Below are 255315 nucleotides of genomic sequence, written 5' to 3'. Positions count from 1 at the left end.
AACTACATCCCATGAAGAATGAACACACATATTACTGAGAGAGTGATAGTTATACCCTTCAGCTGCACTCACCCCCTCCCAACCTTTGGGACCAGCTCAATGCTGAGTTGCTGGAAACAGAACTCCAGGCTTTTGCTTTATGACCTAAGTGACCAGTTTGTTTGAAGATGAGAGCTGAATGATGCAGTCTTCCACCGCCAACATTTTTGATAGGATGAGAGACCAGAAACTTGAACATAAATTTCTTCTCCCACTCTTGCTGGGTTTTGATCTTGTCACTACTAAACACATTTATGGCCTCAGGACAGAGTGGCTTGGGGAAATGCACTCAGTGAAAAATAAGAATTTACTCACCGGTAATTCTATTTCTCGTAGTCCGTAGTGGATGCTGGGGACTCCGTAATGACCATGGGGAATAGCGGCTCTGCAGGAGACTTGGCACAACTAAGAAAGATTTAGGACTACCTGGTGTGCACTGGCTCCTCCCTCTATGCCCCTCCTCCAGACCTCAGTTAGGAAACTGTGCCCGGAAGAGCTGACACAATAAGGAAGGGATTTGGAATCCCGGGTAAGACTCATACCAGCCACACCAATCACACCGTACAACTCGTGATACTATATCCAGTTAACAGTATGAACAACAACTGAGCCTCACGAACAGATGGCTCATAACAACAACCCATTAGTTAGGCAATAACTATATACAAGTATTGCAGACAATCCGCACTTGGGATGGGCGCCCAGCATCCACTACGGACTACGAGAAATAGAATTACCGGTGAGTAAATTCTTATGTTCTCTGACGTCCTAGTGGATGCTGGGGACTCCGTAAGGACCATGGGGATTATACCAAAGCTCCCAAACGGGCGGGAGAGTGCGGATGACTCTGCAGCACCGAATGAGCAAACTCAAGGTCCACCTCAGCCAGGGTATCAAACTTGTAGAATTTTGCAAATGTGTTTGAACCCGACCAAGTAGCAGCTCGGCAAAGTTGTAAAGCCGAGACCCCTCGGGCAGCCGCCCAAGAAGAGCCCACTTTCCTCGTGGAATGGGCTTTTACAGATTTAGGATGCGGCAGTCCAGCCGCAGAATGTGCAAGTTGAATCGTACTACAGATCCAGCGAGCAATCGACTGCTTTGAAGCAGGAGCACCCAACTTGTTGGGCGCATACAGGATAAATAGCGAGTCAGTTTTCCTGACTCCAGCCGTCCTGGAAACATAGATTTTTAGGGCCCTGACTACGTCCAGCAACTTGGAGTCCTCCAAGTCCTTAGTAGCCGCAGGCACCACAATAGGTTGGTTCAAATGAAAAGCTGATACCACCTTAGGAAGAAATTGGGGACGAGTCCTCAATTCTGCCCTGTCCATATGGAAAATCAGATATGGGCTTTTACATGACAAAGCCGCCAATTCTGACACACGCCTGGCCGAAGCCAAGGCCAACAGCATGACCACTTTCCACGTGAGATATTTTAATTCCACGGTTTTAAGTGGCTCAAACCAATGTGACTTAAGGAAATTCAACACCACGTTGAGATCCCAAGGTGCCACTGGAGGCACAAAAGGGGGCTGAATATGCAGCACTCCTTTAACAAACGTCTGAACTTCAGGCAGTGAAGCCAGTTCTTTTTGGAAGAAAATCGACAGAGCCGAAATCTGGACCTTAATGGAACCTAATTTGAGGCCCATAGTCACCCCTGACTGTAGGAAGTGCAGAAATCGACCCAGCTGAAATTCCTCCGTTGGGGCCCTTCTGGCCTCACACCACGCAACATATTTTCGCCATATGCGGTGATAATGGTTTGCGGTCACCTCCTTCCTAGCTTTAATCAGCGTAGGGATGACTTCCTCCGGAATGCCCTTTTCCTTTAGGATCCGGTGTTCAACCGCCATGCCGACAATCGCAGCCGCGGTAAGTCTTGGAACAGACAGGGCCCCTGCTGCAGCAGGTCCTGTCTGAGCGGCAGAGGCCATGGGTCCTCTGAGATCATTTCTTGAAGTTCTGGGTACCAAGCTCTTCTTGGCCAATCCGGAACCACAAGTATGGTTCTTACTCCTCTCATTCTTATTATTCTCAGTACCTTGGGTATGAGAGGCAGAGGAGGGAACACATAAACCGACTGGTACACCCACGGTGTCACTAGAGCGTCCACAGCTATCGCCTGAGGGTCCCTTGACCTGGCGCAATATCTTTTTAGCTTTTTGTTGAGGCGGGACGCCATCATGTCCACCTGTGGCCTTTCCCACCGGTGTACAACCATTTGGAAGACTTCTGGATGAAGTCCCCACTCTCCCGGGTGGAGGTCGTGTCTGCTGAGAAAGTCTGCTTCCCAGTTGTCCACTCCGGGAATGAACACTGCTGACAGTGCTAACACATGATTTTCCGCCCATCGGAGAATCCTTGTGGCTTCTGCCATCGCCATCCTGCTTCTTGTGCCGCCCTGTCGGTTTACATGGGCGACCGCCGTGATGTTGTCTGACTGGATCAGCACCGGCTGGTGTTGAAGCAGGGGTCTTGCCTGACTTAGGGCATTGTAAATGGCCCTTAGTTCCAGAATATTTATGTGTAGGGAAGTCTCCTGACTTGACCATTGTCCCTGGAAGTTTCTTCCCTGTGTGACTGCCCCCCAACCTCGAAGGCTGGCATCCGTGGTCACCAGGATCCAGTCCTGTATAAATCTGCGGCCCTCTAGAAGATGAGTACTCTGCAGCCACCACAGCAGTGACACCCTGACCCTTGGAGACAGGGTTATCAGCCGATGCATCTGAAGATGCGATCCGGACCACTTGTCCAACAGATCCCACTGAAAGATCCTTGCATGGAACCTTCCGAATGGAATTGCATCGTAAGAAGCCACCATCTTTCCCAGGACTCGCGTGCAGTGGTGCACCGACACCTGTCTTGGTTTTAGGAGGTCTCTGACTAGAGATGACAACTCCTTGGCCTTCTCCTCCGGGAGAAACACTTTTTTCTGTTCTGTGTCCAGAACCATCCCCAGGAACAGTAGACGCATTGTAGGAACCAGCTGCGACTTTGGAATATTCAGGATCCAGCCGTGCTGTTGTAGCACTTCCCGAGCTAGTGCTATTCCGATCAACAACTGTTCCCTGGACCTCGCCTTTATAAGGAGATTGTCCAAGTACGGGATAATTAAAACTCCCTTTTTCCGAAGGAGTATCATCATTTCGGCCATTACCTTGGTAAATACCCTCGGTGCCGTGGACAGACCCAACGGCAACGTCTGGAATTGGTAATGACAGTCCTGTACCACAAATCTGAGGTACTCCTGGTGAGAAGGGTAAATGGGGACATGCAGGTAAGCATCCTTGATGTCCAGTGATACCATGTAATCCCCCTCGTCCAGGCTTGCAATCACCGCCCTGAGCGATTCCATCTTGAACTTGAACCTTCTTATATAAGTGTTCAAGGATTTTAAATTTAAAATGGGTCTCACCGAACCGTCCGGTTTCGGTACCACAAACATTGTGGAATAGTAACCCCGTCCTTGTTGAAGGAGGGGTACCTTGATTATCACCTGCTGAGAATACAGCTTGTGAATCGCCTCCAGCACTGCCTCCCTGTCTGGGGGAGCTGTTGGCAAGGCTGATTTGAGGAAACGGCGAGGGGGAGACGTCTCGAATTCCAGCTTGTACCCCTGAGATACCACTTGTAGAATCCAGGGATCCACCCGTGAGCGAGCCCACTGGTCGCTGAAGTTCTTGAGACGGGCCCCCACCGTACCTGGCTCCGCCTGTGGAGCCCCAGCGTCATGCAGTGGACTTAGAGGAAGCGGGGGAGGACTTTTGTTCCTGGGAACTGGTTGTATGTTGCAGCTTTTTCCCTCTACCTCTGCCTCTGGGCAGAAAGGACGCGCCTCTAACGCGCTTGCCTTTCTGGGGCCGAAAGGACTGTACCTGATAATACGGTGCTTTCTTTGGCTGTGAGGGAACATGGGGTAAAAATGCTGACTTCCCAGCTGTCGCTGTGGAAACGAGGTCCGAGAGACCATCCCCAAACAACTCCTCACCCTTGTAAGGCAAAACTTCCATGTGCCTTTTAGAATCTGCATCTCCTGTTCTCTGCCGAGTCCACAATCCTCTCCTGGCAGAAATGGACATTGCGTTTATTTTAGATGCCAGCCGGCAAATATCCCTCTGTGCATCTCTCATGTATAAGACAGCGTCTTTAATATGCTCTACGGTTAGCAATATAGTGTCCCTGTCTAGGGTATCAATGTTTTCCGACAGGGAATCTGACCACGCAGCTGCAGCACTGCACATCCATGCTGAAGCAATAGCCGGTCTCAGTATAATTCCTGAGTGTGTATATACAGACTTCAGGATAGCCTCCTGCTTTCTATCCGCAGGCTCCTTTAGGGCGGCCGTGTCCGGAGACGGTAGTGCCACCTTTTTTGACAGACGTGTGAGCGCTTTATCCACCCTAGGGGATGTCTCCCAACGTGACCTGTCCTCTGGCGGGAAAGGGTACGCCATTAGTAACTTTTTAGAAATTACCAGTTTCTTATCGGGGGAAGCCCACGCTTCTTCACACACTTCATTTAATTCATCAGATGGGGGAAAAACCACTGGAAGCTTTTTCTCCCCAAACATAATACCCTTTTTTGTGGTACCTGGGGTAATATCAGAAATGTGCAACACATTTTTCATTGCCGTAATCATATAACGAGTGGCTCTATTGGAATGTACACTAGTCTCGTCGTCGTCGACACTGGAGTAAGTATCCGTTTCGACATCTGTGTCTGCCATCTGAGGTAGTGGGCGTTTTAGAGCCCCTGATGGCTTTTGAGACGCCTGGGCAGGCACGGGCAGAGAAGCCGGCTGTCCCACATCTGTTATGTCGTCAAACCTTTTATGTAAGGAGTTGACACTGTCGCGTAATTCCTTCCACATGTCCATCCATTCAGGTGTCGACCCCGCAGGGGGTGACATCACATTTATCGGCACCTGCTCCGCCTCCACATAAGCCTCCTCATCAAACATGTCGACACAGCCGTACCGACACACCGCACACACACAGGGAATGCTCTGACTGAGGACAGGACCCCACAAAGTCCTTTGGGGAGACAGAGAGAGAGTATGCCAGCACACACCAGAGCGCTATATAATGCAGGGATACACACTACACACAGTGATTTTATCCCCTATAGCTGCTATAATACACAGTTTGCGCCTAAATTTAGTGCCCCCCCTCTCTTTTTTACCCTATTGAGCCTGGAAACTGCAGGGGAGTGCCTTGGGAGCGTCCTTCCAGCGGAGCTGTGAGAGGAAATGGCGCCAGTGTGCTGAGGGAGATAGCCCCGCCCCCTTCCCGGCGGACTTCTCCCGCTTTTTTCAGGATATTTTTGGCAGGGGATTTTACACATATATAGTCTTGCTGACTATATTATGTGTTTATTTGCCAATATAAGGTACTCTTATTGCAGCCCAGGGCGCCCCCCCCCCCAGCGCCCTGCACCCATCAGTGACCGGAGTGTGTGGTGTACATGGGGAGCAATGGCGCACAGCTGCAGTGCTGTGCGCTACCTTAATGAAGACCGGAGTCTTCAGCCGCCGATTTTCTGGACGTTCTTCTTGCTTCTGGCTCTGCAAGGGGGACGACGGCGCGGCTCCGGGACCGGACGACCGAGGCTGGGCCTGTGTTCGATCCCTCTGGAGCTAATGGTGTCCAGTAGCCTAAGAAGCCCAAGCTAGCTGCAAGCAGGTAGGTTCGCTTCTTCTCCCCTCAGTCCCTCGTAGCAGTGAGTCTGTTGCCAGCAGATCTCACTGAAAATAAAAAACCTAAATATACTTTCTTTCTAAGAGCTCAGGAGAGCCCCTAGTGTGCATCCAGCTCGGCCGGGCACAAAATTCTAACTGAGGTCTGGAGGAGGGGCATAGAGGGAGGAGCCAGTGCACACCAGGTAGTCCTAAATCTTTCTTAGTTGTGCCCAGTCTCCTGCGGAGCCGCTATTCCCCATGGTCCTTACGGAGTACCCAGCATCCACTAGGACGTCAGAGAAATCATATATTATTGTGCATATATACTGTTTATCACTGTTTATATGGCATTTCTGAGATACTGTGTATAAAAATTTTTTTTTTTATTATTTTCGCCAATCATTTTTTGGCAATGAATGGGTTCATTGACACTTTCTCCCCAAAACACCAGAATGAATGTAAGAAAGATGGATGAAGGGGAAGGGACACACGACTTTTAGGAGACAGATGGTCACATCCTCACCTCAGTAATGTCAGTGGGAATTTCCCACTGTTATGTGGTCCACTGTCTGATCCTACGGAACTCCGTCAGCGGTCAGCCACAGAACACTTCAAGTTCTGTGTGTGGGTTGGTGGGAGGACAGGATAGTGCAGGAGGATGGGCAGGCATAAGGGAGCGTGGTGTGACGTCAGCAAGTCACACCAACGCCAGCACGGGGCGGCCAGGAGCACAGCGCAGGGCGGGCCGGAGGGAGCGCGGCGTGATGTCAGCACGTCACATCGTGAGCTGGCCGGTGTTGGATGGGGCTGTGTTTCAGCAGCACGACCATCCATTACCCCCAGGAATTTCATTTTTACACCATTGGGGGTAATTTACCCCTGTTCCCCGACCACTGGTCTACACAGAACCGGGTGCCCCCACATTTCTTCTGGACCAGTACAACTGGGGCAGCCCAAGCACTGTGAGACCTCTGAATCACCCCGAGCTGCACAATTTAATCAATTTACCTCTTCATTGCCTCCAGCACTTAAGGGGAAGCGGACGATATGCTGTCTATCTATGAGGGGTCTGATTACCTGTGTTCACATGATGGGTGACCAAGTGTGTTTTCCCAGGCCTCCCTGTGAAATGGGATTTGTAGGGACGCAGTGTGTTAGCGAGCTGTTCTAGCTGCACTGTCAGTTCGTCACGGACGAGGGCATCTGACAGGGATCGCCCTTCTTTAGCAGCAGCTGCTAAATCCACCAAAGGGTCAGATTCCTGATCATTTTCAGGCAAGCTACACACAGCGAACAAACAAGCCCCCCTGTCGGGATAAGCTTTAAGCATGTTGACATGATACATCTTCTGCCTCTTACGTCCCTCCCCTTTTTACACTACATAATTGACATCTTTGACACGCTGTACTATAGTGTAGGAGCCCTCCCAGGCAGCCTGTAACTTGTTCTCCCGCATAGGGACCATAGCCAAGACCTTTTGACCCACCTCAAAGACACATTCTCTCGCATGGTGGTCATACCACTGTTTTTGTTTAGTCTGCGCAGCCTTCAGGTTGCTCCGCACAAGCTCCATTAGAGACCGCAGTTTCTCCCTGAATTGCACCACTGATGTTTCAGGGCTAACCAATTTTCCTTCCCACTAATCCCTAATCAAATCTAGGGGGCCACGCACCTGTACAGGAGTTCAAAGGGAGAGAATCCAGTTGATTCTTGAGGTACCTCCCGGTATGCAAACAGGAGGTGCGGCAAGACTCTTTCCCATTCCTTCCCTGGGACTCCACAAAAGTCCTTAACATTTGTTTTAGGGTGCTTTTAAAGCGTTCACAGAGGCTATTTGTCTGTGGGTGATACACCGAGGTGATGAGGTGATCCACCTGCATCTTTTTACAGAGACTCTGCATGAGGTTGGACATATACTGGGTACCCTGGTTGGTTAACATTTCCTTTGGGAACGCCACCCTGGGTAAAATGGCTAGGAGATCATCCGCTACTTTATTTGCGCGAATTGAGGAAGGGTGCTACAACTTCTGGGTACCTTGTGGCATAGTCCACCAGTCAGGATGTACTCCTTCCCTGAGCTACTGGGTATAGCTAGGGGCCCCACAACATCCACAGAAACTCTTTCAAATGGCTCAGATATGACTGGCAATGGGATGAGAGGTGCTCGGCACATGTCCCCAGATTTTCCAACTAGCTGGCATGCATGGCAGGAGCTACAGTAATTGTCTGCATGCTGTTTCATGTTAGGCCAGTAAAAATTGGATCTCAAACGAGCCTTGGTTTTACTTTTAGTCAAATGTCCTGCTAAGGGAATTTCATGTGCTATTTTCAGTAACCCTTCCCTATAGGCCTGGGGAACAACCAGCTGTCTGCCAGGACCCTCATCCTCCAGTACCTCTGAGGCATTGGGCTCACGATATAACAGCCCATTTTCCACAAAAAAATCCTGTCTGATTTATTCCCCAGTGTGCCCTCATTGGCTCGCTCCCTCTGGGAGGCCAGGCTAGGATCAGTTTGTTGTTGTGCCCTGAATGCCTCGCTTCCGAGTAGCTGATCAGTGTGGGGAAACAGGGCAGGTGACGGCCCTCCCTCACCCAGTATAGTGCCTGAGCTTGCAACTTCTACAGGGAACAAGGGAGTAGAGTGGAGGGGGATCTCCTGCATGTGAGACACCTTCCACACTTGCAGGGGTTAAATCACAGCTTTTCTGGGCTGCCCTTGTCAGAACTGCTAGCACAGGAGTTGCCTGCGATACTGGGTTGCATATAGTATTCTCCCCAAACCCTGATAATGGTACATTAGCAACATTATCTGGTAATGATACATCACATAACTCTACATAAGGACGTACATTGTGACACACTTCTGCCTGACTGGATTCCGCCCTGTGAAAGTGCAAAGTGTTAGACACTTTGTGGTACACACAAGTCTGCAACACTCTTATCACCACATACATTTGCATTAATGTGCAGATCAGCAGGAGTCAGCTGAGGGAAAGAAGAGTTAGTAACACGGGATCATTACCAACATCACTTTCATTTACATAGGCGGTATGCATTTTTCCAAGATCAGTCCCCAGAAGCACACTGGCAGGTAAATTGTCCAGCACCCCAACATCCCAGATGCCTCTTCCAACCCCCCAGTCAAAATATACTCTGGCTATAGGAACTCCCTGTACAGCAATAGTCTTTCCCGGGATAATGCTCTCCGGGCCCACCAGTGCTGAATCTATTGAGAGTCAGATCTGCACCAGAGCCTAACAGCCCAAGCGCCACCTTTGGTCTTACCTGGACTGTTTGTAAATTGTCACATGGTCTCTCTTGGGGTCATTCTACACACAGGATGGCGGGTTTCACGGCTGGGCCCCCTACAGGAGATTTCTTCTTTTTGGGGCAATTAACTGATGTGCCCCACTTTACCACAATGAAAACACCTGCGGCCTGTTGCCAAAACAGGTCCCCCCCCCTCCCCCAACAAATGCAGCAGCCGCTGGTTTTGTTGAAGAGGACCATGGGGGTGATTCTCCGGGTCTCCAATCTCTCCATCCGACTTGCCCTGGCGCTCCCCAGCTCTTCTTTGCCACAGAAGCCCTGGTGCTGGTGTATTGGTCTGCCAGGGTGGCAGCCTCTTCCCATGACTTGGGGTTCCGGTCCAGGATCCACTCTTGGACCTCAGCTGGGCAGAGGGCGATGAACTGCTCCTGGAGTATGAGATTTTTTAGTTTATCATAGTCCTTCACTTGCAAGCCCTAAAGCCATTGATGCAACAGGGTTGACATTTGCGCTAACAGCCCTGCATAGGTATCAGAGGGACTGCGCTTTGAGTCCCTGAACTTCTGTTGGTAAGCCTCAGGGGTGATGTTGAAACACTTTAACAAGGCTTTCTTAATTGCAGTATAATCACCATCCAGCTCCTGAGGAAGATCTGCAAATGCTTCCAAAGCTTTTCCCCTCAGCCCAAGGGTTAAATAGCTTGCCCATTGACTGGAGTCCAGTGCAAACTGTCTTTAAGTTTTTTCAAAGCTCCTGAAGAAAGTATCCAGGTCACCATCTTTCTCCAACACCGGAAATTGATCATGCCAGGGATTTTTCCAACCAGGGTCACCAACAGCGCTCTGGCCTCAGAGCCTCAGCAGTTCCAGCTGGTACTCATGTTCAGCTTGACGCTCTGCAGCCTCAGCCTCTCTTTCGGCTTTACGCTCTGCAGCCTCAGCCTCTCGTTCGGCTTTCCATTCAGCAACTTCTCTGTCAGCAGTTACTTGGTAGTGCAGCACCAGCTGCATAGCGGTTGCTGGGTCCACGTCCTTCATATGCCTGACAGCAGTTTGAAGGTAACCCTCCAGTGTAGACTCACTGGGCCCAGCAGAAGTATCTGACCTTTGCTGGGCATTCGTTCTAATGTCCGGTGTCGGCTGAGCCTCTATAGCAGGATTGTCCATTGACCGGCTTTCTCCAGCAGCTAGAGTCTGACCAGCAACCACAAGTGCCCGAATGAAATGCTCTTTGCTCTGGCCATCCCAAACAATGTTCCTCTCCATACACACAGCACCCAGATCATCTATTCTCATCTGCTGGTACTCAGTGGACATCCTGAGCCTCACACTTGTTGCCAAATAAAAAGATAGAAAAGATAAACAAGAGAAGGGGTAGGGGGGGGGGGGGGGTAGGGGGGCAGAGTGATTGCCACTCACTGTGTGAATTTTAAAATTATAGTAAAGCTCCGAGTTCTGATTCTGGTGAAGTGGGTGTTCCTCTCACAGAATTATACCCACATTCACTTAAGTTCTTATAAAGAAAACAATTCTCAATCCCACCGCTCGCCACCAAATGTCACAGACCTGCCGGTCGCTTCTCCAGATACGCCAATCTGAGAAGCACCGCCTATGACGTGGGGGTCACTTTGGACATGCAGGGTTATACAAACACATTCGCCACCGCCAGCAAGAGGGATTTTAGTGTCTAAACGCAAGGTAGCCTTCGCTTTTACCTATCACACACACACACACTGCAATGCTTAGAAAAAGTAGGTAGACATGGGCCACACGAGGCCTTAGGTTCTAAGAATCACAGAATCAGGACTAGAATTTGTAAGTTTAATTCCAAGAATACTTCAGAGCTTTAGTTACAAAAAGTGTAACAAAGATTAATAACAAGATTTTAAAAATGCACACAGAGGGGGTCATTCCGAGTTGTTCGCTCATTGCCGATTTTCGCTATGCTGCGAATTGTTGCTAATTGCGCATGCGCAAGGCACGCAGGGCGCATGTGCTTAGTTATTTAACTAAAAACTTAGCAGTTTTGCTGTGGATCCTACGGCGCTTTTCAGTCGCACTGCTGATCGGTGAATGATTGACAGGAAAGGGGTGTTTCTGGGAGGTAACTGAGCGTTTTCCGGGAGTGTGCTAAAAAACGCAGGCGTGTCAGGGAAAAAACGCGGGAGTGTCTGGCCGAACGCAGGGCGTGTTTGTGACGTCAAACCAGGAACTAAACGGACTGAGCTGATCGCAATCTGTGAGTAGGTCTGGAGCTACTCAGAAACTGCAAGAAATTATTTAGTAGCAGTTCTGCTAATCTTTCGTTCACTATTCTGCTAAGCTAAGATACACTCCCAGAGGGTGGTAGCCTAGCGTGTGCAATGCTACTAAAAGCAGCTAGCGAGCGAACAACTCGGAATGAGGGCCAGAGTACGGAACAATCTCAAACAAAAATAAAAACAGATAAGAATTCCGAAGCCTAGACTTACGCACAAATCTAGAATCCGGCCATGGGGATGACACAGATGAGTTGATCGGTCCACTTCTCTAGCTATAACTACATCCAATGAATAATGAACACACATATTACTGAGAGAGTGATAGTTGTACCCTTCAGCTGCACTCACCCCCTCCCACCCTTGGGATTTTTAACCAGCTCAATGCTGGATTGCTGGACACAGAACTCCAGGCTGTTTGCTTTATGACCTAAGTGACCAGTTTGTTTGAAGATGAGAGCTGAAAGATGCAGTCTTCCACCGCCAACATTTATGATAGGATGAGAGACCAGAAACTGGAATATAAATTTCTTCTCCCACTTTTGCTGGGTTTTGATCTTGTCACTACTAAACACATTTATGTCCCCAGGACAGAGTGGTTTGGGGAAATGCACTCAGTGATAACCTCCTGGCCCACCCTGGGGTTATGTCCACAATCTTTACAACCTAGAAAGAGGGAAACGGCAGGCAGACCTCTAAGCCCCCCCTGGAGTTATGTCCACAGGCAGTTCACAGGAAATAAGATCTTATATCACACACACAATAGTAGAAATATCATATTCTGGGATCCGATCATGTGATGGATCGTGACATCCTATATAAATTACTTGCCCAAAAGATTTTACATTACAGGTTGAGTATCCCATATCCAAAATGCCTGGGACCAGAAGTATTTTGGATATCAGATTTTTCCGTATTTTGGAATAATTGCATACCACAATGAAAGATCATGGTGATGGGACCCAAGTCTAAGCACAGAATGCATTTATGTTTCATATATACCTTATACACACAGCCTGAAGGTCATTTTAGACAATATTTTCAATAACTTTGTGCATTAAACAAAGTTTGTGTACACTGAGCCATCAGAAAACAAAGGTTTCACTATCTCTGTCTTGCTCAAAAAATTCCGTATTTCAGAATATTCTGTATTTTGGAATATTTGGATATGGGATACTCAACCTGTACTTACTTTGTAGCTACATCCATATTTACCAGAAAGCATAACACTGAAACAATGATTCTTTTGAAAAATATATTTAAATGACACTAGTAACTTCAGTAAGAAAACAAGTTTCTGTATAAACTATTTCAATCAATAAAGTTGAGGTAGTATGAAGTTTCAGTATAGATAACGATCCACGTGGGAGGTGACATAGAAGGCGAACACTACAGCAAACATCAGTATGAAGACTGGCGCCCAGCAACAGCAACGTTTCTGTGGGGAGACGGTGATTAATTGGCATAGAATACAATAGTCAGCACTTTAGATGTAAATGTAATTTTATTGCCCCAAAGGAAGTACTTAATAACATTTCCCACCATTTAGCTAGGGGGAACCCTACAAATGAGCATCCCCTATAGGTAAATGTCTGAGTTGAAGTGGACAGTAGTCGGCACATCACTACCATCCTCAGCTACCACTGGAATTCACCTTTACTGTACATTGACAATGAAGATGCTTGAAAAATAACTGGAAATTCAAATCAAGCAAGGTACCATCTTACAACTGGTGCTGCTTTGACTATAAAGGAAACTAACCAAACAATGACTTCACTAAATACCTTTAGTTTCCATTTATGAGTTCCCTTCAACTCATTCCGACACTGCTGCAATTTTGTCTGACACAAATTATATTCTTCAGTTATCAGCTCAACTTCAGTCTTCAGACCTTCACACTGGCAGACACAACAGGGTTATAATTACAATACTTTATTTGTCATTAACAGGACAATCATGAAATGTCAATGAAATGAACATATGAGCAGTGGAACAAGCAATAAACATATTTCATTTAAAATTAACCCTGTTCCTTTAGACCATTTAGCAAAAGAACAGCTGTTGGAAAAAATAAGATTTTAAACCTACCGGTAAATCTTTTTCTCGTATTCCGTAGAGGATGCTGGGACTCCGTAAGGACCATGGGGATAGACGGGCTCCGCAGGAGAAATGGGCACTTTAAGAAAGACTTTGGATCTGGGTGTGCACTGACTCCTCCCTCTATGCCCCTCCTCCAGACCTCAGTTAGAGAAACTTTGCCCAGAGGAGACGGACAGTACGAGGAAAGGATTTTAGTTAATCTAAGGGCAAGATTCATACCAGGCACACCAATCACACCGTATAACCTGTGATATACAATCTAGTTAACAGTATGAACAACAACATATCATCGGTCCATAACCGACGAAACTATAACATAACCCTTATGAAAGCAATAACTATATACAAGTCTTGCAGAAATAGTCCGCACTTGGGACGGGCGCCCAGCATCCTCTACGGACTACGAGAAAAAGATTTACCGGTAGGTTTAAAATCTTATTTTCTCTAACGTCCTAGAGGATGCTGGGACTCCGTAAGGACCATGGGGATTATACCAAAGCTCCCAAACGGGCGGGAGAGTGCGGATGACTCTGCAGCACCGATTGAGCACACAGGAGGTCCTCCTCAGCCAGGGTATCAAACTTATAGAACTTTGCAAAGGTGTTTGACCCCGACCAAGTAGCAGCTCGGCACAGCTGTAGTGCCGAGACCCCTTGGGCAGCCGCCCAAGACGAGCCCACCTTCCCAGTGGAATGGGCCTTAACCGATTTTGGTAACGGCAATCCTGACGTAGAATGCGCCTGCTGAATCGTGTTACAGATCCAGCGAGCAAAAGTCTGCTTTGAAGCAGGGCCGCCAACCTTGTTGGCTGCATATAGGACAAACAGTGCTTCTGTTTTTCTGATCCTAGCCGTTCTGGCCACGTAAATCTTCAAAGCCCTGACCACATCAAGGGACTCGGAATCCTCCAAGTCCCGTGTAGCCACAGGCACGACAATAGGTTGGTTCATATGAAAGGATGAGACCACATTAGGTAGGAATTGAGGATGGGTCCGCAATTCCGCTCTATCCATATGGAAAACCAGATAGGGGCTTTTATGTGATAAAGCCGCTAATCCCGAAACACGCCTAGGCGAAGCCAAGGCTAACAACATGACCACCTTCCAAGTGAGATATTTCACCTCCACTGTTTTAAGTGGTTCAAACCAATGTGACTTAAGAAAACTTAACACCACTTTAAGGTCCCAAGGCGCCACCGGAGGCACAAAAGGAGGCCGAATATGCAGTACTCCCTTCACAAAAGTCTATACTTCAGGCAGAGAGGCCAATTCCTTTTGAAAGAAAATGGATAAGGCCGAAATCTGAACTTTAATGGAGCCTAATTTTAGGCCCAAATTCACTCCAGTTTGTAGGAAGTGAAGAAAACGGCCTAGATGGAATTCTTCCGTAGGAGCATTCCTGGCCTCACACCAAGAAACATATTTTTGCCATATTCGGTGATAATGTTTAGATGTCACGTCCTTCCTAGCCTTTATTAGCGTAGGAATGACCTCATCCGGAATACCTTTTTCCGCTAGGATCCGGCGTTCAACCGCCATGCCGTCCAACGCAGCCGCGGTAAGTCTTGAAACAGACAGGGACCCTGTTGCAACAGATCCTGTCTTAGAGGAAGAGGCCACGGATCTTCTGTGAGCATTTCCTGCAGATCCGGATATCAGGTACTTCGTGGCCAATCCGGAACAATGAGTATTGTTCTCACTCCTCTTTTTCTTATTATTCTCAACACCTTGGGTATGAGAGGAAGAGGAGGAAATACATAGACCGACTGGAACACCCACGGTGTCACTAGGGCATCCACAGCTACCGCCTGAGGATCTCTTGACCTGGCGCAATACCTTTGTAGCTTTTTGTTGAGACGGGACGCCATCATGTCTATTTGGGGCAATCCCCACCGACTTGCAATCTGTGCAAAGACTTCCTGAGGAAGTTTCCACTCTCCTGGATGCAGGTCGTGTCGGCTGAGGAAGTCTGCTTCCCAGTTGTCCACTCCCGGAATGAACACTGCTGACAGTGCACTTTCATGATTCTCCGCCCAGCGAAGAATTCTGGTGGCTTCCGCCATCGCCACTCTGCTCCTTGTGCCGCCTTTGCGGTTTACATGAGCTACTGCGGTGACGTTGTCCGACTGAATCAGCACCGGTCGGTCGCGAAGTAAGGTCTCCGCTTGACGTAGGGCGTTGAATATGGCCCTCAGTTCCAGGATGTTGATGTAAAGACAAGTCTCTTGACTTGACCAAAGGCCTTGGAAATTTCTTCCCTGTGTGACTGCTCCCCAACCGCGGAGGCTCGCGTCCGTGGTTACCAGGATCCAATCCTGAATTCCGAACCTGCAGCCCTCTAGAAGGTGAGCACTCTGCAGCCACCACAGGAGAGAAACCCTGGCCCTGGGGGACAGGGTGATCCGCTGATGCATGTGCAGATGTGACCCAGACCATTTGTTCAATAGGTCCCACTGGAAAGTCCTTGCATGGAACCTGCCGAAGGGAATGGCTTCGTATGTCGCCACCATTTTTCCCAGGACTTGAGTGCAATGATGCACTGACACTTGTTTCGGCTTCAACAGGTTCTTGACTAGAGTCATGAGTTCCTGCGCTTTTTCTTCCGGAAGAAAAACCCTTTTCTGGTCTGTGTCCAGAATCATGCCCAAGAAGGACAAGCGAGTCGTAGGATCCAGCTGCGACTTTGGAATATTGAGAATCCAGCCGTGTCGCTGTAACACCTTCAGTGAAAGGGATACGCTGTTCTGCAACTTCTCCCGTGATCTCGCTTTTATGAGGAGATCGTCCAAGTACGGGATAATTGTGACACCCTGCTTTCGCAGGAGCACCATCATTTCCGCCATTACCTTGGTGAAAATTCTCGGGGCCGTGGAAAGCCCAAACGGCAACGTCTGAAATTGGTAATGACAATCCTGTATCGCAAATCTCAGGTACGCCTGATGAGGATATATGGGAACATGCAGGTATGCATCCTTTATGTCCAGCGATACCATAAAATCCCCCCCTTCCAGGCTGGCGATGACCGCTCTGAGCGATTCCATCTTGAACTTGAACCGTTTTAAGTAAAGGTTCAGGGATTTTAAATTCAAAATGGGTCTGACCGAACCGTCCGGTTTCGGGACCACAAACAGGGTTGAGTAGTACCCCTTCCCTCTCTGAAGCAGGGGAACCTCGGCCACCACTTGTTGAAGACACAATTTTTGAATCGCCTGTAACACTATCTCCCTTTCCAGGGGAGAAGTTGGTAGTGCCGATTTGAAATACCGGCGAGGAGGCACCTCTTCGAATTCCAGCCTGTATCCCTGGGAAACAATTTCCATTGCCCAGGGATCCACCTGTGATTGAACCCAGATGTGGCTGAAAAGTCGAAGACGTGCCCCCACTGGAGCGGACTCCCTCCGGGGAGCCCCAGCGTCATGCGGTGGATTTTGCAGAGGCCGGGGAGGACTTCTGTTCCTGGGAACTAGCTGTGTTGTGCAGGTTTTTTCCTCTGCCCTTACCCCTGGCAAGAAAAGTCGATCCACGTACTCTTTTGCTTTTATTTGAACGAAAGGACTGCATTTGATAATGAGGCGCTTTCTTAGATTGTGAGGGAACATAAGGCAAAAAATTCGATTTACCTGCCGTAGCTGTGGAGACGAGGTCCGAGAGGCCCTCTCCAAACAATTCCTCACCCTTGTACGGCAAAAACTCCATATGCCTCTTTGAGTCGGCATCCCCCGTCCACTGTCGGGTCCATAAGACTCGCCTAGCAGAAATGGACATAGCGTTTATTCTGGAACCCAGTAAACTAATGTCTCTTTGAGCATCCCTCATATAGAAGACAGCATCTTTTATATGCCCTAGGGTCATTAAAATGGTATCCTTATCAAGGGTCTCAATATCCGCTGATAAAGAATCTGTCCATGCTGCTACAGCACTACAAACCCAGGCCGACGCAATTGCCGGCCTGAGCAACGTACCAGAATGAGTGTAACTGGACTTCAAGGTAACCTCCTGCTTGCGGTCAGCAGGATCCTTGAGGGTAGCCGTATCTTGGGACGGGAGCGCTATCTTTTTTGATAAGCGTGTCAAAGCTTTTGTCTACCCTAGGGAAGGATTCTCACCGTATTCTGTCCTGTGACGGGAAAGGATACGCTGTTAGAATCCTTTTGGGAATCTGCAGTTTTTTGTCTGGAGTTTCCCACGCTTTTTCGCATAATTCGTTCAGCTCATGTGAGGAGGGAAAGGTGACCTCAGGTTTCTTTCCCTTATACATGTGTACCCTCGTGTCAGGGACAGGGGGTTCCTCAGTAATATGCAAAACATCTTTAATTGCGATAATCATATATCGAATACATTAAGCCACCCTTGGCTGCAATTTAGCATAATCGTAGTCGACACTGGAGTCTGAATCCGTGTCGGTATCTGTGTCAACTATTTGGGATAGTGGGCGCTTCTGAGACCCCGAAGGTCCCGGCGACATAGGGACAGACATGGGTTGACTCCCTGACCTAGCTTCAGCTTTGTCTAATCTTTTGTGCAATAAATTAACATTAGCACTTAAAACATTCCACATATCCATCCAGTCAGGTGTCGGCGCTGCCGACGGAGACCTTATATTCATACACTCCCCCTCCTCCTTAGGTGAGCCTTCAACCTCAGACATGTCGACACACGCACAGGGAAGCTCTTTTCTGAAGACAGGTTCCCCACCAGGCCCTTTGGAGAGACAGAGAGAGAGAGTATGCCAGCACACACCCCAGCGCTATATGACCCAGGAAAAAACACAGAATGTTTACCCAGTAGCGCTTATGTATAATATATATGCGCCAATTATGTGCCCCCCCCCACTTTAAAACCCTCTTTCACCGTGTGTCAAGCAGGGGAGAGTCCGAGGAGCTTCCTCTCAGCGGTGCTGTGGAGAAAAAATGGCGCTGGTGAGTGCTGAGGGAGAAGCCCCGCCCCCTCGGCGGCGGGCTTCTGTCCCGCTCAAATTTACTAATAACATGGCGGGGGCTCTTTTTATACATGTACAGTGCCCAGCTGTACATGTATATATGTGTATTTGCCACCTGTGTTTATTGCTGCCCAGGGCGCCCCCCCTGCGCCCTGCACCCTTACAGTGACCGAAGTGTGTGAGGTGAATGGGAGCAATGGCGCACCGCTTCACTGCTGTGTGTTACCTCTTATGAAGATCATGTCTTCTGCCGCCTCTGAAGTCTTTTCCTCACATACTCACCCGGCTTCTTTCTTCTGGCTCTGCGAGGAGGACGGCGGCGCGGCTCTGGGACGGACGGCGAGGGTGAGACCTGCGTACCGATCCCTCTGGAGCTAATGGTGTCCAGTAGCCTAAGAAACAGAGCCCTGAAACTCAGAGAAGTGGGTCTGTTTCTCTCTCCTCAGTCCCTCGATGCAGGGAGTCTGTTGCCAGCAGGCACCCTGAAAATAAAAAACCTAACTAAAATACTTTCTTTTACAGGAAACTCAGGAGAGCTCCCTGAAAGCACCCAGTCTCCACTGGGCACAGTATCAAACTGAGGTCTTGAGGAGGGGCATAGAGGGAGGAGCCAGTGCACACCCAGATCCAAAGTCTTTCTTAAAGTGCCCATGTCTCCTGCGGAGCCTGTCTGTCCCCATGGTCCTTACAGAGTCCCAGCATCCTCTAGGACGTTAGAGAAAAACTATTAAGCATACGCTTAGTGTGCACACGTACACTCCTAAAACGTTTTTGGGATGGCAGTCTCTCAAAGACCAAGTAGTTTGGATGACTAGGTTCAGCTAATATGCATCTGGCTCTTTTTAACACACTCTGTTTACATGAAGATCCTTCATACAAGGCAGGGACACCCCAATAATCCTACCAGCAGTCCTAACCACACGTTCTAGGGCAATCTGCTCAGCTACAGTACAGTTCCCAAACCATACTATGATCCCATAAGTCAGAACACTCTCTACTATACTTCTATAACGTGCCTTCTTAATCAAAAAAGTACAATTTAAGGACTAGGTTAGGTCACAAGCAATATACATGCCCAAAAATTTAAATGAGTCCACCTCCTCAATGAACCCCATGCCTGTAAGCTTCCTCATCGTTGTTACTTATCAGACCGACAACAACCGTGTCATCAACAAATTTCACCACCTTAACAAATTCAGAATCTGAAAAACAATTGTGCGTAAATTAGGAATATAATAATGGGCTCACGACACACCCCTGTGGTAATTAACACTGAAAGAGTCAAGTAGCCTTTCTTTCTATTTATTTGAAGATTTCATAAACTGAATAAAGCAAAACCAAAATAAAACATTTGACCATATTCGTGCAACACTGCGAAAACCACGTCGATTGTGTACTACTGTCACAAACTCCGCTGTGACCAAATTACAAAAGGTGACAAAACAAAAGGTTGGTAGCAAATTGGACCATTAAAAATTTTTATGAATAACATTAGTTAAATCAATTCACTATTATAACACTAGTCCTCTGCATACAGCTTCTCCTATACTGTACTAGCAAATTTGTGTAAATGAGCCTTTGTGATGCTTTAGGTTCCCAGTGGCAATGAATTTACCTCCTTTTCCTTTGATATTAGTTGGTCCGTAACAACTTGGAGCTGGTCACTCTGCAGCAGTTTATCTGTGTCACACACCTGTAATGTTGTGTCTTTGGTAATATCTGACAAACGTTTGTGCTCCAATGCTGCAAGCTCAGCTGCAAAAGCAAATCCGCATTTGTGGTGTTAGACTGAAAACCATTAACACAATATCTCACACTCTTTACTGTAGTATTAAAACCAAATGGTCATTATATTTTATTGATCCCATCTAATTCATTTTTCATAGCCATTATTTAAAAACTAACCTCTCCTCCATTTGCTTCAGTCAAGTGTTGGTAAAGTTGAACAAATGTTTTCCTTATAAATATCTGCATTGAGGCTTAGCAAAGTTTTGTTCACTTAGTTTTTTTTTTTCTTGGTGAATTAATTTGCTCTTTTAGCCAGTGGCATATTAAGAGAGGAGGGGACACGTGCAGCATCCGTCCGGTACCCCTGCTCTCTCTCCAGGCGGCAGCATGGTTAGTGAGTGGCACTACGCATGTGGAGGACTCTGGGACAATTGTTGTGATGACCATTTGCCGGCAAATCACCTACTGTGCGTGCACAAATCGCCATTTTCCCGGTGATTTTGCAAAGCTGCCATAGCAGACACGAGACTCCGGAGAGGCGAGTACAGAAGAAATGGGTGCATCAGATCGTTATCGTTAGTGGAAGCTACACAATTTTCACTATTACTAATAATTTATCGATCCGATGTGTCAAAATCGTGCACAATATCGTTCTAATGTGGGGGCTTTTAGTCTTTTGCAATTCAGCATTTGCTACACCACACTGCAAATCCCTACACTGATTCCTCATGTTGTCCAGAACATGGTTTCCTAAACTCAAGGCACCGTAATAGTGCAAGATTTATGAATATCCATGCTTGTGCACAGATGGTATAATTAAACTGACTGAGGTACTTACTAATAGTCACCTGTGCTTAAGCATGGGTATCCTTAAAACCTGGACTATTAGGGTGTCACGAGGACAGAGTTTGAGCACAACCACTGCTCCAAAATATCATTCAAAATATTTACAATCATCTGCAAAAGCCTCAACATCACCTCCATCACAGACCGGTCTCCGACCTACACTCATTTCAGATCACGTTCTCCTGCTTGCAACTAAGGGTAAGGGTAGGTTTCAAAGATTGGAAAATAAGTAATGTACTGGCATTACAATTAAGTATAGAAGTATTTGCCCTATGGCAAAAATCCAGAGAGTGTAGATACTCAACAAAATCACAGTATTGGTAAAAGTTAATGGTGCCTCCTCCGCTAGAATATTACAAACTTCAATGTGAACAGAGAACATAACCTATTTTGGAGGAACTCTTGTATTATATATAAAACTTATCTTTTAATTGAGCAATTTAGAAATTAGAGAACAGACCTGCAAAATGCAACATACAAATTCTACATAGATACCTACATGTGTAAATTAATGAATGAGTACCACTAGGGCCATCTTAAGGCAGAGGTACACTGGGCAGCTGCCCAGGGCCCCTCAATTCTTAGGGGCTTCGAGCAGGGGCAGGTGGTGGTCACACAATCAGAGTGGCAAGGCAGCATTCTCTACCTGTCTCCCAGCCTGCAGCCAGACAGTGAATGGCTGTCGGCATACTGATTGGTGGAAGGCTGACAGTCATTCACTGTACAGAAGCATGGCGAGATACGGCACAGGACCACAGGAGGGGCGTGTTATGATTTTATTCAACTTGTTCCCATGAAAGTGTGGGTAGGGGGGTATCCAGACTCTTGGTCGACACCAATTAGGTCGACACCCATTGGTCAACAGTGGATAGGTTGACACTAGTAACAGGTCGACACGGCCATTAGGTCGACATGAACAAAGTCGACATGAGTTTTTCGCTTTTTGGTGGGGGGACTTTTTCATACTTTACTATACACATGGACTACGATTGGGAACGGTAACCTGTGCCGAGGACAGCGGCAGCAGAGTTTGCTCACCATGCAAGGGGACGCGGTGCACTAATCGGGGTTCCTGGTCACTTGACGGAGAAAACGATGCCTAAAAAACTCATGTCGACCTTTTTTCATGTCGACCTTGTTCATGTTGACCTAATGGCCGTGTCGACCTAGCCACTGTCGACCAATGGATGTCCACCTAATTGGTGTCGACCATGAGTCCCATACCTGGGTAGGGGCCCCAGTGCATTGCTTTGCCCACGGCCTACTATGCTATTAAGACCGACCTGAGTACAACAACTCAGTGTACACCCTATGGAAGTAATTCAGAGTTGATCGCAGCAGCAAATTTGTTAGCAGTTGGGCAAAACCATGTGCACTGCAGAGGGGGCAGATATAACATTTGTAGAGAGAGTTAGATTTGAGTTGGTTATTTTGTTTCTGTGCAGGGTAAATACTGTCTGCTTTATTTTTACACTGCAATTTAGATTATAGTTTGAATACACCCCACCCAAATCTAACTCTCTCTGCACGTTATATCTGCCTCCCCTGCAGTGCACATGGTTTTGCCCAATTGCTAAAAAATTTGCTGCTGCAATCAACTCTGAATTAGGCCCTATATGCAATGAAGATGTGTGGAGTCACTGATACATATCAAGACAAAAACAGTACCATTTCTATTCTGATGGGGTTGTAAGTATTCCCTGACATGTCATGTGATAATTGCACATAATAGATATGGCAATGATATTAGAAGGCAAACTGAAACAGAAAATACACCCAAGGTGCTGGAGAGAAACAGGTGTCTCCACTATCACTTATATAATTAACCACAGTTGTTACAGATTGAAAATCTTAAAGTAACAGAAAAAAATGACAACTCAGCATCTGTGATGATAGTGAAAAGTTTACTGCATGGCTGTGCTTCTAATGAAATAATTGTATTAGAAAACTTAAAACGTAAGACAATATAAAAATATATATATATTCTGGTGTATCACAACTGAACTCAAATCATTATCCATGAGGTATATAAACTGGTTCGAATTAATCTAAATGTTCAACCATATGCAGAAATACCACCCAGATAATGAAAAATGATCCTGTAATAAATAGATCAGTGCTCTATAGATTGAGGATGATAGATACAATGGAGCTGGTTGCCACCTGGCTCCTGCCGTGAAGAGTAGACCTTTCCTCCATTGTCTCCGGATCAGTGTGCTGACCTGTGATATGGGGCTGAGCGGAGAGCCATCAGCATCCGCGGTGCTCCCGCTCCGTGACCTGGACTAATTGGTGGTCTAGTGACTGGTCACGGGTGTGACGTATCATCTGTCTGCAACGCTGACTGAGGAGCCAAATCACAGTGCTGGTGGCGAGAAGAGCAGATCACCCAAGAATGGAGCCAGCAGTGAAGCTGTGGAGATATCTGGGAACATGGCAAGTCAGCCCCACACAAAATAAATGCAGGCAGGTACCGAGGATCGGGAGAACGGGGAGGAAATGAGGGGGACCGTGGTGGATCCGATAGCTAGAGTAGAGGGAGAGCCACATGAAAGAGAGATGGAAGGATCAGGGAGATGACAGAGAAAGAAGGGGATGCGGTCAAGAAGCCGCCGGCCGGAATCCCGGCGGTCGAAATACCGACGCCGGAATCACGACCGCCACAATCCCGACATATTCTCCCTCCGTGGGTGTCCACGACACCCATAGAGGGAGAATATAATAGTGTGCCGAGCGTAGCGAGGCACCGTGCCCGCAGCGTGGCGAGCGAAGCGAGCCCGCAAGGGGCTGCGTTCGACTCACCACCCCTGTCGGGATTGTGTGGTCGGGATTCCGGCGTCGGTATTTCGACCGCCGGGATTCCGACCGGCGGCATTTAGTACTGATCCCGAAAGAAGATGAAAGGAGAATAATGAGAAGGGTGAGAGAGTTGGGAGGGTAATCAGGAATTGTAGAGAGAAAGGAATGTGTAGATAGGAGGGTTACATAGTTAGTGAGGTTGAAAAGAGGCAAAATGTCCATCGGGTTTGACCTGTATTTTGTGTTAAGCTGTTCATATTATAATACACCTGCTGAAGTAATGGTTTAGTACCAATTGACAACTATGGTTCTTTCCACTCCCAGATTAATGACACTATGTTAAATGCTATAACCCTGGATACTTTTTCCAGTTAGAAATTTGTCCAATCGGTTTTTAAATACATTTACAGAGTCTGGCAGAGTTTCAAAATATTTAATGCCCTTACCGTGAAGAACCCTTTCCTACGTTGTGTACGGAATTTTCTCTCCTCTAGAATCAGCAAGTGCCCATGTGTCCTATGCAGAGTTCTTTTAATAAAAAAATCCCCTGCTAACTCCTTGTATTAACCCTTTACATATTTGAAGATATTAATTGACCCCTCTTAGACGCCTCTTTTCTAGTGTATGTAGATTTAACCTAGCAAGCCTTTCCTTGTACTCCAGTGTCTCTAATCCTTTAATCAATTTAGTAGCTCGACTTTGAATTCTTTCTAGTTCCCCGATATCTTTTTTCATAATATGGTGCCCAAAATTGAACACAATATTCCAGGTGCGGATGTACCAATGATTTGTACAGTGGCAAGATTACATCCTCATCCCTTGTCTCAATGCTCCGTTTTATGCATGCAAGCACTTTACTTGCCTTTTTTGTAGCATTTTGACATTGAGTACTGTTTTTAAGCCTATTATCTATGAGGGTAAAGGGGGGTACACACGGAGAGATCCGTGCTTAAAATCTAAGCAATCTTGCTAGATTGCTTAGATTTTAAGCACGGATCTGCCGTGTGTGTGCCTTCCAGCGATAGCGATGCGCGGCCCCGCGCATCGCTATCGCCGATGCTAGATTGAGCTGCATGCAGGCTCAATCTAGCGGGTCACTCACTTCACCGTTGTGTGAAGTGAGCGGCCCCCCGTTGGCTTTCCCCCTCGCTCAGCACATCGCGCTGTGCTGAGCGGGGTGAGAGATGTGTGCTGAGCGGTCTGTGTTAAGATCGCTCAGCACACATCTCTCCCGTGAGTACCCCCCTTAAGTATGAACAGAAGGAAAATGAAGGTAGGAAAGGGACAGAAGTCTGCTGAACATATTGTTTAACTCTGTCTTTCAGACATTTACTTGTTGCATAGCCATTGTTATTGTGTTGAGTTTGGAACTGGTTAGACTTCCACTATGTTTATAGATTGCCAGTGAATAGCTGCACTGTGTATTATGGGGTATAAACTTATTCTGGGTGGTATTGATGTTTGAAGCAATGAAAATAGAACCCCAAATTTGAATTTGGTAACAAGTCTCAGTCTCAGTGGATATCCATGCACTCCGTGTCACTCTAATCTTGTACTGTTGCTGCATTTACTACAGTACTGACAAGATGGATAAATTACTTTGCTAGTACATGTATAACATTTAAATTTGCTCAAGCACTCCATAAGGTGGTTTGCCTTACATTTGTATGTGTATACAACTTTGTCACGCTGTCTTTATACCATCCCTGCTATGTTCTGTCACTCAGCTTCCTCACAGATGTAATGATGTTCTAATCCCTCCGTTAGTTCCGCCTATAAATTATTTGGTGATGCCAACATGAGACCATGTCTATTCATTTTTCCAGGGCCAATTTTAATTCCTAATCCAGCCTTTTATCTATCCATACATTTACAACAATGGTTGGAATATTACAGCTTTAATATCCAGCCAATGTGCTCTGTATTTCCGTAGCTGAGCAGGTTGCAGCAAACACATATCAGACCTCTTGGGGGCTCCCTCAGTGCACACAACATGGACCACCCTGCACCTTGGCATAAGCAGAATTGTCCTTTGTGTATTAACAGGTATTGCTATTTGTTGTACTCTGGCAATCTGAGTTTAATTCTCAGATTTGGGAATCAGTCCTCCTAGCCTACAGCAGATGCCGACCTACCTTTGAAACTCACTGAAGTAAGCAATGTGGTAGTCTCCTCAACTGATCACTGCCAATTGGCACACAGCCGACAGTAGAAATCTAGCACACCTGACATGAGACTTTTCTATCTGTACTGTACTTCACCTATATTATGGACTCACCGACAAGATTTCTATAGCCAAATTCATGTGTGTGTTCTATATTCTTTGCATTGGACTTGACAGTGTTTGATCTTTTGATACTTTCTCCGATTGCTACTTTTAATAAAAATTATTTCACATTTGTTTTGAATGTTCTATGATCGTCACCTACCTCTCCACCTTCCTATGGCATACCTACAATCACATCTGCAATAATAAACCGGAATCCACAACCTACTGAATTATCCTGCTAGGTCACTCAATATTATATTATTTATTATGGCACATAGGGGGTAATTCAGACCTGATCGCTCGCTAGCAGTTTTTTGCACTGCTGCGATCAGATAGTCGCCCCCTACAGGGGAGTGTATTTTAGCTGTGCAAGTGTGCGAACGCATGTGCAGCCGAGTTTCCCAGAATTTACTCAGCCGCTGCGATCACTTCAGCCTGTCCGGGGCTGGAATTGACGTCAGACACGCCTGCGTTTTCCAAACACTCCCAGAAAACGGTCAGTTGCCACCCACAAACGCCTTCTTCCGGTAAATCTCCTTGCGATCGGCTGTGCAAATGGATTCTTCGTAAAATCCATCGCACAGCAACGATCCACTTTGTACCCGTGCAACGCGCCTGCACATTGCGGTGCATACGCATGCACAGTTCTGACCTGATCGAAACGCTGCAAAAAAATCCGCTAGCGAGCGATCAGGTCTGAATTACCCCCATAATCCATTTCACAGAACGGTGACATCATATTATAATTTTTTAGGACACAATGGGGTTAATTTACTAAGATGGGAGTTCTATTTAAGATGGGTTGTTACCCATAGCAACCAATCAGATTCTACTTCTCATTTATCTAGCACCTTCTAGAAGATAATACCTGTAATCTGATTGGTTGCTATGGGCAACATACCATCTTAAATAGAACTCCCATCTTAGTAAATTTACCCCATTGTATTCAGCAGTTAGTTATGCATCATAGTGAATAACAGGTATGCCACCTGTCGATTGGGTGATATACAGCAACTATAAAAAGTATTTACCCCTTTGGCATTTTTCATGTTTTATTTTCTTATATCATTGAATTAATGTCCGTCACCCCTCTTGTAATGTACATAGATAAAATCTGGTATTATCAACTGCTTCCTGATAAAATTGCTGAAAATTGTGGGGAATTTAGGCTTGTCTACACACAGGAGTGAAGTCGGGCCCATTCATAACAACAAATTGCCTACACCGCTCAGTGTGTATGGGTGATTACGCACTTCCGCGGTCGCTAGCGATGGTTACTAGGTTGATGTGCTGCAGCGATATCGCTAGCGACTTTGTTTATACTAATGAAGGATGGACCATAATTGTTCTGTCCTTCATTAAACTCATCAAGGGCATTCATTCCGATGTTGGAACGAATGCTGGTCGCTACAGGGCGTACCTAGGTTTAAAGATGACTCAACTCATCTTTAAACAAAGCAATTTTATTGAAAAGCAATTAATCAAGGGAAGCATATCAAAGCAAAAAAATCCACTGTCAAGAATATTGCACACACGTAAATTTGTTTAGAACAGGCAGTCCTCCAAATGGAGCATCTGTATGTGTTAAGAAGATCAGCAAGAGGCATATGGCAAAACTGAGTTGTGGTCTTTCCCAGCAGAAATGGCAAAATCTGTCTCTAACAACCCAACCTCGGTCCTCAAGGCACACTAACAGCCCAGGTTTTGGTGATATTCATGCTTGAACACAGGTGACTTAATTAGTACCTCAGTTATTTTGGTTTAACTATCTGTGCTGAAGCCTGGACATCACTAAAACCTGCACTGTTAGTGTGCTTTGAGGACCCAGGTTGGGAATGCCCTATACGATTATGACATCTCAGGCAATTCATAACTGTGCCTATTATTGGTATATGTTAAGAAGAAGTATGACAGAAACTGCCTGAAGCTGGGGGCGGGGCCATTCTGCAGGCAATAATACTTTATTAAAAAAAAACATCTATGGAGGCATGCCTCGCTGTGGGGGTCGTGCCTAGAGAGTCATGTGAGCATCTCCTCCTCTACACATACATGAATGCCGGTTTGTATTAATGTCACATGCTGTGTGATTGAAGGACACCTGATTGCCGGGCAGACGCAATAGGGGTTAGGACTCGCTGTGTTTGTATTTGGAAGGAAGTGACAAATAAGGCAGCAGCAACAGGTGACAGTTTCCACACCAGTCCGGGGAGCTGCACCTGACCAGCACGGCTGTGTCTTCCGCCCCTGTAGAGCCACAGGACCCAAGTCTGTGCAGCTGCTCATTGTCAAGTCCATCTTGGAAGGTAAGCAGCGCTGCCACAGCTCAGACTTCCCTTTCTCGATACACACACACACACACACACACACACACACACACACACACACACACACACACACACACACACACACACAATGTGCTGACAGGTGGGGGGCTGAGGGGTGCAGGGAGCCAGACAGGTGGAGGGCTGGAGTGTGCATTTACATATAATAAATGCAGTGTCCCCAGATGTTGACCTCACCGCACGTCACTGGTAAGAAGAAGCCCATTGTTGAAAAAAATGTACATGAAATCTCTTCTACAATTAAAAAAAAAAAAAAAAAAAGAATGTAGAAGACCCACATTCCAAGGAGATAAAGTTTGCCGCTAGCCTAACACTGAGCACCATTCCAAGAATCCAAGAACCCATCAGTATGTTGGTAAGAAACATTAATAGATATAAATAAATCTTAGGATAGGTTACTGCAGCATTTAAAGTACAGACTTCAGTCCCACTTAGATTCTGTGGAAAGCCTAAAAAAATGCTGTTCATCAATGCTCCTCATCAATCCAGATGGGACCTGAACAATATTGCAAAGAAAAGTAGATGGAAATTGCAGCAACCAAACATGCAAATCTTGTAGTCAGTTACCCGAGTAGATGCACAGCTATACCTGCAGCCAAAAGTCAATGATCGTTTTATATTTGGAAGAATAACCTTTTAAAGCTACAATAGTTTTTTTTATTTTTTTTTATTATTATTTGACATTACATAATGCATTTGTTGGTCAGTCAAGAAAATACCTAAATAAATAAGTTTTAATTCCAAGTGTATTAAAAAAAATGCACTTGAGGCGTGGCTTACTACAGCTCAGGGGGTCTTTATAATCAATGATGAAATTAATTACATGAGCAAACTAATTACCTTAATATAAAATTATTAAACATATTACCAAAACTCACTACCTATAGCAGTTCCACTTTTTAAGGCTTAATACATTTGGGCCAATGTATTCAGCTTGCTTGTGACGGGATGCGGTCAATATACCTACAATAAAAATCCTGACACTCAAAATCCCGACAACCATTGACCGACCGTCAAAATCCCGACATTTAAAATACCGACAAGGACAAAATACTGATATTTAAAATGTGGACAGGTCAAAAATTCTACATGAGGTCTTCATGACTTTTTCATTGAAACCGACTTGTTCATACTTTACCATCCCAGTGGACCTGGAAAGAGAATATAATAGTGTGCCAAGCGCAGCCAGGCACCGTTCCTGAATCATAGCGAACACAGTGAGCCATGCGAAGGGGCGCAGTACACTTATACGGTGTCCATGTCAACCTATGTCGACATACACACCAAAAAAACAATGAAAAACTGTATCGACTATTTGACCTGTCGAAATTTTAAATGTCTGTATTTTGACCTAGTCGGGATTTTGATTGTAGGTATTTCATAATAAACCCCTTGTGACAACATGAATCCTATCATTGAAAGTACAGTAGAGGGACACACAAACATTCCTAAATGAAAACTGTTTTAGCTGCTTTTCATTAGCTCCTTACAGTAAATTGCTGCTATTGTTTATCATTTCGAAATTGTAAAAAAATAAATAAATAAAGCTTTGCTTGTGATGTATGACTATTGTAGAGGTAGGTGGTCATTGTGTTTAGTAAAAGGCAAGACTTTGCAATAAAAAAGAAATGGCATCTCCTTGATGCAGTGTATTCTCCACATGTAAATGCAAATGTAAGTTGACTTGCAAAGTAACAATATCTATATTAAGTTATGCATGTGGCAAATATGTTCTAATTATTTGCACCATTTTGTGAAGGGAGTTTAAGTGTTTTGCAAATATTCATATTGTATTGGCACAATTTATATTTGATTATCAACTTGAGAATACGTAGCAGGCAGTTTGCAATAAAGTCATCGTACAGTATAGAAGCCCAGTCTGATATACTGTATAACACCTATAGATTTCCTTTTTGTTTCACCATTTCTATGTGCACCCCTCGCAGGCCGAATTCACTTAAAAGCGTTCGCAGCCCTAGCCGAGTTTGCTGCTGCTGTATAGTGTGGCAAATTAAATTTAAAGGGTTAACTTAAGGGGTCAATCCAAAATAAATTGGATTAAATTGGACCCTTAAGGTGCATACACACTGAGAGATTTTAACAATGAGAGATTATGACTGAGCGTTTCCTCTTGCAGGAGATTTTGACTAACTTTACCAGCGATTTTGACTAAGGGGTATATGCAATTGCGGTCGAATTCACGAAATTGGCGAAAAACTGGACTTTCTCGCCAAAAAAAAAAAAAATCGTCAATGCAATTCAGTACTTTCCGTCAAAAAAACGGACTTTCAAAATTCGACTTTTTGAAATTCGACTTTTGTCAAATTCGACTTTTCTGCAATGATACAAGTGCTGCAATTCGACCAAAGTATATTCAATTGAAGTTTGGAAATTCGACAACAGTGCTTTTAGACAGTAAATTCGTCATTTTCAATCCGCCACACTTTGGTGGGTGAAACTAATAAAAAAAATTTAAAACATGTTTTTTTTGGTGTTTTTTTTATTGGTAATAGCATATCTATTTATATTAGAGGGGTTAAGTACTTGGTTTGTCTTTTTTGGAGGCACAAGTATTTTTTATATAGTTTTAAAAATAATATATATATTTTTTTTTAGATGGAATGGTAAAATCCCGGTAAAAAATGGCGTGGGGTCCCCCCTCCAAAGCATAACCAGCCTCGGGCTCTTCGAGCCGGTCCTGGTTCTAAAAATCCGGGGGGAAAAATGACAGGGGATCCCCCGTATTTTTAAAACCAGCACCGGGCTCTGCGCCTGGTGCTGGTGCAAAAAATACGGGGGACAAAAAGAGTAGGGGTCCCCCGTATTTTATACACCAGCATCGGGCTCCACTAGCTGGACAGATAATGCCACAGCCGGGGGTCACTTTTATACAGCGCCCTGCGGCCGTGGCATTAAATATCCAACTAGTCACCCCTGGCCGGGGCACCCTGGGGGAGTGGGGACCCCTTCAATCAAGGGGTCCCCCCCCAGCCACCCAAGGGCCAGGGGTGAAGCCCGAGGCTGTCCCCCCCATCCAAGGGCTGCGGATGGGAGGCTGATAGCCTTGAGAAAATGTAAAGAATATTGTTTTTTCCTGTAGTACTACAAGTCCCAGCAAGCCTCCCCGCAAGCTGGTACTTGGAGAACCACAAGTACCAGCATGTGGAGGAAAACCGGGCCCGCTGGTACCTGTAGTACTACTGGAAAAAAAATATCCAAATAAAAACAGGAGACACACACCTTGATAGTAAAACTTTATTACACAACTGCCGACACACACATACTTACCTATGTTGACCCGCCGACTGCCACAGTCTCCGACGATCCGGGGTACCTGTGAAAAAAATTAGACTCACCTCAATCCAGTGTCCGGGAGATAATCCACGTACTTGTTAAAAAAACAAACCGCATACCCGACCATGCCGGACTGAAAGGGGTCCCATGTTTACACATCAGACCCCTTTCCCCGAATGCCGGGACACCACGTGACTGCTGTCACCGAGGTCCCTTCAGCCAATCAGCGAGCGCAACGTCCTGGCACTCTGCTGATTGGCTGGACGTCTGAGCTGTCAGACAGCGCCTCGCAAAGCCTCTCCATTATACTCAATGGTGGGAACTTTGCATCAGCAGTGAGGTCACCCGCGGTCAGCGGCTGACCGCGGGTAACCCCACCGCTACCCGCAAAGTTCCCACCATTGAAAGTAATGGAGAGGCTTTGCGATGCGCTGTCTGACCTCAGACGCGCACAGCCAATCAGGTGAGCGCCACGGAAGTAGCGCTTCCTGATTGGCTGAAGGGACCTCAGTGACAGGAGTCACGTGGGGTCCCGGCACATTCGGGGAAAGGGGTCCCATGTGTCAACATGGGACCCCTTTCAGTCCGGCATGGTCGGGTATGCGGTTTGTTTTTTTTAACAAGTACGTGGATTATCTCCCGGACACGGGATTGAGGTGAGTCTAATTTTTTTCACAGGTACCCCGGATCGTCGGAGACTGTGGCAGTCGGCGGGTCAACATAGGTAAGTATGTGTGTGTCGGCAGTTGTGTAATAAAGTTTTACTATCAAGGTGTGTGTCTCCTGTTTTTATTTGGATATTTTTTTTCAGTAGTACTACAGGTACCAGCGGGCCCGGTTTTCCTCCGCATGCTGGTACTTGTGGTTCTCCAAGTACCAGCTTGCGGGGGAGGCTTGCTGGGACTTGTAGTACTACAGGAAAAAACAATATTCTTTACATTTTCTCAAGGCTATCAGCCTCCCATCCGCAGCCCTTGGATGGGGGGGACAGCCTCGGGCTTCACCCCTGGCCCTTGGGTGGCTGGCGGGGGGGGGACCCCTTGATTGAAGGGGTCCCCACTCCCCCAGGGTACCCCGGCCAGGGGTGACTAGTTGGATATTTACTGCCACGGCCGCAGGGCGCTGTATAAAAGTGACCCCCGGCTGTGGCATTATCTGTCCAGCTAGTGGAGCCCGATGCTGGTGTATAAAATACGGGGGACCCCTACTCTTTTTGTCCCCCGTATTTTTTGCACCAGCACCAGGCGCAGAGCCCGGTGCTGGTTTTAAAAATACGGGGGATCCCTGTCAATTTCCCCCCCGGATTTTTAGAACCAGGACCAGCTCGAAGAGCCCGAGGCTGGTTATGCTTTGGAGGGGGGACCCCACGCCATTTTCTTTCGGGTTTTTGCCGTTTTTTCACGTTTTTAAAAAACCGGATCAAAATCCGTCAAATCGGCCGTTTTTCGGCCGCGGGACTGTCGAATCCGTTTTTTATTGCATATGGTCAATTTCGGCACCCACTTGCCGAAATAAGCCTGTCGAATTGTGTCGAGTTGAAAAACGGCCGATAATTTGCCGCGATTCGCCGCTAATTGCATATACCCCTAAGTGTGCAAGCAATTTTGGCTATGGGCGATTTTGGCTAACTCATCTAAGCAAGGGGATGCTTTTTCTTTTCCAGCGACCTAGCCAAAATTGACTTGCCTGCACAGTCTATTTTTAGCAGCGATAACGACCTGGCGGGGACGCACATCGCTATCGCTGGCTGTTTACACATGGAGAGCTATGCACTAACTTTCTGAGCGATTTTGACTGTATTTGCAACATTGCTCAGCTATATCGCTCCGTGTGTATGGACTTTTAGAATGCTTTTCAGGAGTAATGACAAGGTACTTATTTTCCCAATGATGTTCTCAACCCTAAAAGTATGGTGTGATCAACAGTTATACAGTAACCATAAGAAAATATTATCTTTCTATGAAAACCTAAAAATAATATATATGTGCACCCTATCTCCCGAAATTAAGGGTTACATTTATGGAAGCCTACAGTATACCTCTTGGTATTTGACTCAAGAGGTGACTGGTGATCCTCTCATTTTATTTTAACGTGACAATGGGACTTTCTGTACTAGCATGAGACGGATGGGACACTTTTCTTTTATGTTTTAATTACCGTATATACTCGAGTATAAGTCGACCCGAATATAAGCCGAGGCACCTAATTCTACCACAAAAACCTGGGAAAACTTATTGACTCGAGTATAAGCCTAGGGTGGGAAATGCAGCTCTAGCCGTACACAGCCCTCAGTGCCAGATATGCCCCCACAGTGCTGCCAGATATGCCCCCACAGTGCTGCCAGATATGCCCCCACAGTGCTGCCAGATATGCCCCCACAGTGCTGCCAGATATGCCCCCACAGTGCTGCCAGATATGCCCCCACAGTGCTGCCAGATATGCCCCCACAGTGCTGCCAGATATGCCCCCACAGTGCTGCCAGATATGCCCCCACAGTGCTGCCAGATATGCCCCCACAGTGCTGCCAGATATGCCCCCACAGTGCTGCCAGATATGCCCCCACAGTGCTGCCAGTTATGCCCCCACAGTGCTGCCAGATATGCCCCCACAGTGCTGCCAGATATGCCCCCACAGTGCTGCCAGTTATGCCCCCACAGTGCTGCCAGTTATGCCCCCACAGTGCTGCCAGATATGCCCCCACAGTGCTGCCAGATATGCCCCCACAGTGCTGCCAGATATGCCCCCACAGTGCTGCCAGATATGCCCCCACAGTGCTGCCAGATATGCCCCCACAGTGCTGCCAGATATGCCCCCACAGTGCTGCCAGATATGCCCCCACAGTGCTGCCAGTTATGCCCCCACAGTGCTGCCAGATATGCCCCCACAGTGCTGCCAGATATGCCCCCACAGTGCTGCCAGTTATGCCCCCACAGTGCTGCCAGTTATGCCCCCACAGTGCTGCCAGATATGCCCCCACAGTGCTGCCAGATACGTTCCCTCCCCAAGTGCCAGGTATGCCCCACAGTGCTGTTACTTACCCCTCCGTCGATCCCGCGCTGTCTTCTGGAGGGACACGAAGCACACAGCGTGCGCGGCTCTCCTGTGTCCCTCCTGCATCTTCGGCGGCCGCGGCGGGTCTATTATAGGAAGTGCCGGTTCGTGATCAGAGGTCACGAACGGGTATTTCCTGTAATAGAACCGCCGCTGCTGCCGCCGGAGATGCAGGAGGGACACAGGAGCGCCGCGCGCTGTGCGCTCCATGTCCCTCCTTCACACTGCTCTGCCTCTGCCTGCACTGACTCGAGTATAAGCCGAGGTGGCTTTTTCAGCACAAAAAAAAGTGCTGAAAAAGTCGGCTTATACTCGAGTATATACGGTAAATTAATTTATCCTAAAACCTTATGGGTGGGATGCATCAAGCATCGCATCCCGTTACTCACTGTAAGCATAACGCCATTGCCCACCACATCCAAGCCTTGAATATATCACATTCCGGGGCTTGGTACATGTGCAGCAAGCGGCCAAACCTTGCCCGCATTGTACAGCTTGATGCATCCCGCCCTATGACTTTTCTTTGTGGAGACATTCTCTTCCATTTGTCTTATCATTTATAAATGACCATATATATTTTCTGCACTGACATTTTGTTATATCTCTAAATGATACAGTTATTGTTTCTACTATCTTTTGAAGACATTGTTCAGTGCTATTGTATTATTGTACTGTATATATATATATATATATATATATATATATATATATATAAATGCGAAAGCCCTCACTGACTGACTGACTAATTTTCTTACTTCCCGATATGTTCGGAAGATGAAATCTAACAATTCTTCAGGTGGGAATTAGGAAAACTACGTAATTAGAATTTTAATAAACCTCCCTAAGGGGATGAAAAGGGGGTTGACATAGTGACATTATTACTGATGCGTGGCTTGCGCTACGTGAAAGATAATGCCCAAAAGGACAATCGGATCAAAATTTGGATTGCACCTCCAATGTGTAGAATTTCATAAACGACAAAAATGGTCCTGTCACTTTTTACCGTGTCTGCTACGGGTGCTTCCCGGGTAACGCCAAGAACCATGGATTAATATTTACTTACATTAAGACATCTCAAATTTACATCTCTATAGATTTACCACATTTTTAACACGCATTTACAAAAAATCAGAAACTCCCGTGCAAAGAACGGGTAGAACAGCTAGTTTGTTATACATGTGATGCTTCAATAAAAAAAAGATGTCTGCTTATTATCTCTCTCACTCTCACTCTCTCTCTCTCTCTCTCATATATATATATATATCTATCTATCTATCTATCTCTCTCTAGTAACAAAGCATGAAGAGGGGGCGCCTCATAGTGTAAAATCATTTAATTTTAAAACATGAAAATGCAGCACAAATTGATATGTAAATGCTCGTACCGCACAGTAACCAGTGTAGGTTGGTTACCACATGGTGTTTGTTACTATATATATATATATATATATATATATATATATAATAAGAATTTACTCACCGGTAATTCTATTTCTCGTAGTCCGTAGTGGATGCTGGGGACTCCGTAAGGACCATGGGGATTAGCGGCTCCGCAGGAGACTGGGCACAACTATAAAGAAAGCTTTTAGACTACTGGTGTGCACTGGCTCCTCCCACCAAGACCCTCCTCCAGACTTCAGTTAGGATACTGTGCCCGGAAGAGCTGACACAATAAGGAAGGATTTTGAATCCCGTGTAAGACTCATACCAGCCACACCAATCACACCGTATAACTCGTGATACAATACCCAGTTAACAGTATGATAACAACTGAGCCTCTCAACAGATGGCTCAACAATAACTCTTTAGTTAAGCAATAACTATATACAAGTATTGCAGAAGAAGTCCGCACTTGGGACGGGCACCCAGCATCCTCTACGGACTACGAGAAATAGATTTACCGGTAAGTAAAATCTTATTTTCTCTAACGTCCTTGAGGATGCTGGGACTCCGTAAGGACCATGGGGATTATACCAAAGCTCCCAAACGGGCGGGAGAGTGCGGATGACTCTGCAGCACCGAATGAGAGAACTCAAGGTCCTCCTCAGCCAGGGTATCAAATTTGTAGAATTTTGCAAACGTGTTTGCCCCTGACCAAGTAGCAGCTCGGCAAAGTTGTAAAGCCGAGACCCCTCGGGCAGCCGCCCAAGAAGAGCCCACCTTCCTTGTGGAATGGGCTTTTACTGATTTAGGATGCGGCAGTCCAGCCGCAGAATGTGCAAGCTGAATCGTACTACAGATCCAGCGAGCAATAGTCTGCTTTGAAGCAGGTGCACCCAACTTGTTGGGCGCATACAGGATAAAGAGCGAGTCAGTCTTTCTGACTCCAGCTGTCCTGGAAACATAGATTTTCAGGGCCCTGACTACGTCCAACAACTTGGAAGCCTCCAAGTCATTTGTAGCCGCAGGCACCACGATAGGTTGGTTCAGATGAAAAGCTGATACCACTTTGGGGAGAAACTGGGGACGAGTCCTCAATTCTGCCCTATCCATATGGAAAATCAGATAAGGGCTTTTACATGACAAAGCCGCCAATTCTGATACACGCCTGGCCGAAGCCAAGGCCAACAACATGACCACTTTCCACGTGAGATATTTCAAATCCACGGTTTTCAGTGGCTCAAACCAATGTGACTTTAGGAAATCCAACACCACGTTGAGATCCCAAGGTGCCACTGGAGGCACAAAAGGGGGCTGAATATGCAGCACTCCCTTAACAAAGGTCTGAACTTCAGGTAGTGAAGCCAGTTCTCTCTGGAAGAAAATCGATAGAGCCGAAATCTGGACCTTAATGGAACCCAATTTAAGGCCCATAGTCACCCCTGACTGTAGGAAGTGCAGGAAACGGCCCAGCTGAAATTCCTCCGTTGGGGCCTTCCTGGCCTCACACCACGCAACATATTTTCGCCATATGCGGTGATAATGGTTTGCGGTTACTTCTTTTCTAGCTTTAATCAGCGTAGGAATGACTTCCTCCGGAATGCCCTTTTCCTTCAGGATCCGGTGTTCAACCGCCATACCGTCAAACGCAGCCGCGGTAAGTCTTGGAACAGACAGGGCCCCTGCTGCAGCAGGTCTTGTCTGAGCGGTAGAGGCCATGGGTCCTCTGACATCATTTCTTGAAGTTCCGGGTACCAAGCTCTTCTTGGCCAATCCGGAACAATGAGTATAGTTCTTACTCCTCTTCTCCTTATTATCCTCAGTACCTTTGGTATGAGAGGAAGAGGAGGGAACACATAAACCGATCGGTACACCCACGGTGTCGCTAGAGCGTCCACAGCTATCGCCTGTGGGTCTCTCGACCTGGCGCAATATTTTTCTAGCTTTTTGTTTAGGCGGGACGCCATCATGTCCACCTGTGGCCTTTTCCAACGGTTTACAATCATTTGAAAGACTTCTGGATGAAGTCCCCACTCTCCCGGGTGGAGGTCGTGCCTGCTGAGGAAGTCTGCCGCCGTGATGTTGTCTGACTGGTTCAGTACCGGCTGGTTTTGAAGCAGGGGTTTTGCCTGACTTAGGGCATTGTAAATGGCCCTCAGTTCCAGAATATTTATGTGCAGGGAAGTCTCCTGACTGGACCATAGTCCTTGGAAGTTTCTTCCCTGTGTGACTGCTCCCCAGCCTCGAAGGCTGGCATCCGTGGTCACCAGGACCCAGTCCTGTATGCCGAATCTGCGGCCCTCTTGAAGATGAGCACTCTGCAGCCACCACAGCAGAGACACCCTTGTCCTTGGAGACAGGGTTATCAGACGATGCATCTGAAGATGCGATCCGGACCACTTGTCCAACAGGTCCCACTGAAAGGTTCTTGCATGAAACCTGCCGAATGGAATCGCTTCGTAGGAAGCTACCATTTTTCCCAGGATCCGCCTGCAGTGATGCACCGACACCTGTTTTGGTTTTAGGAGGCCTCTGACTAGAGATGACAGCTCCTTGGCCTTCTCCTCCGGGAGAAACACTTTTCTCTGTTCTGTGTCCAGAACCATCCCTAGGAACAGTAGACGTGTCGTAGGGACTAGCTGTGACTTTGGAATGTTTAGAATCCAGCCGTGCTGTTGTAGCACTTCCCGAGATAGTGCTACCCGGATCAACAACTGCTCTCTGGACCTTGCCTTTATCAGGAGATCGTCGAAGTACGGGATAATTAAAACTCCCTTCTTTCGAAGGAGTATCATCATTTCGGCCATTACCTTGGTAAAGACCCTCGGAGCCGTGGATAGACCGAACGGCAACGTCTGGAATTGGTAATGACAATCCTGTACCACAAATCTGAGGTACTCCTGGTGAGGATGGTAAACGGGGACATGCAGGTAAGCATCCTTGATGTCCAGTGATACCATGTAATCCCCCTCGTCCAGGCTTGCAATAACCGCCCTGAGCGATTCCATCTTGAACTTGAATTTTTTTATATATGTGTTCAAGGATTTCAAATTTAAAATGGGTCTCACCGAACCGTCAGGTTTCGGTACCACAAACATTGTGGAATAGTAACCCCTTCCTTGTTGAAGTAGGGGCACCTTTTCTATCACTTGTTGTGAATACAGCTTGTGAATTGCCTGTAACACTGCCTCCCTGCCTGAGGGAGTGGTTGGCAAGGCAGATTTGAGGAAACGGCGGGGGGGGGAGACGTCTCGAATTCCAGCTTGTACCCCTGACATACTACTTGAAGGATCCAGGGATCCACCCGTGAGCGAGCCCACTGATTGCTGAAATATTTGAGAGGGGCCCCCACCGTACCTGGCTCCGCCTGTGAAGCCCCAGCGTCATGCTGTGGACTTAGAGGAAGCGGGGGAGAACTTTTGCTCCTGGGAACTGGCTGTATTCTGCAGCTTCTTTCCCCTACCTCTGCCTCTGGGCAGAAAGGACACGCCTTTAACCCTCTTGCCCCTATTGGGCCGAAAGGACTGTACCTGATAATACGGTGCTTTCTTTGGTTGTGAGGGAACATGGGGTAAAAATGTAGACTTCCCAGCTGTTGCTGTGGAAACGAGGTCCGAGAGACCATCCCCGAACAACTCCTCACCCTTATAAGGCAGAACTTCCATGTGTCGTTTGGAATCTGCATCTCCTGTCCACTGCCGAGTCCATAACCCTCTCCTGGCAGAAATGGACATTGCACTAATTTTGGATGCCAGCCGGCAAATATCCCTCTGTGCATCCCTCATGTATAAAAGTGCGTCTTTTATATGCTCTACGTTTAGCAATATAGTGTCCCTGTCTAGGGTATCTATATTTTCTGACAGGGAATCTGACCACGCAGCAGCAGCACTGCACATCCAGGCTGAAGCAATAGCCGGTCTCAGTATAACACCTGTGTGTGTATATATAGATTTCAGGATAGCCTCCTGCTTTCTATCAGCAGATTCCTTCAGGGCGGCCGTATCCGGAGACGGTAGTGCCACCTTCTTTGACAAGCGTGTGAGCGCTTTATCCACCCTAGGGGATGTTTCCCAGCGTGACCTATCCTCTGGCGGGAAAGGGTACGCCAGTAGTAACCTCTTAGAAATTACCAGCTTTTTATCAGGGGAAGCCCACGCTTCTTCACACACTTCATTTAACTCTTCAGATGGAGGAAAAGCTACTGGTAGTTTTTTCTCTCCAAACATAATACCCTTTTTTGTGGTACCGGGGGTAACATCAGAAATGTGCAACACATTTTTCATTGCCTCAATCATGTAACGTGTGGCCCTACTGGAAGTTACATTAGTCTCATCGTCGTCGACACTGGAGACAGTATCCGTGTCGACATCTGTGTCTGTCATCTGAGGTAGCGGGCGTTTTAGAGCCCCTGATGACTTTTGAGACGCCTGGGCAGGCACAGGCTGAGAAGCCGGCTGTCCCACGTTAGGTATGTCGTCAAACCTTTTATGCAAGGAGTCGACACTGTCGCGTAATTCCTTCCACAGCACCATCCACTCAGGTGTCGACCCCGCAGGGGGTGACATCACGTTTACAGGCATTTGCTCCGCCTCCACATAAGCCTCCTCATCAAACATGTCGACACAGCCGTACCGACACACCGCAAACACACAGGGAATGCTCTGACAGAGGACAGGACCCCACAAAGCCCTTTGGGGAGACAGAGAGAGAGTATGCCAGCACACACCAGAGCGCTATATAACACAGGGATCCCACTATAAATGAGTATTTTCCCTTATAGCTGCTTTTTTATATATATCATATATATATATATCTATACTGCGCCTAAATTTAGTGCCCCCCCTCTCTTTTTTACCCTTCTGTAGTGTTCAGACTGCAGGGGAGAGCCAGGGAGCTTCCTTCCAGCGGAACTGTGAGGGAAAAATGGCGCCAGTGTGCTGAGGGAGATAGCCCCGCCCCTTTTTCGGCGGACTTTCTCCCGCTTTTTCAGGAATACTGGCAGGGGTAATTTTACATCTATATAGCCTCTAGGACTATATATGATGTAGATTTGCCAGCCAAGGTGTCATATATTGCCCTCAGGGCGCCCCCCCCCAGCGTCCTGCACCCATCAGTGACCGGAGTGTGAGGTGTACATGAGGAGCAATGGCGCACAGCTGCAGTGCTGTGCGCTACCTTGTTGAAGACCGAAGTCTTCTGCCGCCGATTTTCCGGACCTCTTTGTCGCTTCTGGCTCTGTAAGGGGGACGGCGGCGCGGCTCCGGGAACGAACACCAAGGTCGGGTCCTGCGGTCGATCCCTCTGGAGCTAATGGTGTCCAGTAGCCTAAGAAGCCCAAACTACCACCTGTTAGGTAGGTTCACTTCTTCTCCCCTTAGTCCCTCGCTGCAGTGAGTCTGTTGCCAGCAGATCTCACTGTAAAATAAAAAACCTAAATATACTTTCTTTCTAGGAGCTCAGGAGAGCCCCTAGTGTGCATCCAGCTCAGCCGGGCACAAGAATCTAACTGAAGTCTGGAGGAGGGTCTTGGTGGGAGGAGCCAGTGCACACCAGTAGTCTAAAAGCTTTCTTTATAGTTGTGCCCAGTCTCCTGCGGAGCCGCTAATCCCCATGGTCCTTACGGAGTCCCCAGCATCCACTTAGGATGTTAGAGAAATATATATATATATATATATATATATATATATAGATAGATATAAGAAGCAAACATCATCTTTTTTTATTGAGGCATCACATGTATAACAAACTAGCTGTTCTACCCGTTCTTCGCACGGGAGTTTCTGATTTTTTATAAACGCGTGTTAAAAGTGTGGTAAATCTATAGAGATGTAAATTTGAGACGTCTTAATGTAAGTAAATATTAATCCATGGTTCTTGCCATTACCCGGGAAGCACCCGTAGCAGATACAGTAAAAAGTGACAGGACCATTTTTGTAGTTTATGTAATTGGATCCTCCCGGCACAAACTCGAACCCAGTCTCGCAGGACCTCGGACTACTGACTCCCGTGACTGACCACTGGCAATGATTGCCACGGTGAACACTGGAGGCAGATGACGAGTTCGAGTTTGTGCCGGGAGGATTCAATTACACCATGTGGTATCCAGCCCACACTGGTTACTGTGCGATACAAGCATTTGCATATCAATTTGTGCTGCATGTTCATGTTTTTCATGTTTTAAAATTAAATTATTTTACACTATGAGGCGCCCCCTCTTCATGCTTTCTTACTAGGTATCTTAAGCCAAGGAATTCCGCGGTCATTCAAGGAGGAGAAGAGGTCCGGAATTTTAAAGTGGACTCTAGTGACTCTTATTGTGATTCATGTGGAACACTGATTTTGCAGTGTGGTAACATATGTGAATCAAAGTTAAAATGAGCGCATTGTCTACATTGTAATATATATATATATATATATATATATATATACACACACACACACACACACACACACACACACACACACACACACACACACACACATGCACAGTGCATCCGGAAAGGGAAAGTATTCACAGCGCTTCACTATTTCCACATTTTGTTATGTTATAGCCTTATTCAAAACTGGAATAAATTAATTTTCCCTCAAAATTCTACACAAAATACCCCATAATGACAACGTGAAAAAAGTTTGAGAAGTTCAGATTACTTCTAATAAATATTTAAAATGCCAGCGTTAATATATGTTGCGGACGCAAGGCGCATCTTATTACCATATACGATAAAAGTGCGCTGTACGTTGCAAACACTATATCCCTTAAAAGAAAACAAGCACTCGCACACATTGTATGAGTTCCAACGCTCATAGATGTATATATTTGATATTAAAAGGATATGTATGCAATATATCACATGTACAGTATATATCATTCGGTTATAATGTTACATTTACACAAGATACAGATAGTTACAAAAGAATCCATTACAGCCACAGCCAGCATACATTACCATTTCCCTCAATGCACTCTCCGCTCCATCTCTCTCTCTCTATCTCTCCAGCAAACAAACAGCAACTAACTCTCTAAGTCCTAGAAACTGCATATATCAAAACAGTGGGAGTTAACAGGTTGTTGGTTTCAGCCTCCTTCCATTGGTACAGAGAGGGAGGTCTCTCATTCATGATGTGTCATTGGTCAGTTCATATGCAAGCAAACGTCCAGCCTTGAATCAGACATCATAGGGGTTGGCCACTGGGATCCTGCCCACATGCTTTCTTTGGAATGTCCTTTTGTTCTCATTAGAATTGTGGCTTCATATTCCTACACTTAATCATAACTAATCGTTGCAATGTGCTACAATCGAACCACAGCTATCAAACCAACACACTCATTCCCCTGATTATTTTGACACCAAGCATGACATGTTTATCTTGTTCCGTTCCACTAATACATATACACGATGTTATACTCTATTATATAATTTAATACATTATAATGTCTGGTGCTTGACATGCTTAATTTATGTGTGGTATGAAATATGTGTTGAATATATCTTTGTGGCTTGTCTGTGTGAATGTGTATGCTACCATATATCGCTGTGCACGCTGCGTGTATGCTCACGCACAGCAACCCATCTGATTGGAGTTTACATGTGCTGTGTATGTAATATTTTTGACTTCGACAAGTTTTTGGGAGATATTTGCAAATGTATTAAAAATAAAAAAAGTAAGACATCACATGTGCATAAGTATTCACAGCCTTTGCCATGAGCTCAGGTGCATCCTGTTTCCACTGATCATCCTTGAGATGTTCCTACAGCTTAATTGGAGTCCACCAGTGGTAAATTCAGTTGATTGGACAGGATTTCGAAAGGCACACACCTGTCTATATAAGGTCCCACACTTCACAGTGCATGTCTGAGCACAAACCAAGCATGAAGTCAAAGGAATTGTCTGTAGACCTCCGAGACAGGATTGTCTCGAGGCACAAATCTCGGGTAGAGTACAGAAAAATATATGCTGCTTTGAAGGTACCAATGAGCACAGTGGCCTCCATCATCCGTAAGTGGAAGAAGTTCGGAACCACCAGGACTCTTCCTAGAGCTGGCCAGCTGTCTAAACTGAGCGATCGGGGGAGAAGTGCCCTAGTCAGGGAGGTGACCAAGAACCCGATGGTCACTCTGTCAGAGCTACAGCATTCCTCTGTGGAGAGAGGAGAACCTTCCAGAAGGACAACCAGCTCTGCAGCAATCCACCAAAAAGGCCTGTATGGTAGAGTGGCCAGATGGAGGCCACTCCTTAGTAAAAAGCACATGGCAGCCCACCTGGAGTTTGCCAAAATGCACCTGAAGGACTCTCAGACCATGAGAAACAAAATTCTCTGGTCTGATGAGACAAAGATTGAACTCTTTGGTGTGAATGCCAGGCGTCATGTTTGGAGGAAATGTAAATGTTGATTTACTTACAGGACTAAAAGCAATACTTAAAACCACACTTAATACACTTTAAAATCGAGCCGCTGCGGCCGCTGTATGCAATCCTTACTCTACGTACTTATTACTCAGTTTGCGTACAAAGTCCCGTACCGTGTACACACTTTGCGTACTAACGCCGCGACGGACGTGCAAAGTACACGCGGTGCATACACACACAACGACACGCCGTGAGCACTATGCAGCTCACGTGTGTCTGTAATACCCTTACAAATCTAGCAGAGAAAGAGACACGACACCAATTGTATTTAGGAAGTTGGGATCCGACCCGCCAACATATAATTGATAAAAGGGGATTACAACAAAGATACAATTACAATAACAGAAAAGAGGTTACAGTCAATGGTACATACGTTTGGTTTCGCCTGCGCTTCCCGGTCCGGTCCTCAGTCATCAAGGTAGATGACCTTCAGAGATTGAGAGAGTGACCTGGCCTGCAGCTGGCTATTTATACATTTGTTCAAAACCTAACACAATGGAAACTGTAATCTCTTTGTCCATTGGACACAGGGATGGTCATTTACAGTACAGGAGAGGTCATAGGTTAGTTTGAATAGGTGGGCGATGTCTGGTCCAGGTGCAATTCCAGATGTTCTCCTCTGGGTTCCCGCCGCATATCAAGAGTACAGTAAATACAGTTAATATTAATATTCTGCTCCTGCGCATAACTATTCACAGGAGCGTGCGATCTTCTGCAAACCAACACCGGGATATTGCTCTTAAAATACCCTACAGCTGGATACCAAACATCACCTTATAACCTAGTTCTGTCCCATCCTATCCTGTGAAGGTGAATCCCTTTGTTGCTGTACCATTTAAACAAGTATAAATCGCTGGTGTGGTGCATGTGGGCTATGTGTACATTGTGCACTATTTGGATTAAATATGTAATGTGTTTTTATGGCTTTTCCATGCGATTACAAACACTACCGTAATTACTCATGCCACGCGCTAATACGCAGGACCGCAGGAGCGATCATACGCAAATTGCGAATATGTGCACGCACGGCAGAACAAGTACGCGCACGAAGGCCATCTGTGTGTAGTTTGTACGTGATGTGTGTACTGAAATATTTTCGACTTCGACAGTCCACCCTTTGTCAGTCAACAATAACTGCCACACTCTACTACTAAACAGAAAATATTATCTACACAATATATACAAGTTTGGATGATCGGGGGAGAGTAGTAGGTGGGAAATGTGTAATCTAGTGGGATAGTAAAAAGCATGCATGTATGAATCAATGTCTGAGGGGCATGTATCATCGTGCAGTATATGTTCTAAATTAGCTTCGAGGTATTGCGAAGTATACATTAAATCCTTCTCATCCCGTATTAAGGGTCTGTAAATGGGCAAACAAACACTACCAAGCTCTTTTCGGCTTGTTATTCCAACAAATGGGGAGCACATTTAGTTGATGATACATGGAGGGGGAACATATGTGAGTGCTAGTATATGTGGATATCACCTGTCGACTATGTGTGCCATTAACTGGAGGTTGCAGAGATGAAGATAAGACACATATATAAAAATACATTCACATAAACATTTTGGGTAGGGTTGAAGTCTTTTCCGGTTGGATGTTTCTGGGTAAGGGGGAAACAGAAAAAAACTGTGAAATAAACAGGCCATGAAATTCATTTGCAATCCTTATCATAACACTGTCTCTATGGATGGATCATAAATCAAATCTGCTGCTGTAACAGCGCTCTCGCTCCTTAGACTCATCAAATTTGTGATGTGCTTGCGCCACGTTAGAATTCAAACACACCTGAATATCAGGCCAATAATTATGATGACTCCCAGGATACAAAGGAGAAACTTCCCCACACTCATAATAACATTCTGTGCCCACTCTCTTAACCCTGAGAACCATTTGCGTGGGTTCAACCATATGACCTAGCAAGTCAGTTCATTACCCACAGTTGCTAAGGTAAGATTGTGTTTCCTCCTGAACTCCCACTTCAACTGCAAGATCTCGTCCGTCTTCTGATCGATGATCCCCGTGGGGTCGTCAGTGCTGTTCGTAATATATGTACAGCACTTCACACCATATTCAGTTGCCAGAGTAACACAGTACCCACCTGTCACGGCTGTGACGTAATGGACCATCCTGTGCTGGATCAGTTCCTTCTTGTTGGCTTGTAACTCCCTTCCCGTATACCTGAAGGTGTCATCATACATCTCGGTGATATTGTCTATCAAGTTTGCTAGCGCATGGATGTACCTATAATTTATAGTTCCTCTGGCAGTACGGGTGATATCTAATGAGAGAAGGAACTGAATCCCGGTGGATTCATGGATCAAATCAGAGGCTGCGTGCTCTGCCCTATCTATGAGGTGTCTCTTGATGATGTGTTCATAGTGGGTATGAGTATAAGGAGTCTGAGCGCTGCGGTGAACGTCGTTCATTTTGTCGTGGGTTATGGTCATGACCTCTGGTAGTACTCTCCCAATATAACACAATCCCTCAGAGCTCGGAGTAAGCCACTTGTACGCTTTCCTCCCACATATGAAATGGGCATCATCTGGAAGAACATAGGGGACAAAATGTAACATCACCATATTGCAAACTTTCCATGTAAAGAAACCAATCCCTAGTTCTCTCATTTGCTCAGTACAAGTATCGGGCTGGATGATATGGGCACAATACCCTGACAATACTTTTTCAACCCACATGGTCTTGCTTCCATGTGTATACCGGTACCGAAAATACCTCCCACTGATGGCTATCTGGCGTACAAGTTCAGAGTCAATAGGAATCCTATCAGCTCTGTGTGAAAAAGTCATTGTCTGGTTATTCCAAGTCACTTCCCAATTTCCTGTTTTTCGGTAATTGGAAATATTAAAACACAACAGGGACCTTATCTACGTTGTACTGGTGGAGCTTTAAGCTAGGCGGCCTAGATATATTGAATTTCTTGTCCACCGGTCTCCCACCCCGTAATTCGAGTACCTCATCTATTGCTAAAGGGTATGGTACTAATCCTGACTTACTCTGTCCTTGAGGTACTTGTGAGCACACCCAACATTCTGTCTGGTTTAAGACCTTACCCACTAATGAGTGGTAATCACTCAACGGATGTCGGTCCATGTCGATATTAATGTTGGACTGACATCTCTGGATGCTCCCGTCTTCGACTATGTTCTCACAATTCCTACAAATACAATATTCATCAGACAATAACCCTTCACATTGCCTCCGAGCTCCATGACTACCAGAGCGCTTACTGATACCAGCCTTTATTCGAGTGATGTGCTGCTCCTGAGATCCTACAAATTCGTACTCGCCATCAGAACCCATTGCAGATCCTTGCTCGACTTCTCTGGGACCCTCACCAAAACAAATTGTCCTGATCAAAAACAGAATTACTAGCAGAACCCGAAACACAGTCTCTTGTGATAGATCCATTTCGTTAGGGGAAAGAAGGAAAATAAGGAGGAGAAAAGAAAGGAAAATGCGGGGGGGGGGGGGGGGGGTGTGTGAAAAAAGAAAGTGGTGCGACAACCGTCCTTGATCTTGTTGCTCTCCGTGCTCAGGTGCCTTTCAACAGTCCTGCCTCTCTGCTTTCCCGGAACAAACACTCTAGTGATAAGAGGTTCTCTTCACCTTGCTCTTTGTCACGAGTTTTCTCCGGGTCAGCGACCTTCTTGCAGTGGGACGAGTGGACCCAAGTCTCTCTTTCAGCGACCTTTAATGCTGTTGTGCTGGTTAACAAGACATGGTACGGTCCTTCCCACCTGTCTATGAAGCAACCTGGGTGTCCTGTATGGTGGCTGCTAAAGAGAGTGCCGATATCGTGCTGGGCTCATCTTCCTGTTCACAATCCTGAGGAAAATTTAAGATGGGATACAACTGGCAAGGGTTAGGGTTAACACATTTATCTATGATTTTCCTATCTTTTACTGATGCACCATTGCTTGTAGCCAATTTCTCCCCATCAATATATGGTGGTGGTGGTGTGCTCGCAATCGCTTTCCCGCTAGATTTGGAACTTGCTGTGCAAGTCAGTTCCTTCTGCATCTCCCCCTCTTGCTGCCACAGGTTTAAACAATTTGTATGTCTGACCCTTTGTTTTCTGGATTTAATCAGACATACTTTAATCCTTATGTTCTGTAACACCTCTGATTCAAAGCTGCCCATCTTTGGGCATGGGGCCCTATCTTCCGCAGTCATATGTACCCACTCATTGCAAAAAGCCTCCGTGTGTGAACCATATTTTTCACACATAATAAACCTTGCTGACCCTCTCGGCTGCAATTCTGACCTTCTCGGTCCCAACTCTTCTGCCTGAACCCTTGCTACCAAACGCCCACTGCTTGTGCAATTGGATCCCATCGCAGACTTTTTGCCTATAAACGCAATCCCCAAATGCACAACACAAATAGACGGTGAAAGACACCTAACGCTTTCACTCGCTCCTTCTCCGCTGACGTACCACGACTCACTCCAACAGTGAGGCCCTAACTGGCTTCTATTCACTGGAAGTTTTAGGAATAACTTTCCTTTTCCAGTGAATATCCACCGTTTAAGATTTTCCTGAGGGAGACCAGCGAAAACTTCCCTTTTTGACTTACACAAATCACGCTTGCATATGCTCTACACAGCGCTAATGATACCGCGATTTTACGCAAAAGCTCGTAAAGGGGTATCAAGTTGCGCTATGTATCGCACCCACAAACATGCGGTCCAATCGCACAGCGTATAGGTACTTGTTACCTATCCGCCCTACGACCGCTGGAATCGAATCACAAGCTTCGAAACCTCAGCTGGAGCGTAATACAAAACCTTTAGACTTCAATTCACAATTTCTATACTTCTGCACAATGCACAATTCTATATCACGCTCCTCTACAAATCACCTCACGATTTGCGTATTATCTCTACCTTTATTAACGTGAGTCAGCCGCCTCACGCTACCAAGTCTCTGCTTACTTGGTGTACCCACGGGACCTGAATTTCCGGGGTTCAAATCCTCTCACTCCACTTTCACTCACTCAAATACACCTTGTTTTTCTTTTCTGTACAGAAAATTTTTATTCCCTTAGGTCGGTCGCTTTACCCCAGAGGTGCTTACAATTTTTAAACTAAATTTTTAAGGTAACCTGTTTTTGGAAATCGGATAGTTATGTGCTATTGTATTACATGTATACTATCCCGCCTTTAATTGAACAAATATCGTGTAATTTGTACTTAGCGTCTGCACTCTTATGCAACTTTGCGTAAACGCGACCGTGCGTGCCTTTTACGCTGCGTGCGCTCTCCTGTACTTTGTCCTTACCACGTGTACAAAAGTGCGTCCGCAATTCAACAAACCACACAGTCTCTATAAATATGAGCAATAAAAGCTACTATCGCTCATAAACACAACCCACACTTGCTCTGTATAACCCTTTATGACTGGGCCAGAACTGCGTTTTGTGTTTTTATAATTACTCCCTTAAATACATTTATTTCAAATTCATCTATATAGCAAACAAATGTATCCGATTTCACACAGGTTTAGAAATGACTAATACCCTATGGCAACACTATGTGGTGGGAGTTTGCAAAATATTGGTACGCTTTGTTACGCTTTTGACGCCCAAAAAAATTACACAGATTTTTAAATAGCTTTTTTCCTGTTTACCTACGGGTTCTATCAGCACCTCTGCAGACCAGACAGAGCAGACGCAATCTAACAGCACACAAATAGGGTTTTTAAAACATCCAGCAACCAGGAAAAGGTTTACCGTAGATATCTTTCCATCCTTTGCTGATAGATTAAAGTCTGCTATGACCTGCTAGCTTTTGAGTGTGTGAAAAAACGTATCGAGCCCCCAATTGTAAATGTTGATTTACTTACAGGACTAAAAGCAATACTTAAAATCACACTTAATACACTTTAAAATCGAGCCGCTGCGGCTGCTGTATGCAATCCTTAATCTACGTACTTATTACTCAGTTTGCGTACAAAGTCCCGTACCGTGTACGCACTTTGCGTACTAACGCCACGACGGACGTACAAAGTACACGTGGTGCATACACACACAACGACACGCCGTGAGCACTATGCAGCTACACGTGTGTCTGTAATACCCTTACAAATCTAGCAGAGAAAGAGACACAACACCAATTGTATTTAGGAAGTTGGGATCCGACCCGCCAACATATAATTGATAAAAGGGGATTACAACAAAGATAAAATTACAATAACAGAAAAGAGGCTACAGTCAATGGTACATACGTTTGGTTTCACCTGCGCTTCCCGGTCCGGTCCTCAGTCATCAAGGTAGATGACCTTCAGAGATTAAGAGAGTGACCTGGCCTGCAGCTGGCTATTTATACATTTGTCCAAAACCTAACACAATGGAAACTGTAATCTCTTTGTCCATTGGACATAGGGATGGTCATTTACAGTACAGGAGAGGTCATAGGTTAGTTTGAATAGGTGGGCGATGTCTGGTCCAGGTGCAATTGCAGATGTTCTCCTCTGGGTTCCCGCCGCATATCAAGAGTACAGTAAATACAGTTAATATTAATATTCTGCTCCTGCGCATAACTATTCGCAGGAGCGTGCTATCTTCTGCAAACCAACACCGGAATATTGCTCTTAAAATACCCTACAGCTGGATACCAAACACCACCTTATAACCTAGTTATGTCCCCTCCTATCCTGTAAAGGTGAATCCTTTTGTTGCTGTACCATTTAAACAAGTATAAATCGCTGGTGCGGTGCATGTGGGCTATGTGTACATTGTGCACTATTTGGATTAAATATGTAATGTGTTTTTATGGCTTTTCCATGCGATTACAAACACTACCGTAATTACTCATACCACGCGCTAATACGCAGGACCGCGGGAGCGATCATACGCAAATTGCGAATATGTGCATGCACGGCAGAACAAGTACACGCACGGAGGCCATCTGTGTGTAGTTTGTACGTGATGTGTGTACTGAAATATTTTCGAATTCGACAGAAACCAGGCACCGCTCATCACCAGGCCAATACCATCCCTACAGTGAAGCATGGTGGTGGCAGCATCATGCTGTGGGAATGTTTTCAGCGGCAGGAACTGGGAGTCTAGTCAGGATAGAGGGAAAGATGAATGCAGCAATGTACAGAGACATCCTGGATGAAAACCTGCTCCAGAGCGCTCTTGACTTCAGACTGGGGCGATGGTTCATCTTTCAGCAGGACAACGACCCTAAGCACACAGCCAAGATATCAAAGGAGTTGCTTCAGGACAACTTTATGAATGTCCTTGAGTGTCCCAGCCAGAGCCCAGACTTGAATCCGATTGAACATCTCTGGAGAGATCTGAAAATGGCTGTGCACCGACGCTTCCCATCTAACCTGATGGAGCTTGAGAGGTGCTGCAAAGAGGAATGGGCGAAACTGCCCAAAAATAGGTGTACCAAGCTTGTGGCATCATATTCAAGTATTGAGCAAAGGCTGTGAATACTTATGTGCATGTGATTTCTTAAGTTTTTTATTTTTAATACATTTGCAAAAATCTAAAAAAAAATAATTTTTTTCACATTGTCAATATGGGATATGGGGGGTAATTCCAAGTTGATCGCAGCAGGAAATTTTTTAGCAGTTGGGCAAAACCATGTGCACTGCAGGGGGGGCAGATATAACATGTGCAGAGAGAGTTAGATTTGGGTGGGTTATTTTGTTTCTGTGCAGGGTAAATACTGGCTGCTTTATTTTTACACTGCAAATTAGATTGCAGATTGAACACACCACACCCAAATCAAACTCTCTCTGCACATGTTAAATCTGCCTCCCCTGCAGTGCACATGGTTTTGCCCAACTGCTAAAAAATTTCCTGCTACGATCAACTTGGAATTACCCCCATTGTGTGTAGAATTTTGAGGCTTGGAATTACCCCCATTGTGTGTAGAATTTTGAGGCTTGGAATTACCCCCATTGTGTGTAGAATTTTGAGGCTTGGAATTACCCCCATTGTGTGTAGAATTTTGAGGGAAAAAATTAATTTCTTCCAGCTTAGAATAAGGCTGTAACATAACAAATTGTGGAAACTGTGATGCGCTGTGAATACTTTCCGGATGCACTATATATATATATATATATATATATATATATAAAACCAGTAAACAGTACTATTACTTACAGAGATCACTCACACACATGCAGCGGGAACAACTCATGTGTTTTTCATGAGTTGTGCTTTTGCCAATACAGCTATTGTACAAGTGGTGTGTGTCAGTGAATGCAAATGCTGTCTACTATGTTGGACACAATGATAAACACAACATTTTAAAAGACATAAGGAATAAACCATAGAGAAACCTTTCATTCTATATTTAATGTGGTTTTCAGGCATTAGGGCAGTGGGTGTAAAAGCATTAACAGAAGATAGATGCGAGCAAGCCCCAACCATTAACGCTACTAACAGCTTACCTTGTAATGCATTAATTTGTGACCGCAGCTTTAGTTTTTGCTCCTCCGCACTCCTCAATCTAACTAAAGAGACATTTGCATGGTTAGCCACCTACAAAAATAACCCTTACACACGTTTTCATGCTCATTCACTTCTAAAAAGCAGAGCCACTTTAAAAAAAAAAAAAAAAGGTTTATACAATAATGGGAAGGAAAAGGGCACACATTACAGGTACACATCACTATTATAATTACAGAACATTCATCACTAAACACAGTTTTACTTTGTTCTATACGTTGTCGTTTACATAAAGGATATGAAATGCATTGTGTTACAGGCAAGACCATTCCTCTTATTAGATAAGTGGTAAGTTTCAGCTAATTTACTTCTATTCTCATATCACATACTGCATTCTGCCTCTCTCTCCAGTTACTGTGCTCACTGACCACATGCATACCTCCCAACTGTCCTGATTTTGGCTGGACAGTCCCATTTTTCAGGGACTGTCCCGATGTCCCGCGATGGTGGTGGGGCAGTTAAGAGACTCTCTTTCACTTGCTGCAGTGAATGAACGCTGCATGCATGCACACAGTGTCTATTCACCGGGTGTGGGGGACAGGGGGTATGGTCAGTAGCTCACAGAGCGCTGGGCATGCCTCCATAGTGATACAAATGGGGATGTGGCTTGCGATCGTGACACTAGACCACGCCCCCTAGTCACAAGGCCCCACCCCTCCTTAGGATCCCACAAAGTTGGGAGGTATGCTACTGTACATATACAGTAACAGTGCAGTGTGATAGCAATAACCTGTGCTCCCTCCTACAATCACTGCAGTCTCAGCAAGGTGATTTGAGGTACTGGAAAGGGAGAATTCTCCCTTCACATCTCTCTTTTTGCACTGTAAGCCAACATGCAGCTTAACATAGTGTTGTAGAAATAAGCCAGGTGACAGGTTTAACTGGGCTGAAAATGCTGCTTCAAATGGCATAGGTTGAACAAAAGCTCTTGGTTACACGTGTGTTGGGCAAAGAATAATTTCTACTTGTCCATAGACCTATCCACAAATATCAGTACACAGTATCCTGCTAAACATTGGAGGCCACTTACCATGTTCTCAAGATGTGGACAGCAAGTGTCTTTGTTTTTACCCTATCTACAGCCCAGACCAATTCAAAGGGGCTTTGGAAGCACCCCAGCAAACTAGTCTAAAAAACTGAAGATGCACAACACGCAAAAGGAATACAATTCAGATAAAACATTTACGTTTTTCACCTAAAATAATGCTATGTGTGGCACCATGCAGGTCTTAACTTAGTTATAAAAGTGGCTGCCTGTATTACAAGTGCCATTTTTTTTTTTTACATAGGATAAGGTGCACCTAAAAATGTGTTTTTTTCTTCACTCATAGTAATTACATCAGGAAGATGCAAAATGCACCCTATTATATGAGATTTGATCGCTGACCTGGTGCAAACCTGAACTCCCTTTACAGAATGTAACCGTAAAATGGCCCTTATCTCATTTCCATCATCTCACTCTGAAAACAAAATCTCATTTGTACTGCTCTGCAAAACTAGGTTCACGTGTAATGTGCAAGGCATGCTCTGATCATCTTATTCTATCTGCTGTGCAACTTTCTGCTCCTCTGTCAAATCTAAGCTCACCAAGGCCCATGCTGTCACCAAATACACCTGCCTTATTACACATCGTCTAATAAGGCCCAATGTGTGTTAATAAGGTATATTACTTTGGTCTTACCAAGATTTGACATTAATGTTATTACCATTCAGATTTTCAATATAGGTTGTAGTAGGAAATATTGAATGGATCTAAAGCAATGGACACAATGAAACACCTCCAATACATGATCATAATAAACAGGCCTATGGCACTGCCCACACATTTATACAGGAAAGGCTCCAGAAATGTTATGAGTTACCTTGTAAAGAAGCCTGCTGCTCTTTCTGTAGCTCCATGTCCTCCTGAAGCTGCTCGTTCCAGGCCTGCAGTTCAATTTTCTCTTTCTCCAAGCTTTGTAGGCGGTTCTGAAGTTGCTGACATTGTGAATCTTGAGTTTCAACCCACTGAAAAGCATGAACAAAAACAACAACAAATGCTTGGATGTGTAATTGCAAAATAAGTGTATGTAATTTATGTATTCACAGTGTATTAATACAGCATATCCAGAGGAGCAGAAGCAAAGGCAGATGGGTAGATAATTGGGAGGTATTCAGTTAGCCATGAATAAACATCGGGAGCCTTTTTTCTGTTATATTGTTTTCAGGCTATTCTATTGGGATCACAAGAAAAAAAGCATTTCAGTAAAACCTGGGTGTTTTCTTTTTTTTTTTTTGTAAATACTGTTTATTGAAATTTTTTGTCAGTGTGCAATAGACAATGAACAGTTGAATGGGGGAAGGGAAGACAGAAGGAAAAAAAAGAAAGGGGAGAGGGGGGGGGGGGTACAGCACTGCAAACATATGATATCAAATATGCGACTTAGAATGGATACCAAATAACAGAGCAAAAAATATCAAAGTAATTGCATCAAAAACCGTATGTCAAATGGGGGGGGGGGAGGGGGGGGGGGCATTTATAGTACGCCAACAATGGGGACCAGATATCAGTAATGGATAATGAGCTGCTTTCAACCACACTAGAGAGGAATTCCATATGGTAAGTATCCCAGACGGCAGCAACCACAGCCGCGATGGATGGAATTGTGTGCAACTTCCAATGGAAAGCTATTTTACATTTCAGTGCGGTCATGATATGCCAGATGAGTTTTTGTAAAGATTTTGGTGTCCCGGGGATGGGCCTAGGGAAAAGAAAGAAAGAAGGGGAAAAGGACATGTCTACTCCAGTGATTCGCAAAATCAATCTCCGGATGGCCCTCCAAAGTGACGCTATCCTGGGACAATCCCAAAATATATGGAGCAGGGTACCCCCCAACCCGCGACCCCTCCAACACATATCCGAAGCGGAAGGGAATATTCTACTTAGTCGTGTCGGAACTAAGTACCATCGGACATATAGTTTAAATGAATTCTCTCTATGTCTAATAGAGGTCGCAGAAGAAACTAAGTTCTGTTTGATCTGTTCCCAGGTGTCTACGTCCATGTGGTCCTGCAAGTCAGTTTCCCAAGCTATCTCATGTGGGGCCAATGTGGGTAGGTTATGAGTAATCATTAGGCGATATATTGATGACAAAAGGCCCTTAGAGGGAGAGCGAAGGAAGCATAATGATTCCAAAGGGGATCTGGTCAAAGAGCTATGCGATTGGAGATAAGCTAAGTGAAAGCTACGTAATTGCAGGTACTGGAAGAAACATTGTGGGGGGAGTCCATATCGACTCTGCAGGTCTGCGAAAGGTGGAAAAGAACGTGACAATGCTATATCATTAATAAACAGAAGATCATGAGCTAACCAATGCTGAAAGGCAAGTGCATCCCTACCTCCGGAAAACCTGTGTGTTTTCACCGGCCGCAGGCCCGTTTGCTGTTTTCGGAGATTTGGTTTCGCCTGCCTAAGGCTTATTAGGGATAATTGGACAGACCCGGCAAGACAATTCACCGTGGGTAATTGGATACTCCCCAATGCCTCTAGTCACAGTACTGAGAAGAAAACATGGCCGCTGGTGCACCTACAGTATTTATTAGAGTTTTGTTGACATCATGAAGTAGCTATGATATTTAGGGGGACATGTACTAAGCAGTGATAAAAGTGGAGAAGTGAGCCAGTGGAGAAGTTACCCATGGCAACCAATCAGCATTGACGTAACATTTATAATTTGCATACTATAAAAGTATACAGAGCAGCTGATTGGTTGCCATGGGCAACTTCTCCACTGGCTTACTTCTCCGGTTTTATCACTGCTTAGTACATGTCCCCCATAAGCTTCTAATAAGGCTCTATGTGTATGCACTAACACTGTACCTTCTAGGCTCCTTCATAAGAAGCCTTGTAAGAGAGACTGATACTGACAAATCTTCTTTTGACAATGTGTATACAGATGCCGAAGTCTATTTAGGTACATTTTGTATCATATTCATTAATAATGGTCTATCTTGTGTACATGACACTTCATTACAGTATGATATTGTGTACAACTAGGGGTGGAACAAGGCATCGTGGGGCTCCATAGCAAAATTTGGGTAAAGCCTGGGACCATCTGATCTAAAAAGACCAAACAAAAAAAAAGAGTGATTGGTGTGTGTACGTGTTGCCTGCACAAGCTCAGAACAGGCCCTTCAGAGAGTAAGAGGGGAGAAGTAGCCAGGCAGCAGGGCATCTCGTTGCTGGTAGGAGCCTTGGATCATGATGGCAAGCCGACATCGCTGCCAATTAACCTAAGAGAAAGCTTTTGTAGTGTGGGAGGACACTGGAGCAATAGTAGGAAATCACGCACATACAAGGAGAACATACGAACTCCTCCCAGGATTGGCCATGATTGAGACTTGAACTCATGACTTCAGTGACATGAGGCAGTAATTCTAACCATTGCACAATATGACCAGTATTCACTAACAAAGTCCAATCTCAATGCTATTGTTACATATTTGTACACATGGAGAAAACACTACTGTTTTTGAGTTGTACTTCTTTTTAAATATGTGAAACTCAGCATACACACACAAATAAAACTCATTTTGTGTATGTGCTTTTCTGCACACCATCTCTAAAGGAGGTCCATACTGGCACAGTCAATTCTGTTTTGGGATAAGCCTTACCCTATTCACACCTCTTAATTAGGTTCTGCATTTTACATTATCTCCTACAGCACAATATTGTTTTTCCAGGTGCAAACTTTGTACTCAACAGTTCGATTTACTCTAAGCGGGCAATCCAATTCCAGACAAAGGGTGTGAATGCCACTGCTGCAGCTCTTTGCCCGTCTGGTCGAATCCCGATTATTCACAAACGTGCTCGCTACCCTATGGGGTAGCGAGCAGTTATGTGTGAGAACGGGCTACCTTAAAGTGCAGCTGCTGCCGCACTGATTCAGAAGGGTGGATGACTTTGGCCGTAATTGAATTCCCCCAATATTAGACCCAATGTCATCTCCTCTTGGGAAACGCACTCCTGCTGTTCATTCCTTGCATGTAACTGTGTAAGCATGTAACTAATCGTGACCACTAAAACAAGACAAAGATCTAAAAGAACAACATAAAGCAGGCATGTCCAAACTGCGGCCCTCCAGCTGTTGTGAAACTACATATCCCAGCATGCCCTGACACAGTTTTGTTGTCAGAGAATGCTAAAGCTGTGTCAGGGCATGCTGGGATATGTAGTTTCACAACAGCTGGAGGGCCGCAGTTTGGACATGCCTGTCATAAAGCAAGTAAGAGCAATACAATCACTGCTATCTTACATTAAACAAGTACATTACATGTTAAATCTAAAGTATGGCACCACAAAGTGGACAAAAATAAAATAGATTTTCCAGTTTGACTTCTGAAATGGGGTCCATTTATCAATAGTCGCATACTCAATGTGATCTGGGCCCGATATTATGCAGGGATGTAACACTGAACACCTGCAGGGACAGGGTCTCCGAAAGGAGCCCATCCCTGCGACATGCCCAGAGTGGTCGAGAGACTTGTGCGCATGCCGGAAAGCGTTGCGGAGCAACCCACTGCCAGCTAAGTTTGCGAAGTGTAGCCCATAGGCTACAATGTGCTAATGCCATCTTAAGATGCTGTTAGTTGCATGGGCCAATCTCTGGAATGTGAATACTATAAGGGCTGCAGCTGCTATTGGGAATGGTGGGATCTCCAGCAGCTGCATTGGTCCCTCTGGGATACATGGGGGTGATACGAAATATTTGCACTCCCCATCCACCCAAAAAAAACAAAAAACAAAACAGGTGATGTCAGGTAGTTAGCCACAAATATTTAATGATAAATGGACTCCTAAGTCTACTGACCATAAAAGCAGCAAGTAGTGTAACTAAAACAGGTCAGCAGTGTTTCAGTTGAGATACAGACCAAGGACTCCTGAATACAACACACAGCAGAATTAAGTGTTCATAGAGGCTGTGGTTGTGTATAGGGTAGAGCTTCCCATACGCGGTCCTCAAGGCTGCCTAACAGTCCACGTTTTAAGTATATCCGTGCTTGGCCACATGTGATTCCATTAGTACCTCAGTAAATTTGATTTAATAATCTGTGCTGAGCCATGGATACAGTACCTTTAAAACCTGTACCGTTAGCACCGTATTTGGGAACCTTTGGTACAAGGTAATTTTAACCCCTGGTTATGGATATGGAAACAAAATCTACAGCCTTATACAAAAAAGTGTTATGAAAAATAAGTGTTCTTCATAACCTATACTGGTCCCTGCTACCTTTATATACATTAGAGTTGTTTGTTTGGTCTGGCACAGTCTTAGTGTTGTTACACTTATGATTAGGCTACCTGGAGTTTGCTCTGAAGTACATTCATCTCATTCTTTAGCTCACAGTGCTTGTTGCACAGGTCAGTCCACTCTCCTTTCAGGTTTTCATATTCTTCTTTCCACAGTTTACACTCATCCAGTGAGACCACTAGAGACATCTGCAAGATGGGATAAAAGCCACAATATTTAAACATTTGCATAGGTATTTGGGGTAATTGATCACCAGTGCCTGCATATAGGTAGGTCACCAAAATATTGTGCATGCTTCATATTTTAGGATTTGGTGTTTCCCGTACTGTTCATCTGAATATTCAAGTTGGTTATGTATCAGATAGGACATTGGGCCTAATTCAGACCTGATCGTAGCCGTGCAAAATTTTGCACAGCTATGATCAGCCACCCTGACATGCAGGGGGACGCCCAGCACAGGGCTAGTCCGCCCCGCATGCCTGGTCCTTCCCCCCGCCGTATAGGTACAAAAGCATTGCACGGCAGTGATGCTTTTGTACCTGAAGAGTAGCTCCCTATCAGCGCAGCTCCTGTGGGCTGGCAGGGAGCTACCCATTCCCCCCCCCCTCCCTTCCGGGTCGCAGCGGCTGCGTGTGGCGTCACGCAGCTGCCGCGGCCCACCCCCACACGGTCAGGGCACTCCCGCATTGCCCATGACAGCGCCCCCAAAACGACGGCCCAACGCCGCCGGCCCGCCCAGCGACCGCCTCTGCCTGTCAATCAGGCAGAGGCAATCGCTGGGCTGAGAAGCCGATTGCATATCTGGCATGCGCCGGCGCACTGCGGTTCCTGCGCAGTTCAGACCTGATCGCCCGTTGTGCGAAAACGCAGAGCAGCGATCAAGTCTGAATTAGGCCCATAATATAACACTACGTGAGGGAATTATTCTTGCAGTACTAACCTGAGTATTCTGTAAATGTCTCTCAGTTGTTATTTTATCATCTGTTAATTTCTGGAGAGATTCTTTGGCTTTTTCCTGATATCTTTGTTTATGTTCCTCCATCTCCAGCAAGACTTTTTTCACACTTGTCTTTGGAAAGTTCTATGAAATGAGACACACAGTAGATTAGGTATTTTCTCTGCATATTCTATATAATTTACAGAACGACATCTGTGCAACTCTTCATACACTGGGCGGTATTCAATTCTTTTCACCACCTTCCACACCCGTTTTGTTTCTGCTGAAGGGCGTGGTATAATGATTTCAGCTCACTACCTCCTGGTGCCCAACCCTTTACACAGCTAAACCTGATTACTATGGGCGCAATATGTGCAATAATGGGGATCACTTTAGAAAGGAGATTGGGCATGAAATATCATTTGAATACCGCTCACTGAATGACATGTATGATCGACCTAATATTGCAACAGAAGTGGCCAGCAGGAGCCAATACTGACCCAATTCAATCGTAGGGCTCATGTTTAAAAAGTGGGGAGACCTTCCTGGACCCCAAAAAACCCTTACAAATTCGTAAACAGATTCATATAGAAGGCTGTTAGTGGGCATAGGGAAAGTACTGGACACACTTAAAAGGTGTCAAATGGATGATTTCAATTACAAAAGGAATTAAATGAAAAATGCAAAAAAAGTATAAACTGATTGAACGCACTGAATCATCAATGGAGTGAAATTTCATTCACAGCCATAATCTATATATTTCCTCTGGGTAAGACTACAACAAGGTCTATTAATTTAGTTTGTGTTTTTGGCATACACTGAACAATATATTATGAGATATTTCATTCACGCCCACATTCCAATGTTTGCTGTCGTTGATGGGACAACCCGGCAAGCAACCCGCAGGAGTGGGCTGTAGTGGGTACAAACTAGACGATGTGCCCGATATGTCTGTCCGATCTGCTGGATCGGACAACACAATGCCTAATGTGCTTTACTTTCTAGGTAAGCAGATCTGACAGCACTGTAGAAATGTGGCATTAGTTTTGCACAAAAATTATAAACATACAATGTTAAAAGTGAATTGCAGAAATAAACCCTGCACTTCCTTCACAAATCAGACAATACAGTACCCAGTATAAGGAACAAGAGCAGCAGAACCCAAGATGTATACCAATTACAATAAACTCCTAATTAAATTCTCAGAGGTCATGTAATGCACAAGTAAATGTATTCTTGTTTACATGGTTATAAAAAATAAGAATTTACTTACCGATAATTCTATTTCTCGGAGTCCGTAGTGGATGCTGGGGTTCCTGAAAGGACCATGGGGAATAGCGGCTCCGCAGGAGACAGGGCACAAAAAGTAAAGCTTTAGGATCAGGTGGTGTGCACTGGCTCCTCCCCCTATGACCCTCCTCCAAGCCTCAGTTAGGATACTGTGCCCGGACGAGCGTACACAATAAGGAAGGATTTTGAATCCCGGGTAAGACTCATACCAGCCACACCAATCACACTGTACAACCTGTGATCTGAACCCAGTTAACAGTATGATAACAGCGGAGCCTCTGAAAAGATGGCTCACGACAATAATAACCCGATTTTTGTAACTATGTACAAGTATTGCAGATAATCCGCACTTGGGATGGGCGCCCAGCATCCACTACGGACTCCGAGAAATAGAATTATCGGTAAGTAAATTCTTATTTTCTCTATCGTCCTAGTGGATGCTGGGGTTCCTGAAAGGACCATGGGGATAATACCAAAGCTCCCAAACGGGCGGGAGAGTGCGGATGACTCTGCAGCACCGAATGAGAGAACTCCAGGTCCTCCTTAGCCAGGGTATCAAATTTGTAGGATTTTACCAACGTGTTTGCCCCTGACTAAATAGCCGCTCGGCAAAGTTGTAAAGCCGAGACCCCTCGGGCAGCCGCCCAAGATAAGCCCACCTTCCTTGTGGAATGGGCATTTACATATTTTGGCTGTGGCAGGCCTGCCACAGAATGTGCAAGCTGAATTGTATTACACATCCAACTAGCAATAGTCTGCTTAGAAGCAAGAGCACCCAGTTTGTTGGGTGCATACAGGATAACAGCAAGTCAGTTTTCCTGACTCCAGCCGTCCTGGAACCTATATTTACAGGGCCCCGACAACATCTAGCAACCTGGAGTCCTCCAAGTCCCTAGTAGGCGCAAGGCACCAAAATAAGCTGGTTCAGGTGAAACACTGACACCACCTTAGGGAGAGAACTGGGGACGAGTCCGCAGCTCTGCCCTGTCCAAATGGACAACCAGATATGGGCTTTTTTGAGAAAAAAAAACCCACCAATTTGACACTCGCCTGGTCCAGGCCAGGGCCAAGAGCATGGTCACTTTTTATGTGAGATGCTTCAAATCCACAGATTTGACTGGTTTTAAACCAATGTGATTTGAGGAATCCCAGAACTACGTTGAGATCCCACAGTGCCACTGGAGGCACAAAAGGGGGTTGTATATGCAATACTCCCTTGACAAACTTCTGGACTTCAGGAACTGAAGCCACTTCTTTCTGGAAGAAAATCGACAGGGCCGAAATTTGAACCTTAATGGACCCCAATTTGAGGCCCATAGACACTCCTGTTTGCAGGAAATGCAGGAATCGACCGAGTTGAAATTTCTTCGTGGGGCCTTTCTGGCCTCACACCACGCAACATATTTTTGCCACATGTGGTGATAATGTTGTGCGGTCACCTCCTTTCTGGCTTTGACCAGGGTAGGAATGACCTCTTCCGGAATGCCTTTTTCCCTTAGGATCCGGCGTTCCACCGCCATGCCGTCAAACGCAGCTGCGGTAAGTCTTGGAACAGACATGGTACTTGCTGAAACAAGTCCCTTCTTAGCGGCAGAGGCCATAAGTCCTCTGTGAGCATCTCTTGAAGTTCCGGGTACCAAGTCCTTCTTGGCCAATCCGGAGCCATGAGTATAGTTCTTACTCCTCTACGTCTTATAAGTCTCAGTACCTTAGGTATGAGAAGCAGAGGATGGAACACATACACCGACTGGTACATCCATGGTGTTACCAGAACGTCCACAGCTATTGCCTGAGGGTCTCTTAACCTGGCGCAATACCTGTCCCGTTTTTTGTTCAGACGGGACGCCATCATGTCCACCTTTGGTATTTCCCAACGGTTTACAATCATGTGGAAAACTTCCCGATGAAGTTTCCACTCTGCCGGGTGGAGGTCGTGCCTGCTGAGGAAGTCTGCTTCCCAGTTTCCATTCCCGGAATGAAACACTGCTGACAGTGCTATCACATGATTTTCCGCCCAGCGAAAAGTCCTTGCAGTTTTTGCCATTGCCCTCCTGCTTCTTGTGTCGCCCTGTCTATTTACGTGGGCGACTGCCGTGATGTTTTTCCCACTGGATCAATACCGGCTGACCTTGAAGCAGAGGTCTTGCTAAGCTTAGAGTATTATAAATTTACCCTTAGCTCCAGTATATTTATGTGGAGAAAAGTCTCCAGACTTGATCACACTCCCTGGAAATTTTTTCCTTGTGTGACTGCTCCCCAGCCTCTCGGGCTGGCCTCCGTGGTCACCAGCATCCAATCCTGAATGCCGAATCTGCGGCCCTCTAGAAGATGAGCACTCTGTAACCACCACAGGAGAGACACCCTTGTCCTTGGATATAGGGTTATCCGCTGATGCATCTGAAGATGCGATCCGGACCATTTGTCCAGCAGATCCCACTGAAAAATTATTGCGTGAAATCTGCCGAATGGAATTGCTTCGTAGGAAGTCACCATCTTTACCAGGACCCTTGTGCAATGATGCACTGATTTTAGGAGGTTCCTGACTAGCTCGGATAACTCCCTGGCTTTCTCTTCCGGGAGAAACACCTTTTTCTGGACTGTGTCCAGAATCATCCCTAGGCACAGCAGACTTGTCGTCGGGATCAGCTGCGATTTTGGAGTATTTAGAATCCACCCGTGCTGTTGTAGCAGTATCCGAGATAGTGCTACTCCGACCTCCAACTGTTCCCTGGACTTTGCCCTTATCAGGAGATCGTCCAAGTAAGGGATAATTAAGACGACTTTTCTTCGAAGAAGAATCATCATTTCGGCCATTACCTTGGTAAAGACCCGGGGTGCCGTGGACAATCCAAACGGCAGCGTCTGAAACTGATAGTGACAGTTCTGTACCACGAACCTGAGGTACCCTTAGTGAGAAGGGCAAATTTTGGACATGGAGGTAAGCATCCCTGATGTCTCGGGACACTATATAGTCCCCTTCTTCCTGGTTCGTTATCACTGCTCTGAGTGACTCCATCTTGATTTGAACCTTTGTAAGTGTTCAAATTTTTTTAGATTTAGAATAGGTCTCACCTAGCCTTCTGGCTTCAGTACCACAATATAATGTGGAATAATACCCCTTTTCTTGTTGTAGGAGGGGTAATTTGATTATCACCTGCTGGGAATACAGCTTGTGAATTGTTTCCCATACTGCCTCCTTGTCGGAGGGAGACCTTGGTAAACCAGACTTCAGGAGCCTGCGAAGGGGAAACGTCTCGACATTCCAATCTGTACCCCTGGGATACTACATGTAGGATCCAGGGGTCCTGTACGGTCCCAGCGTCATGCTGAGAGCTTGGCAGAAGCGGTGGAACGCTTCTGTTCCTGGGAATGGGCTGCCTGCTGCAGTCTTCTTCCCTTTCCTCTATCCCTGGGCAGATATGACTCTTATAGGGACGAAAGGACTGAGGCTGAAAAGACGGTGTCTTTTTCTGCAGAGATGTGACTTAGGGTAAAAACGGTGGATTTTCCAGCAGTTGCCGTGGCCACCAGGTCCGATGGACCGACCCCAAATAACTCCTCTTCCTTTATACGGCAATACACCTTTGTGCCGTTTGGAATCTGCATCACCTGACCACTGTCGTGTCCATAAACATCTTCTGGCAGATATGGACATCGCACTTACTCTTGATGCCAGAGTGCAAATATCCCTCTGTGCATCTCGCATATATAGAAAATGCATCCTTTAAATGCTCTATAGTCAATAAAATACTGTCCCTGTCAAGGGTATCAATATTTTTAGTCAGGGAATCCGACCAAGCCACCCCAGCTCTGCACATCCAGGCTGAGGCGATCGCTGGTCGCAGTATAACACCAGTATGTGTGTATATACTTTTTATGATATTTTCCAGCCTCCTGTCAGCTGGCTCCTTGAGGACGGCCCTATCTATAGACGGTACCGCCACTTGTTTTGATAAGCGTGTGAGCGCCTTATCCACCCTAAGAGGTGTTTCCCAACGCGCCCTAACTTCTGGCGGGAAAGGGTATACCGCCCATAATTTTCTATCGGGGGGAACCCACGCATCATCACACACTTCATTTAATTTATCTGATTCAGGAAAAACTACGGTAGTTTTTTCACATCCCACATAATACCCTCTTTTGTGGTACTTGTAGTATCAGAAATATGTAACACCTCCTTCATTGCCCTTAACGTGTGGCCCTAATAAGGAATACGTTTGTTTATTCACCGTCGACACTGGATTCAGTGTCCGTGTCTGTGTCGACCGACTAAAGTAAACGGGCGTTTTAAAACCCCTGACGGTGTTTCTGAGACGTCTGGACCGGTACTAATTGTTTGTCGGCCGTCTCATGTCGTCAACCGACCTTGCAGCGTGTTGACATTATCACGTAATTCCCTAAATAAGCCATCCATTCCGGTGTCGACTCCCTAGAGAGTGACATCACCATTACAGGCAATTGCTCCGCCTCCTCACCAACATCGTCCTCATACATGTCGACACACACGTACCGACACACAGCACACACACAGGGAATGCTCTGATAGAGGACAGGACCCACTAGCCCTTTGGAGAGACAGAGGGAGAGTTTGCCAGCACACACCAAAAACGCTATAATTATATAGGGACAACCTTATATAAGTGTTTTCCCTTATAGCATCTTTTATATATTTCTAACGCCAAATTAGTGCCCCCCCTCTCTGTTTTAACCCTGTTTCTGTAGTGCAGTGCAGGGGAGAGCCTGGGAGCCTTCCCTCCAGCCTTTCTGTGAGGGAAAATGGCGCTGTGTGCTGAGGAGATAGGCCCCGCCCCTTTTTCGGCGGGCTCGTCTCCCGCTCTTTAATGGATTCTGGCAGGGGTTAAATATCTCCATATAGCCCCCGGAGGCTATATGTGAGGTATTTTTAGCCAAAAAAGGTTTTCATTTGCCTCCCAGGGCGCCCCCCTCCCAGCGCCCTGCACCCTCAGTGACTGCCGTGTGAAGTGTGCTGAGAGGAAATGGCGCACAGCTGCAGTGCTGTGCGCTACCTTAAGAAGACTGAGGAGTCTTCTGCCGCCGATTCTGGACCTCTTCTCGTTTCAGCATCTGCAAGGGGGCCGGCGGCGAGGCTCCGGTGACCATCCAGGCTGTACCTGTGATCGTCCCTCTGGAGCTAATGTCCAGTAGCCAAAGAAGCCAATCCATCCTGCACGCAGGTGAGTTCACTTCTTCTCCCCTAAGTCCCTCGTTGCAGTGATCCTGTTGCCAGCAGGACTCACTGTAAAATAAAAAACCTAAGCTAAACTTTTCTAAGCAGCTCTTTTAGGAGAGCCACCTAGATTGCACCCTTCTCGGCCGGGCACAAAAATCTAACTGAGGCTTGGAGGAGGGTCATAGGGGGAGGAGCCAGTGCACACCACCTGATCCTAAAGCTTTACTTTTTGTGCCCTGTCTCCTGCGGAGCCGCTATTCCCCATGGTCCTTTCAGGAACCCCAGCATCCACTAGGACGATAGAGAAATAGCCGTGGGTGGAATTCAATTAGCCGTGGTCATTTAACATGGGAGCAGAACACAGGAGACCAGCCGTGATGGTGAAACACCCAGCATCACAAGGTATTATGGGGACAGCTAGTTAGCGGCCACTTGATGCAGAACACGATTAGGAGGCACATCTAGGAATCCTAAGATGCGCTGCTTTTAAACTCCGGAAAATCTCTGCAACTTTTCACAGAAAGAGCTGTTAAATATTAAATGGTATTGCAACTTTTCTTCACAGCGCCCCATTATATTTTTATATTAGCCTGTTTTCAGGAGCTGCAACCATGTTAACACATAGGTCCGGAAACTTATCCCGGATTCTATGTGTTGACACCCGTTAACAGTTAAATTTACAGGGCAAGAATAAGGGGCTCTAATAGAATATTCCCGGGCGTTAAAGCCCAAAGCTACCACCCTTTTTCACACCTGGTAAATTATCGGGTCTAACTGAATTCCCCCCATATGACTAAGGGTGCATACACACGGTGAGATTCGGACTTATCCGATTCTCACCGTGCGACAGGGGGCCGGGTCGGCACTTAGCCAGTATCGCAAGCACATAATAACTGTGCTTGCGATGCTGGCTATGTGCGATTTCAATCCTGACTATCTCTTCTATAGAGATAGTCAGGATTGACTTGCCTGCACAGCCTATTTTTTCTTCCGATGCCGACCGCGCGGGGCCGCGCATCGGCATCGGATCGGGATCGCAAGGTGACTGTCACCTTGCGATCTGCACTATATTTTCTTCCGATTCTGACTATATAGTCAGAATCGGAAGAAAATATCTTACCGTGTGTACACACCTTTAGGCCCTCATTCCGAGTTGTTCGCTCGTTATTTTTCTTCGCATCGGTGCGATTTTCCGCTAACTGCGCATGCGCAATGTTCGCACTGCGGCAAGTAAATTTGCTAAGAAGTTTGGTATTTTACTCACGGCATTACGAGGTTTTTTCTTCGTTCTGGTGATCGGAGTGTGATTGACAGGAAGTGGGTGTTTCTGGGCGGAAACTGACTGTTTTATGGGTGTGTGTGAAAAAACGCTGCCGTTTCTGGGAAAAACGCGGGAATGGATGGAGAAACGGGGGAGTGTCTGGGCGAACGCTGGGTGTGTTTGTGACGTCAAACTAGGAACGAAACTGACTGAACTGATCGCAGTGGCAGAGTAAGTGTCGAACTACTCAGAAACTGCTAAGAAATTTCTATTCGCAATTTTGAGAATCTTTCGTTCGCAATTCTGCTAAGCTAAGATTCACTCCCAGTAGGTGGCGGCTTAGCGTGTGCAATGCTGCTAAAAGCAGCTTGCGAGCGAACAACTCGGAATGAGGGCCTTAGTTTGTTTGCATGACGCAAATATAAATGACATTCGATCCAAGGATAAACATGGGCTTCAAGTGAAATGCGTGCTTTGCCCAGCATATAGGGAGTGAACAAAATTGAAATACTGTTATTGCACCACAGTCCAATGTTGTTATATGAATCTTGCAGCCAAAGGCATATTTATTTACCTGACTATAGAAGAACATCTGATTTTCAAGATTTGCCACTTTACACTTTAAATGGTCTTCATTCAGCTGGGCCTGCAACACATTTAGAGAACAGGTATGTACATGTCTAGAAATAGATCTCATATTAAAGAGCACCCAGGCAGTATCTTCAATAATCACAATAAAGCTTATGAAAAAACAAGGCAAAGTGAGAATGGCTTTACCATTTATGTGCCAAAGTATATATCAAGTTTTTACAGCAGAGGTTTCCAAATGTTTTTGAATCACACAGTGCCCTAGAGTATCAGATTTTTTTTTTTTTTTTGCGGATCCCATAGACCAAATGTTTCTTTGAGAAATTTAGAAAGAGATATTAAATTCAGTCAATTATGTTTATATGTCATCCTTAGGTTCAGTTATATGGTGAGGGACAGTATTTGCTTCTGTTTGTCCACATATTTTATGATTAGCAGCCACCAGCACTGGGTTTGTATATTGCATTGACCACAATAATTATAAATTAGTCCTGGACCACCAATCCAAGGCACCCCTGCATGTGTTCCAAGGCACCCCAGGGTGCTACGGCACACAGTTTGAGAACCACTGTGTTACAGCATTGATAAACAGCACCCACCTGCTTTGCTAACATACTGTAGCTAAACTGATCAACCTAAAGCAAATGTATTCAAAGCTGTTGTCTAACTACACATCCCAGAATACCCGGCTACAGTTTTGCTATTAGGGCACACTAAAACTGTGGTGGGGTACGCTGGGATGTGTAGTTCCACAAAAGATGGAGCGCCGCTTGTTAAATTTCCCCTGACCTAGAGGGTTATTGTCAGCAAGGCTTCCAGATAGTTATATCTGCCTTTTTCACACAAACCCATCACAGAGAAAGTTTGGATCTCAAATGAACATATGGAGCCCAATTTATCAATAAGACATTTTGTCTTCCTTTCAGTACTTAATTAACAGCATTAATCTTAGCTTACCACTGTTTGTTACTGTACCAGTTACGACAGTTGTTAATTACAATAAAGTTACAATTGCCGGCAACGAGGGCCCAGTAGCAGGCTTTCCTGCTCCAGCAAAGCCTTCCAGGTATTTCCAGGTCCATGCCGGGTAAAACTGTGCAGAACGGCTTTCACGCATGCACATGACACAACAGCCTAGGCTGCCAGCAACAAAGTGGAGGATAACGTCGCTGGACCTCGCCACAGGGGTAAGCAATGTTAAATACCAATGGCATATTCATTAATATCAGTGCGATACTAAACTGAATATGTTGCTGGTAATAAGAACCATTGTTAAAAGAGGCCCATCATTTCACACATGGCAGGTGACCATGTTTACACACAATTTATTTCTTTTATTAGAATTTAGTTTCCAATATGTACAGTATGTAATGACTAACCTTCATTTCTTATATCTTATACCCCTTTCACACTGCCAATGCCAGATCCCATCCGGGAATTGGAAACAGGTCCTTCCCGGGTAGGATCCGGCATTGGACCCTGACAGGCGGCTTCCCGACCCGGAAATTTGCCGGGTCGGTTGCCATAGCGGCCGGGGTCGGAGGCGGTGCTGGGAGATGAGCTCATCTTTGCGCTGCCTCACCCCTATTTAGTGAACAGGTCCCAGGTCGCATCGACCCAGGAGCCCATTCACGTTCCCACTGACCCAGTATTCAACCCGGGAATAACACTGATTTATTCCCAGGTTGAATTACTGGCTCACGCGACCCAGGATTTCGACCATGGTGCTTTCACACCGCCCCGGCAATATGCCGGGTCGATACCGGTTTATTTGTGCGGTGTGAAAGGGGTATTATTTTTGTTACATTTGAAATGCTCTCTGCATATATCTGTATTTCTTATTTAATAAAAAAACACGTAAAAATGGAACTTTGCTTAGAGAAGTTTTTCATGTGTTAATCCAGATGACAGATGATTGGGTGGATGGAACCAACAAGGATGAATGCTTTCATATTGGGCATATTGCATTCCACAACATGCCTGTACATAGAGCAAAGATGGGAATGGGAATCGTTCCATGGATCTAACATTCATTAAATCCACAATGTTGAATCATTTATTATTTTCAAAGAGAAGGGTTTGATTGAGATATGATTTGGCATATAATTATTATTATTTTTTTTTTTTAAACTGTTTATTTATACCAGGAGAGACAAAGAAAATATACAAAACAGATTCAATTGTACAATAAAAGGCGAAAACCAGTCTCCGTGGATTTTTTCAAAAATGTTTTCAGATTACAGAAAAACAAACAAAGAAGTCCAGCAAGAGGGTACCCATTGCGAGGGAGAAAGTAACAAGGAAGAGCAGGGGTAAGAGAGAAAGGGGGGGGGGGGGGGAGCAGGGGGAAAGTAGAAAAGGACAAGCACCGAAGCAAAAGACAGGGCCGATCTAGGCCATAAGGAGAAAAGTATACCAAAGATAACAATATATAATGCATAAACATACCAATATAGATATAGGTATACGAGTCAGGCATTGGTCAATAACTATCAAGTATTGAGAAGAGCCGGATGGCGTCCGGAGGGAGGATCCAGGAACAGTATGGCTAGGTATAAACAGGTGGTATGAATGAAGGGGTATGTCGCATATCAATGTGGGGGAGACATCATGAGCAACCAGGGGCCCCAGACCAGTTCAAATTTATGAGGACAGTCATGCAGATAATAAGTGATCTTCTCCATATTAGCCACGAACCAAATATAATTATTCAGGGCAGGGATAGTAGGGGCAGCGGAGGCCTTCCAATTTTTAGTGATTAAAGATTTAGCAGCCACAAAAATATGGGAAAACAGTTTATTTAGGAGAGGGTCAAGATCTGGGAACGGGCGAGCCAATAAAAATACCCAAGGGTCCAAAGCGAGCCCTAAGACAGAGAGGGATTTCAGCATATCGAGTACTTTATTCCAGAACCGGGCTATGGCCCTCATTCCGAGTTGTTCGCTCGCTAGCTACTTTTAGCAGAAATGCAAACAAAGCCGCCGCCCTCTGGGAGTGTATCTTAGCATAGCAGAATTGCTAACGAAAGATTAGCAATTGCTAACGAAAGATTAGCAATTCTGGTAATATTAGCAGAATTGCTAACGAAAGCAATTTCCTTGCAGTTTCTGAGTAGCTCCAGACCTACTCCTAGATTGTGATCACCTCAGTCCGTTTAGTTCCTGGTTTGACGTCACAAACACGTCCAGCGTCCGACCAGCCACTCCTCCGTTTCTCCATCCACTCCTGCGTTTTTACCTGGCACGCCTGCGTTTTTTAGCACACTCCCTGAAAACGGCCAGTTTCCGCCCAGAAACACCCACTTCCTGTCAATCAGCAGAGCGATTGAAAAGCTTTGTTCGCCTGTGAGTAAAATAGCATAGTTTTGTGTAAATTTGCTTAGCGCGTGCGCCCTGCTGTGCATACGCATGCGCAAAACTGCCAGATTTTAGCCTATTAGCAATTCTGCTAAAATTAGCAGCGAGCGAACAACTCGGAATGAGGGCCAATATGTGGACAAGTCCACCAGATATGGAAAAGAGTTCTCCGCTGACCACATCCCGCCAACAAACAGGAGTAGCGGAAGGGAACATCCTAGACAATTTGTCCGGGGTGTAGTACCACCGATAATATAATTTATAGGATGTCTCCTTGAGTCGGGTAGAGACAGAACTTTTAGCTATGCCCTCCCGTACCTCCTCCCAACAGGCATCGTCTGGTGGGGGACCCAGGTCCCTCTCCCACTCCCGCTCATCTCGGGTCTGCGATCCCGAGAAAACTCCAACCAACATAGTATAGATCAGCGAAATTAGCCCTCCACCTATGGTTTTTTTAATACATAGGGATTCAAATAAGGTAAGCTCCCGTAATACGTCAGCTTGAGGCAGGGAGAGAAGAAAATCTCGGATCTGAAAGTATTCAAAAAAAGGAGGGGATAGGGAGGAAAACTTACATTTGATATCATCTATCGACATCCAGTGGTCTTGGAGAGAGAGATCATATACCACGTGAACCCCAGCGCTAAACCAGGATGTGAAACGAGAAAATGAAACCCCATCGGGGAAGGCAGGGTTGTCCCAGAGGGGGGTGAGGGGGGAGTGGGAGGAGGACAAATTGTATTTCCGGAGAGATTTATGCCAGATAGAAAGATGGAATTTTAGAGAGGGAAAAGGGTTCGTTAGAGTGAGTTGATACGGCTTGCCCAGACCCCACAGCGAAGCCAGTGAGCGAAGTCCCAGTGAAAGGGCTGCTAGGTCGACCCAGGCAATAGAGCCTCGGGGCACAAAAGAAGCCACCATTTGACTCAGATGGCTAGCCAGATAATAAAGTTTAACATCGGGGAATCCCGACCCCCCTCAGAACGAGGGAGCCGGAGTCCAGGAAAAGCTATCCGTGGGGGTTTATCGTTCCAAACAAACTTCACATATGAGGACTGGGCGTCCCTAAGAACCCTCTCCAGAACCCTCACAGGTAAAGTTTGAAAAAGGTAGAGAAGTTGTGGCATTACTGTCATTTTAAGGGCAAGCCTTGCCCAGCCAGGGCCTTACCCAGCCAGGATATCATATGGGACCTCCATTTAGCCAGGTCCAATTTAATCTTAGTAAGTAGCCGCGGGAAGTTTTCAGAGTATAGAGACTTATAATGGGAAGTAATATAAACACCCAGATATTTAATCTTATTGGTCTGCCAGCGAAGGTCATATGAGGACTGCAGGGAGCGTTTAAGATCTCCAGAGACATGTAATAACATAGCTTCGGATTTAATAAAATTGATTTTGTAGCCCGACAGGGAACCATATTCCTCAATGATCTGATACAAGGCGGGGAGAGAACACTGCGGCTGAGTTAAAGACAACAGTACATCGTCTGCAAAAAGCGAAATCTTAAACTCCTGTGAGCCTTTCCTCACTCCCCGAATTCCATCAGAATTTCTTATCATCACGGCCAAGGGTTCTATGACCATGGCAAACACTAGGGGGGAGAGAGGACACCCCTGTCTCGTGCCGTTAGATAATGGGAAGGGAGGGGATAATATTCCGTTGGTGAGAACCTTAGCTATGGGGCAGGAGTAGAGGGCAGAGACTCCCGTTAAAAACTCAGCCGATATCCCAAACGCCTGCAGAGTCTGAAACAGAAAAGGCCACGAAATGCGGTCGAACGCCTTTTCGGCGTCGAGTGAGAGGATAATAGATGGAGATTGTCTGCAGTTCAGAAAATGGATAAGGTCAATCGCTCTTCTAGTGTTGTCCCTGGCTTGACGGCCAGGGATAAATCCCACCTGGTCATAGTGTATCAAACTCCGGAGCACACCATTGAGATGGGAAGCTAAAATTTTGGCATAGAGTTTAATATCCAAATTCAATAGGGATATCGGCCGATAATTAGCACAGTCCCGAGGGTCCCTGCCCTCCTTGTGGATAACTATCACCCTAAGCCTCCAGCATAGTACTTGGGAACGGGGCGCCATGTAGGACCGCGTTAAACAAGACTCTAAGGTGTTGGATCAAAATGGAGCCAAATTTTTTTGTAATATGAAGCCGAGAAGCCATCAGGGCCTGGGGCTTTAGAGGATTTAAAATTCTTCAGGATGGCAGCAATCTCCTCGTCGGTTATATCCTTATTCAGCTCCAAGGAGTCGAATTCAGACAGCCGAGGGAGATCAGCCCTATGCAGGAATTCTGAAATTAAAAGATCCGGGGAGCCAGGACCCAAGGGGGCTGAGTCTAAGTTATAGAGTTTAGCATAATAGTCCCGAAACACCCAATTTCTGGCATCCGGGGCATGTGTAACTTCGCCAGATTCAGTATGCACTGCCAGAATATTGTTCTGTGACCGCTGTGCTCTGAGGCGGGATGCAAAGAGTCTATCGGCTTTGTCTCCCTTTTCATAGAAGGACTGATCAAGCTTCTGGAGAGTCTTTGCCGTGCGCTCTGACAGGGAGAGCGAGATCGCAGATCTAGCGTCCAGCAAAGCTTCTAAGTTGGCAGGGGACAATTTATGACGCCTCTCAAGGCTCTGGAGTTTAGTAGAGAGTGAAAGGAAACTAGCTTCCTGAGTCTTTTTGAACCTAGAGGCCTGGCTAATCAGATGGCCACGGAGGACAGCCTTATGTGATTCCCATAGGGTAATAGGTGAAATCTCCGGGAGGTCATTGAGTAGAAAATAGTCCATAAGGCAACTCTTAATCTGGTCAGTGACTTCTGGATTATGCAATAGGGAATCATTCAACCGCCAAGAGGCAGGCGGGGGGCAATGGAATGGAGATCGACAGAGATCGGGCAATGGTCAGACCATATCATAGGATGTATACGAGTAGATTTTAATTTAGAGGATAGGTCCCGGCTGAGTAGGATCATGTCTATCCTGGAGTAGGACTTGTGGACAGGGGAACAAAAAGTATAGTCCCTAGTAAGGGGATCAGTCAACCTATATGAGTCAAAAAGTAGGTGAAATTTCAAAAGTTCTGACAGTACAAGAGATGCCGAGGTCGAGCGTTTAAGGTTAGAAGGGGAGGGAGAAGGGGAGGATCTATCTAACGAGGCGTCAAGAACCTCATTAAAGTCTCCTGCTACTATAAGCTCACCCTTACAAAGTCTGGTCAGATGTGAATTCAAACTTCTGAAGGAGGTGGCCTGGTTCTGGTTCGGAGCATAGACATTAACAAGAGTGCAAAGGATATTATTTAGTTTCCCAATAAGAATGAGCCATCTACCCGATTTATTCACATGACTGTCCACAAACTCGAACGTAAGGTGAGCGGCTAACAAGATGGAGACCCCTCTCTTTTTGTGTGTGGCGTCACATGCATGAAATGTAAGGGGGTAGGACTTAGACTTTGTCAGAATGAAGGGATTTCTTAAAGTGGGTTTCCTGTAAAAAAAACTATAGCTCATTTAGCCTGTTTGAGGGAGAGAAAGAGCTTAGTGCGTTTGGTGGGGCTGTTCAAACCTTTAACATTATGTGAGTATATTCTAAGAGCCATGATGAACGAGTTTTCGGAACGCTTCACCTCCTCCCTCCGGACTCCGCATCTCTATAACAAACTGAAACAAGAATATCAGAAACATACAAGGCAAACGGCATATATCCTCATACTCCTGAACAAGAAAAAAGAGACAGAGGGACAAGAGAAACAAGATTCGAGGAAAGTAGGAAAGAAGGGAAGGTTGGAGACCAGAAAAAATCCCATCTGGTCTAACGTGACGGTCAGGAATTGACAGAGAAAGGTCACTAAGTGACAACAACCGGACTCGGGTATAATACCCTACTATGGGGACGCGGCCTGGCCGGGCCAGGTGCATCCTGGACGAAGGACACCCACTACCATGCGTCCCGAGTCCAGGGACCTATATTACAAAGAGCTAAAATGGGACAAAACTTCCTAAATACCACTACCAGGAAGGGTAACCAATAATACACAAATAACTACCCAGGGCCGAAACGGAGATCATCTCAGGCGAACTATAGAACCAACGAACAATAAAACAAAAAAACATCAGAACCAGTATAAAGAGGTACATTGCCCGTAAGGGGAGTCCCAGCCCACCATCACCCCAATATATACGGATACAGTAGGAAGAGCTGAAAGCCTACAGACCTGAGTTAGGTATAGGGGGGGACGACACAGGGCTGGTAGACGTAATAGAAAAAGAAAAAGGTTACAGTTTCACTACATATACATGCGCAGAAACAACAAAATACACAAGATTAAACAATAAGTAAACACATAAGGCATCAGGTAGGAGGGCCAACAGAGGCAGATTTCCGTGTAGAGGGCACTCTCGTCCAGTCCCTATTCAAGGAGCGTCTGGGGGTGGCAATTGACTCTGTGGGAAAAACCTCGGCCGTCCGCTGCGGAGACTCAGATAGGGCCGGTGGAGGAGAGAGGCCCAAGGTGTGTAAGAGTCCTCTAGCATCGGCCAGATCCCTAGCCGAGTGGAGGCGGTTATGTTGCCACACCAGAATGCGAAAGGGGAAGCCCCATCTATAACGAATGCCATTGTCCCGAAGTACTGAAGTAATGGGTCTGAACTCCTTTCTTTTAAGCAGGGTGGCAGGTGCAATATCCTGAAATATTTGGAGAGAGTGCCCCAGGAATTCCAGTTTGGAGAGCTTCCGGGCCTCTCTAAGAATGTCCTCCTTGGCCGTATAGTAATGGCAACGTAGAATAACGTCCCAGGGTTGAGCTGAGTCTTGGGAGCGAGGGCGGAGAGCCCTATGGGCCCGATCCAATAAGAGTTGGCCTTCTGGAAGTGAAGGCGAAAGATGCACAAACAATTTCTTAAGGTAATCATGTAGGGACGCCATATCGACGTCCTGCGGGATCCCTCTGACGCGGAGATTGTTACGTTGTGTCCTATTGTCTTGATCTTCTTGGTGCTCCAGGATTACCTGCATCTCCTGTTTTAGGCCCTGAATTTCGTCACCCATACCTTGTTGGAAAGCGACCACTTCATCCATTTTAGACTCTAAGTGGTCCGTTCTGTCTCCAAGATCGTTAACGTCGGCCTTAAGAGAGGCAATCGCCGTGTGCAACTCCGCCTGCACGGATTTCCTCGTCTCCTGAATCTCGCGGAAAAACAGATGTAGGTCTTTCCGAGTCAACCGAGAATGATCTGAGTCCTCAGAATCCGAGATATCAGGTAGTGAGGGCGCTCCCGTGCCTGGAGACTTAGTATTTGAGTAAGCAAATTTTTTTAGGCTCTGACTCAGGTCCGCTCCATGTTGCTTTTTGTTACCTCTGGGCATGATGGGAAATATGGGTAAATTGATCTGAAAAGATCACTGCATTGCAGAACTAGAAAAGTCCCGGTAGTAGGAAATATACGCAGTAATAATTATGACATAAATATCGATGAGAGAGGGTCCCAAGACTCAGGGCACGTCCCAGTAGATCACATTGTAGGAAAAGTAGGTTCAGGCAGCTGAAATCAAACAACAGAATTTGCCAGTAGATGGAGCTCCAGCTGTAGTTATCATAGGTGAAACAAGACAAGACAGCCGGGGCAAGGCAGAAATATAGTAGGGGTACTCCCAGTGTCAGAGCAACGATCCCTGGGGGGTCCCCCGGTCACTGCTGCTGTTGCCTGATGTGGGTCGCCCCCCCGAAATGAGAGTGTGAGGGGACAGACACAGGCGGCCCCAGAGCACAGAGATGTGGCAATATATGTATGCAGATGGATCCCCACTGCATATGGATATTATTGCTGCTTTCAGGGGGAACATGAGGCAGGGCCCAGCGGGTGGTGGGTCCCGGCCACGGGCCAGCCAGTAGCCAAGACACCTCACCCCCACCGCCTGCTGCTGAGGGATGCAGAAGTCTTCCCGTCCCCACAACAAATATGGTCGCCGGCGTCCCGATGAGGCCAGGGGAGCCCAGGCTTATCCCAGCGAGGCCACAGAGATAGCAGATGCCAGGAGATATGCGGTGCCGGGTGAGGAGGGTAGGGGCGAGCAAGCCCCGTCTGGGTATTGTAGCGGCTGAGCCGTTCGCGGGCTTACAGACACCCTCGGCAGCCGCCGCAGCCACTACAGTCCTCGTGACGCTGGGCGGGAACAAGCCGCCGCACTCACCTGGACCACGGAGCTCGTCGGTCAGCTTCGGAGGTCCCCCCGGCTCACCCGGAAGCCGCAATCAGGATGCAATGAGCAGAGGGGAGCCGGGCACAAGGAGAGGCTTCAGCCCGGGTGAGTCTGGGCGAGATGATATGCGATGTCCGTGGCGGGGTCCTCCTTGTCTGAGTCCCAGCTGGAATTTAGTCCCTGGCTGCAGTCAGGCACGCAGGACCCAACCTGCAGGGAGGCAGGAGGCCCCCCCGGCTTCGGGACCCGACACACCAAGCACAGGGGGATCAGGGCAAGAGGCAGCAGGGGATATGAGCCCAACAAACGGCTGGAAAAAAGGGTTTTATGGCTGTATTATAAACAGGGACCTGGAGCTCCTCACACACACAGCCTTCCAGTTTGCCAGCCAGGCCACGCCCCCACTTAACTCATGGGGGTAAATTTACTAAGATGGGAGTTCTATTTAAGATGGGATGTTGCCCATAACAACCAATCAGATTCTACTTCTCATTTATCTAGCACCTTCTAGAAGATAATACCTGGAATTTGATTGGTTGCTATGGGCAAAATCCCATCTTAAATAGAACTCCCATCTTAGTAAATTTACCCCATGGCATATACTTATTTTGACAAACAGAATATCTGCCTTATAACAAGCAAATGCAAATGCACAGTGCATTGCTACTAACCACACACTCCCCACGGGTGTGGTATGGAAGGTAGATAGTAACTAGGTCGACCACTATTGGTCGACAGTAACTAGGTTGACAGGGATGCTAGGTTGACAGGGTCTCTAGGTCGACATGTTCTAGGTCGACAGCTCAAAAGGTCGACATGAGTTTTTTATGGTGGGGGTGTTGTATTCTTCGTACAGCGACCAGGAACCCCAATTAGTGCACCATGTCCCCTCGCATGGCTCACGGCTTCCGTTCCCAATTGTAGTCCACATGGATCGTTAAGTATGAAAAGGTTCAAAAAAAGAAAAATATTGTGAAAAAAATCAGGTCGATCTTTTGACTTGTCGACCTAGAACATGTCGACCTAGACACCCTGTCGACCCAGAAACCCTGTCAACCTAGTTACTGTCAACCAAAAGTGGTCAACCTAGTTACTGTCGACCTAGAGACCGGATCCCCACGTGCACAAATTCAGCAGACTGAACATGCGGTTTATTGTATCTGTCAGTACACAAATAACCATATTGCGATGCAAGGGATAAAGACTGAGGACTACATGTAATCGGTTCCGAGTTTGCTAAATGTGTGGGTTTGTCACTAAACTCGCAATTTGTACAACTCGCACAATGTAATAGTATGCGGGAACATGCAAACTCGCATGTTTTCTGCAATCTCAAAACTTGTACAGACCAAATTCGCATACAGATATTTGTCTACGGAAAATATCCAACTCGGTTTTTGAGTTGCTTCCAAAACCTTACCAAAAACTCACCTATAAATAGACAAGCTTTTCATAGGCGAGTTTAACAGAAGCATGGCCAGATCAGTGAAATCAGTGCATGCTTCTGTCTATAAAAGCTTTAAGATGGTAAAATAAAAAAATAAAAAAGGGAAACCAGCCCTGGGCTCTTTGAGCCTGTCCTTGATCAAAAAATACAGGGGAAAAAAGGATGTAGGGATCCCCCGTATTTTTAGAACCAGCACCAGGCTCCACTAACAGGTATGTAATGCCACAGCTAGGTGACACACTTGACAGGGGCCAGTGGCTGAAGTATTACCCCACCTAACTAGTCAGCCTAGGCTGGGGTTCCCTGGGGGAGTGAGGAACCCCCCAATAAAGGTCACTTTACTAGAGGACAACCTTGTCTTTCCTATCATAGGATACAATGTAACAGTTCTCACCACTGAAGTCTATGGAGTGGAGCGGATTCCTAGAACTGCACCAGTAGTCGGGAGATTGAAACTGTTTAACAATTATTATTTATTAATTTATTACCAGCTATTTATATAGCGCACACATATTCCACAGCGCTGTACCAATTTCTGCGACCAGATGGTACCATACAAGAGCCCTCACCGCCTCGCGTCCCGTCCCCAGTCATAGAATGGAGTTTTAGGTCACACGGGACCTGGCCACATAGGGGATTCCCGCTTACCGTCAGTAACTTTACTGACTCCACTCCACCCACTGCGCAGTGGGCGGGTACTATGCTGCCACCACCAGACTCCTATACGCCGTGGCGTCTGGAACCACGGTTCTGCTCTGTATGCGTCAACATGCTGTCTTACCACACCTGTGTGGTGTTGATGAATCCCCACTAGTCGTTTGACTAGGCCTCTATCCGGTAGCTGGCTGGAGGCAGAGCTTGGAGACGCTGGGTGCACCCTGGACAGCCGGAAAACGGAGCTAGGATAAGCCTAGCCCTGCAGGTCACAAGATGAAGTAATAGCCTCGAACCTGCAAATTCGCAGACTATTACATTGGCTGAGTTTTGGGACAAACTTGCCCCTTTTAATGTGCGAGAAGTTGCACGTTTGTCCCGCACAAAAAACTTGAACCCTATTACACTTCCACCTATATATATTTGCCGGTGTTACGATTACATAAGAGTCCACTGAGCTTTTCCTTTATATGCAAAACTGTTAAATTTTTACATTCCAAAGCTGGAAGTTATCAGTACTTGGCTACAACTTTAATGGAAAAAGTCTGTTTGAATTAGGTTCATTATAGCGGAAGCACACTATTATGTGCAAATAAACATACCGTATTTGCTGGCGTATAAGACGACTTTTTGGCCCTGCAGAACATGCCACCAAGTGGGGGGGTCGTCTTATACGCCGGGGGTCGTCTTATACGTCGTATACGCTGCAGTGCCTCTCGATGCACTGCGGCCGCGGCGGGTCATCAGCGTGGCTGCGGCGATACAGGGGTGCCAGCCTTTTCGGCGTGACCAGCCCGTTCTGCTCGGGAAGCAGCGTCGCTCCGGCCCGCCCCTTGCGGTCATAATATAGTAATGTCACTTGGTATTAATAGACTGCTGCTAGTGACAGGGAGACAGGGAGGGCAGACAGGGAGCAGGGACCAATCCAATCAGGCTTTGTATACAGCCAACAGCCAACCACAGTACTGCACCATTGTACAGTACAATACAGTACAATACAGCATAGAAAAAGTCCAGCCGTCAAACGCCTATCAACCCTATCATGGCACCAGCAAAAAGAAAGAAATATGATGCAAGTTTTAAACTTCTTTGTTCTTTTACGTTTTATTTGGTGTGTGGAAGGTGTGCGGAAGAGGGGGTAGTCTTATACGGCGAGTATATAACAAACTCTATATTTTGAGTGGAAATGTTGGGGGTCGTCTTATACGCCCAGTCGTCTTATACGCCGGCAAATACGGTATGTATTTAAAAAGCTGTGTTTACTGCTTGCTCTGATGTTAAACAATAAAGTTGTCCTTTGGCAAGAGGGTGGTGAGGTTTAAGATGCTCTTCATTAGTGTAGTAATAAGATTTTAAACCTACCGGTAAAATCTTTTTCTCCTAGTCCGTAGAGGATGCTGGGGACTCGTAAGGACCATGGGGTATAGACGGGCTCCGCAGGAGACATGGGCACTATAAAGAACTTTAGAATGGGTGTGCACTGGCTCCTCCCTCGGGTTTACATGAGCCACTGCTGTGACGTTGTCTGATTGAACTAAAACCGGTAGGTCGCGAAGAAGATTCTCCGCTTGTCGTAGGCCGTTGTATATGGCCCTCAATTCCAGTACGTTGATGTGTAGACAAGCCTCCTGGCTTGAGCATAGTCCCTGAAAATGTCTTCCTTGTGTGACTGCTCCCCATCCTCGGAGGCCAGCGTCCGTGGTTATCAGAACCCAGTCTTGAATGCCGCACCTGCGACCCTCTAGAAGGTGAGCACTCTGCAGCCACCACAGGAGAGACACCCTGGCCCTGGGGAACACGCTTATCTTCTGATGTATTTGTAGATGGGACCCCGACCACTTGTCCAGAAGGTCCCACTGAAATGTCCTCGCATGAAACCTGCCGAAGGGGATGGCCTCGTAGGCTGCCACCATTTTCCCCAGAACTCGAGTGCATTGATGAACAGACACTCTTTTTGGTTTTAGCAGGTCTCTGACCATGTTCTGGAGGTCCTGGGCTTTTTCCATTGGGAGAAAAACCCTCTTCTGTTCCGTGTCCAGAATCATGCCTAGGAATGATAGTCGAGTCGTTGGAATCAATTGTGACTTTGGCAGATTTAGAATTTAACCGTGCTGTTGTAGCACTCTCAGGGAGAGCGACACGCTTTTCAGCAATTGATCTCTCGATCTCGCTTTTATCAGGAGATCGTCCAAGTACGGGATAATTGTGACTCCCTGCCTGCGCAGGAGCACCATCATCTCCGCCATCACCTTGGTGAAAATCCTCGGGGCCGTGGAAAGCCCAAACGGCAACGTCTGAAACTGGTAATGACAGTCCTGTACAGCGAATCTCAGGTACTCCTGATGAGGAGGATATATGGGAACATGAAGGTATGCATCCTTTATGTCTAGTGACACCATAAAATCCCCCCCTTCCAGGCTGGAGATCACAGCCCGGAGCGATTCCATCTTGAATTTGAACTTTTTCAAGTACAGGTTTAGGGATTTTAGATTTAAAATAAGATTTTACTTACCGGTAAATCTATTTCTCGTAGTCCGTAGAGGATGCTGGGACTCCGTAAGGACCATGGGGAATAGACGGGCTCCGCAGGAGATAGGGCACTTTAAGAAAGCTTTGGACTCTGGGTGTGCACTAGCCCCTCCCTCTATGCTCCTCCTCCAGACCTCAGTTAGGGAAACTGTGCCCAGAGGAGATGGACAGTACGAGGAAGGATTTTTGTAAATCTAAGGGCGAGATTCATACCAGCCACACCAATCACACCGTATAACTTGTGATAAACTTACCCAGTTAACAGTATGAACAACAACATAGCCACGGTACCACCGAAAACTATAACATAACCCTTATGTAAGCAATAACTATATACAAGTCTTGCAGAAGAAGTCCGCACTTGGGACGGGCGCCCAGCATCCTCTACGGACTACGAGAAATAGATTTACCGGTAAGTAAAATCTTATTTTCTCTAACGTCCTTGAGGATGCTGGGACTCCGTAAGGACCATGGGGATTATACCAAAGCTCCCAAACGGGCGGGAGAGTGCGGATGACTCTGCAGCACCGATTGAGCAAACAGGAGGTCCTCCTCAGCCAGGGTATCAAACTTATAGAACTTTGCAAAGGTGTTTGTCCCCGACCAAGTAGCTGCTCGGCACAACTGTAATGCCGAGACCCCTCGGGCAGCCGCCCAAGAAGAGCCCACTTTCCTAGTGTAGTGGGCCTTAACCGATTTCGGTAACGGCAATCCTGCCGTAGAATGCGCCTGCTGAATCGTGTTACAGATCCAGCGAGCAATAGTCTGCTTTGAAGCAGGAGCGCCAACCTTGTTGGCCGCATACAGAACGAACAAAGCTTCAGTCTTTCTGATTCTAGCCGTTCTGGTCACATAAATCTTCAAAGCCCTGACTACATCCAGGGACTCGGAATCCTCCAAGTCCCGTGTAGCCACAGGCACGACAATAGGTTGGTTTACATGAAAAGAGGAGACCACTTTTGGCAGAAAGTGAGGGCGAGTCCTCAACTCTGCCCTATCCACGTGAAAAACCAAGTATGGGCTTTTATGTGATAAAGCCGCCAATTCGGAAACACGTCTTGCCGAAGCTAACGCCAACAACATGACCACTTTCCACGTGAGGTATTTCAACTCCACAGTTTTGAGTGGTTCAAACCAAGGTGACTTGAGGAACCGTAATACCACGTTAAGATCCCAAGGCGCCACCAGAGGCACAAAAGGAGGCTGAATATGCAGCACTCCCTTCACAAAAGTCTGTACTTCAGGAATAGAGGCCAATTCTCTTTGAAAGAAAATGGATAAGGCCGAAATCTGGACCTTTATGGACCCTAATTTTAGGCCCAAAGTCACTCCTGTTTGAAGGAAGTGGAGTAGACGGCCCAAATGGAACTCCTCCGTAGGAGCGGCTCTGGCCTCACACCAAGAAACATATTTCCGCCATATACGGTGATAATGTTTTAACGTCACGTCTTTCCTAGCCTTGATCAGGGTAGGAATGACCTCCTCCGGAATCCCTTTTTCCGCTAGGATCCGGCGTTCAACCGCCATGCCGTCAAACGCAGCCGCGGTAAGTCTTGGGACAGGGCCCCTGCCGCAGCAGGTCCTGCCTTAGAGGAAGAGACCACGGATCCCCTGCGAGCAACTCTTGCAGCTCCGGATACCAAGTCCTCCGTGGCCAATCTGGAACAATGAGTATTGTTCTGACCCTGCTTCTTCATATTATTCTCAACACCTTGGGTATGAGAGGAAGAGGAGGAAACACATAGACCGATCTGAACACCCAAGGTGTCACCAGAGCGTCTACCGCTACCGCCTGAGGGTCCCTTGACCTGGCGCAATACCGCTTTAGCTTTTTGTTGAGACGGGATGCCATCATGTCGATTTGAGGCAGTCCCCAACGATCCGTGATCTGTGCGAAGACTTCTTGATGAAGTCCCCACTCTCCCGGATGCAGGTCGTGCCTGCTGAGGAAGTCCGCCTCCCAGTTGTCCACCCCCGGGATGAACACCGCTGACAGCACGTTTACATGGCCTTCCGCCCAGCGTAGAATCCTGGTCGCTTCTGCCATAGCCATTCTGCTCCTTGTTCCGCCTTGGCGGTTTATATGAGCCACTGCCGTGACATTGTCTGACTGAATCAGAACCGGTTTTCTCTGAAGCAATTCCTCCGCTTGACGCAGGGCGTTGTATATGGCCCTCAACTCCAGGACGTCGATGTGGAGACAAGACTCTAGGCTTGACCAGAGACCTTGGAAATTTCTTCCCAGTGTCACTGCTCCCCAGCCTCGGAGGCTTGCGTCCGTGGTCACCAGGACCCAGTCCTGAATGCCGAACCTGCGACCTTCTAGTAGGTGAGCATTGTTCAGCCACCACAGGAGAGATACCCTGGTCCTGGGAGACAGTGTGATCTTTTGATGCATTTGTAAATGGGACCCGGACCACTTGTCCAAAAGGTCCCATTGAAAGGTCCTCGCATGGAACCTGCCGAAAGGGATGGCCTTGTAGGAAGCCACCATCTTCCCCAGGACCCACGTGCAATGATGCACTGAAACCTTTTTTGGTTTTAATAGGTTCCTGACCATGGCTATGAGTTCCTGAACTTTTTCGATCGGAAGAAAAACCTTTTTCTGGTCTGTGTCTAGAATCAGCCCCAAAAAGGTCAGACGCATTGTAGGGACTAGCTGGGACTTCGGTATATTGAGAATCCAGCCGTGTGACTGCAACGTCTTCATGGACAGAGACACGCTGTCCAGCAACCTCTCCCGAGATCTTGCCTTTATGAGGAGATCATCCAAGTATGGGATAATTGTGACCCCCTGCCTGCGCAGGAGCACCATCATTTCCGCCATTACCTTGGTGAAAATTCTCGGGGCCGTGGAAAGCCCAAACGGCAACGTCTGAAATTGGTAGTCACAGTCCTGCACTGCAAATCTCAGGAACGCCTGATGCGGGGGGAATATCGGAACATGAAGGTAAGCATCCTTTATGTCCAGGGACACCATCCAATCCCCCCCCCCCCCCTCCAGGCTGGCGATGACCGCCCTGAGTGATTCCATTTTGAACTTGAACCTCTTCAAGTACAGGTTCAGAGATTTCAGGTTTAAAATGGGTCTGACCGAACCGTCCGGTTTCGGGACCACAAACAGGGTTGAGTAATATCCCTCTCCTTGCTGGAGATGAGGAACTGTGACAATCCCTGTTGAATATACAATTTTTGGATTGCTGTCAACACTAGCTCCCTCTCTGACGGGGAAGCCGGCAGAGCCGATTTGAAAAATCGGCGAGGAGGCAAGTCTTCGAATTCCAGCCTGTATCCCTGGGAAACAATCTCTAATGCCCAGGGATCCACCTGCGAGTGAACCCAGACGTGGCTGAAAAATCGAAGACGAGCCCCCACCAGATCTGCCTCCCCCCGGAAAGCCCCAGCGTCATGCGGTGGACTTTGCAGACGCGGGGGAGGACTTCTGCTCTTGGGAACTAGCTGTGTGCAGCTTTTTTCCCCTGCCTTTCCCTCTGGCAACAAAGGATGATCCACGTACCTTCTTGTTTTTATTGGAACGAAAGGACTGCATTTGATAATGAGGTGCCTTTTTTGTATGTTGCGGGGGGACATAAGGTAAGAAATTTGACTTACCAGCCGTAGCCGTAGAGACAAGATCCGAGAGGCCGTCTCCAAACAACTCCACCCCTTTGTAAGGCAAGGACTCCATATGCCGCTTTGAATCGGCATCTCCCGTCCACTGTCGGGTCCACAAGAGCCGCCTAGCAGAAATAGACATAGCATTTATTCTGGAGCTTAAGAAACAAATGTCTCTCTGAGCATCCCTCATATACAAGGCAGCATCTCTGATATGCTCTATGGTCATTTGAATGGCGTCCCTATCTAAGGTGTCAATTTCCGTAGATAAGGAATCTGCCCATGCTACAACCGCACTACAAACCAGGCCGACTCCATAGCCGGTCGAGCAATAGTACCGGAATGATTGTAAATGTGCTTTACGGTAATTTCCTGCCTGCGATCAGCAGGTTCCTTGAGGGAAGCCGTATCCTGAGAAGGCAGTGCCACCTTTTTGGACAAACGTGTCAGCGCCTTGTCAACGTTTGGCGAAGATTCCCAGCGTATCCTATCCGTTTGTGGAAAAGGATACGCCATGAGAATCCTTTTGGGAACTTGTGGTCTCCTATCCGGAGATTCCCAAGCCTTTTCGCACAAGTCACTTAATTCAAATGAGGATTGGAAAGTGACTTCAGGCTTTTTCCCTTTATACATGTGTACCCTCGTGTCAGGGACAGGGGGTTCCTCAGTAATATCCAAAACCTCTTTAATGGCCATAATCATGTACCGTATACCCTTAGCCACCTTTGGCTGTAATTTTGCATCTTCATGGTCGACACTAGAGTCAGTATCTGTGTCGGTATCTGTGTCATCGATCTGGGATATGGTGCGCTTCTGAGACCCCGAAGGACCTGGCGCCCCAGGGACAGGCATGGACTGGCTACCTGACTGATCCCTAGCTTCTGCTTTGTCTAATCTTTTATGCAATAGATTGACATTTGCATTCAAGACATTCAGCATATCCACCCATTCCGGTGTCGGCGTTGCCGACGGCGACCTGACATTCAAGCACTCCCCCTCCACATTAAGCGAGCCTTCCTCGTCAAACATGTCGACACACGCGTACCGACACACTTCACACACACACACACACACACACACACACACACACACACACACACACAGGGAACCCCTTTCCTGAAGACAGTATCCCTGTCAAGGCCCTTTGGAGAGACAGAGAGAGAGTATGCCAGCACACACCCCAGCGCAATAACCCTGGAGACCAACACAAATTGTTTTTCCCCAGCAGCGCTGATTAATATGTAAACCGCCAATTATGTGCCCCCCCCTCTCTTTTAAGCACCCTTTCACCGTGTGTAAGCAGGGGAGAGTCCGGGGAGCTTCCTCTCAGCAGTGCTGTGGAGAGAAAATGGCGCTGGTGAGTGCTGAGGGAGAAGCCCCGCCCCCTCGGCGGCGGGCTTCTGTCCCGCTCAAACTTAGTGAAATATGGCGGGGGCTCTTTTATATACATGTACAGAGCCCACCTGTAGATGTATATATTCTTTATGCCATGCAGAGGTTTATATTGCCGCCCAGGGCGCCCCCCCCGCGCCCTGCACCCTTACAGTGACCGGAGTAAGTGAGGTGTATGGGAGCAATGACGCACAGCTGCAGTGCTGTGCGTTACCTCAGTGAAGCTGAAGGCTTCTGCCGCCTGACGACTTCTGTCTTCTGTACTTCTAGCTCTGTGAGGAGAACGGCGGCGCGGCTCCGGGGGTGGACGCCCAGTAAGAACCTGCGTTCACCCCCTCTGGAGCTAATGGTGTCCAGTAGCCGAGGAAGCAAAGCCTATCTTTGACAAGAAGGTCTGCTCCTCTCTCCTCAGTCCCACGATGCAGGGAGCCTGTTGCCAGCAGTGCTCCCTGTGAAAAAGTAGTAAAATGTAGAAAGAAAAAATCCAAACAAAAATGCTTCTAGGCAGAGAACTCTGGAGAGCTCTCTGCAGTGCACCCATCTTGCTCTGGGCACAGTGTAAAACTGAGGTCTGGAGGAGGGGCATAGAGGGAGGAGCCAGTGCACACCCAGAGTCCAAAGCTTTCTTAAAGTGCCCTATCTCCTGCGGAGCCCGTCTATTTCCCATGGTCCTTACGGAGTCCCAGCATCCTCAAGGACGTTAGAGAAAATGGGTCTGACCGAGCCATCCGGCTTCGGGACCACGAACAGGGTTGAATAGTACCCTTTCCCCTGTTGGACTAGGGGAACCTTGATAATCACTTGTTGTTGACACAGCTTTTGAATTGCAGCTAACACTACTGCCCTCTCTGGGGGAGAAGCTGGCAAGGCCGACTTGAAAAATCGGCGAGGGGGCACCTCTTCGAATTCCAGTTTGTAGCCTTGGGATACAAATTCCATCGCCCAAGGATCCACGTCTGACAGAACCCAGACCTGGCTGAAGAGTCGAAGACGTGCCCCCACCGGCGCGGACTCCCTCAGTGGGGCCCCAGCGTCATGCAGTGGATTTAGTAGAAGCCGGGGAGGACTTCTGTACCTGGGAACTAGCCGAAGCAGGCGTTCTTTTCCCTCTACCCTTACCTCTGGCGAGGAACGATGAGCCCCGACCTCTTCTGGACTTATGCGACCGAAAGGACTGCATCTGATATTGTGGAGTTTTCTTTTGCTGTGGGGGAACAAAAGGCAAAAAAGCAGATTTACCCGTGGTAGCTGTGGAAACCAGGTCCGCGAGACCTTCCCCAAATAAAACTTCCCCCTTGTAAGGTAAAACCTCCATATGCCTCTTTGAGTCGGCATCACCCGTCCATTGGCGGGCCTAGCAGAAATCGCCATAACGTTGGCTCTCGAACCTAGCAGCCCAACGTCTCTTTGAGCGTCTTTCATATATAAGACTGCGTCGTTAATGTGACCTAAGGTCAATAAAATGGTATCCCTATCTAGGGTATCAACGTCAGCTGACAAGGTATCTGTCCATGCCGATGCTATTGCCGGTCTGAGTAAAGCACCCGTATGCGTATAAATAGATTTTAAGGTAGTTTCCTGTCTGCGATCAGCAGGATCCTTGAGGGCTGCCGTGTCTGGCGACGGTAGCGCCACCTTCTTGGACAAGCGCGTTAAAGCCTTGTCCACCCTGGGCGAGGATTCCCACCGTACCCTGTCCTGTGCAGGGAAAGGATACGCCATAAGAATCCTCTTGGGAATCTGCAGTTTTTTGTCTGGAGTTTCCCAAGCTTTTTCAAATAACTCGTTCAGCTCATGAGATGGGGGAAAGGTTACCTCAGGCTTCTTTTCCTTATACATGCGCACCCTCGTGTCAGGGACAGAGGGGTCATCTGTGATATGCAAAACATCTTTTATTGCAATAATCATATAATGAATACTTTTGGCCACCCTTGGGTGTAACCTTGCATCATCGTAGTCGACACTGGAGTCAGAATCCGTGTCGGTATCAGTGTCTGCTATTTGGGCTAGAGAACGTTTTTGAGACCCTGAAGGGCCCTGTGACACAGTCAAAGCCATGGATTGACTCCCTGCTTTTTCCCTGGACTCTGCTTTGTCCATCCTCTTATGTAATAAGGTCACATTTGCATTTAAAACATTCCACATGTCCAACCAATCAGGTGTCGGCATTGCCGACGGAGACACCACAATCATCTGCTCCACCTCCTCCTCAGATGAGCCTTCCGCTTTAGACATGCCGACACACTCGTACCGACACCCCCACACACAGGGATATATTTATATGGAGACAGTTCCCCAATAAGGCCCTTTGGAGAGACAGAGAGAGAGTATGCCAGCACACACCCAGCGCCAACTGACACTGGAAACAAATTCCCAGATAATATAGCGCTTTTATATATAATTATCTGTATAATACACTCACTGCGCCTTACAAATGCCCCCCCCCCTCTTTTCTGCCCTGTGTCACCGTGTTCAGCAGGGGAGAGTCTCTGCAGTGCTCTGTGGAGAAAATGGCGCTGGTTAGTGCTGTGGAATCAAGCTCCGCACCCTCCAGCGGCGGGCTTCGGTCCCGCTCAATTTTGTAATACTGGCGGGGGATTTTTATATCTACTGCCTCTGCAGCCTATGTATATGTATTTGCCAGTCCTAGAGGTTTATATTGCTGCCCAGGGCGCCCACCCTGCGCCCTGCACCCATCAGTGCCTGCAGTGTGTGTTGTGTGTGGGAGCAATGGTGCGCAGCGTTACCGCTGCACGCTTACCTCAGGGAAGATTTGAAGTCTTCTGCCGCCTTTGAAGTCTTCTTTCTTCTTATACTCACCCGGCTTCTGTCTTCCGGCTCTGTGAGGAGGACGGCGGCGGGGCTCTGGGACGAACGGCGTGGGGAGACCTGCGTTCCGACTCCCTCTGGAGCTAATGGTGTCCAGTAGCCTAAGAAGCAGAGCCTATCACTTAAGTAGGTCTGCTTCTCTCTCCTCAGTCCCACGATGCAGGGAGCCTATTGCCAGCAGTGCTCCCTGAAAATAAAAAACCTAACAAAATTATTTTTTCAGAGAAACTCAGGAGAGCTCCCTGTAATGCACCCAGTCTCCTCTGGGCACAGGAACTAATAGAGGGAGGAGCCAGTGCACACCCATTCTAAAGTTCTTTATAGTGCCCATGTCTCCTGCGGAGCCCATCTATACCCCATGGTCCTTACGGAGTCCCCAGCATCCTCTAGGACGTAAGAGAAATGCCCTTGGCAGAAGCGCACTGTGTCGAACATGTGGGTCTATTAGCGCTTTTCAGCATAGATGCCTTTTTCAAGGAAATAATGCAGAGTGTACAACTGCCACTGTATCTGTAGGTGACTTCTGTACAGGTGTCTACAGTAACTCTCATTCGTCTTCTCATCCCCCCTTTCTGATAAGCATTTGAACACCTCAGCAAGCAGATTAACATTGCAGTGGATTTTTTCTATCCCTGACCTCCACAAACGCAAGGAACTGTGGATTTTTTCTATCCCTGACCTCCACAGAAGCAAAGAACCGTATACATCAGACAATGAGACGTAACACAGACCAGAGTTATGGGAGGAGGTCCAGCACATCAGTTCAAGGTGAAATAAAACAAATCCACCCCAGGTTGGGTAAGGGAACAAAACATTACTTACCGGTAAAACAAAAGGGGCATAGTTTGCCGGAGGAACGAGATGCCGGACATTCTCTGACTTTTTTTGAAAGCATCAATCATTTACAAGGCAAAACCAGCTTTAAGAAAACGCCCGAGATGGGACGGCATCTCGCACCTTCGGTTGGAATCGCACCAGTAACCTTACCAAGATAGCAATGCTAACCATAGTAACATAGTATTTGAGGTTGAATAGAGGCAAATTGCCCATCGTGTTCAACCTGTTTTAAGTTGTGATGATTCTACATACTTGCTAAATAATGTTTTATGACTAGTTAGCTACTATAACTCATGTTAACCCCGGATTAACCACGTTGATATTTTAAGTATTATAACCTTGGATAGCTTTTTCATTCAGAAATGTATCCATTCCTTTTTTAAATCCAATTACAGAGTCCGCCATTACCACCTTCCCTGACAGGGAATTCCACATCCTGATTGCCCAAACAGTGAAGAACCCTTTCCTCCGTTGCGTTCGGAACTTTCTCTCCTCCAGTCGCAGCGAGTGCCCACGTGTCCTAAACTGTGTTCTTTTAATAAATAATTCCTCTGATAACTCTTTGTGATGTCCCTTTACATATTTGAAGTTATTAATAATATCTCCTTTTAGGCGCCTCTTTTCTAGTGTATACATATTCAGCCTAGTAAGTCTTTCCTTATAGTCCAGTCCTTCTAGGCCTTTAATCAATTTAGTAGCTCGCCTTTGAACACTTTCGAGTTCACTGATGTCTTTTTTATACAATGGTGCCCAAAACTGAACACAATATTGCAGGTGCGGACGTACCAATGCCTTACACAGCGGCATGATTACATCTGAGTCCCTTGTCTCAATTCCCCTTTTTATGCACGCTAGCACCTTACTTGCCTTCTTTACTGCATTTTGACATTGTGTATGGTTATTAAGTTTATTATCAATGAATACCCCCAAATCTTTTTCAAACTCTGTTTCCCCTAGGCGTTCCCCATTTAATATGTAGGATGCAAGTTTGTTTTTAGTCCCAAAATGCATAACCTTGCATTTGTCTGTATTGAACCTCATTTTCCATTTAGACGCCCAGAGTTCAAGTTTAGATAGATCAACCACTGTGCTGCCATACTATACAGTTAGTGCGCAGAAGTTAAAGTTTTGTCTAAATTTACTAAAGAGAGCATTTACTTTTTACATTTTTATGAATATTGCTTTTTATTTCTGCAATACACCTTTAAATATAGTACAGCAAAAAATCACCTTCCATGACTTCTCTGAGGTTTGTACAAGCACATTGAGAAGCTCCTGCAAGACGCACAGTTTCTTCTTCAGTTTCCGCTCCCTCTGAAGTGCTTCCTGCAGTTGAAAAAAAACCCAGCACATATTACTAAGTAACTATTTTCCAGTAACTTCTGCGTACACTGATACACATCTCAAAAAATAGGTTTAAAACACCCCCTTCATAGTGTTATAGATTCAAAAAACAGCAAAAAGAATACTAAAAAGTTACTTTGTGGGGAAGATATTGCATATATATCACAATTAATCTACTGGTAAATACTGTTTAGTAATTATATACAGGATTAGAAAGCAATATTGCAGACAGTTCGGAATCAATAAGAAATTTCTTGGGGTTTTTTTGTAATTTTTTATAAGAAATTACACTTTATCAAGGTATCATTAAATTGATTTTAAAATAGAGTGAATACATTACTAATGTTGACCATTACTGCTTAAAATGACTGATTTATAATTTATTATTCACAAATGTGTACAGCAGGATACAGTGGCAAACGCAGGATTTCTAGAGGGGGGGTTTCCAAATGCAGTCCACAATCTCCCACTCTGCGTAACATTGGAGCAAGTGCAGGAGTCTGGGGGAGTGGTAGAAGAACCCAGTAATGACCCTGCACATTAATGTAAACATTGGACTTTTTATACAATGGATACTGTATTGTATACAGTATTAATATTAAACACTATAGATTGTCTATACTAGTATAGGTTGTATAAAGCATATTTAAATCATATAAATAAGTGGTCAGTAAAAGGTTAAACAACCCATAATAAATAAATACACATAATAGAACCAGTACTACACTTTCTAAGCACACGTTCTCCCACCTCACAAAGCAAACTTGGTAGAAGAAGCTGCTACCACTGGGCATGTGCAGCAGCTTTACACTGTCCCTTACACTGCATTATGTGGCAGCAATTCTAGTAATCATATTATATACCATTGCTATTGTTGTCATAATAAGCTTGCGAGCAGGGCCTTCCTACCTCTATGACTGTTATCACCCAGTTTGTTATTGTTATTTCAAATTGTAAAGCGCAACGGAATTTGCTGCGCTATATAAGAAACTGTTAATAAATAAATAATAAATAAAATAATTTGAGCCACTTGCCAAGAGGATGGGGTTTCCGGGCAGCCAGAAACCCCCCCTGCGTTTGCCTATGGGATACTCGTGTCTCAAAAACTGTGCAAAAAGCATTTGGGGAAGAAACAGTGAACTGTAGTACTGTCCTTGATGAACATAAGACAGTGATTTTTTTCGGCACAATTTCCGGATCTTAACCCTATTTTGCTCTTGTGGAATGTACTCCAAACCAGTCACACCTTTGAGAACAGCTACATAGGTGTTGGTACAAACTTCCCCTAAGCAGCTTCAAGAACTGAAAGCTGGAATGTCAAACATCTGCAAAGCTGTAATTGCTGTAATTTGAGGATTCATTGATGAAAGTTTGATGAAATAAAAATAATTAGATATGACACTGTCCTTGTATTATTTTGTATGCCATTAGGTGATCAAGTAGTCAGTTTGTTATTTATTATTTTCAACTTAACATTTATTTAGAGGTTTTTTTGTATAAAAACATTTTTAATTGCTCCTGCTGTAATAAATCTGTAATGTAAATGATCAGCTATGATGTATTATAAATGACCAGCCTAAAAAGGCAATGTGTATAGTTCCATAACATGCTGACCCTGACCCAACATCTGACCCAGATCTCTCAGAGGTCAAATTGTGGTGAAAAGTGCAGTCAAATGTTGTATGCACTCTTACTAAAGCTTCTAAAAATCAAAAGTGGCGGTTTTGCCCATAGCAGACTCTCACGCTCTTGCATCCTAGTAAATGATAGACAGAATCTGTTGCTATGGGCAATGCCACCACTATTCAGAACTGTGCTCCAAAAGAAATGTCAGCTGGAACTGTTCAGTTTAGCCACACATGTATGATTCCAAACGGAGAAGATAATTCAGTGCTGTCCATTCATTGTAGGCTTACCATACTATCCCTTTAAACCGGGACACTCATGGATTACACAGGTTCTGTGGCAGATTAAAACCAGGTGACTTGATGTCAGCCAGCCACAGAACCTGTGCAATCCATGAGTGTCTCGGTTTAAAGTGATAGTATGGGCAATTCATGGGCAACTTATACTAAAAGGGTACAAAACATCACAGCGTCTTCAAAATACTATAAGCATTATAGTACATTATGCTGTTGCCATGTCACTCTGGATCACTATGGAGTATATTCAATTGAAGTCGAAAGCTGCCGTCTGTCGAAAAGATGGCAGTTTTCGACTTTTTTAGGTCGAAAGGGGTTCCGACCTATTCAATATATTCGTCAAGTCGAGGAATTCGACTTGTCGAAAAGCACGTGGATCGGCGGAATAGCTGCCGATCCACGTGCTTGTGTCGAAGACGGGGCCAAAACAGACAGGTTTTGGCCCCCTTTTCGACCATCACACTTCGACTTTAAAAAAAGTCAAAGTGAGATGCGGGAGCAGTGACGGGGAGAGCTGCGGGCAGCCAGACGGGAAGAGCAGGAGGATGTCACAGCCGCCACTCACAGCAGCGGTCACCCGGCTCCAGCAAGCGAGACCTCGCTTGCTGGAGCCGGGTGGACGCTACCGTGAGTGGCGGCTGTGATGCGGGGCCGTGGAGAGGAGGTACGGGGAGAGGCAGAGAGACGGGGGAGAGCAGCGCTACAGCAGCGGCTATATAGCTGCTGCTGTAGTGCTGCTCTCCCCCGTCTGCCCGCGGCTCTCCCCCGTCTAAGCTGCTGCATCTCAATTCGACTTTTTTAAAGTCTAATAAATAATGCATTGAAGAGCCCAGGTCGGACCCATTCCGACAAATGAATGTCGGAATGGATCCGACTTCAATTGAATATACCCCTAAATCTGTGATCCATTTCATAAAACGGAAAAAGTCCAACAGAATAGAGGTATCAGTGAAAATAATCCATGCCTTTATCTTTTTAACCAGTTAAGTAAACCAATATCACATTCACATTGTAAGCAGATATCATCATTATTTACCATGAGGTATTCAGAAAGCTGGAGCAACTCCTAAAAAAAGAAATAGTATGTATGTAAATTATGTCATTTACTCAGGTTCTTTTCCAAAAGTGTGAGATTAAAATGAGTGCCTCTAGCATGGCTTCAAGCCACAAACTATTTTGTGACACACCCATATTAATAACATTTCAAGAGAGTGCTAAATGTTAATTTATTAGTCCACAGAGATGGATAAAATTTCAACACACAATGGGTGCGTATCTGAGTGGCACTGCAGGTGGGGCAGATATAAAATGTGCAGAGAGATTCAGACGTGGGAGGGGCGTGTCCAAACTCAAATCTAAATTGCAGTATAAAAATAAATCTGTACAGCATTTGAGGGCTGCATGTAAAATCAGCCAGTATTTACACTGCATGCAAAAACAGTAAATGAACAGTACTGTGCAAAAGTTTTAGGCAGGTGTGGAAAAAATGCTGCAAAGTAAGAATGCTTCCAAAAATAGAAATATTAATAGTTTATTTTTATCAATTAACAAAATGCAAAGTGAATGAATGGAAGAGAAATCAAATATTTGATTTTGCTTTCGAAGGGAAGCATGATGTGTTTTCAATCTGCTGCATTAAGGGGCAGATGTATTAAGTCTGGAGAAGTGATAAAGCAGTGATAAGGTGATAACGCGCCAGCCAATAAGCTCCTAACTGTCAATTTACATTTTGGAGCTGATTGGCTGGTGCGTTATCACCTTATCACTGCTTTATCACTTCTCCAGGCTTAATACATCTGCCCCTACGTTTCCTTGGCTGACCACTGCATCTGCGGTCCTCAACGTTGCTCGTTTCTTTGCTGGGAGATACAGGCAGGTACTTATCCAACATGCAATAACATCAAAGAGGCGTCGGATTGGCTCCAAATTTATTCTGCAGCAGGATAACGACCTCAAACATACTGCCGATGTCATGAAGAACTACTGTATCTTCAGCGTAAAGAAGAATAAGGAGTCCTGAAAGTCATGATATGGCCCCCACAGAGCCCTGATCTCAACATCATTGAGTCTCTCTGGGATTACATGAAGACACAGAAGGATTTGAGCAAGCCTTCATCCACAGAAAATCTGTGGTTAGTTCGCCAAGATGTTTGGAACAACCTCCCTGCCGAGTTCCTTCAAAACTGTGTGCAAGTGTCCTAGAGGAGTTGATACTGTTTTGGAGGCAAAGGGTGATCACACAAAATATTGATTTGAATTTTCTTCTGTTTACTCACTTTGGGCAGATTAAATAGATTGCAAATTTACAGGGAGGAATGTAAAAGGATGACTGAGATCTTAAAAATGCACTAATACAGTGGTGTCACAACAGATCATGATTGTTCTCTGTCTATGGACACAGGTGGGATATTTTCTGACTGAGTAAAATATATTAACTCAGTGCATAATTAAAAACTCCTCAAGACATGACCTGTTGGTGGTACTTGAGGACTGGCCTTGAGAACCCATGCACTAATAGTTAACACCCAATTATCTGATTTTTCATTTTGAGCAAAGAAATCATGGCAATTTTGTCATATTATACCAAAATCAAATGAGATAGCTAGCAATGCTATATAGGTAAGGACTATTATTCCAATAATAAAAAATAAAAAGCTACTATACCCAACACATAAACCCATATACAAGTAACATACGCAAGTTCAATAACAATTTTCCTGTTAACTTAACATTGTACCTATGAAACATAACCCCCCTTTATGATCATAAAAAGAATATATAAGTGAAGCATATACTTACGCCATTCAAAACAGCTGTGGCACAACTGTAAAATAAATTAATAAATTAACTAATTGAATAAAACTGGATACTGACAGAAAGATTATAACCACAGCAATAGATTAAGGAAACACTGCAGTTCTACAGTCCACAATAATGCAGATATTTTTATTATTATTATTATTATTATTATTATTATCCTTTATTTATATGGCACCACAAGGGTTCCGCAGCGCCCAATTACAGACTACATAAACAAATAATCAAAACAGAAAAACAGCAACTTACAGTTGATGACATTATAGGACAAGTACAGGGTAAATAAACATAGTTACATCAGCAGATGACACTGGAATAAGTTCCAGGTGGCAGAAGACTGCTGGATGTGGTACAGTTGAGGATTATGAAAGTAAGAAAAAGGATAAGCACATGAGGGAAGAGGGCCCTACTCATGAGAGCTTACATTCTAAAAGGGGAGGGGTAGACAGACAGGGGTGACACAGACGGGGTACATAGAGAGCGTACTATTAATGTACTAATTAATGTACGTATTAATGTACTGCATGTTACATCAAGACACTAAACACTCAGCCACTGCATCGAAGTAAACTACTGAAGTTTAAATTACAAGATGACCATTACTTGTACAAAGCAATTCATCTATTTATGTCAATATAAAAAGTGTAAATATGGCATGGTGTTAATCTACCACAACATACACCTTACTCAGTTTGCTGGCTGGTGTCCCTCTTCAGACAGATCACTGGCACTTCCTGGACTGTTTGAACACCTGTGAATAAATAATATATATAATATTTTTGCCTCAATTATTAAATAGCATTACTGTGTGTGTTGAGTAACATTTGTATCACTTCACTAACAATATAAAAAATGTAAGCTAGATTCCCATATGCCCTACACGTGCTTACTTATGACATATAGGGGTATATTCAATTGAAGTTGGATACATTCCGACATTCATTTGTCGGAATGGATCCGACCTGGGCTACTCAATGGACATCTCAATTCGACTTTTAAAAAAGTCGAATTGAGATGCGGGAGGGGAGATGGGGGAGAGTCGCGGGCAGACTGGGGAGAGCAGCACTACAGCAGCGGCTATATTGCCGCTGCTGTAGTGCTGCTCTCCCCCGTCTGCACGCGGCTCCCCCCCCCCCAATCCCTTCTCTCTCACAGCCGCCGCTCCGTCCCCCCTATCACAGCCGCCGCTCTGTCCCCCCTATCACAGCCGCCGCTCCGTCCCCCCTGTCACAGCCGCCGCTCCCTGTCCCCCCTGTCACAGCCGCTGCTGCTCTCCGTCTCCCCCTCTCTCACAGCCGCCGCTCACGGCAGTGTCCACCCGGCTCCAGCAAGCCAGGTCTCGCTTGCTGGAGCCAGTTGGACGCTGCTGTGAGCGGCGGCTATGACATCCTCCAGCGCTGCTCACCCTGTCCCCGCCTCGGCTCTCCCCATCTCACTCGAGTTTTTTTAAAGTCGAACTGAGATGGTCGAAAAGGTTTTCGCCGATCCACGTGCTTTTCGACAAGTCAATTCATCGACTTGTCGAAAAATTTGGGGTTATATTGAATAGGTCGAATCACGTTTCGACCTTAAAAAGTCGAAAACCCACGTCTTTTCGACAGACGGCATCTTTAGACTTCAATTGAATATACCCCATAGACTAAATGATTAGCATATACACCAATCAGCCATATCATTAAAACTACTGACAGGTGAAGTGAATGTCATTGATTATCTTGTTACATGGCACCTGTCAAGGGGTGGGATATATTAAGCAGCAAGTGAACACTCAGTTCTCGAAGTTGATGTGTTGGAAAAATGGGCAAGCATGATCTAAGCGGCTTTGACAAGAGCCAAATTGTGATGCAGAGCTTCACCAAAATGCCAGTTATTGTGGGTGTTCCCAGTATGCAGTGGTTAGTACCTACCAAAAGTGGTCCAAGGAAGGACAACCAGTGAAACGCGACAGGGTCATGGATATCCAAGGCTCATTGATGCATATAGAGCGAAGGCTATCCTGCCCGGTCCTATCCCATAGAAAAGCTACTGTAGCACAAATTGCTGAATATGATGGCTATGATAAAAATAAGATTTTACTTACCGATAAATCTATTTCTCGTAGTCCGTAGTGGATGCTGGGACTCCGTCAGGACCATGGGGAATAGCGGCTCCGCAGGAGACAGGGCACAAAATTTAAAAGTTTGACCACTAGGTGGTGTGTACTGGCTCCTCCCCCTATGACCCTCCTCCAAGCCTCAGTTAGGATACTGTGCCCGGACGAGCGTACACAGTAAGGAAGGATTTTGAATCCCGGGTAAGACTCATACCAGCCACACCAATCACACCGTACAACTTGTGATCTGAACCCAGTTAACAGTATGACAAACGTAGGAGCCTCTGAACAAACGGCTCACAACAATAACAACCCGATTTTTTTGTAACAATAACTATGTACAAGTATTGCAGACAATCCGCACTTGGGATGGGCGCCCAGCATCCACTACGGACTACGAGAAATAGATTTATCGGTAAGTAAAATCTTATTTTCTCTGACGTCCTAGTGGATGCTGGGACTCCGTCAGGACCATGGGGATTATACCAAAGCTCCCAAACGGGCGGGAGAGTGCGGATGACTCTGCAGCACCGAATGAGAGAACTCCAGGTCCTCCTTAGCCAGGGTATCAAATTTGTAGAATTTTACAAACGTGTTCTCCCCTGACCACGTAGCTGCTCGGCAGAGTTGTAATGCCGAGACCCCTCGGGCAGCCGCCCAAGATGAGCCCACCTTCCTTGTGGAATGGGCCTTGACAGATTTAGGCTGTGGCAGGCCTGCCACAGAATGTGCAAGTTGAATTGTGCTACAAATCCAACGAGCAATCGTCTGCTTAGAAGCAGGAGCACCCAGCTTGTTGGGTGCATACAGTATAAACAGCGAGTCAGATTTTCTGACTCCAGCCGTCCTTGAAATATATATTTTCAATGCTCTGACAACGTCCAGCAACTTGGAATCCTCTAAATCGCTAGTAGCCGCAGGCACCACAATAGGCTGGTTCAGGTGAAACACTGAAACCACCTTAGGCAGAAAGTGAGGACGCGTCCGCAGTTCTGCCCTGTCCGAATGGAAAATCAGATATGGGCTTTTATACGATAAAGCCGCCAATTCTGACACTCTCCTGGCTGAAGCCAGGGCCAGTAGCATGGTTACTTTCCATGTAAGATATTTCAAATCCACCGATTTGAGTGGCTCAAACCAATGGGATTTGAGAAAATCCAAAACTACATTAAGATCCCACGGTGCCACAGGGGGCACAACCGGGGGCTGTATATGTAGTACTCCTTTTACAAAAGTCTGGACTTCAGGAACTGAAGCCAATTCTTTCTGGAAGAAAATCGACAGGGCCGAAATTTGAACCTTAATGGACCCTAATTTTAGGCCCATAGACAATCCTGTTTGCAGGAAATGTAGGAATCGACCCAGTTGAAATTCCTCCGTCGGGGCCTTCCTGGCCTCACACCACGCAACATATTTTCTCCAAATGCGGTGATAATGTTGTGCAGTCACCTCCTTCCTGGCTTTTACCAGGGTAGGGATGACCTCTTCCGGAATGCCTTTTTCCCTTAGGATTCGGCGTTCAACCGCCATGCCGTCAAACGCAGCCGCGGTAAGTCTTGGAATAGACACGGTCCCTGCTGAAGTAGGTCCCGTCTTAGAGGTAGAGGCCACGGATCTTCCGTGAGCATCTCCTGAAGTTCCGGGTACCAAGTTCTTCTTGGCCAATCCGGAGCCACGAGTATCGTTCTTACTCCCCTTTGCCGTATAATTCTCAGTACTTTTGGTATGAGAGGCAGAGGAGGAAACACATAAACTGACTGGTACACCCATGGTGTTACCAGAGCGTCTACAGCTATTGCCTGAGGGTCTCTTGACCTGGCGCAATACCTGTCCAGTTTTTTGTTGAGGCGGGACGCCATCATGTCCACCATTGGTCTTTCCCAATGGACCACAATCATGTGGAAGACTTCTGGATGAAGTCCCCACTCTCCCGGGTGCAGATCGTGACTGCTGAGGAAGTCTGCTTCCCAGTTGTCCACTCCCGGGATGTTACGTGGGCGACTGCCGTGATGTTGTCCGACTGAATCAACACCGGCTGACCCTGAAGCAGAGGTTTTGCCAGGCTTAGAGCATTGTAGATTGCTCTTAGCTCCAGTATATTTATGTGAAGAGACGTCTCCAGGCTTGACCACACGCCCTGGAAGTTTCTTCCCTGTGTGACCGCTCCCCAGCCTCTCAGGCTGGCATCCGTGGTCACTAGGACCCAGTTCTGTATGCCGAATCTGCGGCCCTCTAACAGATGAGCACTCTGCAACCACCATAGCAGAGACACTCTTGTCCTTGTGGACAATTTTATCCGCTGATGCATCTGCAGATGCGATCCGGACCATTTGTCCAGCAGATCCCACTGAAAAGTTCGTGCATGGAATCTGCCGAACGGAATCGCTTCGTAAGAAGCTACCATTTTTCCCAGGACTCTTGTGCATTGATGCACAGATACTTTTCCTGGTTTTAGGAGGTTCCTGACTAGATCGGATAACTCCCTGGCTTTCTCCTCCGGAAGAAATACCTTTTTCTGAACAGTGTCCAGAATCATCCCTAGGAACAACAGACGTGTCGTCGGGATCAGTTGGGATTTTGGAAAATTCAGAATCCACCCGTGTTGTTGGAGCACTACTTGGGTTAGTGCTACTCCGACCTCCAGCTGTTCTCTGGATCTTGCCCTTATCAGGAGATCGTCCAAGTAAGGGATAATTAAGACGCCTTCTCTTCGAAGAAGGATCATCATTTCGGCCATTACCTTGGTAAAGACCCGGGGTGCCGTGGACAATCCAAACGGCAGCGTCTGAAACTGATAATGACAGTTTTGGACCACGAACCTGAGGTACCCTTGGTGTGAAGGACAAATTGGAACATGAAGGTAAGCATCCTTGATGTCCAAGGACACCATAAAATCCCCTTCTTCCAGATTCGCTATCACTGCTCTGAGTGACTCCATCTTGAACTTGAATTTTTGTATGTACAGGTTCAGAGATTTTAGATTTAGAATCGGTCTTACCGAGCCGTCCGGCTTCGGTACCACAAATAGCGTGGAGTAATACCCCTGTCCCTGTTGTAGGAGGGGTACCTTGACTATCACCTGCTGAGAATACAGCTTGTGAATGGCCTCCAATACCGTCGCCCTGTCGGAGGGAGACGTTGGCAAAGCAGACTTTAGGAAACGGCGAGGAGGGGACTTCTCGAATTCCAACCTGTAACCCTGAGATACTACCTGCAGGATCCAGGGGTCCACCTGCGAGTGAGCCCACTGTGCGCTGAAATGTTTGAGGCGACCCCCCCACCGCCCCTGAGTCTGCTCCTGGGAAGGAGCTGCTTGTTGCAGTCTCTTACCCTTTCCTTTGCCTCGGGGCAAATAGGAATGTCCTTTTGCTCGTTTGTTCTTATAGGAACGAAAGGACTGCGGCTGAAAAGCCTGCGGCTTTTTCTGCTGGGAGGTGACCTGGGGTAAAAAGGTGGATTTTTCGGCCGTTGCCGTGGCCACCAGATCCGATAGACCGACCCCAAATAATTCCTCCCCCTTATACGGCAATACTTCCATATGTCGTTTGGAATCCGCATCACCTGACCACTGGCGCGTCCATAAACTTCTTCTGGCAGATATGGACATCGCACTTACTCTTGATGCCAGAGTGCAAATATCTCTCTGTGCATCTCGCATATAAAGAAATGCATCCTTTAACTGCTCTATAGTCAGTAAAATACTGTCCCTATCCAGGGTATCAATATTTTCAGACAGTGACTCCGACCAAGCCACGCCAGCACTGCACATCCAGGCTGAGGCGATTGCTGGTCTCAGTATAACACCCGTATGTGTGTATATACTTTTTAATGTATTCTCCAGCCTCCTATCAGCTGGATCCTTGAGGGCGGCCGTATCAGGAGACGGTAACGCCACTTGCTTTGATAAGCGTGTGAGCGCCTTATCCACCCTAGGAGGTGTTTTCCAGCGCGCCCTAACCTCTGGCGGGAAAGGGTATAATGCCAATAACTTCTTTGAAATTAGCAGTTTTCTATCTGGGGTAACCCACGCTTCATCACACACTTCATTCAGTTCCTCTGATTCAGGAAAAACTATCGGTAGTTTTTTCACACCCCACATAATACCCCTTTTTGTGGTACTTGCAGTATCAGAGATATGCAAAGCCTCCTTCATTGCCGTGATCATATAACGTGTGGCCCTACTGGAAAATACGTTTGTTTCTTCACCGTCGACACTGGATTCAGTGTCAGTGTCTGGGTCTGTGTCGACCGACTGAGGTAAAGGGCGTTTTACAGCCCCTGACGGTGTCTGAGACGCCTGGACAGGTACTAACTGGTTTGCCGGCTGTCTCATGTCGTCAACCGACTTTTGTAGCGTGCTGACACTATCCCGTAATTCCATAAACAAAGCCATCCATTCTGGTGTCGACTCCCTAGGGGGTGACATCACCATTACAGGCAATTGCTCCGCCTCCACGCCAACATCGTCCTCATACATGTCGACACACACGTACCGACACACAGCAGACACACAGGGAATGCTCTGATAGAAGACAGGACCCCACTAGCCCTTTGGGGAGACAGAGGGAGAGTTTGCCAGCACACACCCAAGCGCTATAAATATATATAGGGACAACCTTAATAAGTGTGTTCCCTTTATAGCAGCTCAAATATTATAAATATCGCCAATAAGTGCCCCCCCTCTCTGTTTTTACCCTGTTTCTGTAGTGCAGTGCAGGGGAGAGTCCTGGGAGCCTTCCTCGCAGCGGAGCTGTGCAGGAAAATGGCGCTGTGTGCTGAGGAGAATAGGCCCCGCCCCCTTTTCGGCGGGCTTCTTCTCCCGGTTTTTTTGGAACCTGGCAGGGGTTAAATACATCCATATAGCCCCAGGGGCTATATGTGATATATTTTAGCCAGAATAGGTATATTACATTGCTGCCCAGGGCGCCCCCCCCAGCGCCCTGCACCCTCAGTGACCGCTGGTGTGAAGTGTGCGGAGAGCAATGGCGCACAGCTGCAGTGCTGTGCGCTACCTCATGAAGACTGAGACGTCTTCTGCCGCCGGTTTCTGGACCTCTTCATTATTCGGCATCTGCAAGGGGGTCGGCGGCGCGGCTCCGGTGACCCATCCAGGCTGTACCTGTGATCGTCCCTCTGGAGCTAGTGTCCAGTAGCCTAAGAAGCAAATCCATCCTGCACGCAGGTGAGTTCACTTCTTCTCCCCTAAGTCCCTCGTTGCAGTGAGCCTGTTGCCAGCAGGACTCACTGAAAATAAAAAACCTAACAAACTTTTTCTAAGCAGCTCTTTAGGAGAGCCACCTAGATTGCACCCTGCTCGGACGGGCACAAAAACCTAACTGGGGCTTGGAGGAGGGTCATAGGGGGAGGAGCCAGTACACACCACCTAGTGGTCAAACTTTTAAATTTTGTGCCCTGTCTCCTGCGGAGCCGCTATTCCCCATGGTCCTGACGGAGTCCCAGCATCCACTAGGACGTCAGAGAAAATGTGTCAGCACGCACAGTGCATCGCTGCTTGCTGCAAGGACACGGGCTGGCCAGAGTGCCCATGATGACCCTTGTCCACCTCCGAAAGTGCCTACAATGGGCACAGGAGCATCAGATCAGGACCATGGAGCAATGGAAGAAAGTGGCCTGGTCTGATGGATCACGTTTTTTTTTACATCATGTGGACAGTCGGGTGCATGTGCATCATTTACTTGGGGTAGATAATTTGACACATACCACCTACCTAAACTAACAGTAACTGCAGACCAAGTAACCCCCTTAATGTTAACGGTATTCCCTGATGGCAGTGGTCTTTTTTAACAGGATTTTATATACCTACCGGTAAATCCTTTTCTCCTAGTCCATAGAGGATGTTGGGGTCCATATAAATACCATGGGGTATTGACGGGTCCTGTGGAGCTTTTGGCACTATAAAATCTTAATAGTGTGGGCTGGCTCCTCCCTCTATGCCCCTCCTCCACACCTCCGTTTAGGAACTGTGCCGAGGAGACGAACATCTTCGAGAGAAGAATACTACAGATATGTGGCGAGATTTACGCCAACTCACACTGCATTTATAACCATGCAACCAGCATATAACCAAACGAAAAGTGCCAATATGCATGAACAAAAGGTGGCCACAACAGCTGCCATTACTTAACAAGTAATAACCGTGCAGGAAACAGAAGCACTGGGCGGGCGCCCAACATCCTCTACGGACTAGGAGAAAAGGATTTACCAGTAGGTATATAAAATCCTGTTTTCTCTTACATCCTAGAGGATGTTGGGGTCCATATAAATACCATGGGGATGATACCAAAGCTCCCACTAGGGGAGGGAAAGTGCAGATGTTCCCTGCAAAACTGAATGACCAAATTGAAGGTCTTCAGAGGCCAAAGTATCAAACTTGTAGAACTTAGCAAAGGTGTTTGACCCTGACCAAGTAGCTGCTCGGCAAAGTTGAACAGCCGAGACACCCCGGGCAGCCACCCAGGAAGAACCCACTTTACGAATAGAGTGAGCTTTAACCGATTTCGGTTCTGGCAAACCTGCCTTAGAATAAGCATGCTGGATCGTACATCTGATCCAGCGAGATATAGTCTGCTTCGAAGCAGGACACCCAATCTTTTTGGGATCATAAAGCACGAACAGTGCTTCAGTCTTTCGAAGAGGAGCAGTCCTCTTAACATAAATCTGCAACGCCCGGACCACGTCCAAGGACTTTGCTGAAATAGACGTGTCAGTAGCCACTGGCACTACAATAGGTTGGTTGATATGGAATGGAGATACAACCTTAGGAAAAAATTGAGGACGCGTACGTAGCTCAGCTCTATCCTCATGAAAAATTAAGTAGGGGCTCTTATGAGACAAGGCCCCCAATTCTGACACTCGCCTTGCTGATGCCAAGGTCAACAGAGTGACCACCTTCCATGTAAGAAACTTTAAATCTACCTCCCTTAAAGGTTCAAACCAGTCCGATTGCAGGAATCGCAATACCACATCAAGATCCCAAGGCTCCGTAGGAGGCACAAAAGGAGGTTGGATGTGCAGAACACCTTGTAAGAAAGTCTGTACCTCAGGGAGTGCAGCCAATTGTTTCTGGGAGAAGATAGACAAGGCCGAAATCTGGACCTTGAGCGAGCCTAACTTTAGGCCCACATCCACACCTGACTGTAGAAAAAGGAGCAAACAACCTAATTGGAACTTCTCCGTAGGAAGCTTCTTGGATTCACACCAAGACACATATTTTCTCCAAATACGATGGTAATGTTTTGACTAGAGATGAGCGGGTTCGGTTCCTCGGAATCCGAACCCGCCCGAACTTCAGGTTTTTTTACACGGGTCCGAGCGACTCGGATCTTCCCGCCTTGCTCGGTTAACCCGAGCGCGCCCGAACGTCATCATCCCGCTGTCGGATTCTCGCGAGGCTCGGATTCTATCGCGAGACTCGGATTCTATATAAGGAGCCGCGCGTCGCCGCCATTTTCACACGTGCATTGAGATTGATAGGGAGAGGATGTGGCTGGCGTCCTCTCCGTTTAGAGTGACTAGAGTACTAGAGAGAGACACACATTTTGGGGAGCATATAGGAGGAGTACTACTTGCTGCTGATAGTGTGACCAGTGACCAGTGCCACCAGTTTAATTAATCCGTTCTCTGCCTGAAAAAAAACGATACACAGTGTGACACAGTCACACATACCATATCTGTGCTCAGCCCAGTGTGCTGCATCATATACTGTATATCATTATCTGACTGCTGAGTGCTCACTGCTCACACAGCTTAATTGTGGGGGAGACTGGGGAGCAGTTATAGCAGGAGTACGTTTAAGTACAGTGCACACTTTTGCTGCCAGAGTGCCACTGCCAGTGTGACTGACCAGTGACCACTGACCACCAGTATTGTGATTGTCTGCTGACCACCAGTATATTGTGATTGTCTGCCTGAAAAAGTTAAACACTCGTCGTGTGGTGTTTTTAGAAACGCATTCTGCAGACAGTGTCCAGCAGGTCCGTCATTACATAATATATACCTGTCCGGCTGCAGTACTAGTGTGATATATATATATATATATTTTAATTTTATCTCATTATCATCCAGTCTATATTAGCAGCAGACACAGTACGGTAGTCCACGGCTGTAGCTACCTCTGTGTCGGCAGTCGCCGGTCCATCCATAATTGTATACCACCTACCCGTGTTTTTTTTTTCTATCTTCTTGATACTAGTAGCTTACTTTAGGAGTCTGCAGTGCTGACAGACAGTGTCCAGCAGGTCCGTCATTACATAATATATACCTGTCCGGCTGCAGTACTAGTGTGATATATATATATATTTTAATTTTATCTCATTATCATCCAGTCTATATTAGCAGCAGACACAGTACGGTAGTCCACGGCTGTAGCTACCTCTGTGTCGGCAGTCGCTGGTCCATCCATAATTGTATACCACCTACCCGTGTTTTTTTTTTTTTGCTATCTTCTTGATACTAGTAGCTTACTTTAGGAGTCTGCAGTGCTGACAGACAGTGTCCAGCAGGTCCGTCATTACATAATATATACCTGTCCGGCTGCAGTACTAGTGTGATATATATATATATATTTTAATTTTATCTCATTATCATCCAGTCTATATTAGCAGCAGACACAGTACGGTAGTCCACGGCTGTAGCTACCTCTGTGTCGGCAGTCGCTCGTCCATCCATAATTGTATACCACCTACCCGTGGTTTTTTTTTTTTCTATCTTCTTGATACTAGTAGCTTACTTTAGGAGTCTGCAGTGCTGACAGACAGTGTCCAGCAGGTCCGTCATTACATAATATATACCTGTCCGGCTGCAGTACTAGTGTGATATATATATATATATATATATATATATATATTTTTTAATTTTATCTCATTATCATCCAGTCTATATTAGCAGCAGACACAGTACGGTAGTCCACGGCTGTAGCTACCTCTGTGTCGGCAGTCGCTGGTCCATCCATAATTGTATACCACCTACCCGTGGTTTTTTTTTCTATCTTCTTGATACTAGTAGCTTACTTTAGGAGTCTGCAGTGCTGACAGACAGTGTCCAGCAGGTCCGTCATTACATAATATATACCTGTCCGGCTGCAGTACTAGTGTGATATATATATATATTTTAATTTTATCTCATTATCATCCAGTCTATATTAGCAGCAGACACAGTACGGTAGTCCACGGCTGTAGCTACCTCTGTGTCGGCAGTCGCTGGTCCATCCATAATTGTATACCACCTACCCGTGGTTTTTTTTTCTATCTTCTTGATACTAGTAGCTTACTTTAGGAGTCTGCAGTGCTGACAGACAGTGTCCAGCAGGTCCGTCATTACATAATATATACCTGTCCGGCTGCAGTACTAGTGTGATATATATATATATTTTAATTTTATCTCATTATCATCCAGTCTATATTAGCAGCAGACACAGTACGGTAGTCCACGGCTGTAGCTACCTCTGTGTCGGCAGTCGCTGGTCCATCCATAATTGTATACCACCTACCCGTGGTTTTTTTTTCTATCTTCTTGATACTAGTAGCTTACTTTAGGAGTCTGCAGTGCTGACAGACAGTGTCCAGCAGGTCCGTCATTACATAATATATACCTGTCCGGCTGCAGTACTAGTGTGATATATATATATATTTTAATTTTATCTCATTATCATCCAGTCTATATTAGCAGCAGACACAGTACGGTAGTCCACGGCTGTAGCTACCTCTGTGTCGGCAGTCGCTCGTCCATCCATAATTGTATACCACCTTCCCGTGGTTTTTTTTTCTATCTTCTTGATACTAGTAGCTTACTTTAGGAGTCTGCAGTGCTGACAGACAGTGTCCAGCAGGTCCGTCATTACATAATATATACCTGTCCGGCTGCAGTACTAGTGCGATATATATATATATTTTAATTTTATCTCATTATCATCCAGTCTATATTAGCAGCAGACACAGTACGGTAGTCCACGGCTGTAGCTACCTCTGTGTCGGCAGTCGCTCGTCCATCCATAATTGTATACCACCTACCCGTGGTTTTTTTTTTTTCTATCTTCTTGATACTAGTAGCTTACTTTAGGAGTCTGCAGTGCTGACAGACAGTGTCCAGCAGGTCCGTCATTACATAATATATACCTGTCCGGCTGCAGTACTAGTGTGATATATATATATATATATATATATATATATTTTAATTTTATCTCATTATCATCCAGTCTATATTAGCAGCAGACACAGTACGGTAGTCCACGGCTGTAGCTACCTCTGTGTCGGCAGTCGCTGGTCCATCCATAATTGTATACCACCTACCCGTGGTTTTTTTTTCTATCTTCTTGATACTAGTAGCTTACTTTAGGAGTCTGCAGTGCTGACAGACAGTGTCCAGCAGGTCCGTCATTACATAATATATACCTGTCCGGCTGCAGTACTAGTGTGATATATATATATATTTTAATTTTATCTCATTATCATCCAGTCTATATTAGCAGCAGACACAGTACGGTAGTCCACGGCTGTAGCTACCTCTGTGTCGGCAGTCGCTCGTCCATCCATAATTGTATACCACCTTCCCGTGGTTTTTTTTCTATCTTCTTGATACTAGTAGCTTACTTTAGGAGTCTGCAGTGCTGACAGACAGTGTCCAGCAGGTCCGTCATTACATAATATATACCTGTCCGGCTGCAGTACTAGTGCGATATATATATATATTTTAATTTTATCTCATTATCATCCAGTCTATATTAGCAGCAGACACAGTACGGTAGTCCACGGCTGTAGCTACCTCTGTGTCGGCAGTCGCTCGTCCATCCATAATTGTATACCACCTACCCGTGGTTTTTTTTTTTCTATCTTCTTGATACTAGTAGCTTACTTTAGGAGTCTGCAGTGCTGACAGACAGTGTCCAGCAGGTCCGTCATTACATAATATATACCTGTCCGGCTGCAGTACTAGTGTGATATATATATATATATATATATATATATTTTAATTTTATCTCATTATCATCCAGTCTATATTAGCAGCAGACACAGTACGGTAGTCCACGGCTGTAGCTACCTCTGTGTCGGCAGTCGCTCGTCCATCCATAATTGTATACCACCTACCCGTGGTTTTTTTTTCTATCTTCTTGATACTAGTAGCTTACTTTAGGAGTCTGCAGTGCTGACAGACAGTGTCCAGCAGGTCCGTCATTACATAATATATACCTGTCCGGCTGAAGTACTAGTGTGATATATATATATATTTTAATTTTATCTCATTATCATCCAGTCTATATTAGCAGCAGACACAGTACGGTAGTCCACGGCTGTAGCTACCTCTGTGTCGGCAGTCGCTCGTCCATCCATAATTGTATACCACCTACCCGTGGTTTTTTTTTCCTATCTTCTTGATACTAGTAGCTTACTTTAGGAGTCTGCAGTGCTGACAGACAGTGTCCAGCAGGTCCGTCATTACATAATATATACCTGTCCGGCTGCAGTACTAGTGTGATATATATATATATATTTTAATTTTATCTCATTATCATCCAGTCTATATTAGCAGCAGACACAGTACGGTAGTCCACGGCTGTAGCTACCTCTGTGTCTGCAGTCGCTCGTCATCCATAAGTATACTAGTATCCATCCATCTCCATTGTTTACCTGAGGTGCCTTTTAGTTGTGCCTATTAAAATATGGAGAACAAAAATGTTGAGGTTCCAAAAATAGGGAAAGATCAAGATCCACTTCCACCTCGTGCTGAAGCTGCTGCCACTAGTCATGGCCGAGACGATGAAATGCCAGCAACGTCGTCTGCCAAGGCCGATGCCCAATGTCATAGTACAGAGCATGTAAAATCCAAAACACCAAATATCAGTAAAAAAAGGACTCAAAAATCTAAAATAAAATCGTCGGAGGAGAAGCGTAAACTTGCCAATATGCCATTTACCACACGGAGTGGCAAGGAACGGCTGAGGCCCTGGCCTATGTTCATGGCTAGTGGTTCAGCTTCACATGAGGATGGAAGCACTCAGCCTCTCGCTAGAAAAATGAAAAGACTCAAGCTGGCAAAAGCACAGCAAAGAAATGTGCGTTCTTCGAAATCCCAAATCCACAAGGAGAGTCCAATTGTGTCGGTTGCGATGCTTGACCTTCCCAACACTGGACGCGAAGAGCATGCGCCTTCCACCATTTGCACGCCCCCTGCAAGTGCTGGAAGGAGCACCCGCAGTCCAGTTCCTGATAGTCAGATTGAAGATGTCAGTGTTGAAGTACACCAGGACGAGGAGGATATGGGTGTTGCTGGCGCTGGGGAGGAAATTGACAAGGAGGATTCTGATGGTGAGGTGGTTTGTTTAAGTCAGGCACCCGGGGAGACACCTGTTGTCCGTGGGAGGAATATGGCCATTGACATGCCTGGTCAAAATACCAAAAAAATCAGCTCTTCGGTGTGGAAGTATTTCAACAGAAATGCGGACAACATTTGTCAAGCCGTGTGTTGCCTTTGTCAAGCTGTAATAAGTAGGGGTAAGGACGTTAACCACCTTGGAACATCCTCCCTTATACGTCACCTGCAGCGCATTCATAATAAGTCAGTGACAAGTTCAAAAACTTTGGGCGACAGCGGAAGCAGTCCACTGACCAGTAAATCCCTTCCTCTTGTAACCAAGCTCACGCAAACCACACCACCAACTCCCTCAGTGTCAATTTCCTCCTTCCCCAGGAATGCCAATAGTCCTGCAGGCCATGTCACTGGCAATTCTGACGAGTCCTCTCCTGCCTGGGATTCCTCCGATGCATCCTTGCGTGTAACGCCTACTGCTGCTGGCGCTGCTGTTGTTGCTGCTGGGAGTCGATGGTCATCCCAGAGGGGAAGTCGGAAGACCACTTGTACTACTTCCAGTAAGCAATTGACTGTCCAACAGTCCTTTGCGAGGAAGATGAAATATCACAGCAGTCATCCTGTTGCAAAGCGGATAACTGAGGCCTTGACAACTATGTTGGTGTTAGACGTGCGTCCGGTATCCGCCGTTAGTTCACAGGGAACTAGACAATTTCTTGAGGTAGTGTGCCCCCGTTACCAAATACCATCTAGGTTCCACTTCTCTAGGCAGGCGATACCGAGAATGTACACGGACGTCAGAAAAAGACTCACCAGTGTCCTAAAAAATGCAGTTGTACCCAATGTCCACTTAACCACGGACATGTGGACAAGTGGAGCAGGGCAGGGTCAGGACTATATGACTGTGACAGCCCACTGGGTAGATGTATGGACTCCCGCCGCAAGAACAGCAGCGGCGGCACCAGTAGCAGCATCTCGCAAACGCCAACTCTTTCCTAGGCAGGCTACGCTTTGTATCACCGGTTTCCAGAATACGCACACAGCTGAAAACCTCTTACGGCAACTGAGGAAGATCATTGCGGAATGGCTTACCCCAATTGGACTCTCCTGTGGATTTGTGGCATCGGACAACGCCAGCAATATTGTGTGTGCATTAAATATGGGCAAATTCCAGCACGTCCCATGTTTTGCACATACCTTGAATTTGGTGGTGCCGAATTTTTTTAAAAACGAGAGTGGCGTGCAAGAGATGCTGTCGGTGGCCAGAAGAATTGCGGGACACTTTCGGCGTACAGGCACCACGTACAGAAGACTGGAGCACCACCAAAAACGCCTGAACCTGCCCTGCCATCATCTGAAGCAAGAAGTGGTAACGAGGTGGAATTCAACCCTATATATGCTTCAGAGGTTGGAGGAGCCGCAAAAGGCCATTCAAGCCTATACAATTGAGCACGATATAGGAGGTGGAATGCACCTGTCTCAAGCGCAGTGGAGAATGATTTCAACGTTGTGCAAGGTTCTGCTGCCCTTTGAACTTGCCACACGTGAAGTCAGTTCAGACACTGCCAGCCTGAGTCAGGTCATTCCCCTCATCAGGCTTTTGCAGAAGAAGCTGGAGACATTGAAGGAGGAGCTAACACGGAGCGATTCCGCTAGGCATGTGGGACTTGTGGATGGAGCCCTTAATTCGCTTAACAAGGATTCACGGGTGGTCAATCTGTTGAAATCAGAGCACTACATTTTGGCCACCGTGCTCGATCCTAGATTTAAAACCTACCTTGGATCTCTCTTTCCGGCAGACACAAGTCTGCTGGGGTTCAAAGACCTGCTGGTGACAAAATTGTCAAGTCAAGCGGAACGCGACCTGTCAACATCTCCTCCTTCACATTCTCCCGCAACTGGGGGTGCGAGGAAAAGGCTCAGAATTCCGAGCCCACCCGCTGGCGGTGATGCAGGGCAGTCTGGAGCGACTGCTGATGCTGACATCTGGTCCGGACTGAAGGACCTGCCAACGATTACGGACATGTCGTCTATTGTCACTGCATATGATTCTCTCCCCATTGAAAGAATGGTGGAGGATTATATGAGTGACCGCATCCAAGTAGGCACGTCAGACAGTCCGTACTTATACTGGCAGGAAAAAGAGGCAATTTGGAGGCCCTTGCACAAACTGGCTTTATTCTACCTAAGTTGCCCTCCCACAAGTGTGTACTCCGAAAGAGTGTTTAGTGCCGCCGCTCACCTTGTCAGCAATCGGCGTACGAGGTTACTTCCAGAAAATGTGGAGAAGATGATGTTCATTAAAATGAATTATAATCAATTCCTCCGTGGAGACATTGACCAGCAGCAATTGCCTCCACAAAGTACACAGGGAGCTGAGATGGTGGATTCCAGTGGGGACGAATTGATAATCTGTGAGGAGGGGGATGTACACGGTGATATATCGGAGGATGATGATGAGGTGGACATCTTGCCTCTGTAGAGCCAGTTTGTGCAAGGAGAGATTAATTGCTTCTTTTTTGGTGGGGGTCCAAACCAACCCGTCATTTCAGTCACAGTCGTGTGGCAGACCCTGTCACTGAAATGATGGGTTGGTTAAAGTGTGCATGTCCTGTTTATACAACATAAGGGTGGGTGGGAGGGCCCAAGGACAATTCCATCTTGCACCTCTTTTTTCTTTCATTTTTCTTTGCGTCATGTGCTGTTTGGGGAGTGTTTTTTGGAAGGGCCATCCTGCGTGACACTGCAGTGCCACTCCTAGATGGGCCAGGTGTTTGTGTCGGCCACTAGGGTCGCTTAGCTTACTCACACAGCTACCTCATTGCGCCTCTTTTTTTCTTTGCGTCATGTGCTGTTTGGGGAGTGTTTTTTGGAAGGGCCATCCTGCGTGACACTGCAGTGCCACTCCTAGATGGGCCAGGTGTTTGTGTCGGGCACTAGGGTCGCTTAGCTTACTCACACAGCTACCTCATTGCGCCTCTTTTTTTCTTTGCGTCATGTGCTGTTTGGGGAGTGTTTTTTGGAAGGGCCATCCTGCGTGACACTGCAGTGCCACTCCTAGATGGGCCAGGTGTTTGTGTCGGGCACTAGGGTCGCTTAGCTTACTCACACAGCTACCTCATTGCGCCTCTTTTTTTCTTTGCGTCATGTGCTGTTTGGGGAGTGTTTTTAGGAAGGGCCATCCTGCGTGACACTGCAGTGCCACTCCTAGATGGGCCAGGTGTTTGTGTCGGCCACTAGGGTCGCTTAGCTTACTCACACAGCTACCTCATTACGCCTCTTTTTTTCTTTGCGTCATGTGCTGTTTGGGGAGTGTTTTTTGGAAGGGCCATCCTGCGTGACACTGCAGTGCCACTCCTAGATGGGCCAGGTGTTTGTGTCGGGCACTAGGGTCGCTTAGCTTACTCACACAGCTACCTCATTGCGCCTCTTTTTTTCTTTGCGTCATGTGCTGTTTGGGGAGTGTTTTTTGAAGGGCCATCCTGCGTGACACTGAAGTGCCACTCCTAGATGGGCCAGGTGTTTGTGTCGGCCACTAGGGTCGCTTAGCTTACTCACACAGCTACCTCACTGCGCCTCTTTTTTTCTTTGCGTCATGTGCTGTTTGGGGAGTGTTTTTTGGAAGGGCCATCCTGCGTGACACTGCAGTGCCACTCCTAGATGGGCCAGGTGTTTGTGTCGGGCACTAGGGTCGCTTAGCTTACTCACACAGCTACCTCATTGCGCCTCTTTTTTTCTTTGCGTCATGTGCTGTTTGGGGAGTGTTTTTTGGAAGGGCCATCCTGCGTGACACTGCAGTGCCACTCCTAGATGGGCCAGATGTTTGTGTCGGCCACTAGGGTCGCTTAGCTTACTCACACAGCTACCTCATTGCGCCTCTTTTTTTCTTTGCGTCATGTGCTGTTTGGGGAGTGTTTTTTGGAAGGGCCATCCTGCGTGACACTGCAGTGCCACTCCTAGATGGGCCAGGTGTTTGTGTCGGCCACTAGGGTCGCTTAGCTTACTCACACAGCTACCTCATTGCGCCTCTTTTTTTCTTTGCGTCATGTGCTGTTTGGGGAGTGTTTTTTGGAAGGGCCATCCTGCGTGACACTGCAGTGCCACTCCTAGATGGGCCAGGTGTTTGTGTCGGCCACTAGGGTCGCTTAGCTTACTCACACAGCTACCTCATTGCGCCTCTTTTTTCTTTGCGTCATGTGCTGTTTGGGGAGTGTTTTTTTTGGAAGGGCCATCCTGCGTGACACTGCAGTGCCACTCCTAGATGGGCCAGGTGTTTGTGTCGGCCACTAGGGTCGCTTAGCTTAGTCATCCAGCGACCTCGGTGCAAATTTTAGGACTAAAAATAATATTGTGAGGTGTGAGGTGTTCAGAATAGACTGAAAATGAGTGGAAATTATGGTTTTTGAGGTTAATAATACTTTGGGATCAAAATGACCCCCAAATTCTATGATTTAAGCTGTTTTTTAGTGTTTTTTTAAAAAAACACCCGAATCCAAAACACACCCGAATCCGACAAAAAAAATTCGGTGAGGTTTTGCCAAAACGCGGTCGAACCCAAAACACGGCCGCGGAACCGAACCCAAAACCAAAACACAAAACCCGAAAAATTTCAAGTGCACATCTCTAGTTTTGACGTTACCACTTTCCTAGCCTGAATAAGCGTAGGAATGACTTTGTCCGGAATTCCCTTCTGAGCTAAGATCTGGCGTTCTACCTCCATCCCATCAAACGTAGTTGCTGTAAGCTTGGGCAAAGAACTGGTTCCTGCCGACTCTAGTCTACTTGACGAGGAAGAAGTCTTGGAACTCTTAGAATTAAACTGAGATTTCAATAGTAAACTCTCCCCAGCTCTCTTGGGGTCACGATCAGAGCTTGTGATCTTGCTAGTGGAACCGGAGGGAATACTTCCCTTAACCAACACACCCTTGGAATCCACTTGGGCTTTCTTGCCACTGTGTGTGACCTTGTCCACCTGGAACAATGTGTCTATAACCTCATTTTGAGGTAAAGCGGTCTTATGACCCTTTGAGGGACGTTTCAAAGGTCTTGTGTCTTTGCTGGAACCTTTCAATGGAACTTTAGTTGACGTAGACCTAGATGTCTGTTTTTCCTTCTTTTCCGAATGTTTGTGTGAGGAAGCGCTCTTGGCCTTGATACCCTTCCTTGGAAGATCTTTCTTAAATTTTTCTATTGACAGAGGCGGATCCAGGTCTGATTCCTGAACCTGTGTCCCACGTGTAGAAATGACTTGTTCCCTGTCAATAGGGATGATTTCCAAGCGTACGGCTAACGGCGTACCCACTTCAACATCCAAAGATGTGCACTGAACATCAAATTGTAGACTTCTCAGGAAGAATTAGAGAGTTTGAATATTTAATTCTCCTACAGCTGAGCTGCAAGACAACACCTTGTCAGTGGAGATGTCCACCTCTGGACAAGGAACCTATGTAGCAGGAAGAGGTCCAGCGACCTCTGGAAGTGCATTTAATAATACTTCATTGCCAATCATGTTTGGGCTAGAAACAAAGGACAAACGAGGTGTAGGCAGAGTCCTACCAGTCTTAGAGACTTTCTTCTGAATTTTAGTCAGAGATTTAATAATTTTTCCTAATGTTTTCTGAAAAGTCTGCCAGGTGGGAGCTTTTAAGCTGGTGTGGCAATCCCTATCGGTAGTGGATTGTGGTCTCCCCCCTGACTGAACTCCCGGCTGGGAGCCCCAGCGTCATGTTGACGTGGATGGTGGAACAGCTGCAGTTTTCTGTTCCTGAGCAACTCCCGTTACAGGTTTTCCTTCTCACCCCCGATCCCTTCCTCTACCAAAGAAGGGGGTGGAGCCTCTGGCCCTCCCTGCCTTCCCGCCTCGAAAGGAATTTTGTTGCGGGCCATAAAATGGTTTCTTTGCAGGAGGCGCCGCGGAAGGAAGAAAGGATGACTTACCCGATGTTGTCTTAGATATCCACTTATCTAATGAGTCCCCAAAGAGGGCTTCCCCTTCATAAGGGAGGGACTCTACATTTTTCTTAGATTCTGCGTCCGCTGCCCACTGGTTTAACCAGAGGCCTCTGCGCGCCGACACCGCCATAGATGACGACCGTGCAGCCATTAAACCAATGTCCTTCATGGCCCCAACCATGAATCCCGCAGAATCCTTTATATGACCTATGGTTGTGATAAGTTCATCCTTGTCAATTGTGTCTATATTCTCTAGTAGATTGTCTGCGTATTTTTCAATAGCACTTGAAACCCATGCTGCCGCAATAGTGGGTCTGATAATAGTACCACTAGCTGTATAAATAGATTTAAGCGTAGTCTCAAGCTTGCGGTCAGCCGGTTCTTTTAACGAAGCCGTGCCTGGGACGGGTAAGGTAATCTTTTTTGATAATCTGGACACGGATGCGTCCACCTAGGGAGAATTTTCCCACTTCCTTCTGGAAAGGGATAGGCTATCAAGAATCTTTTAGGAATCTGAAATTTCTTGTCTGGGCATTTCCAGGCAGTTTCAAACATAGCATTCAATTCATCTGAAACAGGGAAAGTAATCACAGGTTTCTTATTTTTATAAAAACAGGCCTTTTTCACCTCCGCTGGAGGGTCATCTGTGATTTCCAACACCTCTCTGATGTTTGTAATCATGGACTGAATGCTTTCTGAAAGGGTAGCATCCACTCCCCTCATGTCATCAATGCCCCCGTGTCGTCATTAGTGTCTGTGTCGACATTCATTATGCATGCCAGAGAACGCTTTGAAATGGCTAAGGGGGGTTAATGTGAGGAAGGAGATAAGCCCGTGTATAAGGCATCTTCAACAGATCTCCTCCAACCTTTAAATTCATTTTCAGATTGAGTAAATCTCTCATTCAACTGTGCAATCATCAATTTAATGCCCCCCAAACCCTCAGTGTCAATTACAGTGGGATTGAGCACCCTCTCATCATCCTGTTGCAGGAACACATCACCAGACGACAAACAGTCTGCATTGTCTGAATCATTCTCATTTGACATGTTACTGTGCTTACACACACACACTCAGGGTATTTATAATAAACAATTCCCTCACTGAGACCTTCAGAGTAACACAGAAAGAAGAGCCAGCCTCACCCAGCGTTTTTTAGAAGTGTTCAAAATAAACCTTCTACGCCAATTTTGTAACCCAATAGGTTATTCTATCATATAAATAACAATATAGCTATATCACATAAGCACCAACAGTACCCCCCCCCCCACCCCCCTTTCTATAACACCCTGGTACCACAGTGAGTTATGAGGGAGGACAGCTTCCAGGCAGTCTGTTCACAGCGGTGACTGTAGCTTAAAATGGCGCTGGTGTGATGCTGGATCTGAAATGAGAAGGAGCCCCGCCCCCAACATGGCGCGGCTCTTCCGTGTGTTTAATATTTATACTGGCCTGAGGAAATTATTGTAAACGAAGGGTTTTTCACCCCCGTTTACTGTAGTGACCAGTGTGGGGATTATAGCCAGCTCAGAGCGCCCCTCCATGTGCTGTATAAATTGAACTGGCGGAGCACAGCCTGTTGCCATGCTCCATTCCCCTCAGCCGCCATTAACACCAGCTTTCCATTCTAATGGATCACTAGTGTGTAGTAGTCACCACCATGTCACCTTCTGGCAGCTGCAGGGGGTGGCGGATGGTGCTGCGGGAGTGAGCGTTCGCCATCGGGGGCTATGCGATCATCACCCTCAGGAGCTAATGGTGTCCTGTCAGCGGGAGCAGGAGCCATTAACTCTTCAGGAAGTCGGTTCCTGCTCCTTCCCCCTGCTTCCCACGAAGCAGGGAGGCTGTTGCCAGCAGCCGTATATTTAGAACTTAGAAATATACTTTCCAGAACTCCTTCTGTGGAGCTCCCTGGAAGTGCATCCGGCTCTCTCTGCACAATTTCTAAACTGAGGTCTGGAGGAGTGGCATAGAGGGAGGAGCCAGCCCACACTATTAAGATTTTATAGTGCCAAAGGCTCCACAGCACCCGTCTATACCCCATGGTATTTATATGGACCCCAACATCCTCTAGGACGTAAGAGAAAGAAGGATATTGCCCCCTGCCACACTGCAGAAATTGTTTGGGAATGGTCTGCGGAACCTTGACAAAAAGTTCAAGGTGTTGACCTGGCCTCCAAATTCCCCAGATCTCAATCCGATCAAGCATCTTTGGGATGTACTGGAAAAACAAGTTCAAGCCATGGAGGCCCCACCTCACAACTTACAGTATTTAAAGGGTCTGCTGCAAATGTTTTGGTGCCAGATGCTACAGGGCACCTTCAGTGGTATTTTGGAGTCCATGCCTCAGTGGGTCAGAGCTGCTTTGGCGGTACGAGGGGAACCTACACAATACTAGGCAGCTGTTGTTATGGGTGATCAGTGTAGTATGTCCATCATTATGCAGTATATATGCAGCTATTATTCCACATCAGAGCCATCCCCTAATATCACTCACCTACTTCTATTCCTCAGTAATTAGCATAGTCACTTTAACGGACTGTTTAAAGTGCAGTCCTTCAATAGTCACAACCTCCACATTTGACCTATATATAGGCCTCTTTGTATACTATAAAGTATATATATATATATATATATATATATATACACACACACACACACACACACACACACACACACACACACACATACTTGTATACTATAAAGTTTTTATTAAAATGTATGTCGTTTGAAGGGGCATGGCTTGGATGCTGAGCTGGATGGCAGTAGCACCAATGAACTTCCTCCTTAGTGCTGCTGCCTGCCTGCTAATACATGTCCATGTCCTGCTATCCTACTTCTATCCGCTACCTGCTATACCACTAGAGAGTGTGGTTTGTCGGGGGGTGGACATCTGAGCCACCTGGAGCACCCTGCATACCGTGGCCTTCTTCCTGGGCCTTGTTGCCAGATTGCATTAGACATCAGTGAATCACCGAGCCGGAGCCCATAAGCCGTGGGGAGTGCTTGTACACTACCCTGAAGGGCGGTCTTCTGTCCTTACCGAACAACAGTTGCTGGTGTGGTATCAGCTGTCACGGTGGCGGGTCAATCTTTGGCTCCTGTACCAGAATAGCCGTTTGCCTTCTTGGAGCCCTGTCTTTTCTTTGAACTTTCCCAGGCAAGTCATAGACACAACTATCCTTGCTTTGCACCCTCTAACAGCAGCCCATACAGTATTTTTTACTCATAGCTTCTATTTACACTGCACACCTTATGAGCTTTAGTGCCTTCAGATAAATGGAGCTCTCACCATCTATTTTTATTTTGTATACCTTTTTCACTGACTCTCATTTCACAAGTGTATTTGACAATCCTACTAAATATCAAGGGATTTAGGGGGTAATTCAGAGTTGATCGCAGCAGCAAATTTATTAGCAGTTGGGCAAAACCATGTGCACTGCAGGTGTGGCAGATATAACATGTGCAGAGAGAGTTAGATTTGGGTGGGTTATTTTGTTTCTGTGCAGGGTAAATACTGGCTGCTTTATTTTTACACTGCAATTTAGATTTCAGTTTGAACACACCCCACCCAAATCTAACTCTCTCTGCACATGTTATATCTGCCCGCCCCTGCAGTGCAAATGGTTGTGCCCAACTGCTAACAAATTTGCTGCTGCGATCAACTCTGAATTAGGCCCTTAGTCTTCTCCCTTACGTACTCCTCTGAAGGGATATGGATAAATTCATTATGTAGCCTACAGTACTCCAGCAATATCTTAATGCTCTAAACCTTGCACAAGAACGCTGAACCATCAGCTGTTTCTTCTCTATTATTGTCATCTTCTAATGAAAAAAGGGCAAATCTGCAGTAATGGAGAGTTACCTGCACCTCAGTCAACCTCTGTATCCTGCTTTCCCGTAAGCCTGCGATGATATTAAGCATGCTATTAAAGAAACGATGGCTCTTACTACCTAGTTTGCTGAGGTTATTAGAGATGTCAAAGCCCAGCTGGCCTCTATACATGTCCAAGTTACAGCAAATTAAACAAACTAAGTGAACATGAGCAAGCTATATTTGCCTTACAACAGCAGGTGACATCTTTGCAAAAAACTATCAGTTACTTAATAAAGTAGACGATCTGAAGAATTAATTGTCACGATCCGGGTATCTGGACGCCATTTCTTACCCATCAGATGCCTCCTAAGGCTGGCTCAGCGCTTCAGGACCGGATCCCATCTGTTATCCTAATGTTCACATTCCTGCATCCTCTCCTGTCTCTCTGAGACGCTGTCACAGTAACGCCTTATTACATCTGGCATGGCGTCTCCCGCAGCCTCCGCCGCCGTCCCTGAGCTTCTGCATGCAGAGTGTCAGAGTGGCGATTACGTCAGCCGCGGCCTCCGCTGTGTCCGCGTGGTTGGATGTGCACTTGTCAGCCTGGCGTCTCCTGTCTCCAGTGGCCGGCGCCGCCATTACTGTTTTCATTACCACATGGATTACAAACCAAACTTCCCTCCAAGTGTCTGCATGGGCGCAGCCATCTTGGATTCTGTCAGCTGATCATTTCCTCCAATCTGTTGTCAGTATTGTTAATCTGCATAATTGCCTAGCCAATCCCTTCCTTGCTGCAGGTATAAATACACTGTGCCTGAGCAAGGAAGGCGTCAGTGCTTTGGTTGTCAAACCTAGTTCCTGTTTGTCTCTCTCCTGTGATTGTCTTCCAGGTTCCAGCTCCTGTCTCAAGACTTCCACCATAGAGACCCGCACCAGCATTCCACCTGCGGTGTAGCCTGACTCTCCAATCCATTGTGGATTCATCTGTTTCCAGCTACAACATTACCTGCTTCCAGCTCAGCTTCCAGCAGAGTACAGCTTCCCTTAAAGGGCCGGTGTCCTTTCTACACTTTACCACTCTCCACCGGTATTATTATTTCTCCGCTCTCAAGTTCTACATTTCAGTTCATATTTCATCGCTCCCAAGTTCATTTATTATTTAACTGGTTCCAGCCAGTATCCACTCCGTGCTAACAACAGTCTGGTTCCAGCCAGTATCCACAGCAGCTGTTTTATCTTCAGCAACCCAGCTTTTCCTGGAACACCAGCTGGCACAATCCTGGGTTATCTCCATTGCTACAGTCGGGCCTGGTAAGGACTTTCCATCTAGAAGATCATAAGAACTATCTCACACTACCAGTGCCCTGTGGCTCCTGCCATCCTGTAGTACCCAGGAACTGTATTTATTCTTTGCTGACTTTTACGTTTTCTTTTACTGCTGCTGTGTTGCGGAGTTGTCATAATAAACATCATTGACTTTTATCCAAGTTGTCGTGGTCACGCCTTCGGGCAGTTATTATTCATGTTATTTACATGTCCAGGGGTCTGATACAACCTCCCAGGTTCCGGTACATCTCAGCTCCTACAACTGAGGCTGCCTCCCGTCAGCTCAGGCCCTCAGTTGTGACAGTAAGCACTGACCTAATGAATCCAGCCGGAGACCAGGATCAAGCGGCCAGGCCGATGCAAGAACTAGCAGCCCGACTAGAACATCAGGAGGCTGCACAGGGCCACATCATCCGCTGTCTCCAGGATCTCTCTACTCGGCTGGATGGGATTCAGACAACTCTCCGTGGATCAGGCGCGTCTGGTGCGTCAACCACAGTGACTCCAGCTATAACCCCACCCACCTTACCCATTTCTGCTCCACGTCTTCATCTTCCAACGCCAGAAAAATTTGACGGATCTCCAAGATTCTGCAGGGGATTTCTCAACCAGTGTGAGATTCAGTTTGAGCTACAACCTGGCAATTTTCCCAGTGACCGTACAAAAATTGCCTACATTATTTCTCTTCTCAGTGGCTCAGCCCTTGATTGGGCATCACCGTTATGGGAGAGGTCCGACACCCTGCTATCTTCCTACACTGCCTTCGTGTCAACATTCAGGCGCATCTTCGACGAGCCAGGCCGGGTAACCTCAGCTTCATCCGAGATTCTCCGTTTACGCCAGGGGTCACGTACTGTAGGACAATATCTGATACAGTTCCAGATCCTGGCATCCGAACTGGCATGGAACGACGAGGCCCTGTATGCTGCATTCTGGCATGGCTTATCTGAGCGTATTAAAGATGAGTTAGCTACCAGAGACTTACCTTCTAAATTAGATGAGCTAATCTCACTCTGCACGAAAGTTGATTTACGTTTCAGAGAGAGAGCAACTGAGCGTGGAAGATCATCTGCTCCAAAATCTTCTGCTCCTCCTCCTCGTCAACTGTCACCATCTAAAGATGAGCCCATGCAACTTGGCCGTTCCCGTTTAACTCCTGCTGAGCGCCGAAGACGTCTCTCCGAGTTTCTCTGTCTCTATTGTGCAGCTCCGTCTCACACCATTAATGCCTGTCCCAAACGTCCGGGAAACTCCAAATCCTAGCTCGCCAAGGAGAGGGCCGGCTAGGAGTAATGATCTCCTCTCCATCTCCTCAAGATTGTAATCTCCCAGTCTCGCTTCAAGTTGCTCAACGTTATCGGAACGTCATTGCCCTCCTTGATTCCGGAGCAGCTGGGAACTTTATTACCGAAGCCTATGTTAAACGGTGGTCCCTACCCACCGAGAGACTTCCTTCGTCCATTTCTTTAACTGCCGTGGATGGCAGCAAAATTTTTTATGCAGTTATTTCTTTAAGGACTCTACCAGTTCGTCTGAGAGTGGGAGTTCTTCATTCCGAACTTATTTCTTTTTTAGTGATTCCAAGAGCCACACATCCTGTGGTCCTGGGCCTTCCATTGCTCCGTCTTCACAATCCTACAATTGATTGGACGACTACGCAAATCCTGGCATGGGGTTCCTCCTGTGCTGAGACATGTTTGTTTAAAGTATTGCCTGTCTGTTCTTCCTCCCCCAGGTCGTCTGATGTTCCACCTCCTCCATATCAAGATTTCACGGATGTGTTCAGTAAAGCTTCTGCTGATATCCTTCCTCCTCATAGAGAATGGGACTGTCCGATTGATCTCGTTCCAGGGAAGGTTCCACCTCGAGGCCGAACTTATCCGTTGTCTCTGCCTGAGACGCATTCTATGGAGGAATATATTAAAGAGAACCTAGCAAAGGGGTTCATTCGACCTTCTTCTTCTCCAGCCGGCGCAGGCTTCTTTTTTGTAAAAAAGAAAGATGGTGGTCTGCGGCCGTGCATCGACTACAGAGGTTTGAACGACATTACCATCAAGAACCGTTATCCTTTACCCCTGATTACTGAGCTCTTCGACAGAGTTAGCGGAGCTACCATCTTTACAAAGCTGGACTTGCGAGGTGCATACAATCTCATCCGGATCCGTGAGGGTGACGAGTGGAAGACCGCCTTTAACACCCGTGACGGACATTATGAGTACCTCGTCATGCCCTTCGGATTGAGCAATGCTCCAGCTGTCTTCCAGCATTTTGTCAATGAGATCTTCAGAGACATTCTATACCGTCATGTCGTGGTCTATCTAGACGATATCCTCATTTTTGCCAACGATTTAGAGGAACATCGTTTTTGGGTTAAAGAGGTTCTGTCCCGTCTCCGTGTCAATCATCTCTATTGCAAATTAGAGAAATGCGTCTTTGAAGTCAAGTCCATTCCGTTTCTAGGGTACATTGTGTCCGGTTCCGGACTAGAGATGGATCCTGAGAAACTACAAGCAATCCAAAATTGGCCGGTACCCTTAACCCTCAAAGGGGTCCAGAGGTTCTTAGGGTTCGCCAACTATTACCGAAAGTTTATACGAGACTTTTCCACCATTGTGGCGCCTATTGCTGCTTTCACTAAGAAGGGTGCTAACCCGTCCAAGTGGTCTGAAGAAGCCATGCAAGCATTTCATCTTTTAAAACAAAGGTTCATCTCTGCGCCTGTTTTGAAACAGCCTGACATCGACTCTCCTTTCATCTTAGAGGTGGATGCCTCCTCCGTTGGAGTAGGAGCGGTGTTATCTCAGAGGGCTAAAGATGGCCATTTACACCCTTGCAGTTTCTTCTCCCGGAAGTTCTCCCCAGCTGAGCGCAACTATGCCATTGGCGACCAGGAGTTGCTAGCCATCAAGCTCGCTCTAGAAGAGTGGAGGTATCTGTTGGAGGGAGCTTCTCATTCAATCACCATACTTACAGACCACAAGAACCTTTTATACCTGAAGGGCGCACAATGTCTCAACCCTCGTCAGGCCAGATGGGCACTTTTCTTTTCCAGGTTCGACTTTAAACTCCAGTTCTGTCCGGGCTCTCAGAATTGCAAGGCCGATGCCCTTTCCCGCTCATGGGAGCAAGAAAATGAGTCGGAGTCTTCAGACAAGCATCCTATTATAAATCCGTTGGCATTCTCCACGGTAGGGATGGACTCTACGCCCCCATCAGGGAAAAGTTTTGTGAAGTCGATGCTAAGGAAGAAGCTCATGCATTGGGCCCATGCTTCCCGTTTTGCCGGACATACAGGTATCCAAAAAACCCTGGAGTTTATCTCTAGGTCCTATTGGTGGCCAACTCTGAAAAAGGACGTCTTGGAGTTTATTGCATCTTGCCCAAAGTGTGCCCAACATAAAGTATCCCGCCAGTCGCCTGCGGGGCAACTGGTTCCACTATCCGTTCCCCGTCGACCTTGGACCCACTTGTCGATGGATTTCATTACAGACTTACCCATGTGCAACAAGTTCAATACCATCTGGGTGGTAGTTGACCGGTTCACCAAGATGGCACACTTCATTCCTCTCACCGGTCTTCCGTCAGCTTCCAAGTTGGCTCAAGTATTCATACTAGAGATCTTCCAACTCCACGGTCTTCCTGAAGAAATTATCTCAGATCGAGGAGTTCAATTCACAGCCAAATTCTGGCGAAGTTTATGTCAAGTCCTCCAAGTCAAGCTAAAGTTTTCCACGGCTTACCATCCTCAGACCAATGGTCAAACCGAGAGGGTGAATCATGACTTGGAGGCCTTCCTCCGCATCTATGTGTCCTCCTCTCAAGATGACTGGGTTCAATTACTTCCCTGGGCCGAGTTCTGTCATAACAACCAGTATCATTCTTCATCTGCTTCAACACCATTCTTCACTAACTTTGGATTCCACCCTAAAGTTCCTAAGTTCCAACCGCTTCCAGCAACTTCTGTTCCCGCAGTGGATATCACCTTGCATCAGTTTGCCAATATCTGGAAGAGCGTACGATCAGCTCTGCTCAAGGCATCGTTCAGGTACAAGAAGTTTGCGGATAAGAAGCGTCGAGCAGTTCCTGCTCTCAAGGTGGGTGATCGGGTATGGTTATCCACGAAGAATTTGAGGTTAAGAGTTCCCAGTATGAAGTTTGCACCTTGCTATATCGGTCCTTTCAAGATTGAACAAGTCATCAATCCTGTTGCTTACAGACTCCAGTTGCCTCCCTTCTTAAAAATACCCAGGACATTCCATGTTTCCCTGTTGAAACCGCTGATCTTGAATCGGTTTCATTCCTCACTTCCTCCAACTCCGAAAGTCCAAACTCAACGAGGCGTTGAGTATGAAGTGGCCAAGATCCTGGACTCACGTCACCGTTACGGTCAACTACAGTATCTTATTGACTGGAAGGGTTACCGCCCTGAGCAACGTTCATGGACCAATGCTTCTGATGTCCATGCTCCTGCCTTGGTCCGGAGATTCCATTCCAAGTTTCCTCATAAGCCAAAGAAGTGTCCTGGGGCCACTCCTAAAGGGGGACGGGTGCTGTCACGATCCGGGTATCTGGACGCCATTTCTTACCCATCAGATGCCTCCTAAGGCTGGCTCAGCGCTCCAGGACCGGATCCCATCTGTTATCCTAATGTTCACATTCCTGCATCCTCTCCTGTCTCTCTGAGACGCTGTCACAGTAACGCCTTATTACATCTGGCATGGCGTCTCCCGCAGCCTCCGCCGCCGTCCCTGAGCTTCTGCATGCAGAGTGTCAGAGTGGCGATTACGTCAGCCGCGGCCTCCGCTGTGTCCGCGTGGTTGGATGTGCACTTGTCAGCCTGGCGTCTCCGGTCTCCAGTGGCCGGCGCCGCCATTACTGTTTTCATTACCACATGGATTACAAACCAAACTTCCCTCCAAGTGTCTGCATGGGCGCAGCCATCTTGGATTCTGTCAGCTGATCATTTCCTCCAATCTGTTGTCAGTATTGTTAATCTGCATAATTGCCTAGCCAATCCCTTCCTTGCTGCAGGTATAAATACACTGTGCCTGAGCAAGGAAGGCGTCAGTGCTTTGGTTGTCAAACCTAGTTCCTGTTTGTCTCTCTCCTGTGATTGTCTTCCAGGTTCCAGCTCCTGTCTCAAGACTTCCACCATAGAGACCCGCACCAGCATTCCACCTGCGGTGTAGCCTGACTCTCCAATCCATTGTGGATTCATCTGTTTCCAGCTACAACATTACCTGCTTCCAGCTCAGCTTCCAGCAGAGTACAGCTTCCCTTAAAGGGCCGGTGTCCTTTCTACACTTTACCACTCTCCACCGGTATTATTATTTCTCCGCTCTCAAGTTCTACATTTCAGTTCATATTTCATCGCTCCCAAGTTCATTTATTATTTAACTGGTTCCAGCCAGTATCCACTCCGTGCTAACAACAGTCTGGTTCCAGCCAGTATCCACAGCAGCTGTTTTATCTTCAGCAACCCAGCTTTTCCTGGAACACCAGCTGGCACAATCCTGGGTTATCTCCATTGCTACAGTCGGGCCTGGTAAGGACTTTCCATCTAGAAGATCATAAGACCTATCTCACACTACCAGTGCCCTGTGGCTCCTGCCATCCTGTAGTACCCAGGAACTGTATTTATTCTTTGCTGACTTTTACGTTTTCTTTTACTGCTGCTGTGTTGCGGAGTTGTCATAATAAACATCATTGACTTTTATCCAAGTTGTCGTGGTCACGCCTTCGGGCAGTTATTATTCATGTTACTTACATGTCCAGGGGTCTGATACAACCTCCCAGGTTCCGGTACATCTCAGCCCCTACAACTGAGGCTGCCTCCCGTCAGCTCAGGCCCTCAGTTGTGACATTAATCCCGCAGGAATAATCTTTTCATAGTCAGCCCACCAGGAAGTTTGAAGAGTACTAATCTTGACACATTTCTCCATATGGATCTACTGTAAATTTTGCGGACATGATGTGGCCATTCTGGGTAAGCTTAGGCTCACTCAGATGGCTGATGTTTCTCACGATGGTGATGCGACCAGCACTTGTATCAGAGATGCTGGCAGAAAGCGTATTTTTTCTTCAGATACCTTCTGCAAATATTAGCATAGTTTTGCATCAAAGCTGCGTCCAAAAATGCAGCTGCTGCATAAAACCGTCCATCTCTGGATTAGGCCGAGTGATTTTTCGATTCCTAAATTTTAGCCACAGAGTCATTCTTTGGTCTGCAGCATGTAAATTGAGTAGTATTAAATGGATGAATCACCATCCCGTGCTTTACCACTACCCTTCTGAGGTTACACCTGCTCCATGGAAATGACACCCATATTTTCTAAATTAATCCAAGCTAAAAGAAAGTTTGCCCTTCTATACCCTACTATTTGGTCACATCACTGTGGACCCCATGGGGTAGATTTACTAAAGTTTCTAAAAACAGGCAAATGGAGGTGTTGTCCATAGCACCCAATCAGATTTGGTCTATAATTTTTTAGTTTGCAATAGAGAAATTAAAGCTCCTATTTCTTTTTTCAGAAACTTTAGTAAATCTACCCACAACTCTTTCCTGGAGGAGGAGGAGGCCATGGACCACACATGTACTGTTACCTGACATGCATACACAAGATACTTGCCAAGTAAGCCCCAGCTGGTTACTATTGTTTCCGTGATCTTTTTCTTTATATTGATAGTTTACTAGTAACAATTAATGCATACTTTCATTAGTATAATTACGCATGTTTACAAACTTATTTCCCTACAATCTTTCTCTTTCCCTGCTGCCAAATACCAAACTGTTTTATTGTGTTTAGTTTACAGTGTCCCTAGTGTATTTTTATTATGTCTGCATTCAAGATATTTACCTGGTGAAAACCCACGGCACGTCATACTCCTCGCCCCTGTTCTGGGTATCTGCCAATCCTAAAGTAAGACTCAGAACCTACAATACAATCTCTGAAGTTGTGACAAGTAGACATACAGGGCCTGATGTCGAGTAGTCTGCAATTGTGCCCCCCAAATTGCAGATTCATATTGTGTTCATTAAAAATGCTACAATTGCAACCATATGCAAAGCGGCAACTATCTTAGGATCTCCACAGTGCCATCAAAGGAGTGCCAAACTACAAAGCCTGCCAATATAAGCCACCTGCCTTCATGGACCAGCTTTGACCCAGTGGATGTAAAGGACACTGCTGAAATTGCTCGGATTTTGCGTCCCACCACCTGTGATCTGGACCCGGCCTCAACCAAGCTTCTAATAGGTTGTATGGATATAATTGGTCCTGTCTTTGCAAAAATTGTTCAATGCTCTTTGCAGACAGGCATTTTTCCTGGACCCCTAAAGGAAGCAATTGTTAGACCGCTTCTTAAAAAATGAATTTAGATCCCGACTGCATGACCAACTACAGACCGGTATCAAACCTTCCTTTCCTAGGAAAGGTTATTGAGAAAGTGGTTGCAAATCAACTGGAAACCCGCCTGACAACCCATGATATTTATGATCCATTCCAATCAGGATTCAGGAGAAGACATAGCACTGAAACAGCCCTGGTGTGTGTGTTAAATTATCTTCTGATGGCAAGAGACGGAGGTGACTGTTCAATATTAATCCTTCTGGATCTCTCTGCAGCATTTGATAACGTGGACCATGGGCTTCTGATTGAGCGACTGATACATTTCTGTGGTCTGGATGGCACAGTCCTAAGCTGGTTCAAATCATTGCTCGCAGGCAGGTCAAAGAGAGTATCGTCTGGAGTATACTCATCACCATCAGTGCCATTGCCATGTGGTGTTCCACAAGGTTCTATACTAGTCCCCATGATTTTTGCAGTATACATGTTCCCGTTGGGTGAAATAATCAGGCGCCATGGCCTGGTCTACCACTGCTATGCAGATGATACACAACTGTACTTGTCCTTTGCTCCGGGCACTGACAACCCAATAGCAACCCTAAATGGCTGTCTAGCTGAGCTCCAGGAGTGGATGAGCGCCAGTTGGCTGCGACTGAACCCGGATAAAACAGAGGTCCTTATGATACGACCGCAACATCAAAGGACAAGACTGCTGCATAGCCAATCAACTGGACTTACACTCGGGGATTCAGAATTACAAACCACTGATCGTGTGCGGAATCTTGCCGTTGTCCTGGATGGTGGCCTCACACTTAAATATCAGATATCAGCCACAATCAAATCCTCATTCTTTTACCTGAGGAACATAGCCAGAATCAGGCACTTAATTCCCTCAGATGATCTGCCAAAAGTCATACATGCATTTGTATCATCTCGATTAGACTACTGTAATGCCCTCTACCTTGGTCTCCCAGCAAAAGAATTGCACCGCTTACAGCTGGTGCAAAACACAGCTGCCAGGCTGTTAACCAACCAGCCCCGTTCTAGCCACATAACACCCATCCTCTACTCCCTTCACTGGCTGCCTGTAAGATGGTGAATCATCTTCAAGATTGGCTGAGTTTCAAAGCACTACATGACCAGGGCCCAAGGTACCTGAAGCAGCTTCTGACCCCATACTGCCCCACTCGATTACTGCGATCTGTAGATGAAGGACTTTTAGCAGTACCTAAAATCTCCCGTAATTCATCTGGGGGTTCGAGCTTTTAGTCATGCGGCTCCGACTCTATGGAACTCACTTCCCCGCACAGTGCGAGAGGCCCCAACTATAGAATCCTTCAAAAGTAGACTCAAGACTTTCTTGTTTACTCAAGCATTTCCATAATGTCCCTTTTAGTATCTTCTTTCTTCTGTATTTTATGAAAATGTACTTCATTATTTTCTGTACTATATTATGCTATGTATCCGTTAAGCGCCTTGAGTCCTATTGGAGAAAGAGCGCTATATAAATAAAATTATTATTATTATTATTATTATTAGGATGCATGCTGGTTGACAGCCGTATCAGATGTGCCTAGCTTATGTCAGACATGAGTCACAGACATTTCTAGTCTATCCCACTTATGCCCATGTTTTAAGTCATTATGGGGGAGATGTCTTGGAGAGAAATGAGGTATATGGATATAAAGTACCAGCCAATCAGCTCCTAACTGCCATGTTACAGGCTGTGTTTGAAAAATGACAGTTAGGATGTACTAAGATGCTACGCGGCGCTGAGCTGCATTGTGCTGCGCTAATTGCTATCTTACCGCTCTGAAGCATGTTAGAATCCTCCTCAGCCTCCAGGTGCTGTCATTCTTTCAAGGTAGTTTCCGCATCACTTGAACTGTATGCACTAGCCAATGGAGTCAGGAGACAAAGGGATCACCTGATGCGGAAACTGCTTGGAAAGTATGACAGCGCCAGGAGGCTGAGGAGGATTTCTAATTCTAACATGCTTCGGAGAGGTAAGAGGGTACAGCACACAGGCATCCACTCACCTCACTGCTGCCTGCAGCCAGCGCCGGGCGGTCGGGAAAGGTTGAGGGAGGAGGAGATGGTGGAAGAGGAGGGGGATGTTTGCCCCCTTGTGTCCTCTCACACCAAGAGATGTATTTCTTACAAATACGGATGTTTAGACGTTATCCCCTTCCTGGCTTGGATCATAGTCGGGGTAACTTTGTTAGGAATCCCTCTTCTGGCTAGAATCAGCCGTTCAACTTCCATGCCGTCAAACATAGCCACGGTAAGTCCTTATAGACGGACGGGCCCTGTTGCAGAAGATCCTTGCGAAGAGGTAGAGGCCACGGATCTTTGTGGAGCATCTCCAGAAGGTCCACATACCAGGCCCTTCTTGGCCAGTCCGGAGCAATGAGTATTGTTTGAACCTTTTCCTTTTTTATTCTTTTGAAAATTCTTGGGATCAGAGGAAGTGGAGGAAACACGTACACCATCTGATAGACCCATGGAGTCGTTAGAGCATCTACCGCCACTGCCTGTGGTTCTCTCTCTCGACCTGGAACAGTACTGCATGAGCATCATGTCGATTCATGGATTTCCCCACCGACGTGTCAAGCACCTGAACACTTCCGGGTGAAGACCCCACTCCCCAGGGTGCAGGTCGTTTCTGCTGAGGAAGTCTGCTTCTCAGTTGTCTACTCCCGGAATGAAGACTGCTGACAACGCCACAGCGTTTTTTTCTGCCCAGAGGAGAATTCTTGACACCTCTGACATTGCTGCTCTGCTTTTCGTTACGCCCTGTCGGTTTATGTACATCACTGCTGTCACATTGTCCGACTGGACCTGAATGGCCCAATCGTGAAGATGATAAGAGGCCTGCAGAAGGGCGATGTATATGGCCCTGAGTTCCAGAATGTTGATTGGAAGGATGACTTCCAGACTTGACCATCTTACTTGAAACTGCACCCACTGGGTGACTGCGCCCCAACCTCTGAGGCTTGCGTCCGTGGTTAACAGGATCCAGTCCTGAATTCCGAACCTCCGACCCTCGACGAGGTGAGAAATCCGTAGCCACGACAGAAACGAGATCCTGTCTTTTAGCAACGGACTGATCCTCTGGTGCATGTGAAGATGCGATCCGGACCATTTGTCCAACAGATCGAGCTGGAAGGGTCTTGCATGAAACCTTCCGTATTAAAGTGCCTCGTAAGAGGCCACCATTTTCCCCAGAAGGCGAATGCATAGATGCACCGATATCCGGGTTGGCTTCAGGACATCCTGAACCATCGACTAGATTACCAATGCCTTTCCAACGGAAAGAACACTTCCTGCGACTCCGTGTCCAGTATCATTCCCAGGAATGGGAGCCTCCATGTTGGCTCTAGGTGAGATTTCGGAAGGTTCAGAATCCACCCGTGATCCTGGAGAAGTTTGGTTGAGAGACCAATGCTGTCCAGCAACCTCTCCCTGGACGGCACCTTTATCAGAAGATCATCCAGGTACGGAATTATGTTCACTCCCTGCTTGCGGAGTATAAACATCATCTCTGCCATCACTTTGGTGAACACCCTCGGTGCCGTGGAGAGACCAAATGGCAGGGCCTGGAACTGGTAGTGACAGTCCTACAGTGCAAACTGTAGATAAGCCTGATGAGGAGGACAGATCAGAATGTGAAGGTATGCATCCTTGATATCCAGAGACACTAGGAATTCCCCTTCCTCCAGACCTGAGATCACCTCACTCAGAGACTCCATCTTGAACTTGCTTAAGAACGGGTTCAAGGACTTGAGGTTCAGAATTGGTCGTACCGAACCGTCCGGTTTCTGTACTACAAACATGTTGGAATAGTACCCCTTGTTGTGCAGATGAGGTGGAACTGGAACAATGACTTGAGTCTGTACCAGTTTTTGGATGGCCTGCTGTAAAGATATACTTGCCTCTTGTGAAGCTGGTAAGCCTGATTTGAAGAATCTGTGAGGTGAGAGCTCTTGGAACTCCAGTCTGTAGCCCTGGGAAATAAGATCTATGACCCAAGGATCCTGGCACGAACTTGACCAGATGTGACTGAAGAATTTTAGTCGGGCTCCCACCTGATAGTCCTCCAGGCATCGTGGTCCACCGTCATGCTGAAAGCTTTGAGGAAGCAGAGCCTGAGCTCTGTTCCTGAGCACCTGCAGTTGCTGGTTTGCGTGGCTTACCTCTTGCGCCTCTGGAGGCCGTAGAAGCACCTCTGGATTTTCCCTTAAACTTGGCTATCCGAAAGAACTGTAAATTTGAAGCTGAATAAGCTTTCCTGGCTGGGTGAGCTGCGGAAGGAAGATACATAGACTTATCAGAACTAGCTTTGGAGATCCGTTTGTCTAGTTAGTCTCCAAACAAGGCCTCTCCTGTGAATGGCAGGCCTTCCACACCTTTCCTGGAGTCCACATCAACAGTACACTGGCGTAGCCACAAGCTCCTGTGTGCGGACACTGCCATAGCAGTGGTGCGTGCATTAAGCAAACCAATCTCTTTTATGGCTTCCACAATAAAGTTCGCAGAGACCTGTATATGCTGCAGGAGTAAAACAACATGACCCCCTAGACAAGGAATCTAACCCCTCAATTAGGTTACCTGACCATTTAGCAATGGCTTTTGTGATCCACACACATACAATGACTTGAGTGTAGTCTCAATTTTACGATCAGCCATATCTTTTAGGGAGACTGCACCAGTGACAGGCAATACAGTTTTTCGTGACAGCCTAGAGACTGATGCTTCCACTATCGGTGGATTTTCACATTTTTCATATCCTCCAGAGGAAAAGGAAAAGATGAGAGCAATCTTTTAGGTATTTGCAATTTTTTATCAGGATTAACCCACGGTTCTTCAAACAGGATATTCAATTCCTTTGACGCAGCAAAAGTGACTGAGGACTTATTTTTTACATTAGAATAAGATTCCTCACACTCCTCTGACACCTTATCAGGAATTTGCAGAACCTCTCTGATAGCCTCTATAAGAGCCTCAATTCCCTGTGACAGAGTAGCATCCCCCCCTCCAAATCCACCTCACCCTCCTCCATGCCTGATCCGTCAGCATCAGAGTCAGACTGCAGGATATGGGCCAGAGAGCATTTTTGCGGACAAATAGGAGGGGATTGAGACGTTGGTTTGGGGACTGAGTCTCTATTCATAAACTCATCCACAGTCTGTCTTAATTATTGTGTCTCTTTCTCATTGCGAGATACAGTAGTTTTGTAGAAATATTTGAGATCATTCCCTTAATGGAATTAACCCACTCTGGTTCAGCCTCGCTATTCTGGGAAGCTGCACTGCCATGAGTACCCAGTAGTGAGCCCCCCGGTGAAGCGGAACACTCCGCTGTACAAGAAACACATTCTTTGCCTGACATAATGTAAATGTGACAGCACACACACACAGGAAAAGGTTAAGCACAATTAACACACAAAAGAGCCCTTCGGGGAGACACAGAGTTATTTGGAGCCAGCCCCCACCGCACCCTTATCGCTAATGCCAAGCTAAGCCGGGTCGCAGACTAAGTACCCTGATAGGGGACTTAGTAGATTAATAATCGATCCCCCCTGCTATGACCCCCTGGTACCGCTGAGGTAATCTGGAGTCTCTCCGGAGGAGCTGCACGTCGCTGTCAGTCAGCGTCTGTGTCCACTGCAGAGGGAAAATGGCACTGGTGAGCTCCTGGATCCGCTCATAGTGAAGGCCCCGCCCCTTCAATAGCGCACGATCTTCCCGCTTTTTTTTATACGGGCAGAGGTAATCTGGTGCTTAAAATGGAGAGAAAACCGTTTTAAGACTGTTTTTGCCAGTGTGGGTACTGTGTACAGTGTACTGAGACGCAGCAGTGTACTGTATCTGGAGACGCATTCCACCCCGGTTAGAAGCCGTTCATCTCCGTATCCTCATGCCGCCATAATGGCCGGCAACCCACTAACCGGGACGCCGGCATAGTACTCACCACTCTTCATTCTTCTGGCTCTGTTAGGGGAGGCGGCGTGCTACGGGAATGTACGCCCGCTGTGGTGGGGCTTGAGAATAGTTCCCTTTAGGAGCTCAGTGCCCTGTCAGCAGGGAAAGGGACCTTTAACCCTTCAAGAAGGTGGGCCATTCACCCCTAAGTCCCACGAAGCAGGCAGGCTGGTGCCAACCAGCCCTGCCTGAAAATAAACATGTACAATAAATGCAGAAAACTCTTCAGGAGCTTCCATAAGCGTGACCGGCTCCTCCGGGTACATTTTCTAAACTGAGTCTGGTAGGAGGGGCATAGAGGGAGGAGCCAGCCCACACTATCAAATTCTTAAAGTGCCCATGGCTCCTAGTGGACCCGTCTATACCCCATGGTACTAAATGGAAACCCAGTCTCCTCTAGGACGTAAGAAAAAATATATAGCCGTTATATGTGTTGTAATACATACATTTGATAGGGAATGCCTCTGACATAAGTAGCATTATAAGCACAATAATCTTACCTTTGTCACTCTTGGGTACATCATTCCTGTTGGTTCTAGCATGTAACAGGTCTATATAGATGTCTTTTTTTGCATTTCTACAGTCAAATGGATAGCTCTTGGAGCGGTTATGATGCCAAGATAACTGCATGGTTGAAATAAATAAGAAAAGAATACAGAAGTCTACGTTTTTGGATATACAACTCACGTTGTGTAAGTCATCAACACACATTAACATTACCATGGTCCCTTCTCTATGTACCCCAAAGTAGTTTGCTTTGCTCCAAACTCTGAATCAGGTCCGTAATCTCAAAATAAATAAGTTTTGTGTTAACAAAAGGAACATTCTCACAAAAATATATATAAATAAAATAAGAATTTACTTACCGATAATTCTATTTCTCGGAGTCCGTAGTGGATGCTGGGGTTCCTGAAAGGACCATGGGGAATAGCGGCTCCGCAGGAGACAGGGCACAAAAAAGTAAAGCTTTACTAGGTCAGGTGGTGTGCACTGGCTCCTCCCCCTATGACCCTCCTCCAGACTCCAGTTAGGTACTGTGCCCGGACGAGCATACACAATAAGGGAGGCATTTTGAATCCCGGGTAAGACTCATACCAGCCACACCAATCACACCGTACAACTTGTGATCTAAACCCAGTTAACAGTATGACAACAGAAAGGGCCTCTTAAAGATGGCTCCTTAACAATAACCCGAATTAGTTAACAATAACTATGTACAAGTATTGCAGATAATCCGCACTTGGGATGGGCGCCCAGCATCCACTACGGACTCCGAGAAATAGAATTATCGGTAAGTAAATTCTTATTTTCTCTATCGTCCTAAGTGGATGCTGGGGTTCCTGAAAGGACCATGGGGATTATACCAAAGCTCCCAAACGGGCGGGAGAGTGCGGATGACTCTGCAGCACCGAATGAGAGAACTCCAGGTCCTCCTTTGCCAGGGTATCAAATTTGTAAAATTTTACAAACGTGTTCTCCCCCGACCACGTAGCTGCTCGGCAGAGTTGTAATGCCGAGACCCCTCGGGCAGCCGCCCAAGATGAGCCCACCTTCCTTGTGGAGTGGGCTTTTACAGTTTTAGGCTGTGGCAGGCCTGCCACAGAATGTGCAAGTTGAATTGTGTTACAAATCCAACGAGCAATCGACTGCTTAGAAGCAGGTGCGCCCAACTTGTTGGGTGCATACAATATAAACAGCGAGTCAGATTTTCTGACTCCAGCCGTCCTTGCAATGTATATTTTTAAGGCTCTGACAACGTCCAACAACTTGGAGTCCTCCAAGTCGCTAGTGGCCGCAGGCACCACAATAGGTTGGTTCAGATGAAATGCTGATACCACTTTAGGGAGAAAATGCGGACGAGTCCGCAGTTCTGCCCTATCCGAATGGAAGATTAGATAAGGACTTTTATAAGATAAAGCCGCCAATTCAGATACTCTCCTGGCAGAGGCCAGGGCTAGTAACATAGTCACTTTCAATGTGAGATATTTCAAATCCACCTTTTTCAATGGTTCAAACCAATGGGATTTGAGGAAATCTAAAACTACATTTAGATCCCACGGTGCCACCGGAGGCACCACAGGAGGCTGTATATGCAGTACTCCCTTGACAAAAGTCTGGACCTCAGGGACAGAGGCCAATTCTTTTTGGAAGAATATTGACAGGGCCGAAATTTGAACCTTAATGGATCCCAATTTGAGACCCATAGATAATCCTGATTGCAGGAAATGTAGGAAACGACCCAGTTGGAATTCCTCCGTCGGAACCCTCCGATCCTCGCACCACGCTACATATTTTCGCCAAATGCGGTGATAATGTTTCACGGTGACTTCCTTCCGTGCCTTAATCAAGGTAGGAATGACTTCTTCTGGAATGCCTTTCCCTTTTAGGATCTGGCGTTCAACCGCCATGCCGTCAAACGCAGCCGCGGTAAGTCTTGAAAAAGACAGGGACCCTGCTGTAGCAGGTCCCTTCTCAGAGGTAGAGGCCACGGTTCGTCCGTGAGCATCTCTTGAAGTTCCGGATACCAAGTCCTTCTCGGCCAATCCGGAACCACTAGTATTGTTCTTACTCTTCTTTGCCGTATGATCTTCAATACCTTTGGTATGAGCGGCAGAGGAGGAAACACATACACTGACTGGTACACCCAAGGAGTTACCAGTGCGTCCACAGCTATTGCCTGTGGATCTCTTGACCTGGCGCAATATTTGTCCAGTTTCTTGTTGAGGCGAGACGCCATCATGTCTACAATTGGTCTTTCCCAACGGTCTATTAACATGTTGAAGACTTCTGGATGTAGACCCCACTCTCCCGGATGAAGATCGTGTCTGCTGAGGAAGTCTGCTTCCCAGTTGTCCACGCCCGGGATGAACACTGCTGACAGTGCTATCACGTGATTCTCCGCCCAGCGAAGAATCTTGGCAGCTTCTGCCATTGCACTCCTGCTTCTTGTGCCGCCCTGCCTGTTTACATGGGCGACCGCCGTGATGTTGTCCGACTGAATCAACACCGGCTTTCCTTGCAGGAGAAGTTCCGCCTGGCTTAGAGCATTGTAGATTGCTCTTAGTTCCAGAATGTTTATGTGAAGAGACTTTTCCAGACTCGTCCATACTCCCTGGAAGTTTCTTCCTTGTGTGACTGCTCCCCAGCCTCTCAGGCTGGCGTCCGTGGTCACCAGGATCCAATCCTGAATGCCGAATCTGCGGCCTTCTAATAGGTGAGCCTTCTGCAACCACCACAGAAGTGACACCCTTGTCTTTGGTGACAGGGTTATTCGCAGGTGCATCTGCAGATGCGACCCTGACCATTTGTCCAACAGATCCCTTTGGAATATTCTTGCATGGAATCTGCCGAATGGAATTGCTTCGTAAGAAGCCACCATTTTTCCCAGGACTCTTGTGCATTGATGTACTGACACTTTTCCTGGTTTTAGGAGGTTCCTGACCAGATCGGATAACTCCTTGGCTTTTTCCTCTGGAAGGAAAACCTTTTTCTGAACCGTGTCCAGAATCATTCCTAGGAACAGCAGACGAGTTGTCGGGATTAAATGGGATTTTGGAATATTCAGAATCCACCCGTGTTGTCTTAGCACCTCTTGAGATAGTGCTAAAGCTGTCTCCAGCTGTTCTCTGGACCTTGCCCTTATTAGGAGATCGTCCAAGTATGGGATAACTAATACGCCTTTTCTTCGAAGAAGAATCATCATCTCGGCCATTACCTTGGTAAAGACCCGAGGCGCCGTGGACAATCCGAACGGCAGCGTCTGAAACTGATAGTGACAGTTTTGAACAATGAACCTGAGGTACCCCTGGTGTGCGGGGTAAATCGGAACGTGTAGATACGCATCCTTGATGTCCAAGGATACCATAAAGTCCCCTTCTTCCAGGTTCGCTATCACTGCTCTGAGTGACTCCATCTTGAACTTGAACTTTTTTATGTAGAGGTTCAAGGACTTCAGATTTAGAATAGGCCTTACCGAGCCATCCGGCTTCGGTACCACAAATAGAGTGGAATAATACCCCTTTCCTTGTTGTAATAGGGGTACTTTGACTATCACCTGCTGAGCGTACAGCTTGTGAATGGCTTCCAACACCCTCTCCCTTTCGGAAGAGACGGTTGGTAAGGCAGACTTCAGGAAACGATGAGGAGGATCCGTCTCTAATTCCAACCTGTACCCCTGAGATATTATCTGCAGGATCCAGGGGTCTACCTGCGAGTGAGCCCACTGCGCGCTGTAATTTTTGAGACGGCCCCCCACTGTCCCCGAGTCCGCTTGAGAGGCCCCAGCGTCATGCTGAGGTTTTTGCAGGAGCCGGGGAGGGCTTCTGTTCCTGGGAAGGAGCTGCCTGTTGGTGTCTCTTCCCTCTTCCTCTGCCTCGTGGCAGGTACGACAAGCCCTTTGCTCTCTTATTTTTGTAGGAGCGAAAAGGCTGCGGTTGAAAGGTCGGTGCCTTTCTCTGTTGGGGAGTGACTTGAGGTAAAAAAGTGGATTTCCCGGCAGTAGCCGTGGCCACCAAGTCTGATAGACCAACTCCAAATAACTCCTCCCCTTTATACGGCAAAACCTCCATGTGACGTTTTGAATCCGCATCGCCTGTCCACTGTCGTGTCCATAAGGCTCTTCTGGCTGAAATGGACATAGCACTCACCCGAGATGCCAGTGTGCAAATATCCCTCTGTGCATCACGCATATAGATAAATGCATCCTTTATTTGTTCTAACGACAGTAAAACATTGTCCCTATCTAGGGTATCAATATTTTCAATCAGGGATTCTGACCAAACTACTCCAGCACTGCACATCCAGGCAGTTGCTATAGCTGGTCGTAGTATAACACCTGCATGTGTGTATATATTCTTTTGAATAACTTCCATCTTTCTATCTGATGGATCCTTAAGTGCGGCCGTCTCAGGAGAGGGTAACGCCACTTGTTTGGATAAGCGTGTGAGCGCCTTGTCCACCTTAGGGGGTGTTTCCCAGCGCGCCCTAACCTCTGGCGGGAAAGGGTATAATGCCAATAACTTTTTTGAAATTATCAACTTTTTATCAGGAGCAACCCACGCTTCATCACACACGTCATTTAATTCTTCTGATTCAGGAAAAACTGTTTGTAGTTTTTTCACACCATACATAATACCCTGTTTTACGGTATCTGTAGTATCAGCTAAATGTAACGTCTCCTTCATTGCCAAAATCATATAACGTGTGGCCCTACTGGAAAATACGTTTGAATTTCTACCGTCGTCACTGGAATCAGTGCCCGTGTCTGGGTCTGTGTCGACCGACTGAGGCAAAGGGCGTTTTACAGCCCCTGACGGTGTTTGAGGCGCCTGGACAGGCATTAATTGATTGTCCGGCCGCCTCATGTCCTCAACTGACTGTTTAAGGGAAGATAAACCATCACGTAATTCCACAAATAAAGGCATCCATTCTGGTGTCGACCCCCTGGGGGGTGACATCTGCATATTTGGCAATTGCTCCGCCTCCACACCAATATCGTCCTCATACATGTCGACACCACGTACCGACACACACCGCAAACTCACAGGGAATGCTCTAATGAAGACAGGACCCACTAGCCCTTTTGGGGAGACAGAGGGAGAGTCTGCCAGCACACACCACAAAGCGCTATATATACAAGGGATATCCTTATATTAAGTGCTCCCTTATAGCTGCTTTAATATATATATATATAGCCATTAATGTGCCCCCCCTCTCTGTTTTACCCTGTTTCTGTAGTGCAGTGCAGGGGAGAGACCTGGGAGCCGTTCTGACCAGCGGAGCTGTGACAGAAAATGGCGCCGTGTGCTGAGGAGATAGGCCCCGCCCCTTTTTCGGCGGGTTCTTCTCCCGCTATTTTTCCAGTCAGGCAGGGGTTAAATATCTCCATATAGCCCCTATGGGCTATATGTGAGGTATTTTTAGCCTTGTATAAGGTTTATATTTGCCTCTCAGAGCGCCCCCCCCCAGCGCTCTGCACCCTCAGTGACTGCCCAGTGAAGTGTGCTGAGAGGAAAATGGCGCACAGCTGCAGTGCTGTGCGCTACCTTATGAAGACTGAGGAGTCTTCAGCCGCCGGTTTCCGGACCTCTTCACGCTTCAGCATCTGCAAGGGGGTCGGCGGCGCGGCTCCGGGACCGGACTCCACGGCTGGGCCTGTGTTCGATCCCTCTGGAGCTAATGGTGTCCAGTAGCCAAGCAGCAAATCCACTCTGCATGCAGGTGAGTTTACTACTTTCCCCCTAAGTCCCACGTTGCAGTGATCCTGTTGCCAGCAGGACTCACTGTAAAGAAAAAAACCTAAACTAAACTTTCTCTAAGCAGCTCTTTAGGAGAGCCACCTAGATTGCACCCTTCTCGTTCGGGCACAAAATCTAACTGGAGTCTGGAGGAGGGTCATAGGGGGAGGAGCCAGTGCACACCACCTGACCTAGTAAAGCTTTACTTTTTTGTGCCCTGTCTCCTGCGGAGCCGCTATTCCCCATGGTCCTTTCAGGAACCCCAGCATCCACTTAGGACGATAGAGAAATAAATATATATATATCTATATATCTATCTTGTATTATGCTGCCATAGTGCCGATGTTTCAGGACCCTAAAGTCCTTTTTTCAAGGCAACATAAATACCAATATGAATGTAATCTTACCTTATAAAGCAGTGCAAACCACAGTGAATAAAGCGACTTCCAAACTTTATTCACTGAGAAGAACCGTATGTGTCCATATATGATGATGTACAGTGGCTGGGACCTCACAGGCTACCTAGGGAACCAGAAGCGTCTCCGTCCACTGTCTGAGGAAAAGTGAATAATGACACAGGGTAATCCATCATAGCAACAAAGTTACTGAACATATGAATGCTGTAGTCATTTAATACTTAGTTCAAGATATTGCTATAGTTGTCCCTTGAGAAAATATGCAACATATTGGTAATACTGGTACTTGGTCTAAAATTTTGTGTTTCTCCATTGCCAGTGAGTTGCTTTTATCTCTAAAATGTATCCCCACCGGTTGTTCAATGGGTTTACTCATGATAGCAGCACTGATGGCCCAGTTTTGAAGTGCCACTTGTTCTTTAAAAGGTCTTGTGGTCTGACATCATTTCATCCGCATGGACAATAAATCAAATACACTACAAAAGCAGTATTACAGGAAAGTACATTTTTAATATGAGTCGTCCTGTTGGTGTATGGATGTTCAAATGTGGTTAATACTTGCATGTATCGACAAGTTGTGCAGTTTGGGCATTTGTAATATCCTGTATATCTGCACAAATCTGTCAACAACTTTATCCAATTCTCCTACCAGCAGGGTCTATTTACTAAGCCTTGGATATAAAGTGTATGGAGATAAAGTACCAGCCAATCAGTGTCTAACTGCCATGTCACAGGCTGGGTTTGAAAAATGACAGTTATGAGCTGATTGGCTAGTACTTTATCTCCGTCCACTTTATCTCCATCCAGGAATTAGTAAATAGACCCCTAAGTCACTTGTGATGCGTGCCACTTGCATCACATCACGGTTTCTTTGAACTTCAATAATTCCATATCCATAGTACAGGGGGTTACAGTTTATTAAAATGTTCATAAAAGTTAACAAAAAGTAAAATATATATATATATATATATATATATATATATATATATATATATATATACATATACACACACACATACATATATACACACACACACACACACATACATACAATTGAGGGTATGTACTTAGTATAAACACAGAGAATGACCACAGGTGAAAAGATGTGAAAAAAGGTGTCGGGCGTTCTGGACTGCCCACTAACCATACACCTGGATGTAGCAAAAATAAGGTCATAGACTGGCGTGTTTCCTGGTACAGATGGTCCCCTCTGTAATAGAGTGGTATTTGAGTCTAGTAGCTAGAGCACCTGAGTGTGATTTAGGGGTATATGCAATTGTGGTCGAATTCCCGAAAATGTCGAAAAACGGGACATTTTCGGCAAAAAAAAAAAAAATCGACAATGCAATTCAGTACTTTTCGTCAAAAAAACGGACTTTCCAAATTCGACTTTTTGAAATTCGACATTTGACAAATTCGACATTTCTGCAATGGTACAGTGCTTTTAGACAGTAAATTCGTCATTTTCAATCCGCCTCACTTTGCTGGCGGAATCTAATAAAAAAATTTTAAAACATGTTTTTTTGTGTGTGTTTTTTATTGGTAATAGCATATCTATTTTTATTAGAAGGGATTAGGTACTTGGTTTGTCTATTTAGGAGGCACAAGTATTTTTTATATATTTTTTAAAATATATATATATATATATATATTTTTTTAATGGAATGGGTAAAAAATCAGAAAAAAAATGCGTGGGGTCCCCCCTCCTAAGCATAACCAGCCTCGGGCTCTTTGAGCCGGTCCTGGTTGTAAAAATACGTGGGGGGGGGAAATGACAGGGGATCCCCCGTATTTTTAGAACCAGCACCGGGCTCTGCGTCCGGTCCTGGTGCCAAAAATACGGGGGACAAAAAGCGTAGGGGTCCCCCGTATTTTTGGAACCAGCACCGGGCTCCACTAGCTGGGGAGATAATGCCACAGCCGGGGGACACTTTGATATCGGTCCCTGCGGCTGTGCCATTAAAACCCCAACTAATCACCCCTGGCCGGGGTACCCTGGAGGAGTGGGGACCCCTTCAATCAAGGGGTCCCCCCCCTCCAGCCACCCAAGGGCCAGGGGTGAAGCCCGAGGCTGTCCCCCCCATCCATGGGCTGCAGATGGGAGGCTGATAGCCTTTTGTGAAATGAAAGAATATTGTTTTTTTGCAGCAGAACTACAAGTCCCAGCAAGCCTCCCACGCAAGCTGGTACTTGGAGAACCACAAGTACCATCATGCGGGGGGGAAACGGGCCCGCTGGTACCTGTAGTTCTACTGCAAAAAAAATACCCAAATAAAAACAGGACACGCACACCTTGAAAGTACAACTTTATTACATACATGTCGACACACACACATACTTACCTATGTTGACACGACGTTCGGTCCACTTGTCCAAGTAGAATCCACGGGGTGTACCTGAAAATAAAATTATACTCACCTAAATCCAGTGTCCAGTGATATTTGTAATCCACGTACTTGGCAAAATAAAAAAACGCATTTACCCGATCCACACGGACTGAAAGGGGTCCCATGTTTACACATGGGACCCCTTTCCCCGAATGCTGAGACCCCCTGTGACTTCTGTCACAGAAGGTCCCTTCAGGCAATCAGGTAGCGCCACGTCCTGGCACTCTCCTGATTCCCTATGCGCGTCTGAGCTGGCAGACAGCGCATCGCACAGCACCTCCATTAGTTTCAATGGTGGGAACTTTGCGGTCAGCGGTGGGGTTACCCGCGGTCAGCCGCTGACCGCGGGTGACCTCACCGCTGACCGCAAAGTTCCCACCATTGAAGATAATGGACGGGGCTGTGCGATGCGCGTCTGACAGCTCCGACGCGCATACAGCCAATCAGGAGAGTGCCACGACGTGGCGCTCCCTGATTGGCTGAAGGACCCTTCTGTGACAGCAGTCACGGGGGGTCTCTGCATTCGATGAAAGGGGTCCCATGTGTAAACATGGGACCCCTTTCAGTCCGTCTGGATCGGCTATGCGTTTTTTTTTGCCAAGTACGAGGATTACAATAAAAGAACCGGACACTGGATCAGGTGAGTATATAATTTTATTTTCAGGTACCCCGGACGTCGACAGACGGAGACGTGGCCAGAGTCGGCGTGTCAACATAGGTAAGTATGTATGTGTCGGCATGTATGTAATAAAGTTTTACTTTCAAGGTGTGTGTGTCCTGTTTTTATTTGAGTATTTTTTTTGCAGAAGAACTACAGGTACCAGCGGGCCCATTCCCCCCCCCCCCCGCATGCTGGTACTTGTGGTTCTCCAAGTACCAGCTTACGGGGGAGGCTTGCTGGGACTTGTAGTTCTTCTGCAAAAAAACAATATTCTTTCATTTTTACACATGGCTATCAGCCCCCCATCCGCAGCCCTTGGATGGGGGGGACAGCCTCGGGCTTCACCCCTAGCCCTTAAGTGGCTGGGGGGGGACCCCTTGATTGAAGGGGTCCCCACTCCTCCAGGGTACCCCGGCCAGGGGTGACTAGTTGGATATTTAATGCCACGGCCGCAGGGAGCGGTATAAAAGTGTCCCCCGGCTGTGGCATTATCTGTCCAGCTAGTGGAGCCCGGTGCTGGTACAAAAAATACGGGGGACCCCTACGCTTTTCGTCCCCCGTATTTTTTGCACCAGGACCAGGCGCATAGCCCGGTGCTGGTTGTTAAAATACGGGGGATCCCCTGTCATTTTTTTCCCGTATTTTGGCAACCAGGACCGGCTCAAAGAGCCGAGGCTGGTTATGCTTAGGAGGGGCGACCCCACGCAATTTTTTTCGGGTTTTTTACCGCTTTTTTTACATTTTTAAAAATCGAATCAAAATCCGTCAATTGGTCCGTTTTTCGACAGCAGACTGTCAAATCCGTTTTTTATTGAATATGTCGAAATCCGGAACCGACGGCCGGAATTCGACGGTCGAATTGTGTCAAATTTAAAAACAAGCGAAAAAGTGCCGCAATTCGCCCGGAATTGCATATACCCCTTAGTCTATTGTTTATATTTGGTTAAAAGTGTCAAACAACTAATACCATGGAAAAGCGAGTTCACCACAGCAAGCCCTGTTATCCAAAGGGCAACTAAGGCCCTAAGGCCAATAATAGCTACATATAAAGAACTCACCTGTTTTACGCATAAAAGACCTATGTCCTGCCTCACTGCGGGATTTGAAGATGTCTGCCAGCCCGTACTGAGTATATAAAAAACAGGATGCGACAAATGCCCAAACTGCACAACATGCATGTAGGAACCACATTTCATCATCCACACACCAACAGGACGTATCATATTAAATATGTACTTTCCTGCAATACTACTTTTGTAGTGTATATGATTTATTGTCCATGCAGACTAAATTATATAGGGCAGAACACAAGACCTTTTAAAGAAAGAATGGCACTTCACCGTAAACCCATGAAAAACCCCGTGCGAGACATTTTAGAGCTAAGAGCCACTCACTGGTAATGATGAAACACAAAATTAGAGACCATTGGGGTAATTCCAAGTTGATCGCAGCAGGAATTCTGTTAGCAATTGGGCAAAACCATGTGCACTGCAGGGGAGGCAGATATAACATGTGCAGAGAGAGTTAGATTTGGGTGTGGGGTGTTCAATCTGCAATCTAATTTGCAGTGTAAAAATAAAGCAGCCAGTATTTACCCTGCACAGAAACAAAATAACCCACCCAAATCTAACTCTCTCTGCAAATGTTATATCTGCCACACCTGCAGTGCACATGGTTTTGCCCAACTGCTAAAAGATATCTTGCTGCGATCAACTTGGAATTACCCCCCCATGTACCAGTATTACCAAGGAGGAGAAAGAGCAAAGAAATTGCTTTGTCTGGAGACTAAATGGATCTAAATAAAAAAAATCCAGTGGAGTGTCTTTATCTAACGTAAATCTTGTATTTTAGGGGGTCATTCCGAGTTGATCCCTCGCTAGCAGTTTTTAGCAGCCGTGCAAACGCTATGCCGCCTCCCACTGGGAGTGTATTTTAGCTTAGCAGAAGTGTGAACAAAAGGATCGCAGAGCGGCTACAAAAAAAATAAAAAATGTGCAGTTTCAGAGTAGCTCCAGACCTACTCCGAGCTTGCGATCACTTCAGACTGTTCAGTTCCGGATTTGACGTCACCAACACGCCCTGCGTTCGGCCAGCCATGCCTGCGGTTTTCCTGGTACGCCTGCATTTTTTCAAACACTCCCTGAAAACGGTCAGTTGACACCCAGAAACGCCCCTTTCCTGTCAATCACTCTGTGGCTGGCATTGCGATTGAAAAGCGTCGCTAGACCTTGTGTAAAAATACATTGGCCGTTGTGAAAGTACGTCACGCGTGCGCACTGCGCCGCATGCGCAGAAGTGCCGCTTTTTCACTTAATCGCTGCGCACATTTTTCACTAGCGATCAACTCGGAATGACCCCCTTAGTATTAATTAGTCTGGATTTTCATATGCATTGTGAACCTTTTGCTCTATGTTGTATATTTTCTTAAGTGGCAACTATAGTAACATCTTGATATAAGCGTTACATGATTACAGCATTCATATGTTCAATAACTTTGTTGCTATGTTGGGTTACACTTTATCACTATTCACTTTTCCTCACACAGCGGCGGAGACACTTCTTGTTCCATAGGCAACCTGTGAGGTCCCAGCCACTGTACATCATCAGATACGGACACCGGCAGGTCTCTACACGTGCGGAGTTCCGGAAATCACTTTATTCACTGGGGTATGCACTGTTTTATAAGGTAAGATCATATTCATATTTGAATTTATGTTGCGTTGAAAAAAGAACTTTAGTGTCATGAAACATCGGCGGTATGGAAGTATAATACAAGTTATCTTGCTTAAGTCTCGGAGTGCCGCCTATCATTTATTCCTACAGTATGTCAATTTGAGGAGGGCACCGGAGCAATAAGAATTGGACACATGTGAGCGCCGAACTATCTCTGCAATATATTATATATAACCCATACTTGCCTACTTTTGAAAAAGTATTTCAGGGAGATTGTGAAAATAACACCTATCAGTGCGGGCATGTACTGCTACATCGGAGAGGCGTGTCATGAAAATGACTTACATCCAAATGTAAATGAGCCCCAAAGTTAGTAAGATCTACTTGTTGAAGAAAAGACTCTGATATTTTGCAGGAATTGTTTGTGTATTGTGTTTTACAAGAGGTTCCATATACTGTAAGTGGCCACAAGAAACCTTTAAAATGCATGTAGCCATAGGGATCATTGTGCCTTATAACTAATGCAGGGAAATGGCGCTGCTGATCCCATTTTAATGTATGTATCTATGATTTCTTTATTTCAGGGAGATTGAGGGACCATTCAGGGAGTGAGGGAGATTACTACTATTTCAGGTAGTCTCCTGCAGAATGAGGGAGGGTAGGCAACTATGATATAACCCTGAAATTAAAATAGTCCAGTACAAGCCGTAAAGATTAAATACATTTTTAGAATGATAACCTGACATTCCTGAATTGTTCTATTCAAAATAATACTACTAAATCCTCAATGCATGATTGACACATGAAGCTCCATCCACATCCTCAGGAGTGGGCTAATGGGATCTGATGCAAGTAGAACAAATGAAAGAAGCTGACCCTCTAGGATGTGGGAGTTTTGTGTGGGCTCCCCCAGAAATACAGCACTGGCGCATGTGCAGGAGGTAGTAATGACTTGTGTATAGTGCCAGAATGCAAGCTATCTTCTGCGCATGCAACATGTTTTTGTTTTATTCAGAATTGTGTCACTCAATAAATTTTGAATAAATTGCAGGAAAAATAGGGCTGGCAGATCAGACCATGGTGGTCATTCCGAGTTGTTCGCTCGCTAGCAGTTTTTAGCAGGCGTGCAAACGCTATGCCGCCTCCCACTGGGAGTGTATTTTAGCTTAGCAGAAGTGCGAACGAAAGGATCGCAGAGCAGCTACACAATAATTTTGTGCAGTTTCAGAGTAGCGTCAGACCTACTCAGCGCTTGCGATCACTTCAGACTATTCAGTTCCTGTTTTGAGGTCACGAACACGCCCTGCATTCGCCCAGCCATGCCTGCGTTTTTCCTGGCACGCCTGCATTTTTCCGAACACTCCCTGAAAACGGTCAGTTGACACCCAGAAACGCCCTCTTCCTGTCAATCACTCTGCGGCCAGCAGTGCGACTGAAAAGCTTCGCTAGACCTTGTGTGAAACTACATCGTTCGTTGTAATAGTACGACGCGCGTGCGCATTGCACCGCATAAGCATGCGCAGAAGTGCCGATTTTTTGCCTGATCGCTGCGCAGCGAACGAAAGCAGCTAGCGATCAACTCGGAATGACCCCCAATATTCTCAGGTTTAGGGTGTGTGGCATGCATCACACACCATGCAACCATTATAGATACGCACCTGTCTTTATGTCAAGTACCAACTTTACCTCAGGCATTCCCAGCTTCTACACTATGGGGACAATGTATCAAGCCTTGAAGAGAGATAAAGTGGAGAAGTTGCCCAAAGCAACCAATCAGCTTCTGTCATTTCATAGAACGTCCTAGACAAATTACGCTTAAAGATCCACTTTATCTCTCTCCACAGCCTGATGCATTTCTTCCTACATATTTGGTGACTGTATTTTGTATTTTAAGGCCTTAAGGCATTTCTTCTACTAAAATAGTTTATGCTTATACGTATACTCATAAACTCCTATATATAAAGATTGATGGGATTCCAGTTGTCAGGTAACATGGGATGGTATCGGAATCCCGGCAGTCACGATCCCGAAAGTCAGAATGCTGACAGTGGCATCCCGATGTTTACATTCCCAATTGATCCCAGTAAATATTTTAACCCTACCCCTAACCCACCTCTCCTGCAGCCTAACCCTAGCAGTCTCCCCCTCCCTCGCAGCGTAACCTTACCACTTCCCTAAATGCCTAACCATAACCTTAAACATAATCCTAACCCCAGTACTTGCCATTGGGATCAGTCACAATTCTGACCGCTGGGATGCTACTGCTGTTGGGATCCAGACCACATCCCGGTAACACCTTATTAGGGCATTCTTGATGATTTAATATGAAAATCAATAGTAGCAGTGCAGCCATTATTCAGTCTTGATCTCAGTTATTAAATTAGACAGCAGCACTGATGAGTTTCACACCAAAAACAATGTTGTTTTAAGGATCTGCTGGATTACTATATCTGTTCAACTACTAGAACTCAACTGCCAGTGACGTCTCCAATTCTGTTCAGCTACACAACCAGCAGAGCCACTTTCAGTGTCATAAACAATATATGGAGTCTTAGAAATCCATTGCCCCAGCTAAGGGATTGTCAAAGGAGCATCCGCTTCATCCACTGCAGTGCACTACCTGAATCTAATGTTTCTTCCTACTCTTAATAACCACTCCAAGCCATCCACATTCATCCGCAACTCACATCCATCACTCAATCACACATCCCCATAATACTCCTCCATTACTAAATCTACCCATTATCATTTTCCCTATATTATTTAATTTCTTGCTAATCTGAACAGTTTTGTTTCCTGCACCCACATCACACACAATTCTCATTCCACCAAAAACTGCTCATTAATCTCATATATCCAATCCCAGAATACTATCCCACACAGTAACAACTATACACTTATTATACACCTATATTTTTCACCAAAACAACTGCTCTCTCCTATCACTATAATTTCCTGCCCTGATCAGGCTGACCCTTTCAACAAGAACACACTCATTCAGCCCAAGACAATGCAGCACCAGTTACCACATATAAAATGATCCAACCCACATCCAAAAAACAACGCAGAAGTAACCCGTCCCCTCTGAACCACCTCCATCTACCTCAAAGCTTAAGATTTTATCTCCTATTTCCAAAACAAAATTAACACCATTCAACATGCCATCTCCTTCTGCCAGACCCTGCACACCCAACCTACCTTCACTAATAATCCCCAACCAAACTACAGGTCATTGTCCCCAGTAACGGAGGACAAGGTGTTTGCACACTCTTCATCAGCTTAACCTATGAGCCACTCCTCCACCCTAATTCTAGCTCTATCTCTCCTCCTCCATATATACGTAGCACACTTCTTAAACTGATCTCTATTTCCTCCAAAAGAAACAAAAAACCCTTTGCCCATCCTCACTCTCCAAGTAATGTCCTGGTTTTGTACTTTCTTGCGCATCCCAGAAGAAAAATGATCAATGATCTAATTACAGCGAAGTGCAAAGTCTAATGTTACTTCTTTATACTCCTCCTTCTTGACATCTTGGTGCCTTCGATATCGCTGACCAAACATCTCTTTTGCAAACCCTTCATTCATCTAACTACTTCCTCAACATCTCTATTTCTTAATCATCTGTTAAGGTCCCAAGTTTTTCTCCCCGCAGCCTTCTGCCTTTTTTGCGCATACACATTTTATTCACCACCTGCTATCTAGTCTCCCTAACCATCAACAATAATAAGATTTTACACTTACCGGTAAATCTATTTTTCGTAGTCCGTAAAGGATGCTGGGACTCCATAAGGACCATGGGGAATAGACGGGCTCCGCAGGAGGCATGGGCACTTTAAGAAAGACTTTGGACTCTGGGTGTGCACTGGCTCCTCCCTCTATGCCCCTCCTCCAGACCCCAGTTAGAGAAACTGTGCCCAGAGGAGATGGACAGTACGAGGAAAGGATTTTTGGGAATCCCAGGGCAAGATTCATACCAGCCACACCAATCACACCGTATAACTTGTGATAACTACCCAGTTAATAGTATGAACAAACAACATAGTCTCGGTCTAAACCGACGAAACTATAACATAACCCTTATGTAAGCAATAACTATATACAAGCCTTGCAGAAGAAGTCCGCACTTGGGACGGGCGCCCAGCATCCTCTACGGACTACGAGAAATAGATTTACCGGTAAGTGTAAAATCTTATTTTCTCTAACGTCCTAGAGGATGCTGGGACTCCGTAAGGACCATGGGGATTATACCAAAGCTCCCAAACGGGCGGGAGAGTGCGGATGACTCTGCAGCACCGCTTGAGCAAACAGGAGGTCCTCCTCAGCCAGGGTATCAAATTTATAGAACTTTGCAAAGGTGTTTGACCCCGACCAAGTAGCTGCTCGGCACAACTGCAATGCCGAGACCCCTCGGGCAGCCGCCCAAGACGAGCCCACCTTCCTAGTGGAATGGGCCTTAACCGATTTAGGCAATGGCAATCCTGCCGTAGAATGCGCCTGCTGAATCGTGTTACAGATCCAGCGAGCAATAGTCTGCTTTGAAGCAGGCGCGCCAACTTTGCTGGCTGCATACAGAACAAACAGCGCTTCAGTTTTCATAACCCTCGCTGTTCTGGCCACATAAATCTTCAAAGCCCTGACCACATCAAGGGACTCGGAATCCTTAAAGTCCCGTGTAGCCACAGGCACGACAATAGGTTGATTCATATGAAAAGAAGAGACCACTTTAGGCAGAAATTGAGGACGAGTCCACAATTCTGCCCTATCCACGTGGAAAACCAGATAGGGGCTTTTATGTGACAAAGCCGCTAATTCTGAAACACGCCTCGCAGAAGCCAAGGCCAACAACATGACCACTTTCCAAGTGAGATATTTCAACTCCACTGTTGCGAGTGGTTCAAACCAAGGTGACTTGAGGAAACTTAATACCACATTAAGATCCCACGGCGCCACCGGAGGTACAAAAGGAGGCTGAATATGCAGCACCCCCTTCACGAATGTCTGTACTTCAGGAAGAGAAGCCAATTCCTTTTGAAAGAAAATGGATAAGGCCGAAATTTGGACCTTTATGGACCCTAATTTTAGGCCCAAAGTAACTCCTGTTTGCAGGAAGTGAAGCAGACGACCCAAATGGAACTCCTCCGTAGGAGCAGTCCTGGCCTCACACCAAGAAACATTATTTTCGCCATATACGGTGATAATGTTTCAATGTCACGTCCTTCCTAGCCTTGATCAGGGTAGGAATGACCTCCTCCGGAATACCTTTTTTCGCTAGGATCCGGCGTTCAACCGCCATACCGTCAAACGCAGCCGCGGTAAGTCTTGGAACAGACAGGGCCCCTGCTGCAGCAGGTCCTGTCTTAGAGGAAGAGGCCACGGATCTTCTGTGAGCAACTCTTGCAGATCCGGATACCAAGTCCTTCGTGGCCAATCTGGAACAATGAGGATTGTTCTTACTCTTCTTAGTCTTATTATTCTTAACACCTTGGGTATGAGAGGTAGAGGAGGGAACACATAGACCGATCTGAACACCCAAGGTGTCACTAGAGCGTCCACCGCTACCGCCTGAGGGTCTCTTGACCTGGCGCAATACCGCTTTAGCTTTTTGTTGAGACGGGACACCATCATGTCTATCTGAGGCAGTCCCCACCGACCCACGATTTGTGCGAAGACTTCTTGATGAAGTCCCCACTCTCCCGGGTGCAGGTCGTGCCTGCTGAGGAAGTCCGCTTCCCAGTTGTCCATCCCCGGGATGAATACAGCTGATAGGGCGCTTACATGGCCTTCCGCCCAGCGAAGAATCCTGGTCGCTTCTGCCATGGCCGCTCTGCTCCTTGTGCCGCTTTGGCGGTTTACATGAGCCACTGCTGTGACATTGTCTGACTGAATCAGAACCGGTTTGTCCCGAAGCAATGCCTCCGCCTGGCGTAGGGCGTTGTATATGGCCCTCAACTCCAGGACGTTGATGTGGAGACAAGTCTCTAGATTCGACCAGAGACCTTGGAAATTTCTTCCCAGTGTGACTGCTCCCCAACCTCGGAGGCTTGCGTCCGTGGTCACCAGGATCCAGTCCTGAATTCCGAACCTGCGGCCTTCTAGGAGGTGAGCACTGTGCAGCCACCACAAGAGAGATACCCTGGCTCTGGGAGACAGGGTGATCCTCTGATGCATTTGTAAATGGGACCCGGACCATTTGTCCAGTAGATCCCATTGAAAGGTCCTCGCATGGAGCCTTCCGAAGGGGATGGCCTCGTACGATGCCACCATCTTCCCCAGGACACGCGTGCAGTGATGCACTGAAACCTTTTTTTAGCTTTAATAGGTTCCTGACCAGGGCTATGAGCTCCTGAGCCTTTTCCATCGGAAGAAAAACCTTTTTCTGGTCTGTGTCTAGAATCAGACCCAGAAAGGTCAGGCGCGTTGTAGGGACTAGCTGGGACTTCGGTATATTGAGAATCCAGCCGTGCCCCTGCAACATCCTCACCGACAGCGACACGCTGTCCAGCAACTTAGATCATCCAAGTATGGGATAATTGTGACACCCTGCTTGCGCAGGAGCACCATCATTTCCACCATTACCTTGGTGAAAATTCTCGGGGCTGTGGAAAGCCCAAACGGCAACGTCTGAAATTGGTAATGACAGTCCTGTACTGCAAATCTCAGGAACGCCTGGTGAGGAGGGAAAATCGGAACATGAAGGTATGCATCCTTTATGTCCAGGGACACCATCCAATCCCCCCCCTCCAAGCTGGCGATGACCGCTCAGAGCGATTCCATCTTGAACTTTCTCAAGTACAAGTTCAGGGATTTTAGATTCAAAATGGGCCTGACCGAACCGTCCGGTTTCGGGACCACAAACAGGGTTGAGTAATACCCCTTTCCTTGCTGGAGAAGAGGAACTTTGACTATCACCTGTTGAAGATACAATTTTTGAATTGCAGTCAACACTAACTCCCTCTCTGATGGGGAAGCTGGCAGAGCCGATTTGAAAAACCGGCGAGGAGGCACGTCTTAGAATTCCAGCATGTATCCCTGAGAAACAATCTCTATAGCCCAGGGATCCACCTGTGAGTGAACCCAGACCTGGCTGAAAAATCGAAGACGTGCCCCCACTTGAGCTGACTCCCCCCGGGAAGCCCCAGCGTCATGCGGTGGACTTTGCAGATGTAGGGGAGGACTTCTGCTCCTGGGAACTAGCTGCATGCAGCTTTTTTCCCTTGCCTTTTCCTCTGGCAAGGAAGGACGATCCCCGTACCTCCTTGCTTTTATTGGAACGAAAGGACTGCATTTGATAATGAGGTGCCTTCTTAGTATGCTGCGGGGGGACATAAGGTAAGAAATTCGATTTACCGGCGGTAGCAGTAGAGACAAGGTCCAAGAGGCCTTCTCCAAACAACTCCTCCCCCTTGTAAGGCAACGACTCCATATGCCGCTTTGAGTCGGCATCCCCCGTCCACTGTCGGGTCCACAGGAGTCGCCTAGCAGAAATAGACATAGCATTTATTCTGGAGCTTAGTAAACAAATATCTCTTTGAGCATCCCTCATATATAAAGCAGCATCTTTGATATGCTCTAGGGTCATTAGAATGGTATCCTTATCTAGGGTGTCAAGTTCCGTAGATAAGGAAGCTGTCCATGCTGCGACAGCACTACACACCCAGGCCGATGCCATAGCCGGTCTAACGATAGTACCGGAATGTGTGTAAATGTGCTTCATGGTAACCTCCTGCTTACGATCAGCAGGATCCTTGAGGGAAGCTGTATCCTGAGAAGGCAGTGCCACCTTCTTGGATAAGCGTGTCAGCGCCTTGTCTACCTTCGGCGAAGATTCCCATCGTATCCTGTCCTTTTGTGGAAAGGGATACGCCATAAGAATCCTTTTGGGAACTTGTAGTCTCCTATCTGGAGATTCCCAAGCCTTTTCGCACAAGTCGCTTAGTTCAAAAGAGGACGGAAAAGTGATCTCAGGCTTTTTCCCTTTATACATGTGCACCCTCGTGTCAGGGACAGGGGGTTCCTCAGTGATATGCAAAACCTCTTTAATGGCAATAATCATGTAATTTTGCATCCTCATAGTCGACACTAGAGTCAGTATCTGTGTCGGTATCTGTGTCAATGATCTGGGATATGGTGCTTTTTGAGACCCCGAAGGTCCTGGTGCCACAGGGACAGGCATGGTCTGACTACCTGACTGATCCCTAGCTTCAGCCTTGTCTAATCGTTTATGCAGTAAATTTACATCTGCATTCAAGACATTCCACATATCCACCCAGTCCGGTGTCGGCGTTGCCAACGGCGACCTGACCATCATGCACTCCCCCTCCTCCTTAGGTGAGCCTTCCTCGTCAAACATGTCGACACACACGTACCGACACACTTCACACACAGGGAATCTCTTTTCTGAAGACAGGTTCCCCCTGAGGCCCCTTGGAGAGACAGAGAGAGAGTATGCCAGCACACACCCCAGCGCTATATAACCCTGGAGAAAAACACAGATTGTTTACCCAGTAGCGCTGCTTAATGTAAAAACGCCAATAATGTGCCCCCCCCCTCTACTTTAAAACCCCCTTTCACCGTGTGTCAAGCAGGGGAGAGTCCGGGGAGCTTCCTCTCAGCGGTGCTGTGGAGAGAAAATGGCGCTGGTGAGTGCTGAGGGAGAAGCCCCACCCCCTCGGCGGCGGGCTTCTGTCCCGCTCAAACCTACTAAAAAATGGCGGGGGCTCTTTTATATACATGTACAGTGCCCACCTGTACATGTATATAGACTTTTGCCATAGGAGAGGTGTTTTATTGCTGCCCAGGGCGCCCCCCCTGCGCCCTGCACCCTTACAGTGACCGGAGTGTGTGAGGTGTATGGGAGCAATGACGCACAGCTGCGGTGCTGTGCGTTACCTCAGTGAAGCACCGAAGGCTTCTGCCGCCTGAGACGTCTTCTGTCTTAGTTTCTTCTGGCTCTGTGAGGAGAACGGCGGCGCGGCTCTGGGGTGAACGCCCAGGACGAACCTGTGTTCACTCCCTCTGGAGCTAATGGTGTCCAGTAGCCGAGGAAGCAGAGCCTATCATTTAAGTAGGTCTGCTCCTCTCTCCTCAGTCCCTCGATGCAGAGAGCCTGTTGCCAGCAGTGCTCCCTGAAAAAGAGAAAAAAATCCTAACAAAAATGCTTTCTAAGCAGGAAACTCAGGAGAGCTCCCTGCAATGCACCCATTCTCCTCTGGGCACAGTCTAAAACTGGGGACTGGAGGAGGGGCATAGAGGGAGGAGCCAGTACACACCCTGAGTCCAAAGTCTTTCTTAAAGTGCCCATGCCTCCTGCAGAGCCCGTCTATTCCCCATGGTCCTTACGGAGTCCCAGCATCCTCTAGGACGTTAGAGAAACTATAATTTCTTCAAATCTCCAAAACTCACTGCCTTGGTGTCACTCTCTGCATTAAAAATTCTTTGTCCTAATGCCTCATCCTTTGAAATGTTGCAAAACACAATTTCATTACGCAAGATGCAAACAAGGTTTATACAACTTCTTCTCTAAACTCTGACCCACGCTTCAACTCCCACCTACAAGACTTCTGTGCTGCTACCTACTTACGGAATACTCTACCAAATCTGATTAGATTCTCCCCCAAACTTTAAATGTTCTATGAAAACCAACCTCTTTATAAGAGTAAATACTCACAGCTATATCTTTCCTCTAAGAAACACCTACTACTACTTACTTTTGTCTTATATGTGGCCAACTAATGAGATTCCCATGACAGATTATGCGAGGTGAAATGCTTAGGTATTATGTGCGGACTACCGGTTACTGCTTTCATATTATTAGTTGATAGGAACTGTTTGACGGGACTTAACAATCAAATTATAAGCTATGTAGTTTGTATTTATTTAGTATGTACCTTCCTAAATGTAAAACCCATAAACATTTAAGGAATTATCTACTTTGGATACCCAACATTTTTGCACTGCTCTCTCCTGGGGTTCCAACCACTATACATTTAGAGTAGCTAGGTTGCAAAGTTCCACACGACCAGTGCCCAAGAACCTAGACCAGAGATTTTCAACCTTTTACAACTCGCGGCACTCTGACCAAGATCTAAATATTGCCAAGGCACACTCAAATATAATGGTGATGCATGGTGCAGTTACATGTCCTAGGATTTCATGTTGCAGCTTCTCCATAGGTAACGCCTGAGCCACATCTGAGAAAGTCAGAAAAGCCCAACACTGCCTGGGTCCATTATTAGAACTGGCTCTGCAACCACTAAACCCACCAGTATTGATCGTTCCAGGGCCTCAGTAGCGGCAAAACACTGATGGGCCTGGCTCTGCTTCTATGGCGGCACACCTGGAGACTGCTCAGGGCACACTGATGTGCCACGGCACAGTGGTTGAAAAACACTGACCTAGACCATACATGACATGAATCAGGTACTGATTTCACATAATTTTAGATTCAGATTTATATCTATTGCCCTTTTATCTTTTGTAACAGTTTATCCTATCGGGATGTTAATTCAAGCTGAACAAACGTTAAATACATATACCTAAAAGTTAACACTTACCTCATTCCCTGACAATGGCTCTAGGTCTTTGTTCAGAAAGGCTTTACTTGAATTTTGTTTCACCAATGAATATTTTATATATCGGTTTGACTTGGTTGGTGACCTAATTCGTTTCTCTCCCGATTCTTCAATCCAAAGGTGTCTTCTCCTGAAGAACTCCTGTTCGCGTGGAGAATGCCTCTCCTGCTCTCTGCCCCAGCTGGGATTATCCTGGCGACAGGATGTAATATTGTAGCGGCTTCTCAAGATTTCATGAAGTTCTAGCCTCCTCTCATGCTTGTTCTCAAAGCTCTCAGGGGAAAACTTATGGCTCACTGAACACTCTCCACTTTTAGTAGCCATGCCTTAATGCAGGTTAGATTCTTATTCCATTCATATAATATCTAATTTTATCCTGGAAAAAAGGACAGTAGAAAATAACATTTCCGGTGATGTGTGGAGAACTAGAAAATTGACTATTGACTAATCACAATTTTCTGTTATCAGTAAGTACTTTGAAATAGGATAGAAAATGCTAACTTATCATGGATGAACCTAATGCAAAAGGCTTGAAATGGACTGTATCTAAAAGATATAATTATTGAAAAAACCTGTACTGATAAATCAGTATAATTTTCTCTCCGGGCGCTTTAACAGAGTTGTTTTCCCAAAGCGGCTGTTAAATAAAGGTGATAGTCAGTCACCATATAGAACAAAACAAAACAATAAATAAACAGCGCTAACAGGTGTTGGTATTACATCAATAAATAAAATTTAATATAATCAAATTAGTAAAATAAACACATATTAAAATCAAAACAAGCCTCATAAGCCAGTGATACGACCAAACGGTATTTCTGTGGACTCTAAAAAGGCCAAGTGATGGTAGAATCGTTCCAATGCTTTATAATATCATATCCTGCACGGATAACCATAAGATAATTACCAGATCCTGGGTGGAAGATAGCAGGGTATCCCACCTAGCGCGGTAATGATGATTCTGTCCTGCGCAATTGGAATTGGTGGTTCTCCCTTTTTGTTAAATGCCCACATGCATGGATCGGTCTCTGGATAGATGTATATTGGATGGGTCAGAGCTCTGAAGACCACTGCGGGTCATCCCAAACATTTGTATCCAATTTTATGGCAAGATGATGGATGATATATACCATAAGTTCTCTGGCCTTAGCGATGTCCTGGTCATAGGCTGGCAACCTAACGCGTTTCACTGTCTGTTTGGCAGCTTTATCAAAGGTACCTTTGATAAAGCTGCCAAACAGACAGTGAAACGCGTTAGGTTGCCAGCCTATGACCAGGACATCGCTAAGGCCAGAGAACTTATGGTATATATCATCCATCATCTTGCCATAAAATTGGATACAAATGTTTGGGATGACCCGCAGTGGTCTTCAGAGCTCTGACCCATCCAATATACATCTATCCAGAGACCGATCCATGCATGTGGGCATTTAACAAAAAGGGAGAACCACCAATTCCAATTGCGCAGGACAGAATCATCATTACCGCGCTAGGTGGGATACCCTGCTATCTTCCACCCAGGATCTGGTAATTATCTTATGGTTATCCGTGCAGGATATGATATTATAAAGCATTGGAACGATTCTACCATCACTTGGCCTTTTTAGAGTCCACAGAAATACCGTTTGGTCGTATCACTGGCTTATGAGGCTTGTTTTGATTTTAATATGTGTTTATTTTACTAATTTGATTATATTAAATTTTATTTATTGATGTAATACCAACACCTGTTAGCGCTGTTTATTTATTGTTTTGTTTTGTATCTAAAAGATGCTTATAAAACACATAAGGATAGTTAGCTGAAATATAATTTTTGGCATAGATAAACATATACAGTATACGCAGAATATTCCAGAATGCATAATCCAAACAAAGGGGAAAACATAGAAAACAAAAATGCCAAAAGTACTACAGGGCAAGATTGTTACAAGGTTAGAATGCCATGTTGAACAAACTCTATAACCCCTTGCGCTAATATACTTAATTTGAGGCAACAGGACATGAATAACCTCAATATAGTGGTTTTAAGATAGTTTTAATATCTATAAAATCAATCATATAAGAACACAAAAAAACAAAACACATCACAAAATTGAAATAACTGTTACATTGAAAGAGAAGATGGAGGGGACATTACAGAGGCTGTAAGATAATAACTATAACAATTTTATTTAAATAGCGCTCTTTCTCCAACAGGACTCAAGGTGCATACGTAAGGGAGATCCCAGCTAGTCTACCTGTTTTTTTTTTTTTTTTTTAAAGCGGCAATAATGTAAAAAGCAAAACCAACCAAATAGTTTTGTGCAGTGAAAATGAGAAGCACTTATTCAACAAAAGTGTTATGGTAGACTTACCATGGTTAACACTCTTTCTGCGGGGTACATTGGGTTCCACAGGGAAACATCGGGGTGTAGAGTGGATGTTGATCCAGAGGCACCAATAGGCTAAAGCTTTAGGCTGTCCCAGGACGCACTGGGGCCTCCTCCAGTCCAATGCAGGAGCAGGCAAGAGAGAAGGCAGATGTCAGTCACATAGAACCACATTCTCATGACAGGAGAAGGAACCAGCGGCTAATGCCATACAAACCCATAGAAGCTAGGTGCGTCAGGGTGGCCGCCCTGTGGAACCCAATGTACCTCGCAGAAAGAGTGTTAGCAATGGTAAGTCTACCATAACACTCCTTTCTTGTAGCAGGATACATTGGTTTCCATAGGGAAACATCGGGGATGTCCTAAAGCAGTTCCCCAAGGCAGGGGACACGCCTTAGCGGATATCAAAATCCGACATCCAAAGGAAGCATCCTGGGAGGCAAAAGTATCAAAGGCATTAAACCTTAGAAACGTGTTCACTGAGGACCATGTAGCCGCCTTGCACATTTGTTCTGCATACGCGGCACGGTGGGCCGTCCAAGAAGGTCCAACAGACTGAGTAGAATGGGAGTAGCGGCAGGAGCTGGGAGTCCAGCCTGTGCATACGCTTGTGCAATCACCATTCTAATCCATCTGCCCAAGGTTTGTTTATTCGCAGGCCAGCCATGTTTGTGGAAACCAAACAGGACCAAAAACGGTATCTGACCTCCTGATAGAGGAAGTCCTCTCCATATAGATACAGAGAGCCTTAACTACATCCAAAGAACGTTCTTTGGAAGACAAGTCCAAAGAGATAAAGGCCGGAACCACAATCTCTTGGGTAAGGTGGAAAGACCTTAGGAAAATAACCCGGTCGAGTTCGTAGAACTGCCCGTCACAGTGAAATATCAAAAGAGGCGGAGGATAGGACATGGCACCCAAGTTCGGCACCCATCTTGCAGAGGCAATAGCCAGCAAGAACAGGACCCTGGCCGTGAGCCATTTAAGGTCCACAGACTCAAGAGGTTCAAATGGAGACTCTTGCAGGGCCTTTAGTACAACAGTCAGATCCCATGTAGCCACAGGAGGGACATAGGGAGACTGAATCTGAAGGACACCCTGAGTGAAGGTATGAATGTCAGGTATAGACGCAATTTTTCTCTGAAACCATACCGACAAGGCAGATATGTGAACCTTGAGGTAGGCCAGATGAAGACCTAAGTCAAGGCCTCATTTCAGAAAAGCCAGAATTGTGGAAGTCCTCAACCTAGAGACATCATAATTCTTATCAGCACACCAGGCGAAGTAAGAATTGCAAACCCTGTAATAAATCCGGGCAGAGGTCGGTTTGCGGGCTTTCAGTATAGTCTGGATAACCACTTCAGAAAAACCTTTGGTCCTCAGGAGTGATGCTTCAAGAGCCATGCCGTCAAAGCCAGTCTGGTCAGGTCTGGGTAGACACAAGGGCCCTGTACGAGGAGGTCTGGCCGCTGAGGAAGTAGAAGGGGACGCCCTGTCGACAGACCCTGCAGGTCTTAGAACCAATGCCGTCTGGGCCGTGCTGGAGCGACTAGAAGAAGCATTACTCCTTCGTGCTTGAACTTCCGTAGGACCCTGGGCAGGAGTGACACTGGAGGGAACATGTAAGGCAGCCGAAAGTTCCATGGAATTGCCAGTGCGTCCACGAACGCTGCTTGAGGATCCCTGGTCCGAGATCCTCAAGCAGTAATTGTGTCGAGATGATGTAGGCCCCACCTGTCCACTAGGAGTTGAAAGGCTTCTGGATGAAGACTCCACTCTGCGGCGTACACGTCCTGGTGACTGAGGAAGTCCACTTCCCAGTTTAGGATGACCGGAATGAACACTGACGATATTGCTGGAAGATGGCGTTCCACCCAACGAAGGATTTTTGACACTTCCATCATTGCCATGCGGCTTCGAGTGCCGCCTTGATAGTTTATGTATGCCACTGTGGTGGCATTGTCTGACTGTACTTGAACAGGCCTGTTCTGTACCAGAGGCAGGGCAAGAACACCGCCCTCAGCTCCAGAATGTTTACTGGGAGGAGTGATTCCTCCTTGGTCCAACGACCCTGAAAAAAGAGAGTGTTGCTCCAACACCACTCCCCATCCCTTCAGACTGACATCTGATGTCAGTAGGAACCAGTAAGGGGTTCCAGAAGGGAAGGCCCCTGCTTAATTGCTGGTCCTGTAGCCACCAGGTCAGCGACAGACGATCCTCCGGAGTCAAAGTGATCATGTGAGATCTGATCCGCTGAGGTAGGCCGTCCCACTTGGAAAGCATTAACCTCTGTAGAGAGCGGGAATAAAATTGAGCGTACTCTACCATGTCGAATGCCGACATCATCAGGCCAAGTACTTGCATCACCGAGTGTATCGACACTGTGGGGCGATAAAGGAAGCATCGTATACTGTCCTGAAGCTTCAGGACTTTTTCTAGAGACAGGAACAGTCTCTGACTGTGTGTGTCCATGAGTGCCCCCAGGTGCACCATGCTCTGAGCTGGGACTAGCGAGGACTTCTTCCAATTGATGAGCCACCAGTGGGCTTGCAGGAAGGTTACCGTCAGTTGCAGATGACTGAGGAGGACTTCGTGAGGATTTGCCAGAATCAGCAAGTCGTCCAAATACGGTAGGATTTTTACTCCCTGGCGACAGATATGGGCCGTCATCAGGCCGTGACCTTGGTGAAGATCCGAGGAGCCGTAGCCAGACCAAATGGCAGAGCCTGGAATTGATAGTGGAGGTAGCCAATGGTAAACAGTAGAAACCGATGATGCGACATGGCAATAGGTATATGCAGGTACGCATCCTGTATATCCAGGGATACCATATAGTCTCCGGGTTCCATATCCAGTACAATTGAGCGAAGTGTTTCCATACGGAACCTGGACACTCTCACAAACTTGTTCAGAGATTTGAGGTTGAGTATAGGCTGGAAATACCTACTGGGCTTCGGGACTAGAAACAGGGTGGCACAACCACTCCTGTGCTCAGAACTGACAACCGTTTGCAAAGCTTGCCCCTTTAACAGATCCGAAGGGAGAACCGTGGTGCAAAACTGGCGAGGGTGACATCTCTTAAAAGAGACTGCGTACCCATGAGACACAACTTCCAGCGCCCATGCATCTAAAGTGGTCTTTACCAGACCTGGGCAAACTGTAGAAGTTGGCCTCCCACCCTGTGTTCCCACAGGGGGAGGCCCGCCCCATCATGCAGCAGGCTTGTCTTGTTTAGAAGCAGGCTGACGGGCTGCCCAGGATTGTTTTGCCTTGGGCTTGGTGGTTTTGGGAGCACGAGACTGTCTCGGGTATGCCTGATCTTTTGCTTTTCCTTGAGGCCGAAAGAAACGAAAAGGTGGTACCTTTTGCCTTCTGTGCAGAAGGATTAGTATTTGGGAGAAAGGAAGTCTTACAGCTGCTAATTCAGACACAATTTATTTAGGTCTTCCTCCAAACAAAATGTCCCCAGTGAAGGTGAGTACCTCCAGGGTCTTTTTGGAGTCTAGGTCCACCTTCCATGACCTCAACCACAGAATACGGCGAGCCAGGATAGACGTAGTCGACGCCTTGGCTGCCAACACACCCGCCTCACAGGAAGCCTCCTGAATGTAATAGGTGGCGGTGGTAATGCGAGACAGGTATTGTCTGGTAATGTCAGAAATATCCTCGGGCAGCTCCTCCTCCAATGCCTGAACCCACGCTTCAATACCTTTTGCAGCCCAAGAGACAGCAATAGTGGGCCTATGCACAGCTCCTGTAAGGGAGTAAATAGATTTCAGGCATCTCTCCACGCGCTTGAAAAAGAAAAGAAAAAAACAGCGCTGTTTATCCTGTAACCTTAAACAAAACTTTAAAAAAAAAAAATATATATATATATATATATATATATATATATATATATATATATTACACACACACACATATATATATATATATATATATATAAAAAAGGAAAAAACTATCCGCACAGTGCTGCTCATCCAAAGTCCACATGCGATGGTGCTCAACTCCACGGAACAGTGTATTCCAATAAACAGGCAATTGTAAAGGAGGGCACTCACCAGTTTTTTGTAAAATAATAGCTGTAGTTTTAATGTTGAATCATCAAGTCGACGTTTCGATCACATCCCAGTGATCTTTGTCAAGACATCATATCATATTCCAGGCAACAGGACACCACAAGTAGCATGTCCAGCCAGTTCACATACAGAGCTATTTAAACCCCTGATAATTGAGCACACATAGGACACACCCACCTGCACTCAGGAAGTGCTGCAAACTCAATATGTATAGTGTACCATGTAGAAACTTAAAAATAATGGTCAGCTGGATGTCAACAACCAAAGGGGAACCCGTAGGGACCAAAACCGCTAATGTCACAGACATATAGAGCCCAAAAAAACTCTTAATACACAACCAGGAAGTGCTTGTGCGTTCCAATCGATCGTGGAACGCACGCGCCGGGCGGAAGTAACTCGCGAAGGCGGAAATGACGTCGCGTTGCTATGGAAACCGGAACAGATGTAAAATATGCTCATCACATCGTCTGTGAACGGCGGTCCCGCCCCGAATAGAGACATCACAGCAGTAACCATGGAAATAGCCCTCTGGCACCATATTATAGTGTAAATGTAAACAATCGGAGAGCAGCACTAAACAGAGTATCAGGGAGGCGTCCAATGGCCCAAAAAGCAAGGAAACCACATATAACATAATACTTATACTAAACTACATACAATATTAAAAATAAGAATTTACTTACCGATAATTCTATTTCTCGGAGTCCGTAGTGGATGCTGGGGTTCCTGAAAGGACCATGGGGAATAGCGGCTCCGCAGGAGACAGGGCACAAAAAGTAAAGCTTTACGATCAGGTGGTGTGTACTGGCTCCTCCCCCTATGACCCTCCTCCAAGCCTCAGTTAGGATACTGTGCCCGGACGAGCGTACACAATAAGGAAGGATTTATGAATCCCGGGTAAGACTCATACCAGCCACACCAATCACACCGTACAACCTGTGATCTAAACCCAGTTAACAGTATGATAACAGAGGAGCCTCTGAAAGATGGCTCCCTACAACAATAACCCGAATTAGGTAACAATAACTATGTACAATTATTGCAGATAATCCGCACTTGGGATGGGCGCCCAGCATCCACTACGGACTCCGAGAAATAGAATTATCGGTAAGTAAATTCTTATTTTCTCTATCGTCCTAGTGGATGCTGGGGTTCCTGAAAGGACCATGGGGATTATACCAAAGCTCCCAAACGGGCGGGAGAGTGCGGATGACTCTGCAGCACCGAATGAGAGAACTCCAGGTCCTCCTTAGCCAGGGTATCAAATTTGTAGAATTTTACAAACGTGTTCTCCCCCGACCACGTAGCCGCTCGGCAGAGTTGTAATGCCGAGACCCCTCGGGCAGCCGCCCAAGAAGAACCCACCTTCCTTGTGGAGTGGGCTTTTACCGATTTTGGCTGTGGCAGGCCTGCCACAGAATGTGCAAGCTGAATCGTACTACAAATCCAGCGAGCAATAGTCTGCTTAGACGCAGGAGCGCCCAACTTGTTGGGAGCATATAGTATAAACAGTGAGTCAGATTTCCTGACTCCAGCTGTCCTTGAAATGTATATTTTTAAAGCTCTGACAACGTCCAACAACTTGGAGTCCTCCAAGTCGCTTGTAGCCGCAGGCACTACAATAGGCTGGTTCAGATGAAATGCTGACACCACCTTAGGGAGAAAATGCGGACGAGTCCGCAGTTCTGCCCTGTCCGAATGGAAAATCAGATATGGGCTTTTGTAAGATAAAGCTGCCAGTTCTGACACTCTCCTGGCCGAAGCCAGGGCTAGTAGCATGGTCACTTTCCATGTGAGATATTTCAAATCCACAGTTTTTAGTGGTTCAAACCAATGAGATTTGAGAAAGTCCAAAACAACATTGAGATCCCACGGTGCCACTGGAGGCACCACAGGGGGCTGTATATGCAGCACTCCCTTAACAAAAGTCTGGACTTCAGGAACTGAAGCCAATTCTTTCTGGAAGAAAATCGACAGGGCCGAAATTTGAACCTTAATAGATCCCAATTTGAGACCCATAGACAATCCTGATTGCAGGAAATGTAGGAATCGACCCAGTTGAAATTTCTCCGTCGGAGCACTCCGATCCTCGCACCACGCAACATATTTTCGCCAAATGCGGTGATAATGTTGCGCGGTTACTTCCTTCCTTGCTTTAATCAAAGTAGGAATGACTTCTTCCGGCATGCCTTTTTCCTTTAGGATCCGGCGTTCAACCGCCATGCCGTCAAACGCAGCCGCGGTAAGTCTTGAAACAGACAGGGACCCTGCTGAAGCAAGTCCCTTCTCAGAGGTAGAGGCCACGGATCTTCCGTGATCATCTCTTGAAGTTCCGGGTACCAAGTCCTTCTTGGCCAATCCGGAACCACTAGTATCGTTCTTACGCCTCTTTGCCGTATAATTCTCAATACTTTTGGTATGAGAGGCAGAGGAGGAAACACATACACCGACTGGTACACCCAAGGCGTTACCAGCGCGTCCACAGCTATTGCCTGCGGATCTCTTGACCTGGCGCAATACCTGTCCAGTTTTTTGTTGAGGCGAGACGCCATCATGTCCACCATTGGTCTTTCCCAACGGGTTACCAGCATGTGGAAAACTTCTGGATGAAGACCCCACTCTCCCGGGTGAAGGTCGTGTCTGCTGAGGAAGTCTGCTTCCCAGTTGTCCACTCCCGGGATGAACACTGCTGACAGTGCTATCACATGATTCTCTGCCCAGCGAAGAATCCTTGCAGCTTCTGCCATTGCACTCCTGCTTCTTGTGCCGCCCTGTCTGTTCACATGGGCGACTGCCGTGATGTTGTCCGACTGGATCAACACCGGTTTTCCTTGAAGCAGAGGTTCTGCCTGGCTTAGAGCATTGTAGATTGCTCTTAGTTCCAGAATGTTTATGTGAAGAGACGTTTCCAGGCTCGACCACACGCCCTGGAAGTTTCTTCCTTGTGTGACTGCTCCCCAGCCTCTCAGGCTGGCGTCCGTGATCACCAGGATCCAATCCTGTATGCCGAATCTGCGGCCCTCCAATAGATGAGCACTCTGCAACCACCACAGAAGAGATACCCTTGTCCTTGGAGACAGGGTTATCAGCTGGTGCATCTGAAGATGCGACCCTGACCATTTGTCCAACAGATCCCTCTGGAAAATTCTTGCGTGGAATCTGCCGAATGGAATTGCTTCGTAAGAAGCCACCATTTTTCCCAGGACTCTTGTGCATTGATGTACAGACACCTTTCCTGGTTTTAGGAGGTTCCTGACAAGTTCGGATAACTCCTTGGCTTTTTCCTCCGGGAGAAAAACCTTTTTCTGAACCGTGTCCAGAATCATCCCTAGGAACAGCAGACGTGTTGTCGGAATTAACTGGGATTTTGGAATATTCAGAATCCACCCGTGCTGTTTTAGCACTTCTTGAGACAGTGCTAATCCCATCTCTAGCTGTTCTCTGGACCTTGCCCTTATTAGGAGATCGTCCAAGTATGGGATAATAAATACGCCTTTTCTTCGAAGAAGAATCATCATCTCGGCCATTACCTTGGTAAAGACCCGAGGTGCCGTGGACAATCCAAACGGCAGCGTCTGAAACTGATAGTGACAGTTCTGTACGACGAACCTGAGGTACCCCTGGTGTGAGGGGTAAATTGGAACGTGGAGATACGCATCCTTGATGTCCAAGGATACCATAAAGTCCCCTTCTTCCAGGTTCGCTATCACTGCTCTGAGTGACTCCATCTTGAACTTGAACTTCTTTATGTACAGGTTCAAGGATTTCAGATTTAGAATAGGTCTTACCGAGCCATCCGGCTTCGGTACCACAAATAGAGTGGAATAATACCCCTTTCCTTGTTGTAAAAGAGGTACCTTGACTATCACCTGCTGAGAGTACAGCTTGTGAATGGCTTCCAAGACCGTCACCCTGTCGGAGGGGGACGTTGGTAAAGCAGACTTCAGGAAACGGCGAGGTGGATCCGTCTCTAGTTCCAACCTGTACCCCTGAGATATTATCTGCAGGATCCAGGGATCTACCTGCGAGTGAGCCCACTGCGCGCTGAAATTCTTGAGACGACCCCCCACCGCCCCCGAGTCCGCTTGAGAAGCCCCAGCGTCATGCTGAGGCTTTTGTAGAAGCGGGGGAGGGCTTCTGTTCCTGGGAAGGAGCTGCCTGTTGCAGTCTCTTCCCCCTTCCTCTGCCTCGTGGCAGATATGAATATCCCTTTGCTCTCTTGTTTTTAAAGGAACGAAAGGGCTGCGGTTGAAAAGTCGGTGTCTTTTTCTGTTGGGGAGTGACTTGAGGTAAAAAGGTGGATTTCCCGGCTGTAGCCGTGGCCACCAAATCCGATAGACCGACACCAAATAACTCCTCCCCTTTATACGGCAAAACTTCCATATGCCGTTTTGAGTCCGCATCACCTGACCACTGTCGCGTCCATAAACTTCTTCTGGCCGAAATGGACATAGCACTTACCCGTGATGCCAGTGTGCAAATATCCCTCTGTGCATCACGCATATAAAGAAATGCATCCTTTATTTGCTCTAAAGACAGTAAAACATTGTCCCTATCCAGGGTATCAATATTTTCAATCAGGGACTCTGACCAAGCTACCCCAGCACTGCACATCCAGGCTGTCGCTATAGCTGGTCGTAGTATAACACCTGTATGTGTGTATATACTTTTTTGGATATTTTCCATCCTCCTATCTGCTGGATCTTTAAGTGCGGCCGTCTCAGGAGAGGGTAACGCCACTTGTTTTGATAAGCGTGTGAGCGCCTTGTCCACCCTAGGAGGTGTTTCCCAGCGCGCCCTAACCTCTGGCGGGAAAGGGTATAAAGCCAATAACTTCTTTGAAATTAGCATTTTTTTATCGGGGGCAACCCACGCTTCATCACACACCTCATTTAATTCATCTGATTCAGGAAAAACTATAGGTAGTTTTTTCACACCCCACATAATACCCTGTTTTGTGGTACCTGTAGTATCAGCAATATGTAACGCCTCCTTCATTGCCAAAATCATATAACGTGTGGCCCTACTGGAAAATACGGTTGATTCATCACCGTCGCCACTGGAATCAGTGCCTGTGTCTGGGTCTGTGTCGACCGACTGAGGCAAAGGGCGTTTTACAGCCCCTGACGGTGTTTGAGGCGCCTGGACAGGTGCTAATTGATTGTCCGGCCGTCTCATGTCGTCAAACGACTGCTTTAGCGTGTTGACACTATCCCGTAATTCCATAAATAAAGGCATCCATTCTGGTGTCGACCCCCTAGGGGGTGACATCCCCATATTTGGCAATTGCTCCGCCTCCACACCAATATCGTCCTCATACATGTCGACACACACGTACCGACCCACAGCAGACACACAGGGAATGCTCTTAAAGAAGACAGGACCCCACTAGCCCTTTGGGGAGACAGAGGGAGAGTTTGCCAGCACACACCAAAAAGCGCTATATATGACAGGGATAGCCTTATAATAAGTGCTCCCTGTATAGCTGCTTTAATAATATAATTTTGCCACAATTTTGCCCCCCCTCTCTTGTTTTACCCTGTTTCTGTAGTGCAGTGCAGGGGAGAGCCTGGGAGCCTTCCTGACCAGCGGAGCTGTGTGAGGAAAATGGCGCTGTGTGCTGAGGAGATAGGCCCCGCCCCTTTTTCGGCGGGCTCGTCTCCCGCTCTTTAGTGGATTCTGGCAGGGGTTAAATATCTCCATATAGCCCCCGGAGGCTATATGTGAGGTATTTTTAGCCAAAATAGGTTTTCATTTGCCTCCCAGGGCGCCCCCCTCCCAGCGCCCTGCACCCTCAGTGACTGCCGTGTGAAGTGTGCTGAGAGGAAAATGGCGCACAGCTGCAGTGCTGTGCGCTACCTTAAGAAGACTGAGGAGTCTTCTGCCGCCGATTCTGGACCTCTTCTCGTTTCAGCATCTGCAAGGGGGCCGGCGGCGAGGCTCCGGTGACCATCCAGGCTGTACCTGTGATCGTCCCTCTGGAGCTAATGTCCAGTAGCCAAGAAGCCAATCCATCCTGCACGCAGGTGAGTTCACTTCTTCTCCCCTAAGTCCCTCGTTGCAGTGATCCTGTTGCCAGCAGGACTCACTGTAAAATAAAAAACCTAAGCTAAACTTTTCTAAGCAGCTCTTTAGGAGAGCCACCTAGATTGCACCCTTCTCGGCCGGGCACAAAAATCTAACTGAGGCTTGGAGGAGGGTCATAGGGGGAGGAGCCAGTACACACCACCTGATCGTAAAGCTTTACTTTTTGTGCCCTGTCTCCTGCGGAGCCGCTATTCCCCATGGTCCTTTCAGGAACCCCAGCATCCACTAGGACGATAGAGAAATATACTTTAATATTAAAATAACCCAGATGGTCGCAAAGCACCCTGTAGGCACACCAGAGGTGGCGACACCACCAGAATAATTCCAGAGGCGCCACCAACACCAGTCGAGCCCCAGGGGCAAGACACCACCCGGCAGACATAGGTAGAACAACACTAAACAATAAAAGGAAAAAGTAAAGAGAGAAAAAAATACAAAAATGGAAAAACTGAAAAAAATGAAAAAAAGGGAAAAAGGCTTTGCTGTTGGTATAGATCAGGCTTGTCCAACCCGCGGCCCGCGGGCCGCATGCGGCCCAAGTCGGCTAGTAATGCGGCCCAGGAGCAGCGCTGCAGCAGAGGTTTTTTTTTTTTTTTCGCGAGTACGGACACCACATGTGAGGCTGAGCCGGCCCCAGCAGGCTGTCAGCACATCCTGATTGGATTGCTGCTGCTGGGACCAGCACCAGCTCACGCCCTCTCCGCTGTCAGTCACAGTGTAGCCCTCCTCCGCTGCATAGCGGCACACGTGACTGAGCAGCGCGAGAGTAGAGGAGCCCAGCGGAGAAGTTGGTTGTACAAGAACACGTAAGTGAGCCGGGGGTGGGTGTCTGTCCGTGGCCGCGCCGCTGTACAGTGTCCCGGAGGGGGGGGGGGGGGGGAATCAAGATCTGCAGTCCTGCGCCGCTGTACAGTGTCCAGGGAAGGGGGGGGGAATCAAGATCTGAAGTCCGTGGCCTGCGCCGCTGTACAGTGTCCTGTACAGACGTCCCTCCCGTAGTACAGCAGAGAGGAGCGGCGGACGGAGACGGAGGCAGCGCTGCAGGAGCGGTAAGTATGTGTCTGTGTGTGTGTGTGTGTTTTTTTACTGCTACAAGGGGCACAGTACAAGGGCGCAGCTACAAGGGGCACAGTACAAGGGGGCAGCTACAGGGCCACAACTACAAGGGGCACAGTACAAGGGGGCAGCTACAAGGGGCACAGTACAAGGGGGCAGCTACAGGGCCACACCTACAAGGGGCACAGTACAAGGGGGCAGCTACAAGGGGCACAGCACAAGGGGGCAGCTACAGGGCCACAACTACAAGGGGCACAGTACAAGGGGGCAGCTACAAGGGGCACAGTACAAGGGGGCAGCTACAAGGGGCACAGTACAAGGGGGCAGCTACAGGGCCACAACTACAAGGGGCACAGTACAAGGGGGCAGCTACAGGGCCACACCTACAAGGGGCACAGTACAAGGGGGCAGCTACAAGGGGCACAGCACAAGGGGGCAGCTACAGGGCCACAACTACAAGGGGCACAGTACAAGGGGGCAGCTACAAGGGGCACAGTACAAGGGGGCAGCTACAGGGCCACAACTACAAGGGGCACAGTACAAGGGGGCAGCTACAGGGCCACAACTACAAGGGGCACAGTACAAGGGGGCAGCTACAGGGCCACAACTACGAGGAGCACAGTACAAGGGGGCAGCTAGTGCTACAGGGCCACAACTACAAGGGGCACAGTACAAGGGGGCAGCTACAGGGCCACAACTACAAGGGGCACTGTACAAGGGGGCAGCTACAAGGGGCACAGTACAAGGGGGCAGCTACAGGGCCACAACTACAAGGGGCACAGTACAAGGGGGCAGCTACAAGGGGCACAGTACAAGGGGGCAGCTACAGGGCCACAACTAGAAAGGGGCACAGTACAAGGGGGCAGCTACAGGGCCACAACTACAAGGGGCACAGTACAAGGGGGCAGCTACAAGGGGCACAGTACAAGGGGGCAGCTACAGGACCACAACTACAAGGGGCACAGTACAAGGGGGCAGCTACAAGGGGCACAGTACAAGGGGGCAGCTACAGGGCCACAACTACAAGGTGCACAGTACAAGGGGGCAGCTACAGGGCCACAACTACAAGGGGCACAGTACAAGGGGGCAGCTACAGGGCCACAACTACAAGGGGCACAGTACAAGGGGGCAGCTAGTGCTACAGGGCCACAACTACAAGGGGCACAGTACAAGGGGGCAGCTACAGGGCCACAACTACAAGGGGCACAGTACAAGGGGGCAGCTAGTGCTACAGGGCCACAACTACAAGGGGCACAGTACAAGGGGGCAGCTACAGGGCCACAACTACAAGGGGCACAGTACAAGGGGGCAGCTACAAGGGGCACAGTACAAGGGGGCAGCTACAGGGCCACAACTACAAGGGGCACAGTACAAGGGGGCAGCTACAAGGGGCACAGTACAAGGGGGCAGCTACAGGGCCACAACTACAAGGGGCACAGTACAAGGGGGCAGCTACAGGGCCACAACTACAAGGGGCACAGTACAAGGGGGCAGCTACAGGGCCACAACTACAAGGGGCACAGTACAAGGGGGCAGCTAGTGCTACAGGGCCACAACTACAAGGGGCACAGTACAAGGGGGCAGCTACAGGGGCACAACTACAAGGGGCACAGTACAAGGGGCGCAGCTACAGGGGCACAACTACAAGGGGCACAGCTACAGGGGCACAACTACAAGGGGCACAGTACAAGGGGGCAGCTACAGGGGCACAACTACAAGGGGCGCAGCTACAGGGGCACAGCTACAAGGGGCGCAGCTACAGGGGCACAACTACAAGGGGCGCAGCTACAGGGGCACAGCTACAAGGGGCGCAGCTACAGGGGCACAACTACAAGGGGCACAGCTACAGGGGCACAGCTACAAGGGGCACAGTACAAGGGGCGCAGCTACAGGGGCACAGTACAAGGGGTACAGTACAAGGGGCGCAGCTACAGGGGCACAACTACAAGGGGCGCAGCTATAGTGGCACAGCTACAAGGGGCGCAGCTACAGGGGCACAACTACAAGGGACGCAGCTACAGGGGCACAGCTACATGGGGCACAGTACAAGGGGCGCAGCTACAGGGGCACAACTACAAGGGGCACAGTACAAGGGGCGCAGCTACAGGGGCACAACTACAAGGGGTGCAGCTATAGTGGCACAGCTACAAGGGGCGCAGCTACAGGGGCACAACTACAAGGGACGCAGCTACAGGGGCAAAGCTACAAGGGGCACAGTACAAGGGGCGCAGCTACAGGGGCACAACTACAAGGGGCACAACTACAAGGGCCACAGTACAAGGGGCACAGCTACAGGGGCACAACTACAAGGGGCACAGTACAAGGGGCGCAGCTACAGGGGCACAACTACAAGGGGCGAACGTCTTCCCGCGTCAGTGAGGGCATAATATTCATTCATTCGTTTGTAAGTATAATTTTCATTTTTATAGGTACCGACCCTTTTGGATTCTACTGGACAAGTGGACGTGACCGGCGTGGGATGTAGGTAAGTAATCTGTCTCTCATTCAGGTATCGTTACTGTTATTTTATTTTATGTGCGGCCCAAACCAAATTTTCATCTTCTAATGTGGCCCAGGGAAGGTGAAAGGTTGGACACCCCTGGTATAGATCATGGTGGTTATAGAAAAATTCCATATGGATTAGCTTCGTTGAGCCCAAGTGGAGTAATAGTCCCCAATTCGAAGATCCACCTAGATTCGCGTTGTCTGAGTTTCAGTTCTCTATCTCCACCAGCATGCATGCATTGAGACTGGATATAGAATGCTTGAGTCGAAGCCAGTGTTTTGCTACTGGCTTATCGGTTTTGTTGGTTTCAAGTGCCTGACGAATAGAATAGCGGTGGTTAGCCATTCGTTCGCGGAAACAACGGGTCGTCAACCCAACATAGTAAAGTCCGCATGGACATATAATGATGTAAATCACATGATCAGACATGCAGGAAAGCTTGTGTTTAATAGCAATCCTTTTTCCACTGTGTGGATGTGAGAATGAAGAACCACTGGTCATTGACCTGCAAGTGGTACAATCAGGGCTCAACGAAGCTAATCCATATGGAATTTTTCTATAACCGCCATGATTTATACCAACAGCAAAGGCTTTTTCCCTTTTTTTCATTTTTTCCATTTTTTGTATTTTTTTCTCTCTTTACTTTTTCCTTTTATTGTTTAGTGTTGTTCTACCTATGTCTGCCGGGTGGTGTTTTGCCCCTGGGGCTCGACTGGTGTTGGTGGCGCCTCTGGAATTATTCTGGTGGTGTCGCCACCTCTGGTGTGCCTACAGGGTGCTTTGCGACCATCTGGGTTATTTTAATATTAAAGTATATTTTAATATTGTATGTAGTTTAGTATAAGTATTATGTTATATGTGGTTTCCTTGCTTTTTGGGCCATTGGACGCCTCCCTGATACTCTGTTTAGTGCTGCTCTCCGATTGTTTACATTTACACTATAATATGGTGCCAGAGGGCTATTTCCATGGTTACTGCTGTGATGTCTCTATTCGGGGCGGGACCGCCGTTCACAGACGATGTGATGAGCATATTTTACATCTGTTCCGGTTTCCATAGCAACGCGACGCCATTTCCGCCTTCGCGAGTTACTTCCGCCCGGCGCGTGCGTTCCACGATCGATTGGAACGCACAAGCACTTCCTGGTTGTGTATTAAGAGTTTTTTGGGGCTCTATATGTCTGTGACATTAGCGGTTTTGGTCCCTACGGGTTCCCCTTTGGTTGTTGACATCCAGCTGACCATTATTTTTAAGTTTCTTCTACATGGTACACTATACATATTGAGTTTGCAGCACTTCCTGAGTGCAGGTGGGTGTGTCCTATGTGTGCTCAATTATCAGGGGTTTAAATAGCTCTGTATGTGAACTGGCTGGACATGCTACTTGTGGTGTCCTGTTGCCTGGAATATGATATGATGTCTTGACAAAGATCACTGGGATGTGATCGAAACGTCGACTTGATGATTCAACATTAAAACTACAGCTATTATTTTACAAAAAACTGGTGAGTGCCCTCCTTTACAATTGCCTATATATATATATATATATATATATATATATATATATATATATATATATATATATATATATTGTAACACTGTAAGGGTACAAGGTGCCGTTTCCTGGGGTAAATGGCAGCACGCAGCAGCTGAGGAACCACACAAGTCCAGTTTCTGGTACAACTGGCCCCAGCCAGTTTTATTATACAGAAAATAAAACAAACACCAAAAGAAAATACCTTGCCTGTCCGGCACTAACTAAACACAAGATGTTCCTAACTATCACTAAACAAAAACACAGAGTTCTCCAGTAAACACTCTATAGCTCACTTGTATCAGGAAGCGTGTTTCTCTCACAGAGATCTTGCAGTCTTCCCAGGCAGTCTGCCCACATTAGTCAGGCTAGAAGCCCTATAAGACTCTTGCACAGCTGAAAGCCCTGATTAGCCCTCTGTGAGGCCAAAGATCCGAACTGGGCCCAATGTCTGGAACTTGCCCTATCTCTCTCTCAGGGCCCTTATCCAGCTTTTCCAGCAAACTGTAAAGGTTCTAACAAAACAAAAGCATTTTCCTAGAAGTTTTCATTTTCAAAAACATGTAAGACAAGAACCTGGGACAAACATACCTGCCCTCAAACACTATCCCAGTGTTCTTGTCACATATCCCCCTCCCCTGTTTCGACCTAGGGGCCGGAACACTTGTAGCCCCCAAACAGAAGATGCGGGACAATGCATCGGCATTGGCCAATTGTGTACCCGGTCTATGTTCGACAATAAACTTAAAATCCTGCAACGCTAGAAACCATCTAGTTACATGAGCATTCTTGCCTCTATTTACATACATCCATTTTAAAGGGGCATGATCTGTCACTAGTCTGAATTGTCTACCCAAGAGGTAATATCTCAAGGTATCTAGTGCCCACTTAATGGCCAAAGCCTCCTTTTCCACAATAGCATACCTTTTTTCATGCTCATTGAGTTTCCTACTCAAATAAATGATAGAGTGTTCATCCCCCATCTCTGGTTTGGGACAACACAGCCCCTATCCCTACCTCGGAGGCATCTGTCTGTACCACAAATTCTTTTGAAAAATCTGGTTTTATCAATACCGGTTGTGAACACAAAGCCACTTTTAACGCTTGGAACGCTTTTTCTGCATCAGGGTTCCATTTCACCATATTTGACTGCTTCCCTTTGGTAAGGTCTGACAACGGCACCGCTGTGGCCGCAAAATTGTGAATAAACCGTCTATAGTACCCAGTTATTCCCAAAAAGCCCTTACCTGTTTTTTATTCACTGGACGAGGCCAGTTTTGAATAGCATCAATTTTATTCAATTGGGGCCTAATCAGACCTCTGCCTATGGTGAAGCCCAAGTATTTGACCTCCTCCATTGCAAGGCAGCACTTCTTTGGGTTAGCAGTTAACCCTGCCTCTCTGATTGAGTCCAGTACTGCTTGTACTTTAACCAAATGGGACCCCCAGTCTGTACTGTGAATTACCACATCATCCAAATAGGCAGCTGCATATTTTCTATGGGGCCTCAAAATTTTATCCATCGCCCGTTGAAAGATTGCTGGAGCCCCATGCAACCCAAAGAGTAACATCTTATACTGGTACAGCCCCATCGGAACCGAAAAGGCTGTTTTTTCTTTTGCGCTATCAGATAAAGGTATTTGCCAGTAAACTTTGGTCAGGTCCAACGTGGTGAGAAACCTGGATGTTCCCAGCCTTTCTATAAGCTCATCACACGGGGCATGGGGTATGCGTCAAACTTGGACACCTCATTTAACTTACGAAAGTCATTACAGAAGCGTATGCTACCGTTGGGCTTCGGGATGAGAACTATGGGACTGGACCACTCACTGTTAGATTCCTCTATGACTCCAAGTTCTAACATGGTTTTAACTTCTTTAGAAACAGCTTCTCGCTGAGCTTCAGGAATCCTATATGGCTTTAAATGAACCCTGACCCCTGGTTCTGTGACAATGTCATGTTTTATTATGGTCGTTCGGCCAGGCAGCTCTGAAAATATCTCCCTATTTTGGATGAGAAATTCTTTAACCTGATTGTTCTGATCAGCTGATAATGTCTCTGACACCTTTACTGCGGGAAGCAACCGAGGTGAAGACACCGAAGGGCAAGGCTCTGTTGACAGAGACAACCTATCTTTCCAGGGTTTGATTAAGTTAACATGGTAGATTTGTTCGGGTTTTCTCTTTACCGGCTGGTATACTTTGTAATTAACCTCATTCACTTTTTCCCTAATCTCAAATGGACCCTGCCATTTAGCTAGGAATTTGCTTTCCACAGTGGGTACCAAAACAAGAACTCTATCTCCAGGAGCAAATTCCCGTATCTTGGCACTCCGGTTATAGACCCTCTGTTGAGCACTTTGGGCCTGTTCCATGTGCTCTCTGACAATAGGTACCACGGCTGCAATCCTATCCTGCATTTGTGTTACATGTTCAATAACGCTTCTATAAGGAGTGGGCTGTCCTTCCCACGTCTCTTTGGCAATGTCCAACAGCCCTCTGGGGTGTCTACCATACAACAAATCAAATGGAGAAAACCCCATAGAGGACTGAGGAACTTCTCTGATGGCCATTAACAAGTAGGGCAACAAACAATCCCAGTTTTTCCCATCTCTTTCAACAACCTTTTTTAACATACTTTTTAATGTTTTATTAAACCTTTCCACCAACCCGTCAGTTTGGGGATGATAGATGGACGTCCTGAGGTGAGTGACCTTAAATAATTTGCACAATTCTTTCTTGATCCTTGACATAAATGGAGTACCTTGGTCAGTCAAAATTTCTTTTGGTATTCCCACTCTACTAAAAACCTGCACCAGCTCCCTAGCTATCGCCTTGGTTGTGACAGTGCGTAAAGGGACAGCCTCAGGATATCGAGTGGCATAGTCCATAATTACCAGGATATACTGATGGCCCCGAGCAGACTTTAACAAGGGCCCCACGAGATCCATGGCTATTCTGTCAAACGGGACCTCTATAATAGGCATGGGAACTAGTGGGCTCCTGAAATGGGGTCTAGGGGCATGATACTGGCATTCAGGACAGGAAGAACAATATTCAGACACTTCTTTATAAACCCCTGGCCAAAAGAACCTTTGTAAAACTCTTTCAGTGGTTTTTTCTGCCCCTAAATGTCCTGCGGTAACGTGACTATGAGCTCAATCTAGTACCGTTCTCCGATAAGGCTGGGGAACTACCAGCTGTTCCACCACATCCTCACCCCTTTTGACAATGTGGTACAAGAGCTCATTACAGATGGCCATGTGGGGATACGTAACCCTGTCACCTGGTACCACAGGTTCCCCATTAACAACCTTAACATTCTCTCTAGCCTTTATTAAGGTAGGATCCTTTAACTGTTCAGACGCACACAGATCCTTCTTTACCTCCAGGTCAGGCATGCGTTCAGTTCTAACTACTATGTCTCTGTTCCCAGCGAGAGGGTCCTCACTGGACTCGCCATCTGTCACTTCCCCAGCCAAACTAGCAAAAGGCAAAGGGTCAGAAAGTTCCGAAGACACACGTACATCCATAAAATCACCGGTATTATCAACTGGCTCTTTACTTCTCACATCTGTTGATAACCGTGATTCCCACAGTTTCCAAAAATGAGGAAAATCCCTCCCTATTATGGCCTCATGCACCAAGGTGGGGACCAGTCCTACTTTAACAATTGCTGACCCACAACAAGTTTCTATATTCACTTCAGCAGTGACATAATGTTGGGTATCCCCATGTATGCAAGTTACCCCAATAGGTATTTGCTGGACCTTTAAGGGGTTCACTAACCCAGCTTTCACGAGGGTAACTAAACTTCCTGAATCTAGCAAGGCCTCTACCCGGTTACCCTCTAATAACACATCACACCTCTAATAACACATCACACATTGTTTTTCCAGCTCAGGTGAAGGTACCACAGTGCAGGCTAACCTAGCAATGAAAGACATTCTGCGACATTCAAAAGCAGCATCACATTGCATGGGTTCTTGCGTGACTGGGCAATTGGCAATAACATGACCTGGCATACCACACCTAAAACATTTAACCACATGATTATCAACCCGTTTGGGCAGCATAGACCGTTCTAGCCCCATTGGCCTGTCTCCAGGGCCAGTGTTTACAGTCTCTACAGCCTTGCATTCTCTTAACCGCCCAGCAACGTTTTCCCACGAAACAGTCTTACCAGTCTTTACTGAAGGGCGCTGTCGAGGATCTATGGGTTGCTGAGTGGTCATCAGTAGTTCCTCTGCTGCCAAATACCTCTCTACCATGTCCACTAATTGGTCAGCAGTACCCGGGTTTCCATGGCTCACCCACTTGCGCAGGACCATGGGCAAAGATCTCAAGTAGCGTTCCATGACGACTCTTTCAACCATCTGGGGACCAGTTAATGTCTCTGGCTGTAACCATTTTTTTGTTAGCTGAATAAGGTCGTGCATCTGGGAGGAAGGAGGCTTCTCCATGGCGTACACCCAACGGTGCACCCGTTGTGCTCGTACTGACAGCGTGACTCCCAGGCGGGTCAGGATCTCAGTCTTTAGTTTATCATAGTCCCGAGCCTCAGCAGGGCTTAAATCAAAGTACGCTTTTGGGGCTCACCTGACAGAAAAGGTGCCAGCAGACTGGCCCACTGTGCTTTCGGCCAGTTCTCACGCTCGGCAGTCCTTTCAAACGTGGTCAGGTAGATCTCCAAATCATCAGCCTCTGTCATTTTCTGCAGGAAGTGACTGGCCCGTATAGAACTAGAGCTGGTCGGAGCACTGACGGCCATATCTCCAATCCGGGCTGCAAGGCTCTGCATCACTTCTGTTAAAGCCTCTCACTGTAGTCTCCAATTTTCCTCCATTGCCACCTGCTGCTGTCTGTTGGCCTCCTGCTGAGCCGCTTTAGCTTGCAGCAAGGCTTTGAGCAGTTCCTCCATGTCGACAGACTTTTCAGGCAGCTTTGTAGCTGCTTTCACCCAGGACATATATCAAATCCTCAGGGCGAGTCTCAGTAACTTCACACTGGGCTGTATCTGCATAAACCACCGTTTTCTGCAGGCCTCACAAAGCTGCTGCTTTCACTTATGCGCAGAACGGCATGCTCGCATTCTCCACCAAGTTGTAACACTGTAAGGGTACAAGGTGCCGTTTCCTGGGGTAAATGGCAGCACGTAGCAGCTGAGGAACCACACAAGTCCAGTTTCTGGTACAACTGGCCCCAGCCAGTTTTATTATACAGAAAATAAAACCCCATCATGCAGCAGGCTTGTCTTGTTTAGAAGCAGGCTGACGGGCTGCCCAGGATTGTTTTGCCTTGGGCTTGGTGGTTTTGGGAGCACGAGACTGTCTCGGGTATGCCTGACCTTTTGCTTTTCCTTGAGGCTGAAAGAAACGAAAAGGTGGTACCTTTTGCCTTCTGTGCAGAAGGATTAGTATTTGGGAGAAAGGAAGTCTTACAGCTGCTAATTCAGACACAATTTATTTAGGTCTTCCTCCAAACAAAATGTCCCCAGTGAAGGCGAGTACCTCCAGGGTCTTTTTGGAGTCTAGGTCCACCTTCCATGACCTCAACCACAGAATACGGCGAGCCAGGATAGACGTAGTCGACGCCTTGGCTGCCAACACACCCGCCTCACAGGAAGCCTCCTGAATGTAATAGGTGGCGGTGGTAATGTGAGACAGGTATTGTCTGGTAATGTCAGAAATATCCTCGGGCAGCTCCTCCTCCAATGCCTGAACCCACGCTTCAATACCTTTTGCAGCCCAAGAGACAGCAATAGTGGGCCTATGCACAGCTCCTGTAAGGGAGTAAATAGATTTCAGGCATCTCTCCACGCGCTTGAAAAAGGAAAAAAAAACCCAGTGCTGTTTATCCTATAACCTTAATCAAAACTTTAAAAAAAAAATATATATATTACACACACATACAATATATATATATATATATATATATATATTTATTGTAACACTGTAAGGGTACAAGGTGCCGTTTCCTGTGGTAAATGGCAGCACGCAGCAGCTGAGGAACCACACAAGTCCAGTTTCTGGTACAACTGGCCCCAGACAGTTTTATTATACAGAAAATAAAACAAACACCAAAAGAAAATACCTTGCCTGTCCGGCACTAACTAAACACAAGATGTTCCTAACTATCACTAAACAAAAACACAGAGTTCTCCAGTAAACACTCTATAGCTCACTTGTATCAGGAAGCGTGTTTCTCTCACAGAGATCCTGCAGTCTTCCCAGGCAGTCTGCCCACATTAGTCAGGCTAGAAGCCCTATAAGACTCTTGCATAGCTGAAAGCCCTGATTAGCCCTCTGTGAGGCCAAAGATCCGAACTGGGCCCAATGTCTGGAACTTGCCCTATCTCTCTCTCAGGGCCCTTATCCAGCTTTTCCAGCAAACTGAAAAGGTTCTAACAAAACAAAAGCATTTTCCTAGAAGTTTTCATTTTCGAAAACATGTAAGACAAGAACCTGGGACAAACATACCTGCCCTCAAACACTATCCCAGTGTTCTTGTCACAATATATATATATATATATATATATATATATATATAATATTTTATATTATATTACTAGGGAATAGACGGATAGGTAAAAGATTCACAAATTTTATCAAAACTATAAAATGGATGAGAAAGTGCTCCAATACACCGTCTCACTATTGTTGTCACCACTAATGGTAATGCAGGATATAAATAGGACAAGCGTTATTTCCCAGAACCTCTCAATAAGTTAATTTATACAAGATGTTACCCAGTCAGGATAGTCTCTCTTGGCAATCCCTTGGCAGAAATGCTATGATGCCGTGCAACAGGGTTTCCGCATCTAAATCCAATGGGTATCCATAAACTGAAATAGAGTGTGGTGGGATAGAGCCTCAATTTAGTGGTAAGTCTATGTAAATCCAGTAAGTGGCGACTGGAGACGGTGACAGGCAAGCTTGACGCGTTTCTCTAGGCAGAGCAACACCCAGTTTCCTCAGAAGCATTGAGCAGTATCACTATCAATAGCAGTATCTCTCCACGCACTTATCTGTCGGTTCCTTCAGTGAAGTGACAGTGGTGACAGGCAGAGTGGACGACACCACTAGGCGGGTGACGTGAGAATCCACCGGCGGTGAATTTTCCCACTTGTTACATAACTCTGCAGGGAGAGGATAGCAAGCCAAGGCCCGTTTAGACAGAAGGAATTTCTTCCCTGGAGTAGACCAGGGTTCCCGTCTGATGTCTACTAAATGATCAGAATGGGGTAATAGATTTTCAACCACCTTCGGCCATTTAAACATATCAGTTTTCTTAGCCACAGTAGTGGTATCCTCATCATCAGAGATTTGTAGGATTTTCTTAATAGCGACCACTGGGGCAGGGACATCAATCTGCAAGGGAGAATCCTCATCAGAAACACTTGATTCAGTGTCTAACAGGACCGTATGCTCCCCCTCCTCTTCAGATGAAACATCAGAGGTATGTGGATTGTGAGGAAGAAGAAGCCTGCTTAGATAACCCAGAGACACGGGAGTGACCTGTTGTGGATTTTTGTCTAACCAATGACTTGATTTAATTGTTGCAGCTGGTTAGATAAATTTTCCACCCAAGGCGGATTAACCAAAGGGACAAATTGTGGTGGTATTGGCACAGGTGCTCCCATAGGGGGAGTAAGGCGTTCTACCAGAGTACCCAGTAGGTTAGTGAATGCAGCCTAGGGTGGCTCCTTAATAGGCACAGGAGCTGCGGACTGACTAGAGGATGTATGACGGGTGGTCTTCAGCTTGCCAAATGTCGGGATCCCGGCGCACAGTATACCGGCGCCGGAATCCCGACAGCCGGCATACCGACAGTTTTTCTCCCTCGTGGGGGTCCACGACCCCCCTGGAGGGAGAATAAATAGCGTGGCGCGCATAGCGCACTACCGTACCTGCAGCGCGGCGAGCACAGCGAGCCCGCAAGGTGCTCATTTGCGCTCGCCACGCTGTCGGTATGCCGGCGCCGGTATGCTGGTCGCTGGGAGCCCGGCCACCGGCATACCATACCACGCCCTGTATGACACGTGGTACACAGACCATCATACAAAACTTCCCCCTCAGGCAAATCCTTGGAGCGTACTCTGCATGCTGCAGGAGCTTCCACTGATTTACTGCTCTTTTTTTTAGACATTGTATATCAATGCAACACAGAGCAACTTAGGGGGTCATTCCGAGTTGATTGCTCACTAGCTCTTTTTTGCAGCCGTGCAAACGCATAGTCGCCGCCCACTGGGGAGTGTATTTTAGCTTTGCAAGTGTGCGAACGCGCGTGCAGCCGAGCACTACAAAAATAGTTTGTGCAGTTTCTGAGTAGGTCTGAACTTACTCAGCCACTGCGATCACTTCAGCCTGTCCGGGCCCGGAATTGACGTTAGACACCCGCCCTGCAAATGCTTGGACACACCTGCGTTTTTCCAACCACTCCCTGAAAACGGTCAGTTGACACTCATGAACGCCTTCTTCCTGTCCATCATCTTGCGATCTGCTGTGCGAATGGATTCTTCGTTAAATCCATCGCTCAGCAACGATACGCTTTGTACCCGTACGACACGCCTGCGCATTGCGGTGCATACGCATGCGCAGTAGTGACCTGATCGATGCGCTGCGAAAAACAGCAGCATGTGATCAGGTCGGAATGACCCCCTTAGTACAATAAAGCCAGACAAAGTACAATACCTCCAAATAAATCCGGTATTATGTGACTGAGTACACAGTAGAATATACGTAATGGATAAATACTGTGACGCACTATATTAGCGGACCCAGACGCACCTAGCCACTTAGGGTACAGAATATAGGGGTAATTCAGAGTTGATCGCAGCAACAAATTTGTTAGCATTTGGGCAAAACCATGGGGGTCATTCCGAGTTGTTCGCTTGTTATTTTTTTTCGCTACGGAGCGATTAGTCGCAAACTGCACATGCACAATGTTCGCAGTGCGCCTGCGCCAAGTAAATTAGCACAAAAGTTTGGTATTTTACCCACGGCCTAACGAGGATTTTTCATCGTTCTGGTGATCGGAGTGTGATTGACAGGAAGTGGGTGTTTCTGGGCGGATACTTGAAGTTTTATTGGAGTGTGCGGAAAAACTGCAGATGTAGCAGATATAACATTTGCAGAGAGAGATAGATTTGGGTGGATTATTTTGTTTCTGTGCAGGGTAAATACTGGCTGCTTTATTTTTACACTGCAATTTGGATTTCAGTTTGAACACACCCCACCCAAATCTAACTCTCTCTGCACATGTTATATCTGCCCTCACTGCAGTGCACATGGGTGGTCATTCCGAGTTGTTCACTCGCTGCTATTTTTAGCAGAATTGCTAATAGGCTAAAATCTGGCAGTTCTGCGCATGCGTATGCACAGCAGGGCGTACGTGCTAAGCAATTTTACACAAAACTATGCTATTATACTCACGGACGAACAAAGCTTTTCAGTCGCTCTGTTGATCGGAGAATGATTGACAGGAAGTGGGTGTTTCTGGGTGGTAACTGAGCGCTTTCCGGGAGTGTGCTAAAAAACGCAGGCGTGCCAGCAGAAAACGCAGGAGTGGCTGGAGAAACGGGGGAGTGGCTGCCCGGACGCTGGGCGTGTTTGTGACATCAAACCAGGAACTAAACGGACTGAGGTGATCGCAATCTAGGAGTAGGTCTGGAGCTACTCAGAAACTGCAAGGAAATACTTAATAGCAGAATTGCTAATCTTTCGTTAGCAATTCTGTTATGCTAAGATACACTCCCAGAGGGTGGCGGCTAAAAGTAGCTAGCGAGCGAACAACTCGGAATGACCACCATGGTTTTGCCCAACTGCTAACAAATTTGCTGCTGCGATCAGCTCTGAATTATATAAATAATAAGATTTTAAACCTACCGGTAAATCTTTTTCTCCTAGTCCGTAGAGGATGCTGGGGACTCCGTAAGGACCATGGGGTTTAGACGGGCTCCGCAGGAGACATGGGCACTCTAAAGACTTTAGAATGGGTGTGCACTGGCTCCTCCCTCTATGCCCCTCCTCCAGACCTCAGTTAAAGAACTGTGCCCAGAGGAGACGGACAGTACGAGGAAAGGATTTTTGTTAATCTAAGGGCAAGATACATACCAGCCCACACCATCCACACCGTACAACATGGGATAAACGAACCAGTTAACAGTATGAAACAAAACAGCAACAGCCAGAGACTGATCAAACTGTAACATAACCCTTATGTAAGCAATAACTATATACAAGCCTTGCAGAATTTAGTCCGCACTGGGACGGGCGCCCAGCATCCTCTACGGACTAGGAGAAAAAGATTTACCGGTAGGTTTAAAATCTTATTTTCTCTTACGTCCTAGAGGATGCTGGGGACCCCGTAAGGACCATGGGGATTATACCAAAGCTCCAGACCGGGCGGGAGAGTGCGGATGACTCTGCAGCACTGATTGAGCAAACATAAGGTCCTCATCAGCCAAGGTATCAAACTTGTAGAATTTAGCAAACGTGTTTGAACCCAATCAAGTAGCTGCTCGGCAAAGTTGTAATGCTGAGACACCTCGGGCAGCCGCCCAAGAAGAGCCCACCTTCCTAGTGGAATGGGCCTTTACCGAATTAGGTAACGGCAATCCAGCCGTAGAATGAGCCTGCTGAATCGTGTTACAGATCCAGCGAGCAATAGTCTGCTTAGAAGCAGGAGCGCCAACTTTGTTGGCTGCATACAGGACAAACAGTGCCTCTGTTTTCCTAACTCGAGCCGTCCTGGCTACATAAACTTTTAAGGCCCTGACTACATCAAGAGACTTGGAATCCTCCAAGTCACCCGTAGCCACAGGCACCACAATAGGTTGGTTCATATGAAACGATCAAACCACCTTAGGCAGAAATTGAGGACGAGTCCTCAACTCTGCTCTATCCCGCCTCGCAGATGCCAAGGCTAACAAGATGACCATTTCCACGTGAGAAAATTTTAGCTCAACTGCTTGAAGAGGTTCAAACCAGTGTGACGTAAGGAACCGTAACACCACGTTAAGGTCCCATGGCGCCACTGGGGGCACAAAAGGAGGCTGGATGTGCAGCACTCCCTTTACAAAAGTCTGGACTTCTGGGAGAGAAGCCAATTCCTTCTGAAAGAATATTGACAGGGCCGATATCTGCACCTTAATGGAGCCTAACTTTAGGCCCATATCCACTCCTGTCTGCAGAAAGTGGAGAAAACGGCCCAGGTGGAAATCTTCCGTAGGAGCATTCTTGGCTTCACACCAAGATACATACTTCCTCCAGATGCGGTGATAATGTTTCGCCGTCACCTCCTTCCTAGCTTTTATCAGAGTAGGGATGACTTCCCCCGGAATACCTTTCCTAGCTAGGATCTGGCGTTCAACCGCCATGCCGTCAAACGTAACCGCGGTAAGTCTTGGAACACGCAGGGCCCCTGCTGCAACAGGTCCTCCCTCGGAGGAAGAGGCCACGGATCTTCTGTGAGCATTTCCTGAAGATCTGAATACCAGGCCCTTCAAGGCCAATCCGGAACAATGAGTATTGTCTGGACTCTTTTTCGTCTTATGATTCTCAGTATTTTTGAGATGAGTGGAAGAGGAGGGAAGACATAGACAGACGGAAACACCCAAGGTGTCACCAGGGCGTCTACCGCTACAGCCTGAGGGTCCCTTGACCTGGAACAATACCTCCGAAGTTTCTTGTTGAGGCGTGACGCCATCATGTCTATTTGCGGAAGCCCCCAACGACTTGTTATCTCTGCAAAAACTTCTTGATGAAGACCCCACTCTCCTGGAAAGAGATTGTGTCTGCTGAGGAAGTCTGCTTCCCAGTTGTCCACTCCCGGAATGAAGACAGCTGACAGCGCGCTTACGTGATTTTCCGCCCAGCAAAGAATCCTGGTGGCTTCCGCCATTGCCACTCTGCTCCTTGTCCCGCCTTGGCGGTTTACATGAGCCACTGCTGTGACGTTGTCTTATTAAATCAGAACAGGTAGGTCGCGAAGAAGAGTCTCCGCTTGTCGTAGGCCGTTGTATATGGCCCTTAATTCCAGCACGTTGATGTGTAGACAAGTCTCCTGGCTTGACCACAGTCCCTGAAAATGTCTTCCTTGTGTGACTGCTCCCCATCCTCGGAGGCTCGCGTTCGTGGTTACCAGAACCCAGTCTTGAATGCCGAACCTGCGACCCTCTAGAAAGTGAGTACTCTGCAGCCACCACAGGAGAGACACCCTGGCCCTGGGGGACAGGCTTATTCTCTTATGTATTTGTAGATGGGACCCCGACCACTTGTCCAGAAGGTCCCACTGAAAAGTCCTCGCAAGGAACCTGCCGAAGGGGATGGTCTCGTAGGCCGCCACCATCTTTCCCAGAACTCGAGTGCATTAATGAACTGACACTCTTTTTGGCTTTAGCAGGTCTCTGACCATGCTCTGGAGTTCCTGGGCTTTTTCCGTTGGGAGAAAAACCCTCTTCTTTTCCGTGTCCAGAATCATGCCTAAAAATTATAGCAGATTCGTTGGAATCAACTGCGACTTTGGCAGATTTAGGATCTAGCCGTGTTGCTGCAGCACTCTCAGGGAGAGTGACACGCTTTACAGCAACTGATCTCTCGATCTCGCTTTTATCAGGAGATCGTCCAAGTATGGGATAATTGTGACTCCTTGCCTGCGTAGGAGCACCATCATTTCCGCCATTACCTTGTGAAAATCCTCGGGGCCGTGGACAGCCCAAACGGCATTCAGGCATTCTTTTCCCTCTACCCTTACCTCTGGCGAGGAAGGAAGAGCCCCGACCCCTTCTGGACTTATCCAACCGAAAGGACTGCATCTGATATTGAGGTGTTTTCTTCTGCTGTGGGGGAACATAAGGCAAAAAAGATTTACCCGCGGTAACTGTGGAAACCAGGTCCGCGAGGCCCTCCCCAAATAAAACCTCACCCTTGTAAGGCAAAGTTTCCATATGTCTCTTTGAATCGTCATCACCCGTCCATTGGTGGGTCCACAGGGCTCGCCTAGCAGAAATTGCCATGGCATTGGCTCTTGAACCCAATAGCCCAACGTCTCTCGCAGCCTCTCTCATATATAACGCTGCGTCTTTAATATGACCCAAGGTCAATAAAATGCTATCCTTATCTAGGGTGTCAATGTCAGATGACAAGTTATCTGCCCATGCTGCTATTGCGCTACATACCCATGCCGACGCTACTGCCGGTCTGAGCAAGGCACCCATATGTGTATAAATTGATTTTAAGGTAGTCTCCTGTCTGCGATCAGCAGGATCCTTGAGGGCTGCCGTGTCTGGAGACGGTAGCGCCACCTTTTTGGACAAGCGCATCAAAGCCTTTTCCACCCTGGGCGAGGATTCCCACCGTAACCTGTCCTGTGCAGGGAAAGGATACACCATAAGAATTCTCTTGGGAATCTGCAGTTTCTTGTCTGGAGTTTCCCAAGCTTTTTCAAATAAAGCGTTCAGCTCATGAGATGGGGGAAAGGTTACCTCAGGTTTCTTCTCCTTAAACATGCATACCCTCGTGTCAGGCACCGAGGGGTCCTCTGTGATATGCAAAACATCTTTTATTGCAATAATCATATAATGAATACTTTTGGGTGTAACACCTTGGGTGTAACCTCGCATCATCGTAGTCGACACTGGAGTCAGAATCCGTGTCGGTATCAGTGTATGCTACCTGGGACAGGGGACGTTTATGAGAGCCCGAAGGGCCTGGTGACACGGTCAAAGCCATGGATTGACTCCCTGCTTTTTCTCTGGACTCTGCTTTGTCCAATCTTTTATGTAATAAAGACACATTTGCATTTAAAACATTCCACATATCCAACCAATCAGGTGTCGGCGCCTCCGACGGAGACACCACAATCATCTGCTCTACCTCCTCCTTAGACGAGCCTTCCGCTTCAGACATGTCGACACACACGTACTGACACCCCCACACACACTGGGATATACAATTATGGGGACAGCCCCCCAATAAGGCCCTTTGGAGAGACAGAGAGAGAGTATGCCAGCACACACCCAGCGCCACTGGACACTGGAATAAAATCCCAGACTGTACAGCGCTCTTTTATAGAATAAATAATACACTCACTGCGCCAATTACATGTGCCTCCCCCCCCTCTTTTTTGCCCTCTGTACTTGCTCAGCAGGGGAGAGTCCGGGAGCAGCTTCTCTGCAGCTTGCTGTGGAGAAAAATGGCGCTGGTTAGCGCTGGAGGATCAAGCTCCGCCCCCTCAACGGCGGGCTTCGGTCCTGCTCAAATTCTTTATACTGGCGGGGGGGTTTCAATATACTGCCTCCGCAGTATCTAATATATTAGCCAGTGTCCCTTGAGGTTAATATTGCTGCACCCTTACAGTGCCTTCTGTGTGTGTATGCGTGGGAGCAATGGCGCGCAGCGTTACCGCTGCGCGGTACCTCAGTGAAGATCTGAAGTCTTCTGCCGCCTTTGAAGTCTTCTTTCTTCTCATACTCACCCGGCTTCTATCTTCCGGCTCTGTGAGGAGGACAGCGGCGCGGCTCCGGGACGAACGGCAAGGGTGAGACCTGTGTTCCGACCCTCTGGAGCTAATGGTGTCCAGTAGCCTAAGAAGCAGAGCCTATCAGTTAAGTAGGTCTGCTTCTCTCCCCTCAGTCCCACGATGCAGGGAGCCTGTTGCCAGCAGTGCTCCCTGAAAATAAAAAACCTAACAAAAGTCTTTTCAGAGAAACTCAGTAGAGCTCCCCTGCAGTGCTTCCAGTCTCCTCTGGGCACAGGATCTAACTGAGGTCTGGAGGAAGGGCATAGAGGGAGGAGCCAGTGCACACACATCTAGTCTTTAGAGTGCCCATGTCTCCTGCGGAGCCAGTCTATACCCCATGGTCCTTACGGAGTCCCCAGCATCCTCTAGGACGTAAGAGAAATATTTATATATATATATATATATATATATATATATATATATATATATATATACACACACACATACCAAACAGAAAACCCAGCACTCTCATAAGCAGCTTCATTCACCCTAATGCTTTAATGTTACATCTAAATAAACAATGGGGTTTTGGTTTATGAATTGTACAATGCATGTAAGCTTGCGGCCCACTCCACGGGACCCCATTTCACCGCAAGTCCTACTCTATCACAAACTTTCACATAGATTTTATAGAAACCTGGCAACTGCTGTCTCATAGAGGAAAATGTGCTTTTCTGGTTTAGAGCTTCACAGCCCACCGCACCCCAACCCCTGGGAATGGTGAGTGCAGTGGTTCCTCGTGTTTGTTTTTATATATATATATATATATATATATACATCCACAGTTAGGGCAGCACTCCCAGTAGAAAATTACATCTGCTCCGGTGCCCTCCAAGGAACCCAAATAGGCCCACAAAATACAACCTGGTATGGCGGCACTCAGATAAATTCACAGCTCAAGGCAGAAGTACAACGTTTCGGAGACTTTATTCACACTCCGTCATCAGGTAAGACAAAAATACAATACACATACCTTAAATAGAATCCCCACCACGAGTGACGCCAGGTGCACGGCTCCGACGAGAGGGCGCCCGCTGATAACATCCGCACTCATCCCGATCACGCTAAGATCCACCTGTGAACCGATGCGTGCTGTCAGAGGGCGGACGCTCATTGATGACGTCCACTCGGGTCCTGCCTGTCCCATAGCAACCACTAGAAACAAAAGCAAAAAACGGGAAATACATTATATTTAAAAACAAAGGAACATGTCGTATCCTGTGTACAGGACACTGCACAACACGCTCACTAGGATAACAGTCAGGCTGAAGACATATAGAAAACAGCAATACTTATCGAAAACAACTACAAGAAAATGCATCAAACTTCAGAGGAGTACATACAAACTCCACATGGATATCAAAAGATATACATAGCGCAATCTACAGAAAGCAATGTAAACCTGGAGTTTCATTAAGACCTCTGGGTGAGAGGGTCCCTAATTGATGAATCCACCGCGCTTCCTTTTGTAAGAGGCGTAGAGATCGATCACCACCTCTCAGCTTGGCTGGTTCATGGTCTATGATGATATATTTAAGGGAGGACAGACTATGGCCAGCGTTCAAAAAGTGCCGTGCCACAGGTTGGTCGCTGTTCCCCGTGCTGAGTGCATTACGAATAGCCAATTTGTGATTGGCCATGCGTTCTCTCAGGGTGCGATCGGTTTTACCTATATAATTTTTACCACAAGGGCATACAATCATGTAAATTATAAATTTTGTGGTGCATGTTACTCGGTGTTTGATCTCATACTTTCTCCCACTGTGTGGATGTGAGAAAAATTTACCCACCATCAATGCACTACATGTTACACAGTTAAGGCACCTGAAGCATCCCTTTTTGAGACTCATAAAGCTACTTTGCACACTCTGATGGGATTGAAGGCCTGTAATGTCAGTTTTCATGACCCAGTCCCTGATGTTGCGTCCACGAGTATAGCATGGCATGATGGTAGTGTTGCCCAAATTGAGGTCATGGTCAGTGGCAACTATTGGCCATAACCTTTTGGCTGTGTTCATCACTCTACCACTAGCAGTGCTATAATGATTAACCCAGGGCATCCTATTAGATTCTGGTGTGACATTCCTGGAGCGCAGTAGAGACTCCCTGCTGCAGCCCAGTGCTCGATCTTTGGCCGTCAACAGCAAATCCATATCATATCCTCTACTCTTAAATTTAAGGATCATGCCATCTATCTGGATCACTGCTTGTTCACGATCACTGCAAATCCTAATGGCACGCAAAAATTGTGAATAGGGTAACCCAAATTTCAAAGGTCTGGGATGAAAGCTACGTGCATGCAGTAATGTGTTCCTATCTGTTAATTTACTGTAGAGTTCAGTGGAAATTTTTCCACGTTTGATAATCACCTTCACATCTAGATAATTAACAGTATCGGAACTGATAGTGTATGTAAATTTGACCGAATGATCTGATCTGTTGTGTTCTTCTATAAACTGTGAGAGTGCATCTTTGCTCCCTGACCAGATCATGAATAGATCATCGATATATCTCACATAAAACAAGATATGCTCATTGATGGTACAATTATTGAAGAATATATCCTGTTCAACCATAAACATATATGCATTAGCGTACGATGGGGCCACAGAAGACCCCATCGCACAGCCAGATGTTTGCAAATAAAATTTCCCATCAAAGAGAAAAAAATTACATTTCAGAACCATTTCAAGTAATTCCAAGAAAAATTCAATCTCAGGACCTTTATATAGAGCATTACCCATTAATAACCTTCTGACGGCCAATAAGCCCTGGTCATTGGGAATGACTGTATAAAGGCTGGAGATATCGATGCTGCTCAATAGGCTACCAGATCTGACATCACCCAATGCTCGTAACTTATTGAGAAATGTAGTGGTGTCAAGTAAATATCTGGGATGATTGATTACACAAGGCTGGAGTAATGCATCGAGATATGTAGCTACTTTCTGAAATAGACCACCCCGGGCAGAAATGATAGGTCGGCCAGGGGGGTTCACACTATCTTTGTGAATTTTGGGCAATGAGTAAAGCACCGGTGTTACTGGTGATTCAGTTATTAATGCCAACATCAAATCACCAGTAATAATACCAGTGTCCACAGCCTTTTGAAGGGTGTCCCGAAGTTGTTTAGAAAAGATATTGGTAGGATCACCTTTAAGTAATTTATACACACTATGATCACTCAGTTGACGCTCAAGCTCAGCCTTATAAGCGCCAATATCTTGTATCACGATAGCCCCACCTTTGTCAGCGGGGCGTATCGTGATATCAGTGTATGAGGACAGATCACGTAAAGCATCATATTCATGCTTAGTCATATTATTGACCACAGCTTTATTGGCCACCATGGTGTCAGATAACTCAGTGCTCTTAACAGAACTGTCCAGCATACGACTAAAAGTCTTAATAGCAGCACTGTTAGACACTGGATCAAAGCGAGATCTTTTCTGTAGTTTCGCCAGTTGAACTGGTAGAGCTTGATGTCCCTGCGAACTAGGCATAGCCTTAGATCCCCTGAAATGTTCATGCAGTTTCAATTTTCTGTTTAAACGGAAATAGAAAAATACAGTTTAAACAGAAAAGATCTCGCTTTGATCCAGTGTCTAACAGTGCTGCTATTAAGACTTTTAGTCGTATGCTGGACAGTTCTGTTAAGAGCACTGAGTTATCTGACACCATGGTGGCCAATAAAGCTGTGGTCAATAATATGACTAAGCATGAATATGATGCTTTACGTGATCTGTCCTCATACACTGATATCACGATACGCCCCGCTGACAAAGGTGGGGCTATCGTGATACAAGATATTGGCGCTTATAAGGCTGAGCTTGAGCGTCAACTGAGTGATCATAGTGTGTATAAATTACTTAAAGGTGATCCTACCAATATCTTTTCTAAACAACTTCGGGACACCCTTCAAAAGGCTGTGGACACTGGTATTATTACTGGTGATTTGATGTTGGCATTAATAACTGAATCACCAGTAACACCGGTGCTTTACTCATTGCCCAAAATTCACAAAGATAGTGTGAACCCCCCTGGCCGACCTATCATTTCTGCCCGGGGTGGTCTATTTCAGAAAGTAGCTACATATCTCGATGCATTACTCCAGCCTTGTGTAATCAATCATCCCAGATATTTACTTGACACCACTACATTTCTCAATAAGTTACGAGCATTGGGTGATGTCAGATCTGGTAGCCTATTGAGCAGCATCGATATCTCCAGCCTTTATACAGTCATTCCCAATGACCAGGGCTTATTGGCCGTCAGAAGGTTATTAATGGGTAATGCTCTATATAAAGGTCCTGAGATTGAATTTTTCTTGGAATTACTTGAAATGGTTCTGAAATGTAATTTTTTTCTCTTTGATGGGAAATTTTATTTGCAAACATCTGGCTGTGCGATGGGGTCTTCTGTGGCCCCATCGTACGCTAATGCATATATGTTTATGGTTGAACAGGATATATTCTTCAATAATTGTACCATCAATGAGCATATCTTGTTTTATGTGAGATATATCGATGATCTATTCATGATCTGGTCAGGGAGCAAAGATGCACTCTCACAGTTTATAGAAGAACACAACAGATCAGATCATTCGGTCAAATTTACATACACTATCAGTTCCGATACTGTTAATTATCTAGATGTGAAGGTGATTATCAAACGTGGAAAAATTTCCACTGAACTCTACAGTAAATTAACAGATAGGAACACATTACTGCATGCACGTAGCTTTCATCCCAGACCTTTGAAATTTGGGTTACCCTATTCACAATTTTTGCGTGCCATTAGGATTTGCAGTGATCGTGAACAAGCAGTGATCCAGATAGATGGCATGATCCTTAAATTTAAGAGTAGAGGATATGATATGGATTTGCTGTTGACGGCCAAAGATCGAGCACTGGGCTGCAGCAGGGAGTCTCTACTGCGCTCCAGGAATGTCACACCAGAATCTAATAGGATGCCCTGGGTTAATCATTATAGCACTGCTAGTGGTAGAGTGATGAACACAGCCAAAAGGTTATGGCCAATAGTTGCCACTGACCATGACCTCAATTTGGGCAACACTACCATCATGCCATGCTATACTCGTGGACGCAACATCAGGGACTGGGTCATGAAAACTGACATTACAGGCCTTCAATCCCATCAGAGTGTGCAAAGTAGCTTTATGAGTCTCAAAAAGGGATGCTTCAGGTGCCTTAACTGTGTAACATGTAGTGCATTGATGGTGGGTAAATTTTTCTCACATCCACACAGTGGGAGAAAGTATGAGATCAAACACCGAGTAACATGCACCACAAAATTTATAATTTACATGATTGTATGCCCTTGTGGTAAAAATTATATAGGTAAAACCGATCGCACCCTGAGAGAACGCATGGCCAATCACAAATTGGCTATTCGTAATGCACTCAGTACGGGGAACAGCGACCAACCTGTGGCACGGCACTTTTTGAACGCTGGCCATAGTCTGTCCTCCCTTAAATATATCATCATAGACCATGAACCAGCCAAGCTGAGAGGTGGTGATCGATCTCTACGCCTCTTACAAAAGGAAGCGCGGTGGATTCATCAATTAGGGACCCTCTCACCCAGAGGTCTTAATGAAACTCCAGGTTTACATTGCTTTCTGTAGATTGCGCTATGTATATCTTTTGATATCCATGTGGAGTTTGTATGTACTCCTCTGAAGTTTGATGCATTTTCTTGTAGTTGTTTTCGATAAGTATTGCTGTTTTCTATATGTCTTCAGCCTGACTGTTATCCTAGTGAGCGTGTTGTGCAGTGTCCTGTACACAGGATACGACATGTTCCTTTGTTTTTAAATATAATGTATTTCCCGTTTTTTGCTTTTGTTTCTAGTGGTTGCTATGGGACAGGCAGGACCCGAGTGGACGTCATCAATGAGCGTCCGCCCTCTGACAGCACGCATCGGTTCACAGGTGGATCTTAGCGTGATCGGGATGAGTGCGGATGTTATCAGCGGGCGCCCTCTCGTCGGAGCCGTGCACCTGGCGTCACTCGTGGTGGGGATTCTATTTAAGGTATGTGTATTGTATTTTTGTCTTACCTGATGACGGAGTGTGAATAAAGTCTCCGAAACGTTGTACTTCTGCCTTGAGCTGTGAATTTATCTGAGTGCCGCCATACCAGGTTGTATATATATATATATATATATATATATATATATAAATAAAAATAAATAATATAAGATTTTAAACCTACCGGTAAATCTTTTTCTCCTAGTCCGTAGAGGATGCCGGGGACTCCGTAAGGACCATGGGGCATAGACGGGCTCCGCAGGAGACATGGGCACTATAAAGAACTTTAGAATGGGTGTGCACTGGCTCCTCCCTCAATGCCCCTCCTCCAGACCCCAGTTAGAGAAACTGCCCAGAGTAGATGGACAAGACGAGGAAAGGATTTTGTTAATCTAAGGGCAAGATTCATACCAGCCCACACCATCCACACCGTATAACCTGGAATATACGCAACCAGTTAACAGTATGAACAAAAACAGTATCAGCTAAAGACTGATCTCAACTGTAACATAACCCTTATGTAAGCAACAACTATATACAAGCATTGAAGATTTTGTCCGCACTGGGACGGGCGCCAAGCATCCTCTACGGACTAGGAGAAAAAGATTTACCGGTAGGTTTAAAATCTTATTTTCTCTTACGTCCTAGAGGATGCTGGGGACTCCGTAAGGACCATGGGGCTTATACCAAAGCTCCAGACCGGGCGGGAGAGTGCGGACGACTCTGCAGCACCGACTGAGCAAATGCAAGGTCCTCATCAGACAGGGTATCAAACTTATAGAACTTTGCAAAAGTGTTTGAACCTGACCAGGTAGCTGCTCGGCAAAGCTGTAAAGCCGAGACGCCTCAGGCAGCAACCCAAGAAGAGGCCACCGTTCTAGTGGAATGGGCATTTACCGAATTAGTTAACGGCAATCCTGCCGTAGAATGAGCCTGCTGAATCGTGTTACAGATCCAGCGAGCAATAGTCTGCTTCGAAGCAGGAGCGCCAACTTTGTTGGCTGCATACAGGACAAACAGTGCTTCTGTTTTCCTAACCCGAGCCGTCCTGGCTACATAGATTTTTAAGGCCCTGACTACATCCAGGGACTTGGAGTCCTCCAAGTCACCCGTAGCCACAGGCACCACAACAGGCTGGTTCATATGAAATGAAGAAACCACCTTTGGCAAAAATTGAGGACGAGTCCTCAACTCTGCTCTATCCACATGGAAGGTCAAATAGGGGCTCTTGTGAGACAAGGCCGCCAATTCGGACACCCGCCTTGCAGATGCCATGGTCAACAACATGACCACCTTCCAAGTGAGAAATTTCAATTCAACCGTTTGAAGAGGTTCAAACCAGTGAGACTTCAGGAACCGTAACACCACGTTAAGGTCCCAATGTGCCACTGGGGGCACAAAAGGAGGCTGGATGTGCAGCACTCCCTTTACAAAAGTCTGGACTTCTGGGAGAGAAGCCAATTCCTTCTGAAAGAAAATAGACAGGACCGAAATCTGTACCTTAATGGAGCCTAACTTTAGGCCCATATCCTCTCCTGTCTGTAGAAAGTGGAGAAAACGGCCCAGATGGAAATCTTCCGTAGGAGCATTCTTGGCTTCACACCAAGATACATACTTCCTCCAGATACGGTGATAATGTTTCGCCGTCACCTCCTTCCTAGCCTTTATCAGAGTAGGGATGACTTCATCCGGAATACCTTTCCCAGCTAGGATTTGGTGTTCAACCGCCATGCCGTCAAACGTAAGCGCGGTAAGTCTTGGAACACGCAGGGCCCCTGCTGCAATAGGTCCTCCCTGAGAGGAAGAGGCCACGGATCTTCTGTGACCATTTCCTGAAGATCTGAATACCAGGCCCTTCGAGGCAAATCTGGAACAAAGAGTATTGTCTGGACTCTTTTACGTCTTATGATTCTCAATATTTTTGAGATGAGCGGAAGAGGAGGGAACACATAGACCGACTGAAACACCCATGGTGTCACCAGGGCGTCTACCGCTACTGCCTGAGGGTCCCTTGACCTGGCACAATACCTCCGAAGCTTCTTCTTGAGGCGTGACGCCATCATGTCTATTTGAGGAAGTCCCCAATGACTTGTTATCTCTGCAAAAACTTCTTGATGAAGTCCCCACTCTCCTGGATGGAGATCGTGTCTGCTGAGGAAGTCTGCTTCCCAGTTGTCCACTCTCGGAATGAAGACTGCTGACAGAGCGCTTATGTGATTTTCCGCCCAGCTAAAGAATCCTGGTGGCTTCCGCCATTGCCACTCTGCTCCTTGTCCTGCCTTTGCGGTTTACATGAGCCACGGCTGTAACGTTGTCTGATTGAATCAGAACCGGTAGGTTGCGAAGAAGATTCTCCGCTTGTCATAGGCCGTTGTATATGGCCCTCAATCCCAGTACGTTGATGTGTAGACAAGCCTCCTGGCTTGACCATAGTCCCTGAAAATTTCTTCCTTGTGTGACTGCTCCCCATCCTCGGAGGCTCGCGTCCGTGGTCACCAGAACCCAGTCTTGAATGCCGAACCTGCGACCCTCGAGAAGGTGAGCACTCTGCAGCCACCACAGGAGAGACACCCTGGCCCTGGGGGACAGGCTTATTTTCTGATGTATTTGTAGAAGGGACCCCGACCACTTGTCCAGAAGGTCCCACTGAAATGTCCTCGCATGGAAACTGCCGAAGGGGATGGCCTCGTAGGCCGCCACCATCTTTCCCAGAACTCAAGTGCATTGATGGACTGACACTCTTTTTGGTTTTAGCAGGTCTCTGACCATGTTCTGGAGTTCCTGGCCTTTTTCCATTGGAAGAAAAACCCTCTTCTGTTCCGTGTCCAGAATCATGCCTAAGAAAGATAGCCGAGTCGTTGGAATCAACTGTGACTTTGGTAGATTTAGAATCCAGCCGTGCTGCTGCAGCACTTTCAAGGAGAGCGACACGCTTTTCAGCAATTGATCTCTCGATCTCGCTTTTATCAGGAGATCATCCAAGTACGGGATAATTGTGACTCCCTGCCTGCGCAGGAGCACCATCATTTCCGCCTTAACCTTGGTGAAAATCCTCGGGGCGGTGGAAAGCCCAAACAGCAACGTCTGAAACTGGTAATGACAGTCCTGTACAGCGAATCTCAGGTACGCCTGATGAGGAGGATATATGGGGACATGAAGGTATGCATCCTTTATGTCTAGTGACACCATAAAACCCCCCCCCTTCCAGGCTGGAGATAACTGCCCAGAGCGATTCCATCTTGAATTTTAACTTTTTCAAGTACAGGTTTAGGGATTTTAGATTCAGAATGGGTCTTACCGAGCCATCCAGTTTCGGGACCACAAACAGGGATGAATAGTACCCTTTCCCCTGTTGGACTAGGGGTACCTTGATAATCACTTGCTGTCGACACAGCTTTTAATTGCAGCTAAAACTATTTCCCTCTCTGGGGGAGAAGCTGGCAAAGCCAACTTGAAAAATCGGCGAGTGTCACAGCGCCGCCGCGGTCTCCATACTTACCCCTCCGGGCGCGCTGGGTCTCCGTGCGGCCATCCTCGCTGGCGGTTCCCGGCGTCCAGCGCTCCGTCCGGCCAGCGTGTGCGCTCGACGCCCACGGGAGGTGCGGGTGACGTCATCGGTACCTCCACCAATCAGGCCCTGGCGGGAAGTTCAAATTCAGACGCCGGGCAATGCTCCGGCGCCTGAGTATCATCGTTGCTGCGACTGTAGTGGTGATCTCCAGTGCTCCAGCATCTCCGTGCCTCAGCATCTCCGTGCTTCCCAGCACCTCCATGCCTCAGCATCTCCGTGCTTCCCAGCACCTCCGTGCTTCCCAGCACCTCCGTGCCTCAGCATCTCCGTGCCTCAGCATCTCCGTGCCTCAGCATCTCCGTGCCTCAGCATCTCCGTGCCTCAGCACCTCCGTGCCTCAGCACTCAGCACCCCCGTGCCTCAGCACTCAGCACCTCCGTGCCTCAGCATCTCCGCGCCTCCGTGCCTCAGCACCTCCGTGCCTCAGCACCTCCTTGCCTCAGCACCTCCTTGCCTCAGCACCTCCGTGCCTCAGCACCTCCGTGCCTCAGCATCTCCGTGCCTCAGCACCTCCTTGCCTCAGCACCTCCTTGCTTCAGCACCTCCGTGCCTCAGCACCTCCGTGCCTCAGCACTCGGCACCTCTGTGCCTCCAGCACCTCCGTGCCTCCAGCACCACTGTGCCTCCAAGCATCTCTACGTCTTTAAGCGCCTCAGCGCCTTCAAACACCTCAGTAACTCTAGCATTTCGGTGCCTCTAGCACCTCAGTGCCTTCAGCACCCCAACATCGCTCACAGTAAGCTTTTGGTACTCTCCACCAATTCATCAGCACCTTTACAAGTCTTGTCTTTCAGGAGACCTTCAAGCATTCACCCGTGCCTCCTGCCTACCGTCCTAATCCTGCATGAGGAAGACCTACATCCGGCCATCTCTACTGCGACCCAGTAGCGGTTCCTCTTCCCGGTCACCGGAAGAAACCCCGAGTCCACAACTCTTCCAAACCAGGTCAGTGATAGTATACTCAGGCCACATGGACCCGGGGAATCGGAACACAGAGTCAAGCGCCATCCAAAGTTTGGCTTCCCGAGTTCAGTCTCAAAAGGCGACACAGGGTCAGGTGATGCAATATCTCCAGGAATTGTCCGGCCGATTGGATCAAATCCAAGCATCCTTAGCCTCCGCAATTCCGGCTCCAGCTCCCGTAACTGCTCCAGTTGCTGTTTCCAGTAATGTCCAACCTCCGGCCGGTACCAGGTCACGTCTTCAGCTTCCTACTCCTTCCCGCTATAATGGGAACCCAAAGAATTGCCGTGGTTTTTTAAATCAGTGCGAGGTGCACTTCGAGCTGCTCTCATAACTTCCCTACGGATCGCTCTAAGGTAGCGTATATAATTTCCCTGCTTGAAGGGTCAGCGTTGGATTGGGTGTCTCCGTTGTGGGAACGATCTGATCCCGTGGTTTCCAACTACACCAACTTCATCACGTCCTTTCGAAGAATCTTCGACGAGCCCGGCAGGATGATCACTGCTTCTTCCGACTTGCTCCGTGTTCGTCAGTGCTCCCGTTCCGTGGGTCAGTACGTGGTCATTTCCAGACCATTGCCTCTGAATTGCGCTGGAATAATGACGCTCTGAGAGCTGCCTTCTGGAACGGTCTCTCCGAGCGGCTGAAAGATGAGTTGGTCACAAGGGATCTGCCGGATCCATTAGAAGAGTTGATTTCCCTTTCAGTCAAGGTGGATCTTAGGATGCAGGAGCGTGGAAGAGAACGTAGCCGTTCAGATCGTTCCAGGTTCCGGAATCCTACTCCTAGACCGGTGGCTATGCCTAGCTCGGACGAGCCCATGCAAATTAACCGATCCCGACTGTCTCCGGAAGAACGACAGCGTCGTTGTGAGGGTAAACTTTGCCTTTACTGTGGAGCCGCAGATCATTTCCTCAAGTTTTGTAAATCCCGTCCGGGAAACGGGCAGGCCTAGCTTGTTCCAGAGGAGTCAAGCTGGGGGTTACGACAAAATCTTCTCCAATTTTGGACTGTTTGCTTCCTGTAACTTTAGTCACAGATTTAGCCTCCAAGTCTTGTGAAGCCCTGTTGGATTCCGGAGCTGCGGGGAACTTCGTTTCTTCCTCCTGTGTTCAAAGCATAGATTTAAAGTTACGGCCTATCCAGCGGCCTATTTCATTGACGGCTATCAACGGTACTAGAATTTCCAAGGGTCTTCCGGAGGCGTATCAAGGGTACAAGGATGTGTTTTCGGAACAAGCAGCTGATCTGTTACCACCTCATAGGCCTTGGGACTGCCCTATTGACCTTGTCCCAGGGAAGACGCCACCTCGTGGTCGCACATATTCCCTGTCTCTTCCCGAGACTCAAGCTTTGTCGGAATATATTAAGTCCAATCTGCTCAAGGGATTTATTCGCCCCTCTTCCTCCCCTGCTGGAGCAGGCTTCTTTTTCGTGAAGAAGGAGGACGGGGGGTTGAGACCATGTATCGACTACCGCGGCTTAAACGATATCACTGTCAAGAATAAATACCCCTTGCCACTAATCACAGAGTTATTTGATAGGGTTCGTGGCGCCCGCATTTTCTCCAAACTCGACTTGAGGGGAGCTTATAATCTTATACGCATCCGAGAAGGGGATGAATGGAAGACTGCCTTCAATACCCGGGATGGGCATTACGAATACCTGGTGATGCCGTTCGGTCTTAGTAATGCTCCTGCTATTTTCCAGGGATTCGTCAACGAAATCTTCCGAGACATGTTATATCAGAGTGTTGTGGTATATTTGGACGACATACTGATTTTTTCCAAGAATCTTGTTGAACACAGGACTCAAGTCAAAGAAGTGCTCCACCGTTTACGAGAGAATCATCTCTATGTTAAGCTTTCCAAATGTACCTTTGAAGTAACATCAATTCCGTACCTCGGTTATATCATCTCGGGGACGGAGCTTCGCATGGATCCGGAAAAGCTCTCTGCCATTCGTGACTGGACTCAGCCTCTCTCTTTAAAAGCAATACAAAGATTCCTGGGCTTTGCGAATTACTACAGGAAATTCGTTAGAGGTTTCTCCACCATTGTTGCGCCCATTACTGCCTTGACGAGAAAGGGCTCTAATCCGAGTTTGTGGCCTCCTGAAGCCATTGAGGCCTTTTCCCACTTGAAGTTAGCTTTCATGTCTGCTCCTGTTCTCCAACAACCAAATTTCGATGAACCTTTCTTCCTAGAGGTTGACGCATCTTCAGTCGGGGTTGGGGCCGTTCTCTCTCAGTACTCTGATAAGAAATTACATCTGTGTGGCTTCCACTCTCGTAAATTCTCTCCGGCCGAACGAAATTACTCTATTGGAGACCAGGAACTTTTGGCAATTAAATCCGCCTTGGAAGAGTGGAGATACCTCTTAGAAGGGGCTAAACATGCGTTTAACATTTACACGGATCACAAAAATTTGTTATACATCAAATCCGCACAATGCTTGAATCCTCGCCAAGCGAGATGGACATTTTTCTTTACTCGATTTTCTTTTGTTATCAAGTACCGGGCCGGGACTCTCAATATTAAAGCGGATGCGCTGTCCCGTTCACAAGTTTCCACAGACGAGGATGAATCTTTTGAGCGGAGTTTAATTCTAAATCCAGTTTCTGTCTCCGCTGCTTTAACTACTCCAGCTCCTCCTCCTGGAAGAATGTCCGTACCTGCTAGATTCCGGCCAAGAATATTACAGTGGGCCCATAACTCCAAGTTTTCCGGTCATCCCGGAGCCCAGAAGATGTACAAGTTTCTGCAAAGGTCTTACTGGTGGAACACCATGAGGAAGGATGTACAGGATTACGTTAATTCTTGTCCACAGTGTACACAACATAAATCTCCTCGCCTGCCTCCTGCTGGGTTGCTTCGTCCTTTGCCTATTCCTGTGAGACCCTGGACTCACATTTCCATGGACTTCATCACTGACTTCCCCTTTTCCAAGGGTTGCAACACCGTCTGGGTGATCGTCGACCGTTTTTCGAAGATGGCACTCTTCGTTCCATTGACTGGTCTACCGACAGCTCCGAAACTAGCTCTACTATTCATCCAAGAACATTTTCGGTTGCATGGGTTGCCACAGGAAATAGTCTCTGATCGTGGGGTACAGTTCACCGCAAGGTTTTGGAAAGCCCTCTGCTCAACTTTACAGATTAAACTTAAGTTTTCCTCCGCTTATCATCCCCAAACGAATGGACAAACGTAACGAGTCAATCAAGATCTAGAGACTTTCCTTCGTCTTTATCTCTCCCCTTCACAGGACAACTGGGTGGAGTTGTTACCTTGGGCGGAGTTTGCCCATAACCATTCGTTTAATTCTTCCACTGGTGAATCTCCATTCTTCGTCAACTACGGATTCCATCCACGTGTTCCGGAACTACCAAGCCTTCCGATAGAAGAGGTTCCAGCTGTAACGTCCACTCTACAACACTTCGGACAAATTTGGAGTAAGATTCATGCTAATCTTAAGAAGGTTTAAGTCCGGTACAAGTTCTTCGCAGATAAGAAACGGCGAGCCGCTCCTCAATACAAGGTTGGTGACAGGGTATGGCTGTCCACACGTAATCTCCGGTTGAAGGTGCCCACCATGAAGTTTGCTCCAAGATTCATCGGTCCTTACCCTGTGCTACAAGTCCTAAATCCTGTGGTCTGTAAGCTGGGTTTACCTTCTCACCTATGTATACCAAATGCCTTCCATGTTTCTCTTCTTCGTCCTCTCGTCCTTAATCGTTTTCATTCAAGGACCTCTAGCCCCACCTCAGTGCAGACTGAAACAGGAACAGACTTCGAGATCAAAACTATTCTAGACTCTCGTTACCTTCACAAGAATCTGCAATATCTGGTGGAATGGAAAGGATATGGTCCTGAGGAGAGAAGTTGGATAAAGGCTTCTGAGGTTTCGGCTCCTCGACTAATCCGGATTTTCCATTCTAGACACCCTACGAAACCAGGAAAGTGTCCAGGGGCCACTCCTAGAGGAGGGGGTACTGTCACAGCGCCGCCGCGATCTCCATACTTACCCCTCCGGGCGCGCTGGGTCTCCGTGCGGCCGTCCTCGCTGGCGGTTCCCGGCGTCCAGCGCTCCGTCCGGCCAGTGTGTGCGCTCGACGTCCACGGGAGGTGCGGGTGACGTCATCGGTACCTCCACCAATCAGGCCCTGGCGGGAAGTTCAAATTCAGACGCCGGGCAATGCTCCGGCGCCTGAGTATCATTGTTGCTGCGACTGTGGTGGTGATCTCCAGAGCTCCAGCATCTCCGTGCTTCCCAGCACCTCCGTGCCTCAGCATCTCCGTGCTTCCCAGCACCTCCGTGCCTCAGCATCTCCGTGCTTCCCAGCACCTCCGTGCCTCAGCATCTCCGTGCTTCCCTGCACCTCCGTGCCTCAGCATCTCCGTGCTTCCCAGCACCTCCGTGCCTCAGCATCTCCGTGCTTCCCAGCATCTCCGTGCCTCAGCATCTCCGTGCCTCAGCATCTCCGTGCCTCAGCATCTCCGTGCCTCAGCACCTCCGTGCCTCAGCACCTCCGTGCCCCAGCACCTCCGTGTCCCAGCACCTCCGTGCCCCAGCACCTCCGTGCCCCAGCACTCAGCACCTCCGTGCCTCCAGTGTCTCCGTGCCTCCAGTGTCGCCGTGCCTCAGCACCTCCGTGCCTCAGCATCTCCGTGCCTCAGCACCTCCGTGCCTCAGCACCTCCGTGCCTCAGCACTCAGCACCTTCGTGCCTCAGCACCTCCGTACCTCAGCACCTCCGTGCCTCAGCACTCGGCACCTCTGTGCCTCCAGCACTACTGTGCCTCCAAGCATCTCTACGTCTCTAAGCGCCTCAGCGCCTTCAACCACCTCAGTAACTCTAGCATTTCGGTGCCTCTAGCACCTCAGTGCCTTCGGCACCCCAACATCGCTCACAGTAAGCTTTTGGTACTCTCCACCAATTCATCAGCACCTTTACAAGTCTTGTCTTTCAGGAGACCTTCAAGCATTCACCCGTGCCTCCTGCCTACCGTCCTAATCCTGTATGAGGAAGACTTACATCCAGCCATCTCTACTGCGACCCAGTAGCGGTTCCTCTTCCCGGTCACCGGAAGAAACCCCGAGTCCACAACTCTTCCAAACCAGGTCAGTGATAGCGAGGAGGCACTTCTTCGAATTCCAGTTTGTAGCCTTGGGATATAATTTCCATCGCCCAAGGATCCAAGTCTGACAGAACCCAGACCTGGCTGAAGAGTCGAAGACGTGCCCCCACCGGCGCGGACTCCCTCAGTGGAGCCCCAGCGTCATGCGGTGGATTTAGTAGAAGCTGGGGAGGACTTCTGCTCCTGGGAACTAGCCGTAGCAGGCATTCTTTTCCCTCTACCCTTACCTCTGGCGTGGAAGGAAGAGCCCCGACCTCTTCTGGACATATGCGACCGAAAGGACTGCATCTGATATTGTGGTGTTTTCTTTTGCTGTGGGGGAACATAAGGCAAAAAAGAAGATTTACCCGCGGTAGCCGTGGAAACCAGGTCCGGGAGACCCTCCCCAAATAAAACCTCACCCTTGTAAGGTAAAACTTCCATATGTCTCTTTGAGTCGGCATCACCCGTCCATTGGCGGGTCCACAGGGCTCGCCTAGCAGAAATTGCCATGGCGTTGGCTCTTGAACCCAACAGCCCAACGTCTCTCGCAGCGTCTCTCATATATAAGGCTGCGTCTTTAATGTGACCCAAGGTCAATAAAATGCTATCCCTATCTAGGGTGTCAATGTCAGCTGACAAGTTATCTGCCCATGCTGCTACTGCGCTACATACCCATGCCGACGCTACTGCCGGTCTGAGCAAGGCACCTGTATGTGTATAAATTGATTTTAAGGTAGTTTCCTGTCTGCGATCAGCAGGATCCTTGAGGGCTGCCGTGTCTGGAGATGGTAGCGCCACCTTTTTGGACAAGCGCGTCAAAGCCTTGTCCACCCTGGGCGAGAATTCCCACCGTAACCTGTCCTGCGCGGGGAAAGGGTACACCATAAGAATTCTCTTGGGAATCTGCAGTTTCTTGTCTGGAGTTTCCCAAGCCTTTTCAAATAAAGCGTTCAGCTCATGAGATGGGGGAAAGGTTACCTCAGGTCGCTTTTCCTTAAACATGCATACCCTCGTGTCAGGGACAGAGGGGTCATCTATAATATGTAAAACATCTTTTATTGCAATAATCATATAATGAATACTTTTGGCCACCCTTGGGTGTAACCTCGCATCATCATAGTCGACACTGGAGTCAGAATCCGTGTCGGTATCAGTGTCTGCTACGTGGGACAGGGGACGTTTCTGAGACCCTGTGACACAGCCAAAGCCATGGATTGACTCCCTGTCTCTTCCCTGGACTCTGCTTTGTTCAATCTCTTGTAATAAAGACACATTTGCATTTAAAACATTCCACATATCCAACCAATCAGGTGTCGGCGTCGCCGACGGAGACACCACAATCATCTGCTCTACCTCCTCCTTAGATGAGCCTTCCGCTTCAGACATGCCGACACACACGTACCGACACGCCCACACACTCAGGGATATATATCTATATGGAGACAGCCCCCCAATAAGGCCCTTTGGAGAGACAGAGAGAGAGTATGCCAGCACACACCCAGCGCCACCGGAATAAAATCCCAGTCAGTGTCAGTACAGCACTATATATATATATATATATATATATATATATATATATATATATATATATATATATAATAAGAATTTACTTACCGATAATTCTATTTCTCATAGTCCGTAGTGGATGCTGGGACTCCGTCAGGACCATGGGGAATAGCGGGCTCCGCAGGAGACAGGGCACATCTAAATAAAGCTTTTAGGATCACATGGTGCGTACTGGCTCCTCCCCCTATGACCCTCCTCCAAGCCTCAGTTAGGTACTGTGCCCGGACGAGCGTACACAATAAGGAAGGATCTTGAATCCCGGGTAAGACTCATACCAGCCACACCAATCACACCGTACAACTTGTGATCTGAACCCAGTTAACAGTATGATAACAAAAAACGAAGTAGCCTCTGAAAAGATGGCTCACAACAATAGTAATAACCCGATCTTTGTAACAATAACTATGTACAAGTATTGCAGACAATCCGCACTTGGGATGGGCGCCCAGCATCCACTACGGACTATGAGAAATAGAATTATCGGTAAGTAAATTCTTATTTTCTCTAACGTCCTAGTGGATGCTGGGACTCCGTCAGGACCATGGGGATTATACCAAAGCTCCCAAACGGGCGGGAGAGTGCGGATGACTCTGCAGCACCGAATGAGAGAACTCCAGGTCCTCCTTAGCCAGAGTATCAAATTTGTAAAATTTTACAAACGTGTTCTCCCCTGACCACGTAGCTGCTCGGCAAAGTTGTAATGCCGAGACCCCTCGGGCAGCCGCCCAAGATGAGCCCACTTTCCTTGTGGAGTGGGCCTTTACAGATTTAGGCTGTGGCAGGCCTGCCACAGAATGTGCAAGTTGGATTGTGCTACAGATCCAACGTGCAATCGTCTGTTTAGACGCAGGAGCACCCATCTTGTTGGGTGCATACAATATAAACAACGAGTCAGATTTTCTGACTCCAGCTGTCCTTGAAATATATATTTTTAATGCTCTGACAACGTCCAGTAACTTGGAGTCCTCCAAGTCGCTAGTAGCCGCAGGCACCACAATAGGCTGGTTCAAGTGAAAAGCCGAAACCACCTTAGGGAGAAAATGAGGACGTGTCCGCAGTTCTGCCCTGTCCGAATGGAAAATCAGATATGGGCTTTTGTATGATAAAGCCGCCAACTCTGAAACTCTCCTGGCTGAAGCCAGGGCCAATAGCATGGTTACCTTCCATGTAAGGTATTTTAAATCTACCGATTTTAGAGGCTCAAACCAATGAGATTTGAGAAAATTCAAAACTACGTTCAAATCCCACGGTGCCACTGGAGGCACTATTGGGGGTTGTATATGTAGTACACCTTTGACAAAAGTTTGTACTTCAGGCACTGATGCCAATTCCTTCTGGAAGAAGATTGATAAGGCCGAAATTTGAACTTTAATGGACCCCAATTTTAGGCCCATAGACAATCCTGCTTGCAGGAAATGTAAGAATCGACCCAATTGAAATTCTTCCGTTGGAGCCTTCTTGGCCTCACACCACGCAACATATTTTCGCCAAATGCGGTGATAATGTTGTACAGTCACTTCCTTTCTAGCCTTAATCAAGGTAGGAATAACTTCCTCTGGAATGCCCTTTTCTTTTAGAATCCGGCGTTCAACCGCCATGCCGTCAAACGCAGACGCGGTAAGTCTTGGAACATACAAGGTCCCTGCTGAAGCAGATCCCTTCTTAGAGGTAGAGGCCATGGATCCTCCGTGAGCATCTCTTGAAGTTCCGGATACCAAGTTCTTCTTGGCCAGTCCGGAGCCACCAGTATTGTTCTTACTCCTCTTTTCCGTATAATTCTCAGTACCTTTGGTATGAGAGGCAGAGGAGGGAACACATACACTGACTGGTACACCCACGGTGTTACCAGAGCGTCCACAGCTATTGCCTGAGGGTCTCTTGACCTGGCGCAATATCTGTCCAATTTTTTGTTGAGGCGAGACGCCATCATGTCCACCTTTGGTCTTTCCCAACGGTTCACAATCACGTGGAAGACTTCTGGATGAAGTCCCCACTCTCCCGGGTGAAGGTCGTGTCTGCTGAGGAAGTCTGCTTCCCAGTTGTCCACTCCCGGGATGAACACTGCTGACAGTGCTATGACATGATTCTCCGCCCAGCGCAGAATCCTTGCAGCTTCTGTCATTGCTCTTCTGCTTCTCGTGCCGCCTTGTCGGTTTACGTGGGCGACTGCCGTGATGTTGTCCGACTGGATCAACACCGGCTGACCCTGAAGCAGCGATTTTGCCAGGCTTAGAGCATTGTAGATCGCTCTTAGCTCCAGTATATTTATGTGAAGGGACGTCTCCAGGTTTGACCACACGCCCTGGAAGTTTCTTCCCTGTGTGACTGCTCCCCAGCCTCGTAGGCTGGCATCCGTAGTCACCAGGACCCAGTCCTGTATGCCGAATCTGCGGCCCTCTAACAGATGGGCACTCTGCAACCACCACAGGAGAGACAACCTTGTTCTTGGTGACAGTGTTATCCGCTGATGCATGTGCAGATGCGATCCGGACCATTTGTCCAGCAGATCCCACTGAAATGTCCGTGCATGGAATCTGCCGAATGGAATCGCTTCGTAAGAAGCCACCATCTTTCCCAGGACTCTTGTGCATTGATGTACTGACACAGTTCCTGGTTTTAGGAGGTTCCTGACAAGTTCGGATAACTCCCTTGCTTTCTCCTCCGGGAGAAACACCTTTTTCTGAACCGTGTCCAGAATCATTCCCAGGAACAGCAGACGAGTTGTCGGGGTCAATTGAGATTTTGGAAGATTCAGAATCCACCCGTGTTGCTGAAGCACTACCTGGGTTAGTGCTACACCGACTTCCAGCTGTTCTCTGGACTTTGCCCTTATCAGGAGATCGTCCAAGTAAGGGATAATTAATACGCCTTTTCTTCGTAGAAGAACCATCATTTCGGTCATTACCTTGGTAAAGACCCGAGGGGCCGTGGACAAACCAAACGGCAGCGTTTGAAACTGATAATGACAGTCTTGTATCACGAACCTGAGATACCCTTGGTGTGAGGGGTAAATTGGGACATGCAGATAAGCATCTTTTATGTCCAGGGACACCATGAAGTCCCCTTCTTCCAGATTCACTATCACTGCTCTGAGTGACTCCATCTTGAACTTGAATTTCTGTATGTACAGGTTCAAGGATTTCAGGTTTAGAATAGGTCTTACCGAACCGTCCGGCTTCGGTACCACAAATAGTGTGGAATAATACCCCTTTCCCTGTTGTAGGAGGGGTACCTTGACTATCACCTGCTGAGAATACAGCTTGTGAATGGCTTCCAAAACCGACGTCCTTTCTGAGGGAGACGTTGGTAAAGCAGACTTTAGGAACCGGCGAGGGGGAGACCTTTCGAACTCCAACATGTAACCCTGAGATATTATCTGCAGGATCCATGGGTCCACTTGTGAGCGAGCCCACTGATTGCTGAAAATCTTGAGTCGACCCCCCACCGCTCCTGAGTCCGCTTGTAAAGCCCCAGCGTCATGCTGATGGCTTTGTAGAACCCGGGGCGGGCTTCTGGTCCTGGGCAGGGGCTGCTTGCTGCCCTCTCTTACCCTTTCCTCTGCCTCGCGGCAGATAAGACTGTCCTTTTGGTCGCTTGTTTTTATAGGAGCGAAAGGACTGCGGCTGAAAAGACGGTGTCTTTTTCTGTTGGGAGGGGGTCTGAGGTAAAAAAGTGGATTTGCCGGCAGTTGCCGTGGCCACCAGGTCCGAAAGACCGACCCCAAATAATTCCTCTCCTTTATATGGCAATACTTCCATATGCCTTTTGGAATCCGCATCACCTGACCACTGTCGCGTCCATAAACTTCTTCTGGCAGATATGGACATCGCGCTTACTCTTGATGCTAGAGTACAAATATCCCTCTGAGCATCTCGCATATAAAGAAAAGCATCCTTTAATTGCTCTAGAGCAGGGGTGTCCAACCTTTCACCTTCCCTGGGCCACATTAGAAGATGAAAATTTGGTTTGGGCCGCACATAAAATAAAATAACAGTAACGATACCTGAATGAGAGACAGATTACTTACCTACATCCCACGCCGGTCACGTCCACTTGTCCAGTAGAATCCAAAAGGGTCGGTACCTATAAAAATGAAAATTATACTTACAAACGAATGAATGAATATTATGCCCTCACTGACGCGGGAAGACGTTCGCCCCTTGTAGTTGTGCCCCTGTAGCTGCGCCCCTTGTACTGTGCCCCTTGTAGTTGTGCCCCTGTAGCTGTGCCCCTTGTACTGTGGCCCTTGTAGTTGTGCCCCTTGTAGTTGTGCCCCTGTAGCTGCGCCCCTTGTACTGTGCCCCTTGTAGCTTTGCCCCTGTAGCTGCGTCCCTTGTAGTTGTGCCCCTGTAGCTGCGCCCCTTGTAGCTGTGCCACTATAGCTGCACCCCTTGTAGTTGTGCCCCTGTAGCTGCGCCCCTTGTACTGTGCCCCTTGTAGTTGTGCCCCTGTAGCTGCGCCCCTTGTACTGTGCCCCATGTAGCTGTGCCCCTGTAGCTGCGTCCCTTGTAGTTGTGCCCCTGTAGCTGCGCCCCTTGTAGCTGTGCCACTATAGCTGCGCCCCTTGTAGTTGTGCCCCTGTAGCTGCGCCCCTTGTACTGTACCCCTTGTACTGTGCCCCTGTAGCTGCGCCCCTTGTACTGTGCCCCTTGTAGCTGTGCCCCTGTAGCTGTGCCCCTTGTAGTTGTGCCCCTGTAGCTGCGCCCCTTGTAGCTGTGCCCCTGTAGCTGCGCCCCTTGTAGTTGTGCCCCTGTAGCTGCGCCCCTTGTAGCTGTGCCCCTGTAGCTGCGCCCCTTGTAGTTGTGCCCCTGTAGCTGCCCCCTTGTACTGTGCCCCTTGTAGTTGTGCCCCTGTAGCTGTGCCCCTTGTAGTTGTGCCCCTGTAGCTGCGCCCCTTGTACTGTGCCCCTTGTAGTTGTGCCCCTGTAGCTGCCCCCTTGTACTGTGCCCCTTGTAGTTGTGGCCCTGTAGCACTAGCTGCCCCCTTGTACTGTGCCCCTTGTAGTTGTGGCCCTGTAGCTGCCCCCTTGTACTGTGCCCCTTGTAGTTGTGGCCCTGTAGCTGCCCCCTTGTACTGTGCCCCTTGTAGTTGTGGCCCTGTAGCTGCCCCCTTGTACTGTGCCCCTTGTAGCTGCCCCCTTGTACTGTGCCCCTTGTAGTTGTGGCCCTGTAGCTGCCCCCTTGTACTGTGCCCCTTGTAGCTGCCCCCTTGTACTGTGCCCCTTGTAGTTGTGGCCCTGTAGCTGCCCCCTTGTACTGTGCCCCTTGTAGTTGTGGCCCTGTAGCACTAGCTGCCCCCTTGTACTGTGCCCCTTGTAGTTGTGGCCCTGTAGCTGCCCCCTTGTACTGTGCCCCTTGTAGTTGTGGCCCTGTAGCACTAGCTGCCCCCTTGTACTGTGCCCCTTGTAGTTGTGGCCCTGTAGCTGCCCCCTTGTACTGTGCCCCTTGTAGTTGTGGCCCTGTAGCTGCCCCCTTGTACTGTGCACCTTGTAGTTGTGGCCCTGTAGCTGCCCCCTTGTACTGTGCCCCTTGTAGCTGCCCCCTTGTACTGTGCCCCTTGTAGTTGTGGTCCTGTAGCTGCCCCCTTGTACTGTGCCCCTTGTAGCTGCCCCCTTGTACTGTGCCCCTTGTAGTTGTGGCCCTGTAGCTGCCCCCTTGTACTGTGCCCCTTTCTAGTTGTGGCCCTGTAGCTGCCCCCTTGTACTGTGCCCCTTGTAGCTGCCCCCTTGTACTGTGCCCCTTGTAGTTGTGGCCCTGTAGCTGCCCCCTTGTACTGTGCCCCTTGTAGCTGCCCCCTTGTACAGTGCCCCTTGTAGTTGTGGCCCTGTAGCTGCCCCCTTGTACTGTGCCCCTTGTAGTTGTGGCCCTGTAGCACTAGCTGCCCCCTTGTACTGTGCTCCTCGTAGTTGTGGCCCTGTAGCTGCCCCCTTGTACTGTGCCCCTTGTAGTTGTGGCCCTGTAGCTGCCCCCTTGTACTGTGCCCCTTGTAGTTGTGGCCCTGTAGCTGCCCCCTTGTACTGTGCCCCTTGTAGCTGCCCCCTTGTACTGTGCCCCTTGTAGTTGTGGCCCTGTAGCTGCCCCCTTGTGCTGTGCCCCTTGTAGCTGCCCCCTTGTACTGTGCCCCTTGTAGGTGTGGCCCTGTAGCTGCCCCCTTGTACTGTGCCCCTTGTAGTTGTGGCCCTGTAGCTGCCCCCTTGTACTGTGCCCCTTGTAGCTGCCCCCTTGTACTGTGCCCCTTGTAGCTGCCCCCTTGTACTGTGCCCCTTGTAGTTGTGGCCCTGTAGCTGCCCCCTTGTGCTGTGCCCCTTGTAGCTGCCCCCTTGTACTGTGCCCCTTGTAGGTGTGGCCCTGTAGCTGCCCCCTTGTACTGTGCCCCTTGTAGCTGCCCCCTTGTACTGTGCCCCTTGTAGTTGTGGCCCTGTAGCTGCCCCCTTGTACTGTGCCCCTTGTAGCTGCGCCCTTGTACTGTGCCCCTTGTAGCAGTAAAAAAACACACACACACACACAGACACATACTTACCGCTCCTGCAGCGCTGCCTCCGTCTCCGTCCGCCGCTCCTCTCTGCTGTACTACGGGAGGGACGTCTGTACAGGACACTGTACAGCGGCGCAGGCCACGGACTTCAGATCTTGATTCCCCCCCCCTTCCCTGGACACTGTACAGCGGCGCAGGACTGCAGATCTTGATTCCCCCCCCCCCCCCCTCCGGGACACTGTACAGCGGCGCGGCCACGGACAGACACCCACCCCCGGCTCACTTACGTGTTCTTGTACAACCAACTTCTCCGCTGGGCTCCTCTACTCTCGCGCTGCTCAGTCACGTGTGCCGCTATGCAGCGGAGGAGGGCTACACTGTGACTGACAGCGGAGAGGGCGTGAGCTGGTGCTGGTCCCAGCAGCAGCAATCCAATCAGGATGTGCTGACAGCCTGCTGGGGCCGGCTCAGCCTCACATGTGGTGTCCGTACTCGCGAAAAAAAAAAAAAAACCTCTGCTGCAGCGCTGCTCCTGGGCCGCATTACTAGCCGACTTGGGCCGCATGCGGCCCGCGGGCCGCGGGTTGGACAAGCCTGCTCTAGAGTCAATAAAATACTGTCCCTATCCAGGGTATCAATATTTTCAGTCAGAGAATCCAACCACACTACCCCAGCACTGCACATCCAGGCTGAGGCTACTGCCGGTCGCAGTATAACACCAGTATGTGTGTATATACTCTTCAGTGTAGTTTCCAGCCTCCTATCTGCTGGATCGTTGAGGGCGGCCGTATCAGGAGACGGCAACGCCACTTGCTTTGATAAACGTGTGAGCGCCTTATCCACCCTAGGGGGTGTTTCCCAGCGCGCCCTAACCTCTGGTGGAAAAGGGTATAATGCCAATAACTTCTTGGAAATTAGCAGTTTTCTATCTGGGTTAACCCACGCTTCGTCACACACGTCATTCAATTCCTCTGATTCTGGAAAAGCTACAGGTAGTTTTTTCACCCCCCACATAATACCCCTTTTTGAGGTACCAGCAGTATCAGAGATCTGCAAAGCCTCCTTCATTGCCGTGATCATATAACGTGTGGCCCTATTGGAAAATACGTTTGTTTCTTCACCGTCGACACTAGATTCATCTGTGTCGGTACCCGTGTCGACTGACTGAGGTAAGGGACGTTTTACAGCCCCTGACGGTGTCTGAGACGCCTGAGCCGATACTAACTGGTTTTCCGGCCGTCTCATTTCGTCAACTGACTTTTGTAATGTGCTAACATTATCACGTAATTCCATAACTAAAGCCATCCATTCCGGTGTCGACTCCCTAGGGGGTGACATCACCATTACCGGCAATTGCTCTGCCTCCACACCAACATCGTCCTCATACATGTCGACACACACGTACCGACACACAGCAGCCACACAGGGAATGCTCTAATCGAAGACAGGACCCTCTTAGCCCTTTGGGGAGACAGAGGGAGAGTTTGCCAGCACACACCAAAAGCGCTATAAATGTATATAAACAACCCTAGAAGGTGTTGTTTTTGATATAAGCGCTTTTAATATATCAATATCGCCAAATTATGCCCCCCTTCTCTTTGTTACCCTGTTTCTGTAGTGCAGTGCAGGGGAGAGTCCTGGGAGCCTTCCTCACCAGCGGAGCTGAGCAGGAAAATGGCGCTGAGTGCTGAGGAGAATAAGCTCCGGCCCTTTTTCGGCGGGCTTTTCTCCCGGGTTTTAAGAAAACTGGCCTGGGTTAAATACATACATATAGCCTTAATGGCTATATGTGATGTATTTATTTTGCCACTAAAGGTATTTAATATTGCTGCCCAGGGCGCCCCCAGCAGCGCCCTGCACCCTCCGTGACTGAATCAGTGAGACGTGTAGCAACAATGGCGCACAGCTGCAGTGCTGTGCGCTACCTTCATGAAGACTGAGGAGTCTTCTGCCGCCTGCTTTCCGGACCTCCGTCTTCAGCGTCTGTAAGGGGGATCGGCGGCGCGGCTCCGGGACGAACCCCAGGAGGACCTGTGTTCCGACTCCCTCTGGAGCTAAGTGTCCAGTAGCCTAAGACTCCAATCCATCCTGCACGCAGGTGAGTTGGAAATCTCTCCCCTAAGTCCCTCGATGCAGTGATCCTGTTGCCAGCAGGATTCACTGAGATTTAAACCTAAAAAAACTTTTTCTAAGCAGCTCTTTAGGAGAGCCACCTAGATTGCACCCTTCTCGGACGGGCACAAAAACCTAACTGAGGCTTGGAGGAGGGTCATAGGGGGAGGAGCCAGTACGCACCATGTGATCCTAAAAGCTTTATTTAGATGTGCCCTGTCTCCTGCGGAGCCCGCTATTCCCCATGGTCCTGACGGAGTCCCAGCATCCACTAGGACGTTAGAGAAATATATATATATAATACACTCACTGCGCCAAATAAATGTGCCCCCCCCCCTCTTTTTTGCCCTCTGTACTGTACTTGTGTTCAGCAGGGGAGAGTCCGGGGAACCAGCTTCTCTGCAGCGTGCTGTGGAGAAAATGGCACTGGTTAGTGCTGGAGGATCAAGCTCAGCCCCCTCAACGGCGGGCTTCGGGCCCGCTCAAATCTTTATACTGGCGGGGGTTTCTGTAATATACTGCCTCCGCAGTATATATATATCTATGCCAGTGTCCCTAGAGGTTTATAATTGCTGCCCAGGGCACCCCCCCCTGCGCCCTGCACCCATACAGTGCCGTCAGTGTGTGTGAATGTGGGAGCAATGGCTGCGCGGTACCTCAATGAAGATCAGAAGTCTTCTGCCGCCTTTGAAGTCTTCTTTCTTCTTATACTCACCCGACTTCTATCTTCCGGCTCTGTGAGGAGGACGGCGGCGCGGCTCTGGGACGAACAACGAGGATGAGACCTGTGTTCCGACCCTCTGGAGCTAATGGTGTCCAGTAGCCTAAGAAGCAGAGCCTATCATTTAAGTAGGTCTGCTTCTCTCCCCTCAGTCCCACGATGCAGTGAGCCTGTTGCCAGCAGTGCTCCCTGAAAATAAAAAACCTAACAAAAGTATTTTCCAGAGAAACCCAGTAGAGCTCCCCTGCAGTGCATCCAGTCTCCTCTGGGCACAGGATCTAACGGAGGTCTGGAGGAGGGGCATAGAGGGAGGAGCCAGTGCACACCCATCTAAAGTCTTTAGAGTGCCCATGTCTCCTGCGGAGCCCGTCTATACCCCATGGTCCTTACGGAGTCCCCAGCATCCTCTAGGACGTAAGAGAAATAAGATTTCTCCTCTACCTCCACCGTCTTGTCCACTCAGCTGTGCAGGAAACACAGTCCCTGGACATGGTGACGTGAAGGGACACACACACACACACACACACACACACACACAGAAGGTGAAACACAGTATAACCCACACTGAGCCCGCAGGGAGAGACAGAAAATGGAGCCAGCCACACACTGCACCCTTGTAGCCATGTAAAACCTAGCTGGGTCGCCACACTATGTCCCTTAACAGGGCTTAGTATTCTACACCCCCCCCCCCCCCCTTTCTAAGACACCCTGGTAACACTGAGGAGACGTGGAGTCTTTGTGGAGGAGCTGCGCTTCCCTGTGATTCTTGCCAGTGTGAGCTGCAGAGGGAAAATGGCACTGGTGAGCTGGTGGATCCGCTCATAGTGAAGCCCCGCCCCCTTAATGGCGCTCGGCTTCCCGTTTTTTTATATTGGCCTGAGGTAATTTTTATGCCTAACAGAGGGTGCATTGGTGGCTCAGCGCGCCCCTCACAGCGGTACACACGTTTGTGTATGTCCTCCTGAGCCCCCTGGAGCGCAGCCTGCACTCAGAGCTGCGCTCCTACCCTTGTGCCACCGCTCCCGCCAGCGACCCGCTAACCGGGACGCTAGCGCTGTACTCACCCTAAGCGTGACCGGCTCCTCCGGGACGCATTTTCTAAACTGAGTCTGGTAGGAGGGGCATAGAGGGAGGAGCCAGTGCACACTATTGATTTCTTAAAGTGCTCAAGGCTCCTAGTGGACCCTTCTATACCCCATGGTACTAATGTGGACCCCAGTATCCTCTAGGACGTAAGAGAAAAGGTAAGTAAGCACAACACCATCCTGAACCTAGCTCATCCCAGTTTTATGCTATCGTAAGATAGTATTAAAACAGGTGTGTTATGCAAGATCGACCACACTTAAGTCGACAGTGTCTAGGTTGACCACTATTGGTCGACAGTAGGTAGGCCGACATGGTTTCTATGTCGACAGGGACTCTAGGTTGACATGTACTAGGTCGACATGACAGAAGGTCGACATGAGTTTTTGCACTTTTTTTTGTTTCGTTTTCTCCGTATAGTGACCGGGATCCCCAATTAGTGCACCGTGTCCCCTCGCATGGATCGCTGTGCTCAGCACAGGTTACCGTTCCCAGTTGTAGTCCACGTGGATCGTAAAGTATGAAAAAGTTCAATAAATGAAAGAATTTTTTTTTGTCATGTCGACCTAGAGTCCCTGTCACCCTAGAAACCATGTCGACCTACTTACGGTCAACCAATAGTGGTCGACCTAGAGACCGGATACCTATTAAAACATAATACAGTGGCAGCAGTGCAGCACTGCCATGATACGCAAGTCCATTCACACTAGGATAGAGCCCTATATGTACAGTAGATCTGTGTTAAGTGCCAGTGTATATTGAGATTAGGTAATACACACATGCAGTAGTATGTCCTCTGTGTATGGAGATCCACAACAGAGAAAACTAGTCTGGTCGCTTCATTTAGTATAAATACAAAATAAAGATCTTACCTTATTCCTGCAGTTGGTCTGATAAAGTTTTGTAGCAAAAAAAATCAATGAAAAGGAAGCACATGCTCAAAGTTCCCAGTAAGCAGCTAGTCAGTGTTCAGGTTCCTGATAGAGACAATGCTAACTAGTTTCTGTTGTTGTGTCTGACTGCATCCCTAAAACCATAGTGTTTTGGGGTAGGTCATGTGCTTTGTGTGTGGATTTTAATTGGCTGTTGACATGTAGGTGTAACAGATACATGTCTTCTCTTGCCAAAGGTTCAATTGCCGTAGTTGTCTTCCTTATATAATACACAGTGTAGCTAATGTTTATGAAGCAGAACTTTGCCATCGCTCGTGTCACATACACCCTGAGGCACAAACTGAATGAAGTTTTTGCAGTGCTGTTTTTCAGTTTAAAACCATTCTGCCAGCTGGAGTCTTTAAAGATCGTACAAATGGCTACAGAAGGTTGGATTTTTTTATAAATGTACTTAATCTCCAGTTATACATATTTTATTTATCTAAAGTGATGTTCTCTCAGGGAAGCACATGAAAGTGCACTAAACGGAAGGCACCTTTTTCGTAAATGGTTTTTGAAGCTGCAACTTTGCCGAGACTGATAATTTAAAGCAGCGCTAACATTCAGCATAAAGTATCACAGGCTTTACACTGAATGCTAGTGCCTCTTTACATTTTCAGCTCCAACCTGCTGAGAAGCAGCAGCTGCTTCGTAAATATAGTCCTACACTATACAATTATCTGGCAGATAATCTGTGGTTGGAATGAAAATCTGGTAATGAATGAGAGCAACTGACAATCGACCATTTGCTTCCAAACACTGGAGAATGGACAAAATCTGTAGTACAGAGGTTCCCAAACGCGGTCCTCAAGGCTCCCCAATGGTCCTGGTTTTAAATGTATCCATGCTTTGCCACAGGTGACTTAATTAGCACCTTAGTCAATTTGATTTAACCATCTGTGCTGAGCCATGGGTATACCTAAAACTTGGACTGTTGGGGTGCCTTGAAGACCGCATTTGGGAACCTCTGCTGTAGTTTATACAAATTCGTTAAATCACAGACAGTTTTGGACATTTTCCAGTGTTTGGTAGCAAATGGTCGATTGTCAGTTGCTCTCATCCATTACCATACCTCCCAACATGACCCTCTCCAGGAGGGACAGAATGCTCTGCTCCTGAACTTCCCTCTTAATGTATGATTGCCAGCACCTGTGCTGAAACACCTTTCTTATCCATTAACCTGTTCAACACAGGTGCGGGTACAGGTTGAGTATCCCTTTTCCAAAATGCTTGGGACCAGAAGTATTTTGGATATCGGATTTTTCCGTATTTTGGAATAATTACATACCATAATGAGATATCATGGTGATGGGACCCAAGTCTAAGCACAGAATGCATTTATGTTTCATATACACCTTATACACACAGCCTGAAGGTAATTTTAGCCAATATTTTTAATAACTTTTTGCATTAAACAAAGTGTGTGTACATTCACACAATTCATTTATGTTTCATATACACCTTATACACACAGCCTGAAGGTCTTATAATACAATATTTTTAATAACTTTGTGTATTAAACAAAGTTTGTGTACACTGAGCCATTAGAAAACAAAGGTTTCACTATCTCACTCAAAAAATTCCGTATTTCGGAATATTTGGATATGGGATACTCAGCCTGTAATCATAAGTGATGAGAAAAGTCCAGAAGCAGAGCATTGTGTCCCTCCTGGAGAGGGTCATGTTGGGAGGTATGCATTACCAGGTTTTCATTCCAACCACAGATTATCTGCCAGATAATTGTATAGTGTATGCTCAGGACTGTTCTGTGCTTTTAATTACTTTAAATAGCTCCCATCCTGATTGGACTGCCCAGACCTAATTCTAGTTAACGTTCCCACCGGTCAGACAGTAAGGATTTTGGACCTGACCATAGGGACTACTGGGCGATGTATTCCGTTTATTGCAGAGAGTGGTTTTCCATGCATAGCGGCACTGGTACACAAAGCAATGCAAGGATCTAGTGGAATATGGATACATGATACAGCCAAGCCGCCTGCATAACATGATTGAAGACTGTTCAAAAAAGCAAGTAAAATGTTGGGAGATGCCCAAGGGTAGATATATAACAATACTTTTTAGCTTTGCAGTGGAGCCCAAGCTGTGATCTGCAGCTTCAAGCGCTATTAAAACAGAAATGAGTGATCTCTTCAGCAATCACAAAGACAGTATACGCTGGTATTTTCCTGGATGACTGACAAACCATGAGCAGAGAAAACAGCATTCAGTAGAGGTAGTTATGTTACATTCAGTAGAGTAGTTATATTACATTCACCAAGAATCAGAGATGAAAACTGTCTGCATTATATTTTACCCATTGCTCTAAACATAACTGCATCAATAAAAGTTTTCATTTTTGATAAACTTTCAGCATTTCTTTTTACTGAACAGTCACCATAAAAACAATCCATAAATGGATACTGAGTACTCATACATGCACATTACTGCCCATGTAGTGTGGTGACATTGGTATGTGCATTTTTCACCTATTGCAGTGTTTCCCAAGGGACCACAACACTGCATTCCTTATGGTGCCCACACACTGTGTAAGTCTCGCATGCTATTTGATCTTTTTAGTTCAAATAGCATCACTTCTAGTTCAAATCGCACCGTTTGTATTGTCCCTTGCGATGTGCGCTCTCGTCTAGTCCATATCTCAAGGCAAAATAGTATGTGGAGGCAGGTATTTTTGTACAACATTGTATAATATATAGTACATTGTAGTGTATTCAAAATCGGATGTAGTTCAAATAGCAAACCCCACTTAGTCCACATCGCATAACACACATTGTATAGGCTCAATTTGCACCTAGCACAAATAGCACCGTGTGTGGGCACCATTATAGATCTCCACAGTATAACAACTGAAACAAACCGCTCCACCAGTAGATCTTTTAAAATGTGTCAAGCAGTAATTAATACACCTGTGGACCAACTAGGAGAACTGTAAAAAAGGCACTGTTATGCTGGACATACACTCTACAATTATCTGGCCGACCTGCCCAATATCAGCAGATATTTGCCGTGTGTATGCGGATGATCGATCCAAAAATATTGATTGTTTGGATATTCTGGATCGTCCAGCATGTCCCTCTGATTCGATATTGTCAAAGTGTCATGTCGGCTGTATACTGTGGCCAACCAACAGACATTTACCTTGTTCCTTCACATGGGAAGAAACAAGGAAATATCTCGTCCCTGGGGCATACTTGCCTACCTGACCCTCTCCATGAGGGAGAAAATGCTCTGTTCCTGGACTTTCCTGGTAATGTATGATTGCCATCACCTGTGGTGAAACACCTTTCTTATCAATTAACTAGCTCACCACAGGTGATGGCAATCATACATTACCAGGAAAGTCCAGGAACAGAGCATTTTCTCCCTCATGGAGAGGGTCAGGTAGGCAAGTATGCCCTGGGGGCGGAGTTCTCACAGTGTATGTCCGGGATATCTGCAGTGGTAGATACAATTCCTGCATTCCTGACAGGCATTTTATCTGTCTGTGTATGCCCAGCTTTAGGGGTCCCTAAGGACTAAGGATGGGAAACACTGATCTGTTGTTTTTCATGTCTAACTACAACTTACAGCAAGGTTTCTCATCTCCAGTCCACAAGTACCTGCTGGTCATGCTTTGTGGATGTCGTTAACTATACACAGGGGAGTTAATATATCTTGCTGCGTCAGTAATTATTCCACCTGCTTCCACAGACCGAAATCCTCAAAACATGACCTGTTAGGAAAACTTGAGGGTTGAGGTTGAGAACGCCTTGTGCAAGTGTTTCCCAAGTCCGGTCCTCAGGGACACAGTAATATGCATATTTTCCATATCCCCCTACTTGATGCACAGGTGTATTCATTACTAACCAACACATTTTAAAAGATCCACAGGTGGTGCTAATTATTGTACTTCCGATACTGAGAAGATCTATAAAATATGTAGTTAGCAGTCCCTGGGGATTGGAGTTGAGAAACAATGGCTTACACTTTTGTGTATGCAAGTAGTTTTCTTGTCCTCGTTAAATATAGCATGACAAAGCAAGTAAATCCCTATAATGATTCGAGATACGGTTGCTAGGTCGACACCACTTAGGTCGACAGTCATTAGGTCGACCACTATAGGTTTACAGGGACGCTAGGTTGACATGGTCATTAGGTCGACAGGTCAAAAGGTCGACATGAGTTTTTCACTTTTTAAAAATTTTTTGGGACTTTGTCATACTTTAAGACAGGGGTTCTCAAACTCGGTCCTTAGGACCCCACACAGTGCATGTTTTGCAGGTAACCCAGCAAGTGCACAGGTGTATTAATTACTCCCTGACACATTTTAAAAGGTCCACAGGTGGAGCTAATTATTTCACTTGTGATTCTGTGAGGAGACCTGAAAAACATGCACTGTGTGGGGTCCTGAGGACCGAGTTTGAGAACCTGTGCTTTAAGACATACTTGCCTACCTGACCCTCTCCATGAGGGAGAAAATGCTCTGTTCCTGGACTTTCCTGGTAATGTATGATTGCCATCATCTGTGGTGAAACACCTTTCTTATTAAATAACTAGCTCACAACAGGTGATGGCAATCATACATTACCAGGAAAGTCCAGGAACAGAGCATTTTCTCCCTCATGGAGAGGGTCAGGTAGGCAAGTATGCTTTAAAATCCACGTGGACTTAAGGCCCGTACACACTGGTCGATGTATCGGCCGTTCTCTTGAACGGCCAAAACATCGCGGGACCGTCGGCCAGTGTGTACGGGCGATACGTCTGTGAACTCCGTCGTTCACAGACGTATCGCGTCGGCCGCGCAGCACAGCCGACAGCCAATATATCTATCGATATATTGGCGCGTCGCTGTGTGTGTACGGGGCGGTCGTCCGACCGCCCGTACACATGCTGCGGCGGCCGGCGGTGATTGACAGGTGAACTGGGCGAGCGCCCGCCCGCCCAGTTCATGACGTCAGTCCCCCGACGGATCGGGCTGTGTGTATGCACAGCACACTGCCCGATCTGTACATAGATATATCTGCAGATCAATTGATCTGCAGATATATCTAATAGTGTGTACCCACCTTTAGAAACGGTAACCTGTGCCGAGCGCAGCGGTAGCGAAGCGGTGCACTAATTGGGGTTCCCCGTCACTTTATGAAGAAAACGACACCTAAAGAAGTAAAACAACTCGGGTCGAACTTTTGACTTGTCGACCTAATGACCATGTTGACCTAGTGTCCCTGTCGACCTAATGCATGTCTGCCTAAGTTGAGTCGACCCAACGACTCATACTCAATGCTTCAACCTGCGTTAAATTTACTAAAACATGATGCATATGTTCAACATGCAGCACAGTATTCCAAACATGGAAAGAGGAGAATATTTACATGTAACATATACAGGGTAAAGAACATTCTTGATTAAAATGTCTTTAGATACATACCTGGAAGCCACAGCATGCAGAGGAATGAGCGGTGACTGCATGTGACAAATATTAATGACAGTGACATCCAGCAAGTTTCTTTGTGGCTGCTATCTATCCACAACATACAGCATGAGCTTATATCAGCTGGCTTGTTCTTAGCACTGCAATTACTGATTATCTTCATTACACCAAATGTGTAAAGTCACTGGGGGTTGCCATCTGACAAAGGGGCTGAGTTAGCTTCGGGAACAACATTTGCAGAATTTGAAGCAGAGCAATTCATGAACCACTACAATGAGTGCAAGTAGAAACATTTCGTATAGGGACACACATAGCGGCCAAGCGGGTCCTGTTCAGCAGGACCCAATTTTCCGGAAGGAGAGTGCACCTGGGCACTATGCAGGCGCCCACATGTGTGGTAGTTCCACCGCTGGGCCGGGTGGCAGGACAATGGGATTTCATTGTGAGCACATACATTTCAATGTATGTTTTTACACAGTGCGGCACTGTGTTCAATGAAATCCTGTGTGTCACTGATCGGATCCTATTCTGCGGCATCCCGCAGAACAGAATCCGTGTGCACGCGAACCCCTCCTCTCGGCCAAGAGGGTCCCGATCAGCGGGACCCACTGGGCCGCTATGTGTGGCCATAGCCTAAAGGCCCTTACACACTGGTCGATATATCGGCCGTTCTCCTGAACGGCCGATATATCACGGGGCCGTCGGCCAGTGTGTACGGCCGATACGTCTGTGAACTCCGTCGTTCACAGACGTATCGCTTCGGCCCCGCAGCACAGCCGACGGCCAATATATCTTCCAATATATTGGCGCGTCGCTGTGTGTGTACAGGGCGGTCGGCCGACCGCCCGTACACATGCTGCGGCGGCCGGCGGTGATTGACAGCTGAACTGGGCGGGCGTGTGTACACGCCCGCCCAGTTCATGACGTCAGTCCCCGACGGATCGGGCAGTGTGTATGCTGAACACACTGCTCGATCCGTCCATAGATATATCTGCAGATCAATTGATCTGCAGATATATCTATTAGTGTGTACCCACCTTTACAACACCCTCTCCCTCTTGAGTAAAAGCTGAATCTTCCAGGTAGATGATTTTTCTCCTAACTGCAAACGAGAGTACATGTGTTGTAAGTCACAGCAATAAGCTTCTATCCAGCACAAGTTAAACAATGAGCACATGTCTGAGTGGTTGCTATGGGTTACTGTATACCACCCAACTATCCTGATTTAATGGGTACTGTTATGCATACTAGACGACTGGGAGAGACCATGAGGGGTGGCACGACACCACTTTTGCACTATCACATACCTCCCAACATCGTTAGCTTGAAAAAAAGGGGCATGGCCAATTTGAAAGGGATGTGGCTTTGGCGGCCCGCTGGTGGGACAGCGGGACATTCCCAAGAAAAGGGATTGCTCCGTGAAAATGGGACTGTTCAAAGTCACGATCCACTGCATTTTACTGTAATTGAACAACGAATATTATAGTTCACATGGAAATCTGATAAAAAATTATATACACTGAAGCTGTTTAAGCTAGGGCCAGTATGATGAATCATTTGCCACTTTAAAAACTAACCATGAATGTCAGTCACTTTAAGAAATCTTGAGTAAATGAGCCCTATTTTGTATAAGGCTATTATATTTTAGCTACATCCTTTTTAGACTTGTTGACTATTCAGTATATGGCACTTGGCCTAAAGCTACATGTACAGTATATTAACAGCGACACAACATGTTGGCCTTATGATACAACAATGGGACAAGGAACCATGCAGGTTGCTTGCTAGCCCCATAACCACTATTTAGCCAGTGCTTTTTTCTTATGGTACTCCACAGTACACAGTAACACCTTATTTATAGAATTTTCCGTTCGTCCCGCAGCCTCCGTCTGGTGCCGGCCCCGATTCTGGAAACGGACACTGTGTGCATACGCATTGTCTGACACCCCCAGAGAAGTCTCTCACAAACAAAGTTAAAAACCACTCCAAAATGCCAGGGATGTAACTTGCAGGGACAGCAGTTCTCATTACCACTGCTAGTTACACTTAGGGACTAATTCAAACCTGATCGCAGCAGCAAGTTTGTTAGCAGATGGGCAAAGCCATGAGGGTAATTCTGAGTTGATCGCAGCAGCATGTTTGTTAGCAATTGGGCAAAACCATGTGCACTGCAGGAGGGGCAGATATAACATGTGCAGAGATAGATAGATTTGGGTGTGGTGTGTTCAATCTGCAATCTAAATTGCAGTGTAAAAATAAAGCAGCCAGTTTTTACCCTGCACAGAAACAAAATAACCCACCCAAATCTAACTCTCTCTACAAATGTTATATCTGCCCCCCCTGCAGTGCACATGGTTTTGCCCAACTGCTAAAAAAATTTCCTGCTGCGATCAACTTGGAATTACCCCTCATGTGCACTGCAGGTGGAGTAGATATAACATTTGCAGAGAGAGTTATGGTGCCCATACACTTGTGAGATAATCAGTGCTAACCTTCGATTTCGACCTCATCTGTGAGAGAAATTGAAGGATTGTATGCACATTTTAGGTACCTTGAGACGCGATGCGTGGGCACGCCGCTCAAATGTCGCGTCTCAAGATATTATGTGCTGCACTTAATATCTCTCGCATCGCAGTGCGATCGCATGTGGTTTTAAAATGAGATATATCACACTGCGATGTGCGATGGGCACCCGCCGGCGCCGCTCCCACTCGGCAGTGACGTGTCGATCACGTGATTACCATGTAATCTATTGCATGATCGCATGGCAATCACTTTGGCAGGTCAGGTGTAATTTCATCGCACCTGAGCTGCCGTTGTGATGCCCCGCAATGTCGCGTCGCAGGGCATCGCACAACTGTATGGGCACCATTAGATTTGGGTGGGTTATATTGTTTCTGTGCAGGGTAAATACTGGCTGCTTTATTTTTAAACTGCAATTTATATTTCAGTTTGAACACACCCCACCCAAATCTAACTCTCTCTGCACATGTTATATCTGTCCCCCCTGCACTGCACATGGTTTTGGTCATTAGCTAACAAATTTGCTGCTACGATCAGGTCTGAATTAGGCCCCTAGTGCATTGCGGGGGTACTCTCATTAAAACATGTCTGGCGCAAAACGGATTGTTAATCATGGTGGCAGTGCTGCGATAATTAATACATAGGCCCTCAGGTGAGTATGGGTAACTTTTTTCAATGAAAAAAAGCGCTGCATATAGCATTGACTCTTGAGCAAAGACATGACACATAATTATTAAACCACAAGAGATGATAGCTGTACAAATCTATACAGATTAATAACAAGTGTACTGTATACTTTATATACACCGTTTTAGTAATCTTAGTCTTTTTCACAGCAGGCAAGGAAATGTTTTCGTTTTTCATGCACAGGAAAGAATGGTGTCGCTTGTAATGCTTAGCAGCAATCCGTTAACGAGCTGCCTCTTTTTACACAACCGAAAATGAAAATACAGAAGTACTAATGAATAACGTTCAACTCATTCACAATAATAATGCCACCTCGCACTCACTGTCCATGTGGCTTACCAAATGCTCTATAAATGACACTAGCTTCTGTGTTTTTACCTGTGCAGTTCACTTCAATGCAGTGCAACAATGATCGTCCAGACTCTTTATGAAGACTGATTCCCAATGGTTCTAGTGGGGTCATTCATTTCAATTTCACACCTCTTGTCACTTTACACTGTGCATTTTAGTTTAACACAGGAAATTAGGAAAACCACAACATTTAGTCTTTCCGCCTCTTCTCTCTTACTCTTTCCTCCTGTCAGTCATTGGCTGGGGTGACACTGCCATCTTTTGGTTAGGTTAACCCATTATGTGTCAAATGTAGCAGGTAACACATATACTGTATTTGGTTTGTGTATTTTTTGCATTGCAGAATATAGTGTAAGTAGAAATCTGGTTGTCATGGTGAATTTCCTTTTTCTATGACCTATTCTTGTGGTTATATACAGGAAATAACTTAAAAAAAATGTGTAGCTAGAGTCAGCTTTACTGAATAGAAAGAAGGCCGTCACTAAACCTCCATGCTGCAACAAATGGTATGTTTAGCCATTCATTTACATTATATATATATATATATATATATATATATATATATATATATATATAATATATCGTATAGTGAGGCGTAAACAATAACCAAGCAATGGAGTGAACAGATTTTTCCCTGATGGCATCAACATCAAGCCCTACAGCCTACAGGTCAGCCTAGAATGCTAACTTAGGGGGAGATGTACTAAGCAGTTATAAAAGTGGAGAAGTGAGCAGGTGGAGAAGTTGCCCATGTCAACCAATCAGCATTGATGTAACATTTATACTTTGCATACTATAAAGTATACAGAGCAGCTGATTGGTTGCCAATGCCATAGGCAACTTCTCCACTTATCACTGCTTAGTACATCTCCCCCTTAGCCCTGTGAAAACTGGGGGAGAGGTGATTATTATTATTCATCATTATTATTTTGCTATTCATAAAATGAAATGCTTATGATATCCCCCGGCAGATGGGATGCTGGCTGTTCCCCATTATATGCAGGCCAGTAAAGGGGTCATTGGGGTATAAAAACGTCGATATGGGGAAGGAGGGGGGGGGGGGAGATATCCCCCACATGCCGGTGTGCAGTACATGACAGGGGTGCTATGCGCCCCTGTCTATATCGATGCTGCTATACAAAAGATTGCAAGCTGATATGCAGGGCAATGTAAGAACCGCCACCTTCAGCTATCTATTTCGACAGCTGCAGGTGTTGCTGCCCATACACTACAGCCAAGGACAGCTCTATCGGCACTGGGCTGCATGTGATATCTCGCGAGAGTAGCAAGATCTCGTGCATGCACCCTGGAGCCGGTCGAGCAGGGAGACAGGCATTGTCGGAGGCGACAGGCATCGCCGGAGGGGGTAGTTTTCACTCCCCCTACTCCGACAAATGAGATGTTTATACTTTATACACCACATCTGTAATGCTTCCTGGTAAAGAGGCGAAGCAGGAAGCCATATAGCAGCAAGATCCGTGCCCGCATAACACATCTCCCACCATCAATGGAAAACACCTTTATTATGCAACACTGGGTGGTATTGTTTGGTGATCACATGATCATCAGACAATAGCTACTGGGGGAATGTGGGGGGAATGTGGGGGGGGGGGGGGCCACATCACTCCCCTTTATCCATAATTTTTTTTGCAATGTAGGAGTTATTGGGGGGTAAATTACTGCGGCTAATTGGTTCGCCGGGGGCTAATCGGGGAGTAAGCATAATCAGTGATAAGTGCCCCCTAAACCCACGCTGAGTGCGGCTAAAATACATAGGTCCGCAGCTATTTTGCGGGACCTACGTATTTTCACACGTTTTTCACGGGACCTAATTGGATAGGAGTGATAAAAAAAAAATTTGAAAAAAGGAGCGTTATGGTAGACTTACCATTGTTAAACCTCTTTCTGTGAGGTAAATTGGGTTCCACGGAAAACATCGGGGTGTAGAGTGGATCTTGATCCAGAGGCACCAACAGGCTAAAGCTTTAGGCTGTCCCAGGATGCATTGGGGACTCCTCTATAACCCCACCTCCAGGCACTGAGGGCTCAGTTTCTTTAACCAGTCCAATGCAGGAACAGGTAAGAGAGAAGGCAGATGCTAGTCACATAGAACCAAATTCTCAAAACAGGAGAAGGAACCAGCGGCTAATGCCATACAAACCCAAAGAAGCTAGGTGCATCAGGGGGAACGCCCTGTGGAACCCAATGTACCTCGCAGAAAGAGAGTTAACAATGGTAAGTCTACCATAACTCTCCTTTTCTGCAGCAGGTTACAAGGGTTTCCACAGGGAAAACATTGGGGATGTCCTTAAGCAGTTCCTCAAGGGAGGGGACGGGCCTTAGAGGATGAGAGAATCCGGCGTCCAATGGAAGCATCCTGGGAGGCGATGGTATCATAGGCATAGAACCTAAGGAACGTGTTCATTGAGGACCACGTAGCCGCCTTGCACAATTGTTCTGCGGACTCACCACAGCGGGCCGCCCAAGAAGGTCCACAAGAACGAGTAGAATGGACATTAATAGTAGCAGGAGCTGGGAGTCAAGCCTGCACATAAGCTTGTGAAATCACCATTCTAATCCATCTTGCCAAGGTTTGCTTATTCGCTGGCCAGCCACGTTTGTAGAAACCAAACAAGACAAAAATGGCATCTGACCTCCTGATAGAGGCAGTCCTCTCCACATAGATACGGAGAGTACTAACCACATCCAAAGAACGTTCTTTGGGGTTAATTCAGACCTGATCACTAGGCTGCATTTTTTCACAGCCTTGAGATCAGGTCCGAACTACGCATGCGTATGCACCACAATGCGCAGGAGCGTCGCACGGGTACAAAAGCGGATCGCCGCTCAGCGATGGGTTTGTTCGACTGATCCGTTCACATCGGTGACCGTTTTCAGGGAGGGGTTGTAAAAACGCAGGTGTGTCCATGCGTTTGCAGGGAGGGATCCTTACATCAATTCCGGTCCCGGACAGGCTGAAGTGATCGCAGCGGCTGAGTAAGTTCTGGGCTGCGCAGAGACTGCACAAAATCAGTTTGTGCAGCTCTGCTACACATGCGTTCGCACACTTGCACAGCTAAAATACCCTCCCCCTGTAGGCGGCGACTATCTGATCGCAGCAGTGCAAAAATCGTTTGCTAGCGATCAGGTCTGAATTAGCCCCTTTGGGAAACAAATCCGAAGAGATAAAAGCTGGAACCACAATCTCTTGGTTAAGGTGAAAGGATGACAACACCTTAGGTAAATAACCTGGTCGAGTTCGTAGAACTGCCCGGTCACGGTGAAATATCAAAAAGGGTGGATGACAGGACAAATCGCCAAAGTCCGACACCCTTCTTGCAGAGGCAATAGCCAGCAAGAACAGGACCTTGGCCGTGAGACATTTAGGGTCCACCGATTCAAGAGGTTCAAATGGAGACTCTTGCAGGGCATTTAGCACAGCCAGATCCCAGTGAGCCACTGGAGGGACATAGGGAGGCCGAATCCACAGGACACCCTGAGTGAATGTATGAACGTCAGGTATAGACGCAATTTTCCTCTGAAACTAACCCGTCAAGACAGATATCTGCACCTTGAGGGAGGCCAAAGGCCTAAGTCCAGGCCTCGTTGCAGAAAAGACAAAATTCTGGAAGTTCTGAAACTATATGCATCATAATTGTTATCAGCACACCAGGTGAAGTAAGAATTCCAGACCCTGTAATAAATCCGGGCAGAGGCCAGTTTACGGGCCTTCAACATAGTTTGGATAACCACCTCGGAGAATACTTTGACCCTCAGGAGTGATAGTTCAAGAGCCATGCCGTCAAAGCCAGTCTGGGTAGAGACGAGGGCACTGTACGAGGCAGTCTGGGTGCTGAGGATGCTCTGTCGACAGACCCTGCAGGTCTGAGAACCAATGCCGTCTGGGCCACGCTCTAGCGACTAGAAGTAGTATTCCTCCTTGTTGTTTGAACTTCCATAGTAACCTGGGCAGGAGTGACACTGGAGGGAACACGTAGGGCAGCTGAAAGTTCCAGGGAACTGCCAGTGTGTCCACGAATGCTGCTTGAGGATTCCTGGTCCTTCATCTGAAGACCGGAACCTTGTGATTGTGTCGAGATGCCATGAGGTCTACGTCCGGTAGACCCCACCTGTCCACTAGGAGTTGAAAGACGTCTGGATGAAGACTCCACTCTCCAGTGTGCACGTCCTGGCGACTGAGGAAGTCCGCTTCCCAGTTCAGGACACCCGGAATAACACTGCCGATATGGCTGGCAGATGGCGCTCCGCCCAACAAAGGATTTTTGACACTTCCGTCATAGCCATGCGGCATCGAGTGCCACCTTAATGGTTTATTTATGCCATTGTGGTAGCATTGTCTGATCGTACTTGAACAGGCCTGTTCTGTACTAGAGGCAGGGCGAGAGATAGTGTTTATCGGGAGGAATGAGTCCTCCTTGGTCCAGCGACCCAAAAAAGAGTGTTACTCTAATACCGCTCCCCATCCCCTCAGACTGGCGTTCGTTGTCAGCAGGACCCAGTCGGGGATCCAGAAGGGATGGACCCTGCTTGATTGCTGGTCCTGGAGCCACCAGGTCAGCGACAGACAAAAGAGAAAAATGAACCAGCGCTGGCTGTGTTAGTTAAACAAAAAATGGACGTTTTGTTAAGAAATAGTATTTATGATTTATTCACCATTACACATTATAATATACACATGAATTAAAACAATAGTATAAATGACTAATGCCATCAAAAAAGAGAAAGAATAGCTCTCAGACAATCCACTCAAATAGCTCCTATATACAAATCATCACTTGGCTAGGACCTCTTCCAAAGAAAATGCAGGCAGCACAAAAGCAGTATATATTACCAGTATATATTACCAGATGTAGGTAGATGTTTATCCCTTATTAGTCTCTCAGCCTTAGGAGTTATCCAATGGTGGCTAGAAAGGGAATCCAAATGAAGGTGCTTTGCTGTAAATCCAATAAGGTGGAGCAAGTGTCCAATTGATGCCAGGGATAGATAGCAGGAGTCCAGGTATCCTTGTCTAGCAATGGTTCAGGCTCTCAGCGACAGACTAACCTTCGGAATCAAAGAAATCTTCTGAGATCTGATCCGATGAGGTAGACCGTCCTACTTGAAAGGATTAACCTCTGTACTGGGCGGGAATGAAATTTAGCGTACTCTACCACATCGAAGGCCGACACCTTCAGGTCAATGAACTTGCATCGCCGAGTGTATCGACACTCTGGGACGATAAAGGAAGCATCGTATCCAGTCCTGAAGCTTCAGGACTTTTTCTGGAGACAGAAACAGTCTCTGACTGTGCGTGTCCAGGAGTGCCCCCAGGTGCACCATGCTCTGACCTGGGACCAGCAAGGACTTCTTCCATTTGATTAGCCACCCGTGGGCTTGCAGGAAGGTTACCGTCAGTTGCAGATGACTGAGGAGGACTTTGTGGAAATTTGCCAGAATCAGCAGGTCATCCAAATACAGCAGGATTCTGACTCCCTGGTGCCTTACCTCCATCGGGTGCTCCCGCGGGTTACCATCCCGCTGGTTGGCGCGGCTGCGGCGGCAGGGAGCTGCTGGCGGCGGGTCCTTCTGGACGGATGTGCGGCTGCCAAGGGCCGGGGGCCTGGCGAGCCGGGCGCTGTGGCGGGGATCGCTGCGGTAAGGTCGTCTAGTGGTGACACAGTATAGTGTGTCAGAGACAGAAGCTGGCTAAAGCTGTGTGCTAACAGCTAAGTATGTCTCCTGTGCTGGGGTCAGCCATGTTGGAGACCAGAGTATTACCAATGAAGTTCCCAATCTGTGTCCAGCCAATCCTGCGTGTTCTCCCCTTACAAAAGGGGTCTGGCTCAGAGGGAGAGTGCCAGTGCTTCATGTTACCTCCTTGTGAAAGGTTCTCCAGCTCTATGCTCCCAGGTTACTTCTGGTTCCCTGGTCCTAGTTGCTCTCATCCATCGGTTACATAAACGCTGCTGCAGTCCTGCTGTCTAAGTCCGTTGCCACTCGTGGAAGCGTTCACGGGGTCCCAGGTCGTAGAGGAGCTCCAGGTGCTAACGGCGGTTTCCGCAGATGTCTTCATTTCTTCAAAGTCCAAGTTCCTCAGCCTCCTCTTTCAATCACAAACCACAGTCCACATTTCTTCAAAGTCCAAGCTCTTCAGCCTCGTCTTTTAATCATTAAACAGTCTTCAGTTCTTCTTTACCGGAGTTCTTCAGTTTCACTCTTCAAGTCATTTAACCATAGACTTTAATTCTTCCAGTTTCTTCAATTGCTCCAATATTCATGTACAGCCTGATTATTCATTAAAACCACAGTTATCTTCCTACGAAGTCCTCCTTTTCTTTATGCCCTCCGACCAACGTTAACACTTAGTTAGGCTTCCACCCCATGAGGAGGATTTACATTCAGCCACCTCGTTTACACTCATTCACAGGTAGCTGTCCCTTCAGCCAAAACTCTGTTGTCGGAACCCCAACTTACACCGAGCGTGACACCTGGCGATGGAGCTGGGCCGTCATCATGGCCATGATCTTGGGAAAGATCTGAAGAGCCATAGCCAGTCCAAATGGCAGAGCCTGGAATTGGAATTGAAGGTTTCCTATAGAAAACCGCAGGAAATGCTAATGCTATATGGCAATAGGAATATGCAGATATGCATCCTCTATATCCAGGGATACCATATAGTTTCCGGGTCACATAGCCAGCACAATGGAGCGCAGTGTTTCCATACGAAACCTGAGCACTCACAAACTTGTTCATTGATTTGAGATCTAGAATAGGCCGGAAGGACCCATTGGATTTCGGGACCAGAAACAGGGTAGAGTAATAACCTCTGCCTCTCTGAGACTAAGGTACCTGCACAACCACTCCTGTACTCAGGAGGGAACTCAGCCACAGTTTGTAGAGCTTGCACCTTTAATGGATCCGAAGTACCCGTGAGAGACAACTTCTAGTACCCATGCGTCTGAAGTGGTCTTTAACCAGACCTGGGCAAACTGTAGAAGTCGGCCTCCCACCATGGGATCTCCCAGAGGAAGGCCCGCCCAATCATGCAGCAGGTTTGTCTTGTTTTGAAGCAGGCTGACGAGCTGCTCAGGATTGTTGCGCCATGGGCTTTGTGGTTTTGGGAGCACGAGATTGTCTCGGGTATGCCTGACCTTTTGCTTTCCCTTAAGGCCGAAAGAAACGAAAAGTGGTACCTTTTGCCTTCTGTGCAGAAAGATTAGTAGTGGGGAGAAAGGAAGTCTTAGCAGCTGCAATTCAGACACTATTTTATTTAGGTCTTCCCCAAACAAAATGTCCCCAGTGAAGGGGAGTACCTCCAAGGTCTTTTTGGAGTCCAGGTCCACTTTCCATGACCTCAATGACAGCATGCGGTGATCCAGGACAGACCTGGTTGACGCCTTGGTTGCCAATACACCCACCTCAGAGGACGCCTCATGAACGTAATAGGCGGCGGTGGTAATGTGAGATAGGTATTGTCTGGAATTGTCAGATGTATACTTAGGCAGCTCTTCTCCTAATGCCTGAATCCATGCTTCAATTCTTCTTGCAGCCCAGGAGGCAGCTATAGTGGGTCTATGAATGGTTCCAGTAAGGGAGTATATAGATTTCAGGTATCCCTTCACACGCTTATCTGTCGGTTCCTTCAGTGAGGTGATAGTGGTGACAGGCAGAGTAGACGACACCACGAGGCGGCTGACGTGAGAATCCACTGGCGGTGGAGTCTCCCAATCATTACATAAATCTGCAGGGAGAGGATAGCGAGCCAAGGCCCATTTTGCAGAGGGAATTTCTTCTTTGGATTAGACCAGGATTCCTGTATGATGTCCACAAGATGATCAGAATGGGGTAATATAGTTTTACCACTCTCTGCTGTTTAAACTTATCAGTTTTCTTTGCCACAGTAGTGAAATCCTCATCATCAGTGATTTGAAGGATATGCTTAATAGCAGCAAGGGGATGGACATAAATCTGCAAGGGAGAATCCTCATCCGTAACACAGGATTCAGTGTCTGACCGAACCGTATGCCCCCCTCCTCTTCAGATGAGACATCAAAGGCGTTTGTGGATTGCGAGGAGGAAGCAGCCCGCTCAGAGGACCCAGAGGAAGCAGCCCGCTCAGGGGGCCCAGAGACAAAGGAGTGACCTGGTGTAGATTTATGTCTAACCAGAGGGACAATATGAGGTGGCAGTGGCACCGGTGGTCCCATAGGGCCACTAGGCATTCCACCAGAGTACCCAGTAGGTTTGTGAACGCAGCCCAGGGTGGTTCCAGTGTAGATACAGGAGCTGTGGACTGACTGGGAGGCGTATGACAATTAGTACACAGACCATCATATAACACTTACCCCTCTGGTAAATCCTTGGAGCATGCGCTGCATGATGCAGGAGCTTCCACTGATTTACTGCCCTTTCTGTTAGACATTATATGAGAATGCAACAACAGAGCGACTTAGGGCCTAATTCAAACCTGATAGCTAGCAGGTGATTTTTGCACTGCTGCGATCAGATAGTCGTCGCCTACTGGGGGAGTGTATTTTACCTGTGCAAGTGTGCGAACGCATGTGTAGCAGAGCTGTACAAACAGATCGTGTGCAGTCTCTGCACAGTCCAGGACTTACTCAGCTGCTACGATTACTTCAGCCTGTCCGGGACCGGAATTGATGTCAGGAACTCTCCATGCAAACGCTTGGACACGCCTGCGTTTTTCCAACCACTCCCCGAAAATGGTCAGTTGCAACCCACAAATGCCTTCTTCCTGTTAATCTCCTTGCGATCGCCCGTGCGAATACATTCTTCGCACAAAGCCATCGCTGAGCGGCGATCCGCTTTGTACCCGTGCGACGCGCCTGCGCAGTTTAGACCTGATCGCAGGCTGTACAAAAACACAGCCTAGCGATCAAGTCTGAATTACCCCCTTAGTACGTTAAAGGCAAAGTACAATACCTGCAAATAAATCCGGTATTATGTGACTGAATAAACAGTAGAATATACATATTGGATAAATACTGTGAAGCACTATATTATGAGACCCAGACGCACCTAGGGGGTAATTCTGAGTTGATCGCAGCAGGAATTTTGTTAGCAGTTGGGCAAAACCATGTGCACTGCAGGTGAGGCAGATATAACATGTGCAGAGAGAGTTAGATTTGGGTGTGGTGTGTTCAATCTGCAATCTAAATTCCAGTGTAAAAATAAAGCAGCCAGTATTTACCTTGCACAGAAACAAAATAACCCACCCAAATCTAACTCTCTCTGCACATGTTATAGCTGCCTCCCCAGCAGTGCACATGGTTTTGTCCAACTGCCAACAAAGGGGGTAATTCCAAGTTGATCGCAGCAGGAATTTTGTTAGCAGTTGGTCAAAACCATGTGCACTGCAGGGGAGGCAGATATAACATGTGCAGAAAGAGTTAGATTTGGGTGGGTTATTTTATTTCTGTGCAGGGTAATACTGGCTGCTTTATTTTTACACTGCAAATTAGATTGCAGATTGAACACACCACACTCAAATCTAACTCTCTCTGCACATGTTATATCTGCCTCCCCTGCAGTGCACATGGTTTTGCCCAACTGCTAAAAAAAATTCCTGTTGCGATCAACTTGGAATTACCCCCCATGTGCACTGCTGGGAAGGCAGATTTAACATGTGCAGAGAGAGTTAGATTTGGGTGTGGTGTGTTCAATCTGCAATCTAATTGGCAGTGTAAAAAATAAGATTTTAAACCTACCGGTAAATCTATTTCTCCTAGTCCGTAGAGGATGCTGGGGACTCCGTAAGGACCATGGGGTATAGACGGGCTCCGCAGGAGATAGGGCACCTAAAAAGAACTTTTCCTATGGGTGTGCACTGGCTCCTCCCTCTATGCCCCTCCTCCAGACCTCAGTTAGAGAACTGTGCCCAGAGGAGATGGACAATACAAGGCAGGATTTAGCAATCCAAGGGCAAGATTCATACCAGCCCACACCAATCATACCATGTAACCTGGAACATACATAACCAGTTAACAGTATGAACAAACGACAGTAACGGTCCAAGACCGATGTCAACTGTAACATAACCCTTATGTAAGCAACAACTATATACAAGTCTTGCAGAGTTTCCGCACTGGGACGAGCGCCCAGCATCCTCTACGGACTAGGAGAAATAGATTTACCGGTAGGTTTAAAATCTTATTTTCTCTTACGTCCTAGAGGATGCTGGGGACTCCGTAAGGACCATGGGGTTTATACCAAAGCATCCAATCGGGCGGGAGAGTGCGTATGACTCTGCAGCACCGACTGAGCAAACGCTAGGTCCTCATCAGCCAGGGTATCAAACTTGTAGAATTTAGCAAAAGTGTTTGACCCCGACCAAGTCGCCGCTCGGCAAAGTTGTTATGCCGAGACGCCTCAGGCAGCCGCCCAAGAAGAGCCCACCTTCCTAGTGGAATGGGCCTTAACCGAACTTGGTACCGGCAATCCAGCCGTAGAGTGAGCCTGCTGAATCGTATTACAGATCCAGCGAGCAATAGTCTGCTTCGAAGCAGGAGCGCCAATCTTATTGGCCGCATACAGGACAAACAGTGCTTCTGTTTTCCTAATTCTAGCCGTTCTGGCTACATAAATCTTCAAAGCCCTGACTACATCCAGGGACCTGGAATCCTCCAAGTCACTCGTAGCCACAGGCACCACGATAGGTTGGTTCAGATGGAATGCAGAAACCACCTTAGGCAAAAATTGAGGGCGTGTCCTCAAATCCGCTCTATCCACATGAAAAATCAAGTAGGGGCTCTTGTGTGACAAGGCCCCCAATTCTGACACTCGCCTTACCGATACCAAGGCCAACAACATGACCACCTTCCAGGTAAGAAATTTCAACTCAACCTTGTTAAGTGGTTCAAACCAGTGTGATTTTAGGAACTGCAACACCACGTTCAGGTCCCACGGTGCCACTGGAGGTACATAAGGAGGCTGGATGTGCAGCACTCCCTTTACAAACGTCTGGACTTCTGGAAGAGAAGCCAATTCCTTCTGAAAGAAAATCGAAAGGACAGAACCTAATTTCAGGCCCATATCCACTCCTGTCTGCAGGAAGTGGAGAAAACGCCCCAAATGAAAATCTTCCGTAGGCGCGTTCTTGGTTTCACACCAAGACACATACTTTCGCCAGATACGGTGATAATGTTTCACCGTCACCTCCTTCCTAGCCTTTATTAAAGTAGGGATGACCTCTTCCGGAATCCCCTTTTCCGCTAGGATTCGGCGTTCAACCGCCATGCCGTCAAACGTAACCGCGGTAAGTCTTGGAATATACAGGGCCCCTGTTGCAACAGGTCCTCCCTCAGAGGGAGAGGCCAGGGATCTCCTGTGAGCATCTCTTGAAGATCTGAGTACCAGGCCCTTCGAGGCCAGTCTGGAACAACGAGTATCGTCTGTACTCTTCTTCGCCTTATGATCCTCAACACTTTTGTGATGAGAGGAAGAGGAGGAAACACGTAGACCGAGTGGAACACCCACGGCGTTACCAGGGCGTCTACTGCTACTGCCTGAGGGTCCCGAGACCTGGCACAATACCTCCGAAGCTTTTTGTTGAGGCGTGACGCCATCATGTCTATTTGAGGAATTCCCCAAAGACGTGTTATGTCTGCAAAGACTTCTTCATGAAGTCCCCACTCTCCTGGATGGAGATCGTGTCTGCTGAGGAAGTCTGCTTCCCAGTTGTCCACTCCCGGAATGAAGACAGCCGACAGAGCGCTTACATGATTTTCCGCCCAGCGAAGGATCCTTGTGGCTTCCGCCATCGCGACTCTGCTTCTTGTCCCGCCTTGGCGGTTCACATGAGCCACTGCTGTGACATTGTCTGATTGAATCAGAACCGGTAGGTTTCAAAGAAAACTCTCCGCTTGTCGAAGGCCGTTGTAAATGGCCCTGAGTTCCAACACATTGATGTGTAGACCGGACTCCTGGTCTGACCAAAGACCCTGAAAATTTTTATTTTTTTCTGTGTGACCGCTCTCATCCTCGGAGGCTCGCGTCCGTGGTAACCAGGATCCAATCCTGAATTCCGAACCTGCGACCCTCCAGGAGGTGAGCACTTTGCAACCACCACAGGAGGGACACTCTGGTCCCTGGAGACAGAGTTATTTTCCGATGTAAGTGCAGATGGGACCCGGACCACTTGTCCAGAAGGTCTCATTGAAAAGTCCTCGCATGGAACCTTCCGAAGGGAATGGCCTCGTAGGCCGCCACCATTTTCCCCAGAACTCTAGTGCATTGGTGAACTGACACCCTTTTCAGTTTTAGCAGGTCTCTGACCATGGCCCTCATTCCGAGTTGTTCGCTCGGTAATTTTCTTCGCATCGCAGCGATTTTCCGCTTATTGCGCATGCGCAATGTTCGCACTGCGACTGCGCCAAGTAAATTTGCTAAGAAGTTTGGTATTTTACTCACGGCATTACAAGGTTTTTTCTTCGTTCTGGTGATCGTAATGTGATTGACAGGAAGTTGGTGTTTCTGGGCGGAAACTGGCCGTTTTATGGGTGTGTGTGAAAAAACGCTGCCGTTTCTGGGAAAAACGCGGGAGTGTCTGTAGAAACGGGGGAGTGTCTGGGCGAACGCTGGGAGTGTTTGTGACATCAAACCAGGAACGAAACTGACTGAACTGATCGCAGTTGCCGAGTAAGTCTGGAGCTACTCAGAAACTGCAAAGAAATTTCTATTCGCAATTTTGAGAATCTTTCGTTCGCAATTTTGCTAAGCTAAGATTCACTCCCAGTAGGCGGCGGCTTAGCGTGTGCAATGCTGCTAAAAGCAGCTTGCGAGCGAACAACTCGGAATTACCACCCATGTTCTGGATGTCTTGGGCTTTCTCTATTGGGAGGAAGACCTTCATTTGTTCCGTATCCAGTATCCTACCTAGGAACGGTAGTCGAGTTATCGGAATCAACTGTGACTTCGGTAGATTTAGAATCCAACCGTGTTGCTGGAGCACTCTCAGAGAGAGCGCCACACTGCTCAGCAATTTCTCCCTTGATCTCGCTTTTATCAGGAGATCGTCCAAGTATGGGATAATTGTGACTCCATGCTTGCGCAGGACCACCATCATTTTCCGCCATTATCTTGGTGAAAATCCTCGGGGCCGTGGAGAGTCCAAACGGCAACGTCTGAAATTGGTCATGACAATCCTGTACAGCGAATCTCAGGTATTCCTGATGGGGGGCATATATGGGGACATGAAGGTACGCATCCTTTATGTTCAGAGACACCATAAACTCCCCCTCCTCCATGTTGGCTATTATCGCTCTGAGAGATTCCATTTTGAATTTGAATCTTTTTATGTACAGGTTTAGGGATTTCAGATTCAAAATAGGTCTGAGCGAACCGTCCGGTTTCGGGACCACAAATAGGGTTGAGTAGTAACCTCTTCCCTGCTGGTGCAGGGGAACCTTGATTATCACTTGCTGTATACACAGCGTTTGAATTGCAGCTAACACTATATCCCTTTCCGATGTGGAAGCTGGTAGGGCCGATTTGAAAAATCGGCGCGGGGGCACCTCCTCAAATTCCAATTTGTAACCCTGGGAAACTATTTCCAACACCCAGGGATTCGGGTCGAACTGACCCAGGCATGACTGAAAAGTCGAAGACGTGCCCCCACCGGTGCGGACTCCCTCAGGGGAGCCCCAGCGTCATTTGGAGCAGCCGGGGAGGACTTTTGTTCCTGGGCACCTGCCGAAGCAGGTGCTCTCTTGCCTCTGCCCTTACCTCTGGCGAGGAAAGAGGATCCCCGACCTCTTTTGGACTTGTGCGACCGAAAGGACTGCATCTGATAGGGTGTTACTTTCTTTTGCTGTTGGGGAATATATGGTAAAAAATTTGATTTACCTGCTGTAGCTGTGGAAACCAGGTCCGTCAGCCCATCCCCAAACAATACATCACCCTTATAGGGTAGTACTTCCATATGTTTTTTGGAATCCGCATCACCCGTCCATTGGCGAGTCCATAAGGATCTTCTCGCTGAGACAGACATGGCATTGGCCCTAGAAGCTAGCAATCCAATGTCCCTTTGAGCATCCCTCATAAATAAGACTGCGTCTTTAATATGGGCTAGAGTTAGGAATATAGTATCCTTATCCATATTATCAAATTGATCTGTCAGCTCATCTGTCCAAGCTGCAATTGCGCTACACACCCATGCCGACGCAATTGTCGGTCTTAGCACAGCACCCGTATGAGAATAAATACACTTTAATGTAGTTTCTTGCCTGCGATCTGCAGGGTCCTTTAAGGGCTGCTGTGTCAGGAGACGGTAGCGCCACTTTCTTGGACAAGCGCGTCGGGGCCTTGTCCACAGTGGGGGGTGATTCCCAAATCTCCCTGTCCTGCTTAGGGAAGGGGTATGCCATATAAATTCTTTTGGGGATCTGCGGTCTCTTATCCGGAGTCTCCCAAGCTTTTCCAAAGAAATCATTCAATTCATGAGATGTGGGAAAGTTAATAATCTGTTTCTTTTCCTTAAATATGTGTACCCTTGTGTCGGGGACCGAGGGTTCATCCACAATATGCAACACATCCCTTATTGCCACAATCATACACTGAATGGTTTTAGTCACCCTAGGATGCAATTTTACTTCGTCATAGTTGACACTGGAATCAGAATCCGTGTCGGTAGTAGTGTCTTGTGTTAAGGGACGCTTTTGAGACCCCGGCGGGCCCTGTGAGTCGGTCCAATCCGAGGATTGACCCCCTGATGTCCCCCCTAATTCAGCCTTATCAAGCCTTTTATGTAAAGATGCCACACTTGCATTCAACATATGCCACATGTCCATCCAATCTGGAGTCTGCACAACCGACGGGGACACATCACTCATTTGCTCCACCTCCTCCTTGGAGAAGCCTTCCGCCTCAGACATGTTGACACACACATACCGACACCCCACACACAGGGATTAACCTATAAGGGGACAAAACCCCAACCAGGCCCTAAGGAGGGACAGAGAGAGAGTATGCCAGCACACACCAGCGCTTAAAAACACTGGAAAAAATATGTCCAGATAGCGCTTTTCTATATATAATATATCAATTCCCACTCACTGCGTCGCTAATGTGCCCCCCTCCTCTTTTTTTTTCCAGCCTGTGAAGTTCAGCAGGGGAGAGACCAGGGAGCCAGCGTTTTCCTCATGCAGCTTCTGTGGAGATAATGGCGCAGGTTAGTGCTGAGGATCAAGCCCCGCCCACCCGACGGCGGGCTTCGGTCCCAGTGATTTTTCAATAAAAATGGCGGGGGACCATAGATTTACTGCCTCCGCAGCCTAATCAAACTGTATTTGCCCAAATGTGAGGTTTATTGCTGCCCAGGGCGCCCCCCCCCCCCTGCGCCCTGCACCCTTCAGTGCTGCTCTGTGTGTGTGTGTGACTGGGAACAATGGCGCGCAGCTTACCGCTGTGCGCCTTACCTCATGAAGATCTGATGTCTTCTGCCGCCTAAGATGTCTTCTGCCTTCTCTATCCGGCTTCTATCTTCGGCATCTGTGAGGAGGACGGCGGCGCGGCTCCGGGACGAACCCCAGGTGAGACCTGTGTTCCGACTCCCTCTAGAGCTAATGGTGTCCAGTAGCCTTAGAGCAGTGCCCAACTTGACAAGCCAGCTCTGCTTCTCTCTCCTCGGTCCCACGATGCAGGGAGCCTGTTGCCAACAGGACTCCCTGAAAATAAAAAACCTAACAAAATTCTTTTTCAACAGAAAACTCTGGAGAGCTCTCTGCAGTGCACCCATTCTCCTCTGGGCCCAAGATCTAACGGAGGTCTGGAGGAGGGGCATAGAGGGAGGAGCCAGTGCACACCCATAGTCAAAGTTCTTTGTAGGTGCCCTCTCTCCTGCGGAGCCCGTCTATACCCCATGGTCCTTACGGAGTCCCCAGCATCCTCTAGGACGTAAGAGAAAATAAGATTTTAAACCTACCGGTAAATCTATTTCTCCTAGTCCGTAGAGGATGCTGGGGACTCCGTAAGGACCATGGGGTATAAATGGGCTCCACAGGAGACATGGGCACCTAAAAAGAACTTTTCCTATGGGTGTGCACTGGCTCCTCCCTCTATGCCCCTCCTCCAGACCTCAGTTAGAGAACTGTGCCCAGAGGAGATGGACAATACAAGGCAGGATTTAAAATCCAAGGGCAAGATTCATACCAGCCCACACCAATCATACCATGTAACCTGGAACATACATAACCAGTTAACCGTATGAACAACAACAGTGACGGTCCAAGACCGACTCAAACTGTAACATAACCCTTATGTAAGCAACAACTATATACAAGTCTTGCAGAGTTTCCGCACTGGGACGGGCGCCCAGCATCCTCTACGGACTAGGAGAAATAGATTTACCGGTAGGTTTAAAATCTTATTTTCTCTTACGTCCTAGAGGATGCTGGGGACTCCGTAAGGACGATGGGGTTTATACCAAAGCTCCCAATCGGGCGGGAGAGTGCGAATGACTCTGCAGCACCGACTGAGCAAAAGCTAGGTCCTCGTCAGCCAGGGTATCAAACTTGTTGAATTTAGCAAAGGTGTTTGACCCCGACCAAGTCGCCGCATGGCAAAGCTGTAATGCCGAGACGCCTTGGGCAGCCGCCCAAGAAGAGCCCACCTTCCTAGTGGAATGGGCCTTAACCGAATTTGGAACCGGCAATCCAGCCGTAGAATGAGCCTGCTGAATCGTTTTACAGATCCAGCGAGCAATAGTCTGCTTCGAAGCAGGTGCGCCAATCTTATTAGCCGCATACAGTGCTTCTGTTTTCCTAATTCTAGCCGTTCTGGCTACATAAATCTTCAAAGCCCGGACTACATCCAGGGACCTGGAATCCTCCAAGTCACTCGTAGCCACAGGCACCACGATAGGTTGGTTCAGATGGAATGCAGAAACCACCTTAGGCAAAAATTGAGGGCGTGTCCTCAAATCCGCTCTATCCACATGAAAAATCAAGTAGGGGCTCTTGTGTGACAAGGCCCCCAATTCTGACACTCGCCTTACCGATACCAAGGCCAACAACATGACCACCTTCCAGGTAAGAAATTTCAACTCAACCTTGTTAAGTGGTTCAAACCAGTGTGATTTTAGGAACTGCAACACCACGTTCAGGTCCCACGGTGCCACTGGAGGTACATAAGGAGGCTGGATGTGCAGCACTCCCTTTACAAACGTCTGGACTTCTGGAAGAGAAGCCAATTCCTTCTGAAAGAAAATCGAAAGGACAGAACCTAATTTCAGGCCCATATCCACTCCTGTCTGCAGGAAGTGGAGAAAACGCCCCAAATGAAAATCTTCCGTAGGCGCGTTCTTGGTTTCACACCAAGACACATACTTTCGCCAGATACGGTGATAATGTTTCACCGTCACCTCCTTCCTAGCCTTTATTAAAGTAGGGATGACCTCCTCCGGAATCCCCTTTTCCGCTAGGATTCGGCGTTCAACCGCCATGCCGTCAAACGTAACCGCGGTAAGTCTTGGAATATACAGGGCCCCTGTTGCAACAGGTCCTCCCTCAGAGGGAGAGGCCAGGGATCTCCTGTGAGCATCTCTTGAAGATCTGAGTACCAGGCCCTTCGAGGCCAGTCTGGAACAACGAGTATCGTCTGTACTCTTCTTCGCCTTATGATCCTCAACACTTTTGTGATGAGAGGAAGAGGAGGAAACACGTAGACCGAGTGGAACACCCACGGCATTACCAGGGCGTCTACAGCTACTGCCTGAGGGTCCCGAGACCTGGCATAATACCTCCGAAGCTTTTTGTTGAGGCGTGACGCCATCATGTCTATTTGAGGAATTCCCCAAAGACGTGTTATGTCTGCAAAGACTTCTTCATGAAGTCCCCACTCTCCTGGATGGAGATCGTGTCTGCTGAGGAAGTCTGCTTCCCAGTTGTCCACTCCCGGAATGAAGACAGCCGACAGAGCGCTTACATGATTTTCCGCCCAGCGAAGGATCCTTGTGGCTTCCGCCATCGCGACTCTGCTTCTTGTCCCGCCTTGGCGGTTCACATGAGCCACTGCTGTGACATTGTCTGATTGAATCAGAACCGGTAGGTTTCGAAGAAGACTCTCCGCTTGTCGAAGGCCGTTGTATATGGCCCTGAGTTCCAACACATTGATGTGTAGACAGGACTCCTGGTCTGACCACAGTCCCTGAAAATTTCTTCCTTGGGTGACTGCTCCCCATCCTCTAAGGCTCGCGTCCGTGGTAACCAGGATCCAGTCCTGAATTCCGAACCTGCGACCCTCCAGCAGGTGAGCACTTTGCAGCCACCATAGGAGAGACACCCTGGCCCCTGGGGACAGAGTTATTTTCAGATGTAAGTACAGCTGCGATCCGGACCATTTGTCCAGAAGGTCCCATTGAAACGTCCTCGCATGGAACCTGCCAAAGGTGATGGCCTCGTAGGCCGCCACCATTTTTCCCAGAACTCTAGTGCATTGATGAACTGACACCCTTTTCGGTTTTAGCAGGTCTCTGACCATGTTCTGGATGTCCTGGGCTTTTTCCAACGGGCGAAAAACCTTAATTTGTTCCGTATCCAGTATCATACCTAGGAACATTAGTCGAGTTGTCGGCATCAACTGTGACTTCGGTAGATTCAGAATCCAACCGTGTTGCTGGAGAACTCTCAGAGAGAGCGTTACACTGCTCAGCAATTTCTCTCTTGATCTCGCCTTCATCAGGAGATCATCCAAGTATGGGATAATTGTGACTTCATGCTTGCGCAGGACCACCATCATTTCCGCCATTATCTTGGTGAAAATCCCTGGGGCCGTGGAAAGCCCAAACGGCAACGTCTGAAATTGGTAATGACAATCCTGTACAGCGAATCTCAGGTACTCCTGATGGGAGGGATATATGGGGACATGAAGGTACGCATCCCTTATGTCCAGTGACACCATAAACTCCCCCTCCTCCATACTGGCTATAATCGCCCTGAGCGATTCCATCTTGAATTTGAATCTTTTCATGTACAGGTTTAGGGATTTTAGATTCAAAATAGGTCTTACCGAACCGTCCGGTTTCGGGACCACAAAGAGGGTTGAGTAGTAGCCTCTTCCCTGCTGGTTCAAGAGAACCCTGATAATTACTTGGTGTAGACACAGCGTTTGAATTGCAGCTAACACTACATTTCGTTCTGGTGTAGAAGCTGGTAATGCCGACTTGAAAAATCGGCGCGGGGGCACCTCTTCGAATTCCAGTTTGTAACCCTGGGAAACACCCAAGGATTCAGGTCTGAGCTGACCCAGGCCTGGCTGAAAAGTCGAAGACGTGCCCCCACCGGTGCGGACTCCCGCAGGGGAGCCCCAGCATCATGCTGAGGGTTTTGTAGTAGCCAGGGAGGACTTTTGTTCCTTGGCACCGGCCGAAGCGGGTGCTCTTTTCCCTCTAGCCTTACCTTTGGCAAGGAAGGAGGACCCCCGACCTCTTCTGGACTTTTGCGACCGAAAGGACTGCATCTGATACGGTGGTATTTTCTTTTGCTGTTGGGGAATAAATGGTAAAAAATTTGATTTACCTGCGGTAGCTGTGGAAACCAGGTCCGTCAGCCCATCCCCAAACAATACGTCTCCCTTATAGGGTAGGACTTCAATATGCTTTTTTGAATTCGCATCACCCGTCCATTGGCGAGTCCATAAGGATCGTCTCGCTGAGATAGACATGGCATTGGCTCTGGAAGCCAGCAATCCAATATCCCTTTGAGCATCTCTCATAAATAAGACTGCATCTTTAATATGGGCTAGAATTAACAACACAGTATCTCTATCCATGGTATCCAATTCAGCCGTCAGATCATCTGTCCATGCTGAAATTGACCTACATACCCATGCCGACGCAATTGTCGGTCTTAGCACAGCTCCAGTATGCGAATAAATAGACTTTAAAGTAGTCTCCTGCCTGCGATCCGCAGGATCCTTGAGGGTCGCTGTGTCTGGAGACGGTAGCGCCACTTTCTTGGACAGGCGCGTTAAGGCCTTGTCCACAGTGGGAGGTGATTCCCAACGCACCCTGTCCTGTTTAGGGAAGGGGTATGCCATATAAATTCTTTTGGGGATCTGCGGTCTCTTTTCCGGAGTCTCCCAAGCCTTTTCAAAGAACTCATTTAGTTCATGAGATGTGGAAAAACTTATAATCTGTTTCTTTCCCTTAAACATGTGTATCCTTGTGTCAGGAACAGAGGGTTCATCAGCAATATGCAACACATCCCTTATTGCCACAATCATACACTGAATGCTTTTTGTCACCTTAGGGTGCAATTTTACTTCATCATAGTCGACACTGGAATCAGAGTCCGTGTCGGTAGTAGTGTCCACAATTTGTGCTAAGGGACGTTTTTGAGACCCCGACGGGCCCTGTGAGTCGGTCCAATCCGAGGATTGACCCCCTGATGCCTCCCCTGATTCAGCCTTATCAAGCCTCTTATGTAAAGATGCCACACTTGCATTCAACATATGCCACATGTCCATCCAATCCTGAGTCGGCACAACCGACGGGGACACACCACTCATTTGCTCCACCTCCTCCTTGGAGAAGCCTTCCGCCTCAGACATGTCGACATGCACGTACCGACACCCCACACACACAGGGATAAACCTATAAGCGGACAAGACCCCAACCAGGCCCTTAGGAGAGACCGAGAGAAAGTATGCCAGCACACACCCAGCGCCTAAATAACACTGGAAAAAAATGACCAGATAGCGCTTTTTTATATACTATCCAAATTCCCACTCACTGCGTTACCAATGTGCCCCCCTCCTTCTTTTTCCAGCATGTGAAGTGTTCAGCAGGGGAGAGACCGGGGAGCCAGCGTTCTCATGCAGCTTCTGTGGAGAAAATGGCGCTGGTTAGTGCTGAGGATCAAGCTCCGCCCCCCCAACGGCGGGCTTCGGTCCCAGTGCAATTATAATAAAATGGCGGGGGATCTGTGATTAACTGATTCCGCAGCCTAATCATACTCTATTGAGCCCAAAATTGAGGATTATTGCTGCCCAGAGCACCCCCCCATGCGCCCTGCACCCATCAGTGCTGCCTCTGTGTGTTGTGTCTGGGAGCAATGGCACGCAGCGTACCGCTGCGCGCTTTACCTCACGAAGTTCTGAAGTCTTCTGCCGCCTGAGATGTCTTCTATCTTCTCATACTCACCCGGCTTCTATCTTCCGGCATCTGTGAGGAGGACGGCGGCGCGGCTCCGGGACGAACCCCAGGGTGAGACCTGTGTTCCGACTCCTTCTGGAGCTAATGGTGTCCAGTAGCCTAAGAAGCAGAGCCTATCAGTTAAGTAGGTCTGCTTCTCTCCCCTCAGTCCCACGATGCAAGGAGCCTGTTGCCAACAGGACTCCCTGAAAATAAAAAACCTAACAAAATTCTTTTTCTACAGAAAACTCAGGAGAGCTCTCTGCAGTGTACCCTTTCTCCTCTGGGCACAGAATCTAACTGAGGTCTGGAGGAGGGGCATAGAGGGAGGAGCCAGTGCACACCCATAGGAAAAGTTCTTTTTAGGTGCCCATGTCTCCTGCGGAGCCCGTCTATACCCCATGGTCCTTACGGAGTCCCCAGCATCCTCTAGGACGTAAGAGAAATAAAGCAGCCAGTATTTACCCTGCACAGAAACAAAATAACCCACCCAAATCTAACTCTTTCTGTACATGTTATATCTGCCTCCCCTGCAGTGCACATGGTTTTGGCCAACTGCTAACAAAATTCCTGCTGCGATCAACTTGGAATTACCCCCAAAATTCCTGCTGCGATCAACTCAGAATTACCCCCCTAGTCCCTTAGGGCACAGAATATAGTAACAGTTGTATCTGGGAAACACTGAGAGTGAAACCACATAGCAGATACAGGCACACACAGTCACAGGCTCAACTAATGCTGTCTGTGACAAGACATGTAGGATACGCAAGTGTTTGTAAAGTCTCAGCGCTGTGTACAGGAGGCATTACAAGGTACAAGGGAGACCTTGCCCTGCAATAACGGAGACCAGCAGCAGTTATGCTCAGAAGATGGCGCCCAGCGTTTCAGTCAGGGAGTGAGGGAGTGTGAGACAGCTCCAGGGTGGGAAATCTGCGAGATGGTGCCCTGGGCCAGGGTAGGTGCTGCAGGACCAGCGCCGCCTCCCCTATGCAGGACTTCCACCCTGGGTACTGTAAGTCTTATTAAATGGGGTGTTAGTACACCTGACCTGTACTCAGAAGCCCCAGTGGTTTAGTGGGGTCCATGCCCAGTGACAGTGTCCACGCCAGCACCACGACCCGTCTCCCTAGGTCGTGGACAGAACAAGATTTAATGGTGGGTCCTGCCTGGGGGACCCTCTTACCTACTCCCAGTAGTAGCCATGCGATCCAGGAGAGCAGTCTGTGACTGTGTGCCTAAGTCGGGACATCTCCGCGGCAAGTACCCGGGAACCAGGCCGCAGGAGTATGCGATGCTGCTTGGGAGGTGATGGAGCTACAGCGCTAAATAGTCACACAGACATACAGCGCTGACAGCCCAGCCAAGATAAAAAATCTCTTCAGAAAAAGCTTCTCAGGGCTACACAGTGCAGCCCTCCTTTTAGGTGTCCTGCTGCTGCAGGAACCAACTTGAAACTGAGCTCTCAGTGCATGGAGGCAGGGTTGTAGAGGAAGCCCCAATGCATCCTGGGACAGCCTAAAGCTTTAGCCTGTTGGTGCCTCTGGATCAAGATTCACTATACACCCCACTGTTTTCCCTGTGGAAACCAATGTAACCTGCTGCAGAAACACCCGTTTTTCACAGCTGTGGCACTGTCACCGGTAATTGTATACCCCCCATTGTCTAGTGACCATACTGATCTCTAGGCAATAATTTATATGGGGGCACATATTTTTAATGATGGGACTCTTAAACGATGATTGGCATCATATTTCTTAAGGTGTATACACACAGCGAGATTCGGGCTAACCCCGATTCTCACTGTGCGATAGGGACTAGGGGCCTAATTCAGACCTGATCGCTGCTGTGCATTTACGCACAGCAGCCGATCAGGTCTGAACTGCGCATGCGTCGACGCCGCAGTGTGCCGGCGCATGCCAGACAGCCGACAGCTATCTCAGCCCTGCGATTTCCTCTGTCTGATTGACAAGCAGAGGTGGTCGCTGGGCAGGAGGGGGCGGGCTGGCGGCATTTAGGGGGAGTGGTCCGGGCAACGCAGGCTTGCCCGGACTGTTGGGGGGGCGGGGCGGGCCACGGCGGCTACGTGATGTCACACGCAGGCTCTGAGACCCTCACAGGAATGGGTAGCTCCTGCCAGCGTGCAGGAGCTGCGCTAGAAGGGAGTTACTCCTAAAGTACAAAAGATTCGCCGCTGTGCGATGCTTTTGTACTAGTGCGGGGGGGTCGGTCCTGACATGCGGAACGGACTAGCCTTGTGCTGGGCATCCCCCCGAATGTATATGTGACTTAGCACATCTACGATCTAAATTAGGCCCTAGGTCGGTATCGCAAGCCTAGATGACTGTACTTGCGATACTATGTACGACTTTGGCTAAGTGTAAATTTTGACTATACTTTTATACTAGATAGTCAAAACTGGCTTGCCTGCACAGTCTATCTAGGCTTGCGATACCGACCTTGCGGGACCACGTATCAGTATCGTATCAGGATCGGAAGGTGACTTTCACACAGCACTCACACGCCCGCTAACACTGTAATCTCTGCCTCTGCTTTGGATACAGATGTGTCCTCATAAATCTTGCCTCAATACGTCATGCAGCAGGAGATGCCTGGCGTGAGTCAGCTGGCAGCTTTGCTAACATTGGGTACCTATTTTTTATAAAATGCATCTTGCTTGCGTTACTATGTGGCTAGGATGCACAAGCAGCTTATGCTGATTAAAATATGTGGCATATTCTGTGTGCGACTGTGGTTGTATCTGCATACGAAATGCTACACACAGAATATAGGGGTCCATTCCGCCCCGTTTGCGCGCAGCAGTTCTTCGCTGGGGTGCAAACGGGTCGGAACTGCGTCTGCACGGCGCCCGCATTGCGCATGCGCGTCGTTGCCCAGCTACGGACGTCACCGGGCAATAACGCCAGGACCAATTAAATCGGTCGCAGGCGCGATCGCAAGAAGATTGACAGCGGGAAGAAGGATCGGGCGTCTACTCACCGTTTCCTGGGCATGGTAAGGCGAACGCAGGCGTATCCAGGCGTTTGGAGGGCGGGTGTCTGACGTCACAGCCGGGACCTTCATCGCTGGATCCGTCGCACAGGGTAAGCAGGTCTAGGGCTAGTCTTGTTTTGCTTGAAACATTTGCAGGGCTGCACAAGCGAGCGCAGCCCTGCTATGCTAAAATACACTCCCCCATAGGCGGCGTCTAGTTGATCGCACGAGCAGTAAAAAGTTGCTACGTGCGATCAACTCGGAATGACCCCCCTAGGCATGCCGCATATAATTTTAATTCGCAGAAGCTGCTTGTGCCCCTATGCATGCCAAATGCCCTAGACATTTGCCTATGCCTAGGGCCGGCTGTCATGGTCATTATACAGATATAACATATAAGCACATAGTTGCTATATATAGTCATGGATTACTCAGAATTAATTAAACCAATGTTTCTCAACCTAGTTCCTCGGTAGGACCCCTTACAGGTCATGTTTTCCAACTCTCCTAGCAGGGCCACAGGTGTGTTACCAGCTGTCACATTTTAAAGATCCACAGGTGACCTGGACATCATGAACTGTTTGGGGTCTTGAGGGCTGAGATATGGAACCAATAGGCTAATTGCCAGATTACAGTATTAAAGAAAATGCAGGTATATTGTAGTGTAGTTATATTTAAAGATGTATTCACTCTGAAGCAAATACTTGTACAAGACTCTATTTGTAAAGAACATGAGGTGCCTAAAATAAATATAATAACCCTGACATAAAATGAATAGCAATGCTACAGTACCTCACTCCTCCACGGGTCCTCACACCACAAACTGTGCATGCCTGCCTGGCCCTTTTCATGTCCTGATTCTGTCCTCCTGTGTGTAAGAGGATGTTCATATCTCCTGATTGGCTGCTGTATCTGTCAGTCTTCACAGTCAGGAAACTGTCCCGCCCCATAGCAGCCTGAATGAAACTAAATGCTTCACTGGTATGACCTGTAGGTGGGTGGGTGAGGTCTCTGTACATTATTATTTGTGAAGTGTTGATATTAGCAGGAAGTAAGTTATAATGCAAAAATAGTTTATGAAGGGTACAACTGTGTTTCTACATCCATATTACAAACTTGTATTTTCATATTGTACTAGCATGTTGTGTCTCATGTTATATTTGGATAGCATTTAACTTCAGTTTCACATTACCTAAAGTATATCATTTTCTGATCATCTTATTGACTAGCAAAGTGAAACTAGAACCTGCTTTTAATAATAATAATGATTTAACTATTGTAAATTTTCATTTGCAGCGTATAGTATATAGTAGATTGTTCCTGGTTTATGACTGTGATGTTAACATCAGTGATGTTGATCCACTTTAGGACAACCCACAAATAGGTAGTGTTTGCTCTGTATGTTACATCTACTTCACATTGATCCCCTACTGTGACATGTTAAGATCTACCATGTTGTTTAATCTAAAATCTGTTTGTAAAATAATAATGGGGCAGATGTATTAAGCCTGGAGAAGGAATAAAGAAGTGATAGTGATAAGTAGGGATGGCCATCGACCATCGATGATTTGAAATCATCGATAGTTTATGGCCGATGACAAATACTTTTACCATCGATGGCAGAGAACAAGATGGTTTTCCACCATCGATGGTGGGTAAGGAGCCGATGGTAATGTTTTTTTTAAAGTTTAACAACAACAACAACACAAATAGGGGAACATTTACTAAGCGGTGATAAGAGCGGAGAAGTGAGCCAGTGGAGAAATTTCCCCATTAAACAATCAGCAGCTCTATATCATTTTATAGTATGCAAATTATAGATGTTACTTCAGTGCTGATTGGTTCTAATGGGCACTTCTCCACTGGCTCACTTCTCCGCTCTTATCACTGCTTAATAAATGTACCCCATAGTCACTGCTGCTGCCGCCGCCTGCCACTGCATCTTCTTGAGTGAGAGTCACAGGCCAGCAGACATTGGCTGCTCATCTCACCCAGGAGCCCAACCCCTCCCCGCTCACTTTGTATCTTCATAGACAGGGAAGGCGGCTACTTGCGCCTTGCCCTGCCTATGTGGGCATGTGCTGTCAGCCTTTCAGGGAGGGGTCAAAGACCCTGTCTCCTCCCTGCCCGCTCCACGACCCATCGTGGCTGCACAAGAGAGCAGCCTGTCTCCAGCGGGGGTCCATGAGCTGCTATCTCCTTACGTGCTCCAGGCCGCGGCCACCTGCAGATTGCATGGGACCCGCAGTCATTATCC

General features: G+C 47.1%; 1 protein-coding gene across 6 annotated transcripts; it reads right to left on the bottom strand.

Moving 5' to 3' along the window:
• Positions 1-12489: 12489 nt before the first annotated feature.
• TRAF3IP3 (TRAF3 interacting protein 3) lies at positions 12490-253931 on the bottom strand. Of its 6 annotated transcripts, none has more exons than XM_063955344.1 (15): positions 253851-253931; positions 159164-159557; positions 136738-136861; positions 98087-98150; positions 97382-97406; positions 95619-95648; positions 92547-92642; positions 68440-68511; positions 60127-60267; positions 59237-59374; positions 54759-54903; positions 52839-52901; positions 19902-20041; positions 13033-13146; positions 12490-12686 (listed from the first exon to the last, which is right to left on the bottom strand). In XM_063955344.1, the coding sequence occupies exons 2-15, from the start codon at positions 159503-159505 to the stop codon at positions 12591-12593; spliced, it is 1590 nt and encodes a 529-aa protein (XP_063811414.1). In that variant the 5' UTR covers positions 159506-159557; positions 253851-253931; the 3' UTR covers positions 12490-12590. The 6 variants fall into 6 exon arrangements, with proteins under 6 accessions (XP_063811414.1, XP_063811416.1, XP_063811417.1 ...); XM_063955346.1 differs by lacking the exon at positions 253851-253931 and adding an exon at positions 228944-229065; XM_063955347.1 differs by lacking the exon at positions 253851-253931 and adding an exon at positions 225353-225435.
• Between the last annotated feature and the right edge of the window lie 1384 nt (positions 253932-255315).

This window comes from Pseudophryne corroboree, chromosome 2, assembly GCF_028390025.1.
Source record: "Pseudophryne corroboree isolate aPseCor3 chromosome 2, aPseCor3.hap2, whole genome shotgun sequence".
NCBI lineage: Eukaryota > Metazoa > Chordata > Amphibia > Anura > Myobatrachidae > Pseudophryne > Pseudophryne corroboree.
This window is presented reverse-complemented; position numbering and strand designations above follow the sequence as displayed.

Coding starts and splice junctions, on each gene's coding strand:
- TRAF3IP3 (XM_063955344.1), bottom strand. CDS start 159,505: ATGGCTACTAAAAGTGGAGAGTGTTCAGTGAGCCATAAGTTTTCCCCT. Junction 60,268..68,439: donor AGATGTTCTTCTATAGTCAG/GTAAATAAATAT, acceptor CTCATTTCATAG/AACTTTCCAAAGACAAGTGT. Junction 20,042..52,838: donor ACAAATTAATGCATTACAAG/GTAAGCTGTTAG, acceptor TTGCTTTTGCAG/CTGAGCTTGCAGCATTGGAG.